At 36.2% G+C, this 288,358-nt stretch overlaps 13 protein-coding genes across 29 annotated transcripts; 5 read left to right on the top strand and 8 right to left on the bottom strand.

Annotated features, from left to right (window-relative positions):
- Nucleotides 1-11,794: 11,794 nt before the first annotated feature.
- Nucleotides 11,795-36,431, bottom strand: LOC128213829 (multiple epidermal growth factor-like domains protein 11). 2 transcript variants are annotated; one of them, XM_052919888.1, is made up of 15 exons: nt 36,262-36,431; nt 30,971-31,163; nt 29,624-29,850; nt 26,699-27,949; nt 24,188-24,340; nt 23,847-23,990; nt 23,555-23,742; nt 21,986-22,202; nt 21,715-21,831; nt 21,343-21,503; nt 19,721-19,828; nt 18,736-18,824; nt 17,354-17,491; nt 15,723-15,816; nt 11,795-14,485 (listed from the first exon to the last, which is right to left on the bottom strand). In XM_052919888.1, the coding sequence occupies exons 1-15, from the start codon at nt 36,308-36,310 to the stop codon at nt 13,988-13,990; spliced, it is 3,627 nt and encodes a 1,208-aa protein (XP_052775848.1). In that variant the 5' UTR covers nt 36,311-36,431; the 3' UTR covers nt 11,795-13,987. The 2 variants fall into 2 exon arrangements, with proteins under 2 accessions (XP_052775848.1, XP_052775849.1); XM_052919889.1 differs by having other exon boundaries at nt 15,729-15,816.
- Nucleotides 36,432-56,058: 19,627 nt separating this feature from the next.
- Nucleotides 56,059-106,869, bottom strand: LOC128213742 (choline transporter-like protein 1). Of its 6 annotated transcripts, none has more exons than XM_052919776.1 (17): nt 106,798-106,869; nt 84,249-84,651; nt 82,022-82,117; nt 79,392-79,540; nt 78,701-78,916; nt 76,652-76,818; nt 73,266-73,355; nt 70,315-70,460; nt 69,884-70,070; nt 65,388-65,553; nt 64,882-65,022; nt 64,251-64,366; nt 59,612-59,649; nt 59,190-59,318; nt 58,831-58,923; nt 58,458-58,550; nt 56,059-57,393 (listed from the first exon to the last, which is right to left on the bottom strand). In XM_052919776.1, exons 2-17 carry the CDS (start codon nt 84,273-84,275, stop codon nt 57,307-57,309), a joined length of 1,941 nt encoding a protein of 646 aa, XP_052775736.1. In that variant the 5' UTR covers nt 84,276-84,651; nt 106,798-106,869; the 3' UTR covers nt 56,059-57,306. The 6 variants fall into 6 exon arrangements, with proteins under 6 accessions (XP_052775736.1, XP_052775739.1, XP_052775738.1 ...); XM_052919779.1 differs by lacking the exon at nt 106,798-106,869 and adding an exon at nt 101,457-101,477; XM_052919778.1 differs by lacking the exon at nt 106,798-106,869 and adding an exon at nt 100,851-100,916.
- A 2,437-nt stretch (nt 106,870-109,306) lies between these two features.
- On the top strand, nt 109,307-112,168 carry LOC128212773 (uncharacterized). The gene is made up of 5 exons (XM_052918077.1): nt 109,307-109,521; nt 110,266-110,378; nt 110,652-110,833; nt 111,286-111,412; nt 111,632-112,168. Exons 1-5 carry the CDS (start codon nt 109,422-109,424, stop codon nt 111,815-111,817), a joined length of 708 nt encoding a protein of 235 aa, XP_052774037.1. The 5' UTR covers nt 109,307-109,421; the 3' UTR covers nt 111,818-112,168.
- Nucleotides 112,169-112,909: 741 nt separating this feature from the next.
- On the bottom strand, nt 112,910-139,152 carry LOC128214109 (transcription initiation factor TFIID subunit 2-like). Of its 4 annotated transcripts, none has more exons than XM_052920374.1 (32): nt 139,005-139,152; nt 136,584-136,636; nt 136,035-136,107; nt 135,675-135,771; nt 135,308-135,426; nt 134,941-135,082; nt 132,203-132,397; nt 131,899-132,001; nt 131,568-131,686; nt 131,179-131,392; nt 130,663-130,860; nt 130,322-130,414; nt 130,019-130,080; nt 129,369-129,483; nt 129,072-129,181; nt 128,762-128,827; nt 128,067-128,199; nt 127,678-127,797; nt 127,227-127,367; nt 126,594-126,704; nt 123,464-123,549; nt 123,054-123,167; nt 122,606-122,745; nt 122,277-122,346; nt 121,950-122,054; nt 121,298-121,397; nt 120,851-120,987; nt 120,309-120,495; nt 118,876-118,998; nt 117,108-117,267; nt 113,853-113,968; nt 112,910-113,456 (listed from the first exon to the last, which is right to left on the bottom strand). In XM_052920374.1, exons 1-32 carry the CDS (start codon nt 139,051-139,053, stop codon nt 113,214-113,216), a joined length of 3,894 nt encoding a protein of 1,297 aa, XP_052776334.1. In that variant the 5' UTR covers nt 139,054-139,152; the 3' UTR covers nt 112,910-113,213. The 4 variants fall into 4 exon arrangements, with proteins under 4 accessions (XP_052776334.1, XP_052776335.1, XP_052776336.1 ...); XM_052920375.1 differs by having other exon boundaries at nt 113,856-113,968; XM_052920376.1 differs by having other exon boundaries at nt 118,927-118,998.
- Nucleotides 139,153-139,330: 178 nt separating this feature from the next.
- Nucleotides 139,331-182,104, top strand: LOC128214114 (ADP-ribosylation factor GTPase-activating protein 1-like). The gene is made up of 11 exons (XM_052920383.1): nt 139,331-139,486; nt 147,074-147,183; nt 147,794-147,965; nt 149,905-150,101; nt 150,543-150,611; nt 152,454-152,559; nt 152,881-152,937; nt 168,853-168,942; nt 175,711-175,770; nt 176,383-176,519; nt 177,136-182,104. Exons 1-11 carry the CDS (start codon nt 139,427-139,429, stop codon nt 177,638-177,640), a joined length of 1,563 nt encoding a protein of 520 aa, XP_052776343.1. The 5' UTR covers nt 139,331-139,426; the 3' UTR covers nt 177,641-182,104.
- Nucleotides 182,105-183,549: 1,445 nt separating this feature from the next.
- On the top strand, nt 183,550-187,430 carry LOC128214112 (uncharacterized). 2 transcript variants are annotated; one of them, XM_052920382.1, is made up of 6 exons: nt 183,550-183,663; nt 185,198-185,385; nt 185,717-185,840; nt 185,952-186,105; nt 186,285-187,107; nt 187,192-187,430. In XM_052920382.1, the coding sequence occupies exons 1-6, from the start codon at nt 183,550-183,552 to the stop codon at nt 187,268-187,270; spliced, it is 1,482 nt and encodes a 493-aa protein (XP_052776342.1). In that variant the 3' UTR covers nt 187,271-187,430. The 2 variants fall into 2 exon arrangements, with proteins under 2 accessions (XP_052776342.1, XP_052776341.1); XM_052920381.1 differs by having other exon boundaries at nt 186,285-187,430.
- A 419-nt stretch (nt 187,431-187,849) lies between these two features.
- Nucleotides 187,850-190,189, bottom strand: LOC128214118 (uncharacterized). The gene has a single exon (XM_052920386.1). The coding sequence runs from the start codon at nt 190,187-190,189 to the stop codon at nt 188,948-188,950; it is 1,242 nt and encodes a 413-aa protein (XP_052776346.1). The 3' UTR covers nt 187,850-188,947.
- LOC128214119 (ethanolaminephosphotransferase 1-like) lies at nt 190,187-208,817 on the bottom strand. Of its 2 annotated transcripts, XM_052920387.1 has the most exons (10): nt 208,761-208,817; nt 204,986-205,054; nt 203,773-203,965; nt 203,135-203,397; nt 202,122-202,227; nt 199,258-199,303; nt 197,396-197,576; nt 196,990-197,172; nt 196,427-196,522; nt 190,187-195,228 (listed from the first exon to the last, which is right to left on the bottom strand). In XM_052920387.1, exons 1-9 carry the CDS (start codon nt 208,815-208,817, stop codon nt 196,454-196,456), a joined length of 1,167 nt encoding a protein of 388 aa, XP_052776347.1. In that variant the 3' UTR covers nt 190,187-195,228; nt 196,427-196,453. The 2 variants fall into 2 exon arrangements, with proteins under 2 accessions (XP_052776347.1, XP_052776348.1); XM_052920388.1 differs by lacking the exon at nt 196,427-196,522 and having other exon boundaries at nt 190,189-195,228.
- A 3-nt stretch (nt 208,818-208,820) lies between these two features.
- LOC128214122 (RWD domain-containing protein 3-like) lies at nt 208,821-211,877 on the top strand. Of its 6 annotated transcripts, XM_052920393.1 has the most exons (5): nt 208,828-208,981; nt 209,293-209,491; nt 210,286-210,767; nt 211,267-211,385; nt 211,699-211,877. In XM_052920393.1, the coding sequence occupies exons 2-5, from the start codon at nt 209,314-209,316 to the stop codon at nt 211,814-211,816; spliced, it is 897 nt and encodes a 298-aa protein (XP_052776353.1). In that variant the 5' UTR covers nt 208,828-208,981; nt 209,293-209,313; the 3' UTR covers nt 211,817-211,877. The 6 variants fall into 6 exon arrangements, with proteins under 6 accessions (XP_052776354.1, XP_052776355.1, XP_052776356.1 ...); XM_052920394.1 differs by lacking the exon at nt 209,293-209,491 and having other exon boundaries at nt 208,821-209,023; XM_052920395.1 differs by lacking the exon at nt 209,293-209,491 and having other exon boundaries at nt 208,822-208,999.
- A 1,035-nt stretch (nt 211,878-212,912) lies between these two features.
- LOC128214111 (Krueppel-like factor 12) lies at nt 212,913-221,092 on the bottom strand. Its single transcript, XM_052920380.1, has 4 exons — nt 220,927-221,092; nt 217,673-217,918; nt 216,411-217,281; nt 212,913-215,479 (listed from the first exon to the last, which is right to left on the bottom strand). The coding sequence occupies exons 1-4, from the start codon at nt 220,987-220,989 to the stop codon at nt 215,034-215,036; spliced, it is 1,626 nt and encodes a 541-aa protein (XP_052776340.1). The 5' UTR covers nt 220,990-221,092; the 3' UTR covers nt 212,913-215,033.
- A 3,791-nt stretch (nt 221,093-224,883) lies between these two features.
- LOC128214116 (ornithine decarboxylase-like) lies at nt 224,884-246,095 on the bottom strand. Its single transcript, XM_052920385.1, has 12 exons — nt 245,934-246,095; nt 239,163-239,291; nt 238,403-238,565; nt 236,558-236,654; nt 235,735-235,811; nt 235,437-235,609; nt 233,646-233,783; nt 232,405-232,570; nt 230,082-230,241; nt 229,739-229,869; nt 228,733-228,953; nt 224,884-226,267 (listed from the first exon to the last, which is right to left on the bottom strand). Exons 3-12 carry the CDS (start codon nt 238,499-238,501, stop codon nt 226,126-226,128), a joined length of 1,404 nt encoding a protein of 467 aa, XP_052776345.1. The 5' UTR covers nt 238,502-238,565; nt 239,163-239,291; nt 245,934-246,095; the 3' UTR covers nt 224,884-226,125.
- Nucleotides 246,096-261,735: 15,640 nt separating this feature from the next.
- LOC128214121 (transmembrane protein 59-like) lies at nt 261,736-279,200 on the bottom strand. Its single transcript, XM_052920392.1, has 6 exons — nt 279,045-279,200; nt 271,904-272,003; nt 271,488-271,582; nt 270,494-270,683; nt 269,498-269,811; nt 261,736-269,176 (listed from the first exon to the last, which is right to left on the bottom strand). Exons 1-6 carry the CDS (start codon nt 279,189-279,191, stop codon nt 269,045-269,047), a joined length of 978 nt encoding a protein of 325 aa, XP_052776352.1. The 5' UTR covers nt 279,192-279,200; the 3' UTR covers nt 261,736-269,044.
- Nucleotides 267,003-267,818, top strand: LOC128213778 (KH domain-containing protein 3-like). The gene has a single exon (XM_052919827.1). The coding sequence runs from the start codon at nt 267,003-267,005 to the stop codon at nt 267,816-267,818; it is 816 nt and encodes a 271-aa protein (XP_052775787.1).
- Nucleotides 279,201-288,358: the final 9,158 nt, after the last annotated feature.

Here is a 288,358-nt window from a genome sequence, read left to right as displayed (position 1 = left end):
CCAAAACGCTCGATTCGAGCCGAAAATCAACGTAATACCTATAATTATGATAGTTTCTGTGAATTTAACATAGCCTATCATATGCCTACCTACCTAGTGTGTATTTACATATCCATATTTTCCTTGAAACTGTTACCGTTTTCGAGAACACTTCTGCAATGTTTCCAACATGTACACAATCCGACTGGTAGGTTACAGTTCCATTTATCATTTTGGCTCAGATTTAGTAGAAAATGAGATAAAAGTTCGGGAAAACCATAAAACACTTAAGTTTTGTTTAAATATAACAGGTACGGGTATTTGTGAACAAATATATTAATGATTTTAAAAGATATGAGAACGAAAAGAAAATGATAGGTTGCAGCTCCGATTTTTACAAAGATAGGTTGCAGTTGCATATATAGGCTTCCGTCTTGACTGCGAATTCTTTGACTTATTTTTAGTGTCCAAACCACAAGTATAACCTTTAACTTTTTTACTTACGTTTGAACAAGATCAACGAATTACACTCGACCGGTTTTTAATGTCAACATGCCATAACCTCATTTTCCGCTTAATCTGAGCCACATGATAAATGGCAATGTAACCTACCAGTCGGATTGTGTATTGAGCCGTGGGTTCAGTGAAAGTGCGCCGTTACAAGGGTTTTCACACTTTTATGATTGCCAATTAAAGGTTGTCAGTATAATGTTTGTTTCTTTTGTTATATACCGCCGATAATTACGGGTACAATTATAGCTAATAAACACTAATTAAGGCAACAGAAATTGCCAGTTTTAAACATCAGTTTGCAAGAATTGCAACAAATATTTGGAAAATATTTCTTCTGTTTTTAACTGATTTAACTGCCGATCTTTCAAATTTCGTTCATTATTGTTCACATAATTGTTATAAATGCATAGGTCTTTAACACCTTTTGGAATTTCACAAGATTTTATATTGAGATCTATTCGAACTTCACGGGATTTTTCACAGTTTTATGGAAGATATAACGTCATACTGAGCACTCATATTCAAGTATTTATTAACAAATTATAAACTAATGAGTGATTAATTTAAAAAAAAAATGTTTAAATTATGGTCCGTAAGATTCCGAAGATGGTCCTTAATGTCCCTAAATCTGGTCCGTAGTGTCCCTAAATCTGGTCCGTAATGTCTGGTCCGTAGTGTCCGTAATTCTTTCATGAATATTTGTCTATTTGTTTAATTTTCAGATCTCATTTACAACTTCTTTTGAACTAAACTTTGACAAAAAAATCTTCTTTTAGTTTATATTCAAAATAAAAAGTAAAATTAAGGGGTCTCTGTTGAAAATCAGTAAGGGGCCGAAACGTTTCGAGTTAATTTAATTAAGGGGACGAAATGTCAGGGCCGAAACGTCTTGGGGCCGATTTAGTAGTAGGCCGATTGGTAAGGGCCGATTTGTCTCGCTCATATTTGATTAGGTGACTCCTTTTCGCTCGGAAATGAAGCTTTTTCTTGAATTATTGAGAAATGCTGAATATTTTCGAATGAAATTTCATAGTGAAACATCAGTGTGATATATTTGTTTTAAGACCTTATTCACGCGTCAAACATGCTTATTAAAATCCACTGAAACAACAGTGTTCTGTACCAATAATGGCCCTAATTCGGAAAATTGTTATTTAAAATAAAAATAAAAAAAATGTTCCCGACTAACAACAAAATATTTTCTTTCTATTTTCTTTAATTCTAAATACTTTGCTCTTTGTAAGTGAATATTTTGGGTTGGTCATCAATTCCTTATTTTGGGAGAATATTATATTTCATACAAATGAGTTTATGAAATTCTTAAACACGTGATTCACTGGTTGGGCGAAGAAGTGGTCCCTAACCAGTATTTTATAAAAATAATGAAAAAAAATACCTACTGATGTATACATGTATATATTTGTAATCTTTTGTCCGATAACAGGGAAAGATCGATAGTCTTTACATTTGTGTTTTTTTTGGCTGAAGCGTTTTAAACATATTGTTCAAATACTTTGCAGTTCTTAAAAACTTTGTTACATGTACTATTGATACTCTCATTCTTATATATCAGGTCAAGCTTTGCTGCAGAAAGCTTACCACTCCCAAGAAACTTCACCATTATCCAATAGCCAACGCCTGGTTCAAAATGCTGTCAGTCTCGGAATAAAAACACAGACTGTTGCCAAGTTCTCAACTTGAGTTGAAAACATTTGGCAAATGTAAAGGCTGACAATAAATGTCATGATGATAATGATCCAACTGCTGGAATATCATACATAACTTGGGACAATGAGAAAGAAAGCTTGCCTGCATTTTACAAAGATTGAAGATAATGAATCTCATCACAAACCAATATTCAAAGAGTTTGAGAATTTCCCTAAATTGTATTATAGTGATACCGACTCTCCATTTGAAACTGGTGTAACACTGACGAAGAAAATGACAACAGCAGGCCAAGAAGAAAACCACGGGTGCTGGTGTGTTAAGGGTGGTTACTGTGAATCATGTGACCACTGGTAAGTGTTCACTTCGTGACCATATCAACAGTGAGAAACACAAAGAATTTGTCGAAGCAGCAGAAAACTTTAGATCATTAAATGATCTCACAAAGAGTCTTCCTAACATAACAAAATTTGTTAACACTCTAATCTAAAGGTCAGTCAAATGAACTTAAGAACACTGTTGCAATTACGACCATTGAACATGAGAGTGTTACTTGTGTACATGAAGAGGTGACATGCATTCAAAACACAATGCTAGATATTGTGCAGTCTTTTCAAGCTAAAGATTATTCAAAGACACAGTATGGTGCAATTCAGGCAATAGATACTGATGATAATCAAGGCTGTGTCGATAGTGATCGAGTTGTTATACCTTCATTTGAAACGCTGAAAGAGAAATCAGACAGATTTCTTAAATTTGAAGAGGATTTTAAGAAGAAAAACAGTTGCAGCAGTACTGAGATTTCTTTTCGGAAGGAAATGTCTTTAGATGAGGTTCTTTACAGTGTGATTGAAGACATTGATGATTGTAACAGAGATAAACATTTAAAGACTGCTGAGTAAGTTGAAATGATAAATACTACAAACTTACATGTAGTAAGGAACATCTCAGAATGTACAGCGTTATGATAGCTCGGACAAGGTTGGACCAGTAGATATGAACAGTTTGCAGTCTGTTGCACCTACATCGGTCTATGCCAGTCAAACATCATACTCGTTGGCAACAGTGCCTTCTGGTTGAACTCGCAGAAGCAAGTGCTATCAAGTGAAGCCGCCAACTCAGATAGGAACTTTGCTTCATCCTCAACTTCATTTGGTGATGTTGGGGTCAGGAACATAGTGTTTTATAAATAGTCCTAATTCTAGGACGGATAGAAGAGACAGTGGTAGAACATCAGTTATCTCGGGGACAAACTCTGATGTAATTTCACAGAAACGTTGATGTAAACATTGGAACAACATCCTGTTTTCAGATGCTGGGAGGTGCCATCTAGCAAGGTTCTTCAGGTCATGTTGAACACAGTCATGAGGTGAACAGAGGTTCATTGCAATATTCAGAAAATGCACAATTGCACATCAACAGCAGTGCTAGTCCTTTAGGGTGTTGTGAAGATGTGATTTGAAACAACGCAATATTCCAGGTCAAGAGCAAACAAACTGATTTAGATTGTAGAACAGTTTAATGCTCTGAAATAATAATGTTTTTAAAGATGAAGCAACATCTCAAGTGACATGCACATGTCTTCCTGCCATAGTATTTCTTTGAACTCAACTCATACAAATATTTCTTGAAAGCTGAAGATAAAGTTCCATATTTTTGCCAGCTAATGAGATGAAAGCAAACAATCAAAATCCATGTAAACATTCTTCAGCATGTACAATTAGCAGACATGAACCAGATATAAATGGTGTGCCAATGAATCTTTGAAGGGTTGAGTGAGACAACTCAAGAAATGGTTAAGTGTTATGGTAATGAAAATATTGACAAACGAAAATGTTCTCTGTATCAAATCCTGATTACAGCAACATTACAGAAGAATCAAATCAGGGCCGACTAACGATACAATACATGTATATCAAACAAATTTTCAGTGAGTTTAAAATATTTGGAAAATATGAGTACTGATAATGTTCAAAATGTGAGTTTGAATACACCTGATAAAGACATGGGTCATCTAAAAGCCAGAATTACGGAACATAACAAATTCAGGGTCTACCATCAGAAACTGGCTGGTTCCAGATGATGATGATTTTTCACTCATATCACTTAAAACACACCAGTGAATAAACCTCCTACTGAGCAAAATAAAGAATTGAAGATAATACTCAACAAATAGAAGACAATTCGAAAGTTGCAAAATGGATACAACAGCAAACATTTGAGCCATCACTGAACTCAGAACTGGCATTGCATGGATTCGAAGATGCTACAAGAGCTTCAGAGACATGCACTGTAGCCTTAAGTCAGAAAAGTGGAGCCAGTCAAGGGCTGAAACATGAAGACATTGTAGAGGAAGACAAAGAAGTGTCCTCCATAGTGGTGCAGTGAGAGTATGATGAAGGAAGCTGGTTGGACAGTATTACAGCTGACAGTAGAACAAGCATATCAGACTGCATTATAGAAAATGTCAGATTTAAATATAGGGAAGAGAGCTATCCAGATGTGTTAAAGTTCGTGATATCAACGCAAGTAAAAACTGTGATTCATATCAACATTCTGACAATGTAAGCGGAGAGTGGCCTTAGCTCAAGTGTTACCGAAAAGGGATAAAATAAGTGGACTTTCAAGTCTGAAAATGTCAAGACCGAAAAGTCGCTGGTAGTGTTACACACTGTACATATTTGGATTTTGGAACTGTCAGATTCTATAATGGTGAAAACACAAACTTATAACCAAAAAGATGGCAGAAGTACTTATGAAGACCCTCATGATGTCAAGCCTTTAAATATGATTTTTCACCAAAAATACCTTGCAGTGTGTTATGATAAGTTAACACGTACACCTCAAGATACAAGCAAGATGAAACATTCAGCAGAAAAGCAAATGTTTAGGGACAGAAGCAATATGACATGGATGTAAAAGTATGATCATTCAGTACCAGTCAGCAAACACTGTCTAGTGAAACGCAACATGATTCATATAAAGAAAAAGAAACAGGTTTTTTTCTTCAAAAACTGTCAATATCCAAAACACAATGAGCATGCAGCGACCACTGGCTGTGCACAATCACTTACTCCAGGTAGGACCACTCCAGACTGTTGACTTTCTCTCCTCTCCCACCGTGCAGCCACATCATCCTCTAGAAGCTTAGCTTGTATGGCAAATGACCGCAGTTACCAACCAATTTCTGCAAGTACTCACCTATCAAAGTAACAAAGATAGTTCCAATGTTCCACACTGATGACAACTTGTGTCTTAATCAATCAGAACATTCTCAACAGTACTGGTGTTCCTATGGTAACAGCAGCCCAGAAGTCATGTAAAATCTACCACCTTATCTAGACTGGCCACAATTTCCACGGTGTTTTCACTAATCAGAGTTACAATGACAGTAGACAATACTGATGTCTTCGACTTGCAGAGTAACCAGCCTGTTTCAATACCAACCAAGGTGGAGATGGTGTGAATATTCAACCTCAAACATTCTCCACCATCTGCCTCAATGATATTGCAGAGAGCAGCCAGGCTGTAGATAATATGTCTTTACAAGCTAAACGCCTTAATGTAAAGGCCAATGCAAAAAGGAAACCAACAAGAATACACGGAAAAGGTCTTTCAAAAATACCAAGCAGAAAGGTATGGCGACTCCAAATTTATTAGAGGGGAACTCTTCTTCAAATAGAGGGGCTGGCAAGTGGTCAAATGAACAACTTGGACAAACTAATATGAATACAAACTCCAATAGTAACCAACATCATTACCCCAATTACACCCTGTACAAGCAAATCAACCATGGGTTGGTCCAGGAGTGAGTGTTCAAAGTCACAATCCATTTCAAGGGAATATAATAAATCATAGCATGTCTCACCAACAACATATTCATGTGCAAAATACACAACAGGAAAGGGAGGACAAACCGCAGGCAAAACGACAAAAGTGTCTTCTGAATTTTTGTTAAAATTAGTACAAGTCGTTTCATGAGTTAACTTTAAATTAATTAATACTTATTTGTGATTTTTATTTTTTTATTTACCAGTATATGCTTGTTTCTGTAATGTATCATATTTGTTTGAGACGTTCTGCTGTTGAGACATATTCATACTGGTCATTGCATGTATTATAAAATTGTAAACAGTTATCTTACATAGTTATCATGGATTGATATTTAGATAATATTATTTACATCATGTGTATTTTGTGTGGAAGATTTACATTGTTTTGCATTAATCTTGAAGGTCAATTTTCTTATGAAATTGATAATACTCAAATATTTATTTCATAATATAGTATGTGAATATGTTTATTAGTTGAACGTTTTGTTTTGCTAATTTTGTAATTACATTTTGTAAAACAGTGGTGTAATTAATTATTTTGTAGTGATTTGTACATATTTTGAATTTTGGTTTTTATTTGTAAATGTTTAATCAGGCATTAGCCATTATTCATAATGGTTGTAGAATTTATAATGGTGCTTTACTACTTCATTTTAGTCATTTTATTTTTCAAAATTCATTTGTACAGTCTTAAATTATTTTTTGAGATGATATCATGAAATTATATGTGATAGTATTTAACTATTTATAAATCTTTTACAATGTTCAAGTTTTGTTGAATTGCACATTTATCCCCCACCCCAACAATAATGGAAATAGGAACACCGTACATTGCCATTTTGTGTCTCCTACATACCTTCTAAATCCCTGAAACACATCTTCTAGGTGTTGTGCAGAACTTTGCCTGGAGTAGACCATAAAAAATAATTGTTTTAAGGATTAGAGTGACTTGTGTTTAGTGTCTGTCCCGCAACATTATATCCTACTATCATTTCTTCTTTGTCTCAACATCCAGTGAGCAACCTCATCAGTTATATAGGTCAAGGTCAAAATACTAGGTTAAAATGCTGAGCCATGTTTGAACCTCATAAGTTATAGGTCAAGGTCATATTACTAGGTTAAGATGCTAAAAACCTTCAGACCTCATTAGATATAGGTCAAGGTCACACTACTACTTTCAGATGCTGAACCATGTTTGAACCTCATTGGTTATAGGTCAAGGTCACAACACTAGGTTAATATTTGCGTAACGCTGTCTACATGCCAATACCAACCTAGATGGTGCACTATGGCCTGGTCGTGTGCCATACTATTCCGGTGGTTATGTCTTTAACAATAGTTCTTAAAATGATGACTTAAACTAGCAGCTTGATAATTTATATAGCTCATGCCAATCTACATAGTTTTAAGGGTTTCAGTAAAAATGTCGGGTATTAGTACAATCTCTGGTGGTAATCAACGACTTGTAAACTCTAAAAAGGTAGATAAAAACTCCACAAAAAACCCTCTTAAACTGTAGTAGTTTGCTTTTCATGTATTAGTAGGTGTGGTGAGTTGGAATTCAAGTGCACATTTTCCGTAAGTCATTGCTCATAATATTTCAGACAATAGCGCACATGTTGACAGTGAAAATCCCTCTCTTGAACTGAGAAAGTGGCTCACAAGTTACAAGACGAGTAAGTAGTGGGTCAAGGAGAATATACTTGGTACACGTATAATGCTGACTACTTTATATCAGCCGGAAGTTGTTTGCAAACTCCCATATATAGACTTAATTTCCTCCATTAAATGAAAAGCATTACAAGAATAAAAATACTGCAGGGCAAATATAACGCTCGTCTATTTCAGTCAAAAAAGGGCATTCATTGCAAGTCAAAACTTACTAAATTCAGATTACCCTATGTGCTTTGTTCAACATATGCATATCGTCACTTGTAACATATGCGCAAGCTTTCATTTAAATATTTTGAATGATAACTATGCTATGGCCAAGTTTTACATGAGCTTTTGAGAATGTCAAGGAACATAACTATTATTAGAAAAGTCAGTCAGTAGTAACTGTCATAAGTCAGAAATATGAGCCTTGCTTTACATGAATGTATTTTCTTGCATACCGGACGTTTGTTTCCGGTCATGTGACTAGTGCTGGAAAAAACATCTTACATCAACGCGCGACTTCTTATTTTTTGTATTGCATGGTTTATGGAACACATATTATGCCATTTCAATAAAGCCCATCAAATATATATGTATGCAAGACTTTAAATTAAAATTGACAAGGCCGTTTTTTTTTAGTATATTTTGTTTTTCTCGCAACCTGACTGGTACCAAAATTTGTACACAACCACTGGTTAAGAGTAGGAATATAGGAAAAACAAGTTGTTTACAAGTTCTTGGATATTTGAACATAATTTATTATAAAAGGATACTTGTTAAAAAAATCATATTGTGTGTAGTGTAGGTATGATCAATGTCAAGGATTTTTTGGCACACTCTCAAAACTTAATGAAGGATTACTGGCACAAATTGCAATTGGGTCGAGTTCTTGGATCAATTCAGTTATTGTTGCTAAAAGTATAGAAATGTATAAGGTCAATAAATCCAGTAAGAATTGACATACCTACACTGCTAAATGTATGTAAAAAGCCCGGACACAAGCATGTGTACTATGACTTTTAAATGTCATATGTGACCTTGACCATTGAGATATGGACCCGGGTCAAGATCACTGCACATCGTCTGAATAAAAACAACATTTGTACCAAGTAATATAGTAATCCATTAATGCATAAGTCAGTTAAAGCGCGGACACGAGCATGTGTATTCTGACCTCTAAATGTCTCTTGTGACCTTGACCTTTGAGGTATGGATTCGGGTCAAGGTCACTGCACATCGTCTCAATGAGGACAACATTTGTACCAAGTAATATGGTAATCCATCAATGCATAAGTAAGTTATAGCGCGGACACTAGCATGTGTACTCTGACCTTTAAATGTCTCGTGTGACCTTGACTTTGAGGTTTGGATCCGGGTCAAGGTCACTGCACATCGTCTTAATAAGGACAACATTTGTACCAAGTAATATGGTAATCCATCAATGGGTAAGTAAGTTGTATCGCGGACACGAGCATGTGTACTCTGACGTTCTGACGTTTAAATGTCTCGTGTTACCTTGACCTTTGAGGTATGGACCCGGATCAAGGTCACTGCACATCGTCTCAATGAGGACAACATTTGTACCAAGTAATATGGTAATCCATTAATGCATAAGTAAGTTATAGCGCGGATACGAGAAGGTGTACTTTAACCTTCAAATGTCTCGTGTGACCTTGGCCTTTGAGGTATTGACTCGGGTCAAGGTCACTGCACATCGTGTTAATGAGGACAACATTTGTACCAAGTAATATGGTAATACATCAATGCATAAATAAGTTATAGCGCGGACACGAAATGTTGCAGCCAGACGGACAGACAGACCGACTGACAGACGGACGAAGTGCATTCCTAGGAAGCCCTCCCCACTCTGTGGGGGGGATTTATATTTAATCTTAAAATACGCGATTTTTAGTTTAAGCTTATATAAAATTACTACGCTTTATTACGTCAGTAACCAACGTCGCGCGCGCTTTTTGGTGAATGGAACAATGGTGCGTTTTCTACGTCATTTTTTCTAACAAATTTATAATTTAAGATATGCAAGAAAAAATATCTATACTATAAGTATCTATCGTGTTTCCGGTACGGATAGAAAAATCCGGCCGCGGGCATGCTTACGCGCGTGCCCTCGGGTCGGATTTTTCTATCCGTACCGGAAACACATGATAGATACTTATAGTCTCTTGGAATACGTTTTCCAAATATATTTTTTTCTGATTTTTTTTTCATTAAAAAGGGCATAACCGAAGAATTATCAAAGCCACTATTATGGGCCCTGCCATAACTGTGTATTATCTTTAGAAACTTATGTGTCCAGATTCATTCGAATAAGAGGTATCTTAAACTGATTTTGAGTTAAGGTTCAATTTAAATTAGGCATTAAAGCCATGGCATTCTGGAAGCCAGAATTATTTGTCAAAAAAGAGCGGAGCTAATGAGTCACATTTGTTATTATTTTGAGAACAGATTATTTACCATTTTAGACAATTTGTCTGAAACTGATTAATGAAATTGGCTGCAAATGCAGAATATTTTAGACAGCTAGTCTAAATATAAAATTCATTTCTTTAGGGAAAATAAGTCTGAACGTTTTTACCGCAACTGACAAAAAATATAAAAAAACAAGAGCTGTCATGGTATGTGAATGCCTCCGAATGTGACATTGACCTATGAACAAGGCCAGTTCATGAAAAGTTAAAGATCAAACAAAAACATATGGCAAGTAATTTTAAATTGCCTCTGAACATATGAAACTACCACCCATACTTGACAACCTACATTCTTATATTCAGCATTCCATTGTGAATAAACAATAAGTGTATCTTTCACCTTAGAGGTAGGGACACGGGTCTTGCACGTGACACGTCGTCTTGGTATGTCGAACACATGTGGCAAGTTATTTTCAAATCTGTCCATACAAAAAAAAAGTTACAGCCCGGACATAACAACCAATACTCTGTATCCTTATATGCAGCATTCCAATGTGAATAAACACTAAGTGTGACCTTGACCTAAGAGGTAGGGACACGGGTCTTGCACCCGACACGTCGTCTTGGTATGTCAAACACATGTGGCAAGTTATTTTATTATCTGTCTATACAAGGGAAAGTTACAGCCCAGACACGACAACCTCTATGTCGCTATATGCAGTAATCCATTGTGAATAAGTGTGACCTTGACCTAAGAAATAGGGACACGGGTCTTGCATGCGACACGTCGTCTTGGTATGCCGAACACATGTGGCAAGTTATTTTAAAATCTGTCCATACAAGGGAAAGTTACAGCCCCGACACGATAATCTATACTCTATGTCATTATATGCAGCATTCCATTGTGAATAAACACCTAAGTGTGACCTTGACCTAAGAGGTAGGGACACGGGTTTTGAACGCGACACGTTGTCTTGGTATGTCGAACACATGTGGCAAGTTATTTTAAAATCTGTCCATACAAGGGAAAGTAACAGCCCGGACACGACAACCTATACTCTATGTCCTTATATGCAGCACTCCATTGTGAATAAACGCTAAGTGTGACCTTGACCTAAGAGGTAGGGACACGGGTTTTGCACGCGACACGTCGTCTTGGTATGCTGAACACATGTGGCAAGTTATTTTAAAATCTGTCCATACAAGGGAAAGTTACAGCCCGGACACGAGTTATTGAGCCGGACACAGGGACAGACGGACAGACGGAAGGACGGACGGTGAGATTTTAATATGCCCACCTTCGGGGGCATAATAAGAAGTTGGGCATAATAAAGCTCTGGCACACTTCTTGGACTTCATGTGTATCGGTACAAAGTTTAAGGGTTTACAATCTAATATTGTGTGAAAGACTGGAAGAAGTTCAATCTCTATTCCCTTATAGCACTAAAATAAGGTAAATGACACATTACTCCAATTCCAACAAATTAGTCATGAATCAACAAATATGTCAGGCTTTGGTACACATCATGGTGGTCTTGTTTAACAAGTTGGCAAAAAATCATTTAAAACTGAATGTAGATTGCTCAACGAACTACTCCAACAAGCAGGGAAAATGACACAGCTATAAAATACGTGGTTATTATTTGTCATATTTGTTAACTTTACAGAAATTAGCAAAAAGAACTGCTCTCATTTACAAATATAGAGAATACAATCATCAATGTTTTAGTATTCCTTTTATTAACAAAACGCTCCGTATAACATCAATCTACAACAAACAAAATACAGTCATGTATTGCAAGTCATAAACAAAAATAGAAAACCAAGCTAGCACTTTAAACTACATGCCAAAAGCTATGCTCAAATATTATTTTTATATTCCATAATTATTCAAGAAACACAGCATTAACCACTGGTCACAAATGTATGTTCCTTAAAATATGTCCAGTTAACACTGGCATAAGTTATGAATAATTTTCAAACATACTTTGTTTGTACAGGGAAGCAATTTATAAACAACAGGTCTCAGAGTTATGGTTTTTAAAATGTAACAAGTCAACATTGGCATAAATTAATGATTCACGTTCATCTCATACTTTTCAAGCTCTGATGAAAAATAAATTCTTTTGCATCACTACCTCAATTAGTATCACAAGCCACAGAGTTATAGTTCTTCAAATGTTCACGAGTTCAATATATTACTGCTCGTAATCGTTGTTTCAATTTTCATTCACATCTTTCAGTACATAGTGCTTCAACTTTTTTTTTATATATATTTCATCTAATCCTCAAAAGCTTGTAATAAAAAGTAAATTCACTTGTTCAATTTGAATATGTTTATACCGGGTTCTACACCTATCGATATTCACATCACAGTTATGTTACTTGTGGTAAAAAAGTGTTACTGTGATGAACTATTTTGAAGTTTTTAGCTGATGTCTTTGGTTTTAAAGTTATTAAGAAAACAATTGGAAACTTACAGAATGCCATGACAAGATGATTACTATAGAGCATCCACAATGAAAATTGTGGGGCCTTTATTGAATATAAAATAACATGTAATAAATTACAGCAACAAATCTATAATCTGAATACTGTCCTTGAACTAATACATTGGAAACTACAGAGACAAGCCCAGTACTTGGTCAAACAATAAACACAGAACCTGTTTAGAGACGCATGGTTAAGGCTATACAGACAAGCAAAGTTTACGAGGGTCACACATAAACATAGTCTGCGTAAAAAATATAACTTCAAACTTGACACTTTCATATATAATTGTTGGATACACATACATGTTAAATTGCGCTGTAGTAATAATTTTCAATAATATCATGGCACAAAAGTATACAAAGTATTTCTTGATTTGCCAAACAAGGGAGATAAAATATAAATACAATTTCATCATTATGCTTTATTTCTTAAGTAATATGGCTACATAGCTGTACTAAATGTCATAGAATTATATCACAAGTGACAATACAGGTCAATACAGGCTGATGTGTCCTATGATACAGTTACAAAATAAATAAGTATTACAGTAAAACTGCAATCGCTCCAGGACGCCGGGGCACAAGCTAAAATCTCTAGTAATCTGATGTTTCGAACGACCATTTTTAGTCTATAATGAAACGTCTTACAATATATTTTTTAAGTCGTCAGTTTCGGCACCGATTATTTATTTATTGCATTGTGGAAATTGCTCACATGCTCAAAAGCTGTCGTATACTTAATGGAAAAGAAAATATAATAAATGAATAAATAGCAAAGTTTATCTTTATAAAAAAAAATCATTTTGTAAAGAAACATCATAAGAATATGATTAAATTCTCATCAATAAATTATCACAATTATCTTCTCAAATGCCCTTATCAAATATTAGTGGTCATGCATAAACGGTGTTAATCTTAATTTTCGAACTACATGTTCCCAATAAATATCTGCTTATTGGAAAACAACCTATGGTAAAAAGCACTTACAGTAAGTCTTACTATAGTATGGCAAATAGTCAAAATAAACTTTCTCCACACATATAAACAATTGACAGATAAGTTTCCAATTTAGTCAAGATATGGAAATGAGGTTATATGGAACTGCCATTTTGAGATTCATTATATTTCTGTCTCAAAGATTTCACTGTCTGCCAACTTGACACTGTTTTCAGTCTGCCTAAATGCCTGGTGAGGAGTGGTGGAAGATGTGCAATCACGGTTTCTTTCAGGTTTATTCATCAAGAAGTTAGCTTGGTAAACTCCTTTATCAGAAGGGTTACTGTAGTGGTTGGTGTATTCATCCTGAAGTTTGTCATTCTTCTGCTTATTGTGTGCTGACAGTTGTCCAGGATGCTCCAGGGGTGCATGTTTCCTCTGCTGATCATTGTGCATCGGGCCCCATTGAGCATGTGGCTGATGTTTAGCAGTTGGGTGATGCTGGGTCTGGGTGGTTGGTTGATGTTGGGTAGTTGGGTGATGCTGGGTCTGGGTATTTGGGCGATGCTGGGTCTTGGAGGTTTGGCGATGCTGGGTCTGGGTGGTTGGTTGATGATGGTCTGGGTGGTTGGGTGATGATGGATGGTTGGGTTTTGCTGGGCAGATGACTTTCCCTGATCATTCTGTGCAGCTCCTGGTAGGAGGCCTTTGGTCTAGCACTTGGTCTGCCGGTAGCACCAGGATTTGCACTGGGAATACCAGTATGTTTGGTAGAAAATGTATCTTGATCACAGGCTTCAGCTTTTATGGAATGTTGGTTTTCATACAATGGAAACTGTTTGTTAGCATACCGTGCACCAAATTTAGGGTTTAGGATTACAGACACATCTTCTTTTGATGTTGGCAGCTGTCTCGAGTTCAATGGTTGTCCATGGCGCCTTTCTTTTTCTAGGGCAGTTTCTTTAGATTCAGACACTCTTCCCTGTGAATATATGAAAAATTGAAATTTCTAGCCATTAACCTAGTTGAAACCTTAGGGTTGAAGTGGATAACCAGTCTTGTAGCCAATATCCATGCCAAATGATTCATTGTCTAGAAAAACAAATACTTCAAATCTCTTTTTAAGCAAAACTCCACTTTAAACAAGAGCTGTCAAGCACACTCAACTATTGCACACCTTTTAAGTTTAAGGAACTGCAAAGTTTAGTGAAACATGCATGGATCACTTTAAAATTGAATTACATGCAAAACCCAACTAGAATTTCTAAGTTAAAAAAGTAAGGGGAAAGATTACAAGTATCTTCCATGGCCGACAATGTAATATACGTTTATCCCGACCCGAGCGTGGGGTGTTTTGCGGAAATAAGGTTAACCTGTGCGAGGGTTGGGATGAACCTATCTTAAATGAGCTGCATTGGTAGGTGCTTTTTCTCCCACCTCAGTTAAACAAAATAAAATAAAAATAAATTGCTGGAACTCTTTTGTGCGTATGAAAATAAATGCGTTTGGATATGTGATAATTTGATGTTGTCATGGATATGCGTGCTGTGATTCAGATTATGTTTATAGTCAAATCTGTCTTTAAATCGTTCAGAGAAGCAGCATTATTTCTTGGATGGTCGTGAAAACATTTTATGGTTCCATTTGAAGTGAGAAATAATTAATTTGCATTCTTAATATTGCCACAAGACAAGGTTTCCATAATGTTACAGACGACAGTAGGGAGGTAATTGTGTGATGACAATAAAAAAGGAGTTCCATATGGGTACTTATTTTATCTTTGCCCATGGGCAAGGTAAGAATTTCCAGCATGCCCAATATTTTGGATTTACTTATCTGAGTTGGGTGAACTGTGTCTCTACCACTGTTTAAGGCAAAATTTTATCCAAGAATCATTAGGTGTGGTGTTTGTTTGTGCCTCTAGTTCATTGCCGTAAGGGCCCTTACCTTGTGCGACTAAACAGAGTTTAATTTTGGTATGCAAAAAAAACTTTTTTCCCACCTCAGGTAAGTAGATCCAAAAATTTGGCCATACTGGAAATTCTAAAACAAGTACCCATATGGAACTCCTTTTTTATTGTCATCACACAATTGGTAATTATGAACAAGGATCAAGTCAACACATAAGCATACAATTTACTATTGTAAGCGCACAATTTCTTCACGTTATTCATTGATATTGCTCCAACATACAAATTAAAAGATCCGTTCAAGCTTACTTCTACCTGAACATCCAGGAGCTGGTTGAGAACTTGCTCTGCATTTGGTCTGTCATCTGGGTAATATTGCCAGCAGCTCTTCAGCACGCAATACCTAGAAAAAAGGTCAAGAAATATTCCAATCAATTTACACATCACGTCAAACCCCATTGGCTAGAACTCGCCTGGCTCGATCTCCTCATTGGCTCGAACTGATTGTAAAGGACAGATTTATATGTACTGATAGTAAGAACTAGAGATTGCTTTTTTGAAAAAGCGCTTGTCTCCCCTATTGTGTGGTCGTAGCTGAGAAAAAATAAATGATAGACATGAAATTTGTTATTTTGGACTGGACACAAACCAACAGTGAAGTTTTGTTTATTCATCCATATAAAAAAGGGAAGAGAAAAGTGTTGTTGATTAATCTTTAAAAATATGAACAAAGTTTGCATTGTATGATGTTCCTGGGCGCAAGCGTTTATTCATTTATTGGTCAGAAACCATTTTTCAGCTAAAAGTCATCGTGAATTGACCTTTGACTTACTGATATCAAAATCTATCGGGGTCATCTACTAGTCACGACCGACTAGCATACTAAGTATGAAGTTCCTGGGTGCAAGCGTTCTTTATTTATTGAGCAGAAACAAAGTGTGATGAACAGACTGACGGACTGACTGACTGTCTAACGGACCAATCACAAAATCAATAGGGGTCATCTACTAGTCATGACCAACTTGCATACCAAGTATGAAGTTCCTAGGTGGAAGCGTTATTTGGTTATTGAGCATAAACCATTTTTAAGCTTAAGGTCACTGCCATCATTTTTTTTTACCTGAAGGTAACCTTGACCTTTGACGTTTTGATCTCAAAATCAATAGGGATCATCTTCTAGTCATGAGCATCTAGCATACCAATTATGAACTTCCTGGACCCAAAGAGATCTTTTGTTATTGAGCGGAGACCATTTCATCACCTCAAGGTCACCTTGACCTTAGACCCACCAATCTCAAAATCAATAGGGGTCACCAACTAGACATGACCAACTAGCATACCAAGTATGAAGTTCGTGGACACAAAGGATCTTTAGTTATTGAGCGGAAACTGTTACTTCACCTCAAGGCGACCATGACCTTTGACCCAGTCATCTACTGGTCATGACTAACTAGCATACAAAGTATGTAATTATGGGTGCAAGCATTCTTAAGTTACTGAGCGGAAACCGTTTCTTCACCTCAAGGTCAAAGTGACCTTGACCTTTGACCTACTGATCTCAAAATCAATAGGAATCATCTACTAGTCTTGAAGAACTAGCATACCAAGTATGAAGTTCCTGGGTACAAGCGTTTTTTAGTTATGATGACTGAATGCCTTACGGAAAGAAACAATATGTCTCTCCATGAATGGGGAAGACATAATTACCGCTTGGCTCTAATTTCCTGAGGCTCGTATTTTAGCTTTTCCCTACGAGTTCGATCCAAGGTGTTTGCGATATAGCAGCAAAATAGAATTAACACTATTGAAGTGCAGCAGCTGCATGTGATGGTCTTGAATTGGATTTTATCCAATCACCAAATGAAATCAAAGAACTGCACATCACCTACTTTACTTTTATAGTAAAACTAATACACTATCATAAAGTTATGATGACATACATGTACATGTGCATATAGGCACACATGGGTGGGCGTGACCCATCAAGCACTGTCTGTCTGTACGTCTGCTCATCTAGACCTGCATACGGGACCTTCCCCACTGACATCACCTCCCAGCATATCAGGCCAAGACCCCATCTGCAAACAGGCAATTTAAACAATTAATAATTGTGAAGTCTAATGTTTATTTAGTATAACTAATGACACAATTCATGACAAAAAGAGTTTTGAATTAACACATATTATACAATAGGAGGACATTACGTTTTACACACATAAAATGGTTGAATTTTGAACTGTGCTTCAGACACGTTACTTTACCTGCAAAATCAAAGAAATTCCTAAAAAGCAGACATGGAATTCTTAAAAAATCCTGAATACAGTCGAACCCCATTGGCTCGAACTCACAGGGACCGGTGAAAATACCTCGAGCCTCGGAAAATTTGAGCCAAGCAGGAATGTTAACGTTTAGTGTAAAGAAATCGGTTCTTTCCATCTAGTTCGAGCCAAAGAGGAATTCGAGCCAAGCGAATTCGAGCCAGCAGGGTTCGGCTGTACCTGCCTAGATACCATGACTTTCAATGGTCACAATAAAGAGGTATGGTGGGATAATAAAAGAAAGCAGTATGACGCATTACGCATACATAAAGTTGGTGCCCATTCTTATTCGTTATTATTACTATACTGCAGACTTGATATGATATTCCATTCCGATGTACATGTACATACTGTATTTACACGGACATAAGTCAACCTCAGCCGTATGTGGAGGGTCTATTTTTGGTTCCATAAGTCAGGATTTTGGATGAACTCTTCCATAAGTTTGTGTGAAATTTAAGGCATTAATCTGGGGTTAATTTGTATAAGGATTTCAGATAATATGTGATAAATTTCAAGAAAAGAAGACAACACAAAACTGAAACTAATTATTATGTTTTATAGTTTTAAGTAACTTTTTATTTCATAATGGTAAATTAACTTTTTATTTCTATATTGTTTAAAATTTGTACGATAGTTGTGTGAGAATGGGACGGTCTCTTTATTTATGAATACTAATGAGATAAGAGCTGCAAGTGCCAAACGACATCAAAGAAGGGTTTACCGATGCTGGCAACTGTTTCATGTTAACTTTCAGCCGACAATCAAACACCTGTTGGTTATTGTGTTGTTACAAAAATAAGAAACTGTAAAATATTTGGACAGATTGCATTGCTGAATAAACACTCAACAATAAACAGATGTTTTGGGATCATAAATCAATACATCAGGAATATATTCTTACAAACCAGGAAGTGTCAGTTGTTTTGTGAATTTGAGTACATCAAATTAAATGCAATCCAATCACTGACCTTCGACTATGGAATATTTAGAAATCAACTTACATGTCGGTCTTGTCTGTGTAATGTGAGTTCAGCAGGGTCTCTGGGGCCAGCCGCATCTTTCCGCCCTCCACCACAAACTCTTCTACTGTCTGTAACATACACATAGAGGAAATATCACATTGATACTCTCACATTCATCAAAACTCATTTTGTGGACATCTTACTGGTAATATAATGAATCAGATGTGGAACCTGGAGTACAAATGTTCACTATCAGAGGCCACACAGTAGTGCCCTATATCTTTACATCTAAACCACCGTCATGGCACCCCCAATCCATATCAATTACAAATGTAGTTCTTGTTCATTTTAGCTGATACCAGAATGTTACAGAGTAGTAATGGTCATTGTTTACTAAACTTGGCAACTTATCGGTATGTTGTAATCTTGTTATTTCAAACATAGAGTAAACAAGAGCACCAACTATCACAAAATATTCTGGTTATTTAACCTGTTTGAGATATTTTGCCCATACACATTATGACCTAATTTGGAGATGATTGGACAAAGGACCCTAAAAAAGTGATCCAACAAGACCAATTTTAAGTAATTTCTAAAACAAAAGAGAATTTAGTCAAGAGACTGACGCAATATTTCTGTTAACAAACTTGTATAAGATATTATTTCAAACACATTGTGACCAAATTTGGTGATGATTAGAATGGGGCTTTTAAAGTTAATGATCGGACAAGACCAACTTTAGGTAATTTCTATATTTAGAGGCCGATAACTCTCCAGTAACTGGAGCGCTATGGCTGGTTATGAAAATTTGATGATGATTGGACAAAGGCTTCTAAAGTTATTAAGATGCTGGATGCTGCCAACCAAAACATATGCCGCAGGTAAAGCACCTTCTATAAAGGGTCATACAAAAAATGATAACCTGTATCAATATGTATGACTTCCTAATTACAGAATCACTAGCTTTTATTTCCTTCTGGTACCATAACTATTTCCAACAAGCATTAGTTCACACTTTTCCTACCTGGGTGTCAGTACCAGAGACCAGCTTTGCCCAGTAGAAGTCCCCCAATTTGGCCTCCCCTGCACCAGTCATGTACACATGGCAGGGCCTCAACTGTCGATGTAGCACCTGGATATGAAATAGAAATTTAAAATAAATTGTTTTTGACTAGGTAATAAACACGGTTAACAAATACTTATTCACTTGTGTAGATACAATAGAAAAAGCATCAACTGCGAGGTTAAGAACAACAAATTTTACGGATAACAAGAGCTGTCACAGAGAAAGCGTGCTCGACTATTCTGCCGCTTTTCAATGTAAGGATTGAAAAGTTTTGGCGAAACATGCATGGATCACTGTTAGATTAGACTTTAATGCAATACATGGTGTGCTGAGATATAAACATAAATGTTGACCCATGCAAAATATTAACGAGAATTTCTAAGTCTAATAATAAAGGGCCATTATTTGCAAAATACAGTTATCTAACTTGGTTAATCAATTAAGTTGGGTGGTTGAATACCATTGTATAAAGTCTCAATGCAATACATCAAATAGTTGCTGAGATATTATCCTATGTGTGCTAACATGCCAGACCTTAACCAGAATTTCTAAGTCACATAATAGAGGGGCAAAAATTATATATTATAAAAGATAGAGTTATCTTACTTGATTAAATAAGAAGGTTAAATAGATGGGAGCCTGTGTGTAAAGTTTCAATGCAATACATGATGTATTCACTGAGGTATTGACTTAAAAGTGGTTACATGCAAAACCTTAACCAGAAGTTCTATGTCGAATAAAAAAGGGGCCATTATTTTAATTTAATGCAAACTGGAGTTATCTTACTTGGTTATTTAAGTAGATGGTTGAGTACCATTGTATAAAGTCCCAATGCAATCCATCAAGTAATTGCTGAGATATGTGTGCTTACATGCAAAACCTTAACCAGAATTTCTAAGTCAAATAATAAAGGCCCATAATTTGCATTATATTCAAAAAAAGTGTTATCTGGGAATACATATCTAATGTTGCAATGCAATACATGATATATTTGCTGAGATATTGACTTAAATGTGGTTACATGCAAAACCTTAACCAGAATTTCTAAGTCGAATAATAAAGGGCAATTATTTTGCATTAAATGCAAACTAGAGTTATCTAACTTGGTTAATTAAGTAGGTTGGATGGTTGACTTCCATTGTATAAAGTCTCAATGCAATACCTCAAGTAGTTGCGGAGATATTAACCTATGTGTGCTTACATGCAAAACCTTAACCAGAATTTCAAAGTCGAATAATAAAGGCCTACGGTATCATTTGCATTATATTCAAATAATTGTTATCTTACTTCCTCAATTTAGTATGTAAGATAGTTGGGAATACATATCCAAAGTTTCAATGCAATAACTGATGTATTTACTGAGATAATGAGTTTAAGGTGCTTACATGCAAAACCATAACCAAGGTGTGATGCCGACGCCGACGCCAGGGTGAGTAGTATAGCTCTCCTGATTCTTCGAATAGTAGAGCTAAAAATGACAGATATTTACAAATGATAACACATCCTATTCACTACTTAATGATAATGATATCTAAATTGACCATACAACAACACTGTGGGGGAAAATATAGGCTGTTTACATGCAGACTGTGCAGATGGCTAAGTGCAGCTGCAATGTCCACACATATCTTGGTCAGTGGAATGACAATGTCTCGGTTGCCTTTACGACCAGGAGGCATGGCTAGCAGAAAGTCATGGAGACTGTTCCTCATACACACATCAAACGCCACACAGAATATACCTTGGGAGACAAGGGAAAAATATTTTTTGGGGAAAATCTTTAGAACCACAACACAAACTAGTATTCAATGGAATTTTGCAAGGAAAATCAACAGTATTGTTTATGCTAAAACAACAGGGTTTTTTTTGTTCAATATCAGTATAATTTATAACCAATAAGTAAATAAAATCAACAAGTTTTATACTCAGACTTCCTAATCAAGACCACTTACTTCTGTTTTGGTATGTTTGTAAGAGCTGTACAACATTTGAGTGTGAGCATGACAGCCTTTGTATCTCAGTCTCATTCATAAGGCGCCTCCAGACTTCCTTGGATTTTGACTCTACTTCTGGAAAGCAAAATAGATGTGACAGATTCTAACAATATCACAAATGGTCACACCACAAAAAAATACCCCAAGATTATTGTAAGAAAACCACTCTAGTTGTTCATATTACCAGATTGACTAAAATCAATACTACAGAAAGAACAATTTTGCTCACCCCCAAGATGAGTGATGCGGACACAGCAATCATGGAAAGTCCCTCCAACCAGCACCTGCCCCTCGTACAGTCTGTGGTGGTGGCTCTCCCTGAGACTCGAACCTGACGTCACCCGCAGACCCGATGTTTCCTCTGCAAGTAGCTTGGTGTCACTGCGGGCACTGTCCCTATCACTGTCCCCTGAACCTGGCTCATCCAGTCCACTGCCCATGGCCTCCTGAATAAACCATGAAATTTCAGCAAGTGCATTAAGGTAAAGTGTAAAACAAAATGAGACACACTCAGTTATGACAAACATGCTTGGGCTCAAAGTGTCTTTTACATAGAAAGTGTACCTCAGTGTAAGATTCAAAAATAATTTATGTAGCTTCATCTTATTCATTGTTATGAAAAAAATAATGTAGAAAATTGTAGCCATAGCATCTTTTTGGAAAAAAAATACCTATAGCACCTTTTTGAAAAAAATTACCTAAGATCTGTACTCACTAAAGTGGCTGTGGGGTCCTTGACGATCCCACCACCTTAAATATGTACTCACAATAGTGGCTGTGGAGAACTTGAAGATTTCAACAACTGAAATCTGTACTCTCTAAAATGGCTGTTGAGACCTTGAAGATCACAACATCTGAAATCTTTACTCACTAAAGTGGCTGTGGAGACCTTGAAGATTTCAACAACTGAAATATGTACTCACAACAGTGGCTGTGGAGACCTTAAAGATCTCAACAACTGAAATATGTACTCTCTCAAGTGGCTGTGGAGACCTTGAAGATTTCAACAACTGAAATCTGTACTCTCTCAAGTGGCTGTGGAGACCTTGAAGATTTCAACAACTGAAATCTGTACTCTCTCAAGTGGCTGTGGAGACCTTGAAGATTTCAACAACTGAAATCTGTACTCTTTAAAGTGGCTGTGGAGACCTTGAAGATCTCAACAACTGAAATCTGTACTCTTTAAAGTGGCTGTGGAGACCTTGAAGATTTCAACAACTGAAATCTGTACTCTAAACAGTGGCTGTGGAGACCTTGAAGATCTCAACAACTGAAATCTGTACTCTCTCAAGTGGCTGTTGAGACCTTGAAGATTTCAACAACTGAAATCTGTACTCTAAACAGTGGCTGTGGAGACCTTGAAGATCTCAACAACTGAAATCTGTACTCTCTCAAGTGGCTGTTGAGACCTTGAAGATCTCAACAACTGAAATCTGTACTCTTTAAAGTGGCTGTGTAGACCTTGAAGATCTCAACAACTGAAATCTGTACTCTCTCAAGTGGCTGTGGAGACCTTGAAGATTTCAACAACTGAAATCTGTACTCTTTAAAGTGGCTGTGGAGACCTTGAAGATCACAACATCTGAAATCTGTACTCACAACAGTGGCTGTGGAGACCTTGAAGATTTCAACATATGAAATCTGCACTCACAAAAGTGGCTGTGGAGACCTTGGAGATCTCAACAACTGAACAATGTACTCACTATAGTGGTTGTGGAGACCTTGAAGATCCCAACAACTGAACTCTGTACTCGCTGTGGAGACCTTGAAGATCTCAACATCTGAAATCTGTACTCACAATAGTAGTTGTGGAGACCACAGCTGGCTCAGGTTCATTATGTGAAGTCTTCTCGTGGGATTTCCTCCTCCACCAGTAGAAAATGGCCACCAAGACTATGATGACCAGCACCACAGAAACACTCACACCAAGGGCAATGGCAAGGTTGGATCTCTCAGCCGTATTCATTTGGTGGCTTCTTTGGGAACCTGCACAAAGTAGTTTTAAATAAATCTTTTTTTTTATTATCACACTTATCAAAGAAGTTTGAATGTGTGGTTGAAGGTTGTGAGGATTTACAATCTTCACTTACCCTGTAGGCACTTTGCCCCTGTCCATCCCACCTCACATCCAGCAGAGAGGGGGCAGTTGCCATTGATGATGTTACATGGGTTTGAGTCCTTGCAGTGGCCACATGTTTCCCGACAACCCTCGCCCCACCATCCCGGCAAGCAGTCTACATACATAAATTCATATGAGCGAACAAAAATCACAAGATAAATGTACATTGACTTGTTTATATTACATTCAATTTAGAAATTATTAACAACACATTATCTATGTATTTCATTTATATTATTAAGATGTAGACGAAGCTCTTGGGAAATAATACTCAAAGGTTTGACAACGCTACTTTTTCATCCTGTAACTAACCATCAGTGCAGATGCTGCCATATTTGCCGATCCCGCAGGTGATGCAGTGTCCAGTCTTGCGGTCACATGACTGGTTCACACATGTCACCGGACACAGCTTGTCACACTGAGTACCGTACATCACCACATCCAGGCACCCATACACACATGAACCTACCCAAGTCAACGTGTAATGCAAGATAAAGAATATCTTGAGAAAAACTTCTTTTAAATGGTACATTGGGATTTAGTAAAAGCTTATTAAACACTTACAAAACATTAATGACATCATATAATAAATGATTTAGAAGTGAATACAATAAAAATGTAATTAGTGCCTATCAAAAGCAATAAAAAAATCACATTTAAAAAAATTGAACAAGAAACTCGATGTGACAAAACCATGTTTTTAAAGCAACTGTACACCAGATGCTCAATTTGCAAGAAAAAAAGAAAATTGTCGAAAACTGACATAAATTTGGTATAAATGTGTTTGATGCATTGAAACTTACTAACTGAAGTACCACATAGTTTACAATTTATTTTAGTTTAGCAGTTATTTTGTATTTTTGCAATTTCAAAGATTACTCGGTAAAGTACACTCAAAGAGTAAGACCCACTTTCCGTTTCACTCCGCGGATTTTCGCGGACTGCCGGCCAACACAATGATTTTATCGAGTGTCCATGTTCCTCGGGGTTTGAATTTAAACTAGTCATAGCTATTTTTAGTTTAGCTACCAATAATATATAGTATATTCTACATTGTAATGATCATGCACTTGATGTCAGAGGTCATGGTTCAGAATCTTATAAATAGTCGGCTGCTTTATGATGCAACAAAATTAGTGGCAATACTTTAATGATTCAATGTTTATTATTCAAGACGAGGAAAGTGGGTCTAACTTGTTGAGTGTACTGTATGTCTACCTAGTAAAATTAATCTCTAATGCGTGATTGGCTAGTCGATGTTATCACATAATATTACCAAGTTAGGTATATATCTTAAATATACCACTTGTTTTGAGTTAGCCCTAGTAGCACAGTGGATACAACGCTTGACTGCAATTTTGGCGACACGGGTTCGAACACGGTCTCTGACACAATTTTTTGTTTACATTAACTGTTTTTACAATAATGATATCAAAGCGCAACACATTCTATTAGATAATTGTCCTGAGATTCTATGATCGAATAAATTATCACACGATAAATGTGACCTTGACCCTAGGGTGCCCAAAGGCAATCCAATGAAAGGTCTTCATAAACTTGTTCTATATATCAAGTTTAGTCACACTATGTCAACCCTTATTCAAATGTTTCAGTACTAACCATCTTTCTATTTTTAGCAACAGTGACCTTGACCTAGACCATAACTCTCCAGCCCAAAACACAATCTCAGGAGAGGTCTATATAAACTCTTCCTATATACCAAGTTTGGTCACAATATGTAGACCTTTACTAAAGTTATTCAATATCAAACATTTTTCTATCTATAGTAACTTTGACCTTGTCCTTGATCCTAGGGGCCTCAAATGAATTTCCATGAAAGGTCTCCATAAACTTTTAGCATATACCAAGTTTGGTCAAACCTAGTTAAAATTATAACATACATATTAAGGTGACATTGACATTGCCCTCCCACCAGCCTGCCCGAACAAACAATGACGCAAGTCATTCTAATAACTTGATTTTCCTTTAAAGTTTATGAAAACCTTGTTAAGAATATTAAAATGTCCCTGTCAAAAGAAATTCAAAGAAAAATAAAAAATAAATCCATCAAGGGCCATAATTTGCATTTAGGGTTAAACTGGAGTTATGTGACCTTATTGTAAGATTGTGGTCATTAATTGTGCAATTATTAATTGCAATGAATGAAGGGTAAATAAGTTTTTTATTAAAATCCCAACTTGCACTAACCCTTAAACTTTAACCTAAGTTTCTTAGTCAATCAGCGGCCATTACTTGTATAAAGGATAATATGGAGTTATCTTACCTCATAATGTAATGGCCCTGAACAACTGTGTGAAGTATTCAGTGAATTATATGAAGGGTATTGAAGTTATTAGTGAAAACCCTAACTTGCCCTAAAACTTTAACCTAAGTTCCTAAGTCAATCATGGACCATAACTTGTTTAAGGATAATATGGAGTTATGTAACCTCATTGTGTGATGGTCCTGAACAAATGTGTGAAGTATTAAGTCAATTGAATGAAGGGTATAGAAGTTATTAATAATTATCCCAAACTGCCCTCAACTTTAACTCAGTTCCAGAGTCAATCAGGCAGTAAGTTGTAAGTGAAAATCCCAACTTGCCCTAAAACTTTAACCTGACACCGATGCCAACGCTAGGGCGAGTATTAAAGCCCTCCTTATTCTTTGAATAGTCTAGCTTAAAAACAGATTAATACATTTAATAAAAACATTAATTCAAATGAAGAATATTTTAGGGTTCTTACTTCTGTCTCATCTATCCATACAAGTTCATACCCGCTCTGTTATTTGAAAATAAACAGGCCATGCCTACCCCCTTACCTAATTCCTTCGAACAAACACCACCCGTGCAAGTAGAGCTACATTTCTTGTCACACTTCGGCCCAAAGAAGCCGGCCGGACAGTCGCCCACACAGATACCAGATTGCTCACACTCCAATTCACATTTCCCTGAATCATCACATTTGTTGTCCTTGCAATGTTTGTTTGCATCACAGGTTATACTGCAAAGCGGCCCATAGAATCCTGCTGCACAGCCTAGGAAACATTCCCCTGTGTCCATGTCACACGTTCTTTTATAGGCAAGCTGGGAACGAACACAGTTCTTGGGGCATAAGTGACACAGCTTGCCGTAGTTGTGGATTTCGCAGCCAGAAATGCACATCCCTGTATCCTGATCACAGCTGCCCCCACAACCACCTGGACATGTGGTGGAGCAGTTGTGACCGTAAAATCCATTCTGGCACGGTCCATCACAGGAACCGTTCACCTTATTGCAGTATATGTAGTTGTTGGAGATGTAACCCTTAGGTGAGCAGTTAGAACTGCATTTCAGTTCACAGACCCTGCCGTATCTGCCTGGTTCACAACTGGCACAGCCAGCAGTGACATTGTATGAGGCACAAGTGTCAGATGAACAGTAGTTGGGGCACAACCGGTCACATCTATCAGAAAACCAGCCATACTTACAGACACAATTGCCAGTATCCGGATCACATTCCCCATTGTCACAGCCACTGTTACATTCCCACTGGCAATTGTCACCATAGTAACCAGCCTTACAACCATTTTTACAAGTGCTTTTTAACTCATAACAGAGGTTGTCTTTACAATTCTCAGGACATATTGTACAGCCACCATCATTCACATAGTAGCCAGGATTGCATCGCACGCACAGTTCTGTGTTCATGAACCCGAGGGCACACTGTGCACAGTTGTTCACCTTACACTCCAGATTACAGAAGAAGTCTTTTCCATACCAGCCAGCCTCACAGCCTTCCGGACAGTCCCCGGTACTCTGGCTGCAAGTCCCGATACAGTGGCGGTCATCGCAAGAGTTACACACTGCCCTGTTCTGAGCAGGATAAAAACCAGATTGACACACTTTACACTTTGTACTTGAGCTGCAGTTTAAACAGTTCATAATAGTGCATTGCTTATCACATCGGTTTCCAAAGTATCCTGATCTACAGTGTGTGCAGTCGCCAGTCTGTGTGTTGCAATCATTTGCTCCGTTCAAACAGTTGCTGCTGCACGCAGTGCACACTTCTCTTTCACTGTCCCAATAATATCCTAAAAATAATGAAATAATAAAGACTCAAACACTCAAATGCAGCATTAAAATATTGGAAATGGTAAAGTTTGTCACATATAATGATGTACACTTTAAATGCCTTTTCTTCATCATCAAAGTTATATCAGTTATCACCAATAAACTACGGTATCTAGAATTTGATGCCATACAGGGACAATCGTGATACCAATACATGACATTTTACGAAAATATATGCCAAAACTCGGCCAAATACAGCTTACCTCGGACAAATAACTTGTCCAATATGAAATCACCTAAATAATAACGCTATATTTTAAATCAACTATTGCACATTTGACGTGATACGAGGACAATCGGGGTACCATTTCCCGACAACTGTAGACAAATTATTCCAAAGCAAGGCCAATATCAACCAAACTCTGCCAATGTCAACCAAACTCTGCCAAAATGAGTTTACTCCATTTTGATCAACTACAATACTCGCCAAATTTTCATTGGCTGTCGATACCTGCCTCTTATAAATATGAGAAATATGCGGGAAATTATTCAATAAGCCATTTTGTTTTTTCTTTTCTGTTTTAAAAAAATTGTGCTTTGAGTAAACCTATTTGGAACTCCTAGCCTATTGGGTGTTTGCACAAGGCGTGTTATTGTGTCCTTGTGCAGCACCCTGTGAAGTTCTATGACCTTGTTTACAATGACATGTGTTGTTTTATGATCTCAGATGTGCTTAATTGACACTAATTGGAACTAGTTGATATTAAACGGATTGATCATTAATCCGTAGGAATTGATCGTCTAATCACAAGATAAGGGTCGTGCAATCAAAGCTATTAATGACCAATCATATTTTTTATGAATATGCATGAAGAAATTATTGCTATCTGAACAATAAATACAAAAACAAATTTGTTTATCTTTTCACTTTTCAATAAAATACTTATTTCATATTTTTCATACGATATGTAAACATGTTTAGTTTATTGATAAATAAAAAAAAGTACACGCATGTAAATAAAGAAAAATCAGATCATCTTTTTCTCTTCTTATCTTTTCCGCAATTATATCCTTCATTACAAAACACCACAGAAATTGCAGGTATTGCATTAAATCAAACAATGTAATGAAATAAAATTACAATCGACTATCAAATAATCAAAGAGTGTTTTAACATGAAACCTGCTGATAAATAACAAACTCGAAAGCACGTGGCAGTAACCAAGCAACCACCTCGGCCGAAGTGACTATCATATTCGCGAGGTGTTTATGTGGTATTCATCATGAGTTTTATGACGTAAAATGAGTTGTTTAGCTTTGATTATAACATTATAAATTATTAATACTGAGAAAGAATAAATGAAAAAGTGAAATTGCCATATGACGAATTATAAATTAAGTGGACAATTATGTCAAATAACAGAAGGTGGGTGACATATAATAGGAAATTTGCTTATTATGAAAACAATTTGATCCGGATAGTATTCGAATACTTGATACGAATATCCGGATACCGATTCGGTATCCGGTTTCCATCCCTTATTAAAACAGCGCTTCCTTTATCAACTCATCATTTAGAAGAAGCAAGAATTTTAACTTGTAACATGGCTGTAAAGTTGCATTTTTTAACATTGCCGACTATAATAAACCAATCTCTATTATGAGGTGAATTATTATGAAGTGTGTGAAGTTACCTTCATGACATTGGTAGCACTCTTTATTTTTGTATGTAGATATCCGACAGTGATTACATCGCTCTATTGTACAGTTGTGATGGTCACACCTGGGGCCTTCCCAAAATGGCTTACATCCGAACAAACAGTTACCGTAGAAGTCACATGTGTCGTCCATGCTGCTAAACCCCTTGCAGTTTGTGTTACAGGGTATGTTGCAGAGAGGGCCATATTGTCCTGCATAACACCTGAACAAGGATAATTAAATAAAACATATACCAGACATCAAAACTCCAGCAAGCACACAAATGTCACAGTTGTTTCCTAAAGAAATCAATTGTTTTCTTATGAACCCTGTTGATAAGTCTGAACCAGAAATTTTGCACATTTAGTTATGTCACTTTTACTCTGTTGATAAAACATGAGAAATGAGAAAGGTAGCTTGAATATGATGATTATCATGAATAAAACTTATAGGCTGACAGAGTGCTATATTTTAATACAAGAGAACAAGACTTAGTGAAAATATGCTGAACCCATTCAATAACCTGTTATAAAGTGTTTGATAAGCTTTAAGCAATAAAATGTCACTATAAACCGATTTGCTATTTAGCAACTATTTAGCGCATACCGTATACATCCTATTAAACATGCAGGGCACATAGACAAGAACCGCTTTTTGAAATCCACTAAATTCTAGTGAAAAAAATGAAATAACATTCAGTATCTGCTGCATCATAGCTGTTTATATACAATGTTGTGTAAGTCAATAAAATGGTCCACTGAAAACATGGCTTCATTTTTTTTATACACAAAATACCGATATGGCAATTTAAACACCACTTTCCGTGTATGCATGACGCCAATAGGTGCCCTAAAATGGCAGCCGTAAAAATGCTATATGCATAGGAATTAAGCACATTTTCTTAGGTTAAGGTATTCATTGCTCATGTCACAGAATTGGAAAATAGGCCCAAAGAAAGACAATCGGCGCTACTATTGTTGCATGCTTGTTTTAAAGGACATTTACAGTATTTTGAGAAAAAATGGTAATTTGACCAGCAAGAAATTTCAAATATAGTTGCTATGTCTTTTCTAAGTCATTTGTGTAAACAGATTGTGTAAGAATAGAAACTGACATGGCGTCACTCACTGACAATACATCATGAAAATGACAGCATTTGGTACTTTGGTAAATGCATCTCATGAATAAATGTAATGTAAATGTCAGAGACTATCACAGATCCCGCGAATATTATGCGCCAGATATCAACAATTGACGCACTCAATATGACATAAAATATGACAATAATTTTGTATATATTAAACTGTGTAGGTCTATTTTATTATATATTTATAGGTACTAGCCTTGTACATTCTTCAAGGCCTCCATTGATGATACACTCCTTGCAGCTGGAGCGTGAACATGTCCTGTTACATGTGTCCCCTACCCAGCCAGGCATACAGCCAAAAAGGCAGGAGAACTCCTCACCTTCCTGTACACAGTGTTCCGAAAGGCCATACAAACAGTTGGAACACCCTACGTTTGCCTGGCAAAGACCTGAAAAATAAAGCAGGTATACATGTAAACTGATAGCTGATTTTGTTCTATATTGGACTTTTGATGCCAGACATATGTCTGACCTCAAGGATTTTGAGCAATTTCCCAGCACTTGGGCTGAGTTTATATAGATAACACAATTTTGAGTTTGTCTAAATCCCTTTGGTTTGCCCATGTTGGGTTTTAATTTTCATTCCTGGTTGAACCTCTTCTGATTTCTTTTTAGTTTGGTTGTTATACTCATTTATTCAGTAAAACTGTGATAATTCTTACAGACGATAATTCAAGAAATGCAAATTGGTCGAGGTCGGCTGCTATGACCCAACCTTTATTCCTTCTATTTTCATATCAAATATTCTGACTGTGACTTGAAACCTAAATAAGTTAAGCACCCAGGTACCATTGCCATTCCCAAATACACAAAATCTGAGGAATAACTCAAGGTCATAACTTCACACAAATTTCCTGAAGAAGTGTTCCATAATAAACAAACAATTGACAAAATTTCCGCAAGTTGTTAACATTGCAATGACAGATGAAAGGAAAATGAATGAGGTTTAAATCCTATAAGCACCATTTACGCAAGACCAATGCTAATTATTAACAACATTTGTTAAGATAATGTTGAGAATTTAATTATAAGAAACATTATGAGTAATTAACTAGAGATTGCTTTTTTGAAAAAGCACTTGCCTCCCCTATTTTCTGGTCGTATCTGAGAAAAAAATAAATGATGGACATGAAATTTGTAATTTTGGACTGGAGACAAACAATAACAGTGAAATTTGATTAATTCACCCGTATTAAGTAGTGAATATCTACTTCGACCTTGACTTTTGACCTACTGATCTCAAAATCAATAGGGGTCATCTATTAGTCATAACCAACAAGCATACCAAGTATAAAGTTCCTGGGTGCAAGCATTTTTTTATTAATTGAGTGGAAACTGTTTCTTCACGTCAAGGTCATGGTAACCTTGAACTATGACCTACTGATCTCAAAATCAATAGGGTACATTTACCAGTCATGACCCATGAACTAGCATACCAAGGATGAAGTTCCTCGGTGCAAGCATTCTTAAGTTATTGAGCAGAAACTGTTTCTTCAACTCAAGTTCATGACCTTGACCTTTGACCTACTGTTATCAAAATCGATAGGGGTCATCTACTAGTCATGACCAACTAGAATACCAAGTATAAAGTTTCTGGACCCAAAGAATCTTTAGTAATTGAGCTGAAATTGTGTTTTTTTCACACAAGGTCACAGTGACCATGACCTTTGACCTAGTGACCTCAAAATCAATAGGGGTCATCTACTAGTCATGACCAACTAGCATACGAAGTGTGATGTACAGACTGAAGGACAGGGCAATAACAATATGTCTCCCCATTTACAGAGAAGACATATATACATGTTACCCTACCATAACAGGTAAACATTGAAACTTCTGGAAATAGTCACTTTTTTCACTTTGCTTAGCAATATGGCAATAAAATACTATGCAAATTATATAAATTTATGGCTTATTTTCGAAATCAATTAATTTTATATCAAAACATGCCAAGTAGTATTAAACCGACATATATATAAATAAAAGCATTTCATAAAAGACTAAAATGAAAATTAAGGATAACTCAAAACATCAATTCAAGGTTTTAGGGGGATATATCTGTAAAAATATTTGTTTAAAGCATAACAGGTGTTTAAGTTAAATCTTACGATGGTTTAAAATTCCACTAAATTTGCTTTTTAATATTACCTTTAGGCCACAACAAATTGATCATTTGTTCTACAGATTTTGCCAAAAAAAAGTAGGAGCGAGCGAGTCTGGCTGGTGAGTCCATAGCCAAGTCAGTTATTAGTAAGGCAAACTCCAGGTTGAAGTTCTGATACAGAAAAAGTAAATTCTTAAATATGCACACTAGAAAACTCTTGGTTATGTCCCTTATACAGTGCCACTATGACTATGCTTGTTCCTTTTGGTATCCAGGTCTTACCCAGTCACTTAAAAATAAACTCCAGACTACCCAAAATAAGATGATCAGGTTTGTTTTAAAGATGAATAACATGTCTAATGTTGGTCAAGAGCAATTTCTAAGTTTAGGTTGGCTACCCGTGTCAAAAAGGGTAGAGCAAATTATGCTTTGTCATGTCCATAAGATAAAGAATGGCCTTGCCCCTGAGTATCTTGGTGAACATTTCAAACTGCTAAGTGATGTGCACGGTTGCCGTACAAGGTCTAATAAGGTAGCTCAGCCAGTGTCTGATCATTTTGCGGATAGTTTTACCTTTGTTAACACTGGTCGTTTCTCCAAGCCTAAGGTTGGCAGTTTTGGGGCAAAGACATTCACAAATAATGGCATGAATTTGTGGAATAGTCTTCCTCAAAATATAAGGAATATTTCAAAACTTAACCATTTCAAGTCTGCCATCAAACAGTACCTATTGCAGTCTTAAAGATCATTTTAAATTTTTATATTTAGCTATCATAATAATTTCATTTTTATTAGCATGTAGGTTTCTTATTCATACGTATTTCTTTATATCTTATCATATCTCATTGTGATATTAATAGAATAAATTTTTATTTTTACCTATCATAATAATTTCATTTTTATTAGCATGTAGGGTTCTTATTAACACGTATTTCCTTATATCTTATCATATCTCATTGTGATATTAATATTGCTTTACAGTATTGCCATTTTGAATGGCATTTTTTTATTCCATACATTATTATCTCAAGTCTTCTGTTACAATACCTAGGCCATGAAAGCAGTGTAATAGGCTATGAATGCAGAGTAATAATGTTAATGAGTTCTGTGATATAATGTATGCAATTAATTATCTGTGATATAAGATTATAACTTGTCTAGATTTATTATCCTTTTACTTAACAATTTTGCTAAACTACATGACTATTCCATGGTTACTGCCACCAATTTTTCAAGGACCACAATGGAAATAAGTGAAAATCATTTTTCTCTTTTTTGTGTCATCCTTGGTATTGTGTGTGCATTTCATGGTTTCTATTGTCTATGCATTGATAATGATATGTTATAATTTGTCTGCATTATGACGTGCCATGTAATGTTCATGTCTTTTTACCGAATAAACCTACTACTACTACTAGCGAAAATAAAATAAAAATACTTTTTTTTAAATTTAAGGCAAATCAGAGGCGAACGAAGAGAAAAATTTAAAAAAAAAAAATGTATATTTCTTACCAAATTTATCATACAACTATGTTAAGAAATGCTTTTTAATTGTAAAAAAGGTTCTCAGTCATAAATGAAAAGGTTTTGATTGTATCACATGAAAATCTGTCTCAATATTTAACAAATGGCAATAAGATCCAATGCTTTACTATTAACTTTTTTTCATCAGCAATTTAAATGTGGATATTATTGTTAAGACAGCATTCCTGTCATTATTCGAAGACAATTTTTTTTTATTTGACCACGAACCTTTGGTTTATAGGTCAGTGCCTTGAAAAAGAATAACATGACAGCCTCAATAGCTTCAATGCCTGTAAGAAACAGGCCACTTTAAGAAATTAAGTACTGTAATGCACCAGTCAATTATAACCACGCCCCACCCCAGGTCCGGGGAATAGTGGGGACTTTGACTTTCGGTCCAGCCAAGCCCGGGCAAAGTCCTCGTCCTGCAGGGACGATCTGCTCGTGAAACCCCTGCCAAATGCCCAAGCACCCAAGGGACTCTAGGTAAGGCCCATTCAACGCTATATTTGGCTGGAAGACAAAACCACCGTATTAACCCGGCGCTGCAGGGCCACCTGGCAGGTAAAAACATGGGCCATTTCCCAGGCTATCCCCCTGGACCGGGGGGGGGGGGGGGGGGGGTATTATATGTGTAAATACAGACTGTTTTTAAAACATTTTTTGATCTGTTTATAACACTCATGAGTATATTAATACTAAGAAATGCATTTTAGAATTAAAAAAAAAAAACTCACGAAAACATGATTAATGTCGTGTGTCCTGCGTGTATTTGAATAGAAGTTTGCACTCAAAATCTGATTTAGTTATTATTTAGCACTAAATTTTGAGTACAAAACAATGAATTACACATTGATAATTATTGCCTTCGACGCTGTGAAACTTCTGCTGTTTACTGAAGACTATAATCCATTAACTATGACACTGATTTTCACTTAAAACGTGTATTTTCATTACGAAAACTGATGTAGTAAACTGAAAATAAATACCGGAAATGAATAACAATGGTGCGTCCTGCAAAATATGCCTGACAAAAAAGATTGTCAACAATAATCAGCTGTTTTGTGGTTACCCGGACTTGATTTTGACTGGACACGAGGAAAGTTTGCTCGCAAAGAATGTGAAACATGGAAATACCTTCAAAAAAAAAGACGAAGTCGACTTTGCAGGTTTAAATCTCAAGTAAAATCAAATCAGAAAATATGGGGAAATTCAGAAGTACACAAAAAAAAAATCTGCGCGACCAAATAATATGTGCGGGCGCAAAAAAGAGGTGTTTTTTTTCTTTTTTTCGAATTTTAGGTGCGGCAAATCCGACGAACAAATGATCAATTTGTTGTGGCCTTATATATAAAATTTATATAATATAAAAGACTAATTGATCATTAAAAAGTTCACTCCGAAAAACCATGAGGCAGCAAAGTGACAATAGTTGTGACTCAAACATCCTTTAATTAGATTAATTATTTGTGAAGCCAGTATGTAAGTCTTCCATTTTTGTTGGAACATCATTCATGGCGGATCCATGGTCTAGTGGTAAAACATGTAAGTGTCAATCAAAGGGCACAACTAAAAAATACTTAATGTTTTTCATGAGGGACGTACAATTGGCGTCCTGTGCTACATGTATACACTGGTGCAGCTTTAAGAACCCGGGTAGCTGTTACAAGGGTAACATTATGTCTGTACACTATGCTCAAAAATCCTTTTAAAAGTAACAATACTATGTCATGAGAGCACTCTCCGAATGGGCCTTACCCGAATGCAAGTATAAATAAACTCAAAACCTAAGGCTAAGAAGATAGGCAGGTAAGTCAAACAGGAAGTTGCAACATCTTACAATTTAATAATACACTTACCCAGAGTAAAATTTAGCAGGACTAATATGGTCAAAACTGAGTACGGCATTATATCAATGTTATGTGAAAAGATGTTTTACATATTTGAGGACAATTAATGGAGTTTTCGATTAAATATACCATGTTTACAACACCTGTCATTTTACGTGTTTACAGGTAATAAGTGCATTGTTAAAAATGATCTTGTAAAATTCAGAATGGTTACATACGACTATTATCTGGGCGATACTATTTCCCGGTCTCTCCTCGTAAAATCCGGTCTCATAATTCCCGGTTCATAACTTATGGCCCGAGGCGACGGATTGTGTTGCCGATGTTTGTTAAACTAATTTTACAATCTTATTTGCTTTTATATGTAACAAAATAGAATAACATATATAAACATTATGTCTTAATTTATGCAATTTGTTATAGGCCTAAACTATTTATGCAATTTGTTAAAGGTGTAGAGAAAGATGCGATGGCAATAAAAATGTTCATTTTTTTTAAATAAAGGATTAAGGACGGCTAGAGTATGAAGAAACTTAGAATTGCACGTTTTAATTTGTGTTTTGTCAAGTTGGTTTATTGTTTTTCTCTTCTGTTTAAAAACAAACACACATAATATTGTTTAAGCAGTCCAGCTATGAGTGTGCACGGTTCTCTTTGAAGCATTGTGTAAAAATAATGATTACAATTGAAAACGTTTCCATGGTTGCATATCCGACCCATGCATGTCGTTACGATAAGATATGTTTATTCCGTAAAACATTATACAGTGTTCATAGCACGTAAACAAGTAAATCAATGAATGGTGAAAAAGTACACAAGATCTACAACTAGATGAAGAGTGTTTATATGAAGTTGCGCCATACTTAAGTAAGAAAAACATTACGTCTCCATTTTTCGTATATATTTTTTTGTGCTATTCGCTTACATTGAATAAATTCGAATACCTTCGTCATTATTACACAACTTTAGCAGAATATATTTTATTTGTCAACTTTAAGTTTGCAATAAATCTCTAACTGTTTAAGAAATCTGACGCTGATTATTTTTGAATTTGGTTATATGTTATTATCGTATTATTTCTTAACTTTACAAGACCCTTTGCATAACAATCATTTACTATAATAAACAACCATATTTTTAAGGTATGAACCGAACAGAAGCCGTGCGTGTGTAATAAAACTGGCTTATCCATTTATCATGTCCTTAACGATCGAGGGACATGCGCTAATCTCTGACACGCGTTGTATATCGCATTTACACCTTTCATGGTATGACATTATTGTGTATTGTCATAAACCTGTTATGAAGAGTTCCTTGACAATAATAATAGTAAGTATAGTAATGATAAATAAACTACTGAAATATTTGGAAGGCTATTTTACAAATGAAATATAACTTACAAAATACAATAATCTTTATTTAAAGTCGTCATGATCGTTAAAATAGAATTGCCATTAAATAGCCAGCAATATGTATTATTTCAAACTCATCACATTAAAGTTTGACTTAAAAATGGACGTTCCAAATCTGCCTAGAAGTTTAAGATTTCCATAGAGATCTTTTGGCACTAAAAACTGAACATGGGGCATCCAACACGAAATGGTTCTAAAGACACTCGTGGCTTCACTATGAAGAGGTGAACTGTGCCAATTAGTTATTTAACATACATTGTGAGACTGTGTAAATATGAATATTGAAAGAGAAATAAATACTGGTGTTTATAATAATTTATGATTGCACAATTATTAACATATCGCTGTTGCTTACAATGTTATTTCAACCGAAAAAGGGTTCAGATAAAAACACGAAAATAAAACCTGAACTCACAGGAAATCGAGTCCTTCAATGCTTAAAATTGAAATAAAATCTCGACGGGAGGGGACACCCCTCCCCAGCATACCCCTTCCGCGGCCCCAATGTCAATTTCCTTCCTACGCGCCTGTTTACAACAACCGTCAAATGGACATGCCTGTCTTTGCAATTGCGAATGCTGTAGAATTTTGTTTTAAGAATGACTGTGTAAATACTTATGCCAAACTCGTTGTCAGTGAAATGAGGGAACATCTAGTCAGTCTAGAAAACATAAAAAAACTGTTTCATAAAGAAAATGAAAAGGCGCGATCCCTCAGACTTTAAAAAAACAAACCATTCTGTTTATGTGAAATGCTAGAATTCGTCGATAGTGATTTGCGAAAATAGAACATGCAGGAACTGGACGTGGCACTGCATCTCTTGTAACAAAATCAATAATTAAACAAAACAAAAATGTTAGAATTTATGAAGTACTGAGTTAACTTACACATTTGATTTACATGAATTCTTGCATTTCTATTTATATTACTATTATCAAAAGTTTACTTATAACTGAATTTAATAAGGAAAAAAAACACAATGTGTTTGTTATTCATTACATTAATTTTAGAACATGTGCATATATTATGTTTTTATCTTTGCCTTAATTTATTTTTTGTTTTATTGATATAAAATATGAAATAAATGGTGAAATAATTATCATTAAATATCTAATGTTTTAATTGACTGTAATCTTTTGTAATCCTATTACCCCCGCTGTCATTCACACCTTCTCGATCACGCCCGATAGCTACAATAATTTTTTTAAAACAGAGACCGGAGGAGACCGGGACCGGATGAGACCGGGACCGGGAAATAGTATCGCCCCTATTATCTTAAGACCACGGACATTACGGACCAGATTTGGGGACATTACGGACCGCTTTTCGTGACATTACGGACCATAATATATACTTTTATTCAGAGTGTGTTTTAACTTTATAACATACCACATTTGCGGACAATGATTTATAATTTATCTCACAGTTTTTTTTAACTTATAATGTACCGTATGTTGAGATATTACGGACCATGAATTATAATTTTACTCACAGTTTGTTTTAACTTTGTAGTATTACCACATTTGATGATATCACGGACAATGAATGATGATTTAACATGCAACTTTTGTATATTTGTGAATGTGAATATTTATATGTATATGTGTTTATAGTTGCTCGCTTGCTTTCTGAAATAAACTTTGGATTGTCATATTTTTTCCGTTACAACTGTTTTAATTGAATGGTTCAGTGAAAGTGCGCCATCAAGATGGGTTTTCACACACTTTCATGAATACAAATTAAAGGGTATCGCTAGGGGTCACGGACATTACGGACATCAATGTGTTCAGAAATACTTGAATATGAGTGCTCAGTATGATGACACATGGCATTTATCTTCCATATAACTGTGACCAAGGAGTGAATAAATAAAAAAAAATATGTTAATAACATTATAATAATGGTCCGTAAGTTTCTGAAGATGGTCCGTAATGTCCCTAAATCTGGTCCGTAATGTCCATGGTCAGTAATGTCCGTAATTCATAGCTAGATAGCGAAAATAGCATTCGTCTACGAAAATAGTTCGCTATAACATATAAATGGAATAAAACGAAAAGATATGTTTATATTTGATTATATTTAAACGGAACATTATAGAAAAATGATTTTATGATGATTTTTTTAGTGAGTTCGAAAGATGTTTTTAAATTTAAACGACACATTATAGAAAAGAGATTTTATGATGATTTATTTTTTTATTTTTTAGTGAGTTTGAAAGATGATTTTAAAAATAACCTATTTCTGCGACACTAGCCTATTTTCGCGAAAATAGCGTTTGTCTACGGAAATAGCTTGCTATATCATTATATTGAAATAAACCAGAGATTTATTTATACATATGATTATATTTAAACGGAACATTATAGAAAAATGATTTTATGATTATTTTTTTTAGTAAGTTTGAAAGATGTTTTTAAAAATAGCCTATTTCGGCGACACTAGCCTATTTTCGCGAAAATAGCATTTCTCACCGAAAATAGCCTGCTTTATCATTATATTGAAATAAACCAGATATTTATTTATATGTATAATTATATTTAAACGAAACATTATAGAAAAATGATTTTATGATAATTTTCTTTTCTTTTTAATGTTTGAAAGATTTTTTTTTTTAAAATAACCTATTTCTGCGACACTAGCCTATTTTCGCGAAAATAGCATTGATAATGAATTTAAATATTTATTAATCGCAAGGGAATGCACTGCTAGTGAGAGTTGAACATATTCATTGCTCTCCCTTGAACCAATACTACCTGTACATCGCGCCAATATCGGCCCGATATTGACATATTTATTAAACGTTTTTTTGTCCATAAAAACAAAAGCTATTGTTTATTTAATTATTTTTTAAACATTCAAATCCAAACCGTATAGTATTATTACGCATACAATGTTTCAGTCAATATGCCTATATCGACCCGATGTCGAGCCAATATCGGCAAACAGTGGCCGAATCGCCGATATTTAGCCGACATCGGCCGATATGGCCATGTTTGCTGGGTTATGAATTAGAGAAGATAGGGCACCTAATTGATCACATCGTGCAATAATCATATAAATGTGAACGCATATGTTTGAAACATAAATGTTTTGCTCAAATAGTAATTAATTATGCACAATATGATACTGTTTGCTAAACCCCAATACAAATATGGACTCTTACTCTTTTTGTCATTAATTTGTGAAATGAGTTAAAAAATATAAACATAAAATACACTTGCTTGCTTTTATTTATTAGTTTTACTTTGTAAAGATGCTGTTTAGTAGAAGTACACATAAGTCTATCTATTAGAGTAAAGTTTACAGGTTGTATGAAGAAACAAGAGCTGTCACAGTATGTGATGAATGCCCCCGAATGTGACATTGACCTATGAACAAGGCCAGTACATGAAAAGTTGATATTGCCTTTACGTGTCAAATACATATGGCAAGTTATTTTATAAATTGCCTCTGAACATAAAAAATACCACCCATATTTGACAACCTACACTCTTATGACCTTATATTCAGCATTTCATTGTGAATAAACACTAAGTGTATCTTTCACCTTAGAGGTAGGGACATGGGTCTAGCACCCGACACGTCGTCTTTGTATGTCGAACACATGTGGCAAGTTATTTTAAAATCTGTACATACAAGAAAAAGTTACAGTCCGGACACGACAACATAAACTCTATGTCCTTATATGCATCTCATTGTGAATAAACACTAAGTGTGACCTTGACCTTAGAGGTTAGGACACTGGTCTTGCATGCGACACATCGTTGCGATTTTTATATGCCCACCTTCGGGGGCATAAAAAGTTCAATTTGAAAAATATCTAATACATACACCATACCAATTTTAAATATGTGATTAAATTTAGAACAAGAAATAATAAGTATGCATTCAAACATAAAAAATACCACCCATACTTGACAACCAACCCTGTTATGTCCTTATAAGCAGCATTCCATTGTGAATAAACACTAAGTGTGACCTTGAACTTATAAGTAGGGACATGGGTCTTGCACGTGACATGTCGTCTAGGTATGTCGAACACATGTGGCAAGTCATTTTAAATATGTCCATACAAGAGAAAGTTACAGCCCGGACACGACAACCTATACTCTATGTCCTTATATATGCAGCATTCCATTGTGAATATAAACACCTAAGTGTGACCTTGACCTTAGAGGTAGGGACACGGGTCTTGCATGCGACACGTCGTCTTGTTATGTGGAACACATGTGGCAAGTTATTTTGAAATCTGTCCATACAAGGGAAAGTTACAGCCCCGACACGATAATCTATACTCTATGTCATTATATGCAGCATTCCATTGTGAATAAACACCTAAGTGTGACCTTGACCTTAGAGGTAGGGACACGGGTCTTGCACGCGACACGTCGTCTTGATATGTCTAACACATGTGCAAGTCATTTTAAAATATGTCCATACAAGGGAAAGTTACAGCCCGGACACAACAACTTATACTCTATGTCCTTATATGCAGCACTCCATTGTGAATAAACACTAAGTGTGACCTTGACCTTAGAGGTAGGGACACGGGTCTTGCACGCGACACGTCGTCTTGGTATGTGAAACATATTTGGCAAGTTATTTTAAAATCTTTCCATTCAAGGGAAAGTTACAGCCCGGACACGACAACCTATACTCTATGTCCTTATATGCAGCACTCCATTGTGAATAAACACTAAGTGTGACCTTGACCTTAGAGGTAGGGACACGGGTCTTGCACACGACACGTCGTCTTGGTATGTGAAACATATGTGGCAAGTTATTTTAAAATCTTTCCATTCAAGGGAAAGTAACAGCTCGGACACAACAACCTATATTCTATGTCCTTATATGCAGCACTCCATTGTGAATAAACACTAAGTGTGACCTTTACCTTAGAGGTTAGGACACTGGTCTTGCACACGACACGTCGTCTTGGTATGTGGAACACATGAGGCAAGTTATTTTAAAATCTGTCTATACAAGAGAAAGTTACAGCCCGGACACGACAACCTATTCTCTATGTCCTTATATGCAGCACTCCATTGAGTATAAACACTAAGTGTGACCTTGACCCTAGAGGTAGGGACACGGGTCTTGCACGCGACACGTCGCCTTGGTATGTGGAACACATGTGACAAGTTATTTTAAAATCTGTCTATACAAGGGAAAAGTACAGCCCGGATACGACAACCTATACTTTATGTCCTTATATGCAGCGCTCCATTGAGTATAAACACTAAGTGTGACCTTGTCCTTAGAGGTAGGGACACGGGTCTTGCACGCGACACGTCGCCTTGGTATGTGGAACACATGTGGCAAGTTATTTTAAAATCTGTCTATACAAGGGAAAAGTACAGCCCGGATACGACAACCTATACTCTATGTCCTTATATGCAGCGCTCCATTGAGTATAAACACTAAGTGTGACCTTGTCCTTAGAGGTAGGGACACGGGTCTTGCACGCGACACGTCGCCTTGGTATGTGGAACACATGTGGCAAGTTATTTTAAAATATGTCTATACAAGGGAAAGTTACAGCCCGGACACGACAACCTATACGCTATGTCCTATATGCAGCACTCCATTGTGAATAAACACTAAGTGTGACCTTGACCTTAGAGGTAGGGACACGGGTCTTGCACGCGACACGTCGTCTTGGTATGTGGAACACATGTGGCAAGTTATTTTAAAATATGTCCATACAAGGGAAAGTTACAGCCCGGACACATGAAAATCTGTCTCAATATTTAACAAATGGCAATAAGATCCAGTGCTTTACTATTAACTTTTTTTCATCAGCAATTTAAATGTGGATATTATTGTTAAGACAGCATTCCTGTCATTATTCGAAGACAATTTTTTTTTATTTGACCACGAACCTTTGGTTTATAGGTCAGTGCCTTGAAAAAGAATAACATGACAGCCTCAATAGCTTCAATGCCTGTAAGAAACAGGCCACTTTAAGAAATTAAGTACTGTAATGCACCAGTCAATTATAACCACGCCCCACCCCAGGTCCGGGGAATAGTGGGGACTTTGACTTTCGGTCCAGCCAAGCCCGGGCAAAGTCCTCGTCCTGCAGGGACGATCTGCTCGTGAAACCCCTGCCAAATGCCCAAGCACCCAAGGGACTCTAGGTAAGGCCCATTCAACGCTATATTTGGCTGGAAGACAAAACCACCGTATTAACCCGGCGCTGCAGGGCCACCTGGCAGGTAAAAACATGGGCCATTTCCCAGGCTATCCCCCTGGACCGGGGGGGGGGGGTATTATATGTGTAAATACAGACTGTTTTTAAAACATTTTTTGATCTGTTTATAACACTCATGAGTATATTAATACTAAGAAATGCATTTTAGAATTAAAAAAAAAAACTCACGAAAACATGATTAATGTCGTGTGTCCTGCGTGTATTTGAATAGAAGTTTGCACTCAAAATCTGATTTAGTTATTATTTAGCACTAAATTTTGAGTACAAAACAATGAATTACACATTGATAATTATTGCCTTCGACGCTGTGAAACTTCTGCTGTTTACTGAAGACTATAATCCATTAACTATGACACTGATTTTCACTTAAAACGTGTATTTTCATTACGAAAACTGATGTAGTAAACTGAAAATAAATACCGGAAATGAATAACAATGGTGCGTCCTGCAAAATATGCCTGACAAAAAAGATTGTCAACAATAATCAGCTGTTTTGTGGTTACCCGGACTTGATTTTGACTGGACACGAGGAAAGTTTGCTCGCAAAGAATGTGAAACATGGAAATACCTTCAAAAAAAAAGACGAAGTCGACGTTGCAGGTTTAAATCTCAAGTAAAATCATATCAGAAAATATGGGGAAATTCAGAAGTACACAAAAAAAAAATCTGCGCGACCAAATAATATGTGCGGGCGCAAAAAAGAGGTGTTTTTTTCTTTTTTCGAATTTTAGGTGCGGCAAATCCGACGAACAAATGATCAATTTGTTGTGGCCTTATATATAAAATTTATATAATATAAAAGACTAATTGATCATTAAAAAGTTCACTCCGAAAAACCATGAGGCAGCAAAGTGACAATAGTTGTGACTCAAACATCCTTTAATTAGATTAATTATTTGTGAAGCCAGTATGTAAGTCTTCCATTTTTGTTGGAACATCATTCATGGCGGATCCATGATCTAGTGGTAAAACATGTAAGTGTCAATCAAAGGGCACAACTAAAAAATACTTAATGTTTTTCATGAGGGACGTACAATTGGGGTCCTGTGCTACATGTATACACTGGTGCAGCTTTAAGAACCCGGGTAGCTGTTACAAGGGTAACATTATGTCTGTACACTATGCTCAAAAATCCTTTTAAAAGTAACAATACTATGTCATGAGAGCACTCTCCGAATGGGCCTTACCCGAATGCAAGTATAAATAAACTCAAAACCTAAGGCTAAGAAGATAGGCAGGTAAGTCAAACAGGAAGTTGCAACATCTTACAATTTAATAATACACTTACCCAGAGTAAAATTTAGCAGGACTAATATGGTCAAAACTGAGTACGGCATTATATCAATGTTATGTGAAAAGATGTTTTACATATTTGAGGACAATTAATGGAGTTTTCGATTAAATATACCATGTTTACAACACCTGTCATTTTACGTGTTTACAGGTAATAAGTGCATTGTTAAAAATGATCTTGTAAAATTCAGAATGGTTACATACGACTATTATCTGGGCGATACTATTTCCCGGTCTCTCCTCGTAAAATCCGGTCTCATAATTCCCGGTTCATAACTTATGGCCCGAGGCGACGGATTGTGTTGCCGATGTTTGTTAAACTAATTTTACAATCTTATTTGCTTTTATATGTAACAAAATAGAATAACATATATAAACATTATGTCTTAATTTATGCAATTTGTTATAGGCCTAAACTATTTATGCAATTTGTTAAAGGTGTAGAGAAAGATGCGATGGCAATAAAAATGTTCATTTTTTTTAAATAAAGGATTAAGGACGGCTAGAGTATGAAGAAACTTAGAATTGCACGTTTTAATTTGTGTTTTGTCAAGTTGGTTTATTGTTTTTCTCTTCTGTTTAAAAACAAACACACATAATATTGTTTAAGCAGTCCAGCTATGAGTGTGCACGGTTCTCTTTGAAGCATTGTGTAAAAATAATGATTACAATTGAAAACGTTTCCATGGTTGCATATCCGACCCATGCATGTCGTTACGATAAGATATGTTTATTCCGTAAAACATTATACAGTGTTCATAGCACGTAAACAAGTAAATCAATGAATGGTGAAAAAGTACACAAGATCTACAACTAGATGAAGAGTGTTTATATGAAGTTGCGCCATTCTTAAGTAAGAAAAACATTACGTCTCCATTTTTCGTATATATTTTTTTGTGCTATTCGCTTACATTGAATAAATTCGAATACCTTCGTCATTATTACACAACTTTAGCAGAATATATTTTATTTGTCAACTTTAAGTTTGCAATAAATCTCTAACTGTTTAAGAAATCTGACGCTGATTATTTTTGAATTTGGTTATATGTTATTATCGTATTATTTCTTAACTTTACAAGACCCTTTGCATAACAATCATTTACTATAATAAACAACCATATTTTTAAGGTATGAACCGAACAGAAGCCGTGCGTGTGTAATAAAACTGGCTTATCCATTTATCATGTCCTTAACGATCGAGGGACATGCGCTAATCTCTGACACGCGTTGTATATCGCATTTACACCTTTCATGGTATGACATTATTGTGTATTGTCATAAACCTGTTATGAAGAGTTCCTTGACAATAATAATAGTAAGTATAGTAATGATAAATAAACTACTGAAATATTTGGAAGGCTATTTTACAAATGAAATATAACTTACAAAATACAATAATCTTTATTTAAAGTCGTCATGATCGTTAAAATAGAATTGCCATTAAATAGCCAGCAATATGTATTATTTCAAACTCATCACATTAAAGTTTGACTTAAAAATGGACGTTCCAAATCTGCCTAGAAGTTTAAGATTTCCATAGAGATCTTTTGGCACTAAAAACTGAACATGGGGCATCCAACACGAAATGGTTCTAAAGACACTCGTGGCTTCACTATGAAGAGGTGAACTGTGCCAATTAGTTATTTAACATACATTGTGAGACTGTGCAAATATGAATATTGAAAGAGAAATAAATACTGGTGTTTATAATAATTTATGATTGCACAATTATTAACATATCGCTGTTGCTTACAATGTTATTTCAACCGAAAAAGGGTTCAGATAAAAACACGAAAATAAAACCTGAACTCACAGGAAATCGAGTCCTTCAATGCTTAAAATTGAAATAAAATCTCGACGGGAGGGGACACCCCTCCCCAGCATACCCCTTCCGCGGCCCCAATGTCAATTTCCTTCCTACGCGCCTGTTTACAACAACCGTCAAATGGACATGCCTGTCTTTGCAATTGCGAATGCTGTAGAATTTTGTTTTAAGAATGACTGTGTAAATACTTATGCCAAACTCGTTGTCAGTGAAATGAGGGAACATCTAGTCAGTCTAGAAAACATAAAAAAACTGTTTCATAAAGAAAATGAAAAGGCGCGATCCCTCAGACTTTAAAAAAACAAACCATTCTGTTTATGTGAAATGCTAGAATTCGTCGATAGTGATTTGCGAAAATAGAACATGCAGGAACTGGACGTGGCACTGCATCTCTTGTAACAAAATCAATAATTAAACAAAACAAAAATGTTAGAATTTATGAAGTACTGAGTTAACTTACACATTTGATTTACATGAATTCTTGCATTTCTATTTATATTACTATTATCAAAAGTTTACTTATAACTGAATTTAATAAGGAAAAAAAACACAATGTGTTTGTTATTCATTACATTAATTTTAGAACATGTGCATATATTATGTTTTTATCTTTGCCTTAATTTATTTTTTGTTTTATTGATATAAAATATGAAATAAATGGTGAAATAATTATCATTAAATATCTAATGTTTTAATTGACTGTAATCTTTTGTAATCCTATTACCCCCGCTGTCATTCACACCTTCTCGATCACGCCCGATAGCTACAATAATTTTTTTAAAACAGAGACCGGAGGAGACCGGGACCGGATGAGACCGGGACCGGGAAATAGTATCGCCCCTATTATCTTAAGACCACGGACATTACGGACCAGATTTGGGGACATTACGGACCGCTTTTCGTGACATTACGGACCATAATATATACTTTTATTCAGAGTGTGTTTTAACTTTATAACATACCACATTTGCGGACAATGATTTATAATTTATCTCACAGTTTTTTTTAACTTATAATGTACCGTATGTTGAGATATTACGGACCATGAATTATAATTTTACTCACAGTTTGTTTTAACTTTGTAGTATTACCACATTTGATGATATCACGGACAATGAATGATGATTTAACATGCAACTTTTGTATATTTGTGAATGTGAATATTTATATGTATATGTGTTTATAGTTGCTCGCTTGCTTTCTGAAATAAACTTTGGATTGTCATATTTTTTCCGTTACAACTGTTTTAATTGAATGGTTCAGTGAAAGTGCGCCATCAAGATGGGTTTTCACACACTTTCATGAATACAAATTAAAGGGTATCGCTAGGGGTCACGGACATTACGGACATCAATGTGTTCAGAAATACTTGAATATGAGTGCTCAGTATGATGACACATGGCATTTATCTTCCATATAACTGTGACCAAGGAGTGAATAAATAAAAAAAAATATGTTAATAACATTATAATAATGGTCCGTAAGTTTCTGAAGATGGTCCGTAATGTCCCTAAATCTGGTCCGTAATGTCCATGGTCAGTAATGTCCGTAATTCATAGCTAGATAGCGAAAATAGCATTCGTCTACGAAAATAGTTCGCTATAACATATAAATGGAATAAAACGAAAAGATATGTTTATATTTGATTATATTTAAACGGAACATTATAGAAAAATGATTTTATGATGATTTTTTTAGTGAGTTCGAAAGATGTTTTTAAATTTAAACGACACATTATAGAAAAGAGATTTTATGATGATTTATTTTTTTATTTTTTAGTGAGTTTGAAAGATGATTTTAAAAATAACCTATTTCTGCGACACTAGCCTATTTTCGCGAAAATAGCGTTTGTCTACGGAAATAGCTTGCTATATCATTATATTGAAATAAACCAGAGATTTATTTATACATATGATTATATTTAAACGGAACATTATAGAAAAATGATTTTATGATTATTTTTTTTAGTAAGTTTGAAAGATGTTTTTAAAAATAGCCTATTTCGGCGACACTAGCCTATTTTCGCGAAAATAGCATTTCTCACCGAAAATAGCCTGCTTTATCATTATATTGAAATAAACCAGATATTTATTTATATGTATAATTATATTTAAACGAAACATTATAGAAAAATGATTTTATGATAATTTTCTTTTCTTTTTAATGTTTGAAAGATTTTTTTTTTAAAATAACCTATTTCTGCGACACTAGCCTATTTTCGCGAAAATAGCATTGATAATGAATTTAAATATTTATTAATCGCAAGGGAATGCACTGCTAGTGAGAGTTGAACATATTCATTGCTCTCCCTTGAACCAATACTACCTGTACATCGCGCCAATATCGGCCCGATATTGACATATTTATTAAACGTTTTTTTGTCCATAAAAACAAAAGCTATTGTTTATTTAATTATTTTTTAAACATTCAAATCCAAACCGTATAGTATTATTACGCATACAATGTTTCAGTCAATATGCCTATATCGACCCGATGTCGAGCCAATATCGGCAAACAGTGGCCGAATCGCCGATATTTAGCCGACATCGGCCGATATGGCCATGTTTGCTGGGTTATGAATTAGAGAAGATAGGGCACCTAATTGATCACATCGTGCAATAATCATATAAATGTGAACGCATATGTTTGAAACATAAATGTTTTGCTCAAATAGTAATTAATTATGCACAATATGATACTGTTTGCTAAACCCCAATACAAATATGGACTCTTACTCTTTTTGTCATTAATTTGTGAAATGAGTTAAAAAATATAAACATAAAATACACTTGCTTGCTTTTATTTATTAGTTTTACTTTGTAAAGATGCTGTTTAGTAGAAGTACACATAAGTCTATCTATTAGAGTAAAGTTTACAGGTTGTATGAAGAAACAAGAGCTGTCACAGTATGTGATGAATGCCCCCGAATGTGACATTGACCTATGAACAAGGCCAGTACATGAAAAGTTGATATTGCCTTTACGTGTCAAATACATATGGCAAGTTATTTTATAAATTGCCTCTGAACATAAAAAATACCACCCATATTTGACAACCTACACTCTTATGACCTTATATTCAGCATTTCATTGTGAATAAACACTAAGTGTATCTTTCACCTTAGAGGTAGGGACATGGGTCTAGCACCCGACACGTCGTCTTTGTATGTCGAACACATGTGGCAAGTTATTTTAAAATCTGTACATACAAGAAAAAGTTACAGTCCGGACACGACAACATAAACTCTATGTCCTTATATGCATCTCATTGTGAATAAACACTAAGTGTGACCTTGACCTTAGAGGTTAGGACACTGGTCTTGCATGCGACACATCGTTGCGATTTTTATATGCCCACCTTCGGGGGCATAAAAAGTTCAATTTGAAAAATATCTAATACATACACCATACCAATTTTAAATATGTGATTAAATTTAGAACAAGAAATAATAAGTATGCATTCAAACATAAAAAATACCACCCATACTTGACAACCAACCCTGTTATGTCCTTATAAGCAGCATTCCATTGTGAATAAACACTAAGTGTGACCTTGAACTTATAAGTAGGGACATGGGTCTTGCACGTGACATGTCGTCTAGGTATGTCGAACACATGTGGCAAGTCATTTTAAATATGTCCATACAAGAGAAAGTTACAGCCCGGACACGACAACCTATACTCTATGTCCTTATATATGCAGCATTCCATTGTGAATATAAACACCTAAGTGTGACCTTGACCTTAGAGGTAGGGACACGGGTCTTGCATGCGACACGTCGTCTTGTTATGTGGAACACATGTGGCAAGTTATTTTGAAATCTGTCCATACAAGGGAAAGTTACAGCCCCGACACGATAATCTATACTCTATGTCATTATATGCAGCATTCCATTGTGAATAAACACCTAAGTGTGACCTTGACCTTAGAGGTAGGGACACGGGTCTTGCACGCGACACGTCGTCTTGATATGTCTAACACATGTGCAAGTCATTTTAAAATATGTCCATACAAGGGAAAGTTACAGCCCGGACACAACAACTTATACTCTATGTCCTTATATGCAGCACTCCATTGTGAATAAACACTAAGTGTGACCTTGACCTTAGAGGTAGGGACACGGGTCTTGCACGCGACACGTCGTCTTGGTATGTGAAACATATTTGGCAAGTTATTTTAAAATCTTTCCATTCAAGGGAAAGTTACAGCCCGGACACGACAACCTATACTCTATGTCCTTATATGCAGCACTCCATTGTGAATAAACACTAAGTGTGACCTTGACCTTAGAGGTAGGGACACGGGTCTTGCACACGACACGTCGTCTTGGTATGTGAAACATATGTGGCAAGTTATTTTAAAATCTTTCCATTCAAGGGAAAGTAACAGCTCGGACACAACAACCTATATTCTATGTCCTTATATGCAGCACTCCATTGTGAATAAACACTAAGTGTGACCTTTACCTTAGAGGTTAGGACACTGGTCTTGCACACGACACGTCGTCTTGGTATGTGGAACACATGAGGCAAGTTATTTTAAAATCTGTCTATACAAGAGAAAGTTACAGCCCGGACACGACAACCTATTCTCTATGTCCTTATATGCAGCACTCCATTGAGTATAAACACTAAGTGTGACCTTGACCCTAGAGGTAGGGACACGGGTCTTGCACGCGACACGTCGCCTTGGTATGTGGAACACATGTGACAAGTTATTTTAAAATCTGTCTATACAAGGGAAAAGTACAGCCCGGATACGACAACCTATACTTTATGTCCTTATATGCAGCGCTCCATTGAGTATAAACACTAAGTGTGACCTTGTCCTTAGAGGTAGGGACACGGGTCTTGCACGCGACACGTCGCCTTGGTATGTGGAACACATGTGGCAAGTTATTTTAAAATCTGTCTATACAAGGGAAAAGTACAGCCCGGATACGACAACCTATACTCTATGTCCTTATATGCAGCGCTCCATTGAGTATAAACACTAAGTGTGACCTTGTCCTTAGAGGTAGGGACACGGGTCTTGCACGCGACACGTCGCCTTGGTATGTGGAACACATGTGGCAAGTTATTTTAAAATATGTCTATACAAGGGAAAGTTACAGCCCGGACACGACAACCTATACGCTATGTCCTATATGCAGCACTCCATTATGAATAAACACTAAGTGTGACCTTGACCTTAGAGGTAGGGACACGGGTCTTGCACGCGACACGTCGTCTTGGTATGTGGAACACATGTGGCAAGTTATTTTAAAATATGTCCATACAAGGGAAAGTTACAGCCCGGATACGACAACCTATACTCTTTGTCCTTATATGCAGCACTCCATTGAGTATAAACACTAAGTGTGAACTTGACCTTAGAGGTAGGGACACGGGTCTTGCACGCGACACGTCGCCTTGGTATGTGGAACACATGTGGCAAGTTATTTTAAATCTGTCTATACAAGGGAAAGTTACAGCCCGGACACGACAACCTATACTCTATGTCCTATATGCAGCACTCCATTGTGAATAAACACTAAGTGTGACCTTGACCTTAGAGGTAGGGACACGGGTCTTGCACGCGACACGTCGTCTTGGTATGTGGAACACATGTGGCAAGTTATTTTAAAATATGTCCATACAAGGGAAAGTTACAGCCCGGACACGAGTTATTGAGCCGGCCGGCCGGCCGGACGGACAGGCGGACGGATGGTGCGATTTTAATATGCCCACCTTCGGGGGCATAAAAACGGGGGCGTGTTTTCACTCGTGAAAATATTTTTTCTGTGACCACTCGTGAAATAAAATACGATCTTACACTGAATTCAACAAATATCCTCTATAGCAACAATTTACATCCTAAGCGACACATGATTTAACCAACCACTTACGTCCTTAGCAATGAATGACCTTGAAAACCGTTGACTAACTTAAAGATCACCTAGCAACCATTTTTTTCCTTAGTAACTTCATATATCCATAGCAACCTTTGACTTCATTAGCAACTATAGGCCACCTAAAAAACAAAATACTTCTTAGCAATCTCTTTCTTCCCATAGCCACCAATGACTTTTTTAGCAACCACTTACTAATCCTGAGCAACAAATGTTTTTTTTTTATCAAACACTTGGTTCCGTAGCAATGAATGACCTCCTTGGCAACCATTAACTAACCTAAAAAATCACCTACTTCTTAAGCAACCAATGACCTTATCAACCAATGGTTTTCCTAGCAAGTAATTTCTTCTTTAACAACTACCATTATCCATTGCAACCTTTGATTTCATTTGCAACCATTGTCTACCTTAGCAACAAAATACCTTCTAAGCAACCTCTTTCTTCCCTTACCAATTACTTTTTAGCAACCACTTACTTCCTGAGCAACAGAAGTTTTTTTTTATCAAACACTTAGTTCCGAAGCAATGAATGACCTCCTTGGCAACCATTGACTAACTTAAACAAGAGGGCCATGATGGCCCTAAATCGCTCACCTGAGTAAAAGAGTTTAACCTTTGTAATCAATATAGCTTGTATTTGTTTTCAAAGAATATTGAAAAACATACTTGTCAAACATGTTGCCTGGATAATCACTGACAGGATTTGTCACAGTTGCCTGCACACTGACAAACTTGTCACAGTTTCCTGCAGACTGACAGGACTTGTCGATTGACTGCACACTGACAGGAATTTGTTCAGTTGCCTGCATACTGACAGGACTTGATGATTAACTGCACACTGACAAAATTTGATTCTCATACCTGCACTCTGACAGGACTTTGTTCAATTACCTGCGCACCAGACTTACAGGATAACTGACTGCACACTGATAGCACTTGTTACAGAAACCTGCACACTGACAGGACTTTTTTCAGTTGCCTGCACACTGACAGGACATTGTTCAATTGCCTGCACACTGACAGGACTTCGTTCAATTGCCTGCACACTGACAAACTATGTTAAATTGCATGCACACTGAAAGAACTTTAAGTATAGATACACAAACAACAAACAGTGCACCATCCAATAAAATCAATAAACTGCCTTAAGCTCTAAAAATCAAATATCAGAACACATTCAAATACTATTATAGCTTCTTCAATCTAGAACAGCATCACCTTCTTTCACATGTAATTAATCATTTTTTTCTATATATGAGGCTTATTCACTATCCACACAGAATAGAAGATTGTAGCTTAGAATAATCTACATGAAGTTTACAATACGGTAATCTACATGAAGTTCAATGGAAAAGTCTGATTATTAAATTTATCATTAAGTAAAAATGAAATTTCTTCTAAAGATTAAAGTGTATAATAATTATTTGAATCTATGAACCTAAAAAAAGAACAATAATTACCTTAGAAGTGACTATGTTGAAGACTTAATAAAATTTTAAATCTATTCCCATTTACTAAAATTAGAAAGTAGTGGAATCTCTTACAAAAAGGCAGACCAGCAAGAATTGCTGCCATTGTTTCAATAGTAAACTTTAGATAACTATCAAATTTTAACAAAATGTGTTTAAAATGAACTTGTAACCCACTGGGTGAGGCCAATTTTTATCCAGGGACATTATTTGAATGGTAGATAACCAATAGACAATGTTACACACTAAATATTTAAGCACTAGGCCTAATAGTATTTGCCAAAAAAGTTTTGTAATTCTCCCTTTAGGTTGCAATGGCAACCAGAGTTCTATAGGAATTCATTTCTTTGAACAATTTTGAAAAAGCACCATCCAAGGATCATTCCTATAAAGTTTCATTAAAATTGTCCAAGGGATTTAGGAGAAGATAATGATTATAACCAATAGCTTACGCTTTTCCTTTAGGTTGCCATGGCAACCAGAGTTCCACATGTAATTAATTTCTTTGAACAATTTTGAAAAAAATCTCCTACTTCTTTAGCAACCAATGACCTCCTTATTAACCAATAATTTCCCTCGCAACCAATTTCTTCCTTAGCAGCTACCTGTATTCATAGCAACCTTTGATTCATTAGCAACCATCGGCTACCTCAGCAACAAAATTCTTTCTTAGCAACAACATTCTACCCTAAGCCACCAATGACTTCCTTAGCAGCCAATGACTTCCTAAGAAATTACCTACATCTATGGCAACCATTGACTTCCATGGTATCAGGGGCTGCGATTGCTATCACATCCATTGTTCGTGAAAAAAACAAGCTGACAATGTCTTCATTTCACTAGAAAAACTATGGATTTCCCTTTTTCAAAAACCAATCTTCTTTTCACCCATCAAATTACTCTTCAACCACATACTTCCTTTGCAAGTAGCAACATCCTTAACGAAAAAGAAGTTGATGCATAGCATCAAGTCAGCGCAATGAAATTATAAGAAAAACGTGCATGCAGATAACCAAAATGTTTATTATTTCAATAATAATATTTTTGTTTATGTTGGGTGTGCATATGCTCAAAGGATATGGTTAATGATATCGTTACAATAGTTTAAGCCCAGAATTATACATATTCTGTTTTATTTTCCAAACTTAATCCTCCGGTACAAACTAAATTATAACAAAAATATACACACGTTTCTTCGGAAGAAATAGAGTCAATGGTGTAATACATAGATTTCAATAGCATGAAATTCACTTTTATTTGTACCAGCATGTTATGTGAATTCCTTGCTTTATATTTTGTATAAGTTTTTGTAACACAATTCACTCATATGAGTATATAGAACGGGGATAAAAATACTATACATCAAGAGGGAATTATCTGGAGTTCATTCTTTCGAATGACATTTTCAAAACAAACAATTAAGCTAAAGGTTAATTTTTCAAAACTCGGCATTTTTGCTGCCACCAAGGGAGATTACTGTGTATGAGGTTTACAAACATAAAGGAGATTGTAATAGTACCGTGTAACCTTCATCTATTTTTGCTATCAATCGAAACACTTGGGCGCCGACTAATAACCACTGACTTATTGGTCAATTTAATCAGGTAAGCCATATAGGGCCATTTTGGCCCTCATGTTTCATTTCGAAACAGTTTGAACAAAATCAGTTTTAGAATCATAAATGTACACAAAAATAACTAGTGAACGTTATTGTATTTATTTTTATAACAAAATTACGTTTTATAAGCAATATTTTAAGGATATGGATTATATACAATTTGAAAATATACATTATTATTATTATGAAAATACAAGCTTGCAAAAGAATGTATACAAAAAGTGCAATTAAACTATGTAAAATAGTACAACCTAATATATGCAACAATTAATCAAAATAACATAAATTTCAACAGAAAAACTTAAAAACACCAGATTCCAAATAAATGCATTTGCACAAAAAACAGATGCATGAAATAAAGGTATTGTTCAAAACAATCCATTAATTAAAATGAAACAACAAAGACAAGCCCTTTTGCGACCTAAACTTCCGGTAGTGGAATATATTGTTTCATTTTAATGGGAAGCAGCACACATCTTAATTTTGTGCTGTGATACAAGAGGGCATTTTATAACTGAAAGTTTTATCAAAAGAACACATGTACAGCACTTCATTTTATGAATTACTTCATTTCAATCAATCAGCCAGTTAAAACCATTTGCATGTAAACTGTTTGCCATGATTAAAGTTTTAGAATTTGTTCAGACTTTAAAGAACAAAAATAAATGAATTTATTATTACTTAATTATAATTCATACTGTACTTTTTGTTTGATCATTTCAGAATACATTCAAGGTTATACTGAATAACTGTAGGTTGTGATGCCCATACGCAGAGTTAATTTTTATAATGTTATACACCATTAACTTGAACCTAGTACAGTGCACATATATAAAAGAAAATAGACCAAGCAGTGTACAAAAATTTTCAATTTTTGAAGTTGTGGAAATGAACTAGATGTGGAAATTCAATCATGTTGTCTTTTTCATAGTTCAAAGACAGTTATGATACACTTGACTCAATATTGCACAACAGAAAAATCTGAATGCTTAAGTTCTGCATGAATCATTCACCCTTAAAAATGACAGCTAAAGTTTCTCGCATTTAACAATCATTACAAGAATCAGTCATGACAGTTTTTCAGCATTGTACACTGAAATTTTAAGTTAATAATCTTCATGGTACAAAAATATCCCACCGCACTTCTATGAATTTTGGACATCAATATGCAGGAAACTGCATTGATAATCTGTATCCAGTCAACCAGAAGGCTTATTATAACTAGGCACAATCCACAACTATGAAAGCTGCAATTCTATTGGTTCCTTGTGTTTCTGTCAAGGATCCTGATTGGTTAATATTTGATACACCTACACCGTCATTGGCTGATTTCAAACTTCTGCTGGTTCTGCCTCCTCTTCACTTATATTCTTAAGCCTATTTGCATTGAGTTCTTTTGAAGTGCCATCAACAAAGTCCTGTAAGATGAGGAAGTACTTGTTAAATCCATTTCAATGTTAGCAATCAATACTTAATATATGTCAATACATATATATTCTAATATTTATATTCATAGTAACATCAGATTAGTTTCATGCAATAATAAATAATATCCCTGTAAAAACAGAACTCAAGAAATAGTAATATTTTTACTTTATTAATATATAGCCAACGTTTACCAAAGAGAATATGTTATACAGTATATTCTTTCAACCAAAAACCACTGCTGGCTTACCAAACACAGTATAGTGCCATACATATAAACTTTCAAGTATAAAATCAAGGAATAACCATACAGAAGGCCTAAAAAACTAAATGGTTGTTTTTGTAATCTCCCACTCAGCACAACGTCTCAATATGGTGAACATTTGTGGCAGGTTATTCCACATCTTTCAAGAGGTTTAAGAAATATGGAGCCAACACAAAGTATACTCATATGACCTTTGACCTGTAAGTGTGAGCTTGAGCTGGAACGGAACTGATTGTAACATGTGCTCTGCACATCGCCTCATAATGGAGAATATCGGACACGAAATATAGCCATATGACTTTGACCTCAAATGTGACCTTCACCTGTTTGGAACATGGACTTTGCACAGCATCTCAATATAGTGATCATTTGTGGCAAGTTATTTTAAAATCTATCAAGTGGTTCAAGAGTTACAGAAGGGACATGAAATGCAGTAATATAACCTTTGACCTGTAAGTGTGACCTTGACTTTGAACCAATGTTGTTGTAACATACACTTTGCACATGTCTCAATATGGTGAAGATTTGTGGGTAGTTGTTTCAAAAGCTGTTCAAGAGTTACGAACCAGACACAAAATATAGTCATATGGCCTTTGACCTCTTAGTATGACCATGACAATGAACCAAGCTGGTTGTAACATGCACTCTGCACATCGTCACAGTATGGTTAACATTTGTGGGTAGTTATTTCAAAATCCTTCCAGTGGGTCAAAAGATATGGAGCAGACACGATTTGTGACAGACCGACTTGAGCAAAAATAATAATCTATGTATGAAAATTTTTCTCTATACCATTAGAGAATCGCCAGCATACAGCCCCTCTGGTGAGTTGTCATTAATGTCGCAGTCATGGCAGAAACACAGCAACATCGCGTCTATCACCATCTGATGTGGACGAACACATGTATACATTTACAAGTTTAACATCAAAATTGGTTCAATTTATATTCTGTCTATAAACCGAACAACAAAATAATCAATTTATCACAAACAATGTTAAATACTTTGAAAAATATATAATTCAGGTTCACACATTCTATTGATGATGCCAATAAAAATGTTTACTGATGCTCCTAATGTGATGAACAAAGAACAACTTCAGCCTTACAACCAATATTGTTTCATTTTTATCATGAATAAATGGACACATTGGTAGATAGTTTACCTCGTATGTTGAGAGGCAAGATGAAGCGATGAGATAGGAGAAGACACACACAAGAAGCACCGGAATGGCATAGTAATGCAGGTCTGACCGGCTCTAAAAACGGCAAACAAGTCTAACATTTAATCCATTTAAATATTTCTTAACAAAGAATTCAGCAATTTACATCTACCATATCATATATTTCATCTACCATATCATATATTTTTCTTGATTTGTTCATTTGAAAATAGACACTGAACTGTGTCTGTGTATAAATGAAAGACCAAACAGTCCAATGCTTAAATAAGCCTATAACATTGGCTATACATCTTTAACTGATAAAATTATCAGTAAATAATCACAAATAAATATCTCCTCACCTTGAACCAGAGCAGTCCGACTGCAGCGGTGGCTGCCATGACACCGATCTTTCCAAGGAAGAGCACAAAGTCACCCACACTGTTGATAGCGGCCACACGCAGGGCGTTGTTTACTAGGGTTGTAAATGACTGAAAATGAAAGTGCACAGGCTGCAAACTTCAACAACATTCTTATTGCTTTTACAAGAAATGGTTTATGGACACACAGACAACAGACACCACGCCTGCTGCTAGTAGAGCTAAAAATAGTTTATTTTGATAATCATTAAGCTTATTTCCTTCAAAGATTCAGAACTCTTAAAATGAGGATATTGAACAAAAAATACCAAAACATAAATAGTGTGTTTAGCTTAATCCTGTTAAAAGGGACTTAAAGAAATTGGGGCATGAAGTTTAAATAGTATATAGTGAACTTAGCTCACCTTTGCTGCAGACTGGCAGAAATTTTTCCCTTCAATTGCTGAAATGAAAGGAAATAATGTTTATCAATGGGATACAAATCACTTAAGTCAGCATCTTATAGCTATAACAACACAACAATAAGTTGCACTTATATGGAAATACAGCAAAAATGAGATCCCAAGTTTCTGTAAATGTACTATGCAAACGGAGTAATAATGGATATGACTTAATCAAGTTCTCTATCAACCCTTGTTAAGATGTTACTAAACCCCTAACCTATAGTGTAAACATTCAGCTTGAGATATTTGAGTGGTGTACGCATTCTGGTTGAGATATTTGAGTGGTGTAGGCATTCTGGTGAAGATATTGAGTGGTAGAGGCATTCTGGTTGAGATATTTGAGTGGAAGAGGCATTCTGGTGAAGATATTGAGTGGTAGAGGCATTCTGGTTGAGATATTTGAGTAATAGAGGCATTCTGGTTGAGATATTTGAGTAGTAGAGGCATTCTGGTGAAGATATATTGAGTGGTAGAGGCATTCTGGTTGAGATATTTGAGTGGTAGAGGCATTCTGGCTGAGATATTTGAGTGGTAGAGGCATTCTGGTTGAGATATTTGAGTGGTGTAGGCATTCTGGTGAAGATATTGAGTGGTAGAGGCATTCTGGTTGAGATATTTGAGTGGTAGAGGCATTCTGGTTGAGATATTTGAGTGGTAGAGGCATTCTGGCTGAGATATTTGAGTGGTAGAGACATTCTGGTTGAGATATTTGATTGGTGTAGGTATTCTAGTCAAGATATTGAGTGGAAGAGGCATTCTGGTTGAGATATTTGAGTGGTAGAGGCATTCTGGCTGAGATATTTAAGTGGTAGAGGCATTCTGGTTGAGATATTTGATTGGTGTAGGTATTCTGGTCAAGATATTGAGTGGTAGAGGCATTCTGGTTGAGATATTTGAGTGGTAGAGGCATTCTGGCTGAGATATTTAAGTGGTAGAGGCATTCTGGTTGAGATATTTGAGTGGTAGAGGCATTCTGGCTGAGATTTGAGTGGTAGAGGCATTCTGGCTGAGATATTTGAGTGGTAGAGGCATTCTGGGTGAGATATTTTAGTGGTGTAGGCATTCTGGTGAAGATATTGAGTGGTAGAGGCATTCTGGTTGAGATATTTGAGTGGTTGAGGCATTCTGGTTGAGATATTTGAGTGGTGTAGGCATTCTGATGAAGATATTTGAGTGGAAGAGGCATTCTGGTTGAGATATTTGAGTGGTAGAGGCATTCTGGTGAAGATATTGAGTGGTAGAGGCATTCTGGTTGAGATATTTGAGTGGTTGAGGCATTCTGGTTGAGATATTTGAGTGGTGTAGGCATTCTGATGAAGATATTTGAGTGGAAGAGGCATTCTGGTTGAGATATTTGAGTGGTAGAGGCATTCTGGCTGAGATATTTGAGTGGTGTAGGCATTCTGGTGAAGATATTGAGTGGTAGAGGCATTCTGGTTGAGATATTTGAGTGGTTGAGGCATTCTGGTTGAGATATTTGAGTGGTGTAGGCATTCTGATGAAGATATTTGAGTGGAAGAGGCATTCTGGTTGAGATATTTGAGTGGTGTAGGCATTCTGATGAAGATATTTGAGTGGTGTAGGCATTCTGGTTGAGATATTTGAGTGGTTGAGGCATTCTGGTTGAGATATTTGAGTGGTGTAGGCATTCTGATGAAGATATTTGAGTGGTGTAGGCATTCTGGTTGAGATATTTGAGTGGTTGAGGCATTCTGGTTGAGATATTTGAGTGGTGTAGGCATTCTGATGAAGATATTTGAGTGGAAGAGGCATTCTGGTTGAGATATTTGAGTGGTAGAGGCATTTTGGCTGAAATATTTGAGTGGTGTAGGCATTCTGGTGAAGATATTGAGTGGTAGAGGCATTCTGGTTGAGATATTTGAGTGGTCGAGGCATTCTGGTTGAGATATTTGAGTGGTGTAGGCATTCTGATGAAGATATTTGAGTGGAAGAGGCATTCTGGTTGAGATATTTGAGTGGTGTAGGCATTCTGATGAAGATATTTGAGTGGTGTAGGCATTCTGGTTGAGATATTTGAGTGGCAGAGGCATTCTGGTTGATATATTTGAGTGGTGTAGGCATTCTGGTGAAGATACTGAGTGGTAGAGGCATTCTGGTTGAGATATTTGAGTGGTAGAGGCATTCTGGCTGAGATATTTGAGTGGTGTAGACATTCTGGTGAAGATATTGCGTGGTAGAGGCATTCTGGTTGAGATATTTGAGTGGCAGAGGCATTTTGGTTGAGATATTTGAGTGGTGTAGGCATTCTGGTGAAGATATTGAGTGGTAGAGGCATTCTGGTTGAGATATTTGAGTGGTAGAGGCATTCTGGTGAAGATATTCGAGTGGTGTAGGCATTCTGGTGAAGATATTGAGTGTTAGAGGCATTCTGGTTGAGACATTTGAGTGGTAGAGGCATTCTGGCTGAGATATTTGAGTGGTGTAGGCATTCTGGTGAAGATATTGAGTGGTAGAGGCATTCTGGTGAAGATATTCGAGTGGTGTAGGCATTCTGGTGAAGATATTGAGTGGTAGAGGCATTCTGGTTGAGATATTTGAGTGGTAGAGGCATTCTGGTGAAGATTTTGAGTGGTAGAGGCATTCTGGTTGAGATATTTGAGTGATGTAGGCATTCTGGTTGAGATATTTGAGTGGTAGAGGCATTCTGGTGAAGATATTCGAGTGGTGTAGGCATTCTGGTGAAGATATTGAGTGTTAGAGGCATTCTGGTTGAGATATTTGAGTAGTAGAGGCATTCTGGCTGAGATATTTGAGTGGTGTAGGCATTCTGGTGAAGATATTGAGTGGTAGAGGCATTCTGGTGAAGATATTCGAGTGGTGTAGGCATTCTGGTGAAGATATATTGAGTGGTAGAGGCATTCTGGTTGAGATATTTGAGTAGTAGAGGCATTCTGGCTGAGATATTTGAGTGGTGTAGGCATTCTGGTGAAGATATTGAGTGGTAGAGGCATTCTGGTGAAGATATTCGAGTGGTGTAGGCATTCTGGTGAAGATATATTGAGTGGTAGAGGCATTCTGGTGAAGATATATTGAGTGGTAGAGGCATTCTGGTGAAGATATATTGAGTGGTAGAGGCATTCTGGTGAAGATATTGAGTGTTAGAGGCATTCTGGTTGAGATATTTGAGTAGTAGAGGCATTCTGGCTGAGATATTTGAGTGGTGTAGGCATTCTGGTGAAGATATTGAGTGGTAGAGGCATTCTGGTGAAGATATTCGAGTGGTGTAGGCATTCTGGTGAAGATATATTGAGTGGTAGAGGCATTCTGGTTGAGATATTTGAGTAGTAGAGGCATTCTGGCTGAGATATTTGAGTGGTGTAGGCATTCTGGTGAAGATATTGAGTGGTAGAGGCATTCTGGTGAAGATATTGAGTGGTAGAGGCATTCTGGTTGATATATTTGAGTGGTGTAGGCATTCTGGTGAAGATATTGAGTGGTAGAGGCATTCTGGTTGAGATATTTGAGTGGTGTAGGCATTCTGGTGAAGATATTCAAGTGGTGTAGGCATTCTGGTGAAGATATTCGAGTGGTGTAGGCATTCTGGTGAAGATATTGAGTGGTGTAGGCATTCTGGTGAAGATATTGAGTGGTAGAGGCATTCTGGTGAAGATATTGAGTGGTAGAGGCATTCTGGTTGAGATATTTGAGTGGTGTAGGCATTCTGGTGAAGATATTCGAGTGGTGTAGGCATTCTGGTGAAGATATTCGAGTGGTGTAGGCATTCTGGTGAAGATATTGAGTGGTAGAGGCATTCTGGTTGAGATATTTGAGTGGTAGAGGCATTCTGGTTGAGATATTTGAGTGGTGTAGGCATTCTGGTGAAGATATTCGAGTGGTGTAGGCATTCTGGTGAAGATATTCGAGTGGTGTAGGCATTCTGGTGAAGATATTGAGTGGTAGAGGCATTCTGGTGAAGATATTCGAGTGGTGTAGGCATTCTGGTGAAGATATTGAGTGGTAGAGGCATTCTGGTGAAGATATTGAGTGGTAGAGGCATTCTGGTTGAGATATTTGAGTGGTAGAGGCATTCTGGTTGAGATATTTGAGTGATGTAGGCATTCTGGTTGAGATATTTGAGTGGTGTAGGCATTCTGGTTGAGATATTTGAGTGGTGTAGGCATTCTGGTGAAGGTATTCGAGTGGTGTAGGCATTCTGGTGAAGATATTGAGTTGTAGAGGCATTTTGGTTGAGATATTTGAGTGGTAGAGGCATTCTGGTTGAGATATTTGAGTGGTAGAGGCATTCTGGTTGAGATATTTGAGTGATGTAGGCATTCTGGTTTAGATATTTGAGTGGTAGAGGCATTCTGGTTGAGATATTTGAGTGGTGTAGGTATTCTGGTTGAGATATTTGAGTGGTAAAGGCATTCTGGTTGAGATATTTGAGTGGTAGAGGCATTCTGGTGAAGTCATTGAGTGAAGAGGCATTCTGGTTGAGATATTTGAGTGGTAGAGGCATTCTGGCTGAGATATTTGAGTGGTAGAGGCATTCTGGTTGAGATATTTGAGTGATGTAGGCATTCTGGTGAAGATATTGAGTGGTGTAGGGCATTCTGGTTGAGATATTTGAGACACTAACCTACAATGGTGTAGGCATTCTGGTTGAGATATTTGAGACACTTCTCGAGGCACCAGAGGCAGCAGATACAGCACTTCATACAGTACTCTCCACACTTGTTCTCAGAATTCTTCAACCTGCACAATTAGGGATCAAAACGGTTAAATTAGCAAAACATGGCAAGATCACCACATTAGAAAGCCATTTAGTATCTATAAGAGCACATTGTGCATATGAACATGTCTGGTTAATTTTCCCCCCGTTATAGCTAGGTATATAAGCCTACTTGCAACACATGAACATGGTCAAACAAGTCTACTTAAAATAACATCAATTTAGGGTTACAGCCAAATCAAAACAAGAGGCTCTGAGCACTGCGAAGCAAACACAAGTACTTGTCTGTTGTTGTTTAACAGTCGGAGAGTGTCTTAATTTGACAGTTATTAAAGCCAGGGTTATTAGGCCTTGCTATACATGTGAGTTTTTCTCTGGCAAAATATACACCCAGTTTCAGTTGAATATCTTGAATTAGTTTTGAGTAATGGGCAAGGTTAAAGTTTCTGCACAGCAATGCCAACAACAGCCAAGGCTAACCAATTGTCCCTCAACTTATTTTTTTTGACAAACAGACACAACTAAAAGTCAGTGTTACTTTTTATGTAGCCACATGAGGATCATCCTGGGAAGTTTAACAAGGGTGATTACAAGAGCCCCAAACGCGACCGAGCCCAGGTGGTGGCAGATAAGCAGCCGAATGGCGTCTCCGATAGGGCAGCCCAGTGATGACTTGTCCCTGATATAAAACACAACAGTGAGATACAGATGCATAGGAATACACCATGTCAAGTTTGTGAAACCGATAAACTGGAAACAGCATAATCGAGGTGACTAAAAATCAAAGACCCTAATGGTAATGTAACAAATATTTTAAAGTTGGTGATGATCAATATTTTATATTTTATACACTAAAACATACAAGTGTTGAGTTAAATTCAAAGAAAAACAGCATATACATATTTCTGCATGACAATCATCAGTTCAATTTCTTTATGCTATATATAGAGCTTTTGTAAGAAATAACCGAGACACGTGTATTCACACACATGCATACCCACACACGTGCATACCCAAACACGTGCATACCCACACTGCTCCTACCTGGCAAAGTACCATGTGGCGACGGACCCACACACAACAAGCTGCTGACAGGCGATGATGAACTCACTGGTCCAGATGAGACCAATCAGGTGATACCACCACATGTATGACACAGTCTCATGTTCCGTGTACTCTATATATCCCTCTGCATTCACACTGCGCTTCTCTATAAAGACAGGAAAAAGGTCAAAGAGACAATGCTAATCAATTTATTTGCATGTATAAACTGTTAAAATATCATGTTAAATATCATTTTGAGTTTGATTTGGTTTCTAAAATATCATATCTAGCTACATCTATGGAAAGAGTGCTAGTTTTATGTAATGACAACTTAAGCTAACAAATATGGATTCAAGTATCAACATTTGATATAATAAATAATATATTTCTTTCTTGTAACACAGAATACAAGCTTGTTCCTGGCAAACAAGAAATCTGGACATTTGAATTAGCTGAAGCTTCCCAATTAACCTGCACAACTACCCTGTAGTTACAGAACTACCTGCAGGGCGCAACTACACTGTAGCGACAGAACCACCTGCAGGGCACAACTACCCTGTAGTTACAGAACTACCTGCAGGGCGCAACTACACTGTAGTTACAGAACCACCTGCAGGGCGCAACTACACTGTAGTTACAGAACTACCTGCAGGACACAACTACCCTGTAGTTACAGAACTACCTGCAGGGCGCAACTACACTGTAGCGATAGAACCACCTGCAGAGTGTAACTACACTGTAGTTACAGAACTACCTGCAGGACACAACTACACTGTAGTTACAGAACTACCTGCAGGGCGCAACTACACTGTAGCGATAGAACCACCTGCAGAGTGTAACTACACTGTAGTTACAGAACTACCTGCAGTACACAACTACACTGTAGCGATAGAACCACCTGCAGGACACAACTACACTGTAGTTACAGAACTACCTGCAGGACACAACTACCCTGTAGTTACAGAACTACCTGCAGGACACAACTACACTGTAGTTACAGAACTACCTGCAGGACACAACTACCCTGTAGTTACAGAACTACCTGCAGGGCGCAACTACACTGTAGCAATAGAACCACCTGCAGGACACAACTACACTGTAGTTACAGAACTACCTGCAGGACACAACTACACTGTAGGGACAGAACCACCTGCAGGACACAACTACACTGTAGCAACAGAACTACCTGCAGGGTGCAACTACACTGTAGCAACAGAACTACCTACAGGGCGCAACTACACTGTAGCGACAGAACCACCAGCAGGACACAACTACCCTGTAGTGACAGAACCACCTGCAGGACACAACTACCCTGTAGTTACAGAACCACCTGCAAGACACAACTACACTGTAGCGACAGAACCACCTGCAGGACACAACTACCCTGTAGTTACAGAACCACCTGCAAGACACAACTACACTGTAGCGACAGAACCACCTGCAGGACACAACTACACTGTAGCGACAGAACCACCTGCAGGACACAACTACACTGTAGCGACAGAACCACCTGCAAGACACAACTACACTGTAGTGACAGAACCACCTGCAGGACACAACTACACTGTAGCGACAGAACCACCTGCAGGACACAACTACACTGTAGCGACAGAACCACCTGCAGGACACAACTACACTGTAGTGACAGAACCACCTGCAGGACACAACTACACTGTAGTGACAGAACCACCTGCAGGACACAACTACACTGTAGCGACAGAACCACCTGCAGGACACAGCTACCCTGTAGTTACAGAACCACCTGCAGGACACAACTACACTGTAGTGACAGAACCACCTGCAGGACACAACTACACGACACAACTACACTGTAGCGACAGAACCACCTGCAGGACACAACTACACTGTAGCGACAGAACCACCTGCAGGACACAACTACACTGTAGCGACAGAACCACCTGCAGGACACAGCTACCCTGTAGTTACAGAACCACCTGCAGGACACAACTACACTGTAGTGACAGAACCACCTGCAGGACACAACTACACGACACAACTACACTGTAGCGACAGAACCACCTGCAGGACACAACTACACTGTAGCGACAGAACCACCTGCAGGACACAACTACACGACACAACTACACTGTAGCGACAGAACCACCTGCAGGACACAACTACACTGTAGCGACAGAACCACCTGCAGGACACAACTACACTGTAGCGACAGAACCACCTGCAGGACACAGCTACCCTGTAGTTACAGAACCACCTGCAGGACACAACTACACTGTAGTGACAGAACCACCTGCAGGACACAACTACACGACACAACTACACTGTAGCGACAGAACCACCTGCAGGACACAACTACACTGTAGCGACAGAACCACCTGCAGGACACAACTACACTGTAGCGACAGAACCACCTGCAGGACACAACTACACTGTAGTTACAGAACCACCTGCAGGACACAACTACACTGTAGTGACAGAACCACCTGCAGGACACAACTACACGACACAACTACACTGTAGCGACAGAACCACCTGCAGGACACAACTACACTGTAGCGACAGAACCACCTGCAGGGCGCAACTACACGGTAGCGACAGAACCACCTGCAGGACACAACTACCCTGTAGTTACAGAACTACCTGCAGGGCACAACTAAACTGTAGCAACAGAACCACCTGCAGGACACAACTACACTGTAGCGACAGAACCACCTGCAGGCACAACTACACTGTAGCGACAGAACCACCTACACGGCACAACTACACTGTAGCAACAGAACCACCTGCAGGGCACAACTACACTGTAGCAACAAAACCACCTGCAGGGCACAACTACACTGTAGCAAAGGAACCACCTACAGGGCACAACTACACTCTAGCAACAGAACCACCTGCAGGGCGCAACTACACTGTAGCGACAGAACCACCTGCAGGCACAACTACACTGTAGCGACAGAACCACCTGCAGGGCACAACTACACTGTAGCAACAGAACCACCTGCAGGGCACAACTACACTGTAGCAAAGGAACCACCTCCACGGCACAACTACACTGTAGCAAAGGAACCACCTACAGGGCACAACTACACTCTAGCAACAGAACCACCTGCAGGGCACAACTACACTGTAGCAATGGAACCACTTGCAGGGCACAACTACACTGTAGCAACAGAACCTCCTGCAGGGCACAACTACACTGTAGCAACGGAACCACCTACAGGGCACAACTACACTCTAGCAACAGAACCACCTGCAGGGCACAACTACACTGTAGCAATGGAACCACTTGCAGGGCACAACTACACTGTAGCAACAGAACCTCCTGCAGGGCACAACTACACTGTAGCAACGGAACCACCTGCAGGGCACAACTACACTGTAGCGACAGAACCCCCTGCAGGGCACAACTACACTGAAGCAACAGAACCACCTACATGGCACAACTACACTGTAGCAACAGAACCACCTACACCGCACAACTACACTGTAGCAACAGAACCACCTCCATGGCACAACTACACTGTAGCAACAGAACCACCTGCAGGGCACAACTACACTGTAGCAATGGAACCACCTACACAGCACAACTACACTGTAGCAACAGAACCACCTGCAGGACACAACTACACTGTAGCAATGGAACCACCTGCACGGCACAACTACACTGTAGCAACAGAACCACCTGCAGGCTCAAATACACTGTAGACAGAACCACCTGCAGGGCACAACTACACTGTAGCAACAGAACCACCTGCAGGGCACAACTACACTGTAGCAACAGAACCACCTGCAGGGCACAACTACACTGTAGCAACGGAACCACCTGCAGGGCACAACTACACTGTAGCAACGGAACCACCTGCAGTTTGCAACTATACTGTAGCAAAAAACCACCTGCAGGGCACAACTACACTGTAGCGACAGAACCACCTGCAGAACACAACTATAATGTAGCAATGGAACAACTTGTAGGGCACAACATCACTGTATCAAAGAAACCCCTTGTAGGGCGCAACTACACTGTAGCCACAGAACCCCCTGCAGGACACAACTACACTGTAGCAACAAAACCACCTGCATAACACAACTATAATGTAGCAATGAAACAACTTGTAGGGCACAACATCACTGTATCAAAGGAACCCCCTGTAGGGCGCAACTACACTGTAGCAACAGAACCTGCTGCAGGACACAACTACACTGTAGCAACAGAACCCCCTGCAGGACACAACTATACTGTAGCAATGGAACAACTTGTAGGGGGCAACTTCACTGTAGCAACGGAACCACCTTTAGGGTGCAACTTCTCTGTATCATTAATGCAAAATGACAAACATTAGCGTTGCAAGAGAATGCTTACCCTTTTCTGTTGTTGTAGGTTTTTCAGTCAAACAAGAGGCATAAATCAACATTTATAATTGACTTATGGCCAAGGTCAAAACAAATGCACAACAACAACAACACTGACAATAACGTCAACACAGCAATCACAATAGAAACAAACTAACAAAGTGTACCTGAAGTGGAGAGGAAAGCCAGGACAATGACCCAGTACATGAAGAATGCCAGCAGGCAGATGAAGGTCCACACAGGCTGAAGGAGAAGGCAGGGCATGGCCGAGATGCAACGTCCAGCCTCATGGAACAACGCCACCACCAATGAGATACGCTTCCTCATCACCAGGATGATCAACAACAGGATCACCTATATTGAAATTGAAAACTAAAAAGATGAATTAAATTCTCAAATTTCTTTGCCAAACTGTAAGAAACCAAAAGAATCAACTTGTAGAGGTTATGTTCTAGATTTTAAATTCGGGTAAACTTAGATGATTTGAAACAGAGCATGCATTTTTCCAAGTTTTGTATCTTTATAAGTTGAGCATGCTGATTTCTTCAGCCTTAAATTACAAAAGTTCTAACTCCAACCTGCTTAGACAGTTACTCACAGTAAGGACTGTGGCAATGATGGAGTAGACAAGAAAGGCTCGTTCACTGTTGATCTCAACATCGAGGAGTGGCAGGTTGATGGCCTCTTCCTTGTCCAGCTCTGTCTTCATGTCCACATACGTCCACCACAGGAATGCCGTTCCCGCTGGATCATATGATAGAAAGTGTGATGATGTTGATTAAATATTGTATTATTTAGTTAAAAAGAGCCGTCGTAAGACAGCGCGCTCGACTACACCGCTTTGACTTGGAAGTGAATACAATAACGATGTAATATTACCAAGTTTGGTCTCTTTATGCCAAACCTAACTAAAATTATTCGATACATAAGGTGACTTTGATGCTGCCCTCCCACCAGCCCGCCCAAACAATGACGCAAGTCATTCAAATAACTTGATTTCCCATTATGAAAATGTGGTTAAGAATATACAAATATGCCTTTCAAAAGAAATAAAATAAAAAATAAAAATAATTCAAGGGCCATAATTTGTATTTAGGGTAAAATGGAGTTATGTTTCTTGTTGTAAGATGGTCGTTATAATTTTGAATTTTAATAAGTGCATTGAATGAACAGTATAGAAGTTTTTTTATTAAAATCCCAACATGCCCTTAACTTTTACTTGCCTAAAACTTTAACCTAAGTCAATCAGGGGCCATAACTTATTAAGGATATGGAGTTATGTAACCTCATTGGGTAACGGTCCTGAACAATTGTGTGAAGTATTAAGTCAATTGAATGAAGGGTATAGAAGTAATTAATAAATATCCCAACCTGCCCTAAAACTTTAACCTAAGTTCCATAGTCAATCAGGGGCCATAATTTGTATAAAAGATAATATGGAGTTATCTAACCTCATTATGTGATGGCTCTGAACAACTGTGTGAAGTATTAAGTCAATTGAATGAATGGTATTGGAGTTTTAAGTGAAAATCCCAACTTGCCCTAAAACTTTAACCTGCCATAAAACTTTAACCTAAGTCAACCAGGGGCCATAACTTGTATTAAGGATAATATGGGGTTATGTAACCTTATTGTGTGATGGTCCTGAACAACTGTGAGAAGTATTAAGTCAATTGAACAAAGGGTATAGAAGTAATTAATAAATATCCCAACCTGCCCTAAAACTTTAACCTAAGTTCCATAGTCAATCATGGGCCATAATCTGTGTAAAGAATAATATGGAGTTATCTAACCTCATCATGTGATGGCCCTAAACAACTGTGTGAAGTATTAAGTCAATTGAATGAAGGGTATTGGACTTATAAGTGAAAATCCCAACTTGCCCTAAAACTTTAACTGGACGCCGACGCCGGGGCGAGTAGTATAGCCGACCTATTCTTCGAATAGTCGAGCTAAAAACTGCTCATGAATTAACTGTGAGAAGTATTAAGTCAATTGAACAAAGGGTATAGAAGTAATTAATAACAAGAGATGTTTGTCAAACATTATGCACCCCCTGAGCGCCATGTTGTCAGGATTATATGGACAATTGAATGAAATATGCATGGACCGAAATGACAGCTGATTTGTTGCCGTTAAGGCAGTTTTAAGATTATGACCATTACAGTGTGAGGATAGAGTGTGTTATGACCATGACCTTTGACTCTATGAACTCAAAATCCAGAGTCATCAGCAGGTCAGCAGAAATCTAAATGTCAAGTTCGAGGGCCATGGGTGCAGGCATTGTCAAGTTATCACACAGACAAGTTTTTTTTCGTTCAAGGTCACTGTGACCTTGACCTTTGACCCAATGACCCCTTAAATCATAAGGGGTCATCTACAAGTCAGATGCAACTCCAAGTCAAGTTTGAAGGCCATGGGTTCAGGCATTGTTGAGTTATCACTCGGACAACCTTTTACCATTCAAGATCGCTGTGACCTTGACCTTTGGCTCTATGAATCCTAAAATCAATAAGGGTGATCTACTGATCAGGCTTAACATCCATGTCAAGTTTAATGATCATAGGTTCAGGCATTGTTGAGATATCAGTGGGAGAAGATTTGTTAACTTTTTTGCGTTAAAGGTTACTGTGACATTGACCTTGGCCTGATGACCCCCAAAGACGATGGGGGTCATCTACTGGGCAGACCCAACTTTCATGTCAAGTTTGATGATGATAGGTCCAGGAATTGTCGAGGTCTCTTTGAAGGTCACTGTGACCTTGACCTTTGACCCTAAAATCAATAGGGGTCATCTAATGGTCAGGCCCAACCTCCATGTCAAGTTTGAGGGCCATGGGTGCAGGCATTGTTGAGTTATCACTCGGACAAGCTTTAAAATTATTTTACCATTAAAGGTCACTGTGACCTTGACCTTTGACCCAATGACCCCCAAAATCTGTAGGGGTCATCTACTGATCAGGCCCAACCTTCATGTGAAGTTTGATGACCATACGTCCAGGAATTATTGAGTTATCACTCGGACAAGCTTTGGTCTACCGACGGACCGACCGACATACCGACATGCCTGTGCAAAGCAATATACCCCTCTTCTTCGAAGGGGGGCATAAATATCCCAACCTGCCCTAAAACTTTAACCTAAGTTCCATAGTCAATCATGGGCCATAATCTGTGTAAAGAATAATATGGAGTTATCTAATCATGTGATGGCCCTAAACAACTGTGTGAAGTATTAAGTCAATTGAATGAAGGGTATTGGACTTATAAGTGAAAATCCCAACTTGCCCTAAAACATTAACTGGACGCCGACGCCGGGGCGAGTAGTATAGCCAACCTATTCTTCGAATAGTCGAGCTAAAAACTGCTCATGAATTAAACTAAGACTGAGCCCAATATGTGACGGCACTAAGAAAGTATTTTAGATTGAAAACAATGATCTGTGGAAAGTATTTTACTTACATCAAAGAGTTTAGCAATGAAAATCAGACACACAGATTATTTTCTTCTTTCTACTAATATTGTGAACAAAGAAGTAACTTGTAAATGTACCAATAGATCCGACAATGGCCACGGCAAGAATGATCCACACTATGAATGAGGCCAGGAACCGGATCAGCAGCACCATTATCCCCGAAAATGCTGAAATATGGTACAGACACATTGTAACATACTGCCAAATCCAGCAAGCTTACAATATATATGCAGGTTTGAATCATCAATCTTAACTTTGATTTCAGTTAGAATGTTTGAACCAATGTTTATTATACATCTATAAAAACATGACTAAACAATACGGTTTTTTTAGATTACTTTATGATAGTTTCTACCCGCTTATTTACTTAACCATTATTGTTAAAGAGATGAACTATTGATACATACTAGCATTATAATAAATATCTTGGAAAGAAAATACATAAAAGACTTGTGACATGAACAAGAGCTGTCACAGAGACAGCGCGCTCGACTATTCCGCCGCTTTTCAGTGTAAGGATTGAAAAGTTTTGGCAAAACATGCATGGATCACTGTTAGATTAGATTTCAATGCAATACATGATGTGTGGAGATATTAACATAAATGTGGTCACATGCAAAATTTTAACCAGATTTTTAAGTCTTATAATAAAGGGCCATTATTTGCAAAATACAGTTATCTAACTTGGTTATTCAATTAGTTTGGGTGGTTGAATACCATTGTATTAAGTCTCAATGCAATACTTCAAGTAGTTACTGAGATATTATCCTATGTGTGCTAACATGCAAGACCTTGACCAGAATTTCTAAGTCGCATAATAAAGGTTAAAAAATTATATAATATGAAAGAAAAGAGTTATCTTACTTGATTAAATTATAGGATTAAATGGTTGGGAGCCTGTGTGTAAAGTTTCAATGCAATACATGATGTATTCGCTGCAGTATTAACTTAAAAGTGGTTACATGTAAAACCTTAACAAGAATTTCTATGTCAAATAAAAAAGGGGCCATTATTTGAATTAGTTAGAGTTATCTAACTTGATTAATTAAGTAGGTTGGATGGTTGAGTACCATTGTATAAAGTCTCAATGCAATACCTCGAGTAGTTGCTGAGATATTAATCTATGTGTGCTTACATGCAAAACCTTAACCAGAATTTCTAAGTCAAATAATAAAGGCTCATAATTTGCATTATAGTCAAAAAAGTGTTATCTTACTTCATTAATTTAGTAGATAGTTAGATAGTTGGGAATACATATCTAATGTTTCAATGCAATACATGATATATTTGCTGAGATATTTACTTAAAAAAGGTTACATGCAAAACCTTAACCAGAATTTCTAAGTCGAATAATAAAGGGCAATTATTTTGCATTAAATGCAAACTAGAGTTATCTTACTTGGTTAATTAAGTAGGTTGGGTGGTTGAGTACCATTGTATCAAGTCTCAATGCAATAACTCAAGTAGTTGCTGAGATATTAACCTATGTTTGCTTGCACGCAAAACCTTAACCAGAATTTCTAAGTCGCATGATAAAGGCCTATTATTTGCATTAAATGCAAACTAGAGTTATCTAACTTGGTTAATTAAGTAGGTTGGATGGTTGTGTACCATTGTATAAAGTCTCAATGCAATACCTGAAGTAGTTGCTGAGATATGAACCTATGTGTGCTTACATGCAAAACCTTAACAAGAATTTCTAAGTCGAATAATAAAGGGCAATTATTTTGCATTAAATGCAAACTAGAGTTATCTAACTTGGTTAATTAAGTAGGTTGGATGGTTGTGTACCATTGTATAAAGTCTCAATGCAATACCTGAAGTAGTTGCTGAGATATGAACCTATGCGTGCTTGCATGCAAAATTTTAAGGTGTGACGCCCGAGCCGACGCTTGGGTGTGTAGTATAGCTCTCCTTATTCTTCGAATAGTCGAGCTAATAATGAAGAAAATATTGCACCTAAGACTGGTTGAGTAGTGAAGGGAATGTGTTTTACTTAACCAAGCATGTTGAGACTATATGACCTGCGACAAGCAAAAATGGTTTTACCATATTTTGTTGAAAGTTTTAGTGAGTAAAATATGTTTTTTTTAAAAGGAACAGTAAATAACACTGATAGTATCTTTGATTTTTTTAAAAGGTTACACCATTGTATTTGCAGTCAGGGAAAACTATGACTTCATATTTCCAGCATAATTTATAGTCATATTTACTATAATAATACCTATTTCTACTTGTCAGGATTTATAATTATGTATCAAACAATAAACTAAGCCATACAGGTGAAGCTGCAAGCCTTGGAGCAAACTGAGAGTTCACACACAGGAGGGTAAGAACTACACAGGGGTGGGTGGGGAAACAATCCTCAGATGACAGTCAGCATGCAGGGAGTAACTACACTGTATTATAAATGCTCTGGTCATATTATTTATAAGACAGATGCCATTATAATATGGAAGAGGTATTATTTCTGCATCATGCCAGTGTTCCAAGAGACTTTACCACACTTTGCAACTAGCCTGTTTAATATCTCCAAATAGTACTGCTATTTCACAGCATACAAAGCAGTTCGTTAATACTCTCTCACGGACTAAAAATCCCATACAGCCAGAATGTTAGGATCATGATATTTATATTGCTCCATCTCTAGTTGGGTATGGTATGCAGTCGTACTGGATGGATTCTGTGTACTGATCAAAAGAGAAGACAACTTCCATCAAAACAAAGTCCTTCAGTATATAGGAAGAACAACCTTTACCAATACAATTAAAGACAACAACAGCTAAAGCAACCAAAAGAAGCTGCAAACATCTAAAATATACTGGTTATATGTTGAGAGTTAGTTATTCTACAGATTGTAAGCAGCGAAATATGGTTCAAAACCTTTATGCATTTTCAGAAAATGGATGTTTTTTTCAAGTTCAAGATAAAACACATATTAGAACAAGGATCATGTCTGACAGCATAATGGTTTTAAACATACCTGCCAAACTGACTTCTTTTTAATATAGCAATCAGTTTGTTAAAAAAATCAATAATTTGATTTACATTTACTCCGTCAGGGTTAAGTTTAAGTAGAATTTCTATACTGCAGCGCTAGTGCCACCGATTTCTATTAGGGCCAGGTCTCCTACAGATCACTCATGTTTTTCATATACTGTGTAATGCAAAGTTAAATCAATAAAGAATGCTTAAATCATGGTCCTCAAGCAACCTCTTGTTTAATGTTTACTAATTTATCTTAGCTCAAACAGACTTTGCAATTACATTTTTCGACTATCTGATTTGATTTGATTATTACTGTCTACTTGTATTATAGAATTTAAGGCGAGAAAATATCTTCTTGTCTGACATTGTTTGTAGATTTGGTAACAGATTCTTAAATTAAAACATGTTAAAGTCAGTATTGGCAGGTATAAGAGATTGTTGATTTCTAACATAGCAAGCTGAGTCAGTGTCGTACCTATTGCTATAAAACACAGAATAATCATCTGTTTCCAGCTCTTGTATAGATCACTGAGAACTTTCTGGAATAAGTCACTTGCGTTTAAAAACTTTACGATGTTAGCTGACACATCCGCTGCTGTGGCTAACAGATTGACGGGAATGCAGCGGTTCAGGACGGGGTGGCTGAAATAACAACCGTGTGAAATGGTCAAATAAATGGTATATATGTGTTAAAACAGTGAGGAAATTCTCCAGTTTTGTGTGTCAAAAGGTGTGAAGTCCCCTGTTTCCCTGCCTAGTGAACACAACATTCAGTGGACCTGATGCATGGACTTTCTGGGCTTACTGTAAACTATGTAAGGAATAAAACTACTTGAAGTGTTGTAAAAGAAAAAGATTTTGGTGTCTGAGTAAATGTGTACCTGAATACAATATATTATTCTGAGTATTAATAGCAGGAAAAGTGGCAAAGCATGATACAATAATAATTAAAATCCAATTATTTAATTAAGTTACTGTTAACTGTTTTCAAGGCAATCTGTTGTGCAAAAAACAATAATAATTAAGACCAATCATGAATAGACGGGTTTTGAATTAACAATGAGCAAGTACCAGTGCATTTAGAATTGACCTAAATTTTAGGGTTCTTCTATTTTTTATTATGATCAGACATAAGGAATCTCTAGTTGTTCCTTCAGTGTAGAGTTTGCAGGTAAACCAATATTTAACACTCAAACCCATGCCCAATAATACATAAAATAATACAAAAGATCACTACAGACATAGATACTAGCAACATAAATGAGAATTAAGCCGGGGTGGGAAAACACCATGTGATCATGTGATATCTTGTGAAAACGGTACTTTACAACGTGATGAGTTGGTTCAATGAATGACAAGAAGCATCAAAACTTGCATCATCTTCAAGGACAGTTTCTACAGTTAAGCGATAGAGGGAAATGGTACTACTTGTTTTAACATGTTCCGATCAAGGACGATGCTAATGCGGTCAGAAGTACCAATCTTCATTCAGTATCACATGCATGAATGCTCTACACTTGAGTTACAGTAAATCCAGAAAATGCAAGCATCCACGTATCGAGACATTTGTGGCTACTACCTATTGCAAACAGGGACAGCAATATCATCTCTTGCCACGCGTTTATGAGATCACTAAGAACTTTCTGGAACACGTCCCTTGTGTTAAGATATCCTATTAAACTGTTCTTCATGTGATAACTTAGTTTCTTCAACTCCTTTGGAATGCAATAGAACAGTAACGGTGAGCTGAAAAACATTGCAGGTCTGGCTGAATCAGGCAATATTGACATAAACATTCTTTTATAAACATGTAATCAGCAGATTGCCTTACATACATACCATTTCAAAATGTGTAAACAAAACAGATTAAAGGTTAAAATCTAACAATATTTATGTTACTCACACTATTTGAGTGTCACCGGGCATCTGAGAATATTTGCAGTCATGTACACAAGAGTGCTGCAGAGTGAACACTAACAGTCATCTTTCACAGTTGAAAATAGGGAGATCACTCAACAATTATTAGTCAGAGTTACTGCCCTTGGTGTACATGAATGTGTTGTCTCTGCCAACAAATGTACTAAGTTTTATTTGATTATCTTGAATGGTTTTGGAGATATAGGTATTTTTTGCACGCCAACAATAACGCCTGCAATGATGCGAAAGCTATGACAATCTGGACTATCTCTCTTTGAAAAGCAGACTAGCTAATAAATGAATAAACAATGATTTTAATCATGTATTATTCAAGATACTCTTTAAGTTACACTTGAGTTAAATCAAATGTTACACTTGTGACACAGGATTTGTACCATAAATACAATACTACCTAAAATGGTCAATAATTAAACAATTTTCAACATATATTGAGTAAAAGAAGTCACTTGGGAAGTAATAATTTAATATAGTACCCTTAACAAGATATAAATCAGTGAATGTAAAGGGCAAGTCTTATGTAATTTGTCTGCTGACTGTATTTGTTAAGCCCTAACTATTCTCATTGGGGTACCGCTGCTTGACTCACCTGGCATTGAGGGGGGTGAGAGGACAAGGTCCCCGTGCAGACTGGGTCTGCAGGTGATACTCTCCAACAGGGATATCATATTCGCACAACTCGGAACCAGTCTGTTGGGAGAACAACTCCACATCCCCGAGAGTCTGCTGGTCATTGTCCGGACACTTGTTTACACATATCGCCTTTGACTTGAACGGGTTGCTTACATCCATGAAAAACACATACCTGAAATAATGGCAATGAGTGAGGTTTCTGACAATGTCAGATATTCCAGTAGTTTTACCTTTCACTAAATATTTATGACATGTACCACATAGTTGGTTGGATCAACTATTCACATGTTGATTTTATATGGTCATGTTTCAAGGATGGAATTCAAATATCAAAGGAAGCTATATTTCCATCCAGAAAGACTAGTGTTTATAACAGAATTAATTATTTCATATCAATGACAACTTAATTTAAAACAAAGTTGGCAAAAGTCGACCAAAGCAAACTTGCCAGGTACTTCTTCTGTCAAGATGGTATTTTATACCATATATCAGAGTGATAACTCTAAAACTGTGTAAAAAGATTGCTCCGAAAACTCCAATTCAGCAAAAATTAGAATTCCGGCCCGACCATGCCCAATGGATTGTTTAGTAAAAAAAAGGTCCTTTAGCTTATATAATATCAACAGTTTTGCTATCTGTGTGCTTACGGTCTTCCTTTTGTGTTGAAGCCGGAAAGTGATACATTTTCAATCTTCTTGTCAGAGTTATCACTGTCGCAGGTGTTGCCAAAACTGTCATAGCCGAATACCAGTCTGAAGGCGTCACCATTCACAATGCCGAATGCCGCTATAAATATCTGAAAACACATCGACTTTCATTAAAGAAAGCAAAAAAAATAAATAAATATCTACAAATAAAATAACATGTTTCGACTTTTAACTGGTCCATAAACAAAGTAGGAATGTAAAAAACTTGATGCAAGGCTCAGAAATCACAGCATAGGCCAAAGACATATAAAAATGACATGTTATAAGATTAAAACACTGTCTTTATAGTTCTAGACACTATATTTCAAATCTTGAATAATTACAAATCGGAAATATGTCTGGTTCCTGAATGGAATTTATTTATCAAACTCTACGTAAGAGTTTTCGTTATTTTCCATTTAAAATAAGAGACTGGCATAAAATATGAATCATTAAATAACATTAACCAGTTCAATTAATTTCAGGAAGAAATTTTCCAGCCATCTTATACATCAATGAACACAATTCTTTTTTTTTCCGCCAAACCATACAATATACCATCAGACCTTAGACCACATTCAATTCTTCCACATGATCAAATTTAATACAGTATTATCTTTCAAGGAGAAATGTTTCGGAAACAGAGCTCCGACAGAGTAAAACACAATTTCATATACGTGAATCAATGTTTCTTAAAAACAGTTCTTTATTCTCAGCTGAGACAGAGCTCCATTTGTGTGGGAATCAGTAAATTATTCATTGACAGACAGGCTTTGGAGAATTACCGGCCATTAGCTCCAAGTGACTACCATATTCAGAAGAAAACGCTATAAATCATAAACCCAGTAGTCTGCTTAGCTGCTAAGAGCACTAACTACGCATGAAAAATCATTATAGCTCATTACAAATATTCAAATATTCATATACAGTGACAATGGTATGAGGAGCAAAAAGTGCCTTTTTTACAGATATTTTTCATTTTTTTTATTCAAGCAATCACAGAGAAATAGAGTACACTTAATGGAATCAGACCTAGCATCGAAATATGTTCTGACAGAGTCCTCTAAATGACCAGTTTAGTTGGCTTTAATATGTAAAACACAGACATTTACATTCTTAAACGATAACATGTGAAAGCCATATAATTCATGAAGGTCTGCTGTCTTGTTTTCTTCATCGTATTTTACATTAATTAGCTATAAGAAGAATTCTCTGTAGACAGAAATATTTCCTTAATGCAAAGGCCATGCACCAGTCAGTATAAATCTTTTTCCAGACATTTTCTTCTTCTTTGCTTTCTTCTTAGTAAAAAGTCTGGTCTCAAGTAAAGGTATCATCTTAAAAAGTCCTTGTGGGTGTATCAGTACCACTGTAGATGCATGTACTTCCGTAACAAACTTGATACCAGACAGTGTAATGCAGCGAGACATTCAGAAAGGGATTAAAATGCAGCATGGGATAAGTTCTCTGTATGGATTTTGTATAAAACCAATGTCAACCTTAATTAGATTGATTTAAGTCCCATTATTTCCGAATGCCTGCTTTTTAATGGGCGACTCCAGTCAACAAAAGATTTCATTAAATACAATTCAATGTAATTGATTATTTAAGATCTATATAAGTAAATGGAGAACCAATCTTGGACGCTTCAACTAATAATGAGTGGAATAAGTGGCCTATTTCTCCAAACTGCTTAAGTCTGTTATAACACAATTAAGCTTAGCTCACTATCTTTGCTTTTCAATATTTTATGAAATATCAACAATTTTGGAAGTTTTTTAACTGTTTATGAAAGTTATCTGTCTGATAATCATGAAAAACTCAGTTTTATGTATCAAAATCAGGTTTAAGTAAGTCAATTTTTAAAACAAAATAAGCTTCTTAAGTCTGTTATGCACCAGTCAATTGTAACCAAGGCTCCCCCCCAGGTCCTGGGGTATACCGGGGATAGCCAGGGAAATGGGCCGTGTTTTTACCTTCCAGGTGGCCCTGCAGTGCCGGATGAATGCGGTGGTTTTGTCTTCACGCCAAATATAGCAGGGAATGGGCCTTACTTAGGGCCCCTGGGGTGCGGGGGCATTCGTTGGGGTTTCACCAGCAGTTCGTCCCCAAAGGGCGAGGATTTTGCCCGGGCTTGGCTGGACCGAAAGTCAAAGTCCCCGCTATTCCCCGGACCGGGGGGGGGGGGGGGGGGGGGGGGGGGGGGGGGGGGGCGTGGTTACAATTGACTGGTGCATTAGGCTTAAGAACTTTTGAGAATAGAGAAATCAGGGCCTGGGTATCAGGCTTTGTGGAAAACTTGGTCTAACTGTTGAGCTAACTGTTACAGTCATGCAAAAGTGTCCGGTGCAAGAGGTCATTGGTTTGATTCCGACAAGATGCACATAGCAATTCATGCATTATGAGAAAATGTCATTAAAGCACACAAAAAATGTGATTAGGAAATAAAGTTTATCTATGAGCACAGTTTTGATTTTAGATGGGCAATAATCTATAAATAAGGGCTGTAGGCCTGAGTGATTTATTACAAAATACCTGAACAACAAAATGTAAATTTAAACAACAGTTAAATGTAACATGGATTGTGTTACCATTCCAGCCCAGAAGGCTATGAAGAGGAGGAGGACGATGATGTCTGTACACCCACGGTTCTTTACCGGATGGGCGAGGTCCGCCTTGTCCTCACTCTATAACAAACAGGAGGAGGGTTTGTTAAATGGCATAATGAAATGATATAGAACAAGAAATATAGAGCCAGAAAAATAGTTTTTGTACAAAATCTGCTCATTCAAATCATGCTAAAATACACTCCCAATATGGTTTGTAATTTCAAAAAATGATTTTGATCATTTTAACACTGATGACAGAACGATGTTTTGTTTTACAAAACAAAAGTTCAACAAGACTATGTAACAGCATGGCCATTGGTAAAGATGGTATATAATACATCCCACATACAGTATAAATTTAACGCAGGTGCTATACCTAGAAATATTCTTTTGCAAAGAATAAATATTTTACTTCACAAGGAAAGTAACTTTCTCACTACTGACAATATGACTATTGCGCCAGTTTTGAGTTTAAGGATTGCAAATATTTAGTGAAACATGCATGGGTCACTGCAAAACTAGATTACATGCAAAACCTTAACCAGAATTTCTAAGCCGAAAAATAAAGGGCCATTATCTGCATATAATTGAAAATTATCACACTTCGTTACTTAGGTAGGTTGGAGGGTTGAGTACCATTGTATAAAGTCTCAATCTAATACATCAAATAGTAGCTGAGATATTTACTTATATGTGCTTACATGCAAAACCTTAATGCCAAAGAATAAAAGCTCATATTTTGCATTATATTCAAATACGTGCTATCTTACTTCATTAATTAAGTAGGTTGGGTAGTTGGGAATATATATCTAAGGGTTCAACACGATTCATGGAGTATTTGCTGAGATAAGGACTTAAAGATGCTAACATTCATAACCTTAACCAGCAAAACCTTACCCAAGGTGTGACGCTGATGCTACGGTGAGTAGTAAAGCTCTCCTTATCCTTTGAAAAGTGGAGTTGAGCACAGCTGGATTGCACAAGGTGCAAGTAGGACATGCTTACAATAAAGCTTGGATGAGATGCAGATGGGATTATAATAAAAGATGAATATTCAATATAAAGAGAACCAGCATCATTCATCTTCTAATGATTTGCATCATTATCTTATAATTGAGAGATTATTTGGAAGATTTCTCTCTTAACATTACTAGCTTAGTTTCAAAAAGCTTGTTTCATTATTTTACAACTTAGAGATTAATGAACGAGATCTGGATGTCTACACTTCAATTGCTTGTAACATATTAAGTTTGGATCATATCAGGGACCACATGAAAAGGCTCAGCATGGTTTTCTCAACTTCCGACCAGTAATCAGCTCAATTTAGACACCCACTTTAGGTTCCTATCCATATATTGATCCCTCACACCATGGTAATTGTGATGTATAATTATATTTGTTCATTTACTTCAAGATCAATATCGACACTGGTAAGAATTCCATGCCAGGTTAAGTCAGAAGTGATGAAGCTGCATTTAGCACTAATGGGCATTGATTTGAACTCAAAAACAGATGTAATTAAATTGAGAAATGAAGTGCATTTTTTCCTATTACAGAAACAAAATGTTTCACTGTTCATTTGAGTGATGAATTTGTGCAAAACTCAAATCACAATGAAAATTCTGAAATTACAGCCACTGGCAAAACTTAAAGTCAACAGAAGTGGGCAATATCCAATTTGCACAGTAAAAATATTTTGTTTGGATCCTGCAGTTTCACTTGTAATTATAATTGCTTCAATAGCCCAGGATTTATTGGCATATCAAGTTAATATTGATGTCTTTTATTCCAAAAGCATTCATTGATTTGACAACAATTTAAAACATTTTCTGTTGAGATTTTTGCATTTTAATAAATAAGGCCTTTCTGTATATTGGTGTGTTTGTTTTTTCAACTTAAAATGGGACTGAAGTTCGGCCCTATTCACAATTCATAAACTAAAAATATCTAAAATATATTTTTGTGTATTTTAACAACTAGAACAGATATGTCTGAAGACAGTTTTAGGCTCTTAATATGCTTCCAACATAGAAGCTTAAATATTGAAACAACATATAAACCTACAAGCAGCAGTGTCTTCATTTTGAAATATATACTGGTATATTCAGTTTTAGGCATTTTGTCACTAATTTCACAATTCTAAGTGCCTTAGAGGTGGAAGAATACACTGTTAATATCTGTTTCATAATAAAACTACTGTAATGTGTACCTTATCATCTCCACAGCAGCCACACATGGTTGTGGAATGCTACCTCAGGACTACTTCTACTAGGCTGCTGAGTGCTACCTTGACCTCCAGGTAACAGCCAGTAAAAAGGTTCCCCCTTGGCTTTTTCAAAACTCAGTTGTCCAGTCCTGTCTTGTTGTCCAGCAGACTGCCAACACAGTACTTCTCTATCTATCACTTCTGTAGGTTGTAAACAATGTCACTTTCAAGTGGTGACCATTACACCAGTCCCTACCACACAGTTATGTTCCGATACACTGTTCAGCACCTGGTCATCCAAACTGCCCCCACAAACAGGTAATGTCCACTCTAAAGCTCACAATGTCCACTACCAAGTTTGCCACTGGACATCACCCACCTCTATTGCCCTGGACACCAGCACTATCTGAAATATACAAATACAACATGATAAATGATCATATATTTCTTTATTTTTTAGTATAAAATGCTGTTGAGAATCTGTTCAAAGTGACATACTCAGCTTATAATCAAAGCTTTAATATGTATGAAGATCAGGTAATACATTACAAAAACACATTCTTTCTGACATATTAAAGTACTGTCCTGGGGCAAAACTGTGTTATGATCCAGCAAGAAAATATTATGATAATGTGGAAACAGAACATTAAAAGCATCTAAATTCCTGCGATCACTGTTCTTGTATTGTAATAAAACACTATCAGCTAGTTCACATCATTGATTTACCATTGACTCTGCACAATCTATTAAATTGAGACCATGTACAGGAATCCTGACACACAGAAATGCACAGAAATGTCATAAATCCTTCTAATCACATATATTAAGGAAGACAAACAACTTTTTCTTCCTATCACAGAACAATTCTTGCCTTGTGGTGTAAAATGCACATAATATAACATCTCGCTGCAGTTCAAAAACAATTGAGAGACTGAGAGGCGTTAGGCATATTCTTGATACCAGCAAAGTATTCTATAATAGTTTCCCCATAACAACAAAGGGGATACAAATAAGAAAACATCAAGAAAAGCAAAGAGATACTTGAACATATTTGAGAATATTAAGTGTAACATTAACATAAACCTGGTGCCAAAGCAATATGTAAGAACAACAATATGTTTCATCACAACAATTACGTCAAGGGCTTTAAGTACAATACAAAACTATTATTTATTATAGACTACCGTGGTAGTTGCTTATATCACAATTGCACAATGTAGAAGATACTTTGTAGAAGCCACAGACTTGTCTACATCTTGCCTGTGGCACACCTGTTATAAGTAAATCAAGCTCCTGAAACCTAATTAAGATATGATAACGTAAACTGATGAACCATACTTGTTATTGATGATTGAGAAGTGGTGAATATTTTAAGACATTACAACAAGAAATTTGTTCTTCAAAAATGCAGACCGTCTTTAACATATAAAGGATACTTTCGTTCTTATTTTAGATACCTTTTGATTTTAAGACGGCAGCTATTTGATAAGGTTCATCCAACCACATTCTGTTACAGTGATGATAATACCACAAGCACTTTGCTTTTTTTGCTTGAACATAATGGTATTTCTAGAACAGCAAAAACCTTCTTTCCAAAGATTTTTTTTAACATTTAATACAGTTCCAATGCTTTCCCATGGAAAATTACTGATGAACAAATTTAACAACCATATTATGTACCACCACCACCAAAGTAAAAAAACATGTATACTATTCTAGCTTATAACTCAATATTTCCAATCTCCATATCAAAGAAATAAGTTTCCAGGCAAATCAGGTATACCAGTACAGATCTCTTTTGTAGTCATCATTTATTCCAATCAGTGCTGAATTACACAGCAATGAAAACACTTCCCCAAATCACAGCCATCTAGCATTGTTATATTACCCAAGAAGGCCATCAGAAACTGCTTAAATAATATCACTGGAGATCAGCCTAGTCTGTAATGAAAGGAGACAATCTTGGTAATCACATCTGAGGGACAATGCCACAATCTCGTAATCCGCTGTAGAGGTTTGTATGTCTGGTTTCTTTATGGATGTGCTGTGGACTGATCTATCTAATAATTCTGATACAGATTATATATCTTATAGCAATGCTGTATTTGCAATTTGGTAATATGTTAACATCATATATTTTCTATAATTCATATGAGCCTCTTAATTTCATTGTTTTTATCATATACCTCAATATTTTATGTTGTGCAAACAATAAACATGTAGACTTGTGTCTGTACTAGCATACTGCTTATGGCTGAATGTCTGAAAAATCAAACTTTAAAAGTGCTCAAATAGTGCTGGTAACATATGCTGGTAATATATATATATATATATATAACAAACAGCCCTACTGAAGCATGGGAAGCCAACTATCGCATTTCAATGGAGCAACAAATAGGAATTTCACCAGTTATGCTGGCATTCCTCTCGAACATGATGCAGTTTTATATGCATTTTTAAGTATTTCATATCATCAAAAACAAACAAAAGTATTTTTACATAAATTCTGCAATTACCTTCAGAGTCTACATAGATATCTAAAACACTGTACTGCACGTCAAGCTGATCTACTGAAGATTTCTCCAGCTTACCAAATCTCATTACATTAGGATGTGTCAGTAGCAATTTTGGATTCATCTTTTTCCCCTGGCTGCAAATCCATTGTCTCCGGAAACACATTTGGCTTTATAATGTCAGAGGAATATAAGACCCTGGCACACAGTCTTGCAATTCTGTGGGATGTAACCAAAGTCAGAGATTTACTGCCAGTATTAAAAAAGTGGGGAATGGATTTTGCAGACCTCTTACAAGCGCAATTACCACTAGTTATGAACACCCTTTTGTTTTTGTTATTTAGTTCAACATATTTGTGTCTGAAACTTGATAATATATAAGAAATGAGTATTGCAGACATTGGCAGCTGAGCATAATTGGAAGCCTGACACAGAACTGACACAGTAGCAGACATTGGCAGCTGAGAATAGATGGTTGCCTGTCACATATCTGACATAGTAACAGACATTGGCAGCTGAGCATAGATGGAAGCCTGACACAGAACTGACACAGTAACAGACATTGGCAGCTGGGCATAGATGGATGTCTGTCATAAAACTGACACAGTAACAGACATTGGCAGCTGAGCATAGATGGAAGCCTGACACAGAACTGACACAGTAACAGACATTGGCAGCTGAGCATAGATGGATGTCTGTCATAAAACTGACACAGTAGCAGACATTGGCAGCTGAGCATAATTGGAAGCCTGACACAGAACTGACACAGTAGCAGACATTGGCAGCTAAGGACAGATGGATGCCTGTCACAGAATTGACACAGTAGCAGACATTGGCAGCTGAGCATAGATGGACGCCTTACACAGAACTGACACAGTAGCAGACATTGGCAGCTGGGCATAGAGGAAGCCTGACACAGAACCGACACAGTAGCAGACATTTGCAGCTGAGCATAGATGGAAGCCTGACACGGAACTGACACAGTGGCAGACATTGGCATCTGAGCATAGATGGAAGTCTAACACAAAACCGACACAGTAGCAGACATTGGCGACTGAGCATTGATAATGCCAGTCACAGTAGTCACAAGATTGGACATATTCAAAAATTGTAATTGTGTACAATCATATCAAAGGAAACAAAACCATGATACCGGTAGTTTACAGACTACCCCTTAAATGACAATTCATAGATACTTATATCAAACTGATGTACATGATAAAAGGATAAATGTATGATGTAGTCTTGTACCAAACATGTTCTGGTCTTTCTAGCACCCTCTTCAAACTACCAAACACACATCATGTGACACTGATTTGCTTCAACAAGACTGGGAAATATAGTCCTCAATATTCGCATGTCCATTTTTGCATTTCTAGACTGTCAGACTATGACAGATTGTGATAAAATATGAGACATAATAAACACAGGACTGCCAAAAACACTCTGATCTTGAAATCACTCCATCACTGACTGAGATTTTCATGCAAAAAAGGGCTGATATATCACCAAATACTACTTCATATTGTAGTAGGAATCTTCAACAATTCTCCCAACCAGTAAAAAGAATGAGGTTGAACTCCCTTGGGTACTGAAGACCTTGAATTTCAAGCCAAATCCTGTTAACGAAATAGTGTTAAAGTCTGAATAACCAAGTTCAAACATTTTCATAGTAAAATACATGAATGTTAGGTGTAGAATTATTTGATCAAATCTATCCAATTCCTTTATTTCTGGTTCTGCATACTACTCTCTCATGCACTTCTTTCAACCCTCTTGAATAATGTGTACCAAAAAGATGAGTTTTCAGCAAGAACAGTAGAAATATGAACATCTGCAAAAGCCTTGCAATTTCCCCCCAAAGGTATTCTCCGGACGACACTTGAAATTGTTACTATAATAATAACTCCCTTCTGGAAGAGAGCAGAATAGTGTTAGAAACTATAACTGTATTTTCTAGCCCAACATTACATAAAAATTTAGCATAGCAGCAGCTAAGACATCATGCCTGCAGCCTGTAACAGGTTCCGCAGTTAACATGCAAGCTCATGGGACATGTAAAAGCAGCTTTCATGCTTGCTGGATCACAAGTGAGCCCCTAAGGGAACATATTTATTTCAAAGCCATGTCAAAAATACAAAACAATTTTAGAGCTACTGACATGCTTTCCCAGATATTTCAGAAAATTATCTCTTCTTTCTGAAATATTGCAAACATTCTTTTGCATGATAAGATCTGGGGGTTTTATTACAAAAGATTCTGACAAAATGAGATGGAATAGTTCAATCAATTTAATGCAAGATATCACTGACATTTAGCACTATTCCTGGGGAAAATCTAAGTGACTTTTTCATGATTAAGAGATCTCCATCAGATTCTTTGTTTCATAATTTAGAGAGGATGTCATGTGTGTTGAATATTCCTAGGCACAACTCATTAATGGCTTATTAATGACATTCACCAGACATGCTTAGTATAAAGTTTTAATCATTCTAACCAATTGATTGAACTAAAACATTGCTTATGAGCATATGCTATACAGCAGCAGTAGCAGCAGCAGCAGAAGCAGCAGCAACAAAAACAACACTGACAACAACAAGTTACTATATTCCAAAAGAACTTACAAAAAAACTTATCGAATAATTCCATACAATTCCAAAATACTTACTGGAAAATAAAACATCAGCAACTATTATCATATCCAAGTCCATGCATTAAGCTATGATAACTGAAATTACACACCGAAAACAAATACAAACATGATAGAAAATATCCATGTTGCAGGTTGTTTTTTTTAAGCAAGTAATTGTTGTCGCTGTTACTACTTTATTACTTAGATCCTGTGGACAAAAGAGCGCAGTGCAATCACAGAGGACGCTCAATAACTACACGTCCCCATGAATTATTCCCTTTCATTTCCTAAGAGTTTATGTTCTTGTGTTTCACTTTATGAGACTTGAAAAATATTGATTTACTGTTCTGAAACAATAGCAAGATCTAAGATAACTATTAAACACCATCTGAAAATATATTGTGCTAGACTCAGGTGGAGCAGAGGTGAGGCTTTCACCTGGAAATTGTTTACTGGCATTCATTAGCAATTTTGTAAAATCGTACATGTATCTATAATTCATAAGTTGTGTACAACCTTTACCACCATTTCCCCCCTGTCTTTATAAACGAAATATAAAAAAATAATATATATATCTTAAGCTGAAAATACTGAACCTTTAATTTCTAATAAAGAACTTTAAAGTACAGAAAAGCTAGTAATTTCATTGTTACTTTTCTTTGAGCAATCAACGTCCAAAATTTCTTATTATCAATTTTCCTGCGGAAAAATGGTAACCCCCTCAACATGATGTTCCTTAATATTGTTTATAATGACATTTATTGCCATCTCAATTGTTTTTGGAGGAATTCAAAGCAATTTTCTCAGTAAAAATTAAAACCTAATCAATTACAACAATTCAATTTCTTTACATTATTTCTTATATTGTAATAAAATACCATTAACCAATGATAGAAAATTTAGCATTGACGAAAGGACACTCGAATGAAATTTAAAACACTGATTCAAAATGTTCTCAAGAAAAGTAATGGGATATCTTTTCATTAAAATAAAATGTCCGCAGTAGCTTACAAAACATACATAAAAATAGAAAGCAACATGAACTTTGTTAAGCTTGTTGGAGACAAAGACTGAAAAATTACAGAATTTCAGTAGAGTCTGTATCTTGCCACAAGAGAATGTCATTGATATATTTTTGGAAGCTAACACATTATCTGACACATATATTGCCTTACAACTTTACCAACATTGAAGGCAGACACCTATAACACCATCAGACAACTTCACCAACTTTAACCCATAACACCACTAGACTACTTCACCAACATTGAAGGCAGACACCTATAATACAACTAGACTACTTCACCAACATGGAAGTCAGACACCTATAATACAACTAGACTACTTCACCGACATGGAAGTCAGACACTTATAATACAACTAGACTACTTCACCAACATGGAAGTCAGACACCTATAATACCACTAGACTACTTCAACAACATTGAAGGCAGACACATATGATACCACTAGACTACTTCACCAACTTTGAAGTCAGACACATATGATACCACTAGACTACTTCACCAACTTTGAAGTCAGACACCTATAATACCACTAGACTATTTCACCAACATGGAAGGCAAACACCTATAATATCACTAGACTTCTTCACCAACATTGAAGGCAGACACCTATAATACCACTAGATTACTTCACCAACATTGAAGGCAGACACCTTTAATACTACTAGACTACATCACAAACATTTAAGACAGGGACCTATAATACCACCAGACAACATCACTTGAAGGCAGACACCTATAATACTACTAGACTACTTCACCAACATTGAAGACAGACACCAATAATACCAATAGACCTCTTCACCAACATCAAAGGCAGACACCACTAGACTACTCCACCAACATGGAAGTCAGACACTTAAAATACAACTAGACTACTTCACCAACATGGAAGTCAGACACCTATAATACAACTAGACTACTTCACCAACATGGAAGTCAGACACCTATAATGCCCCTAGACTCTTCACCAACCTGGAAGTCAGACACCTATAATACCACTAGACTACTTCACCAACATTGAAGGCAGACACCTTTAATACTACTAGACTACTTCACAAACACTGAAGACAGACACCTTTAATACCACCAGACTACTTCACCAACATTGAAGGCAGACACCTTTAATACTACTAGACTACTTCACAAACACTGAAGACAGACACCTATAATACCACCAGACAACATCACTTGAAGGCAGACACCTATAATACTACTAGACTACTTCACCAACATCGAAGGCAGACACCACTAGACTACTTCACCAACATGGAAGTCAGACACCTATAATACCACTAGACTACTTCACCAACATTTAAGGCAGACACCTATAAAACCACTAGACTACCGGTACTTCACCAACATTGAAGGCAGACACCACTAGACTACTTCACCAACATTGAAGACAGACACCCATTATACCACTAGACTACTCCACCAACATTGAAGGCAGACACCTATAACACCACTAGACTACTTTACCAACATTTAAGGCAGACACCTATAATACCACTAGACTACTTCACCAACATTTAAGGCAGACACCTATAATGCCACTAGACTACTTCACCAACATTGAAGGCAGACACCACTAGACTACTTCACCAACATTGAAGACAGACACCTATAATACCACTAGACTACTTCACCAACATTGAAGACAGACACCTATAATACCACTAGACTACTTCATCAACATTAAAGGTAGACACCTATTTTACCACTAGACTACTTCACCAACATTGAAGGCAGACACATATAATAGGACTAGACAACTTCACCAACATCGAAGGCAGACATCTATAATAAACCTAGACTAGTTCACCAACACTGAAGGCAGACAACCATAATACCACTAGGCTACTTCAACAACATTGAAGGCAGACACATAAAATAGGACTAGACAACTTCACTTGAAGGCAGACATTTATACAGCTTGACAACTTTACCACCAAATACTTTTGATGCATGTTTTTATTTTCAGTGATAAGATACCTAACAAACAGTCTCCATGGTAGATTGTTATGCAAATTAACAATAAAATAAAAGGCCAAAAGGATGGTACACAGTGAGGGGGCTGGACAGGGTGACAAACATTTCCATTGAGATTTGATGACATGTTGCCATGGTATTGTGTTGGTATGGTAAATCTCACTTCAGCAAGCATATATGTTTTAGCCATTCAACGAGATAATGGCGTAATAGCCAGCTTCCAACACCGGTCACCAACACTCCTAAATGCCATTAGCCCCTCCATTGTATGGTACTAAAGTGGCAACTAAGAGGACATTTTAGATGAAGTCATGACAATGATGAACGCTAGGTTCAGTTCTGTAAAGGACAAGTCTACAAATCACAATATGTAATATTCTACTACATGTAATGGTGTTAATGTTTTTGAAACAAAAACGAGGAACTGTTAAAGATTAAAGGAATGTAGACATCCAAAATTGACTTTCAATTTCTCAAACAATTCATTATAACAGGATGAAACTAAGCTGCTATTCTTGATTTGGTAAATTTTGTGTAATACTCTTATTTGGAAAGAGTTTAGGGATTTTTAAAGGAAAATATCTTTATAAAAATCATGATACACTATTTCTAATGTAGTATAATCCAATTAAGGAAATTTCTGTTCATGTATGAAGATACCTCTCTATATAAGCATGTTACACTTTTAAGATATTTGAAGAAATTGGGGCTATATTCTCGAACTCATGGCACATTGCTGTGTGTGTCTATACAGCCATTGCAACTACAGAAAAACCAAGCAGAGGGATAAACATGTTATTCAGCATTTATTAATGCATAACACTTCATGTGTAAGTACATATCATAATGAAGGCAGAAGCAAAATGTGTTCTTAATGATATAACTATCTTTTGCATGGGAAACGCAGCCATTATATTAATATTAGCAAAGGCATTTATCGTTGCCTAAGTAGCAAACAATACTATTACTGTTTAATATAACATGTGTTTTATATTAGATTGTTTTATATAAGATTGTTCTCCAATAGTTTCTGAGCATCTTTAGAGCAAAATAGAACAACTTGTACAATATTCATATAATTCTCCCAATTAATTAGCACCAATTATACCTTGAAATAGGTTAATTGTAACATGAGCAAATAAAAAGGCTTAATAATATTTAATCCTAAATGCTATAGGATTAATGTGGTTTTAATTGAAAGATTAAGTGATATAAGATATAAGACTGGTAATGAGCTGTATTTTAAATGCACACCAAGACTGACTAAAGGAAATCCCTATTGAAAATACTATAATTTTATTTTAACAAATTATTAAACAATTTTGTGTATTTCTTTTATGATAAAGTATTTTTGTTTTTTTTTGTGTGAAATTTGTACTCTGCCTAGAATATTAGTGGTGAGGATGTCAAGTGGTCTAGGTCTAGAGGTGATGAATTATTGTGGTCTAGGTCAAGAGGTAAGGAAGTATTGTGGTCCCGGTCAAGAGATGAGGAAGTATTGTGGTCCCAATCAAGAGGTGAGGAAGTCTAGTGGTCTTGGTCAAGAGATGAGAAAGCCTAGTGGTCTAGGTCAAGAGGTGAGGAAGTCTTGTAGTCTAGGTCATTTTGACTTAGAAGTGAATACAATAACGATGTAATATTACCAAGTTTGGTCTCTTTATGTCAAACCTAACTAAAATTATTCGATACATTAGGTGACTTTGATGATGCCCTCCCACCAGCCCGCCCCAACAATGACGCAAGTCATTCAAATAACTTGATTTCCCATTATGAAAATGTGGTTAAGAATATACAAATATGCCTTTCAAAAGAAATAAAAAAAATCAAGGGCCATAATTTGTATTTAGGGTTAAAATGGAGTTAGGTTTCTTGTTGTAAGATGGTCGTAAATAATTTTGAATTTTATAAAGTGCATTGAATGAACGGTATAGAAGTTTTTTTATTAAAATCCCAACTTGCCCTTAACTTTTTCTTGCCTAAAACTTTAACCTAAGTCAATCAGGGGCCATAACTGGTAATAAGGATATGGAGTTATGTAACCTCATTTGGTAACGGCCCTGATCAATTGTGTGAAGTATTAAGTCAATTGAATGAAGGGTATAGAAGTAATTAATAAATATCCCAACCTGCCCTAAAACTTTAACCTAAGTTCCATAGTCAATCAGGGGCCATAATTTGTATAAAAGATAATATGGAGTTATCTAACCTCATTATGTGATGGCTCTGAACAACTGTGTGAAGTATTAAGTCAATTGAATGAATGGTATTGGAGTCTTAAGTGAAAATCCCAACTTGCCCTAAAACTTAAACCTGCCCTAAAACTTTAATCTTAGTCAATCAGGGGCCATAACTCGTATTAAGGATAATATGGGGTTATGTAACCTCATTGTATGATGGTCCTGGACAACTGTGTGAAGTATTAAATCAATTGAACAAAGGGTATAGAAGTAATTAATAAATATCCCAACCTGCCCTAAAACTTGAACATGAGTTCCATAATCAGTCATGGGCCATACTCTGTGTAAAGAATAATATGGAGCTATCTAACCTCATCATGTGATGGCCCTGAACAACTGTGTGAAGTATTAAGTCAATTGAATGAAGGGTATTGGACTTATAAGTGAAAATCCCAACTTGCCCTTAAACTTTAACCGGAGGCCGACGCAGGGCGAGTAGTATAGCCCACCATATTCTTCGAATAGTCGAGTTAAAAATGTAAGGAAGTCTAGTTGTCTACAGCAATTTACCATTTGGAATTTCTTGCTCCTATCCTCAGGATGGCTGCCTTCTTGTGGTTTTTATATTATAAACATAGACTTGAGCAGACTTGAGCATACTGTTCTTCATAACTGTCTTTAAAATTATTATTAATTGTAACTTGAACATTAATAACTATTATGTAATGCTATGAAGAAAGTTGTAATTTGTTCATAAAAAAGAACAATAATAATGTTCTAACATTCCAAAGTTATGGACAAAAACATATTTCAACAACTGAACCCACCAGTTTACCTTCTTAATTTATTTTTTTCAAAGGTGGTTGAAAAATATAGCAACAAAAAATGAGACCATTCCAGTGTGTTCTTAAGGTTTATTTTTTCTTTTAACACATTCACAATTTTTGTTTGTGGAGTTTTAGTCATTGTCTTTATAATTTATTATAAAGTAATTTAATAAGTATAAACAAATTGCTTATGCACTTGAATTGCTTATGCACTTGAATTGCAAAAACAAACTCATTCCGTTCATAAACAAGACAAGGCCTAACTTTTTGACCTTAACAAATATTCATTTATGGTAATTGTTCACATACTATCTTCAAACCGAAAATCATATCCTAGAAATAGTTATAACCACATTATTGTGTACCGTACATGTACCAAACATTTCTGACCAAATTACATATTTCACTACTAGGCAAGGTCATAGTCCGGGCAAATATGACGTTCATGCAGCAAGTAAATGAGACAATCCAGATATTTCATATTTCGCACTCTCAAAAATAATAATGATTGACATCAAACAGGTTTTTTTATGACTGAATTTAACAGTGACAGTTGAATAGCTTCTGTGCCTGGATGAACATATATCCTGTATAAAAATGTGTTACAAAATTCACCAAACATATGAAAAAATAAGTTTATAACTTGCAGTCAATCTTATTTTTCTTCACAACCAAGCTAAATAAATTGTTGCAAACTTCACAAGATCTTGGTTCAAATCAGCGACTGGCTGGATTAAAAAGAGTTCTAAACTAGGTCTGCATGAATCATCTCTTTTTAAACGCTCTCTTTAAGGGAAAACTCTCTTTAACATAATCAGTTTTATTGGCAACATCAGGTTTACACTATTGCCAGAATAAAATACTAATGTCATTGCACTAACATTCTATCAATAAAAGGAAAAAAGGTCCATATTAGGGTAACTTGCAGTTTTTAAGAAAACAAGAGATGTTTGTCAAACATTATGCCCCCTGAGCGCCAAGTTGCCAGAAATATTTGGACAATTGAATGAAATATGCATGGACTGAAATGACAGCTGATTTGTCATTGGATGCATATGAGGCAGGTCATCTACTGGTCATACCTAATCTTCATGTCAAGTTTGATGACCATAGGTCCGGGAATTGTTGAGTTATCACTCGGACAAGCTTTGGTCTTCCAACAGACCGACCGACATGTGCAAAGCAATTATATAACCCCTCTGCTTCGAAGGGGGGCATAATTAAACTAGATGTTCACTGAAAACTGATACTTCAACTCATGCATTTAGTGACATATAAATTTCTACTGTCTACTATATAAGAAAATAAAATATGGACAATCAGAAAACCTTTTTTCAGCTTACAGTCACACTGACCTTGACCTTTGACCCACTGACCTCAAAATCAATAGGGTTCATCTGCTGGTCATGACCAATAAGCCTACCTAGTATGAGGTCCCTGGGTCAAAGCGTTCTCAAGTTATTGATCGGAAACCGTTTTTCATGTTAAGGTCACACTGACCTTGACCTTTGACCCACTGACCTCAAAATCAATAGGGTTCATCTGCTGGTCATGACCAATACACCTACCAAGTATGAGGTTCCTGGGTCAAAGCGTTCTCAAGTTATTGATCGGAAACCGTTTTTCATGTAAAGGTCACACTGACCTTGACCTTTGACCCACTGACCTCAAAATCAATAGGGTTCATCTGCTGGTGATGACCAATACACATACCAAGTATGAGGTTCCTGGGTCAAAGCGTTCTCAAGTTATTGATCGGAAACCGTTTTTCATGTAAAGGTCACACTGACCTTGACCTTTGACCCACTGACCTCAAAATCAATAGGGTTCATCTGCTGGTCATGACCAATAAGCCTACCTAGTATGAGGTCCCTGGGTCAAAGCGTTCTCAAGTTATTGATCGGAAACCGTTTTTCATGTTAAGGTCACACTGACCTTGACCTTTGACCCACTGACCTCAAAATCAATAGGGTTCATCTGCTGGTCATGACCAATACACCTACCAAGTATGAGGTTCCTGGGTCAAAGCGTTCTCAAGTTATTGATCGGAAACCGTTTTTCATGTAAAGGTCACACTGACCTTGACCTTTGACCCACTGACCTCAAAATCAATAGGGTTCATCTGCTGGTGATGACCAATACACATACCAAGTATGAGGTCCCTCGGTCAAAGCGTTCTCAAGTTATTGATCGGAAACCATTTGGTATTCCGACCGACCGACCGACAGACAGACAGACCGACCGACCGACCGACCGACCGACATGTGCAAAACAATATACCCCACTTTTTTCAAAAGGGGGCATAAATATATTCCTTTCCCAAAATGATGTATGGCAAATCTTCATTTGTTAAAACTAAGTTATCGACAGTTTGAAACCTTCAGGGAAATATTCAAATCCTGCCTTTGAAGTTAGCGATTTTGTAATAAAAAGCATTTGAGTAATGCAATTGGGATGGAAATAGAATGCTTTATATCTATACACAAATACATGATACTTCAGGAATGTAAAATTTTAGGGAAATGCACAAATAAGTGATTTAAATGAACTTTGGTATTTCACATAGAAAATGCAGAATTTAAGGGAAATGTGGCATATGCTCAAATAAGTAATTGGAAATAAATATTTCCAAAGAAAAATTGAATTTCCCTACAGATTTTTCAATATTCCTACAATACAAATCATAGATTGATAAAAATATATTATTTGAATATTTCAATTGAATTATCTTCATTTCCCACATTTCCCCAATATTTCCCTTCACTCCTGTAACATCATGTACCAATGTGTAGACAGCGCTGGTGCTCAAAGGAAATTAAAATGGGGTTTCACAGCTCACCACTGGTTAGGTATGCCTAAAAAAGAGGTTTTGTCAAAATCCAACACTATTCAGAGAAAAAACTTTATTCATATTAATTAATAAGGGTATTTTCAGAAACTAAAAGAAAAAAATGGGTGCCAAAATATGAACAACCAAGAAACTTAAACAAAGAGTTTGCGAAATCTGCCTGTCCAACCAGCAAAGTCTGGTTTAATTTACCGTAAGTGGATTATGTGTAAAAATAACAAGAGCACCGCGAAACGGAGCATTATACGCCCGAAGAAGATTCGGCTTGAGGTCTTTAATAAACATTTAGGTTATGCTAGTATACTGCTTACTAAGTTTAAAAGTAGCAGGACTTGGAAAGAGCTCACAACACATCCTTTTAATGTAGCAATTATTTGTATAAAGTTATCTAAAAATTGCTTTATTGGTTACAAAGTTGTGGCTAGGACACGTTTTCTAAAAATTCCTTTATTAGTAGTAACACAAAGTTGTGGCCTGGACACGGAATTGCTAACGCCCCCCAGTGAAATTAGCCTTTGAGGTACGGACCTGGAAAGCATGCTTGACAAATCCTTTTAATGTAGAGATGATTTGTATAAAGTTATTTGAAAATTGCTTTAGTAGTAACCCAGTTATGGCCTGGACATGGAATTGCTAACGTCCCCCCCTATGGTGATTCTAATATTTGAGGTATGGACCTGGAAATTGCGCGCGACACATCCTTTTAATGTTATGATGCTTTGTATAAAGTTATTTGAAAATGACTTTATTAGTGACCAAGTTGTGGCCCGGACACGGATTTGCTAACGCACCCCCATGGTGATTCTAGTCTTTGAGGTATGGACCTGGAAATTGCGCGCGACACATCCTTTTAATGTAGTGATGATTTGTATAAAGTTATTTGAAAATTGCTTTATTAGTTACCAAGTTATGGCCCGGACACGGAATTGCTAACGGATGGACAGACGATGGAGGCCATAACATAATACGACCCTTCGGGCGTATAAAAAGGATATTTCTGTCTGCTAAAAGCAAGAAGTATTCCGCGACGTCTGAAAAAAAATCCCAAAGAGTACCTTAACAAAACCACCAAACTATCCTGTTTGTACATAACAATGCATTACATAGCAGTATAAGCAGCATACATTCGACATCTACAGACCTGTATGAGAGAGTCACTGAATGTGGGACATGAAGTCTGCACACATGAAGCGAGAGTGACCAGGCCCCATCCATCACACCCAACCAGTGTCACACAGTCTGTCATCAATCCTGTTTTACAGAGATAACCATTGATCCCAGCTTTAGATCCTCACTTCTTAAGTAACGATTTAAGTCCACATGTAAATATAGCCTCTGGAAAAATCCTTGAAATGGTAGAACACTTATTTGGTGCATCTGCAGTAAAGTATCAGAAATGGAAAGCAGGCTTGTATTTTACAAGTCAGTTATGGAAATTGACACTGGTTCCAGGGGTTCCAATCAATATGACATTCTCCTAATGATAGCAATCAAGCGGGCACCCGACTGCTGTATGCCGAGTGTCTCATGGAATCAATGGGGGCACACCGCACACTCCAGCTCAGTAACGTACAAATATTCACAGCAAAATCTCCGCCATGCGCTTTATATTGGATATTTCTCGAATGACAGATGCTTTTCATAAAATAAGTGCTTGCAATTAAAGGACACATGAGATGATTTCAGCCTCTGCTGTACTGTAGTTAAGCAATATATCTTTATGAGCTATGAAACCTCAATTAAGTTCAATTAAGGACTGGTTTCATGGGAATTCCTTGTCAAATGCAATATCATGTACAACTTTGTGTGGACACATTGTCACGGAAATCTGAAGGAATAAATCAGTTTTCAAACAATCATCCGCCCAACTATGTCAAACAAAAGGAAACTGCACCAGAGATGTACTAGCAATTAAACCAATAATTACATTATTTCAGATAAATTCCAAATCTTCAACCACTTTGCTTCAATCACAATAGATCCCCAGCACTTTCCCACTTCCAAGCTTAAACACTTGGCCTGCACTGCAGTATAACACTAATCACTTAAAGAGGGGGCATATCTGCCCCTACCCCCACCCCACCCTCCGATCAAATCGTCCATGCTATCTTTATGTCAACAATAGAAAAAAATTATGGCAATAAAATACACTGAAAATGCACCATTTCCAAGTAGGAAATTAAAAAACCTTTGGGGAGTAACCTAAAATCCCCATGCAAACATTGTATGCCATATACATTTCGGTATTGATTACTTCATTTAAAAGAATGCCATTTAATATCAACTATGGACATTTGTAGTATTTTATGCTGCATGGTAAGAGTCCTGTCATTCATGATAAGGCAGACAATTCCAACAGGATCATTCTTAAAACAAATATGTAGATGAGCAAGTGAACAAGTTCACCCATCCTACCGTCCTATCCATACCTGTATACGCATAATATAGAAATGAGAATAAGCAAATGAACATTACTTGGTTAATCAGTCTGCGTATTAACATACTAGAATCTAATTTGCCAAACTAGCCTAACATCCTATAGTTATACACTTGTTAATTAAGACATATTAGACTACAATATGAAAGGCATACCTAACATTATCCAAAACAGCGGCAACACAGTCTGTTTAAATCTGTACAGTGTGATCCTAACCATATTTTTAATATCTAGGGTTCATCAAGCATTACATTGAAGAAAGGTCACTGGAGTATGAAAAATGAATATGTAACCTTGATCATCCCACGCTTGTAAGTCAACTTTTATAACCAGTCCATCCATTTGCTGATGTGAACTGAAGCAAAACTACAAACCCATCAATAAAACTTGATTTAATAACTGATGAATATAAAGGGATGGATGTATTTAACATCAGAAAAAAGTGTGAAACAAAACTGATTACCCATGAATCATTTTCTTGACTTAATTTTAAGCTTAAAGTGAAACAAGAGATGTCACAGGAATGTGATAAATGCCCTTAAATCTCAATTTTCAAACATACAGCCATCAAGTTCTACTTTTAATGGTACAAATTAAGAAAGAACGATCAGTGCAACACCAATGCTAGTCTTTTCATTTAAGTCAATAAGGAGCGTAACATGACACTTATTAAAGCAAGAGTTATGGGCCTTGTTACACATGTGCAAATCCTCACTGGTAATATGGATGTGAATATCTTGAATCGTTACTTATTAACTTACAGCCAAGTTGTTGCACGACTTTTAAGGGGTATAACTCTATTATTTGGATGACTTTGTTCAAAATACTTACTACGGGCACACAGTGATGTAACATAATAATTATTAAAGAGTTGTGGGCCATTCTGTACATGCATATTGCCTTGGGCATCATGTGTACCAAGTTTCAAGAAAACATACCCATGCAACATTTAAACTTGTACTTTTAACATCATTGACATTAAACAAGGCAGGTCGAACCAATATGCACATCACCATAATGGGAAAACATAGTGTTAAGCTAGGTTTTGATAAAGTGCTGCAAAAAAGGGACACAGTGCAAAAGGTAAAATTGCCATTTTCTCTTTCCATTTATGTTTTTCATGGCAATTGTAAGTATTATTTTGTAAAATGTGAATTTTTGCCTCGAATGTTAAAAGAAAATAAAAGAATCATTAAGAATTTTTGATTGGTATTTAAAAAATATAAAAATGTCATAAAGTCTGCAAATTCTCACGTTGGGCATGGTCGTGTGAGACTGACTGCACATACCGAATGATCAATTGATGTATAGCAATCGGTTTTCCCCTAAAACATGGGTTGTAAGAATTGTATCAATATTGGTGTGACAAACTCCAGGAATGGTCTTTCATTTAAATTGCTTCATTGAAAGAAGGTTTGATGCTACATCAATGTCCACATCTTGAATACAAAATAAACCTTCGGTTTTATTGAAAATTTTGTCAAGTGAGACAACTCCTACAAACACATTTTTGTCTAGTTAAGTTTGATTAGTTTCATGAGGTTCCTTTAATAGGGGGAAAAATATTTAAAAAAAATATAAAATCGCTTCAAATGAGATAAGTGTGGTATTTTATATTTCAAGAAGGAAATCAGCAGAATTTTGATTGAAATCGGCCTTCATGTGGTGTATTTCTGCCCTATCAAATTGTATAATTGTCATCAAAACACACTAAAATCATCTTGTTAACCAGGTTTTCACAGTGAAACCTGGTTATTCGAATGGCGAACTTCGTTGTTCGGGCGGGCGGGCGGCGTCAAACTCACCTATGAAACAGAATAACTTTAGTAAGGGTTGACATATCTTGACCAAACTTGGTCTATAGGAAGAGTTTATGGAGACCTTTCATGTGATTGCGTTTGGGGTTCCTAGGGTCAAGGTCACTGTTACTAAAAATAGAAAAGTTAAAACTGAATAACTTTAGTTAGGGATGACATATCTTGACTAAACTTGGTCAATAGGAAGAGTTTATGGAGACCTTTCATGTGATTGCGTTTAGGGTCCCTAGGGTCAAGGTCAAGGTCACTGTTACTAAAAATAGAAAAACGGTTGAAACTAAATAACTTTAGTTAGGGTTGACATATCTTGACCAAACTTGGTCAATAGGAAGAGTTTATGGATACCTTTCATGGGATTGCGTTTGGGGTCCCTAGGGTCAAGGTCAAGGTCACTGTTACTAAATATACAAAAACGGTTGAAACTGAATAACTTTAGTTAGGGATGACATATCTTGACTAAGCTTGGTCTAAAGGAAGAGTTTATGGATACCTTTCATGGGATTGCATTTGGGGTCCATAGGGTCAAGGTCACTGTTACTAAAAATAGAAAAATGGTTCAAACTAAATATCATTAGTTAGGGTCTACATATCTTGACCAAACCAGGTATAAAGGAAGAGTTTATTGATACCTTTCATGGGATTGCGTTAGGGGTCCCTAGATTCAAGGTCAAGGTCACTGTTACTAAAAATAGAAAAATGGTTGAAACTGAATTACTTTAGTTAGGGATGACATATCCTGACACAACTTGGTATAAAGGAAGAGTTTATGGAAACCTTTCAATGGATTGCATTTGGGGTCCCTAGGTTCAAGGTCACTGTTACTAAAAATAGAAAAACAGACACAGACTGAAGTTCTTCTGTCAATCATTAAAAACCTGGTTTGGTCGCATTGCGGCATTTCTTGTTTTTACTATGGAGTAGCCTATTTGAGGTCATATCTGGATACCATTCAGTTAAGAATGACACAAAAACATTTATTGGGATTCATGTAGGAACTGCCGGTAACTGCTTCACACTAGTAAGCTTAAATTAGGCCTTATTGATTGCCCCCTTTGGCGCCCCAATTTGGCGCAAGCTTCATGACATTACAAAATTTAATAATAAACAATCATAGGTATTGACCCCTTGTTTGTGTAACTTCAAGTATTATTTAATGAGAAAATCACCTGTCAAAACTGTTGGGCACTGCTCTCTAACCAGTAATGATATTTAGAACAAAACTAAAGAAATATTTGATAATCCTAAGCATTAAATTCTATGAAGGCAAAATGGTCCATGCTGGTCTCTATGAGCGCAGAAGCTGTTTCCAAAAAAACGAACAGGCTGCAGCACCCTTCCTGAACTCTTCAGCTTAAATCTAGTAAAAATGGAAAATCATCAAAACATCATTTTAATTACGGTATATCTTTTCAGGGGTGCAGGAGTATGGACAAGATACAAACACTTTTGGGAAAAGGGAGGGTGTGTTTAAAGGGAATTTTGCATGTTAAATCAACAAATTAGGGAATTTAAAAAATATATATGAATATAACACTTAATACTGAGATGCAAGCACAACAAAACGCATTTAAGTTAGCCAAATATAACTCACAACAATAGTCTGGGGGCAGGAGACACAAAAGGGGAATCTACAAAATACAGTGGCCCAAAATAAGCCATAAAAGAGCTGTCCCAATATACAAATATTACTGGTTCTGATGTTGCCTTAAAATGAACAATGTAATTATGACTACCATTGGTGTAGAAGCTATAAACCTGGCAAAAAAACACAAAAGTCAAGGTCAAACCCTGTACAAAGCATTTGTGTGGCCTTTGATTTTGAACCAGCCAGATTCTGATTGGGATTCCATACAATTTATTAATTTTTATCAAAATAAAAAAAAAATACCTAAAAAAAACCTTTAATAGCATTTATTCACATTTGGCAATCCATGGACTTATTTCTGAAATTGCCTTAAGAACTCGCATAATTCAGATGAAATTGAGAACCCTAAGCAAAAGGGCATAGATCTGTGGTTTTTCTTGTTTGTTTGGTGGCCCTCTGTTTTTTAATATATCGAGTGGAAGAGGCAGCAGAGAATATGATGAAGAATAGCAGGAGTCATGTGGCGCAATATCATTTGACTCAATATTGGTTCAAAATAAACATTATGGATAAAAAGATAATCATTCAGAAGAAAAATGGAAATTTAAGGGTCCAACATATTTTCATCGACAACTAGTATAGGAATTAGGTTACCATACTTTCACAAAAAATGTCAAAGAGTTTGTATAAAATGGCTAAACGTATCATTCTATAAACGTATCATTCTATTTAATAAAAAGTTATTATAAGGAGGGTGTATATATCTCTTTTACCGTCTCAGTAGAGCCCATATGAGCCAGCTACAAGGTTATGGCAATACATGGACATTTTTTCTTTGGAAAAAATAGACCAGCTTAAACTCATTCAGTCTGAATACCATCTGTGCTTAGTTCAACTCAGTTGCCTGTACTTTATCATATCAAAGTGGTTACAAACTGTGAACAGGAATTATTTTACTTTAATCTTTTACCTTATTCTAGGGTTTTGTAGTAAGGACACCTAAGTCCTTTAAAAACCCTCTTTCTGTAGAAAAGGTCTAGCAGAATTTCCTCTATCAGTTGTGTAATGTCATTGTTTCTGAAGTATGGTCAAGTGATACATATTGTTTGGTCATGTAAAACTGTCTCTTAACAGTACTTAAGGGTTTGACACTAAACGTGATCTGAGACAACATTTTTTGCAAGGATCACCACAGCCAATCAGCTAGGGAATTCACCATGTCACCAAATAAAAACTTTTGTGAAGTCTTTGAATGTACTAAAACCCAGTCTCCTCGATGGTGTACTCTGCCGGCTTTGGTTACGTTGAATAGCAGTTAGACTGATGTCTAAGATATTTGTCAGCACTTAATTCTATACATATTTTGATAAATAATGATTAATATTAAATAATATATCCAGAAAAAAAACAGGTTCCATAGATTGAGTTTAAGTAAATGACCAAGGAATTTCGTAATGTGAATAATGTAACTAATTTTTTGCAATGTGGAGATTTGTAAATGGCGCGTTAGAGCCATTTCCCCAAAAAGACAAAATCCTGACAAGGAAAGTCTTCAAGAACAAAGCCTATAGATTGCATCTAAATTTGACAGGACTGTACACCAGATTGGCACCAAAAAAAATGTTTTTTACTTTCACGAATCTCAGGACAATTATTTAAAAAAATGTTTCACTCTTTGATATCATAATTGTAAAAAATTTCAAAAAATGTAAAAAAAAAAATGTGTCGGAGACCGGGTTCGAGCTGGTGTCGAATTGCAGTCCGGTGTTGTATTTACTGTGCTACGAAGGCTTACCCTAAACACTTGGAATATTTAAGCTATATACCTAACCTGGTAATATCACGTGATAACATCGACTAGCCAATCACGCATAAGGAGTGAATTCTACTAGGTAGACATACCTTGTAATCTTTTTTAATGGAAAAATACGAAAAAAATGTGAAAAATAAATTAATTGTAAACTGTGTGGTATTTCAGTTAGTAAGTTTTAATGCATTGTTCACATCGATACCAAGTTTATGTCAGTTTTCGACAAAAAAATTTTTTTCGCTATTTCATCATACGGAGACCGAGTACAGTCCCTTTAATTTAATCAATGAATAAAATGAAGTAAAAAAACACATATTTTTTTATGAAATTTTGGTGGACACCCTATATTTTTTAACATGATTCACTGTTATACTTACAGGTTCACTTAGTCCTGCATCCGTATAATCAACAGTTTTTGTTAGATTAAAGCTGTTTCGAACGATTGAAGAGAGACCTTAATTTGGCTTTTATAATGTGCTTCAATAAAAATTTGCGAAACAAAAAGACTCAACTCCATTTGTCAAAACAAATACATTTTGGCGCTTCTGCCTAAGTACTTTTAAAAAACCTTGTCCTGTGGAATATATTGCAAATTAGCTACAATAATGAGATATCAGGGATACTTTTTTTATTATTTTGACATTTCATATGTATCCCTCTAACTCTAGTCTGCCATAGTCTAAAAATCCTCAAAAGACTCATTGACGGCCATTTAGGTGGACTATATGGCAAATTATGTGGGTCAATAAAATAATTTCGCTACGTTTTCGCTTAAACGTAGAGTATTTTTTTCGAACGCATTGAATTTTGTTTTCACGAAAAACATTACTTTTAATCACTAGTTGTTCAGAATGTCATTTTTAAAATTAATAAAGAATATTGGAAATTACCTGCTCACAAATCTACACGGTTGCTATTTCCGGGTTTTGCTACTTTCACAGTTTTTGTTATTTTAAAAGAACTTGAGTTAAAACGGCCAAAAACAAACGGCCCAATTTTTAGTAGTCTGGAGTTCCTTCCCCTTTCTGATACGCAAACTAACTGTATGATTAGATGCCGGGAACCAGAACAAATTTTTAGCTGCTTATTTGTTCATATTAAATACTAAATAAACTTATTTCTCTTTGCACCTTGGGCCAATTATAATCATCTTACCCTCAGATTTCACTTATTTCAAATCGAACGTTTGTTTGACATTTTAATTTTACTATTATTACAGCATCGATAGTCTAGTTGCAGATGGTCAATCCCTGGCCTCATACTTCCAATAAAGTTAAGACGGTACAGGCTTTTGGGGGTATTTAGATTAGAAACCAGAATGTTTCTGTGCCACGTAAATATATTGGATATCGTAGAGAGCTAGTGCAGTCCGGCGGCAGAGATGGTTGACCCTGCCTTGTTGTATTAAGTTTTTTTTACTGTTGATTTTGGTAGCCAAGGGTCTCTATTTTCAGAAACTGCTTGATGACATGTTGTCACCTTTGAGCAATTTGAGAAATTCAAGATGGCGTCCAAGATGGCCGCCATTATATATAAATGACCATAACTCCCTACCTGTTCATCATAGGAAGGTGATTTTTGTCTCTATACATAGGTTTTAGGGGTCAAAAGATCCGAAAAACCCAAAACGTTGGCGACCAGCATATTCATGTCGGGAAATAGGCAGCGCAGGTGGCAAGAATTCACTCAAGCAAACTATACTTGAAGCCTGCGAACGGCGTCAGGATGAGTTATCAGAAGTTGTGCGGCAAAGGGCACATAGCACTGTAAGTGACCTTCACGCAGCTGATGCAAGGTATCATGTGGATTGCCGAAATATCAACAGTAAAAAAACTTAATACAACAATGCAAGGTTAAGGGGAAAAATGGCAGTTGGCTCCCAGACTAAACCAAACATAAAGCACAGTTAGTCTCTCGGGAACTCCCCCCCCCCCCCCCCCTCCCCACTTTTCACTAAAATTAAGCACAGCAGTGAATTTAAAATCTAACATGGAAACGGGTAAAAAGAATTAAGCTTAATATAGATGAAACATTCACCAATATAACATGATATTTTGGAAATATATTTTTCTTTTCTCTCTTCTATGTATGATGTGCCATGTTTTGTATTGATATTGCTGTTGTTAAGAGCTGAATGTCTGCTTTCATATAAACTCATTACAAACGAAAACGAATGCCCGAAACATAGATTGTATGTAATATGTTTTGAAACTGTCTGACTTTGTAATTCGAACTTCCCGAAAAATCAACTACAAATCCTTCTCCCTGGTCTTCATTCTTCAGTTTTACACGCGAATCAGACTGATATCTGACATTGAAAGTGATTGAGTACAATGAAAAAATCAATCTCAGATATATTTAACATATATATGCGTTATATATACGTCGATAACCATGCAACAATATACATGTTCTGCTATTCTAAATATCTAAACATTTTTGTTAAAATTGTTATTTTGTAACTTGATAACCGCATGCATACTTTTTAGGATATTATTGTTTTTGAATGTTGTAAGGACCCATGGGGATGGCCCGGGCCCCATCGTCCCTATAACGGGGCAAATAAAAGGGACATCAAAAAGACAAAGGAAAGAAAAAGACACAAACTCGAAATCTTGAAAAACTGTTTTAATGCACTGTTCGTCCACATTCGTTAAAATTGCTTAGAAATTAATGGAGATCCGTGTAATTTGGTCATAGTTCTTTTAATTTGGATTGTACATTTACTTCTATTAGTTGGAGCATAAATGCACTAATGAAAGTTTATTGACAAATGTGTAGTATTGTGTGTTTTCTACACAAATCGGAATGACAGGCTAAGACACCTGCGCTCAAAACTGTGAGTGGAGGGACAGAATATTTGTTGACCTTAGTGTAAGATCGTATTTTATTTCACTAGGGATGCTATAACTATGTTTCAATTCGTCGCATCGCCACTCGTATAAAATATATTTGTCTATGGCCCCGAGTGAAATAAAGTACGATCTTAACACAGCAATCAACAAATTACCTCTATGTGAATTTAAGAAACACTAGTTCATCTCAGTTTAACATATAAGTGAATCATATATCAATAATTATCAAAAACATTTGTTTAGTCAATGCGCGTCAACACGTAATAACATGCCTTCAGTATTACTGTTTTACCTTGGCTTCAGGCTATTTACACGAGGTTATTACGTTTGTTCATTCCGTCAAATGAAGGACGTCACCTGGGGAACGGGGAAGTGTTTTATTGTTTTTCGATCATCGATCAAGGGTCGATTGGGCGGGTCGAAGGCGGGACACAAACTGTAGTCACCGCCTATCACTACCAAATCGTAATGTTTTGTAAGTTCACATATATATGAAGTAGTGTTATGTATACGACTATTTTGTATTTTTTTTGGGGATCGGAGGTAACTAATATTGAATAACAAAAATAACGATCATTGTTTGTGTAATTGTCACGTGTTTGTTGATTACTTAAAGAACATTATTGTCTAAACATTAAGAATACAATCGGACAAGGATCATGAAAATACCGGTGCTGTTCGTGTTCGCAATTGTGTGCGGGACGGGGTGGGGACAGGTCGGCCCCAGAGCCCCAATGGTACCCCCCGGGATGAGACCAGGTAAGGGTTTGCTCAGCGGATATTGACGTCAACATTTTTATACTGAGGTTATATAGGCGATACAACAGACGTATTGTAAACTGCTCGTGTTTTGCACAAAACAAGCAACTCATTTTAGTATCTGGTAATATAAGTTTTTCATAAGCGGCTTGAAGATATCTTACATGAGTAAACATGTAAAAAAACACCAACAAATATTGTGTGCCCTTCGTGGGTTAAATTGTTTTTTAGCTAGCGTTATATAAATTCATCATAATAAAAATACTGACAGAACCATAAACTGTACATAACTTATAAAAAGTTAGTTTGATCATTCATAATTTCTAGAAGTTATTACAAGAAATAATAATGTATCTTTCTGTGTTCATTAGCGCTATGCTCTGTCCTTTACATTGACATATTTAATTACATACGTCATTAAGCGACATGTGTTTTGACATAAATAAAGCAAAATTTTCTTATTATTACCGGCTTTTATGTCCACTTTATGGAGGCAATCTTAACATATACATCATAACACCTTTACAATTAAGATCGCCTATTACCATAAAACGTGCCTATAACGGTAATTGACATTGAACATAAACAATGCGCATTTTAATGGCTTTTTGGATTACAAGTAACTGTTGGTGCTAACATGAAAACAAAAAGAACCCTTTGTTTGTTCACCGACTGTGAACGATTCTAAATTCTTGACATTGCCCTGATGGCTTTAAATCCCTGATTTTACACGTTTTTTTTCAGAGCCAGGCCGGCCGTTCGTGACGACGTCGAGTGTCGTGCACGCCACGTGCTACTTCAACAATACGTACACGCCCGTCAAAGGCCGCGTCGACGTCAGGCAGGACATGCAAATGGTGGGTATTCATTCATGTTATTATAAAAAATACAGATACGTTGTACACTTTTACAGATGTTTATCCTTCAAAATTCTTAAACGGATGCCTTTCTATATGCTTCATTTCTATCTAAAGTAAATTTGACACTACTTCTTTTTTTCCTATGATACGACATGGTACAATAAACATGTAGAACGCATAATTATATAACAATTTTAATTATTAATAATAGATGTGAAATCGCATGTTATTTTTATATTTACCTATACTTATTTTATTTTATAATTACAGACACCGCCGCTAATGCAGGTTCGCGTGCAAGTTTATGGTCTTCCGGAGAGCATGATGAACGACGCCGAGCACGCGATGCACGTGCACCAGTGGGGGGACACGGCGCGCGACTGCTACAGCGCCGGGCCTCACTTCGACATGGACGGCGTGTCCAGGCACGGCGGACCCGCCTCTATTGATAGGTAAGGGTTTTTGTACAACGACGTCACGTTCAACGGTGGCAAAATTGAGTGTGTGTTTATACATGCAACGTTATTACACTGATTTTTGTTGTTCAGTATGCAAACTATGGTTATTCCATTACTGTATTTTTACGGGAGGGGACATCTCCCTTCCACCCCATATAACATGTTGTGAAAAACTGATGAGAGCACTCGCATATTGAAGGCTCATTGAAATGTATGAGCGTATACAGTGATTCAGATACCCCCCCCCCCCCAACTGAGACTTGTATCGCTGTTTATTAATAATTAAGATTAGGTTGAATATACTTTCTCTGGTACATACTGGTAATTTTCAAGTACTGTACAGATAGCTACCTGTAATAAATAAACTCAGGTTTCATGCGGACAATTACATATTTTTATTGTAATAAGCACAACTTGTGTAGCTGTAGCCCGCATTTACTCTCCAGGACGATGCGCCACGACGGTGATTTCGGGAACCTGCGTCAGACGAACAACGGAATCATCGACACCACGTTCAACGTACAGAACCTGATGCTGGTCGGTGAACGGGGCATCATGGGTAGATCCATAGTGGTATGTATGCATTTTTTATGCATGTTTATTTAGTTCTGTAGTCGTAAAGCTCCTAAGGTAGGCGGTATTATGTCAAAACCACTTATCAGACATTACCTAAGGGTGCGTTAAAGATTACCCGATGACCAGCTTATCATTTATTTGTCATTAAAATGATTTTTTTCATTATGTTCAGTACAAAATTTTGCAAATTCTGATTTATCTTACAATATACTTCAGATACACGAAGGACCTGACGATATGGGACGAGGACAGGCGCCGTCAAGCCGGCACGACGGGAACGCGGGCGCCCCGATCGCCTGCTGCGTTCTGGGTCGCTCAGACGCCTGGAATTGGAACCATCCGTTCCTGGTCAACGGGGAGTTTCCAGCACCCGTCGGCATAATGGGCGGCATCATCGGCTAGATGCCGCGCTTGTTCATATGCAAATTAGTATTTTTTTCCAATGCCATGTACGTCTTCTTAAAATATGTTATGTGTTTATTTTCTAGAATCATTTATGTAATTTTGTACAATAAAGTCGCCCAGCTTGTAATACATTTACAAAAGGAAACTGAGTTGTTTTCTATCATTTTTTATACTGTCTGTGCATGTCTGTGATAGAAACAAAATAATTGAAGCATTTTATTTTCATAATTTCACAGTAGATCAACAAGGAGATTAAAATACCATCAAATTGGTACAAAGTGACTTCAAACACTCTTGAATCACATAAGGTACCGGATGTACAACTATGTAATTTTGGATGCCTGGTGACACCCCTATTATTTCGGTATCATTTGAAGGGTTTTATGAGGAGATAAAAAGTATTTAAATGTTATACCAAAACATGCATTTTGGGCCTTAAAAGTTTCGAAAAAAATCAAGGCAAATACAGTTGAACTTGAGATAAAGAACAAAACTCCAAAGTGCAACAAGTTCCATGTATGTGATTGACATGGCAGGTGAAGGGCTGGGACTCTTCCTACGGGTTTGGGGTGCTTTAGGCCCCCATTGAGAGTCAATCAAGGTGAATCACCCTGCGAGAGAAACAAAACAGGCTTTTTATAAGCCCTTTTTGAGATCTCTCCTTACTCTCCAAAATGGGTCGTCAATAAACAGTAAACAATTTTGAATAAATTAAAAAAAAAATCTATAATACATATATGTACAATGTATGTATATATATAATTTCATTTTTTAAGTGTTTTTTTTTTCAAATCATATCCCTGAAAAATATATTCAGTTATGCTTTTTTGGGAATTCATTTTACGTATGAGTAATCAGCAAGTAATTATTTTGTAATTCACCAAAATATTACGGAATAACCAACCCTATAAAACGTTATCACCAATGATTGGATAATCTGACAAGCTTGTACATCAGATACTCTTGACCACTAACATTATTTTTCTCACAATGTATCATCTTCTGCCATGACAATAAGCACTGATAAGGATTGAAAAAAATGAAACACAACTATCAGCAAAATACTTTTAAATACATAACTGATCTTCGAAAATTTCATTTCTTTATTTTCCGAATAGACTAGTATTACATAAACAGTACTAGTAGTTCAGTCAACAAAGACACATACACTTCCAAGAAATGGACTGTCTTAAAGACCATTAACAATGTCTTTGAGTGAGCACTTTACAAGAACAGCTCTACAAAAGTCATGTCCTCATTATATTTTCAGCTGTTTTGCCTTCAGGTAACTTGTGCTCGTCAAAAACTTAAGAAAGTCCCCAAGTCACGTGACCACTGCACGTGCTTCACCAAGTTCCTAGCTTAAGTCTGCCCACATAAACCTCATGGGAACTCAGATGACCTCAAAGTCCGGGGAGCTGGGTGCTGAGTCTCGAGTGTTGGAGGACATGGAGGTGACCGACTGGACAGAGGGGACCATGGGACTGGCCACTCCCCTCTCCCCCCACCCCCTGTCCCCGCTCCTCTCACGCCCCCTATCTGCCCGGTCATGCTTGTGTTTATGTTTATGTTTATGCTTGTTCTTCTTTTTCTTCTTCTTCAACCTGTGTCTGGTGGAGTCACCCGTCATATCACCCTGGAAAAAACTCAACAATATAAATGATTAGATTTAAATTCAGAATTAATCTCTAAAAAACTATTCCATACTTGTGCGTTTTGAGTCAAACAGTCAAACATTTTATATAAACAAATGTATTGCATCGCAGGAAGGTCTTTATATAATGATGTAACTATTAATTCTTTCTCTCACATACCTCCATTTGTTTGAATGTTCGTCTCACTAGACTGGTTTATGTTTTCTTGTAAGTTTTACAACATAGGGAAGACAGTCAACATCCCATTTTTTAAGAAATTAATTTAAAATAAATTGAAGTAAAAAAAGGCTGCAGTTCAGATGAAAATACAATATGATCATTAAGATTGATAGGCTCTGCTTGTTAAATCACATGTTTGAAATATATTGATACAGTACTACCTGTGTGTCTGTTGTGGGTTGAGAGGAGGGTGTAGGAGGCAGAACGTTGGCACTGCTGGACGCACTGCTGGGAAACAGACCATGGAACGATGTCGGCCCCGATGCTGGAGCCACTGGACATGAAATTGGGGAGAAAAAGTTAAACTTACACCACAATAGGTCTGGGCCTACTGGTAATCAAATTTAAATGAATGAAAATAGTGTACAAATCACATACACTGCATATTGACATCCAAGGAATGGTCAGAATGTTTATGGGTACCTGAACTTATGCTGAATACCTGCTGCGTAGCTGACTGTACGCAGATACCGTAGGCAGTTGCGTAATGAAATTTTGACAGGTCGAAGTCTTTGTTGCACCAAAACCCCCAAATTTGAAATAAAAACTGAAGGGGGGTAGAGGGTGAAGGGGTTAATATGCTGTCTGGCATCAATCTGCGTAATTCCAAATTGGCCCTAGCTACGCGCCTGAATACCATGACTTCATACAGACATAATAATATGTTTGCTGTGAGCACTGGAACTAAACATGGTATCACCTGCAAGCTATGATAGTTAATTAAAGCTACAATCATGGACACTTTCTAACATCCCACATGATGATAATACGACTTCAAATAACAGCAAAAAAAGGGAAAAAGAATGATGTCTTATCTTTGCCCCTTTCATCAAGAAGAGTATTATCAGCAGTTGTAGTTTGCAACTTTTGGTTTGTTGAAAAGGAAAGTAAAAATAGAATCAATCAGTTTGTATTTATGAATATCTGCATTGAGAATCATTGCATGGATCGGAACTGATCTGCCAGCATGTATGATGTGATATTTTAGGGAAAAAACAGGAATGATCCTGAAATATTTCACATGTAACTTATTTTATTTCATCTAAGCAAAATACATCTTGCAATTGAATGTCTTTTGGTGGCACCTAAAAGGTAGTACAATTTATATTCAAGAGAGATGGCAAGGATGGTTTAAGGACTTTGTAGGTTGATGCTATTAGTTTAAACTAATTTATTTTACAATTGTGAAACAAGTGATTACATGATATTAACAAGAGATGTTTTTAAACATTATGCCCCCCCTGAGCGCCATGTTGTCAGGATTATGGACAATTGAATGAAATATACATGGACCGAAATGACAGCTGATTTGTTGCTGTTTTAAGATTATGACCATTAAAGTGTGAGGATAAAGTGTGTTATGACCGTCATAACCTTTGACTCTATGAACTCAAAATCCAGAGTCATCAGCTGGTCACCAGAAACCTAAATGTCAAGTTTGAGGGCCATGGGTGCAGGCATTGTCAAGTTATCACAAGACAAGTTTTTTTCGTTCAAGGTCACTGTGACCTTGACCTTTGACCCAATGACCCCTTAAATCATAAGGGGTCATCTACAAGTCAGATGCAACTCCAAGTCAAGTTTGAAGGCCATGGGTTCAGGCATTGTTGAGTTATCACTCGGACAACCTTTTACCATTCAAGATCACTGTGACCTTGACCTTTGGCTCTATGAATCCTAAAATCAATAAGGGTGATCTACTGGTCAGGCTTAACATCCATGTCAAGTTTAATGATCATAGGTTCAGGCATTGTTGAGATATCAGTGGGGGAAGATTTGTTAACTTTTTTGCGTTAAAGGTTACTGTGACATTGACCTTGGCCTGATGACCCCCAAAGTGGATAGGGGTCATCTACTGGGCAGGCCCAACCTTCATGTCAAGTTTGATGACCATAGGTCCAAGAATTGTCGAGTTTGCTTTCAAGGTCACTGTGACCTTGACCTTTGACCCCTAAAATCAATAGGGGTCATCTACTGGTCAGGCCCAACCTCCATGTCAAGTTTGAGGGCCGTGGGTGCAGGCATTGTTGAGTTATCACTTGGACAACCTTTTATCATTCAAGGTCACTGTGACCTTGACCTTTGGCCCAATGACCCCTAAAATTAATACGGACAATCTTCTGGCCAGGCTCAACCTCCAAATCAAGTTTGAGGGCCATTGGTGCAACCATTGTCAAGTTATCACTCGGATAACCTTTTACCATTCCAGGACATTGTGACCTTGACCTTTGGCCCAATGACCCCTTAAATCAATAGGGACCATCTTCTGGCCAGGCCCAACCTCAAAGTCAAGTTTAAGGGCCATGGGTGCAGGCATTGTCGAGTTATCACTCGGACAACCTTTTACCATTCCAGGTCACTGTGACCTTGACCTTTGGCCAGATGACCCCCAAAAACCATAGGGGTCATCTCCTGGTCAGGCCAATTCTCCAAGCAAGTTTGAGGGCCATGGGTGCAGTCATTGTTGAGTTATCAATTTGACAACCTTTTACCATTCAAGGTCACTGTGACCTTGACCTTTGGCCCAATGACCCCCAAAAACAATTGGGGTCATCTACTGGTCGGGCCCAACCTCCAAGTCAAGTTTGAGAGCCATGGGTGCAGGCATTGTTGAGTTATCACTCCAACAACCTTTTACCATTCAAGGTCACTGTGACCTTGACCTTTGACCCATTGAGCCCAAAAAACAATAGGGGTCAGCTACTGGTCAGGCCCAACCTCCAAGTCAAGTTTGAGGGCCTTGGGTGCAGGCATTGTCACGTTATCACTCGGACAACCTTTTACCATTCAAGGTCACTGTAACCTTGACCTTTGGCCTGATGACCCCCAAAAACAATAGGGGTCATCTACTGGTCAGGCCCAACCTCCATGTCAAGTTTGAGGGCCATGGGTGCAGGCATTGTTGAGTTATCACTCGGACAAGCTTTAAAATTATTTTACCATTAAAGGTCACTGTGACCTTGACCTTTGACCCGATGACCCCCAAAATCAATAGGGGTCATCTACTGGTCAGACCCAACCTTCATGTGAAGTTTGATGACCATACGTTGAGTTATCACTCGGACAAGCTTTGGTCTACCGACGGACGGACGGACCGACCGACCGAACGACATGCCTGTGCAAAGCAATATACCCCTCTTCTTCGAAGGGGGGCATAATTAATCTCATTGTTATGTGTTATTAGAAAGTGTAGTCTTGTGTTGTGGGGGAAAATGGAGAACCAATAGGAAACCCTCTTGCCCTGCTTGGTGACCACAAACCAAACTCATAAGGTATTGATGTCTGAAGGGCCAGGCTATCTCACCTGTTGTGGGAGGTATCTCACCTGTGGTGGGAGGTATCTCACCTGTGTGGTGGACAGTATCTCACCTGTGGTGGGAGGTATCTCACCTGTGTGGTGGACGGTATCTCACCTGTGGTGGGAGGGCGTGACTGGGAGGAGTCCCCCTGAGAGGAGTTGGAGTCCTCACTGAGGCGACTCTGGCTGCAGCTGTCCAAACCCCCGGCCATGGCTAGGGGGAGCACAGGGGCTTCTGCCCTGCTGCCACGACCCTCTGGTGAGTCAACACCACCCTGTAGGAACAACAAAGGGAAATAATATACAATAAAGGTATCCTAGTTACAAATTCTATCTTCACAGTCATGCTTGAATTGGTTACATTCATAGTCAGTGTACAGTCAAATTCTTATGCTTGAATTTTTATCTCTGAAGTATCATATTATTATCGTATTAAAAATCCATAAATAGTTTAAAAAAAATTATAAACTTCAACTGCAATTAAAATTTCCAACAACCTGTAAGATATAATATTCCTTTAAACAGTTATTGTGATATGTTATTTTTTATTTGCCTTTACTAATAAATGTTTAAGTTGAATGTCCAACGTGCAAAAAATTTCATCTTACTTCTTCATAACCTTTTTCTTAAAAAAATAATATAAAAATCATTCTCCTTTCTTTAGGTTAGTAAAATTAGTGTATATAAAGTAAGCTGTGTATGATAAAGTATAAAGTATTTTCTCTGGCTATGTGCTCTAAAAAGTTAAAAAGCATAAAGCTGATATTAATGCATCATGCAGTCAGCAACTGAACATAGTTTAAGCTGTGAGTTACTTAAAGCTGCATAAGGAAAGTTAAGGGCGTAGAAATATGGCAAATTTAAAAGAACTTGGAAACCTCTTTAAAGAACTATTCTTTCTCCCAACGAAAGAAATATGCTAAAAAAATAATATAAAACATTAATTCCGTTCAACGTTGCAAAAATATTTTGAGATCATGAATTATACTACATAAAATGAAGGAGTCATTGAGATCATGAATTATACTACATAAAATGAAGGAGTCACTGAGATCATGAATTATACTACATAAAATGAAGGAGTCACTGAGATCATGAATTATACTACATAAAATGAAGGAGTCACTGAGATCATGAATTATACTACATAAAATGAAGGAGTCACTGAGATCATGAATTATACTACATAAAATGAAGGAGTCACTGAGATCATGAATTATACTACATAAAATGAACGAGTCACTGAGATCATGAATTATACTACATAAAATGAACGAGTCACTGAGATCATGAATTATACTACATAAAATGAAGGAGTCACTGAGATCATGAATTATACTACATAAAATGAAGGAGTCACTGAGATCATGAATTATACTACATAAAATGAAGGAGTCACTGAGATCATGAATTATACTACATAAAATAATATTTAACAATTTTTTATTTTTTTTATAACATACAAAGTATTTTTATTAACAAAATACAGAGGAAAATTTCAGGAACAACTTGATATCTCTTTTGGATTGGTTCTCTTAAAATCATACTCAAACAAGAGTGCTGCTGAGCCAACGCTCGTCTGCTGCTGTTCAGTTGAAAAAGGGACATTACTCAACATTTTTTTACAGACAGAATTATAGGCCTTGCTGTACATGTGTGTATTATATCTGGCAACATGTGTACCAAGTTTAATATGATTTTCTTGAACAGCTATAGAGTTATTGCCAGGTTTAAAATGTTTGCATGCCAACAATCACACCCAAGGCTATGACAATACCTCAACCCTTTTTTTGAAAAAATAACATATTATGTTTACAAATTTGACTCTTCTAACATTTGTCAAAATAGAACAGAAAACAAGAATGTTAGTAAACAGTGGATACCCATGAGAATCTAAGGAACTCTGGCAACAAAACCGGTGGCAACCGTTCTACCTTTGTTACCGGGGCAACAGATTTGCTCGTAGTGACATTGACGCCCTCCTCCACGCTGCTACAGCGGCCAAACTGTCCACAAACAAAGCACTGTACACAATATGTTACAATACAACAGTCACATGCAGATAATCACATCTAATACTGTACCAACCCACATGCTATTTTAATCCAGATACATATATTTAATATAGTTATATATATACTGGTCCATTAATATATAAACAATAATATGAACAAATAATTAAACTAATATTAGGACAAACAGTGTAATAAACACATGTATACATATGTTGCACATTTTAATAAAAATCAACAGAAACAGCTATCAAGCTATGCATTGAGCTTTAAGCTTCGAGGCCGTGCAACAAGCTCTGGGCAGGAGACAGGAACACATATGGCATATGCAGATGTAATCAGTCTTAGTTCAAAATTACAGTACTATCAATCGTTCATCAAATATTCTTTAACAACATAGTGGACTTTAAATATGAAGGTTTTTTTATAAAAAAATTTCATTTATGCCCAAATGAGTTTGGGCAACAATGTACCGGTAATTTAAAACTGAATGTAACAATTTTCTGATAAAATAATGGTTTGTTCACTTGATAAATGCCCAAGAAAGGTTTTTCATTCAACACAGGGACAGACAAACTAGGCACTTCCTGGTAGAGCAGTATGCTACATGTAGATAAGAACATACCCATAATTCAAAGAATATAAAATATGAATACATCGGAGCTTAGAAAGAAAATATAGAAAGACCTTAACCTCAAAAGAGAAAACATTTAAATATATCTGAAACATTATTAAATCCAACGATCCATTGTCTGTTCAACCCCCATTCTCATTCAATTCCAAGGAGGAAAGTTGCATCATGGGATAGCTGCAGAAGCTGGGACACCCTACTAATGAGATGAGATTTAAAAGTTCATGCATATGATATGGACACCCACAAGCCCATGCATATGGACATCCACAAGCCCATGCATATGGACACCCACAAGCCCATGCATGCAACATGAACATTCTACCATGCTGTATGACTCCACTATACAAATGTGATGTTTATGCCACAAGCAGGAATCCTATACAAACCTTATCCTATATTTGAGAAAGACCATTTGTATATAAAAGGCATAAGGTGAGAATAAAGAAATCAGAGATATATTGTACAGTGAACATTCTACTACATATTTGATAAAAAATGACATAAATGTATTACACCACACCATGTTTATTTCTAAGTGTAGATGTGGAAAAATGAAATCTATATTGTACATGAATATAAATTACGAAACAAGATATTAATTTTGTTTGGATATACATGTTAAATTGTTTATGGTATAAATAGAGAAAACTATGAATTGTAGCCAGCGTACCATGATCTTGAGTTTCTTGACAGGTGCTGGCCCATCACCATGGAGACTGCTGGAGCTCTCTTGTTTCATGAGCGAGGTGAACTTGGAGGGTGGGGCAAAGGGAGGGGATTCTGCCCGACGTTTTATCCCACCCGTTGGGGTATCCATGGAAATAATGGGGGAGGCAGCAGAGTCCAGCAATAAGGAGCTGTAAGGTATTTCATATGCTAGAACAATGTTATAAAATATGGCATTTTAGAATATAAGAGAATTTATATTCTGAACAATAAGACTAAGCTGAAGACTTTTTCCTCATAAAATATTACTAGACACTACGCTTTAGTTATTCAATTGTTCATGCCAGATTGTATCTAAGAAACATCTCAATCATAAAACATAAACTGTAATAACTTTACTATGACACCAGCATTAAGATTGATACCAGTATGTATTTTACTAGAACATATACAGAGATACAGAGCAGCACAAACAGATGTGTGTTCTCAACATCCTTATCTTTAGTGGTCCAAAACAGTTGACAAAACGACAAGGTAAACATTCACCTGGTTTGCAGTGATGTGGTGGCCCCGAGGCTGGGTATATCCTCGTCATCATCCTCAAACATGTCCGTCATCGTCTCCGAGACGATTGCAGGATTGATAGGCTTCTTCTCCTTCACATTTGAGAACACCATGAAACTCTGCAACACATGGCACCATGGTTGAGAATGCAACTCGCCATTCATCTGTTAAATCTTAATTTCATTCCAACTTGCTTTCATACACCTATTTCTCTGACTATACTTCATACACCTATTTCTCTGACTATACAAGTCATGAAGGTCAAAAAGTGGGAAAACAAATAGAATAGATGCATTGTAAATATGTTGCATTGACCTTGACCTCAAGCCAGAACACATCTAGAAATATTTCTCTTTTTTGCATACGGTATGGCTGAATGCCATTATTCTCACACTAAACATAATCAAATCAGATAGAAGCCATACTTACATCTGGCACATGAAGACAGGCAGGCCTGTATTTGCCAAACATGGCAAAGTAGAAGTCCACAACCCCACACCGGATCTTGCTGTCACTAGCCAGGCTACAACTGCAGGGTTCAGTATTTTGAAGTTAGTAAAGGATAATTAGTACTAATTATCTCATTCAGAAATGTGAAAATAATTTCCTTTTCCTATATCTATTACAGTAATGGCAAAGGAATTATTTTACAATAACTACGGTACTCTTTTGTTTATATAATTACATACTGTCATGATACGGTAAGTTATTCCGTAATATATGATAATTTTTAATATGATCCGTGCAAAAATGTTCTTAATTGCCTGTGTACAATAGGGTCTTATAAAATATAGTTGAAAAACATTCAGCGTTTTCCAGACCTAACCGGTTTAAGCAATATTTGTTCCATATAATAAAAATACATTTAAAGTTAACCCTCAAAATGTTTATGTCAACCTCTACTAAGGCCTCTGTTGACAGTTAACATTATATGCTATCACCCTCCATGTAATCTGGTATTTATATACTGTTTAACTTCATTTAACTTTGCTTAATCTTATTTACAGATACTAGGTAAATCTACAAAGAAAAAAACGTTACATCAGTTTATTGATACTACATCCCTATTTTGTTGGCCTACTTGATGAGTTTCCAGAGCCGGTTGACAAGGGCCTCTGTATTGAGCAGGCTGTCCTCCCCACGGTTGAAAGGCGGCTTGGCGCTCAACATCCGGATTGTCTCATAACTGAAAAAAAATATGGGATCTAAGTAAATTTTAATTTGGAAATTGGTGATATTTGAATGAACTTATTAAATGCTAAAGAGATATCTACCACACGGTCCATCATGTTATAAAACAATAAAAAGGAAACTTATACATTTATCATAAAATCCATGTTGAATGTACATATATGGCACATACATGGATCTAAAAGAATTGATTGGGAAAGAGCAAAAAGTTAGCTACCTGACAAATCTGTCCGGGTCCCGGTCCACCACCTCCAGCAACCAGTACAGCTCGGACACATTCACATCCGCTGGCGAGAAATAAGTCATGTACTTTGAAAAACTTGTCTGGCATTTATCAAGACATAAATTGGTCATGTGGATTTTTTTAACAAGAGGCAAATATGAAGTACTTGAAACTCATAGCTCAAAATTAAGCAGTGCGTTTATAGTTTACATATATTACACTTACGGTAAACTAATTTCATTTATTGAATAACAGGTAATTTTCAATTTCGTGTTTTCCAACTAATTATTGGAAGAATGTTAAAGTCATAGCACTTGACTAACTCTTGATAAAGTCCACAAGGCTCTCTATGGCGACCAGTCTGACATCCTGGTACACTCCATGCTGGGCGTAGCTCCGGAAGATCGATGGGTCACTCGGGAGGTGGCCAAACTTCTGCAGGATACGGATTGCACGCAGGCAGCTGCAATATGACTACTCAGTGAGTAAATGGTGCAGCATGCTTATGCAATAGCATGATTTTATAGAGATAAATTGGCAAAGCTAACAAAGAAATGTAAAATTGTTTTCTTCAAGATTTTTAAAGAAAAGAATGCATCTGTAATATAATAGTTTTACTGTGTTTGTTTTTCTTTTTTAAGAATGTTAACAATAATACAGAAGACATGATCACATACCCTGGTACATGTAGAATTCATGCCCTTATAATGGACAGTATTATTTTTTAAGAGGTGCTCTTTGGCAGTAATATCTTCAAGGACCATGCCTTACCTAACAGTGACCGTGTGTCCGTAACAAGGCAGCAGTTTCTCCAGGTTAAGACATCTTGTCACCTCCTCCAGAATGGCCTTGGTATCCGATGACAGGTCAGTATTCACACTTTGACTGACATGATATACATCCACATGTACATACGATCAGTTTAAAGGAACACATATTTAATAATGTGTATTCAGCTTAGATTTTTACTTACTACAGTCAATGTTAACGTAAGATATATAACTAAAATGTAATAAATATAATTTAGTAGGAACATTGTTTTGAAATACAATATTGAAAAGAGCTTTATGAAAATAAAGTTTGTAGATTCAGGAAAATACACATTCACAGTGTTTTTTTGCATATTAAAATGATTTCATTGAGTTTTGTGGAATACAAATAATGCAAATCCATAAACTTACCCAGTAAGTGTTACTGTGGTGACAGCTGGTGTAACTGTGGCAGCCAAGGCATCAACCAGCGCTGCCCGGTAGTAGTTGTCCGAGTACTGAAAGAGTTTTAAAGTATAACGCAAAATGTTCAAACCACCACAACACAACAGACCACACAATAATTCTATTTGCTTATTACTATTTTTAGATGCTGATTTACACAGCATATCAGACATAACAATAAGACAACAGGATCTAATGCTACTTCACAATGCTATTGCAAAGTTTTATTTGCTATTACCGTAATTCACCTAAGAGTTCGGACACTTTAAAATAATTATTTTTTTCGCTGTCCGAATACATAGAAAATTACCATTTTTACATTTTATTTACATGTTTGTTTAACCTGCCTTTTTCAGGGATGATAACAGAGCCAAGTTGCCAATCCTGAAAATGTCTGCGTGGGGTTCAGGGGGCCGCTCAAGGCCACCGATGGGTCCAGGGCAAAGCCCTGGTGGGGGGACAAGGGGGGCGAAGCCCCCCGAAGCTTTCCGTATTTCAGGGATTCTAATACCCTTTTTTGCCTTAGAATAGTGTTCAAGGAGTACATCTTTCGGTTTGGTAGATAAAATTATGTTCAACACGAGACATCCACAATCAGAACAATTATCAGGAATCTTAGCAGTGAAGTTTAACACAGTTGTCTTTAAACAAAGTTAAATTTACTCTTTTTTTACCTGAAGTCACAGGCATTAGACATGTACCTGACATTTTGGTTCAGTTGTCCACTTCCCATAAAACTCAACTGGCTATTATCAAATGCCTGTGTATGAACAGTCTACACTGTGGGATGTTTGATTTATAATAATGAACAACATATCAATTATCATGCTTGCAAATGTTTATTGTAAAAGTGTTATTTATTCAATTTTTATGTATCATAAGAGTATTTATTCCATTTTCTGCACATTTGATGAGAATTTAATGTTATTAATTATGATATATATTATTACAAGTAATATCCAAACGGGACTTAAATGCTTTGGCAGCGTAGCCGCTGTGGACATGGTGGACTTTGACGTATTCTGGTCCCCAAGCCAGATTTTTTCCCCTCATGGTGTTACATGAGTCCAGTAGCACACAAACTAGATTGTCCCACAGCAGTTCAAGTCTCTCAAACAGCCTTTCAAATTCTATGAAAATTGATTCAGAATCAGCCCTTATGATTTTTAAGGAGGCCAAATGTCTCAACACTATTTCTTTCCATATGCCAGAAAAATAGCTGCAACAGTTTTCTCATTGTTTGTGTTTGTTGACTTGTCTTAGTTGAAACAAAACCGAGATCCATTAACTCCTCCACATGTTCATCATTGAAATGGCTAGCCACTCCGTAAGTCATCTTGTATGATGCTGTACACCTTTGAATTTTAATTCGCTGAGAGCTTTTGTATCTTTGGCAAGTGTCTTAAATAAGACACACTACTGTGGTGCCAGGGAGCATGTTCAGCCATAAATCCAAGTATCATGACCTCTCGATTGAATTGTCAGTCATTGACAGGAACAACTGGATGCACTGGCTGAGGTGTCTATTCATCCCTGACTTTTGTAACCATACAGGTAAACATACCTGGAAATACAAATTACAACAATAGAATTTAAATCTCACTCAAACTGGGTCCTCAAGAAGTTTTGTTGAACTGTCTCAAATAGAAAATAAAATGACTGCCTCTGCGTAATATATATTACTACTACAAAATATTTATTCATTTTTTTTAAATTTGAACCAAACCAATTTTCATTTGAACCTCCCATTACGGTCAACAATGCTTCAAACATTATGAGAATAATAAAGAAACGGTTTACAGCGTAAACTTCAATCGGCCAAATAAAATTTGTAAAATAAAAACCGATTATTATGACACAATCCGAATCAGGATGTCCGAAATAATGCTACATGCGCAAAATTCATTCTCAGTTTGATCAATTTCTATTAAATTAAAAAGAAACGTTTCGGGAATTTCTCTTAAAAATAAATAGCAAATATACCCTTAAAATCGACGAATCGATGTTTTTAGAAGTTGGTGGTGGTCGTTTTTTTTTTCCAATTTTCCAATACCCGTTTATTCGTCTTCGTCGTCTGTCATATCCGGATACGACCATCCGGATACTGTCTTCTAGTCCCATCGGTAATTTCCGTAATCACCGGATGCTATCTTAACCAATCATATAGCTCGATTGCCAAGGCGTAATTAGGTTCGTTAATTTCCGGCTTTACACTTCCGGAAAACTTACCTTTCGTACCCATATTGTTCGAACTGAGCATTAATCGCTCCCTGTAGCCCTCCCCCCTATAAAAAAACTCAACAGATTTACATTAATCTCAAAATCGATCCGTGAGGCCTTAAATCCGGAATTCCGGATTAATCCGGAATTTTATCATCCCTGCTTTTTTCTTCATGTTTGCATTTTACCATTTATTAATTTATCCGTAGTAATCAATGGTCATAAACTTAATTATTACGCCTATAAGTGTAAATCCTTCATCAAGTTAATTAAAACACCATTTTATACATGCATTGAACTGAATAAACACATTCCATCGGCTTCAGATCAAAGAGTCACACTGTGTGACGTCACTTAACTTACAGTTATGCCCACGAGGATCTCGTGGAGAGCATGGACATTGCTATGCAGGATTAATGTATAACTGTACGACTATTGATTCTTACAGTCTATAAGTGAGGTACAAGTTTGAAAGTTTATTGGCAGATCGTTTTACAAACATGTCATGTCTATGTTTTCTTAATCCCTTGATTGCCCTTGTTGTTTCTTTAATCCTCCAATAAATATATCACACTTCCTTTTCAACAGGCAATAAATCGTTTAGGATGGGTAGTAACTAATTAACTTGTCACAGTGGTGTATATGGTTAGGTAATCTAGCCAGGCATTGTGAAGATAAAAATCAATAATCTTCGTCTGTAAAACTTGGTAACTGTGAAAGTTATGATTGATGTACTTTGGGTGTCCGAAAATTAGGTACGCAAAATAAATTATTTTGGAAAATAATTATGGGTGTCCGAATATTTAGTGTCCAAACTCTTAGGTGAATTACGGTACATGTACTTTTTTATTTAACATTTGCATTCTTGATGTGATACCTTGTTTTTGGAGTTGTCATTGTACTTAAAGAGGTCTAGCAGGAAGCGTACGACCTCGGGTGGACAAATGTTGTGCAGGTTCCGCAGCTGGGCCATTGCCTGGGGGATCGCCTGTACAGAAATATAGGGCATGGTAAAGGGACAACTAAGCCATTTTATATTGTCTGAGCTACATGTACATGTTACTGTTTATAATCAAAACAACATGTACCTATTATGTTTCCAGTTGTAGTGAAATGCTTTATTAAGTATTCTTAAGGTGTCAGATAAAAAGTCAATACTCAAAAATTGTCTGGTTGTCTGGTATGCACAGTAGTTAGCATACCCACTGTTCAATTAGGAGACCCGGGTTTGATTCCTGGCCTAGGCGCATGTAAGTTTGGTTTCTGGTTACCAAGACAGACAATTGGATTTCCTTCAGGTAGTCCTGTTTCCCCAACAACACAAGACCACACTCTCGCGTAAAATCATGCTTACAAGAGTGATTTATATAATGTGGTTATAACTTGTTTCACAATCATTGTACAATAAATATGTTTAAACTAAAACACATAAAAATATAACTTGATAGGCCAGCCTTAAACTTTTTCCCTTCCCCATCACTAATATATCCCTTTCTGCAAAGCCAGCTACCTTAATGAGAAAGTAATGTTGGAGGTTGGTGAAGTTGTTTTGCCTGACAATGGAGGGACAAGAGTGGGAGCCAAACAGTTTCCTGAAGATGGTCAGCATGGCTGGCGGGCCCGCCCACGTTGATACCATCATGTTTGCAATCTAAAAGGGAAGGGACTGTAGTACACATGAAAATGTTTAGTTGACACACATAGAATACGTCTATGGACTGAACAAGAAAACCATGATTGTTTTGCATTGATTTCATGTAAGCTTTTAAAATGTTACTTTCAGAACCTTCAGGCTTCATCTGTGGTTCAAAGGTTTATGAAACATTTAGCCAAATATACCGGTACTGGTTATTGACCTAATAAGATACCTATGGTTAAGTACTCACATTTTGAAGTTTTAATGTAACTAAAATATGGCATATTACCATCATATTTAAATGAAACAAAGACACAATGCATACCTTGGCTAAACACATGGCAGCCTCTATGCGGACCTTGTAGTAGCTCTGTTCACACTCCAGCACATCTGTGAGGGCTTTACGAGTGGCCGCAGAGGGAAAGGCCTTCAATGCCTGGATTGCCTGGAGGGAGCAAAACACGGTCAAAACTGAATATACAACAAACATCGGCAAATATATTATACCATGTAAGTATCCAAGCACTCAACAGTAATAGTTAACTCATGAAGCTTTAAGGATTCAAGCTTTATGAAAAATCAGTCTTGGTCCAATCAGTTTATATCAGGTTATCATTGAGATCATCCATGCAGATATCACATGCATAATATCTGTACTGTACACTGTACTTTAAATTATTATCCTGTAGTGTTCAAATAACATGACACACCGACCTCACACTGTGCGACTACGTCCCTCTCGTAGCGGAGCTGGTACTGCGACATGTAGTCAGGCTGCTCCCATGTGATACTGCGTAGCAGGTTCAGGTCCTTGTCCATACGCAGCCACAACACCGGGGAGTCAGCACTAGAAACAGAAGTCACAATATCTCAGAATATGTTAATGGCATGTACATGGTACTAGATAAAAAATAATCCAAAGGTAACCATTCCAAAGTCACTTGTGTCTTTATACATGCAATATTACTTTAAACTTGAGATTAAGTTCACTTTAAGTAGTTTAATGGTAGGGGATGCTTTAGTTATATAAAAAGAAAGTCAACATGTTTTATTTTTTCTATAAATTTGACATTTGTTTATAATTCAAAGCTGTAATAAATATATCAGCATCAAAGAACACATTTATTTAACTCAGTCCTTATTACAAGCAAGCACAGGTGTGCTGCAGTCATTATTAGAAACAAGAAATAGTGTGTTGTAGTCCTTATAACAAACAAGCACTGATGTGCTGCAGTCCTTACAACAAGCAGGCACTGATGTGCTGCAGTCCTTACTACAAGCAGGCACTGATGTGCTGCAGTCCTTACAACAAGCAGGCACTGATGTGCTGCAGTCCTTACAACAAGCAGGCACTGATGTGCTGCAGTCCTTACAACAAGCAGGCACTGATGTGCTGCAGGGTTACTTACTCCATAGCACTGAGATCCATGTCCACCTCCTCGCCTGTCAATAGGGGGATCTTCTTTTTCTTGTTTCTGAATGGCACATATAAAATAACTCAAGTTTAATGGCACGCAAACAATTCAAGTATGAGAAAAATAAATAAAATCAACAGCAAATCTGAGTCAAAAATTGCAAAATGTCATATTGATCAATTGGACTTTTTAAAATAAAATAAATATTCATATGTGTTAATTGTCTATATGTTTGTCAAACCAGGTATTACTGCGATTTATTTTAAGTAAGTCTCTGTATTGGAAGCACAACACAGTCCCCTACCTTCTGCTTTTAGAGTGACATGTGATTTCAAATTTGGTCTTGTTCTCCTCAATGTTGAAGGTGTGGTTAAACGAGCCATCCAGCTCCTGAATGGTCACCTCCAGGGGACCCTTGGATAAAGTTTGATAAATCTTGTTAAAAAAAATATCAAAGACAAATTCACTTCATTATGTTGTCTACAAAAGCTTTCAGGTATTCTCAAGAGTCAGAATTTGAATCCTTATAAAATAGTTAAGTTGGATGTTTCTGTATTTGAGAATGTACTAATTCCTCATCAGGCTGAATATCAGTACTCACCACATATCTTAAGGAGCCCTTGGCCGTGTAGTCCTGTCTGATCTCAATCTCCACAACATTACGCTTCCTGTTGAACACAAAGTTGCCCACAAACCGCGCACAGCCACTCTGACAGCTGGATGGTGGTTAAGGACGTAATTATATGGAAACACTTCTTCTTACTTTACTCTCACTCCATCAAGACAATACATCTTAATTTTTGGTAAAGAACATGTGTCAAAAGAAAACAATCAGAAACTAAGCTGTTACCTAGGCTTCTATAAGTAGACTGTTACCTAGGCTTCTATTTATATAAGTAGACTGTTACCTAGGCTTCTATAAGTAGACTGTTACCTAGGCTTCTATTTATATAAGTAGACTGTTACCTAGGCTTCTATTTATATAAGTAGACTGTTACCTAGGCTTCTATAAGTAGACTGTTACCTAGGCTTCTATAAGTAGACTGTTACCTAGGCTTCTATAAATAGACTGTTACCTAGGCTTCTATAAATAGACTGTTACATAGGCTTCTATAAATAGACTGTTACATAGGCTTCTATAAATAGACTGTTACATAGGCTTCTATAAATAGACTGTTACATAGGCTTCTATAAATAGACTGTTACATAGGCTTCTATAAATAGACTGTTACATAGGCTTGGAAAGGATACACCCACTGGTCAATAAAGGGTTGGATATCCTTCCCGGTTACTGTGAATATCACCTTCAGAAACTGTCAATACAAACAGATTGTTCATTAAACAGCGTAAAGGAAGTTATTAAAAGATGGGGCTGCATAAGTGGTGGATTCTGGGGATTGCCCCTCTCACTGAGAACAATTTTCTACTAAAAACTCTAATTCCATTATCATTAAGCATCAATTGTGGCACCAGCTCCTATGTTTATGATGTAATCTCATGCATGATACTACTTAATAGTACTTTAAGGCTCAACTTCACAAGATCATTACATACTGAGTTTGTTGAGAGGAGCATGTTGTTCCAGGCAGTGGCCATAAACTTCTGCTGGGATGCTGTGAACGCCAGAGCCTGCAGCTTGTTAAACACCTGAAGGCATATAAACATATAGATAAAAGCATTATATACATGTACATGTGCACTGGTATACATGTTGTCCAAGGTGGTGGCCATGAACTTATACATGGCATACATGAAATATATACATGTAAAATGGCATACATGAAATGAAATTCAGTTATCCTCACAGAACCTGTGGAACTTTTGTTTGTTTTACAGTAGATTTAACTGATCATGTCTCAACTACAAGACAAAATTTCAATGCTGTTTAGTCTGACCTGGAGCAGGAGTGTGGCTCCGATCCTTGCCTCTAGCATGCGGACAATAAGGAGGGCCTTCTTATGGTACATTTCCATGTATGTCGGCGAGATTGTCTGGGGCTGCATGCACGAGAAATATGTGGCCGGCTTGGAGTAGGATGGGTCCAGCACTATTCCCCCAGACAAGGCCTCATACTGCTCCACCTCACGAAGACACTGTAGACAAATACGAAACAGTACAATAGTACACAGAGTGCAGGGTGAAAGATGCATCCTGTAAAATACCTCTGAACAGAGCCTCATATGGTTCTACTTCATGTGACCACTGCTGTAAGAGTATCAGATGAATTTTATTTACATTAACTAGTCCAACATATTGAAGTTCACACACAACAATCTTTTATTCCTATACTTGAGAAAACCCAAAACAATAAAGTCAGAAAATCCACAAGAATCCTTATACCTGTGCAATGTCATTATACATTATACCTGTGCAATGCCATTTTACCTGTGCAATGCCATTATGGTTTATACCTGTGCAATGCCGTGTTTGTACTCATTGTTGCCAAATGTTTTCTTCACAAACAGCTCCCCAAGGAAGGCTGATATTCCCTTTGGTAGCCAGGCGTCACACCAGGTCTGCATAACAATGAAGCAGCCAAAGAACTGCTGGGCGATGGCACTGGCCATGTATTTGCGAGTAATGATGGTCTGGTCAATAATACGACTGGAGTGCAGCAGATTTGTGCTGGAATTAAATGAATTTTATTATCAATAGTTAAATCTTAATTAATGAAAAAAATGTTAACCATAAGTTAATAAACTTATAATAAACTTAAACTCCACTGGCTAACTTAAGGAAAAAGAAAAGGATTTTTTGTAAGCTACAATTGGTTTGACAGACCTATTCATAACAAACCTACCTGAATATGGTCATCGTGGCGAAGGACTGAGCGTCCTCATATGCCTCATCCACAAACACCTGCTTGTAGCATGAGTATGGGTAGCGACTTGACATCAGCTCCTCAAAAAACTCAAAACTCTGAAATAACAACATAGAAAATAGCATGAAACAGGATTATTTGGACAAAGAAATATATAACAGAATGGTTCTACTGACACTTTTTTCACAGCTGCTGGTACTCATTTCTGTGACAAGGGACAACATTGTTTCACCTGAACTTTTTGTGAGTAATTCTTTTTATGTGTCTATATCAGAGACACGGGTGTTATAATGAAGACTCTGTTACATACCTCATGCAGGTAGCTGGTTGTATGTTTGAGGATGCTCTTCAGATGGGGCAGGCAGAAGTGGGTCACCTCGTGCATGTTTGGGTCCACCAGCATCTCAAATGGGCTGAAATAAAGCAAGTGATGTTATCATCTTACTGGTCAAGTATTTTTGTTATTAGCAATCAAACATATATAATACGGATGAAATAATAAAATCAAAGTTCTCAACTGTTAATGAGTATGAAACCTTTGTATCTCAATATACAGGAATAGACCCCACATAATTATATTTGTTAAAATCCAGCAGACATTGCCATGCACTTACCCAATGGCCACAGCTATGTTAGGGGCAGATGTTGGAGTGCTCAGGTAGTAGTGATATGTTTTCTGCCTCCTGTCAGACGTATAGACCATCTCTAGCAGGTCCCCGCATGACACTGCAGTCATGGACAGGTCACACGTGAACTCGAGCTTCCATGTGCATGGCTCCGCGTAACAGTCAATGCACGGGAACCATAACCTGTTTATGAATGATTTCATGAATCAAAGAGATAAAAAAAATCAGCCCAATTCCCCTACTGTAAAGTATATATTTTCCCCTATAGTGCATAAGCATACCCTGCTACAGGTTTGTTATAAATGTATATAAAAATAAACAAGAGCTGTCACAGTAGGTGACGAATGCCCCCGAATGTGACATTGACCTACGAACAAGGTCAGTACATGAAAAGTTGATCTTGCGTTTACGTGTCAAATACATATGGCAAGTTATTTTAAATTGCCTCTGAACATTAAAAAAATACCACCCATACTTGACAACCTACACTGTTATGTCCTTATATTCAGAATTCCCTTGTGAATAAACACTTAGTGTATCTTTCACCTAAGAGGTAGGGACATGGGTCTTGCACACGACACGTCGTCTTCGTATGTGGAACACATGTAGCAAGTGATTTTAAAATCTGTCCATACAAGGGAAAGTAACAGCCCTGACACGACAACCTCAACTCTATGTCGTTATATGCAGCACTCCATTGTGAATAAACACTAAGTGTGACCTTGACCTTTGAGGTAGGGACACGGGTCTTGCACGCTACACGTCGTCTTGGTATGTGGAACACATGTGTCAAGTTATTTTAAAATCTGTCCATACAAGGGAAAGTTACAGCCTGGACACGACAACCTATACTCTATGTCCTTATATGCAGCACTCCATTGTGAATAAACACTATGTGTGACCTTGACCTTTGAGGCAGGGACACGGGTCTTGCACGCTACATGTTGTCTTGGTATGTGGAACACATATGGCAAGTTATTTTAAAATCTGTCCATACAAAAGAAACTTACAGCCCGGACACCACAACCTATACTCTATGCCGTTATATGCAGCACTCCATTGTGAATAAACACTAAGTGTGACCTTGACCTTTGAGGTAGGGACACGGGTCTTGCACGCGACACGTCGTCTTGGTATGTGGAACACATGTGGCAAGTTATTTTAAAATCTGTCTATGAAAGGGAAAGTTACAGCCCGGACACGACAACCTATCCTCTATGCAGTGCTCCAGCTGGGCCTAAATAGCAGGGTGGGGCACCCCGCTGCCCTTTTCCAGCACCCTGCTGCCCTTTACTACACTCTGATGTGCCCTTTTGTTTGACAGAGTCAATTTTCAGAAATAAGTATGAAAATAATAAATATAAATAGTTTTGACACTAAATTAAAGAAAACAGCTAAGGTATTCATAACTAACTATTAGAATTGAAAGTAATTACAACAAATACACAATAAGAATTCAACATTGGCCCTTGCAAGTGCCTGATCAAGGCTCAATGAAAGTGCCCTTTTTAACCTCGCACCCTGCCCTTTTCAAATCCTGGCTGGAGCACTGCTCTATGTCCTTATATGCAGCACTCCATTGTAAATAAACACTAAGGGTGACCTTTACCTTTGAGGTAGGGACACGGGTCTTGCACGTGACACGTCGTCTTGGTATGTGAAACACATGTGGCAAGTTAATTTAAAATCTGTCCATACACGGGAAAGTTACAGCCTGGACACAACAACCTATACTCTATGTTCTTATATGCAGCACTCCATTGTAAAGGAACACTAATTTTGAGGTAGGGACACGGGTCTTGCACGCGACACGTTGTTTTGTTATGTGGAACACATGTGTCAAGTTATTTTAAAATCTGTCCATACAAGAGAAAGTTACAGCCCGGATATGACAACCTATACTCTATATCCTTATATGCAGCACTCCATTGTGAATAAACACTAAGTGTGACCTTGACCTTTGAGGTAGGGACACAGGTCTTGCACGCGACACGTCGTCTTGGTATGTGGAACACATGTGGCAAGTTATTTTAAAATCTGTCCATACAAGGGAAAGTTACAGCCCGGACACGACAACCTATACTCTATGTCCTTATATGCAGCACTCCATTGTGAATAAACACTAAGTGTGACCTTGACCTTTGAAGTAGGGACACGGGTCTTGCACGTGACACGTCGTCTTGGTGTGTGGAACACATGTGGCAAGTTATTTTAAAATCTGTCCATACAAGAAAAAGTTACAGCCCGGACACGACAACCTATACTTGATGTCCTTATATGCAGCACTCCATTGTGAATAAACACTAAGTGTGACACTGACCTTTGAGGTAGGGACACGGGTCTTGCACGCGACACGTCGTCTTCGTATGTGAAACACATGTGGCAAGTTATTTTAACATCTGTCCATACAAGGGAAAGTTACAGCCCGGACACGTCAACCTATACTCTATGTCCTTATATGCAGCAATTCATTGTGAATAAACACTAAGTGTGACCTTGACTTTTGCGGTAGGGACACAAGTCTGTCACGCCACACGTCATCTTGGTATGTGGAACACATGTGGCAAGTTATTTTAAAATCTGTCCATACAAGGGAAAGTTATAGAGCCGGACGGACGGTCGGACGGACGGTGCGATTTTAATATGCCAACCTTCGGGGGCATAAAAATAAAATATCCTCATTATTTTTAGTAGTCTGGTGTTTCAAAGATATAAAAAATGTGTACCTTGCTGAGTTTTCCACCCTGTATGAGAACATGTGGGCCCCCCTCTCAGCCATCGAGCCTTCATTCCCGGGAACCACAAAGTGAAGTCCCCCTTCTGGTTGCTCCAGGGAAAACTCAATATTGATACGTAGGGGCTGCAAGTCTGGAAAACAATCAATTATACCAGGACAGTTCTCAGTAAGTTTGTAATCAAAACTGTAGAAACTACTTTCTTACAATCAAACTTCATAATCTTTGATTATTAAAAATTTCTTAATTCTTAAGACCATCCTAATTAATTTGTTAATATGTAAAAAAAAAGTATGAATCTTTCTTTTAAATCATTTCACCATGTTCACGTTCTCAAGTTCATGAAAGAAGCTCTCACCTGCAATCGTCGGTATGGCCTCCGGCGGCAGTTTGATAAACACCTCGCCATTCCCAAAGTCTGGGTTCACTGAGTTCAAACCAGACAGGTACTCCTTCTCAAAGTTGTCTAAACTTCGTCTGAAAATCATACTAAATGTTAAGACAATTCATATGTTTATACCAACCTCTTACTATTTTCAAAGTACATGAAATGTTGTTGTGTTTTGATACTGATCAGTGAGTACTAACTATCCAACTGTTTCAAAGTACTTAGTACTTACAAGAGTAGTTACTTGGGAAAAAGACTAGAGAAGTACAAACTCATCTGGAACATGTAAGCTGAATAAAACATACTACAGAGCAACTAAACATGTATGGTATCTCACGTTCTGGTTTGTTCCTCCTTCTGCACAGCCTCCAGGGTTGGGTCGCTGTACCAGAACTTGCATTCCCAGCTTCCGTTCACCAAGATACGGTATATACCTGCACATCTGTTAAGATCAACTATAGCAAAACTATGTATGCATTTTCAATGTAAACTTATCTCCGCCACAAAAAAGCTGTCAAAGTTACTAACACACTGTGCACTAAATTTGAGTTGAAAAACATTAAACTGTATTTAGGATGCAGTTCATCAAGTAAGTCATCATTAGAAAGTTCAATGTACTTTGTTTTTGTTAAAAATGAATTGAAAAAAACAATGCGAAATACTTGGGTGTTAATGTAAGAGATGATACGAAGGATACGACTTTGTTTGCTGTTTATCTTTATTTCCCTTAAGTCAGCTCGCAAGGGATAGATGGTCAATTCAACATATCCCTGAAAAAATAAAAAAAAGATTCATTAATTCAAAAAACATTTCTGAATTAGTAAATAAATGTTAATACCAGTGGTTTGACTATATGTCAGTGATGTACATATATCAAGGAAATTAAATATGTTTTTAATTTACTGTTTTCTTGGAACAAGCCATTTTTTGCGAACATCCATGGAAACCAGCTATATAAGACTGCTGACAAAAAATTAGATCGCTGATTTTTATATTTAAGTTCAAAAATTGATGTTTTATGCATTTTTCTTAAACGGTTTAAGCCATAAACTTGAATTTTCGAACGGAAATATGAAAATCTATGATCTGATTTTTTGTCAGCAATCTTATATCATTAGTTTAAGATATTTACGCAAAAATTTGCTCTTTCCAAAACAAAAAATAAAAAAAGTTGAAAAAATGGTATATCTTTGAGAGGGCAGCTTTAAAAATGTATATGAATGTACAGATATTTGCATTTACTCACTATGAGGGACTGTTTGTTGAAATTGATTGCTTTAATGCAAAGAACTTGGTGCGCTGAAAAACAATAAAAGAGGTTAAAACAATGACTGAATCATGGAAGCCATTTTCATTGGGATGTTTTAACGTATTCAAGAAGACAAAAAGTATCTTCCATGGCTGAGAGTGTAACATAGGTTCATTCCAACCCGAGCGTAGAGTGTTTTGCGGAAACGAGGTTTACTGAGTTTCCGCAAAACACCCACCGCAAGGGCCGAGATGAACCTATCTTACACGAGCGGCTATGGTAGATGTTTTTTCTACAACCACAGTTAAACAAAATTAAGAAAAAAATGTATTTTTTTGCTGGATCTCTTTTGTGCTTAGTGAAAATAATTGCGTATGGATGGGCGATAATTTGTGGTTGTCATGGATATGCGCGCAGTGATTCAGATTATTCAAATCGGTTTTTAAATAGTTCTGAGGAGAGTGAAGCATTATTTCTTGAAAGGTGCTAAAAACTGTATATTGGTGACATTTTAAGTGAGAAATAATTAATTAGCGTTCAACATGGGAGGTAATTACTATGTGGTGACCATTAAAAAGGAGTTCCATATGGGTATTTTATCTTCGTCCGTGGGCAAGATAAGAATTTCTAGCATGGTTAAATTATTGGATCTACTTATCTGAGGTGGGAGACTATTATCTCTTCAATTGCTATTATATCATTATAAAGTCTATAAAATAGCAAATTTTGTTCAAGTGTCTGCCACTTTTTTTATTTATTACACAGAAGGTCATCGCAGCGACAGGACATATACAAACGGAGGCAATTTGTACAGTCCTACATTAACAATTTTTAACATAAGTGCATTTTATGTGAATGGTAAAACACAATAAAAAAAGTCCAACTCCTCCAGCTGTTTTCTTTGATTTCAAAGAAGACCTTTCTGTACCAGGCCTTTCTGGACATGGCTTTTTTGAACCGACACCATGCTGTACAGTCACAAACTTTGTGAATACTCTCCAAAAGTTCATTTAGTTGCAGACAATGCGAATGTCCGTCGGACAGTCGGACATGTCCGGTATATATCCATGTTGACCGACGAAACTTTTGTTTTGGTCGGTCACAATGTCCGGTGAAAAATTAAAGTCAGCACCGTTTAATTTTCGGAAAATTTACTTTCAGTTTCTAAATAAATGTTCAGAGTTATTTTTAACTATTATATCATGATTATTCAGCGTGTTAATCCGTGTATCACTATTTCGACATGTTTTCGTAAAAGCCGATAAAACGCGTAAGGTTCGATTTCAGCTCGTACTCTACTGTTATACTTTTATTTATTTATTTTCGGCGAAGTGGTTCCCGGCAATCGTGTTAATTTAAATATGATAATTAATATACCGAGCTGACTTTTTTTCCGAGAACTCTACTTTCGTTTTTGCATAAATGTTGTGCCTGAGTTAGTACAATTCGTTACATTTTATAACCGTACTGTATCTTTAATTTAGAGATGAATTAAAAGAGTAAGATCTAGCTGTTCCATAGGTAGTCATTCTAAAATGCCGTCCAGGCTCTTTTTTTAATGATGGTTAGCCTGGATGGCATTTTAGAATGACTATTCCATGGGTAGACGAACCAGATATGAGTTTTTTTTGGGAGGCAAGGGAAGAAAAAAATTATGACATAAGATCCGAAAATTGATTTTTTTTTACATGATGTTTGGGTTTTTTCGTAATTAATTATAGTTCTGTAGGACAAATCTAACCAAAAAGATCTAAACCTGTTAGAATGGGGAATTACAAATCTTATTTAAAAAAGAGGCTTAAAATCAAGGTTTAGGCTGATGTAACTGAATACTGTTTGTAACATTGCGACAGGTAAAAATTTGGTGCGACAGGTAAACTTTCAGTGTTTACCTGTCACAATGTCCTGTGAAGAAGAAAAAGTTTTCGCGTTGTCTGTAGTTGGCATGACTTAAATGTCATTAGACTTGCTCCGGTTATCATTTACTGGTTACACATCCATACAAAACCATCCATTTTTTGTTTACATTGAAGGCATGGCCATTTCGCAGTCAATGTAAGGTAAGGCATAAAATTTGGTAGGATTAAATAATGCATGTGTTGTAACAAGTTTGACAGTGAAGTAAACGTGACAATATCAACGAAGAGGTCACAATCATTTTATTTGTTTGTGTTGTGTCCAAAGTTTAGTAAGGTTTGTGATAGTGTATGAATATGATTATGTTTTCAATTTAAGAACGACAGACTTAACGGTGGACAGTCATGTCAGGTCAATATGAAAATTATTATTCATTCGTCTAAAATATCATGTTATGTGCACCAATTCATGCCTAAAAAGTAAAGTCCACATTTTCTCATTTTTATAAGCCGCGAATATATGTGATTTTCTTTTTGAAAACTTGTCAAACTATCATTATACCTAATTTATACGACCGCCGAGGTTCGATCAACTCTTCTTGTTTCATCATCTTGTTTAACTTCACATTTCAACAATGGGAAAGTAACAGAAAACATTGAGACATCTTATTGTTTACGTATTTGAATACAATTTTGGCCAGCTCCGCATATTGAAGACGCACGAACGAATTTCAATAATTTGCATTTTGAATTTGTAATTCATTTGATTTATTTAAATATTTTGTTATCTTATTTATTTGAATGGAATTGATTTTAAATTGATGTACTTTTCGACCTTTCCGTCAAAAGTACGTTTTTATTTGAAATTCGAAACAGAGACCCGTTTCAACTTTTTTTGACAAGTGTGACACCTCAACAGTTTCTGGCAGAAATTGGGTTGTAATTCGCTGCTTTTACTTTTCCAAATTGAATTATACATATACAATGGCTAGCCCAAGGACGCGTCGCGTGTTGAAAGACCTAAAATTGAAGGATGACAACAATGTATGTTGGTTTTCATTGATGATTTGTTCGAGAATCTATCATTGTTTCCCAATTTATCCTGAAATCCAGTCAATGATCTTTCAATTTTTACTACTTTCAATTAAAATTCTATTAAAACAATTACCAGTTTTCCCTTTAACTTTCTTTAATAATATCTTTAGTTGATAAATAAAAAGAAATAAAGGTGTATTGAAATAAGGAGACATGTATGGTATTTAGTCTAAAATAATAGACGTGTTATACGGGATTCTTCCAATCCCTAACGTCTAAACGGGAATGTGCAAAAAACAGGGGTGTTTTAAAAATATTGAAATTGTTTCAAGAGAAGTATTTTATGGTTGAAATTGATCATAAAGAGATATTTTACCATGTAAGTGAAACGTTATTTTGCACTAAACAAGCATTTAATGCATTAAAACAAGTTGTTTACCTTTCCAACAAAAAGAAAGTTGACTGACACAGACAATTATGCAAAGGAGAACAACTTGATACAATCGTAATAACTCGGCCTCCTCCGACAAAGCTTCGAGATAGACTTTGTTATACAATCGTAAGAACTTGGCCATGGCCGAAATGTTCCGAGCAATTTAAAACTGTGCCCTGAAGCCTTGCAGGTGCCCTTCATGTATGTATCGTTATGTTTTGACAGAATGAAATGAAGAAAAGCCGTCAAACTCATAATTTTAAGTTGGATATTTATTTTTTGTGTACGGAACTAATATAAAATAACATTATCTAGTAATATTTGTTTTTATGATATTTTATAGACGCTATATGCTTTAATCCGGAAATCTGATCGGAACAACTACCCACTTTTGATACTAAACAATTTGTAGGTGAAGGATTTGCCATATCAAAAATCTAAAAAAAATCCGTAAACGTACAATTATTTGGACTATGTGCAGTATAGTTAAAAATTAAATGCATTTTGTAAACAATACGTTTTTACATTATGCAACAGTTAAATCCCAGCAAACACCAGTTGTTAGAATTACGTTGTATCAACGTTGGATTTACATCACGATGTTAAACCAACGTTATTGTCCGGCGTTATATTAACGTTGGATTTTGGTCAGGCATGACATATTCGTTCGTTTTTTCGGGCTGTAAATAGTGACTTTCATTTTTTTCTCAATGATTTTATAGTGCGAGCAAAAATTTTAAAAGTTAATTAGATGAAGTATATTTTTGATTATTATTGTATCAATCTGTTCATTTTATAAATTATCATCTTGCAATTGTATATCATTATTATTATTTAAGGCCACACCAAATTAATAACTTGTTCATCGGATTTCCCGCACCTATTTCTTTAGAAAAGCAAAATATTTTTTTTAATTTTTTTATCACTTGCGCCTGCACCATCTAAAAAAAAAGTTATTTTTTCTTACGAGCGCTAATTTATTTAGTAGAATGTAGCCTTTTCCCTTATCACCGCGTTTTTCGATTGTAACAATTATCAATGCACCGACTCAATCATGCAGCCGCTCTAATTAGAGTCTATGAACGATATAGACCCAAATACAAGTGTCTAGATGACCTAGCCTTAACACTTCCTGATTCTTGAAAATTACGTCAACAAATGACAGTTCTACCAACATTTAAAGTTTGATTTAATTTTGGATAAATGTGTTTGTTTAATTTGGCTCCCGCTAAAAGTAAACGTATATATACTTGGCAAGAGTTGCTGAATTTTATCATGAATGACAGTGAATTTGGTTCGGACATGTTTGATGGGAATTCGGATGACCGTTACAGTGAAAAGACAGTTTCCAATCGGTCATCTATACCTACTACACCTGTCCAGGTAAATCTTCAGGTGTGTATTTTAACTTCTTTGTTGTTTTGCTGTTAATACAGCAAATATGATGTATTTTTTTGTATTATTTGTTTCCTTCAAAAATATACATTTTATGATTTATGCATGTTTGTTTTTATTTTGCTACAGATCAGAGTATAGTGTTCATATGCAATGCATGTACATTAATAGAAAAATAATTTTTGGCCAAGAAACGAGCACCACCTTTCTTGTGTTATCATCAAACTGTTTCAGTAATGCATACTACATTATACTACAATGAACATTTATGTATAATATTGCTTATTAAAATTTCAGATTCCTCCGACGCAGCGGATCATGAAATTCCTGTCCCCATGAGGCAACGAGGGCGTGCTTGGGGTGGAGGCCTTGGTCGCTGATGAGTCAATGTTCGTGGACAGTAGGATGACGCTAAAAATTAACCTGACTGACATTCATGCGTGCTTCATTCAATCCCATGAGTTTTACCATTCACATAAAAACATCAAACAAGCCGGATTGTGTATATTTTGTAAATATTAGTCAAAAAGGATAAAAAAAGGTGTCAGACTGTGTGATTGGAAAAGGTATTAATCACATTCTGTGTTGCGAATAAATGTTTGTAGAATTTTTAGATGTTCATGTGTATATTTAAACTATATATATATGGAAATCATTCAAGTGTTAAATGTTTATGCTGATGTGTTTTTGTCTTTGAAAAAATATTGCATATTCTTGTATTTTCTTGAATATTGTTTTGCTATATATGAAAATTGACACAATCAGTATTTGCAGTACAACATAAGTAAAAGTGTCTATTGTATATATGTTTAGGTTTTCTATTACTTGTCTAAATTTGAACAAGATATCTAAAAAAATAAAGGAAAATCTGCAAAATAGGCGTTAAATTCTGAGAAAGCCTAAAATCAATCTGGCGCTGGCTGGAATTTTCTGTGACATATTTTCAGCTGAAATGGTTTACAATACGGTGTTGGTTTTTTGTAAATTCTTTTCTTCAAACTTAGATGGCTACCAATGCCAATCATGTAGTCAAAGCAAGAGTGATAGCTGTAGTTTATATTTGATTGCAAATGACTATATTCATTTTGTGAGTTATTTTTCAAGTCGCCTTGTCTAGTCATTTCCATGGCATGAGATACGACAATGTATTTTAATATTTATAACCAAGTTTTCCTAAGGAAAAGTGGAAAACCTAGTAAATAGATTTGGATATGCTATTGGGCTGGCAGGTGGCTATGACCACTGGCGCTTGTGTCCAAGCTTTAACTTAGCCATGCATAAAAAAATTCAAAAAGGTTTAAAAAACTGGAAAACTGTGGTTTGAGTTCTCTCATTTATGAAATACATTTGCTTGATCTCAAATACATGCAGCATTTGTTTGATCTCAAAACTAATATTTGTATAGAATTATCTTTTAGTGTTATCATTCTTTCACTGGATGTTATCCTTGTACTGTTTACAATATCATTGTTTACTTAATAAGTGAAAAAAATGTGAGCAAAAGTGAGTTAAATGACTATATATATACTATATATATTTGTTCGCTCTGCGCTCGCTCCTCTTTTTTGCTAAATCGCAAAACAAATATTTTTATTATTATTTCACTCGCTCGCCCCATTATTTTTTGGAAAAAATCCGCTGAACAAGTTATCAATTTGGTGTGGCCTAATTGATAAGTTTAAGAAAACACAAAAAGATAAAAATATTGTTTTAACATATGAATATTGTATAAAAATTTGTTCTTCCTTCTACACTTTACACTTTTCTTCAGCAAAACATGAACATTAATTCAGTTTGTATTCATTGGAAATACATGTATGTCGTCGTTGATCAGTGTGCTCTGATAGTTTACTGACCAAGCTTTATCTTTACACATTGCCTGGGCTTATCAGCTAATCTAAGGTCAGGCAGAACATTTCAGTGAGTATGCAGAGAATGGAGGCTCAATAGCCGATACGATCTGTGGATTTCAAATGTTCAGGCGGTTTTCCTGGTGTAAACACAGCCATATAGATTTGAAGATTCCTATTCTTTTGCTGGATATAATCAGTATCTCTCATGGTTTGAAGGTAAACACATATTTCAAAATTTATCTTGAATTATATGTCATTCATTGTATTTGGTACATTACAGGTAATTTAAAAGGTTATGATATAGATAAGTAAAATAATGCCTTTTCCTACACTTTTCATGGCAAAGGTATTTCAGATTGGACTGTGTTGAAAACATGGTCATAATTTTACAATGTATTTCAAAAGGGCATTGTTTAAATTGAGTGCATCATATTGTATAATAAACATTTAAGTACTTAATTTACTTTCAACTTCAGAAACTGTAAGTGACAAGTCTGACAGTGATATTATGAGTTTTAATAAAAAAAATATGTATATATGTTTGTTATTCATTTTTTTTAAATACTTACAGATGGCTTTCCTATTCAATCGCGATGGAGATCATGAATGACCAAAGAAGAGCTGAAAGTGACAGTTGGAGCATAAAAGACAGATCTTACCCACTGAAATGAAACATATGGTGTATTCAATCCCGTGTCGCGCATGTCTCCAAAAGTGTATGAGCTAAGAGTCAAAACAGTTTCCAGGAAAACAATTTTGAACACATGAAATTGTGCTTTTAGGGTTTCATGTTTGGCTGGGCCGAGAAAGCCCAAAGCTATGGCCTTATTTGTTTGTTATAATGTGTAAATAATTAATGTGATGGCTTAAGTATAAATGATTTGGGGTTTTACGTGTTAAAGTGTTGTTTAACTTATGTAATGCCTCAATTATTAATACAGAAAATGTCATGGTTTTGTTTAACATTTTGTATTAATGGTCTAATTGTTATTCAGTGAAAGCTCTAGTTATTTATAAAATTGTTGTATACCATAAATACTGTACTTTTTTTAAATTTGTACTTGAGTGCATGATATTAAATGTCCATTGTATTGTTCAGAGAAACATAAATATCGCATGTTGACTCTTCATTGCATAGAAAAATAAAGATTAAATAAAGAATATTTTATTGTTTATGTCATGTCTAATTATATTAATCATATTCAGATATTCAGAACATAATTAGTTAATCGACGCAGTATTGGGTTAGCACAAAGTAGTAAGTTATGGTTCGATTAACGTTGGGTTATGGTTGGACTAATATCGGGAAATGGGTGGATTAACATCGGGTAATGGTTGGAATATGGTTGGATTTATGATGGGAAATGGTTGGATTATGGTTGTACCCCGACGTTGATCCAACGTTGGGGTATGACATCTAAAAAACTTTCAAATCCAACCATAATCCAACATTAATTCGATGTTGGGGTCCAACGTTGACCCAACATCAAATGTTTACTGGGTTGTCCTCTGTTTCATGACTACTAATTACAATTGATCAAACATCAGATAATGATTTCAACACTTTACATTAATTAACAAAAGAGACAAATTCAAACAATTATCACTGGTGGGTTAATTTTCTCAAAATTATTTTGAACAATAATGCAAGAAAGTACTTACACACTTTACTTTTCACACCTGTAAATATTTTTTCACAATATATTCAACATTAAAAGAAAATTACCTACCCAATTAGAAATCTTACGTTAAACATAAACACATCCAATAATATTACAGATTCAGTGTCTCATTAAGTCTACACCAGACATCGGTCAGATATAGTTTGAACATTATGACAATAACGTGAACAGTGTTTCAAAGAGTTGTTGTTTTGAAATGTTTTGTGCAAAAGAACTGAAATAGTCCTGCTGGTTGATTTTAATCAGACTTAATACTTTGGTAGTGCAATTCAAGTCATTTTCCAAACATAAAGCTAGTGACATATTCTTGGAAATAAAGGATGTTGCATGATGCACAGATGTGAGTACATTTGATTCCGAATGAATTCTGGACTGGTACGGAGATTTTGGTTGGTCTGGAAATGGTCTGGTCAGGCCAGTCAAAAACCCAACCAGAATATGTGTCCAAAACTTCATACAAATAAACGCCTTTGAGTCTTATTATGATATTTGGTAATGACAGACTTGCAGCTTTGAACTCACTGCCGTTAATGCTATGATGAATGGAGTGCAGCAGTTTTAAGCACCAACATTGGTCCTTATTTATATGATATCAAGCTATTCAAAGTTTAAGTTGATAAGGCAAAAAAAAAAAATGTTTGGGTAGGGTAACCTTCCCAAAATTTCTAGGTAGGGTAGGTAGGGATTTTTATTGATTTTTTTTCTAAATCTGTCGTAAATTCAGAGTGTTTTCTTGCACACGGCAGTCTTTTCTACATTGCTGTCATTGCCTGACTTTGTTTTATCATATAAACAATAATTCTGATTAAAATCTGCATTTATCCGCCCTTCGTAACTCTCTATTCGCTAACGAATATTTTTTTTGCTCAGAAACGGAAAAAAATAGTTAGAGTCGGGTTACCTGAAACAGACATATATTTTTTTTAGGCCTAATGGTCATATATTGAATCTTTGGGTAAATGTTTCTTCAGGAAAAAACATTCAATAAAAATTTGATCTGAGGCATGAAAACTTGGGCAGGTGATAGTCCTTCTTGTTATGAGATTTACCTACATGTTGTTAACACTGCAGAGATCTTGAAAAAAGGTCATTCTATTATGACAAACTGTATTGGCTGGGTTAATAAATATATGTGTGTACTGGATATTGGAAAAAAAAACCCATACTGTTTGTAAAATTGAACTTAGGCTTAAATAATACTTGATATTATTTGGCAGGGGATTTACAATTGATAATTGTGGCATTACATTGAAATGTAAAAAAAATGTCTAAATGACTCCCTGAAGCCTATTATTGTGGCTTTGTCAATACCAGTCCCTCTAATCTAATTTATATGTATATTGTTGTATTTTGTGACATTCATATCAGTTTTCCCATCAAATAATTAAAATGTTAAGTACAGAGGGTTAAAATATTTCTATTTAAAGAACTCACATTTTTTTGCAAGTCTCTGTGATTACTTGCAAAATGATGAAACACACTTGCTAAACTTAGATCATTAATCATTTATCATGACATTAAATATCCTTACTCTCCATAGGCTGCTGCTTATATTGACTTTCCATTATGATCATATATCACCTTCACTGTACCATTTAGTCATTCAGGTTTGATACCCATGTATGACTTTGTTCAGCAATTTAGACGTGATGAGAAAAAATACATGATTATACATAACACCATGTTGTCTGCACTTTGTGTTATCATTAAATAGCAGACAACACAAATGCATCAAACAATACATGTGTAAAAAGTGTTAATCTGATTATCAATTATTACAGGAGTATGAGTAACAGTCCTGAATTAAACAACCTCAAAAATCCAGTTAGACATTGGAAAAGCACAAAACACCCATGATCTGGTTTTTCATATAATTACCTGATGGGTAACTAACAGTGCACACGTACATGTTACTCATAATATTCTTCTCAGCATTTTCTTATTGGTTTTCACTGCCAATATTTGAATTTCACTTGATTTCACATTCCACAACTTTCTCAATCCAGAAATGCATAATGAATTATTTTTGGATTTCTAGGATCAAAATTTAAAGTCGGCACTCTACAGTACACATTACATCAATGGTGTTGATGTGAACAACATCATCCATTAATCTATGGAAATAATGAATGTACTGAAACATATTTAGGTTAAACTTTATACCTTAAAGTCCATTTAAAAAAATATATTATTAAGCAATTTTGGTAACATGATTTTACATTTATTCTTTCAGACGTGTTTTGAATGCAATACCCACAACCCCCAGTGGGTCAGTGTTACGTATGGAATATGGATATGCTTGGAATGCTCGGGGAAACACAGAGGACTTGGTGTACATCTCAGGTTAAAGATAATTTAGTTACAGCTTAACATTTTCCTTTATTGTAGTCCCTAATAGGACATCATAGTTATTGGCTGTATCATCTGAATACTGTAGTCAGGGACTGTCCGAATTCTGTCTTACTTAATTATGATAAATACCATTTGTTAAAAAAATGTGTACAATCGCAAGTCTCTCTGAAATCTACTGACTGATAATAGCTGATTGGTTTCTTCAGGGTGATTCCTGTTAAATGTTTTTATCTTTTAGTCTAGATTTGTGTTGCCTCTAAATATACATTTGTAGGTATTCCATATCGGCAGCGGTTCTGGCTGCGTCAGCCTTGTTAACAAAACCTTATGCAGATAATTGCTTAATGTATATATATATATTTCAATCATCATGAAACTGAGTGACACTGTTTGTAGGCAAACTATCTTGGTGAAGTTTGATTGTGTAGTAGATCTGCTCGGTAACTCAATCTATTAAAAGTTTTGCGCCTTTTCCCTAAAATTAGTATTATAATTGGTCTTGACTATGATGGACCCTCCAAATAGGGGAATCATCCATTTCCAGAAAACTTGTTAGTACTAATTATCTTAAATTGATGTATATAAAAAAAATCTTTTTCAGTTTTGTGCGGTCAGTGTCCATGGATAAGTGGAAAGATCTTGAGCTAGAAAAGATGAAAGCTGGAGGAAACCGAAAGGCCCGTGACTTCTTTACCAGCCAATCAGACTACAACGAGGGCTGGTCCCTGACAGAGAAGTACAACAGCCGTGCTGCTGCCCTCTACAGAGACAAGGTAAACCCAGTTTGTTGGAAATGATTTTCAAATGCTTTAAGGTATTACTTTTGGAGATGATCGAAGTACATGTTAGCAAACTGTTTAACTTAAGTCCTGGTCCCAATATCACGAAAATACTTATGTCAAATCTCAATCTCAGTCTCAATTCATTTTTCCACATTACAGTATGACATTATTAAAAATTACTAATGTTTTGCTGTTATTAAAAGCACATTGTCACATGCATTATGTTAATTAACATTATTGTTCAATATTCTAAAAAAAAAAATACTACAGCACAAAATGTACTTGAGTAAAACTCAAAATTAATAAATTGGACTCAAGTACAATTTTTGCTCTCATTTTTAGCCCGACTATTCGAAGAAGAAGGAGACCTATACTACTCACCCTTGCGTCGGCGTCGGCATCCGATTTGCATTCCCAACTATCTTACATACTAAATTTATGAAGTTAGATAACAATTATTTGAATATAATGCAAATAATAGGCCTTGATTATTCGACTTAAAAATTCTGGTTAAGGTTTTGCGTGCAAGCACACATAGATTAATATCTCAGCAACTACTTGAGGTATTGCATTGAGATTTTATACAATGGTACTCAACCATCCAACCTACTTAATTAGCCAAGTTAGATAACTCTAGTTTGCATTTGATGCAAATAATAGGCCTTTATTATTTGACTTCGAAATTCTGGTAAAGGTTTTGCGTGCAAGCACACATATATAGGTTAATATCTCAGCAACTACTTGAGGTATTGCATTGAGACTTAATACAATGGTACTCAACCATCCAATCTACTTAATTAATCAAGTTTGATAACTCTAGTTTGCATTTAATGCAAAATAATTGCCCTTTATTATTCGACTTAGAAATTCTTGTTAAGGTTTTGCATGTAACCACAATTAAGTCAATATCACAGCAAATATATCATGTATTGCATTGAAACTTTAGATATGTATACCCAACTATATAACCTACTAAATTAATGAAGTAAGATAAAAAAAAAAAATTGTAATATAATGCAAATTATGGGCCTTTATTATTTGACTTAAAAATTCTGGTTAAGGTTTTGCATGTAGGCACACATAGGTTAATATCTCAGCAACTACTTGATGTATTGCATTGAGACTTTATACAATGGTACTCAACCATCCAATCTACTTAAATTACCAAGTAAGATAACACTAGTTTGCATTTAATTCAAATAATGGCCCATTTTTTATTTGACATAAAAATGCTGGTTACGGTTTAACCATTTAACCTTCGTATTTAATCAAGTAAGATAACTCTATCTTTCATAATATATAATTTTAATATCTCAGCAACTACTCCATGTATTGCATTGAGACTTTATACAATGGTATTCAACCACCCAACTTAATTGAATAACCAAGTTAGATAACTGTACTTTGCAAATAATGGCCCTTTATTATTAGACTTAAAAATTCTCATTAAAATTTTGCATGTAACCACATTTATGTTAATATCTCAGCACATCATGTATTGCATTGAAATCTAATCTAACAGTGATCCATGCATGTTTCGCCAAAACTTTTCAATCCTTACACTGAAAAGTGGCAGAATAGTTGAGCGCGCTGTCTCTGTGACAGCTGTTTTTTTTTTTAAATTTTCTATAAAATATTGACCAACTTTTTAATCAACATAATGAATGAGAGAATGCAATTTTAAAAAGGGTAAAACATTAATTATTTTGAATCATATGATGCTGTAATTTGATAAAAAGAGTTGAGACTGAGATTGAGATTTGACTTGAGTATTTTTGTGATATCGTTCAATTTAACTCAAGATTAGTCCGTGGCAGTTTGGTTCTTTTTCTTACTTGAACAGTTTACCTAGTGATCACATGTCAGCTCTGAGCTTTCTCTCTGTATGCTGTACTAAGCTCGTTATTTGAACCATGCTGTATGTCTGCAGATTGCCACACTAGCAGGAGGGAAGCCATGGAGTGAGGAAACGTCATCAGCCAGGAACCACCGACCATTTGTGGCGACATCGCCAGGGGGTGGGGGCATGAAAACATCTGCCAGCTACCCACGCATGTCTGCCAGCTCCAGCAACAGTGGGGGCTATAATGGGGCATCAGGAGGAGGCTACCAGGAGTCTATCTCTAGGTGAGTGAAGATAAACATATGCAAGCATCTGTGGAGACTCACTTAGACTTTTGAGAATGGCAGAACAAGTGCATAAACTTGAGTTTTACCAATTTATTTGTTGGGATGAAACAACAGAGACATACATTTTTTTCATACTTTTTTAATGAATAAATTATCACTATTCACATGTTATGGATACAAAATACGTTTATCACATATTTTATATGAAAACATATGCACTCATTCTGATATAGAATATTATTGTTCTTCTGATTTTGCGCAATTTAACTTTAAATTTTCATATTAATGCTATACAACCTCCAAGTCATAGTAGTTTCATACTTAATACTGTCAGTTCAGTTGGTATACAAATATACAAAACGGAAAGTAGAAGCTAAGTTTAAAATATGAATATAAAACAACACCATTGAAATAAGGAAAAATGATTTTCTTATGCAGCGATGACATAAAGAAGCACAAAGAGGACTTCTTCACTCGGAAACAGTCAGAAAATGCCTACCGTAGAGAGTAAGTCCATACATTAGTCGGCCATTTTTTACCATGTATTTCTTGAATGTTAATGTAGGCTTTAAATGATAATAATCAAATCTTCTTATGTACATGTCTGTATAACTGTATATAATCGTTGCAGGGACCTGCCCCTGAGTCAGGTTGGGAAGTATTCAGGGTTTAGTAACACCGTTATCATTGTTATGTCTTTAACCCCATGCTTGCAGGGACCCTGCCCCGAGTCAGGGCGGGAAGTATGCGGGGTTTAGTAACACCATTATCATTGTTATGTCTTTAACCCCGTGCTTGCAGGGACCCTCCCCCGAGTCAGGGCGGGAAGTATGCGGGGTTAAATAACACTGTGATGTCTGTATAACTCTATGCTTGCAGGGACCCTCCCCCGAGTCAGGGCGGGAAGTATGCGGGGTTAAATAACACTGTGATGTCTGTATAACTCTATGCTTGCAGGGACCCTCCCCCGAGTCAGGGCGGGAAGTATGCGGGGTTAAATAACACTGTGATGTCTGTATAACTCTATGCTTGCAGGGACCCTCCCCGAGTCAGGGCGGGAAGTACGCGGGGTTAAATAACACTGTGATGTCTGTATAACTCTATGCTTGCAGGGACCTGCCCCGAGTCAGGGCGGGAAGTACGCGGGGTTAAATAACACTGTGATGTCTGTATAACTCTATGCTTGCAGGGACCCTCCCCCGAGTCAGGGCGGGAAGTATGCGGGGTTAAATAACACTGTGATGTCTGTATAACTCTATGCTTGCAGGGACCTGCCCCGAGTCAGGGCGGGAGTACGCGGGGTTAAATAACACTGTGATGTCTGTATAACTCTATGCTTGCAGGGACCTGCCCCGAGTCAGGGCGGGAAGTATGCGGGGTTAAATAACACTGTGATGTCTGTATAACTCTGTGCTTGCAGGGACCCTCCCCGAGTCAGGGCGGGAAGTATGCGGGGTTTAATAACACTGTGATGTCTGTATAACTCTATGCTTGCAGGGACCTGCCTCGAGTCAGGGCGGGAAGTATGCGGGGTTAAATAACACTGTGATGTCTGTATAACTCTATGCTTGCAGGGACCCTCCCCTGAGTCAGGGCGGGAAGTATGCGGGGTTAAATAACACTGTGATGTCTGTATAACTCTATGCTTGCAGGGACCTGCCCCGAGCCAAGGTGGGAAGTACGCGGGGTTAAATAACACTGTGATGTCTGTATAACTGTATGCTTGCAGGGACCCTCCCCGAGTCAGGGCGGGAAGTACGCGGGGTTAAATAACACTGTGATGTCTGTATAACCCCATGCTTGCAGGGACCCTCCCCGAGTCAGGGCAGGAAGTACGCGGGGTTAAATAACACTGTGATGTCTGTATAACTCTGTGCTTGCAGGGACCCTCCCCGAGTCAGGGCGGGAAGTATGCGGGGTTTAATAACACTGTGATGTCTGTATAACTCTATGCTTGCAGGGACCTGCCCCCCCAGCCAAGGTGGGAAGTACGCGGGGTTAAATAACACTGTGATGTCTGTATAACTATATGCTTGCAGGGACCCTCCCCCGAGCCAAGGTGGGAAGTACGCGGGGTTAAATAACACTGTGATGTCTGTATAACTCTATGCTTGCAGGGACCTGCCCCGAGTCAGGGCGGGAAGTATGCGGGGTTAAATAACACTGTGATGTCTGTATAACTCTATGCTTGCAGGGACCCTCCCCCGAGCCAAGGTGGGAAGTACGCGGGGTTAAATAACACTGTGATGTCTGTATAACTCTGTGCTTGCAGGGACCCTCCCCGAGTCAGGGCGGGAAGTATGCGGGGTTAAATAACACTGTGATGTCTGTATAACTCTATGCTTGCAGGGACCTGCCCCCGAGCCAAGGTGGGAAGTACGCGGGGTTTGGTAACACCGTTGAGAAGAAGAAGGAAGATGACTTTTTTGAGAACACCATGTCCAGTCTCTCCAGTGTATGTCATAGTCACCTTACAACTTGTAATCATAAGCATTTTCAATTGTTTGGTGTTCAATAAATGCTTAAAGTTAACTTTAAGGTATGAGATGCAAAGTTTCATTCCAACTTCTAAAAAACCCTCTTTTGCGTGTGAAGGAATATGTGATAAAAGATATGTTTTAACATAATAAATAATTTCAAAAGTTTATTTTTTATAACAATTAATAAATACACCACCAACTCCATAATAAATACACCAACTCCATAAATTGAATAATGATTATTTTTTATACTCCATGAACGTTTTAGGCATGAGCCTTGTTGTTGTGTATTACAGGGCTGGTCTACATTCACCACAGGCGCCACCAAGATTGCTGCAGTAGCCTCAGAAAAGGTAAGGAATTCACTCACACTTACGTGATTGTATTGATGCATACATGAGTATGCTTACTCACAATTGTTAGGTTTTAAAGGCTGAAAACTACCGGTAAGTTATTTTGATAACTCTTCACTACTGATTCTTCCAACTCAGCACTTTGTAATTGAAGGACAGGCCAATGTATAGGTTATAGCTGTGCATATAATTTGACCAAAATGTCATTTTGAATATTCAAGTGATGGTCGCGTAAACCTTCATACTGTATATAACAAAACTTATTTGAACATATTGATCTTTATATGAAGGTCCCAAGAAGTCAAAATAGTGTCATTAACTTCTTTAATAATAGACACTCAGGCATGAACCAACTTTAAAGTTCAAAAATTCAAGGCCAATTTAACAAGTGAAATTGTCAAGACATCCCTTCAGACATGTCGACATCAGTGACAGTAATTGTTTGGAAATTGAATTTGCTTTTAAAAGGTATAATGTAGATAACACCAGAGCAAATGTTTTGACTTTAAAGGCAAGGTCATGAGATCTGAAAAATAATCATCATGTTATCCATCTTACATTGTTCAGTTTCGTTTTTAATTACATCATCAAGAGTGTTAATCACTTGTGAATGTTCGTCAATACTTGTCATTCAAAATAGGAAAGATAAGTGGGTGAGTTTGATAACTGTTGCGATTCTGTCTGCTGGTATTGATCCCAGCTGCAATTGCATTAGTTAACTGTGATTGACAATTATTTTAGTTTATTAAATCATAGATTTGGCATCTTGGACATTGATCTTTCTGGAAACATCTTTTATTTTATTTTTCTGCGAAAATAATTCAGTACATCTTCCTTTAAGATATAATGGCACATAACTTGTGACTTTTTAAGTCTGATCTTCTCCCGATGTGGTTCTGATGTCATGTTGTTGTTAATATAAGAATGACAATGTGCCCCAGACTTTGAAGGGAAACATTACAGACATTTATTACAACACTTATATTTGGTCAAATGATACCTATTTTGGATAATTGGATGTCTTCGTTTGGTGACCTGGGGCTGTATCCAATAAGCAACTTAGATTGAACTAAAATTTAATGTTAGAAACAAAGTGTTTTGATTGGCTTGTATTCTAAGCTGACCAATAGGCTGACTGGAATCATGTGGAAGGATAAGGATAAAATCAATATTGAATACTGGCCCTGAGTCAATTCAGCCTATTGCTCAGCTAAATATACAGGCCAATCAAAACATGTTGTTTCTAATCTTAAATTAAAGTTCAATCTAAGTGGCTTATTAAATACAAGCCCTGAGCTTGAAAGACACCATGTAACATCAATTGCATATTGCTCATACATAAACACTTGTCATCTAAGAGACCATAGGTTTAAGTATTACAAGGAACACATTCTCTTGGCTGTCTTTACTTGTTGAAATGAATGAGTATAAACAAACAGTAGTAACAAGAGTTCTTTGTTGTTGTAGTTATCTGGTTGGAATCAGGTAAATCATTGTTGTCAAACCAGTATTTTTGTTCAGTGTTGACTTATTTTTGCTTTTTATTGTCAATCTGTTGTGTATATTATGTCATGCACCCGATTCGTTGATAACATGTTAGAAATTCGAATAAGATTTAAAAGTTTGGTTATCCTTTAAGAAAAGTTTGTAAGCCCTATCATGACCCATGTGCCAATTGTTTATTAGCCGTGACACAACAGAATTATTGTTAGCAGTGGCCGGACCTACTCGCCAATTGTTTGTGAGCAATGTCAGACCTACTCATCAATTGTCTGTGAGCAGTTGCCAGACCAACACACCAATTGTCTGTTACCAGTTGCCAGACCAACACACCAATTGTCTGTTACCAGTTGCCAGACCAACACACTAATTGTCTGTTACCAGTTGCCAGACCAACACACCAATTGTCTGTAACCAGTTGCCAGACCAACACACTAATTGTCTGTTACCAGTTGCCAGACCAACACACCAATTCTCTGTTAGCAGTTGCCAGACCAACACACCAATTGTCTGTAACCAGTTGCCAGACCAACACACCAATTGTCTGTTACCAGTTGCCAGACCAACACACTAATTGTCTGTTACCAGTTGCCAGACCAACACACCAATTGTATGTTAGTAGTTGCCAGACCAACACACTAATTGTCTGTTACCAGTTGCCAGACCAACACACCAATTGTCTGTTAGCAGTTGCCAGACCAACACACCAATTGTCTGTAACCAGTTGCCAGACCAACACACCAATTGTCTGTAACCAGTTGCCAGACCAACACACCAATTGTCTGTAACCAGTTGCCAGACCAACACACCAATTGTCTGTTAGTAGTTGCCAGACCAACACACTAATTGTCTGTTACCAGTTGCCAGACCAACACACCAATTGTCTGTTAGTAGTTGCCAGACCAACACACCAATTGTCTGTTACCAGTTGCCAGACCAACACACCAATTGTCGGTTGCCAGTTGCCAGACCAACACACCAATTGTTGGTTGCCATTTGCCAGTCCAAGACACGAATTGTCTGTTACCAGTTGCCAGACCAACACACCAATTGTCGGTTGCCAGATGCCAGACCATCACCCCAATTGTCTGTTACCAGTTGCCAGACAAACACACTAATTGTCTGTTACCAGTTGCCAGACCAACACACCAATTGTCTGATACCAGTTGCCAGGGCAAGACACTAATTGTCTGTTACCAGTTGCCAGACTAACACAACAATTGTCGGTTGCCAGTTGCCAGACCATCACACCAATTGTCTGTAACCAGTTGCCAGACCAAAACACCAATTGTCTGTTACCAGTTGCCCCAATTGTCTGTTGCCAGTTGCCAGACCATCACACGAATTGTCTGTTACCAGTTGCCAGACCGACACACCAATTGTCTGTTACCAGTTGCCAGACCAACACACCAATTGTCTGTTACCAGTTGCCCCAATTGTGTTGCCAGTTGCCAGACCATCACACCAATTGTCTGTAACCAGTTGCCAGACCAACACACCAATTGTCTGTTACCAGTTGCCAGAGCAACACACCAATTGTCTGTTACCAGTTGCCAGAGCAAGACACCAATTGTCTGTTACCAGTTGCCAGACCAACACACTAATTGTCTGTTACCAGTTGCCAGACCATCATACTAATTATCTGTAACCAGTTGCCAGACCAACACACCAAATGTCTGTTACCAGTTGCCAGACCATCATACCAATTGTCTGATACCAGTTGCCAGACCAACACACCAATTGTCTGTTACCATTTGACAGACCAACACACTAATTGTCTGTTACCATTTTACAGACCAACACACTAATTGTCTGTTAGCAGTGGCCTGACCAACACACCAATTGTCTGTTACCATTTGACAGACCAACACACCAATTGTCTGTTACCATTTGACAGACCAACACACTAATTGTCTGTTAGCAGTGGTCTGACCAACACACCAATTGTCTGTTACCATTTGACAGACCAACACACCAATTGTCTGTTAGCAGTGGCCCGACCAACACACCAATTGTCTGTTAGCAGTGGCCTGACCAACACACCAATTGTCTGTTAGCAGTGGCCTGACCATCACACCAATTGTCTGTTAGCAGTGGCCTGACCATCACACCAATTGTCTGTTAGCAGTGGACTGACCATCACACCAATTGTCTGTTAGCAGTGGCCTGACCAACTCCCCAAAAAGTCTCTAACACAATGACTGAGTAAGCAAAATATAATTCTGTGATATGCTGTACTCTTGTTTTGTGCTAAGTCATCACTCAGTTTTAAAAAATAATTCCATTCCTAGTGACCAAGCCAGAGTATGGCTGCAAATCAATTTATTTTATGGATGCCCTTAATTAGCAATTAATAGTTAAGGAAACCATGCCCTGTTTGCTCTTTATTTAATTGAACAAAAACAAAGCAACATACAATGTTTCTGTCAGCTGAAAGTAAGAATCTTATAGTATGTGGTTGGATTTTTTAAAATGGTATTTTTATGGTGCCTATCTATTTATATCTATAAGTTCCATTCTGTAGGGTTGAATTAATCAATGAATGATTAAAGGTACATGTATTATGATTTTTGATGTTTAAATGGTGTATACATTCTTTTGTATTGTGATGAAAGGGTGATGGGTTAGTGTCTTAGTGGATGATTGTCTGCAGCCATCTTCATTGCCAACCTTGTATATTTGCTCTCTGAGATGATTGACACTGTTAACTGTAGAATCAGTGAACTTCTTGGCAAGTGGGGCAATATCCAGACAGAGAATGTATTTCAAATGTCTTAATTATGTCTCTCCAAATGGAGACATATTGTTTTTGCCATGACTGTCAGTCAGTCAGTCAGACAGTCTGTATGTCACACTTTATTTTCTGCTCAAAAACTTGAAAACGCTTAGGCCCAGTAACTCCTTACTTGGTATGCAGGTTGCTTGATGACCCCTATTTATTTTGAGATCAGTAGGTTAAACTTGCAACAAGGAAATTCATACTTGATATGCCAATTGGTCATGACTAGTAGATGACCCCTATTGATTTTGAGATCAGCAGGTCAAAGATCAAGGTTGCAAGACCTTCAGATGAAAGAATGGTTCCCGCTGAATAACTAAACAATGTTTGCGACTAGGAACTTTATACTTGGTATACTTGTTAGTCATCACTAGTTGATGACCCCTATTGATTTTAGGATCAATAGTTCGAAGGTCAGGGTCACAGTGACCGAATGGTTAAAAAAAGGTTTCCACTTAATGATTTAAAAACGCTTGCACCCAGGAACTTCATACTTGGTATGCCATCTGGTCATGACTAGCAGATGACCCCTTTTAATCTTCAGGCCAGTATGTCAAAGGTCATGGTGATCTTGGGGTAAAATAACCGTTTTCACTGAATCACTTAAAAACACTTGGGCCCAGGAACTTCATAATTGGTTTGCTATTTGGTCTTGATTAGTAGATGATCTCTATTGATTTTGGGGTCAGTAGGTCAAGGTCACAGTGACCTTTAGGTTTTTTTGTTTAATTTGTTGGTCACCAGTCCTTACGTCACACTTCCGCTCAATAAGGAAAGAAACTTGAACCCAGGAACTTCATATTTGGTATGCCGGTTGGTCTTGAATAGTAGATGACCCCTACTGGTATTTTTGTTCATCTCCAGTGCAAAAGTACAAATTTCATGTCCATCATTGATTATTTATTACCTACAACCACACTATGAGGGAGACAAAAACAAAACAAAAAACGCTCGTGTTTGTTTAATGCTTAATTATTGCTTAAAAACGTTTTTTCAGTGGCAGTTTTAATAATATCTCATTATTTTTATTGCAGGAATCTTAATGAGTAAGTCTTCCTGTGAAGATTACTGTTGTAAAAGAATTTTTAGTATCAAAAGATGCAATTATATAAGACATTTTTCTCCCTGCGTAAAAGCTCTAGTCTGTGACAACAAAGGACAAGAGGGATGAAGCACAATTTACGAACAGTATTGATCTGAAAAGCGTTCTTGCCAAACTGTTTGAAAATAGGATTTCCCACCAGCCGTGTCTGCTGGCAATTGTGCCTCCCCCTCCCCCATCTGCAGTGTTGTTAAATTTTCCATACATGTCAGAGTTTTAAATATCCTCAGAGGATTGAAATTTCATTTCAGCTTCTCAGCTTTCTTGAGGTTTTGAAAGTAAAAAACAGGTTATTTACAAGTCATTTTGCCAACCTTTATTGCTTTTAAAATAATAATATGAAATAGTACTTCAGCATCTATACTTGTAATTGTGAGGAATATGAAACTCTAGAGGGTTAATAAATACTAATTTTACAGAAAAAAAATATTTTCTCTTGAACATTAGCGTTAAGATGCAATGCATGGCTGCCACAAGATTGTGAGTGATGTTGTATTGATCTGAGCCAATGGTGAAGCAAGTAAGGTGTTTGTACCGTGACAAGATCTCGTCTATTGCCGGGTCAGACATCAGACGCTCACCACGTGTAGTGGTGTTTGGGAAATTAGGCCAGTGGCAGCTCACGCATGTTCTTACATTGTGGTGCTAAAAAAAATGTCATTGAAATCCATCTGAGAGTTAAAAATTGACTCCGAAAAAAGTCAGAAACCTAATGCTTTAGAAAAGAGGCAGGCATTCTTTTTAATTGAATTCAGAAGCAAAAAAGTGTGTTCTATACACAGTAAAAAAATCGCCAACACAAAATTGGTGAACAAGTTTTATAATGTTCTTAAAACATTTCCTCCTAAATTTATCATTTCATATAATAATCGAAGAAAACCTTAAGTATAAAGTTTAACCAAGGTCCTGTAAAAGACTCAACACTCATGGCCTTACAAACACTACACAAGAGACGCACAATGTCACAAGACACAAACAATAGACATACCATGTCACATGACCCCAAAACAAGAGACATACCATGTCACATCACCCAAAAACAAGAGACAATGTCACATAACCCCAAAACAAGAGACATACCATGTCACATGACCCCAAAACAAGAGACATACAATGTAAAAATACACAAAACAAGAGACAATGTCACATGACCACAAAACAAGAGATACACAATGTCTTAAGACACAAGAAAGAGAGACCCACAATGTCACAAGATGCAAAACAAGAGACCCACAATGTCACAAAATGCAAAACAAGAGACACACAATGTCACAAATGACACACAATGTCACTATATGCCAAACAGGTTTCACACAATGTCACAAGAGACACATAATGTCACAAAATGCAAAACAAGAGACACAATGTCACAAAATGACATACAATGTCACAAAATGCAAAACAAGAGACACAATGTCACAAAATGACATACAATGTCACAAGATGCAAAACAAGAGACACACAATGTCACAAGAGACACACAATGTCACACGAGACACACAAAAGAGACACACAATGTCACAAATGACACACAATGTCACAAAATGCAAAACAAGAGACACAATGTCACCAATGACATACAATGTTACAAAATGCAAAACAAGAGACACACAATGTCACAAAATGTAAAACAAGAGACACACAATGTCACAAATAACACACAATGTCACAAAATGCAAAACAATAGACACAATGTCACAAATGACACACAATGTCACAAAATGCAAAACAAGAGACACAATGTCACCAATGACATACAATGTTACAAAATGCAAAACAAGAGACACACAATGTCACAAAATGCAAAACAAGAGACACACGATGTCACACAATGTAAAACAAGAGACACACAATGTCACAAATAACACACAATGTCACAAAATGCAAAACAATAGACACAATGTCACAAATGACACACAATGTCACAAAATGCAAAACAAGACACACAATGTCACAAGAGACACAATGTCACAAATGACACACAATGTCACAAAATGCAGAACAAGAGACACACGATGTCACAAAATGTAAAACAAGAGACACACAATGTCACAAATGACAGACAATGTCACAAAATGTATAACAAGAGACACAATGTCACAAATGTCACAAAATGCAGAACAAGAGACACACGATGTCACAAAATGTAAAACAAGAGACACACAATGTCACAAAATGTATAACAAGAGACACAATGTCACAAAATGCAAAACAAGAGACACATAATTTCACAAATAACACACAATGTCACAAAATGCAAAACAAGAGACACAATGTCACCAATGACATACAATGTCACAAAATGCAAAACAAGAGACACACAATGTCACAAATGCAAAACAAGAGACACAAAATGCAAAACAAGAGACACACAATGTCACAAATGTCACCAAATGCAAAACAAGAGACACATAATTTCACGAAAAACACACAATGTCACAAAATGCAAAACAAGAGACACAATGTTACCAATGACATACAATGTCACAAAATGCAAAACAAGAGACACACAATGTCACAAAATGCAAAACAAGAGACACAAAATGCAAAAACAAGAGACACACAATGTCACAAATGACACAAAATGCATACAAGAGACACACAATATCACAAGAGACACACAATGTCACAAAATGCAAAACAAGAGAAGCAATGTCACCAATGACATACAATGTCACAAAATGCAAAACAAGAGACACACGATGTCACAAATGACACACAATGTCTCAAAATGCAAAACAAGAGACACAATGTCACCAATGATATACAATGTCACAAAATGCAAAACAAGAGACACACAATGTCACAAATGACACACAATGTCTCAAAATACAAAACAAGAGACACACAATGTCTCAAAATGCAAAACAAGAGACACAATGTCACCAATGACATACAATGTCACAAAATGCAAAACAAGAGACACACGATGTCACAAATGACACACAATGTCTCAAAATGCAAAACAAGAGACACACAATGTCACAAAATGCAAAACAAGAGACACACAATGTCTCAAAATGCAAAACAAGAGACACAACGTCACAAAATGCAAAACAAGAGACACACAATGTCACAAAATGCAAAACAAGAGACACACAATGTCTCAAAATGCAAAACAAGAGACACAACGTCACAAAATGCAAAACAAGAGACACACAATGTCACAAGAGACACACAATGTCACAAGTCTATAGACGAGAGACACACAATGTCACAGTAGACCATACAAGAGATACACAATGTCACAAGAAACGAAACAAGAAACATACAATGTCACAAGACACCAAACCAGATACACACAGATCCAAACAAGAGACGAACAATGTCACAAAAAAACCAACAATAAATAACTATTCAAATACTGTCATTGGTAAAAGTTGATTACCACCTCTGCATTGTCAGTGAATACTATTAAACTACAAACTCACTGGGGAGTTTTTATTAGTATTTTTTTGTTAACTGTCAAAAAAGGGATTTAACAGTTGACTAGTCAAATACTGGTTTTTTTATTTACAATATAGCTTCAATTGTGGATTAAGATCTAGTGCTTGAAAAGTTACTAGAAGAAAAATCACATTAACTTTGTCATCAAATCAAAAAGCAATTTTCTTATCAGTTCATCTGATTTGCACTAGTTGGAAGCTTTCTCTTGCATAAGAGACTGTTTTGTCTTGATGTTTTAGAAAAAAATTATCTAAGATTTGTTGAATAGAGGATGTTCAGTGACTCTAGATGGGCATCAATAACAGAGCGGGAATTATTCAGGCGACATAAAAGGCTGACTGGTAGACGATATATTGGATTTTCTGCACAAGCTACATCAGTTGTTGGCTATAATCCGCTGTATAAGGCTTTATACATGCTGGTCCAGTGGACGACGTCCTCATCAGTTTTTACGGCAGATGTTGGATTTTCCAATACTTTGTATTTTCTCCGTATGTGTGACAGCCTTACTACTGGTGTGTGACTCATGAGTCTTAGTTGGTACTGGATTTATTAGTTTGGAGAGTTATTATGTAAGTATACAGAAACATGAAGTATATGAAAGATGGCAAAAGCACTATTTTATATCACTTAAATTGGCAAGTTTACTCTCTTTTACCATGACTTCAAAGCATCTTTGGTTATAAACATTGACTTTGTAATTTTGTTGTGATTTTTTGAAATTATGCATATACATGTACATTGCAGTTGTTGAAATAACTGTAATGCTATGATAAGATCATTAATGTGATGTTAAGAAACACTTAAATACCGAGTGTTAAGGCTTAGAAGATTTCACAGCCCAAAATTATTTTTTTCATTGAAGTTGTGTCTAAATCATTTTTACACTAGAAACCATTATGATTTGGTCGGGATACATCAATGCATCTTTCTCATGCAAAAGCTATAAAAGTTGTATATCAAAAGGAAAAATATAACTGTCAGAACATATTTGTCTTCTGGCCATAAAACTATAAGGTTCATGAGGAGAACTATAGGGTAGGTCAGGAAAACAGGAACATTTCTTTGTTACATCTTATGAAATACTTTAAGGGTTGTTTGTTAAATTTAGAAACCAAGTTTACTGCTTCCCAAAAGGAGGTCATTTAGTCTCTGATTTATCCATTCGTCCCTTACACCGTTGTCCAGAGAATAACTTAAAAACTATTGATGGGATTTCGATGAAACTTGAAACATATACAGAGGGCAATATGGACAGTCATTGCTTCTACAGTAGGCATTTATAAGGAAGCTGCTTGTCCAGACAATAGCTAACAAGTACTGAAGGGGTGTAAATGATATTTGGAATATAGATAAAAGCAATAAGAGGAATGGCAATGCACAAGAGAAAATTCCATTTTTATTCAATTACCTCTCCTTTACCACATTTTTTATACTTAAATTTTGTCCAAGGCATAACTCCAAAGGTCTTTTAGGTATATAGGCTTCAAACTTAATTGACAGAAATATCTTATAAAGGAGAAGTGCAATGCACATGAACCATAACTTTGGCTTCGGTATTTTTACAGTAATTGCCTTTTGCTCATATTTAGCTATACTATTTGAAAAAAGGTGGGCTTTATTACTCGCCCAAGCTTTGGCATTCCCGTTGGCGCCCTTTTAAAGTTTTAGGGCAAGTTGGCATTTTTACTAATAACTTCTATACCTTTCTTCAACTGACTTTATACTTCACACACATGGCCCTCATACAAATAGGTTAAATGACTCCACTTTAACCTAAACACAAATTATGAACCTCATACATATATGCATTCCAGTTGTTTATAGAAGTTTGTGACAATTGTGTTAAAATCTGTCAATATTGCATCAAAAATTGTCAACATTCAAATTTCATGTTTTACAGTGAACAAAATTTTTAACAAAGTATAAAAAAGACTGTTATCAGACAGAAAGTAAATAAGAAGCATTCAAGAGGCCTTTACACAGTCATTTATCTCTTATTCCGAAAAATATCAAACAAATAAACTAGCCAAAACAGATTCAATATGATTTCAAAAACATACCATTTTATATCATTTAAAACAAGATTGAATTGTAAACTAAAATGACTATTTTAATGAGATATTAATTCTATTTTACCTTGTGGCAAACCAAAAGTTTATATTTCACCACTTGTGAGAAAATGTCATATAATTGTAATCAGACTGAAACAAACAATATCCACTTGTTGCAAAGGTTGAGAAACATATTATTTTTAAATTTCGGTGTTCCATTCAATGGAACACCGAAATTTAAAAATAATATGTTTCTCAACCTTTGCAACAAGTGGATATTGTTTGTTTGAGTCTGATTACAATTATATGACATTTTTCGCAATGGTGGTCTCTGTTGGGGGTCTTGTATGTTAAAAACTATTTCAAATTAACATGAAAACTTTTGCCATGTCTGTATAGATCACTTTTACGGAGAAGAAACCAAGAGACGACATTCCATAAGAGAGCTCTCGTCACCAGAATGAATGACTAATGCCTTACAGTGCTGAAGATTGAGTTACCTGTGGAGTAACTACATGACTCAGAAATATCTATAAATGGAGATGATCAAATGACCAACCTCTTCACTATCATTGGTTATTGTCAAGGGGATCACTATGTTGTAGAATTTTATGAGGCTCAATTAAAATGACTATTGACTACCTAACTTTTGATTGCTTTGTTTATTAACTTGACCCGGTTTGTAATTATGTTTCATGTCAGTAATTCCAGAGCAAGATGACCTACCAGGTAGTGTCAAACAGTATGGTGCTCTGCTGTCTACCCTGTTAGACAAGGAGCTAGTCTGTGTTGTTTTTTCTTCAAGGTCAAGTCATTAGTATAGCATAGCCGTTTTTGTTAAGTCCCACCACCCTGGCTAACTATTTTGTTTAACATTTGTTCATGTGTTCTGGCAGTGTTGTCCGCATCTTTATCAGTAACCTTGGCATAATACCTCGACTGGATTTGATATTCAGTCAGATCACACTATCCACTCCACAGTTATGGCCCTTAGACAATGACCCAATTCACTTCGTCAAACTTGGTGACAATGTATGATGACCAATTTTGATAAACAGCCAGATTGCAATATTCTTGCTGATAAAACAGCCCTTAATGTTTTTAATGTTTTCAACCACTTCAAAAACTGCATCATTCGTTCCGAAAGTGATGACGCTTGTTTCAAAATTGAATTCCCGTTTGCTTTTAAATGGTTGTTATGTTTGAAATATGCTAGTGTATTATGTTTCTTTTTGCCAATATGGATAACCTTTTCCGTAGGCTAATTGAGTGGTTTATTCTTCTCTTTGTCTGTTTGCATGTGTAGTTGCTCTTTCTTCTCATGAAATACCATAGTAATAATGTTATTTTGTATTGCCCAGACAGACAAAAATAGCAAGTAATTTTGGCTGCTTCCATTGGTGGTGTTCTGTTGACTCTGGCATTTGGAGGGATGATTACTCTGAGTATTGGTTCCCTGTGGTAGCAGTCTGGTTCCCTGTGGTGGAAGTCAACAATTTATTTAATTTGCCAGAAAGTACAAAAATGGTTCTGCCGCTGACTAGTAGTACATTACAAATTACTAATTAATGTCTATCCCCAGAGATCAATACATAGTCCTTGTCTCTAGTAGATGTTCTCATATTTGTGGGTAATGTGCAAAACTGAGTCATCTACATATATAGAAAGTTAGTGTTCAAGGTCATGTTTCCACCAATGGGGTCGTCGGACAGATTCACATTTAATCATTTAGAAGAGCTCTGACAACCAAAAATCCAATAAGCAGATTACAACCGCCAAATTTCCATTTAGTAACATATTTGGGAATAAGTCATTAATTGGGTTTGATTTAAGTGAGCTATAATTTACGAGCTCATGCAGGAGCACTGGCTGGTGGTGATGCATTTAATTCGCATCAACACTAAGAAAGTTGCATTTATTATTTTTTTTCCAAAAGATAGGTCAGCACCAGCTTTGCCTGGCTTGCTATCTTAATCGATTTAGGAAACCAAAAAAAGAAAATTACTATTACATAGAACAGTGTGGTTCTCAGTGGACAGTTTATAAGGATTACCATTAGCCAATCATAGTTATATAAAAAAAATAAAATCATGTTTATATAAAAATTATATTGCTCCAGTATCTCTGGACAAAGCTCTTTTTAGATGATTCCTTAGTGATAGATTTGTTTTTCATGAAAGATGATCAACTATCCCGTAAGTAGACATCTGCTGTCAGAAACAACCATGGATTGAATCAAGCATAAAATAATATGTGACAAAAATCTGAATGTGAATAACATATGTTAACTAGATAATATAAATAATGTGGGGATGGCATGATGAGTTGTACTAAGCTGTTAGCATCGCCATACTCTGGGGAGAGAATATGTCGTGCAGGGCTGTGTGCTGGGTTGTTTCCGATGTATGTTTAGAGTGACAGCATGCCTGTGTTTTCTCATGTGACCATGTAATAGTGCCCTGACATGCATTTTGCTGGCTACTGCACTCCATGTGATCAAGCTGCAGATCACTGGTGTTAACTTGGCTTAAATGGATGTAAGCAATAAATTAGCCTCAGGAACAGTTACCCTACCCTGGTGTGAGAATTCATAGACATGTTGTCAGATAAGGTTGCATTCATTTATTGGAACATGGTTTATTCGGACAGTTATTCAAACATGTAATGACATGTTTTTTTATGGCTACCGATATGCAAACTCAGTACACATCATTCAATCCCATAACCCAAACAATCAAAACAATGGGCTTGATGTTAGTGTTCTTGTCAGCAGCCAACAGAGGAGGCTAAAATGTCAGGCAAGGTCTCCCGGGAAATGTGAGGAAAATTGGCAGTGCCATCCCCGTGCATCAGGATACGGGCCGTCTGAAAGGCCGGGGAGTGATTAATACCCTCCCCCTGTCACCCTGTCAATACCGTAATGGAAGCATGATGTACCTTGTGGTAATGGGCTGTCATTTGGGCCGGCTGGCTTTACGTGCATGCAATGCTGTACTTCTGCATCATTCATTATGGAGCAACTTTTTGTTGATCACAACAAAATATTGTACAAATTCATGGACATAATTGGAAGAGAAAAAGCAGAATATGCACTTTCTGTGAGGCCTTTATAATTAGGGTATGAAAACTACTGTTGTTTGGTCATAAAGGAATACTCAGATAAACAGGTTTAACAAACTGATACATTTCTAATGTGATCAAATGTATCAGTTTTCAACTTGATGCATATGAATGCAAATAACCAGATATTTTGCAGTAAACATTATGCACTCACATGTTTAAAACAGGATATGGATCAGTAGTACTGAAGACAATTTGCAGAGATTCGCTTTGGGGGCTTATTGTGTGGAGAAAAAGAACCCATGTAAATTGCGAAATTGATAGAAGTCTCCTGAAAGGTTGCTCATGAATACAATCCATTTTTTTCTAGTTTTTGTTGACAGTCTTTTCCCTGTGATTTGGGATGGTGCTGTGTCTCCTATTTAGAGGGGAAATTCATTTTGAAGCCTGATCTGGTGGAATATATGATGTAAATTCCCATAAGGGAATCAGAAATCAGGAGTTGACTTAAGAATAGATGGGGAAAATGCTAGGTTTTTAAAATAGCAAGAGACCAGCATTAGCAACCAATGCCATAATTTGAAAGATAAAGTATGACAGTGTATATAAAAGAGAGAATGGTTATAAGATTGTTCACCATATTGAAGTCTGATGTCATTGTATTGTAAACCAATCAGTTCAATGATTATTGTCCACCTAAGCAAATTAGTTAACATTGCAATTACAGGCCATCTTCTGTCCTTGTACCTTCAGGGCTAAGCAATCATACTAAGGAGAACAGCCACTGAAAATGAAATTTTGACATTTAAAACCCTAAGGGGACTTTTACTTAGTGCATCATACAAGTTCAAAGGAAATATCGTACATGTATTGTTACATGTATTCAAGTGCAGGGCATGAAAACAACGTTTACACACATTTGCATCATTATCTAATGCAGTAGCAGCACTTGGCTCACATTGTGACACAAAGATGTTTTTCAAACGAAAACCTTACCTGGAACTAAATAAGGTAGAGTAACAAAGTATTACCATGAGAATGTAGAAGAACGTAGTCTTCTTAAGTCTGTAAGCATGTGTTTAAAAGTTTAAAATGACCTTTGATAGACACATCATAGTAAACATCTTTGTGCCAGTTTACAGAGAGGATACAAACAAATAATTGTTTAGGATAAACATGGTCATTTGAAGTGCAATATTTTGTGACTGTTATTATAAAAAAAGGTAATCATTATCATTCTTTTCTTATTTATCATTATTTTTATGAATTGAGAAGTGAACATTAACATCATGTATGACATTGTGGTAAGCTTACTTTTAAAAACAATCTACCCTAAGATGATTTTTAAAGCATCTAATATTATACCAGCATTTTTTTAGTAGATTGTAGAGTCTTTCCTGATTTTCAGTTCATTTTGTCTCTCCCATAAATGGGGTGACATTGTTTTTGCTCAAGTCGCCCTACTGTTTGTTTGTCTGTCCAACTGTCTATCAAAAATCATGTCTGCTCCATATCTCTTCACCTTGTCCACCATATCTAGATGATGTCCACTGTGCATGTTACAACCAGCTTGGTAAGCTAGTTCATGGTCAAGGTAATTCTTACAGGTCAATGGTCATATGACTGCATTTTGTATCCTCTCCATATTTCTTGAACCACTTGAAGGATTTTGATAAATGACTATATTCAACATTTTGCGACCTTGAGGGAATTATAAGGTTTTACCCATGATTTGTGTACTTGGGACTGGGATGCTCAATGTTGCTCAACTCCTCGACTTATTTAGGTTTTGATCTAGCGTCAGTATCTTTTATATGAAGATAGAAGGAATAATGGTTTGTACAAAGCTTCGACCTTGACTGATCGCCGGTTTTCGAATGACCACCTGTTTGAACGACTGTATGTGCATAGTGGGAGATGTCAGCTTTTGATAACAAAAACAACCATCTAGTTTATGTGTGTTTGTATTTCAGGCAACAAAATTTGCGCATGATGCTAAGGACAAGACGCTAGAGTTGAGCAGCACAGTCAACGATAGCGTAGTCAAACCTACACGAGATAAGGTATGTCTAGAGTTGAGTAGCACAGTCAACAAGAGCGCAGTGAAACCAGCACGAGATAAGGTATGTCTGGAGTTGAGCAGCACAGTCAACGAGAGCGTAGTCAAACCTACACGAGATAAGGTATGTCTGGAGTTAAGTAGCAGTCCAAGAGAGCATAGTCAAACCTACACGCGATAAGGTATGTCTAAAGTTGAGTAGCACAGTCAACGATAGCGTAGTCAAACCTACACGAGATAAGGTATGTCTAAAGTTGAGTAGCACAGTCAACGATAGCGTAGTCAAACCTACACGAGATAAGGTATGTCTAAAGTTGAGTAGCACAGTCAACGATAGCGTAGTCAAACCTACACGAGATAAGTTATGTTTGGAGTTAAGTAGCAGTCAATGAGAGTGTAGTCAAGAGTTAAGTGTCTTTGTTGGCAAGAGCGAAGTCAAACCCACACAAGGTATGTCTGGAGTTGAGTATCACTGTTGACGAGAGCGTAGTCAAACCAACATGTTAGGTATGTCTGGAGTTGAGTATCACTGTTGACGAGAGCGTAGTCAAACCAACATGTTAGGTATGTCTAGAGTTGAGTATCACTGTTGACGAGAGCGTAGTCAAACCAACATGAGATTAGGTATGTCTAGAGTTGTGTATCACTGTTGACGAGAGCGTAGTCAAACCAACATGAGATTAGGTATGTCTAGAGTTGAGTATCACTGTTGACGAGAGCGTAGTCAAACCAATTTGAGATTAGGTATGTCTGGAGTTGAGTATCACTGTTGACGAGAGCGTAGTCAAACCAACATGAGATTAGGTATGTCTAGAGTTGTGTATCACTGTTGACGAGAGCGTAGTCAAACCAACATGAGATTAGGTATGTCTAGAGTTGAGTATCACTGTTGACGAGAGCGTAGTCAAACCAACATGAGATTAGGTATGTCTGGAGTTGAGTATCACTGTTGACGAGAGCGTAGTCAAACCAACATGAGATTAGGTATGTCTAGAGTTGTGTATCACTGTTGACGAGAGCGTAGTCAAACCAACATGAGATTAGGTATGTCTAGAGTTGTGTATCACTGTTGACGAGAGCGTAGTCAAACCAACATGAGATTAGGTATGTCTAGAGTTGTGTATCACTGTTGACGAGAGCGTAATCAAAGCAGCATGAGATTAGGTATGTCTTAAGATGTGTAACACTGTTGACGAGAGCGTAGTCAAACCAATTTGAGATTAGGTATGTCTAGAGTTGAGTATCACTGTTGACGAGAGCGTAGTCAAACCAACATGAGATTAGGTATGTCTAGAGTTGTGTATCACTGTTGACGAGAGCGTAGTCAAACCAATTTGAGATTAGGTATGTCTGGAGTTGAGTATCACTGTTGACAAGAGCGTAGTCAAACCAACATGAAATTAGGTATGTCTAGAGAGTATCACTGTTGACGAGAGCGTAATCAAACCAACATGAGATTAGGTATGTCTGGAGTTGAGTATCACTGTTGACGAGAGCGTAGTCAAACCAACATGAGATTAGGTATGTCTAGAGTTGAGTATCACTGTTGACGAGAGCGTAATCAAACCAACATGAGATTAGGTATGTCTAGAGTTGAGTATCACTGTTGACGAGAGCGTAGTCAAACCAACATGAGATTAGGTATGTCTAGAGTTGAGTATCACTGTTGACGAGAGCGTAGTCAAACCAACATGAGATTAGGTATGTCTAGAGTTGTGTATCACTGTTGACGAGAGCGTAATCAAACCAATTTGAGATTAGGTATGTCTGGAGTTGAGTATCACTGTTGACAAGAGCGTAGTCAAACCAACATGAAATTAGGTATGTCTAGAGTTGAGTATCACTGTTGACGAGAGCGTAATCAAACCAACATGAGATTAGGTATGTCTGGAGTTGAGTATCACTGTTGACGAGAGCGTAGTCAAACCAACATGAGATTAGGTATGTCTGGAGTTGAGTATCACTGTTAACGATAGCGTAGTCAAACCAACATGTTAGGTATGTCTAGAGTTGAGTATCACTGTTGACGAGAGCGTAGTCAAACCAACATGAGATTAGGTATGTCTAGAGTTGAGTATCACTGTTGACGAGAGCGTAGTCAAACCAACATGAGATTAGGTATGTCTAGAGTTGTGTATCACTGTTGACGAGAGCGTAATCAAAGCAGCATGAGATTAGGTATGTCTTAAGTTGTGTATCACTGTTGACAAGAGCGTAGTCAAACCAATTTGAGATTAGGTATGTCTAGAGTTGAGTATCACTGTTGACGAGAGCATAATCAAACCATCATGTTAAGTATGTCTGGAGTTGAGTATCACTGTTGATGAGAGCGTAATCAAACCAACATGAGATTAGGTATGTCTAGAGTTGAGTATCACTGTTGACGAGAGCGTAGTCAAACCAACATGAGATTAGGTATGTCTGGAGTTGAGTATCACTGTTGACGAGAGCGTTGTCAAACCAACATGTTAGGTATGTCTGGAGTTGAGTATCACTGTTGATGAGAGCGTAGTCAAACCAACATGTTAGGTATGTCTGGAGTTGAGTATCACTGTTGACGAGAGTGTAGTCAAACCAACATGAGATTAGGTATGTCTGGAGTTGAGTATCACTGTTGACGAGAGCATAATCAAACCAACATGTTAGGTATGTCTGGAGTTGAGTATCACTGTTGATGAGAGCATAATCAAACCAACATGAGATTAGGTATGTCTGGAGTTGAGTATCACTGTTGACGAGAGCATAATCAAACCAACATGTTAGGTATGTCTGGAGTTGAGTATCACTGTTGATGAGAGCATAATCAAACCAACATGAGATTAGGTATGTCTGGAGTTGAGTATCACTGTTGACGAGAGCGTAATCAAACCAACATGTTAGGTATGTCTGGAGTTGAGTATCACTGTTGACGAGAGCGTAGTCAAACCAACATGAGATTAGGTATATCTGGAGTTGAGTATCACTGTTGACGAGAGCGTAGTCAAACCAACATGAGATTAGGTATGTCTGGAGTTGAGTATCACTGTTGACGAGAGCGTAGTCAAACCAACATGAGATTAGGTATGTCTGTAGTTGAGTATCACTGTTGACGAGAGCGTAATCAAACCAACATGAGATTAGGTATGTCTAGAGTTGAGTATCACTGTTGACAAGAGCATAATCAAACCAACATGAGATTAGGTATGTCTGGAGTTGAGTATCACTGTTGATGAGAGCGTAGTCAAACCAACATGTTAGGTATGTCTGGAGTTGAGTATCACTGTTGACGAGAGCGTAGTCAAACCAACATGTTAGGTATGTCTGGAGTTGAGTATCACTGTTGACAAGAGCGTAGTCAAACCAACATGTTAGGTATGTCTGGAGTTGAGTATCACTGTTGATGAGAGCGTAATCAAACCAACATGTTAGGTATGTCTGGAGTTGAGTATCACTGTTGATGAGAGCGTAGTCAAACCAACATGTTAGGTATGTCTGGAGTTGAGTATCACTGTTGACGAGAGTGTAATCAAACCAACATGAGATTAGGTATGTCTGGAGTTGAGTATCACTGTTGACGAGAGTGTAATCAAACCAACATGTTAGGTATGTCTGGAGTTGAGTATCACTGTTGACGAGAGCGTAATCAAACCAACATGAGATTAGGTATGTCTGGAGTTGAGTATCACTGTTGACGAGAGCGTAGTCAAACCAACATGAGATTAGGTATGTCTGGAGTTGAGTATCACTGTTGACGAGAGCGTAATCAAACCAACATGTTAGGTATGTCTAGAGTTGAGTATCACTGTTGACGAGAGCGTAATCAAACCAACATGTTAGGTATGTCTGGAGTTGAGTATCACTGTTGACGAGAGCGTAATCAAACCAACATGTTAGGTATGTCTGGAGTTGAGTATCACTGTTGACGAGAGCGTAATCAAACCAACATGTTAGGTATGTCTGGAGTTGAGTATCACTGTTGACGAGAGCGTAGTCAAACCAACATGAGATTAGGTATGTCTGGAGTTGAGTATCACTGTTGACGAGAGCGTAGTCAAACCAACATGAGATTAGGTATGTCTAGAGTTGAGTATCACTGTTGACGAGAGCGTAATCAAACCAACATGAGATTAGGTATGTCTAGAGTTGAGTATCTCTGTTGACAGGCGAAGTCAAACCAACATGTTAGGTATGTCTGGAGTTGAGTATCACTGTTGACGAGAGCGTAATCAAACCAACATGAGATTAGGTATGTCTAGAGTTGAGTATCTCTGTTGACAGGCGAAGTCAAACCAACATGTTAGGTATGTCTGGAGTTGAGTAGCACCGTCGACGAGAGCGTAGGAAAACCCACTCGAAATAAGGTATGTTTAATATTTTCTTTAAAATGAGATACAAAATAAGTATACAGATTTTAAGCTTGTCTCTTGTTGTTTAATTTCTTAAGAAAATGTTGACTTATTTTCATAAACTAAATGTTGATTGCTGTTGTGTCTAGCAAAACTTAAACCTTAAAACAAGTAAAACTGTTCAAGATACATGTATGCCCATGAAACTTGATACACATGGTTTCATGTGTTTAAAGCTGCACTCTCACAGATTTATCGTTTTTTTTCACTTTTTTATTTTTTGTCTTGGAATTAGCAGATTTTTGCATAAATATCTGCAAACCAGTGATAAAAGACTGATGACAAAAGATCAGATCGCAGATTTTCATATTTCCATTCCAAATTTAATGTTTTATGGCAAAAATGCATAAAACATCAATTTTGGAGAGGAAATATGAAAATATGCGATCTGATCTTTTGTCATCAGTCTTTTATCACTGGTTTTCAGATATTTACGCAAAAAACTGTTTGTTCCAAGACAAAAAAAAAAAAAGTTGTCAAAACGTTTAATCTGTGAGAGTGCAGCTTTAACAAGGCCAGTTTCGCTGTCTAAAACAGCTGTGGAGTAATGCCCCTTTGCGACTAATAAAAGTGCATAATTGATGGCATCTGCTAGTGGTATACTTGTCTGGATAAGCTTGAGATCAAACATTGTAGGGGCCAAGAAATCTTCTTCTTTTCAATTATACATAATGTACAATCATACAGGATCTACTTTCAATTAATTATTTAAATTAAAACAAAACATCTCATCACATGCTTTTGGACAGTTTTCTGAAATTTTCGCAAGTGTTGTCGTGTTTTGTTGCCTTTTACCCCTTTTAGAGAAAAGTATAACATCTTTATTACAATTTGCGGATGTTAATGTTACTCTGTGGTCTCATTGTATGAATGTTAATGGAGTATGGGGATGAATTTTCCGTGTAAATGGTGTATCATTAACAGAAAACACCTCCGCTTTATATTTAGTTTCCATATTTCTATATTTTAGAACCAATGGTTATCCGCACCATAACGTACAACAAATATCAACAATTGACCAAGAAAAATTGGCTTTCATTGTCATGGTGCTAATTTTATACTCATACTTGATAACAACAAAAAATGGTTGCAACACTTTGTATATTTACTGAACTTAGGCACACATGCTTAAATTGCAGGGAATTTTAATCTTACATTCAATGGTATCTTTTTTATAAATACTTAAAAAGTATGGCTGCAGAGTGCATGTGTGCTGAATGCCTTTATATTCACAAAACTAAACAAGAATATATAAGGATTGATTTCTGCAGATGGTATTATATAATTAACAGATGCCATGGAGGTTGATAGCATATAATGTTAACCCAAGAACGTTAATGTCATCCGAGGTGTTAACCAAACAACTACAATTGTCTGAAAATATCCATGGAATCAATAAGAACATAATTATCAACTATGTTATGAAGTGATTAAATTTTTCTGGCCTTATTTTTACGTCATATGATAAACTGTTCCTGGTTTATTAAAATTTCTATTTTTAGTTGTTTGTGTCTTCTATCACGGAATTTCAATTTAACAAATACACTGGTACATTAATAAAAAAAAATCAACACATACATAATCAGGAACTTCATTCATTTTAAAATTAATGATACATTAAATGACAAATTTCTTAATCAGTTCACAGTCAGTTGTTTTTTTAAGTAAGTTTTTGGTCCAAAAGTTTATATTCTGCAAAAAGTTGACTCGATCTATTGTAAATTCAAAGTGTCTATTTTAGACCCAGGCAAGGGTAATAATATAATATCACCCTTCTGAAAATTATATGTCAGGGTAAGCTAACCCTGGGTAACAGTGTGGATTGGCTAATGCATTGTATATATGAGAATTTAACATGGGCAGGTCATGTGAGCTTGTGAGGTATAATAATATAGAATATTGCAGCAAATGTTGGAGAAATACATGATCTTACCTATTATTGAGGTGTTTTATTTTACTCCTTTCACCTATACTGCAATCAGACACATATTTTTAGTATGTTACTATTGGTTATTTCTTTTGCATATACTTTCATATCATTAAATGTATCTACTTCAATGTGCAAATAGGATATTGAAATAGAAAGAACATTTGATGACTAAACATTTTAAGGAAATAAGTGAACATTTGTAAATGTATATTATTGATACTGTATGTGTGTAATGATAGATGACTCACTTTTTAAGGATATTGTAAATTTTTTGGTTTAGTGTAAAATCATGTGTTTTTGTTAACAGCTATACATATGCAAACTATTAGCAACACGTCATTGCAAATATTTCGCTCAGTTAAGCAGTTTTTCTGCTGCCTCATTATTTTAATTTTCTGTGACATTTAAAGGATATTGCTGCTTGTTGTATGGCTGACCCTCTATTTCTCTCTGGCAGGTGAAGGAAGGAACACTGCTGAATGACGTTGGAGAATCCATGAGTGGATTCGCTTCTAAGGTGAGATAACTGCAATATTGATAGAAAAATGAAGACAATAGGGTTATTGGTACTGCATTTTGTTCTGTGGGATTGTATTTGACTCAAGCTGCTTTTTTTCAGATTTGGATTTCAAAAGGTGCTGAGTGAAATCACAATCTGCTAAAAATCCACAAGAGTCCAAAACAATATTTTGGATCAAAACGCAGTACTAATAACCCTTTTATCATGTACATTACTGGTTTAAAGCACTTATAGTCACATGATTTTATATCAAATGTGATTTTATTGAAAAATCATTTTGTTTTATGATTTGAAAATCACGCAATGATACTTGTTATGACATGATATCGGCAGAGAGAAATACGACCATATTGCACTGGAGATTAATACGGAATTTGTATTTTGTGTTATGCATTGTTTGTTGTTTATTTTGGCTATATAATAGATATGATTAACCGATGCACTTTTATTTGTTATAGTATTGTTACATCAAAGATATTTAATTCAACACACATTATTGACAACAGTAAATAACTGTATATATTACTTTGAAAGTCATATATAAGCAAGAAATCAGTCTTAAATGTATCTTGAAACTCTTATTAACCCTCCCTCTTTGTGTATTTACAGTTGTCGTCGGTGGGCGCAAAGGGTTGGGGTAACCTACAGAGTCTGTGGGGTGAGCCCAAGACCACCCTGAATACAGTGGACACAAGCCCGGGTGAGAAGTCGTCACTCCTGGGCGGAGGCACACCCACACACCAGGGGTAAGATAGATTTGACCCATCATCAAAGTCACATTCATTAACATTTAAGTTTTGGACCAAAAGGCATTTCTTGAAGAAAACAATATCAATCTTGAACCATTTCTGATGTAAATAAGAATTAATGATGAGCTATCTTCATCAGATATTTTGGTTTCTTCACTGAGTTGGCCAGGTCTTAAAGTTTAATCCTTTATCTAATCATGACACAGACACATGAAGCACCTGTTGTTGGCAATCTCGTTAATAACAGTTCAAGTTAAGTCTTGCAAGCCATTGTTGACTGGTTGAAAAAAAAATCAAATGCTTTTACTGGCTAGAAACGTTGAGCAACAATGGACTACCGGTAAATGTAACAGTAGCCATAATGATGATGTTGTTCACCAGTCTTCAGGGCATGTATTTAATAACTGCCTTAGATTTTACTTAGTTTGGATTATAATCCAAGACCACGTGTTACCACAGTAAAAATAACTGGCCAATGAACAGAAGGGAATCATAAAGGAGTGTCTAAGGAAAATAATTAGAATGATATTGAATATGACCCCAGTTTAATGATAATCTAGTTCCAAATATTATTTCATTTATAACCAATTAATATGTTGTTGCTGCCTTTCAGTGAGAGTGGCCATAAATTATTACATGACGAGGATGAGTGGGGCAGCTGGTCAGAAGACAAAACTGGCTGGAACCAGCCTGGACAGGAACAGGATGACGCCCTAGAGGATTGGCTGAACGAGGATAACCAGTCTTCCAAAAATAAAACATCTAAAAATAGTAACAATGCTGATAATTGGGATGATTGGGGGGAGCAGGATGGAAAAGCGAAGAAGTCTTTAAAATCTAGTCAAAATATGAAGAAAAAGGAGAAGTTAATAAATAAATCTACTGATTCCGATGGTTGGAACGAAGAGGAGTGGGGACCTGAACCAAAATCTTCCAGTAAGTCGAGTAAAAAGACGAAAGAGGGTAAGGAGCCTCTTGTGGGTAATCTTTTGGACTTGGACATTAATGACACAAGCAATACAGCGGGCGAGAACAGCAGTAACTGGGATACTGAGGTGTGGGCAGATGGCGATGATGACGACTGGCAATCTCTAGACATTGATAGTAAAAAAAAGTGAACCTAGAATACATGTAGATCTTATTAAAATGGTGGCGCTGTATTTAATTCCAAACAACTGCTTTTGTCTTAAGATTAGAATAAAGCCTAATTTTCATTCTGGATAAATTGTGATTTTTTAACATACAATAAGGCTTCAATCTGGTCTTGTGCAATAAGTAGCAGTTTAGGCTGTTGGTTTGTCCCTTGAGCTGTAAACACAGTGTGTGTGCCAGGATTATGTCCCTTGGGCTTTAAAAGGCAATGTGTTTTCGTGCGATTGTGAACCTTGGGCTGTGGAAGACAATGTGGTTTCGTGTGATTATGCACATTGAAAGTGATTTTATTGTTTCATTGAGTAACTGATTGGCACTGTATGTTCATAAGTATTACATTGTGAACTAAAATTGTGAAATGTTATTGCTAATCTTAGGTCATGATACTGATGCCATGTAATCTTACCATTTCAAGTCAATAACCATAGTTGTATGTAACCGTAATAAGCGTTGTGATGGGGTTAAATTTCTTGACATGCTTGAATATTCTTTTTGACATTATATTCATAAATCATAATTTATAGATAGTTTAAGTGACACTCTTATTCAAAATCAGTACATACATATGTATAATAAACATCAATTTTAACTGATAGACCTTTAACTTCTTACTAAATAATGCATTTATGGAAAATATTAATTACTGATAACAAGATTGTAACCGTGTATTAAATAGCAGAAAGTGCAAAATATTAAATGATTGGTGAATGCTAAAAGATTTACTGTGATCTACTATAGTCTCACATGGTTTTCGACATTTATTAATCATTTTTGGAATATTAAGACAATTTTATTAATTGTGGTAAATCTTATTTGGAAGTAAGAGTGCATCTTTAAGAAAGATTTTTAATTGGCATCGTGTTTCTTTTAATTGGCATCATGATAATTGTAATGATTTACTATTGTTTACTTACTGAACCAGAGGTGTTTCTTATTCCTGAAACATCTTAAGGACTTGATCATTTTTTAAATAATTTATTTTCAATGGCATTATTTAAGATACAGACTTCTATGTTCAACAAAACATAAACTCTTCGCCTTATTTGACAAAGAAAATTTCATATAAATACTTAATTTGAATCTGACTTACTGCAATGACAAATTACAAGGCAAGAGTGTAGTTTAGGGTCTTATGTTTTTTTCACCTCTGCTGTTGCATATATTAAATTTGGGACCATTTCATATAAAGTATATTCCGGTGTTGTATTTGAAAATGTACTGTGTAATGTACGTCCCAGCTGTGGGCAAAATAACACTGCATTTATTATATTTTGTTGAAGTCATTAAATATGGCGATAACTCCTTAAAATTAATGTGAAACAGATAGCAAAGGTATTGATGTCCTATTGTTATGGGACAGATAATATGTTGCATTTTGTGAATATTTAGGAAGCTGTAAATGCTTCACCATGCTATATGGTGACCGGTGCCAAATCAATTATTTGGGGAGATTTTAACTGTTCCCTGGTGTGTAATATGATTAATTCTTATTCTGTTAATGTTTGTGTGTATGTGTTATGCTAAGATTAATCGTTTCATGAGTATGAAAACTACTGCAAGATTGTAAGAGATCAGGATCATGCTTATTCCAAAGCAAAGTTTTAATTCAGCATACTCAGATATTAAATATTCCGTCAACTAAGTATCTGTTATAAATTTTTTCGCTACAGGCTTTTAATTTAATGGATTGTTAGCTTAAAGTTATTTGAGCATTTTCGTGGGATTCCATAAGACCCTTATATGAAACAAATAAATTTTCGTATGATTGTAACAATGGTTGTATTAATACATATAAACATAGTTTATTTATTCTTTTCAATGCTTCCCATGATTGTGTCAGCACAAGATCCCATTTCATTGAAAATCTTAGTCATATCTTGAAAATAAAATTAAATATAAACTATCTTGTCTGTTTTTGGAGGAAAAGAGTAGTCTGACAGTGTCACCGTCACCTCTGAATGTCGCATTTTAAGGTTGCCAGGTTAAGGTTGCGAGGTTAATGTCACTTGTCAATGTCTCCCATTAATGTCACCAGTTATTGTCACTGGTCAATGTCACCCATTAATGTCAACAGTTAATGTCACTGGTCAATGTCTCCGATTAATGTCACTGGTCAATGTCTCCAATTCATGTCAACAGTTAATGTCACCAGTTAATGTCACTGGTCAATGTCTCAGATTCATCTCAACAGTTAATATCACTGGTCAATGTCTCTGATTAATGTCACCAGTTAATGTCACTGGTCAATGTCTCCGATTCATTTCAACAGTTAATGTCACCAGTTAATGTCACTGGTCAATGTCTCCGATTCATTTCAACAGTTAATGTCACTGGTCAATGTCTCAGATTCATGTCAACAGTTAATGTCACTGGTCAATGTCTTGGATAAATGTCAACAGTTAATGTCACCAGATAATGTCACTGGTAATGGTCACCTGTTTATGTCACAAGTTATTGACACTGGTTATGGTCACCAGTTAATATGACTGGTAAATGTCACTAGTTAATGTCTCTGGTTAATCCACAGCTTCATGCAGCCAGTTAATGTGGCCCACTAATGTCTATGACGAATATCTCTGAATTTTGTGTGTATATCACTGGTAAATGTCACCAGTGAATGCCATAGCATTGAGTCCAATAATGACAGCAATGTCTGCATCATTTAAATCTGCAACCCAAAAACCATGTTAGATATTGAAGGAAAAAGACCACCATACACCTGCATTGGCAAAAGGCATAATTCATGGTTATTATCCAAGTATTTATGTTCACGTATAGCTAGTTGTGCAACCTGTGGTTTAGATGCCCCTTTATTAGCTTAATACAAGCTCAACCTCTGTGTAAAATTAGCATTGCCAAGTACAAATTGTTCAAGTAAAAACTTTACATGGAATTTAATTTATGGAACTTTTATTGATTTACTATAAACTTTTTACAGACGTACATTATTTCAAGAAAAGACCAAGGTCCTTTAATGAAATGGGGCCAGACATTGAAACTACCAGTAGACACAAAAATTTATATGATTACAAAAATTATTATTATAAACATAAGATATTATTATTATTCATATAAACTTTGACCTAAATATATGTAGCAGCTGGTCCAACAACCATGGACATTCTTACATACATGGTCAAAACAAAAAAATCCTTACCTTAAATGCGTCCAGCAGACATGCGGATCAATAGCCGCTGTTTTATTATTTCTCTTATGACTATGACCTCATTAAAATAAAAAGTAACGCAATAAATCTGGCTTAATCGAGTTGAGTTAAAAAACTTTCAAACATAATTTCAACTCGATCATGGTAAAAGCTAAATTAATTTTGGCCCCAAATCTCCCCTCTTAGTAAAGGAACCAGGGTGCAGATCATCTAGTTGTGGGAACATTTCAGGGATTCACCACAGTTTTGGGGTCAATTGGCAATATTTGAGGGACTAGACAGGGTGGTGGAGACATGGCCACAAATTTAAGTCTTACTTGTGCTCATATACAAGTAACTCTTTTACTTTTAAGTTTTTCATTTGGACCTGGTCTGTCCATTAAAATTTTATAACATAAATACATGTATATGTGTAATATTTTTCTGTATTTTTACATTGAACGTTTTTTTTCTGGACATTTCTTAATGTTCTTATAAAAAGAAGATCTTTACATTAAAAATGTTAATATTTGCAAGACATGAAGTATTTTGTGTGAACATTTATTCATGATCATGCATATGGACATTAAAAACATTAAATAGCGTTTTAGTTAAAGAGTCATAAAAGGGTGTAAATGCTGTAGATATTTAAATAGTTCCTATGTTTTATTTTAATGCATTTTTATATGATTAAAAATTAAATTAGGGTAGCTAAAACTTCTTCAATTAAACATATTTCTAACATTTTTTGTCAAATTCATAATATTAAAATTCTTCACAGCCCCATAAAAGTGTGAACTGATGACCCCAAGCTCCTGTCCCTCATCTGCAGCATCCTGCTCTTATTATCCATGGCTAAAATCTAGGTACAACCATAGTCATCATACATTTACTTGTATTTTGATGTATAAAATTGCCACTACACATTTTCCTTTCTTTTGATGGATATAAGGGAAAAATCAAATCTGAAAATGACTTAGTGATTTCAAAATATGCCTCAGGCCTATGTTTTCACAAAATATTGTTCTTAAGTTATAAGTGAATACTGTTCGTTGCATTTGATGTACATTATACAAATATTTTAAGAAAAGGAACCAACAATTGCAGTATTGAATATGTTCTTATGTTATGTTTTAATTGACTGGTGAATAGTTTGTCCATGCTGGATTTGAAGACTACAGCATGTGCATATATGAACTATGTCCATTCCTACTCTGTTAAATGATTTTGATGAATCGTTATTTATTGTCTGTGATGTCACTGTATAATAAATGATTTTAGATTACCAATGTTATTGTTTGTCTTTGAACCAAGCATCAACTTTATGATTAAAGATTACCAGCATTCTTGTTTGTCTTTGAACGGAGCATCAACTTTATGATTTTAGAGTACCAGCGTTCTTGTTTGTTTTTAAATTTTAACCAAACATCAACTTTATGATTTAAGATTACCAGCGTTCTTGTTTGTCTTTGACCCAAGCATAAACTTTATGATTTAGGATTACGAGCGTAATTGTTTGTTTTTGAACCAAGTATCAACTTCATGATTAAAGATTACCAGCATTCTTGTTTGTATTTGAACCAAGCATCAACATTAGTAAAAAAAAATGAACAGCATAAAAGCACTCATGGATACTATGCAACGTAATAAAAAGGGTTTCTAGCTCTTAATAAAGGCAAATACTTAGAAAGAAAATAACTTAAATATAATGTAGTAATAGTATATACAATTTTAGTTATTGTTTTAAAGAGGTGACATCATATATTTTCCCAAAACCCGATGTGGAGGCATATTAACAGCTATTGTAATAGCTTGGCATTTTACTGACTGGTTATGAGGAATTCCCAGTCACCATGTACACCAATCCTAGAATTAGAAGTACGTTTGAAAATGAACCCCAAACACCCTGTAATGACGTCGATATTGTTTACACAAATTCATTACTAATAATTTTACTATTATTCAATTACATATTAGTCAAAGCATACCATAACAATGATGTGACACTGTACTAATAAATATTGAAGTTCCGTTATACAAACGTAGATAACTTCCGTAACGTATTCAACTTACGTCAACGTCCGTCAATCACCGCCTGTCAGTCAAATAGCTCCGCCCGCATATGGCAAATACAATCACTAAGCGAAATAATTAGTAACTTATGAATATTTATAAATACTTATCTCATAAATGTACAAAGCATAAGTATAAAATTAATTTCTAAACGCTTTAAACCAGAAAGAAAAAAGAACATAGACACCGTCAGGACTTACATAGAGTGACAGAACTTGAAACTATTCACAGAATGAAGCAGTATTGTGTGCTAGTATTGTGCTTCCTCATTTCGCGGACATACGGACAGGGTCCGTTCCGGACGCCACAGATGACCGGCCCACAGGGGCCGGGCCAAGGACGGCCAGGCGTTTTTCCGGGACCCGTGATGAGACAAGGTCCCCCGGGATTCCCACCAACGGGACCCGTCATGCGTATGTTCTCTTTTTTGGCTTTCTTATTTTACACGTATAACACTGCTGTAGGTTTAAAGCGCTGTCAAATTATATTAAAAACATAAAGTAAAACTCTTGGTCAATGTGTAAAACTAATCACGGGAGAAATGTAAGAAATGTTGAGGCGAAGTTTCACAATAATGTACAAAAATACCATTATTGTGCACCTCTCAACTGCATTCTAATGATTTGATAATAATTCACAACAGCGCCGATGTCTCCGATGGCGATGATGATGGCGAGCCTCGCGCGAAACCCGAACAACTTTCGTTACGCCACGTGCACCTTCAATGACACGTGGACCTCCGTCAAGGGCCGCGTGGACTTCAGACAGTTTGTAAGTACAGGTTTTGTCTTTATTTTTTTAAACTAACAGCCATATTCGTTAAGCATATCCGAGGAAGTATTTAAACTGTAACCATGTCTGGGTATAAAACTGTCTAATGTTTCGATTATTTCATGGCATTTTGTGACGTTGACGGAATAATATATATAGCTCGTCTATTTCTTTTTAAGAAAAAGGTCAGGTATTGGTTTAGCCTTGGTGTCGTTGTCGGCAGTTGTCGTCGCAATGTAAACAATTCAAGGTTGTATCTAAATAAAACGTTCAAGATGGAACTAGCTACTGGTCAGGGACTGGTCAGTTCCTCCGTACCAATATTCGCTAAACCGTTTAGTTAGTCGATTATGTGCAAATGAAGCTTCAAATCGGAACCGATAGCTGTCTTCAATTTTGAAATTGCACACATCCCTCTTCTATCGACTTTTCAACTAAATAAAATTGAAAACAATTCACCCAAAAAGCGCAACATATTATATATTTGTATAGAAAAAAATGACATACTTTGTCATCAATCAGGGACCTTTTTGTGATTATGAAATAATCACATTTTTCGAGTGGACGAATTATTGATACAGTTCAATGCCACAGTGGATTTTTATGATTATGTTTTGCACGTGAATTCTTTCATAAAATAAGCACACATACCTTTAATCATCGGGGGCCTTACTTTCTCCCTGTGAAATTTCATTGGAACGCGTTCAGTTATTCACAAGGTATTTAAGCAAAACATACATTACCGTGAGAAAAGGATTCCCTAGCCAGAACACATGTTGCCAGAGACAATAATGACCACTACTCTTGTTTTGATAGTTGTCGAGTTATGCCCCTTGTTCGACTAAAAAAGCTGAAAGACGTTAGCGTTCGCTCTGAGATGCTCTCATTTAACGTATAGGAATATGTTACATGTTTGTACATACTTCAATATACAGATTAATATGCCAGTTTTCTCTTCTTGGCTATTTATGTAATTTATGGACTACATGTATGATGTCTAACGTATACAGTTACGTTACGTTCTATACATGTTCTTTACTCGAGTAATGACTTTCCCTTTAGGCTAAGGAAGTTTTAAATATACATGTTAACTGTTTTGAGCTTCAAAACAATTGTAACAACATGCAAAATATAAATTGCGAAAGCGTTAACCTTACTGTTAATGTAATATTGATCTCGCAATAACCGAACGTCGTAAAAATATTAATTCTCGTCTCCTCTCACGTTTATCGCCGTCACGCGGGGCATTAACCCCCAGTAGAAGTGTGGTTGAGCAACAAATGTCAGTTGATGACCTCAAGCCATAGGAATGATAACATTCATTAGCTAATTGATGTTTTATATTCAATGTGTTTTTCTATTATTTATTTTTTATCTTATGTACAAAATGTCATTGTACTTTAAACTCCATAAGCCCCACCAATAAGCATCAAACTTAATTGAAATGCTCGGGGAAAAGAATTTCGCTTTGTATCACGAACACAAAAATATATGTTTTGTCAAGCACTACAGTTCCCACCTCTTCCGTTTTCAGCTGATTGGCGAGGGGCGGCAGCAGGTTCAGGTGCGCGTTCAGCTGGCGGGACTTCCGGTCTCGAGCCTTGAGGCAGAGCGAGGCATCCACGTGCACGAGTTCGGAGACAGCGGCGACCGCTGCTCCCGCGTGGGGCCTCACTTCAACCCCGACCAGACACCACACGGCTCACAGAGGAACTTCGCATAGTAAGCTACCAATAGTTATACTACAATAGCATGAAAATATATATGGTGACGAAGACTGCAGTTAGAATCAAGAACGTTATCAAGTTATCTGACGGTAGCAACATGTCACTATGGTGGCATATTACTCACTGCCGTAAGATAACCTGAAAACGCTCGCCAAATATTTCTTGTTAACCACTTAATTGCTTGAAATAACTTCCTACGTATCATGACAAACAATTGTAGAAAAACGTTAATGGTCATAAACGCCTTCTATCACACTCTTGCTTCGAATAAATCCAATTTTTAACAGCATATGAACTATGTATAATCAAGTGTCCGTTTTTTTCAGCCTCCGTCACGCGGGTGACCTTGGGAACATCCGGCAGTCAACGGACGGCCTCGTCTCCACACAGTTCGTGGATCAGGTCATATCGCTAGATGGCGCCAATGATATTGTCGGCAGGGCTTTCGTGGTACGTGATCTTAAAATCATTGAAACAGCAACAATTGCATTACATAGATAATTACTTATCTACCGTAAGTGTTTGGAACGTCGAACAATCGTACGTTTTCTGTGATTTCAGATCAAGGTTGAGCGTGACGACGAGGGTCAGGGCGACACACGTGATAGTCGAGTGAATGGGAACACGCGCACTCCGATTGCATGCTGCGTGGTCGGCCGCACCACCGCCGCCAACTGGTACAACCCACTCACCGCTAACGACATACAAAACATGGGTACGTATGTCAAGCCGATAGATAACTGCAAAAATCTGATACATTGATTTCTTGCGTCGTGAACATTAAATTGAATTGTTAACAGCCGTAGTTCTCGTACGTTTTTATTCTAGTAGACAGCCATTGCTAGTATTGGAATCCATGATTCAAAAAAAATAATTCAAAATGTTCTGTTTCAGCGGCGACCGGCCTCATGCCAGAAAACACCGTGGATCCGTTTGCGGCTGGCAGACAACCAGGATCCAACAACCAGTTTCAGCAGGGAGCCGGTGGCAGACCCCAGGGCCCAGGTCAGCCTGGCATGCCTGGTCAGCCGGGAATGGGCGGACCATTCGGCGGTTCTGGTCAGCCAGGGATGAGCGGTCCGTTTGGCGGTGGTCAGTTTGGTGGTACTGGCCCTGTATTACCAGGGGGTCAGTTTGGACCACGGCCGTTGGGTGGAACTGGTACGTTCGGGCCTGGTGCAGGGCCTTTCAGTGGACAGACAGCTGGTTTTGGACAACCTGGCAGCGGTGGCTTCAGAGGATTCGGCAGCCAAGGCTTTCCAACAGGTCAACAGATGCCTGGGTTTGGCGGACCAGGAGCTGCAGGCGGCGTCACTGGGTTTGGACAGCCAGGGATTGGAGGCCAGCCAGCTGGTGGCGCCGGCACTCCAGGCTTCAGTGGTCAGGGCTTTGGTGGCCAGGGCCCCAACGGTGGCTTTGGTCCTCAACAGGGTGGTGGAATTCAAGGATTTAAAGGTCAACCAGGGTTTGGAGCTACCGGTGGTATGACCCAGTCTGGCTTTGGACAAGGCGGGATGACCCAAGGTGGGTTTGGACAAGGAGGTAGTTCTCAGTCTGGCTTTGGACAAGGAGGAAGTTCTCAGCCTGGCTTTGGGCAAGGAGGTACTTCTCAGCCAGGGATGGCCCAGCCGGGGAGTGGCTTTGGACAGGGTGGGATGACCCAGCAAGGCTTTGGAGGATCAGGTGGACTGACACAATCTGGTTTCGGTTCTGGTGGGTTGACAGGTTTTGGAGAGGGGACCGGAAGTCAGGGAGGGCTGACCCAGCAAGGTGCAGGAGGGGCGCAACAGGGGGCTGGTAGCTCTCAATTTGGCACTGGAACATTTACCCCTGGGGGAACACAGGGACAGAATTTCAATTTCAATCAACAGGGAAAATAGTACTTCTGTAACTATATCCTCCTGCAATGTTGATTGCGCGGTGATTGTGATTTAGAATTTAGTTGACTTTGCATTTTTGCTATCTGAAATAACTATTTAATAACTAGCATAATTTAATATACATGTTTGTGAGTGACTTTGATATGGTATTATTTGTATGTAAGAAACTTGCCTTACATGTCATTAAAATGACAAATAAATGAGTTTCTGCACAACGTGTTCAACAGTTCTTACTACATTTTGACAATGTTTGGATGCTTGCGATGCCATCCTGTGAATAAGTGGAACCTTTACATTATTGATACCCTGGTTAACAAAAAATGTAATTTTTAGTCTGTTTTTATAAACAAAAACATCATGCCATTGATTGGCCTTGATGTCCCCATGCAAAAATATAAACCTTGGCCATATTCATGGTATTCAAATGAAACTTGGTACACATGATGGCAGAGACAATACCTACAGCAATGCTCAAACCTCTGTCTTTAATATTTTTAGAGTTATGTCCATTTTTTGGCCGAAAAACAAGACACACTCTTCTTTCTCTTCATAATACAGTCCACATAAACAAAATTCTGTCCAGTTTAAAATAATTTATTAATAACTTAATCTTCACTTTCATGATTGTTGATCTATATTTCACAATATATGACAACACATGACTAAATCTGATACATAAATAAACCTAATTATGCTGTAAATAAAACAATACTTTCGCAATAAGACGTTATCACAATGCTCAATGTAACATACAGGTTTGGGTAAGATCATTAAACATAATACAGCAACTCCAGTGAAATGGTTTTGTTACCAAACTAGAGGAGATAAACATATAGAGGATAATGTTTGTTCCAGTGTAATTTCATAATATATTTCACCTAGTAAGCTCCAAAAGTTATGTTTCACAAGTGGCGTAGCCACATGTGAATTAATTTTGGTGTTCACAGGGCTAAATATATTGTTATCTTACTATGAAACAAACAATTTTTCTTTTTATTATGTCTGAACTTGGTATTGAAAGTCTTTTAATGCCATTTTATTGGGAAAATGCTTCAATTCGTATGAGCACGTAAAGTCATTTATGAATAACATGATTGATATTGTGTCCCAGCCATGTGCATGCTGATGTTTGATTTGAATTGGAGAAACGGGCTAAAATTTTAAGAGTGAAACATTAAAGTTAATATTTCAATTCTGAAACAGTGATATATCATTTTTATTTCACTGATAAATCTCTTTAAACAAGCGGAAAGCATATAATAAAGAGCCATATACGACAGATGAACATTTAGCCATATACGACTTATTGTACCGTACATATAAAAGTCTATCTGACATATAGCCATTTAAAGCTAGACAAACAGTTAGTTTTATATGGCTATATGTCAGTTAGACTAATTATACAGATAGCCATGTACAACTGATTGTACATATAGCCATATAAGGAGAATTGTAAATAAAGCCATATAAAACTATCTATACATATAGCCATATAAGACTTGGTGTACATATAGCCATGAACTTCCATATTTGGTTGTACGTTCATATTTAGCTAAGTTTGATATTTGGTTGAACGTCCATTTTTGGCTGTACGTCCATATATGGTTGCATGTCCATGTTTGGCTGTAAGTCCATATTTGGTGGAACATCCATATTTGGTTAAACGTTCATGTTTGGTTATGCGTCCATATTTGGCTGTACGTCCATGTTTGGTTGTACTTCCATATTTGGTTGTATGTCCATGTTTGGTTGTACTTCCATATTTGGTTGTATGTCCATGTTTGGTTGTACGTCCATGTTTGGTTGTATGTACATGTTTGGTTGTACATCAATGTTTGGTTGTACGTCCATGTTTGGTTGTACGTCCATGTTTGGTTGTACGTCCATGTTTGGTTGTACGTCCATGTTTGGTTGTACGTCCATGTTTGGTTGTACGTCCATGTTTGGTTGTACGTCCATATTTGGTTGTACATCCATGTTTGTTTGTACGTCCATGTTTGGTTGTATGTCCATGTTTGGTTGTACGTCCATGTTTGGTTGTACGTCCATGTTTGGTTGTACGTCCATGTTTGGTTGTACGTCCATGTTTGGTTGTACGTCCATGTTTGGTTGTACATCCATGTTTGGTTGTACGTCCATGTTTGGTTGTACGTCCATGTTTGGTTGTACGTACATGTTTGTTTGTACGTCCATGTTTGGTTGTACGTCCATGTTTGGTTGTACGTCCATGTTTGGTTGTACGTCCATGTTTGGTTGTACGTCCATGTTTGGTTGTACGTCCATGTTTGGTTGTACGTCAATGTTTGGTTGTACGTCCATGTTTGGTTGTACGTCCATGTTTGGTTGTACGTCCATGTTTGGTTGTACGTCCATATTTGGTTGTACGTCCATGTTTGGTTGTACGTCCATGTTTGGTTGTACGTCCATGTTTGGTTGTACGTCAATGTTTGGTTGTACGTCCATGTTTGGTTGTACGTCCATGTTTGGTTGTACGTCCATGTTTGGTTGTACGTCCATGTTTGGTTGTACGTCCATGTTTGGTTGTACGTCCATGTTTGGTTGTACGTCCATATTTGGTTGTACGTCCATGTTTGGTTGTACGTCCATGTTTGGTTGTACGTCCATGTTTGGTTGTACGTCCATATTTGGCTGTATGTCCATGTTTGGTTGTACATCAATGTTTGGCTGTACGTCCATATTTGGTTGTACTTCCATATTTGGTTGTACGTCCATGTTTGGTTGTACGTCCATATTTGGCTGTACGTCCATGTTTGGTTGTACGTCCATGTTTGGTTGTACGTCCATGTTTGGTTGTATGTCCATGTTTGGTTGTACGTCCATGTTTGGTTGTATGTCCATGTTCGGTTGTACGTCCATGTTTGGTTGTACTTCTATGTCCATATTTGGTTGTATGTCCATGTTTGGTTATAGGACCATATTTGGTTGTATGTCTATATATGATTGTACATCCATATTTGGTTGTATGTCCATATTTGGTTGTATGTTCATATTTGATTGTACATCCATATTTGGTTGTTCCTACAGATTAAGTTGAACGTCCATATTTGGCTGTAGGTCAATATTTGGTTGAATGTCGATATCTGGCTGTACGTCCATATTTGGTAGTACGTACATATTTTGTTGTATGTCAATATCTGGATGTACGTCAATATTTGGTTGGAAGTCTTTATCTGGTTGTATGTCGATATCTGGTTGTACGTCGACGATACTTGGTTGTACGTCGATATCTGGTTGTACTCGCATTGAAATGGCTGTTTTAGTCACTTCTATGGTTTTGAATCAGCATCAAAAACTACAAGTAAGATTATTTAGAATCTAACTCATGACATGACTAGCTGCACAATACTTGTTTAAAAATGTGAACTAGCACTGCACCCAGTGCAAGCAGCATCATTCAAATACAATAACAATGGATTATTTTTGGCTTTCCATATTGATTATCTTTACTTGAACATACAAGTACAGAATTGCTGCAAATCTTAACAGCGGAATTCTCATAGATTTTATGATGGTCAACACAGTTGAAAATAATACTTTACAGAACAAATCTACACAAATCATATACATGAAAGACTAAATTAATAGGCTATATGCAAATGAAAGATCATTTCAGTACTTAAAATGGAGCTTTTGAAATGAATGTGTATGTAATAATCCATTGAATTATAAAAATATTTCCTATTGCTTCCTATATATATATCTGTTTTTAATTATTTTATTTTTTTTACTTCTAAGGCCACTACTTTTATATAAATTGGTTTACAAAACCGGCGGGTCTAATTTTCTGAAAAGTACAAAAAAAAATAAAAATGAATTTCACTTTTTTTTCAAAATTATTTTCCTGACCGTATTGATTTTGGTGCGAAACGTAAGAAAAACGAACAGATAAGAGTACGAATGCAGTAAATCTCGACTGGTTTGTTGTTCCGTAGCCGTATTTGCCAAATTATAGTGATAGCATGTGAGCCAGTCAACTGTTATGGCAGCGCCGTTGGCAATGGTGGAATTGACGATAGCAGTCATTCTTTGTATGATATAATTAATTAAAACATGCAGAAATTGTTAAAATAACAATAGCAAAAAAATGGCAAATTTAACAGCCGACACAAACAATAACTGTCACGTGATTGTTGTTATTTTCCGCCAATTTAGGTCATGAAAATATTGTTGTTTATAGATAAAAAATAAGTGTCAGCGGCTGCCATCGAATTAGTAGACACAAATATCTGTAAATTATGTGTGAGAAAAACATTTTATAACATGTTATGGTTAAATATCAAATAACAGTGCACTAAGTGTGAGTGGTTAAATCGAAAGTAAAATTTCTAAGTCGACACCGGTGACCTAGTTTCACAAGTTCGGTCGATGGTGTTTATGGATTTTAAATCACAGAATGGTTTGGAAATACTTGTCATATAGTCAATGTAAAGCTTGTGTTTATTCTAGATTACATGTTTATTTATGTTTGGGTTAATAGTAGAGTTAAAACAATGAAAGAGTTGAACACATGTGTCAATGACATTTACTAATGCCGGGAGTTGTATGCAAAACATTTGGATAAAACAACACTGAAAACTATTTTGAATAAGTCCATTTCAATTTGTAATGAACTTGATATTTCACTATGAATGAGATTTGTTGTTTTAACCAAGGAATACTCTTTAAAATGCAAAATAAACAAGCATGAAGCATAGATGCTCTGTGAACGCATGTATACACAAAATGGCGGAGTTGGGAGAAGATGAAAATATCCGATACATAATTATGGATTTCTCTGTCAGTTTACTATAATTGGTACATAAAGTTAAGTCACATGCTAGATTTATTATTTTGCTATGTGATTTTTATGTACTGATGTGCTAATTTGCTGCAATGATTTGAATTTGAAATGGATTTGGTGAACATCCCATGGTAGATATCCCGGTCCGAAAATATTCGGACTTAGCATGGATCGGGTTACACACAACTAGGACCCCGCATGGTAAGGGTTATTAAAACTCAAATCTAGGTGTAGTTTGGTTTTTAGTTGTTCAGGAATTGTTTTCACAATATTAAAGGTCAAATGTCTTCATAAAATGTTATTTCCTTATTTACAAAATTGGTAATTATTTCACTTTATTGACATTTTCAAATATTGAAATAACTGAAACAATGTTTAGAAAATGTAATGTATTTTAATACAGTGCATTTTTTGTGTATTTTAATGTGTAAAATGCGCCTTCTCTTTGTTTTGTTTTTATTTAATATTGGTCAGTTTTTAAGTGTTCTGCATTCACTTTTGCTTTAGCATACCCTTAAAGCTAAACAAATGTCTTGATGAGTGATATTCAATGTATCTTTGATAAAAAGTGTAGTTAATTACATGTAAACATGTTTTATAGTCAATTTCATTGATGTTTTATATGCACAGTATGTTAGATTTAAACTGTGTCTTTAATTAGAACTTTGAAACTTTGAGTGTATTAAAACATGCATTAATAGCAGTTTAAAATGTCAAGTAAATGATATAAATGTTCAATGTTTTTATGTTGTTCTCTGATGTTCACCCTTTAAGAGTATGTTTTGTGACTTTTTTCCTTTTTTTTTTTCTTTTTTTTCGACCACCCGGTGGACATTTTTTCCAAAAATTCTTGTAAACCAAAAAATAAAAAAGGAGTGGCCTAACAGACTCTTGATCATATCCACAGCAACAAATCTTCAACATAATATTACAATACACAAGTTTATCACATGACATTCCTTGTTTCAAATGTAATACAACAATTGTGTATTCTCTTGTATTACACTAGTATAATATAACATCAATAGACGTGAATTCGCTAACAACCGTCACCTACTGGAAGCTCAATATAAACAAAGTTTCCTTTACATGATCAAGTGAATAACTAAATACAAAACAATCTTAAATGATGCAAATGCATGTAATCTGAACCATAATAGTAGGAATCAAATTGAGTGTAATATCAACAATAAAGTGATATCTTTAGATACAAAATGACAAACAAATGTGTAAGATAGTAACGGTTTGGTTAACAACTACTCAGTATTTCTACAACCAAGGAATAATGATAATAATAAAATTGTACTATAATAGGCCTAAAAAAATGTTAAATTTAAATCAACAATGAATTGATAGTATTTATGTATAATATTACACTGCATTGTATTCGCCTCCTCTATTTGAAACAATTGAAATGGTTGCCTAAAACGTTGTCAAAGTGAACAGGCGGTTTCACATAGTCAATCCAAATATCAAAAACAAAACATAGTTCTCAAAGCCTTCAAGCATTCTGGTAAATATAATCATTCAGAAAAATAAGTTATTGATAGATGAAAAATAATGCTAAATAAATACATGAAAATGCTCTACATTATAAAAAGAATAAGAACAACACAATTCCTGACAGAATACTGAAATATTTATGCAAACCGGAGATGTCTATGAGTACCTCATATATCAACTTACACATTCTATAGATTGGTGTAGTACAGCAATCAACAATATCAACAAGATTAACAGAACATCTTTTGACATTGCTTGTAAAATACATTCAGCAGTTTACCTCAATGTAAATATAAATACCGGCTAATTTAGGAATAAAGGAACAGTTATGTGTCTAAACTGGGCACAAGTCCATATTGGCATTATCCAATTGTTTAATTATTATTTCACAAATTTTATTAAATCATATATATTATTTCAAGACAGGCAATTTGGTACACATGGGTCCCAGAGTTAGGATGAATTTTCAACACACAATATTACCTTTTATAATTGAAGTTTAAAGTTTCATTCACTTCAATCCAAAATTGTTCATGTTGTTACAAAAAGTAATTCCGTTTGCTTCAACAATTTTAAGGGAGAAAATAAGGGAACAGTCGGCTAGAGAGATATGTTTCTTGTTATGTGTAGTCAGCATACACATATTGCCATGTATCATTTTCCAAGATCCATTCACTATTTATTATATATATTCATTTTATTATGCCTAACCTTTTTTTTCCTGTCAATGGAGGAATTTTGGTAACAATGGGTCACAGAGTTAGGTTGTTGTACTACACAAACGTTACCATTTCTATAACTTAATTGATGCTGCAGTGTCATAAAATTCCTTTGAAATATTTTTAAGTTATGTGAAGAGTTAATAAGTTTGCTGAATTTGAATGAGATTTCAAAGTGCTGTAAGTCTGGATACATTTAAGTTTGAAGTACATGACTTGTCATAAAAGGTGTATTGTTACTGAGAGCAAACTTAAAACGTTTTAAGTTGACATCTTCTATGGAATTCAATTTGATGTTAAAGGAAGTTGATTTGCTGAAGTTTTTAAAGGTTGATAAATCTGACAATATTGAGGTTTGAGTTACTTAACTTTCCATAAATGAGCCTACTGTTAATGTGAGCAAACTTATAAAGTTGGAACTTGTAATCTTTTAAAGGTTTAAAAGTTATTAAGAAAAAAACACAAACTAATCAATACAGACAAACCAACATTTATGGTTCATCAGGTTTCCTCTCTTTAAAACATAGCTCAAAAGCCCCTAACCCTGATGTCAATAAAACCCATAAGCCCTATATTGTGGACATGCAGACAGGTGGATGAATGGATGGCGGACAGGGTGATAACTATAGGGCACCCGAGCATTCATTGCAGGGCCCTAATTACTCAATTGAAATTAATAATTGGACAAAGTAATGAGCAGATTTATACCAATTGTGCCAATGCCTACAACAATATGTTTACAAAATCTAACAGAGATCAAACACCACTATACACCACTGAAGCACAGAACCACTGACAGTCTTACATTAAAGCAACATCTCTACCCGAGGTCACTGACAATACATAAGGTTTGAACTAGATCCATTTCCTCAGTAGCCTTTCTTTGGTGGAATGGACAATGCCTTGATTTTAAAATGATCACACATCTCTTCAACCTGAAGTAAACAAAAAAGGAAGTTTGTGCATTGGTTTACATGTGTCAAGTATTTAATTATTCACATTAACTACCTCCGCAAATGTTAGAGCTTAAACAAAAGAACGCAAAAATACATAAAATCATCTTTAAGTTAAATTATTATGATAAATAAGTTGAAGTCAATACATTGAGAAAAGCTGAATAGCATGACCCAATGGCCACAAAATATACTTTTTCAAGCCTATTGAAACTAACATCAATGAAACATCCATGTGTACATGCTACACTGCACATGTTGTCAAATGCAAAGGTATCACTTCAAACTCCTATACAGTGATCTCCCTTGACAAGCATAGAACATTCCCCTGCCACCAAGTTCATAAAATAGAAGCTATCAATATCTAAATAGAAGCTATCAATATCTAAATAGAAGCTATCAATATCTAAAATTATATTTTATCTCATTGCCATATTTTTTTCTTAAATCTTCAAAACCTGAAATGTTTCACATCTTAAAATCAAGATTTGTTTATACATACATGCCATATTTCTGAGAGGCTTCCCAGGGGATTTTGGTCTGAATTCCAGGGGATTTTGATATTACACTAGGGGATTTTTACCCGGTGAAATTTTGCGCAATATCTGCATTTATAATATAAGAATAAATACAGAAATACACTCTAATTGCAATAATTTTTGGACTTAGTCATCATGGTCCTTCATGGAATTTCACACTCATAATATTATGGATGCTTTCACTGTCAGCCTTAAGCAAGTTTAAAAAAAGTTTTTAATTGTTTGTTGTTGTTTTTTATTCCAGGGGATATGGATCACCCGGCGGGGGACAAGGGGATGGGTCTGAATTCCAGGGGATATGGCATGTATGTTTATAAAAAAACGCGCAACATGTCTAAATATTTTGAATGCTGTCACATGATTGCGACCATCATCCCGTGATGTGGGACAGCATTTATTACTATAAAGCAAAGGGAAGTAACCGCTGTTAGGAGTTTGAAATCAATGCTGTATTTTATGATAGAACAATTTATAGCCCTTTAAAATAAGTTAAAATAGTAGTTAGATGTTATTACAGAAAATACAATAAAGATGTTGGCAAGTTGCAAAGAAACTTGGCAGAAAGTAATTAAATAATGGAGAACTATATGATAATCTATATAATTATTGATAAAAGATTTACAATATAGTAATTTTCTTACTATTGAAATCACAAAAGTATAGGGTTTCTATGCTGTTGTTAGTACTGGTTCTATAGAAAATGCCTGTATGTTAAGGTGTTCACACAAGTCGCTTACCTTGATGAGTTGGAAAGAAAAAAGGACAGAATCATTTTCGAACAAAATATATGCATCTGTTTTGTTATCTCAAAAGCTTAATATGTAAGGTTAGGAGTTTGGCAAAATATTCCAAAACTGGCCAAAATATTTGAAGCCTAGATCTTGAGGGCTAAACATACTTTCAAGCTACATCTTTATCTATCAAATTGTCAGGGGCTCGCACTACTTTAGATTTAGATTTAGATGAAAAAGCCATCCTAGATCCTTACATGATGTCCTCATTTATAGTTTTAAGTATCACAGAAAACCTGTGCATGTACTGGTAACTAAGTTTTAACCAAATCAGACACAAAAGATCATGAAAATCAAAGAATGCCACACAATAACTCATCAAACAAACACATTTTGTTTTTATGTTTATTTCTTATCGTCAGTAATATTGACGGAGAAAGTAAATTGCATTAACAGACTAGAAGTGTACTTACAACACAGAAGCCAAAGTGGATATGAGATGCGAGAACGTAGATGCAGTATCCTGTCAGAATGTAGAACTCTAGCACCCCAAGGTTCAGTAAACACGTTACCATGACGATGGTGAACAGAGGAATCAGCAGTCGATTGACCAGCTCACAACGTGTATTGCTCATCTGGGCTATTATCAACCGACACTGCAACAACAATAGTATTAAAATTAAAAAGGGTACGCAACACAATTATTTGTGAACGTGTTATGTACTTTTTGAGCACTAAATCATTCAGGTTTATGTACTATGTAAGTTAACAGCATGTAGTTGGTATCCAGGACACAATTAAAATTTGTGATTTAAATGATATAACAGATATGATTCAAGCCTTCACGCAGTTGCTGTGGTGCAAGCTACATGTACGTACCGCAATATTGGAGAAGACTGTCCCTGTGGTAGTGTAGAAGATGCGAGTGTGGCGGTTGATGATGTCGTAGCTGGAGTAGCGAGACCATGTGATCATCAGGGCAAACAGCAGTACGGTGGAGACGAGGGGGCGGACAGACTCCTGCAGGCTCAACATCTTACCCGTCTTGTTGTGGTAACCACTAAAAGGATTGGGTGCAGCGTTTGTTAGTCATTGATTATTCAAAAATCAGAATCTGAAGTATGGCATTAAATGTTGCCATCTTGGGATTGTGCTTAGTATGGTGAGTATTATATAAACATTTCATTTCAAAAAAATTGTAACAGGACTATGCACATATGTGTAATAAGTGTTATTTTAATACAAGCAGTCTTTGAAATTAGCACCTGCCTGACTGCCTGTGGCATGTAAATATTGGCTCAATCAGCACTTTGTTTTAACTTGATCAGGATAACTGAAAGTTGAAATTTAACAGTAAATAATGCTGGAAAATCTGGTTTTTCATGTTCTATTAGTAGCCAATAATTTGCTTCCGGAATATACCGAGGATTATGTCATGGTATTGGAACAGCAACATTATGTATCCTGCATGGTCCTTTTCAAAGTGATACAAATAGTTATCAGTCGGGAACCAATTATTATTAAACAGGTAGCTTGTGTTTATTTAGTTTCTGATTTCCTTTTTAAGGGACTAGACACAAGATGGTTCCAAAATCGGTCAATACAGTTTTTCCTTAAAACTAGCTTAGAATTATCAAAGCGAGCTAGTACGGGGCCGATAATTCATCATTTTACATGATTAAAAGAATAATTACATCAAACATAAGCTGTCCCAGCTGCTTTTCCCGGTTTAAAAGATACACAGTCATAATGATTTTCCCATTTTAAAAACGCGCTGAATGTTTTTCCGAACAACTTACAACTCATGTTATTGTTTCACACACTAAACGGCCAATAAGGGTTTTAGCAACCTGCTGTCATTTTCAGCAAAGTTAAACTCATTGATGAATTTCATCATCAATTTTGATCTGTTAGACTCCGAGTCTACTTGTTTCGCAGCAGATTTCATTTTCCTAACAATGTCTTCTGCCATGAAGTGTGTATATTAAGCATGTGAAAGTCACATGATGAGTACAGATGAATATATCAACACAACTTTTAAACTTCTTGGAATTTATGTGGTAAAAACCGCAGTAAATTTTCAATGGGGAAAATGCGCAAAAACCGTGAAAGACGCATGTTTTGTAAGCATTGTGATACATAAGTAAGACTCAATGCGTATAAATTTTATGTTTTTGACAAATTTCTTTTTTTCTTGCAATTGTATCATCTGGTGTCTAGTCTCTTTAACAAATCATGTCATGTCATTGTTTGCCAAATTGAAGTATGTGTACTGGGCTTGGCCTGGTGAATCCAATAAAGGGAAAGCGACTGATGAGGAAAGAAAACATTAAAAAAAAGCAGAATGAAGCATAATGTGAGCGCAGGTTTTTACCACATTGGACAGAAGATAGATCCTTCGATGTTAGGCCCTGGTTGGATGTTTCAAGTAGAACAATTCTATATATTACCCTTCGTAAACAGTCCACAAATTACATACATCATTCCAGGCAGGTAACTATATTTAAGGGCAGAAAAATTTCCTATAACAGGTAGCCCAAATGGCTGTTTGAATGCAAAAACTGTACAAGAATGTTAAACTTTTTCAAGTATTTTGGCAATGGCACTGGCACTTCCAACACCAAACGCCATGAAAATACCTCAACATTTTCTTTTACTTAAAAAAACAAAATAAATAAAACAGCTTAGACTGTGTACAGCGTGATTGTCAATAAATATGTTAATTGAAGAGTCATACTTACATATAGATGTTCCATAATGTTATTGGAATGGAAATGGCAAGTGCCACTGAAACAGAACATTATACCAACTATTATGTGTTTCACATACTGAAGAACCAAAGTTGTTAGTGAAGAAACAAACGGTTGTCATTCAAAAGTCATCAAATTAGACGTGTAATAAACCTGGTCTTGCTTCATATAGCAAAAAAACAGTTTTGGGTTTAATGCAAAGGTTTTAAAAAATACTTTTCAAGGATTTTTTTAAGTTAAGATGACAAATCAAGATTCAAAATGGACTGACTTCAAAACTTTCAGAATATCATGGCATGGTCACTACAGATAGTTTGTTCTCCCACCTCCGATAAGTAGATCCAAAAATTTGGCCATGCTGGAAATTCTTATCTTGTCCACGGGTAAAGATAAAACAAGTACCTGTATGGTACTCCTTTTTTATTGTCAACAAACAATTGCCTCCCTTGTTGAAGACCTTCGTCTGTATCATCAAGTGAAAATTCTTGTGGAAATACTTTAAATCCAAATTAATTATTTCTGGCTTCAAATGGCATCATAAAACAGTTTTCATGCTCCACTCAAGAAATAATACTGCACTCTCCTCATAAATATTTAAAGAAGGAATTGACTATTTACCGGTACATAATATGAATCACTGCGCGCACATATCCATGCCAACCAAGAATGATCACACATCTATACCCACATTATTTTCACTATGCACAAAAGAGTTCCAGCTAAAAAATACAGTTTTACTTTATTTTGTTTGATTGAGGTGGGAGAAAAAGCATCTACCATAGCCGCTCTTGTAAGATAGGTTCATTTCAGCCCTATGCTCGGGTTGGGATAAACCTATCTTACACTCTCGGCCATGAAAGATACTTATGTTGCGTTTTTACTGAGTTTCATATTCAAATTTTCTTGATTTGTGATTTTGCATGTAATTTATATGATTTGTTTACTCTGACAGTTGCACTATGATTTTTTTTTTACATACTTCCTCCAAAATATTGCAAAATATTTAATAATAAGAGAAATTAAGAAGAAGCTTGACTTAACTTATGTGAAAAAGATCTAACAATTATAACATTGCATAATGTTAGCATTTGTTATTTACAGTAAGTAATACTTAAAAACTGTGTTGTTGTTCACCCACTTTCCATAATATTGGTCAGATTCTTATTTCAATCTATAAAACCAGCCAAAAAGTGTATCTAATCGACATCCATGGATAAATATTATTGCAGAAATAACAAGAGATGTTTGCCAAACATTATGCTCCCATGTTGTCAGGACTATTTGGAAAATTGAATGAGAATGCAAGGACCGAAATGACAGCTGATTTGTCATTGACATTGGTTGCCTTTGAGGCAGTTTTAAGATTATGACCATTCAAAGTGTGAGGATATTAGGTACAGTTTTTAATCATGTTCAGATGATGACTGAAATTAGCAGATAAAAATGTATCCTCTTCGCAGCAGGGAATAAGTAAATATGCCGAAATTTTAATGATGAATATGAGTTATGACCATGACCTTTGACCTCAAAATCCATAGGAGTCATCAACTGGTCACCCAAAACCTAAATGTCAAGTTTGAGGGTCATGGGTGCAGGCATTGTCAAGTTATCACACAGACAAGCATTTTGCATTCAAGGTCACTGTGACCTTTGACCCAATGACCCCTTAAATCAAAAGGGGTCATCTACAGGTCAGGAAAACTCCCAAGTCAAGTTTTAGGGCAATGGGTGCATGCATTGTCGAGCTATCACTCGAAGAACATTTTCACATTCAAGTTCACTGTGAGCTTGACATTTGATCCGATGACTCCTAAAATCAATAGGGGTCATATACTGGTCAGGCCCAGCCTCCATGTCAAGTTTGATGATCATAGGTTCAGGCATTGTTGAGATATCACTGGGAGAAGCTTTGTTAACTTTTTCACGTTAAAGGTCACCATGACCTTGAACTTTGGCCAAATGACCACCAAAATCAATAGGGGTCATCTTCTGGTCAGGGCCAACCTTCATGTCAAGTATGATGTCCATAGGTCAATGAATTAACAAGTTTGCCTTCAAGGTCACTGTGACCTTGACCTTTGGCCTGATGACCCCTAAAATCAAAAGAGGTCATCTACTGGTCAGACCTAGCCTCCATGTCAAGTTTGAGGGCCATGGGTGCAGGCATTGTTATCACTAAGACAACCTTTTATCATTCAAGGTCACCGTGACCTTGAACTTTGGCCTAATGACCCCTAAAATCAATAGGGGTCATCTACTAGTAAGGGCCAACCTTCATGTCAAGTCTGATGACCATTGGTCAATAAATCATTAAGTTTGCCTTCAAGGTCACTGTGACCTTCACCTTTGACCCGATGACCCCTAAAATCAATAGGGGTCATCTACTGGTCTGGCCCAGCCTCCATGTAAAGTTTGATGATCATTGGTATAGGCATTGTTGAGTTATCAATAAGACAACCTTTTATCATTCAAGGTCACTGTGACCTTGACCTTTGGCCCAATGACCCCCCGAAATCAAAAGGGGTCATCTACTAGTCAGGCCCAACCTCCAAGTTAAGTTTGAGTGCCACAGGTGCAGGCATTGTCGAGTTATCACTTAGACAACCTTTTATCATTCGGGGTCACTGTAACCTTGATCTTTGGCCCGATGACCCCTTTAATCAATAGGAGTCATCTACTGGTCATGCCCAACCTTAATGTCAAGTTTGGCGACAATAAGTCCAGGCATTGTCGAGTTATCACTCGGACAAGCTTTGGTCTACCAACGGACCGACCTACTGACCGACATGTGCTAAGCAATATACCCCCTTCTTCGAAGGGGGGCATAATTAAGAATTTAGTATTTTAAAACTCACCCCACATGACGATGATAAAGATGTTTCCAGTTGTCATTCCAAACACGGAGAATTTCCAGACCTCGTAGCCACAGAAGAATGTGATGAGATACACAGCTGTCATGCCCTGAAACAGCCATACAGAATTGTCTGTCATGCAGAGCTAACATCCATACACAGAATGTCTTCCTTTGAGTAATCCATTACAATATGAATACCCATTTTGTCATAATTTTGTGTGATTTAAATATATTCATCAGTTTTGTCGCTTTCATAACCGGGACAAAAGGTCATCGATTCTCAGTCGTATCATACCAAACCAAACCCTTACAAGTTCCTGTATACATGCACAAATTATTTGATGTCTGTGATAGATTGGTATGTAACTTTGAAAAAACCCAACCTGTTTCTACATTGCCAATCCTGGATCTGTTACTATAACAAATATTTAGTAATCGAATCATGATTTGGCTTAACGAAAAAAATATATGTTTCTGGCAACCCATCACTAACACTGACCCTAGAGTTCTTGTCACCAAATATATACATACAAAAAAGTGTTATTCTTTAAATGGGGCTCTGATGAGTGTCTGGATGAATTCCACAGATATCTGTCATTCAAAACATAAAGTACAGTGTTGTCTATAGGAACCGACTGCTGGCCAAAAAATGCCGGTTCAAATGACCATTGGGCCAGTTCAAATTTAGAAAAGTAATTGAACTTTATGTACAATAAGTAGTAGCTGGTCGGTTAATTCAATATTTGAGACAATTCAATCGAAACTTAATCAGTACTTTTAAAGTAGTGAAGTTATGATTTACAACATAAAAAAATATCAAAGCTGTTGTGACTTGTTTTGCCGTCATGTATAGACTTAATAATAAAACTCTAAAAAAAACAAACCTTTGTTCCTATGTTACCAATCATTTTTGAGACAGTTGCCCTAAACATTGATAAAAATATCAAGGCCTTATTATCAATTAAGGTAAAAATAAAAGTACATCATGAGTTATTGAATGCAAAGTTCATTTACAATTTGTGAGAGGTCATATCCCCAGGGTAGGAAGAGGATGCCTGTATTGTATTTCTCCCAGTGTGAGGCGATGAAGCAGAAGTTAACGCCAAGGAGAACAAGGTAGACAGAGTAGGTGTCTGCCCCATACTCTCCACGCCCATACACTGAGTACATAGCAACTGGGAGGAAGAAGGAGGCCCAACTGTCAAGACCGTGGTCAAACAGCTCACCCAGGGGAGAACTTGTACCCGTACGTCGAGCCTGCTTACCGTCAATACCATCTACATTAATAAATCATACAGCATATATATATTCTTTACATGCAAGAACAAGAATGTTGATAATATTCTTACTGAAACAAGGCTTCTTATCTTTTAGTTGACTACATATTTAAAAGAAACACAATTTTTGTTCAGATCACGTAGGTTTCGTATACTACTGCAAAATATTAAAAACATTGCTTCATACAGAAGAGGAAACCAGTGAACAAGATTAACGAAAAAAGATAAAAATGTCTATAAAATTAACATCATTCACAAAAAAAGTCAGAATTATAGGTTTTAACAAGAAATAGGAAAAATAGGAGGCCTTTTTAAAAAGTAGGAAAAGACTGAAAAAGTAGGAATGATAAAGAACCTGTATAGACCAGTACTAACCCAGTGTGTGTGACATGAAGTTGTTGAAAGCACAGAGGAGCCAGACCCAGTTAGGTACAGGCGGGAACTCGGGGTGGTCCAGACTTGCCCCGTAGAAGTCAAGGTCGTAGTAGATCATGACCAGGAAGTTGAAGACTAGGAGCAGGAAACCGGTCAGGGTGAGCACATTAGGGGCAACCCACATGGGAACCAGCTGGAACATTACATTGGGATAATTATTAACAATACATTTTGAGATATTGTTTAGCAATAAAATTAACTAAATAATGTTATTCTGTATTAGTAAATTGTAAGTCATAATGCCATTTGCTTCCAAAGCCATTTTGGACGGCAACATGGTCTTAATTTTCATACTGGGTATTCTTTATAATGTAACTAAAGGAACATAACACTGCGCTTCTCTTAACTGATTTGTATATGATCATGATGTGTGGTATATACCACAAACTGTGCATGAATAAGAGTAGAGCAGTTTTACAATACTGGTAATACACCGCTTAATATAACCTGAATACTTTTTGCCCTTTTTGAGGAAGAACCCTTTCCCTTTATGGGCCTGTCCTGCTCTTTTGTATTTCTGGTTTAAATGCTAATGACATGTATATCATCACTTTAAAAACATAAATGTCATTGGAGACGATGTCATTAGTCTTACTAGCAAACAATATGGGTCAAGACTAATATAGATGATTCGTTGTATATAAGAAAGTATACCAAACATGATATCAAAAGAAGCTTGCTTGTCAAAATTTCAACATTCAAAGGTTAAGAATCACCTTAAGTGATAACCCAGATAGGAATCAGACACTTGTGTCACAGGTCAAAAGGCATTGTTATTGTAACCTAGTATATGACCTTCACTATCTCACCATCAGACCACATTAACGTAATTATCATGATGACATGTTCACACCATTTCTTTATCAAAGTTTGAAAATCATGGCCTAGGTTTAGGCAGTACAGTAAGTTAATCATGAACCGGTCATATTTATGACTTTGATACATATACAATGTGGTCTAGTACTTTAAATAAAGTCATTAAATTGAAGTTTGAACATTGCTTTACCTTACATAGAGTTTTTGCTTTGTTTAATTTAGTGTTTAATCAGCAGTTTGCCCATGTGTGCTTGCTTGTATGATACTAAGAAAGTCATCATTTATTTTTAATTCCCTAAAATATAGTTTTATACATGAAATTCTATATTTCACTTACTTTGACACACCAGTTCCAAAATGGATGCATGACATAGTTGGATAAAGGACTTGTATCCACTGCATTATACTGTAATAGATAAATACAATCAAACCATTAATACACAATGACTGTTTGAGTAGCACAAGAAAGAAACCTGTGCAGTTCTTGATTCGCAATGTCATAAATGAGAATATTGCAAAAGGTAAATTTATATTTTTTATCTTTTAGTCTACATCGTACAATGCGCATTATAATGCAGAAGTATGGCTTGAGAAACTACATACAGTATGAGCTCAGCATTTCCAGGTTGGTAAAGCCATGACGGATTGTGTTGTAGAAATCATGTGTTTATATAAATATATATATATATATATATATATATATATATATATGAAAAATAGGTTATTACTAAGCATGGTATTGAGTATTAATACTTACTGGGATCTTAAATCTCTATGAAACAAAAGAGTGGAAGTCCTAAATGTGGTCAATCTATGAGATGTAAAAGCAATTCAGTGTTCTCATTTTGAAAAAATAAGTCTCAACTCACCCTTATGCACCAGTCATATGTAACCACAGCCCCCCCAGGTCCGGGGGGTATACCGGGGATAGCCGGGGAAATGGGCCGTGTGTTTACCTTTCAGGTGGCCCCGGAGTGACGGGTGAATGCGGTGGTTTTGTCTTCGCGCAAAATATAGCGGGGAATTTGCCTTACCTAGGGTCCCTGGGGTGTGGGGGCATTTGGCGGGGATTTGACCATCAGTTCATCCCCGCTATTCCCTGGACCTGGGGGGGTCCGTGGTTACAATTGACTGGTGCATTACCAAAACAAACACCGTTTATGCTGACGATACTAGTTTATTTGTGGCAACAACAGATACAAGGGGGTGACAACAACAAAACTTTTAAACACAAGAGTGCCCTATAACTATAACTTCTTTGCCAGTATATAAAACCATACTATCATTTATATGAATTATCATACATAACGTTATAATGTTATAACATGTACATAAGTATATCACCCCCAAACTGAGCATGTCACAATCCTATCGAAAAACACATTTTTCTGGATCAGTAACATATGTAAAAAGATAAGATCAAATATTATTCTCTGGGATACTGGCCATCCAGGAAAAACCTCGCTTATCTTTTTCAAATGTGCAAGTAAACCTGTATTTGTAACAATGCCCAAAACACTTTTTAGTGTTTCTCAGAGTAACCCTCCAATTATGAGACAACGAATATGCTCCGTTATACATGTACAAATTTGAATATGATTTAATTCAGTATACAATCTCATTGTGGTTATATTGTAAAATAATATATATCTCATCAAAATGACATGGTCATCACGAAAATATAATTAAAGGTTGTTGCCCAAACAGCAGTCTCGGTAGAAATGACCAAAGCCCACTTCATCTGCCAAACTATGTCATTTCCTGCGCTTTATAGCGCCACCTACAAAAACGACCAAACCAGTTTATGACAGGCTATATGTAACGCTGAGAACTATATGTATAAAAGGTAGTAGCTGGTTGGTAACTTTAGAAATGGAGAATCAGATGATTCAAACAAAACTTATTGAGAACACTGCAATTAGTATAATATCATGAGTCAACTGATAAGATGACCAAACAAATAGTCTTCAGTTATTGTTACTTGAATGACCACCAAAACATGTCTATACCATGGCATTTATTCAATTTAGAAGGGTTATTTAGCAGCTCACCAGGCACACCAGTTAGAAAAGAGCCATTTGGGCAATAGCTATCTACACATGAGTATTGACCAAATAAAATGAAGGTTTTAAAACCACTATGAAGTATGGTAATTCATGAAGGGCATGTTAAGTGTAAAACATTGAAATATGTTTACTACAATAAACATAACATTGACATTGAAAGATAATGTTAAAAAAAAATTCATTTAACAGAATCATAAAATTAAGTCCAACTACCTATATGACTTAAAATATCCCACTGACAGGTCTTTATTAACTTCATTTCTTTTACTTTTGCCACAGTCTGTCAAATGATGTACATCATTGCAAAGGTTATGGATTCAGCTTATCAAAAATGTGACGTTTATTAAGGTTCTACTAGTTGTGTAAAAGAACACTGAGATAAAGTTTTTGTAACCGAATAATAGACATGGCTGAAGTGATGGTGCTTTTTTATGAATACCATATTATATCATGCATAGGACGCACTTTTTCACCCCCAATTCTCGTCTTAAAAATTGCCTGCGTCCTTTCTATGCTATTAGAATTTTATCTGTTTTTTTCCAAGTCCATTTCAGGTCGAAAATATCGGACCAGGGAAGAACGCGGTAATAGTATCTGTACTGCGTCACCGAAGAGAACTGACATAGATAAAATCATGAAAGTTAACACACGCAGAAATATATTGAATGTTTACTTTAAAATGATTTATTGATAAATAAATTGAAAACAAACATGAGTGTTTACTTTTTTACAAAAGGGACGCTACTCACAAAAACTCAATGTGAGTCAGCATTTAACTGGATTGAGTAATAAAGGCAACGGAAAATCGAGAAAGGAGGTAAATATCAATTAATCGTTGTTCATGATTTTAATGTTTCGATATTTTACAAAACATTTCGTTGTATGTTACTGTTTTAAAAAATTAATGAAAGAATGTGCATAACGCAAAGTAGCATTATTGTCACTATCAAATCTTTTCAAATGTGCGAAGGTGTGAAAAACACCCGCTGTCTGTCATTAGAAAAACATCAATAGAACGAACTATTAAGATGGAAATACCGTATGGTTGTTTGTTCGCACTTTACCTATCGTGCCTTCCGCTGGCAAGGATAATTACCGACATGCATTAATTATGCCTGACATGCTTTATTCCGCGCAGCGACAAACCTTATCAAAACAATCATCAGTTTTAACGATACACAGTTTTGCAACAGTTGCAACGGTTGACTGTCATTCAGAAGGTATGTCGGAACTATTGCAACGGTTGACTGTCAGTCAGAAGGCGTGCAATTACAGCATTTGTCTTATAATATGCGTGAATGTTCTCAAAATGTCAAGACTTATATCATTGTTGTGTACACTAAATTACCGAAATGTTAAATTACCGAAATACGACGATAATTATCGAAATACACAAGACAGTTATCGAAATATGCCTTATATACATTTTTTTTTTACTTCAATATATGTTAAATACTTTACCAAGCTCAATTTTTCTGCTCCGATTTTGACATTTTTCCGCTGCGTCCTATCTTATATATTAAGGGTTTTTACCTGTTTTTTCAACTATTTTTTTGCCTGCGTCCTATCTATGCTAGAGTCCTATACATGATATAATACGGTGTTAATTTTCCGTTGTTTTTTTCCAAAATCATCATTTTTTTACAGTTTTACTATTGTTTGTTATTGGCAAAAACAGGATATAAATACATCATTTCAGACCAAACAATAATCATATTCCTATGGTAACGAGCTGAATCAAAATAAGACACCCAATAAATCTAGCAACACGAACCTCTTCAGCGCTTTATGCTTACAAACGGATCAGTTGCATACAATATGGTTGTATAAATCTCAATAGATAACAGCTTAAACAATGCACCATAGGTTTAAAATTTAAAAATTAAATGATTTATGTACTTGTAGTGATGTACGTAACAAATAAGTCAGAATACAGTACACATTATAAATTAACTGTTCATCATTTAAACCTTTGAACTTAAAAAGTATACATTGAATTATAGAAACAAAAAACATTCCTAATAGTGATCGTAAGAGAATAAATACCTTGTATTTGTCAAAACCGGCAAGGATTTCGTCTGACAACACTCTCTTGTTCGCCATGATAGTTGTTGTTGTTCTAAGCAACTTCCGGTTGGAAAGATAGTCAGCTGTCAACTAGATTTATAATCGAAGTTTGTCTTTGACAGTTGTTGACAAGTTATTATACTTTGAAATTATGTTATCAGATGAACAAGAAGCAATTCTAGCTGTCTATTGCTTACCAGGTGAGTGTCAAATAATCGGTAACCTCGAAAAATGTTCAACATGTAAACATTTCGGATATGGTTTTCGGACATATTCAATCATTAGCAGACATGGCGAAAGTTCAGAAAAAAGTGTCGGTCATTTGGACCGACAGCCTCTAATATTTTTGCCAGTCCGACAGAAAATTTGCTGGTCCCACAATTTTTGTTTGAAAACTTACTTGTTATATTAAGACTTTGCTGCTAATTTTATGCACCAATCAATTGTAACAACGCCCCCCCTCCCAGGTCCGCGGATAGCCGGGTAAATGGGCCGTGTTTTTACATTCCAGTTGACCTTGCAGTGCCAGGGAATGCAGTGGTTTTGTCCTCGTGCCAAAAATAGCGGGGAATGGCCCTTATCTAGCGTCCCTGGGGTGCGGGGGCATTTGGCAGGGATTTTACCAGCAGATCGTGCCTGGAGGGCGGGGATTTTACCCGGGCTTGGCTGGACCGAAAGTCCCTGCTTTTCCCCGGACCTGGGGGGCCATGGTTACAATTGACTGGTTCATTACAATGATGACAAATACAAAAAAACTGTATTAACTAGTTATTTGTGCATGGTTTTGCTCCGAAACATAATTTTAATTTTATCGTAATGAAAGCTTTGATTGGTTGATTTCTGAATCAAATAACATGTTCCACAGGGTAAGATCTTTGTTTGGAACATTTGGAAATATTTCTTAAAACACTCCAAATTGTTCATGACAAAAAATTATTTAGTTTAGCTTTCAAAACATTGCGTGATATATACACAGTAATATATATTATTTGGTAATTGCAAAGGGAGGCAAATGCCGCATCATGTTTGACTAAGTGCAGTTCACATTGTGACATCTACACTACCAAATCTGACATAGATTTCTAAACAAATGGTTGTTTGACAATATTATTGATAAAACGCCATTATATATATATATAAAATATAATATTTTTTCTTACTTTTCAACGGTGTTTGATAATTAATAAAGAATTAATCTTAATTTTTTACATCTGGACGTAAAAACTGTTGGTCAGACGGACCCCACTGCAAACCTAGTAGGACAGAGTCAAAATTTACCAGTCAGGACCATACTACTGACGGTTTTGTGATGTCTTGTGTTCGTCACATATATATTATATAATACTAATAAACAAGTTAATAGAAAAAATCATAATACCACATAATGATAAACATGAGGAGACCATTTTAACAAATCTAAAAAAGTACATATGTTTTATCTCTGGATGAAATATTTAATTCTGCAGCTCAATTCTGTACAATTATGAGTTACACTTTTTTCTAGATGAGGAAGTGACAGTTAACATGATGCTCAACCAGGAGTCAGCAGCAAACACACCATACTATCCTGTAAAACTGGTCCTGACAGTGCCTGCTGTGTACCCAGACAGTCCCCCTCAAATATCAATACTGTCGGAGCATTTGAGTAGAGATTGTGTCAGAGATATCAAGGAAAAGACATCTGAATTTTGTAAAGAGCTGATTGGAGATGCCATGTTAATATCATTAATTACTTTTGTTAGAGAGCAGTTGGAAAGTGTGCAAGAAGATAATGCATTAATATCCCAGAACCTGGAATGTTCAACAAATGCAGAAACATTAAATAATGTGTGGACCAGTGTTTTACATATAGACCATATGAGATCTAAAACCAAGTACTGCAAAACTTTGGACAAATGGATATCAGAGCTGGGATTGTGTGGAAGACTGGTGTTTTGTTCAAAAATAATACTTCTCATTCTTCAAGGAGAAAGGAATACAATTCATGTAAGAACTGACATTAATTTTGATATTTTGCCTAAATGAGAATATCATAATCATGGATCTATTATTTTTAACTTGTTTTTATAACATTTTGCAAAGATTTGATAGAATTTAAGTTTTAGTTTTAATATTTACTGCATTCATGTATAGACACTATAGATTTGAATGCCACCTTTTATGACTATCAAATAGTTTAAGCTCAACTGTTGTCGGTTTGTTTTGAGAGAAAATGGTATTGTTATAGCCTGGGTGCACTTGTTATGCAAGAACTTGGGCATCACTGAAGCAATAAAGAATACAACTTAATTAGTTAACACATAATACCAGTCACAATGTGCACAATGTCATAGGTGTGAACATCTCATAACATTTCCTTAAAAAATTGATTAACTTGATTTGAATGTTCCTTTGTCAACGTAAAAAAAAATGGAAAGAGTTGGCATGTTGATGGTGCTTGATCTATTATAGCCCCTGACTGATTTGCTCTGTTTGAATACAACAGGATTTTGTAGTTCGTTTGAAGACAGCTTGTGTGGATGTTGACTCACGGGGACACGCCTGCAAGGAGCGGATGATGTCAGTCCTCTGCGAAATCCAGCTCCCTCTCACACAGACAAACAGGTAGTGTAAATAGAGTCTCAATTTTACGCTGTGATACTTTCCCTAAGCCGAAATGTAATTAATGCATAATAAGGCTAATCAATGCTAAATAAATTTCATGTATGGAATTCTGATATTTTTATAATTATTCCTTGTACCTAACAATCCTTTCAAGTTATCGTTTTTTCAAAACCAATACCTAAAACATAAAATAAATAAATTTACATTTGGATTGAGGTGTTGTTTTCTCGATAAATTGACCTTCAGTTGTTTGAATGCTTCTTTTTAATGGCAAAGTTAATGAAAACATTCTTCAATTATGATTTTTGTCCAGGTTCATGGATTACCAGCAGTGTGAGATGAAAAACTGTACAGAGCTGGAAGAACTACTAACTGAAGCAGGACTTACAGAGATCTACAAGGAATATATCTTAGTGTTGTTTCCATCCTAACCTCAAAATGATCATCATTCTGTCCAATCTTTGAATATTGCTCAAATAAAACAAAAAATAAATACAATCTGTTGTTATTAAACTAAGCAATGAAATGGCTGCCATAAACATGTTGGATTGTAACATGTAAATAAAATATGAGATTATCATTATCAAGTACTATTTCAAAAGCGTAGTTGAAGGCAATAGCGAAGTCTTTATCAAGCACATAATTCAGTTTAAATGATTATGCCTGCAACTCACATATAACACTACCAAAGTTTAATCGCAAACAGAAAGTTAAAACTTTGAGGAAAATAAACATTCATCAACAAGTCTGGGTCACAAAAAATGCAAAATGTAATAATGATCCACATCTTATAAACTCTTTAAAACAAAATACAAAGTATTTAGTTTATATGTTCATTGTCTTTGTTTGAATATTTTATATTTAAAGTAAGTCTTTTGAATTGAGACACAGTCCCCTACCTTCTGCTTTAAGAGTGACATAATTCACATATATTGTATTTATTTACATGTATATGTGAACTGTAATTTAGCTATAAATGTAGATATGCTAATAGGGATTTTGAATAAAAGATAACAAAAATATCAATGACATTGAGACAAGCCATACACAATACCTATGTTCCTGGCTTTGAGGTCAAGGTCACATGTAACCCTCGAAGCATACATGTACAAGTGTATGAGCCATACTCCGGCTAAGATTTCTAAAGATTTACCTCACTCAGGCAATGTCCTGGAAGATCTGTCCTTTGAAACTCATAAGATTGTGGCCATGAGTTGCTGTCATTTATATCTTCTTTTCTCCAGTTTAGCCTTTTAAATGATTGCATTGGTTAGTAGTAATTATTGGATAAATACTGACCAATCAGTTACCATTTTGTATGACTGACCAAACCCTTAACTGGTGCTGCAGGCAGGCAGTTGCATACTAACCATGCAAATTGTTCAAGAGTTCCAAGAACTTATTTCTACTATTTTACCAGCCACAATGTCATTTGTTAATGTTCTTACATGAAGGACAAATCTAGCTCTTGCTCTTGCTAAATAATGATGAAAAGCATAAATAAAAACAAGAAACACAATGTTGATTCAGAACATTTTTAATATACTCATAACTCCATTGTGGTATTTAAATAAATACCATTATATTAACATAATAAATAAGTTCCACAACAATGGAATAAACATTTAATGAGACTAGCACTGGATTGGGTATTTAACTTACATGTACATTGTACAAAATATTCATGCCCAAAAGCATAGATTTCAAACAAAACAGTGGATTTTCAGGAAGAATGAACAATGATGGTGAAATGATGAGTGGAGTGTTTTTCTGTGTGAAAAAAAATGTACATTTATCTTAATGCATGAAATAAATGGGAACCATTTATATATAAAAAATCTTTAAAAAAATCAGGAAAAATGTTGCACAGAAGCTGCATATGTCATTTCTAGTTTGGAAAAAAGGAAGAAATACCTGTCTTCAGGGTGGCCCCACCCAACCTGGCAAAACCTCTCAACTTTAAGGTGTTTTTTTCAATCTCTCATAAAACCTGTATCTGATTTCAGAATTTAAGTTGTTAACCATTTTGTCTTAACAATGATTTAAAACATTGAGTATTAATTATTAATTAAACAATATACCGAAATGTCATGGTAAGCATTCCCTACTTGCTTTTGCTGTTTTGATTGGACTTAAACAAAAACAAAACACATCAAAAAAAAAAAGACTTTGTCCCTTCATCTGGCACTAAGTGACTGTTGCCCCTGAACTATCATTTCACCAATTTGTTGACAAATGATTGCCCTAATTTAAAGCTGCTTAAAATTTCATGTGATATTACAGCAGGATCAACAAAAATTAAACTTACATGATTACACGCACAAACATTATCTAGTCAGAGCTAAATAGGCTATGATAGTGATCTGAGTATTTCTTTGAATGGAAGTCTACGATACCTTCATGAGACGGCATTTGCATCAAGGAACAGAAGGTACACATTATTTGGCATTAGTGACAAACCTGATTATTTCAAATTATAGCTTTCAACAAAGGATACTAAAGGATATAGTCAGTGTGAGGATTGAAAATTTCAGCTACAGCCAAGAATTTCTTTTGTGAAACAATTATTAAAAATAATTCTAGCAATCTTCAAATATTAAACAAAACAAGGTGAACTTAAGCTACATGTATAATGTATCATGTATGAAAGAAGTAACCATCTATTTAATATCCACTTTAGTTAAGATACTTCAGGAGTCAAATAATTGTCTATGATAGGGACACTGTCATGTTTGATCATATAGTCATGACTTTCTGCTCAGTAAGTCATCTCATGTAATCATTTTTGGGGAATAAAAGACACAAAAAACACCCTTTATATTAAAACGAGCGCCATTACAGCATGTGATAAGGGCCCAGAACAAGAGCCTATTTGACAAGAGGTGGGTTTGGGAGGGGCGGGGGGGGGAGGGGGGGGGGGGATTTCAAGGCATGTTATAAGACGATTTGGATCTACAGGATACAGTAACAAGTTCTTGTACAACACATCCTTTCACGTTGCCACAGTTATATTGATACTTAAGTTCTGCAACAAATAAATTGAGCCCATAAACCTATCAAAACTTAAGTTTGAGTTACATAAATTGTCAAACATAGCGTGTTGTGTGTTGTTACTGTGAGCAAACATCTAAGTTTAAAGTGGATATCTAGGAATTAGAATGACTTTAAAGTCAATAAGTAAAAAACAGAAACATGCTTGATTTTTTAAGTATACAAAAGGCTATAGATCTACTTTATTCAAGTTTGACTTACATAACTTTTATAGTACTGTGTATTGATACTGTGAGCATACTTATAAAGATTGATTTTGATATCTTGAACAGTTCTAAAATCAATAAGAAAAAACATAAACATTGAAAACAGACAGATGGACGGGGTGATTAACTAGGGAACCCGCAAATTAATTTGTGGAGCCCTAATAAGCATCTTTACATAATTTAAATACCTATTAAATAATATGCATTGCACAAGTATTTATGATGTAACATTTTCAATATACATCCTAAATTCCTACTATGTATTACATACATTTAATTATTATGCACCATTTGTATTTGATCAAATCAACATTTATATAAATTATACCTAAACAACAACGATTGTAACAAGTCAACACTTAAAAACACAAACTAAGATAATGGCACACTTTTAGTCTGCAACAGCCTGCGGCACGTCCATACACAAGGCCTCAGCAGACCAAGACATAACAGAATCATCGTCATTGTCCACTCCTGCAAACTTGGGGGCAGAAGACACGGTTCTGAAGGTATTTGACAAGCTGTCATCCACAGTGTCGGTGTGAATGCTGGGTAGTACGTAATCCTCATCCCTCTCGAGTGGGTTCACCATCTCCTCAAGGATGTTCTTCTGTGCTACCGGGACAACAGTGGGTTTACTCTGTGGTCTTGGTTTGTCCTTGTTACAGTGCCTGCCAACATGTTTTGCGAGGTGATCACTACGGACAAAGCCTCGAGAGCACAGCGGGCACACAAACTTTTTCTCCCCTGTGTGGGCTCTCCGGTGGCGAGACAGCTCGTCGGACCTGGCAAACTTACGCGCACAGCCTTCCCATGTACACACAAAAGGCCGTTCACCTGGAAAAACAGAGGGTTATACATTTAAATGAAAGTCTCCAACATAGAAAAGGACTATCAATCAGGGCAGATTATTCACATTTCAAATAAAGCCTTTGAGACGTACACAATAACTTACAATGAGAAATTATAAATAAAGGAAGTGGACTAATCAGTGGTCAAAATTATCAAAAGCCTGCAAGCCAGACACTGGTAAATGCTTTCGGGGCTTGCTTAATTTTTTTATTTGATTTAATAGCAGGGTTGTTGGTATTAAAAAATTGATGTGAAACTCTTGTGTTTAAAATTGGAGCCTGTTCATCCAAAACACTGGATCATGTCCAGATTTTATCATTTTATATATTTCTATATCAACACACAATTAGAATAAACATGTACATATAAAATTGATGTACTTATTATCAACCAGTCTGCTTGTTAAGAGCTTTTTCAAAACAGACGCTCAGTGACCCTAACCCTCATTAGCATTTTTTAAGAAAATTAATTAACATCCCGTAACATGAAGCATCAACATTGTGCTGTTTTTCCAAAATTAAGAGCAAGATTAATGAACCAAGGCTACCTTTGTGTTACCGTACACAAATGAAATGATCTAATCAGGCATTGGGTTTTTTACTAACCTAGTTTAGGTGTAAACTCTTAAAATACATTATATTCCTAATATGTTACGCTTACTTGTACTAATACGGCAACAAAGGAATTTCTTTAACATTTGATAGCAATCTTAAGATCTTGTAAAGACCAACAATTCATTATAGACATGTAGTAGACTTAACTTAAAGTACAGGCCATAGTTAGTAACTTAATAGAAATAAGAGGTGCATGTATGTCAGTAGTTAAAACATAAAACCCATTAATAGTCAAAAGTAACAGAAATTACAATATTGCAGGTAAAAGACAATTGTACAGCAATCATTGTATGCTACTGTACCTGTGTGTAATCGCATGTGGGCCTTTAAATGAGAGCTCTTTATATAGCTCTTGTCGCAGTCTCTGAAGGTACACTTGTGGGGCCTGTTACGACCATCCCCTTGTAATGTCACCGGAATGCTCATAGGGCTTGCTCCCACTCGACTAGGGGCAATCTTACACAGTCCATTGTCTATATCCATCATTGATGCATTCTTGTTAGTAACATTGTTCATCACAACCACTTGTACCACTGGTAAAGGTATGGCAAATACAGAGCTTACTGAGGTCATGGTGTGTGCTGAAGGGGCCTGGATTCCCTCAAGCGTTCTCCCGTGGGCAAATACAGGAGTTACTGAGGTCACGGTGTGTGCTGAAGGGACCTGGATTCCCTCTATCGTTCTCCCGTGAACAAATACAGGAGTTACTGATGTCACTGTGTGTGCTGAAGGTTTAGAGTTTGACATAACAGATGAGGACACATACTGCACACTTGATGAAACTCCAGACAAAGGTTGCAGTCCCAGAATATGCTGTGAATTATCATAAGGCTGAGATAACTGTGTCCTGAGCACTGAGACAGAACTAGGCATATGTGGTTTCCATGGGGATGAACTTGAAACCCGACTGTCTAACCTGGTCGCTGACTGTGTGGACACCACACATGAAGGTGTGAGCACTTCAGACACACCAGTTGAAACTCTGGAGTTAAACACACCAATGGGAATATTATTTGCCACAAAGTTTTCACTTTTAGAACTGGCCAGTTGATTTGCTGTGTTTGGCACAATGACGGAGACTGGGTAGGAACGAGTCTGGGGCAGATTGCTTGTATCCATATTCATCCACTGAGTAGTAACTGGCAGACTGTGGACAGGAGCTTCCAACAACAGCTGAAATATTGAACAATAAGTGTTGCCATCAAAACAGTCCTATCAAATGTCATTAACTAACTCATTTACTGTACTTTGATTTATGATTATGATACTATCAGTAATATATATTTTATTTTTCAAACAATATAAATCATTTTCAAAAATAAAACCTGGTCTACTGAAAGTTAAATTAATGTTATTTCCCAACATGTAATGATATTGTGAGTTCACAATATATACGTTTTGTACAGAACATGTAAAGCATGACTTTAAAATACATATCACAATATTCCTGTTCTTTATAATCCGTTAAATTACAACAATCAATTTACTTTTTACAACAAAACAGGCACTTCTAAATCTACACAGCCACTGTGAACACATTACAAAAATTAAATTAGAAAAGTACCTGTGCCAGTTTAGACTGTCCCCTGTGTGGTGGTGAATGTGTCGTTGGTGACCTTGACCCAGGTGAGAGGGACTGGTGGCCCCATGACTCATTGGACGAAGAATCCATGACAAACTCCATTCCAGACCCACTACCTGCTGGACTAGAGGAGGAGATGGACAGTAGGGTCTCAACTGCCTCTCGTTCTACCGACTCGTCCACAAAACTGCCAGGACTGCTCGCTGTGTACTCATGTTCTTGTACTGCCTGAAGGGAAATTCACACTGTTATGCACAGCTCTATCAGAGATTGATATTTGACGAATGGTGACATTTGATATTCCACTTAACTTGTGTTAAGACCTGATGCCTTTTCTGTTTATCTGACTATTACTAATCACTAATTTTGAACACACTACTGGTATGCTTTGTTCACAGTATGAATTCACTTATAAGACTACAATGTATCAAGTTTAAAACTGGGCTTTATAGTTTGGAATTTAAATGCTTCAGAGAGTGCATTGAAAGAAGATTGATTTCCTATATAAAATCTTTTTGAACTTGTGTTACTTTTCACTAAATATTGATACTTTTATTTAGTGAAACAGCACGAAGAACTGCATAAAAGTGAAAAAATATTCACAATTATGATCTAATTTTGGAATATTTCATTTGAGAAATCAGCAGGTGAAGAGATAAAAATGAAATGTAAAATGTTTACTAATAACAATATCAGTAATGAATGGACTTGGTATGAAGTGGTATTCAGGATGTTTTTCAAATGAAAATGATATTTTGGGGTACAAATGTGAAAATATTATAAAATAGAAAAAGTGGTCCAGTCAAAGTTAAATTCATATAATGTATTTTCTTGGAATAACCAGTCCTTAAGCCCCTCAAGCTTTATATTTGTTGTCAGCTAGGCCTAAAAGCAGGGGTGAATACCCCACTGCCCCTTTTCAGCAATTGGGTTTTACTTATACAAATATATATAAATATGAAAATCACATAATGAAAAAATTTCATAACCAACAGAATTGCTACATTTGAATGCTTTTCATTTTTGTTTAAGCCTTCTAGTTGTGCTGAAAGTTTCCGTAGCTAGTTGAGTAATAGTTAAGTGTCAAATGCAACCTGTTCATGTTTCACCATTTTTTTTGTTCAATTAAAGTAGCCCTGGGGCTGTTTTCATCAAGTTTCTTATTGAAATTTTCAACTGAGTGAAAAACCTTCGATTTTTAAAGCTGCACTCTCACAGATATACCGTTTTTACAACTTTTTTTTATTTTATGTCTTGGAAAAAGCAAATTTTTGCGTAAATATCTGCAAACCAATTATAAAAGTTTGCTGACAAACTATCAGATCACAGATGCTCATATTTCCATCAAAAATTATTGTTTTATGGCTTAACCCGTAATACTAACAGTTTTAGAAAACTGCATAAAACATCAATTGTTTAACTTTAATATAAAAATCTGCGATCTTATTTTTTGTCAACAGTCTTATATAACTGGTTTCCATGCATTTTTGCAAAAATTGGCTCGTTACAAGACAAAAAAATAAAAATGTCAAAATGTTCAATCTGTGAGAGTGCAGCTACAACAAATATATATTCTGGTTACCTTCAGTACATTTTATATCACAAATATTTTTATGCACTTATTAATTGGAATTTTTTATGGGATTTTATAGCTTTGCTCTAAAAACATGAAACTCTATAAATTTAAGTTTAAAAAATAGCATCTTTTCTATAAGTTAAAAGATGAAGTACAGCTCAAGATTTTGTTCACAGAAGTCCATCATGGCCATTACCCTACCCTACCCTATCTATATATCTTCCAATAATGTAGAACCCCTACTGGGGACCTAGACATTTGCCCGTCAAGCTGCAAGAATGTTAGTTAAAGTTGTGAAGGAAACAGAACTTTTAAAAAAATAAATAAAATAAGGTCAGGTACATATTAGGTTTAAAAAGTAAAAGGGTTTTGATAGCTCCTTTATGGCGAGACATGTTCAATCTGGCAGACAACCTGATTGAACTGCTCCAGGGTAGGGCAGGCCATGTTGGGTGGGAGGCTCTTGGGAAGAAAGAGAATTTGTAGTATAGTCAGTGGTCGCAGATATTAATCTGTAAGAGGAGCTGTGATAATGTCGAGATGGTCCATATCCCACTTGTTGTTTTCCTAGCCAAGAATGACAGATCCCTGCCCTTTTCCTAGCCAAGAATGACAGATCCCTGCGCTAAGTATATTGAGCGGAAAGACAACGGGCACCTGTTATGTAGTTCAAACATGGCAACGCTTTGTTGACAGATCTACCTGAATTTTTGTTTAAAAGTAATAAGAGAAAGGTATTTGCTCAAAATATTTTATTTGTAACATATGTGTTTTTATTTAACAATGCAGTGTCAAATATTGTGGAGTTACAATTGAAAAATATATTTTACATTGGTATGAATCAGTCGACTTGTGGCGTTTAGGGTACAAAATGAATATAAATTATCAAAATGTTAAAAAAGTTCCCTAAACGCACATTATTGTGGCTATACCGAGCAATGATAACGATATGATAAGATTTTATTCTTGTTGCTTCTTGAAAAAATTTATACAGATAGATATAATAACTGACCAAATAATTAAAAAAAATCATTTCAGAGGTGTGCCATTTATGAGCATCTAAGATTTCTTAAAATACACCTGTTATCTACAGGACAAGGAAGTCCCGATACTATCGACCATACCCAGATACTTCGTGAGATACTAGTAGTTTTACTACAACGTTATACTTTGTGACCTTAACAAACTGACGTAACGCACCCATGAGCGGAAAGCATGATCATACATCAGCCCCAAATCATAGCATTCACCTTAAATTCAATTAACAAGATATGTACACTTGTAAATTTTAAACCAAATCTCAATCCAATTAAGAAATACTTATGATAGAAATATGATTGTTTTCAAACAAATCCCAAGTACATAGAGTCACTACATGTGGGTCAGTGAGAGTAAAGGGGCGTAACCGGTCTTACACGAGAGGCGCGAATGAAAGATTACATAAACGGGAAAAAAATGTTGACATCTTTTCATATTTCCTGCTTAATAAAAACTGTCAAACAAAAGCAAGGCACGGGCAATAAGAATGATATTTAAAACGATTAAAAAAATAATGTCACTCAATTGCAGCAGACGATGGATGCTGAGTACAGTGCTGTTTGAACAGTGAAGTTTTCGCACAGGAAATAGATTTCCAGTAGAAAAATAAATATCACCATACCTCTGTCATCGCCGCCTTATCGGTATCCATCGCACTGTAGCCTTTCTTATTATTTGTCCTCATTGTTTTACATCAGTTCATTTGCTTTCAACATTTAGGGTGTGGGAATCATAATAAAAACGACCATGACCTTTGTGAAACGCTAGAGGCCGGACGAATCGAAAGCGAAGGCTCGTCTTTCTCGACCAATGAAAAACGTTCCACTGGCTGATCAGCGTATGATTCTTCCCGTAATGCACGTGCTTGTGTTTATATTCGTACATCATGCTGTTCGCGCATGGATGAGTAGGGCGTTTAGCACTACTAACGGCACTGATATTTTTTTTAAAGCGGTGAAAGGTTCTAAGTGACACTAAGCAAATTAGCTGTGTTAGAACTAATCGTTTTCTTAAAGACTGCTGCTTGATACCCGTCGTTTTTGTTTTCAAAATAACCTGTGAAGAAGATCTTATTGTACAAGCAGAGGGACCATGACAAAAATCATTTCAAGAGTGAAAAGTTTAATGTGTATTTTGTTTACGACATTTGTATTCATGTTATAATCATGTGCGTAGTCATTATTTTATTTAGGTAAAAATTTAATACTTAAAGATGCACTCTTACTCCCAAATAAAATTTACCACAATTAATACAAATGTTTTGATAAACCAAAAAAGATGAATATATGTCGACAACAAAGGTTTTTATGAAGGATACCTAGTTTAATTTGAAAGAAAGGTGCAGAAAACATGGTATATCTTCCTTATGAGACTATAGTAGATCACACTAAATATTTTAGCATTCACCAATCATTTAATATATTTGCGTTTTCAACTATAAAATAGACGGTTACAATCTTGTAATCAGTATTTAATATTTTCCATAAATGCATTATTTAGTAAATAGTTAAAAGGTTTATCACTCAAAAATTATGTTTGTATGTATTGATTTTGAATAAGAGTGTCACTTTAAATCTGTTTACTTATGCGAGTATAACATTCGTTTTAATGTTATATATGCTTGTTACAATATGTTGTCGGTCAATAGCTATTCATAGCTCATGTTTTTCTGTTATGTCATTCCAACTGAAAATAAATTATGTCTCCCCCTCTCTGGGGGAGACATATTGTTTTTGCCCTGTCCGTCAGTCCGGTAGTCCGTCAGTCCGTCAGTCCGTCCGTACGTCACACTTCGTTTCCGATCGATAACTGGAAAACCGCATGACCTAGGATCACCAAACTTGGTAGGGAGGTTGGTCGTGAGGTGTAGAAGATCCCTATTGTTTTTGGGGTCACTAGGTCAAAGGTCAAGGTCGCGGCGACCCCCAATGTAAAAAACATTTCCGCTCAATATCTTGACAATGGTTTGACCTAGGTTCACCAAACTTGGTAGGGAGGTTGGTCGTGAGGTGTAGAAGATCCCTATTGTTTTTGGTGTCACTAGGTCAAAGGTCAAGGTCGCGGCGACCCCCAATGTAAAAAACATTTCCGCTCAATATCTTGAGAATGGTTTGACCTAGGTTCACCAAACTTGGTAGGGAGGTTGGTCGTGAGGTGTAGAGGATCCCTATTGTTTTTGGGGTCACTAGGTCAAAGGTCAAGGTCGCGGCGACCCCCAATGTAAAAAACATTTCCGCTCAATATCTTGAGAATGGTTTGACCTAGGTTCACCAAACTTGGTAGGGAGGTTGGTCGTGAGGTGTAGAGGATCCCTATTGTTTTTGGGGTCACTAGGTCAAAGGTCAAGGTCGCGGCGACCCCCAATATAAAAAACATTTCTGCTCAAAATCTTGAGAACGGTTTGACCTAGGTTCACCAAACTTGGTAGGGAGGTTGGTCATGAGGTGTAGAAGATCCCTATTGTTTTTGGGGTCACTAGGTCAAAGGTCAAGGTCGCGGCGACCCCCAATGTAAAAAACATTTCCGCTCAATATCTTGAGAATGGTTTGACCTAGGTTCACCAAACTTGGTAGGGAGGTTGATCATGAGGTTTAGAAAACTCCTATATTTTGGGGGGTCACAAGGTCAAAGGTCAACGTCGCTGTGACCTCTAATGTAAAAAAATATTTCCGTGCAATATCAGGAGAATGCTTTGATCTAGGTTCACCAAACTTTGAAGTGAGGTTGGTCATGATGTCTAGTTGATTTTGCAATCAGTTGGTCAAAGGTCAAGGTCACTGACCTTGAGGTGAAGAACCGGTTTCTGCTCAATAACTCAAGAACGTTTACACCCAGGAACTTCATACTTGGTATGCCAGTTAGTCATGACTAGTTGATGGCCCCTATTGATTTTGGGATCCATCATTGATTATTTCTCACCTACGACCACACAATGGGGGAGACATGCGCTTTTTCAAAAAAGCAATCTCTAGATTGATTTGATTTAAGATGATCATGGTTAGGTTTCCTATTTATGGGGTTGTAACCCTCCTCCCTGTGTATAGACTACACTTTCCACTTTTCACCCCAATACTTGCATAACAAATAATGATCAAACTATTTTAAAAGCTTACAGAATATGCCATGGTTTTAGTAAATGCTTGCGGCTTACCAATTTATCAAGTCCTCCTGAATACAGCATACTACAATATGGGGTTACAACCTTTTTCATAAACCTATATTGGAAGAGCTCCAAAATGAATTCCAAGTAGTCTGAATAAAAGTCCCTTACTCCAAGTACACATGTAATCTGAATAAAAGTACAACTACCCAATGATGGACATAGACAGAATTCTTGGTGGAAGACAACCGGATGGTTTTCTAGCGCAGTGTTGCACTAATCGCCAGTGCTTACACAACCAGATGGTTCTCTAGAGCAGTGTTGCACAAGTCGCCAGTGCTTACACAACCTGATGGTTCTCTAGCGCAGTGTTGCACAAGTCAACAGACTTTACACAACCAGATGGTTCTCTAGCACAGTGTTGCACTAGTGCCAGTCCTTGCACAACCAGATGGTTCTCTAGCGCAGTGATGCACTAGTCGCCAGTGCTTACACAACCCGATGGTTCTCTAGCGCAGTGTTGCACTAGTGCCAGTGCTTACACAACCAGATGGTTCTCTAGCGCAGTGTTGCACTAGTCGCCAGTGCTTACACAACCAGATGGTTCTCTGGCACAGTGTTGCACTTGTCACCAGTGCTTACACAAGGTGATGGTTCTCTAGCGCAGTGTTGCACTAGTGCCAGTGCTTACACAACCAGATGGTTCGCTAGCGCAGTGTTGCACTAGTCGCCAGTGCTTACACAACCAGATGGTTCTCTAGGGCAGTGTTGCACTAGTCGCCAGTGCTTACACAACCAGATGGTTCTCTAGCGCAGTGTTGCACTCGTCGCCAGTGCTTACACAACCAGATGGTTCTCTAGGGCAGTGTTGCACTAGTCGCCAGTGCTTACACAACCAGATGGCTCTCTAGCGCAGTGTTGCACTAGTCGCCAGTGCTTACACAACCAGATGGTTCTCTAGCGCAGTGTTGCACTAGTCGCCAGTGCTTACACAACCAGATGGTTCTCTAGCGCAGTGTTGCACTTGTCGCCAGTGCTTACACAACCAGATGGTTCTCTAGCGCAGTGTTGCACTAGTCGCCAGTGCTTACACAACCAGATGGTTCTCTGGCACAGTGTTGCACAAGTCACCAGTACTTACACAAGGTGATAGTTCTCTTGTGCAGTATTGCAATAGTCGCCAGTGCCTACACAACCCAATGGTTCTCTAGCGCAGTGTTGCACAAGTCACCAGTACTTACACAAGGTGATGATTCTCTAGTGCGGTATTGCAATAGTCGCCAGTGCCTACACTTACTATGGTCAGTTAAACAACATAAACACAAGTCTACTTGTTATGTAATAATATGTTTTCCGCCAGCATGTCATACCAATATCTGTTTCATAACTTGCAGAGACGGAATAAATCCTCATGAAATTATTATGAAATATCGCAAGTCAAAGGCCATTGCCAGTAAGTATTTTATAACAAACAACCAATCTTTGCAGCACTTTTTATTGACGACATTTAACAAACTGAAGTGTGATGCAATATTTCTGCAAAAAAAGCAGAAAAACTACAGCACACTTACAGATCAACTATAAGGTTAAAACTTAAAAGCCCTGACCAGGCAAATTAAGCAAGTGTTCTCAGTGCTTATAAAACCATTCCTTTTAAGAATCTGAGTATATGTTAGAAGAAAAAGATATGTTAAAGATACTGATACCACATGGGTTACAAGCACAGCAGATGTCACGGAATGACGGATGGAGACAAACAGTATGAACTTATCATAATAAATGTCAAAAAAGTTCAACTAATGGCCTAAAACATAATGAACACTGGTAAAAATCAGTGGCCATATGTTCAAACACTGAGACAAATCAGAAAAATCAGCTCCTAGCATTAACAGTCAGATAGACGCATCTAACATCGACAAAGAACAGCATCTTGAAACTGTCAGAATATTTTCAAGTCATATTAATAAAGAACAATAATAAGTCCAATCGAGATCTTGACTAGAAAATGTAAAGCAATACTTTTAATATAATACTAATACATGTACATTCAAAATGAGAAGTTTTTATGTAACGAGTGCAACACCAGTTATGGGATATCTTGAAATATACAAGATCATTGTCCTAATGAGTTGGTCCTTGATCAAACACAAAAAATGTGCCAAAAATAGAGAGAACAGGACAATCTCCCTATTCCATGACATCTGCTGACTACAGACTTGCAACAGGCCCTCTGCTAGCTGGAAATATTGATGCAGACAGAAAAAGCTCCTTAAAGCTCTGTTTCACCTTTAATAACGTCAAAGACCATTTATGTAAGAGTTTTGAAATGTGCAAATATTTTGAGCTACTGGAGGAACTGCTGCAAGCTGTTTTTGATACAATCAACATGGAATATAAGGGAAAATGAAAGAAAGGGAATGAAACACGGCAAACAGATCTCAGTTACAAGTCTTATCAGTTGACTTATTCATCACCTTTCAAAAGTAAAAGATGTTTCAAAAAGAGTTTGAATTCTATTAATTTGTCTCACAGAATTAGTCAATTACAATCAGGAAAACTGATATTAAGTTTAGAATTTTAATTCATTTCTATGCTTTGGTTGCTTTTACATGCCAAATATCCAAATGACATTGTAACTGAGATCTTATCATGAAGACATATATCTTAGTCCATCAATCTAAAAGGCTATCAGTCAATCCACTCCATGCAGCATCAGGGTGTCTAGTTGCAGACAAAGGACTCGGCACATCCTGGAGCAGGGGACCACTCCTCCTGTAGACTGTGTCCTGCCTTCATTTTGGGCAGACCTTTACAGACACCGGCCTTATGGTAAGACTTGCAAACATTTGGGTACACTTCATACCTGCAAATAGAGAGGATAAGATTTAGTCTAATTGCTTAAAGACAAGGGCACTTTCTCAAATAAAATCATATTAAAGTCTTATGATTTCAATAGTGGTATGCCACCAAAGTTGAATGGACAAGTCCTATAATCTCCTATATACACCAGTTTTTTAATTAGTTTTTTGGGGAATATGACCTATATCCTTGAGATTGGGAATTTTCGCGTCAATTTTGCCAAAATTGGGAAATTCTTCATAAATTGGTATTTTCAACATAATACTCACTTACTACATGTTAGCACCTAACATTGTTTAAGCACTTGTTTTAACTCTTTGAAATAGTCAAATTGTTTACCCCCTTAATTAATATTTCTATGAGACACTGTCATTTTGCATAATAAAAGTACTTCATAGAAAATTATTTTTATTAAAAGGCAATTTGATGGGCTTAAATTGGATACAAAATCTATCTATTAACTAGAACTCCGCGAGTCGGATGTGTCGCCTGACGAATTATTTACTGTCGACATTATAGCTGTTAGATTGGCATTTTATTCATTTATAGACGATGATGTTGCCATTTAACTTTCAAGTGTAGGTGGCATTTGAACTGAAGGTAACAACATTAAGCCAGGAGCAAGCAATTGGTTTTATAAGCAAAAATGAGCACAATAAATACTGAAGTCAACTGCGATCCCCTTCAATAAGATCTATCTATCTATAAAGTTTCAAGTTGATAACTCTTTTAGTCGAGAAATGCCCCGGACAAAATTTAAGCTTAAAAATTAACAAAGGGCAATAACTCTAAACATATAGATGCAAGAGTTACGGTTTTTGTGCACTGCACTTTCCCTCAATCAGATATACCTACGGAATATGTTTCAGGTTGATACCTTCTATAGTTTACGAGATATGCCACGGACAAAACCTAAGCATGAAAATTAACAAAGGGCAATAACTCTAAAAATATGGCAGCAAGAGTTACGGTTCTTGTGCACTGCACTTGCCCTCAATGAGATCTATCTAGCTATGAAGTTTCAATTTGATACCTCTTATATTCTTCAAGATATGCCCCGGACAAAACTTTAAGCATGAAAATTAACAAAGGGCAATAACTCTAAACATATAGATGCAAGAGTTACTGTTATTGTGCACTGCACTTTCCCTCAATCAGATATACCTACGGAATAAGTTTCAGGTTGATATTTCCTATAGTTTACGAGATATGCCACGGACAAAACGTAAGCAAGAAAATTAACAAAGGGCAAAGACTTTAAAACTAAGAAAGCAAGAGTTACTGTTATTGTGCACTGCACTTGCCCTCAATGAGATCTATCTAGCTATGAAGTTTCAAGTTGATACCTCTAATATTCTTCAAGATATGCCCCGGACAAAACTTTAAGCATGAAAATAAACAAAGTGCAATAACTTTAAAACTAAGAAAGCAAGAGTTACTGTTATTGTGCACTGCACTTGCCCTCCATGAGATCTATCTACATATGAAGTTTCAAGTTGATAACTCTTATATTCTACAAGATATGCCCCGGACAAAACTTTAAGCATGAAAATTAACAAAGAGCAATAACTCTAAACATATAGATGCAAGAGTTACAGTTTTTGTGCACTGCACTTGCCCTCAATTAGATCTATCTACATATGAAATTTAAAGTTGATACCACTAATAGTTTAGGAGATATACCCCGGACAAGCGAAAATGGGACGCGGACGCCGCCGCGTCGCCGACAAAAGTAACCCCTATATGTCGTCTTTTCAGGCGAGACAAAAAATAGTCCAGACTTCTTACGCAATAGATAAAAAGCAAATGAATCTTTTTTGTAAAATTTCATCAACTTGTTTCCTTTTGTCATTTATCAAAAATTAAATACACCATCATTATAAATAAACAAAGATTTGTTCATTTCACCGAGTTGTCTACTTTCAGTTCTGAGTCCGAGTTGTCTACTTTTAGTTCACTTTTCAGTTCTGTTATTTTCCGATATTGGCAATGAAGGTCAATGTCATGTATGTAAACATGTATGTGAGGCATGACAAAGAACAGCATTGTCTATTAGTGATTTTAATCCCCTCCTGCACCGAATAATCTACTGTCAACTTAAAATTATTTTAATTAATTATCCTTTTGTTTACAATAACACATGATTTTAACACAATATGAAGAACTCTTAATTTGTTACATGCTCTCTGATTGAAAGGAAAATAAAGTTCAACCAATGAAAATCCACCTTTCACCACTGACCATTGTATGTCACTGTGAATAGACGCTTGCAAGTAGGGGAAATAACTGTTCTGTTTATATTTTCATCGTCAATTTTCTCTTTTTTTCTTTCATCTTTTTTGGAACTCCATACACACCCGAACTTCATTTGTGGGGGTACTATTATACTAATAGATGAACATAACTGCTGGTACATGAGATCTTTTATATCTTACACTTAAATTCAATACTGCTCATATTCGAACTCACCATAGGTCAGCGTCACACATGTAGGTCCTGGTTGGGGCTGGCATGCCATTGAAGGTTGAAGCAGCAGAGACGGTGTAGGCACCCATGTCGCGGAAGTACAGCCACTCCCCAACATCGTGCATTCCCATCGGCACGGACTTCAGGATACAGTCTAGACCGTCGCAAGTCGGACCCCACACACTGCTCTCATATTTGAACTCATCGTCATCTTCATCAGCATTCTGGTTGAAATAACATTTTATGTAATATGAATTCTGATGGAGAGTTTTCTTTTGCGACAATTGAGATCCAAGGTGGCCCTATATTGCTCATTGATTAGAAAAAGGGTTTTAAAGGTATTGATCGGACAACAAACTGGACCCCACTTGCACGTACGCTGCAGGTGAAACTGTAATATTTTCTGTTTTTTTAAAACATGAAAAATATGTATCCGTTTAAAAATTTGTAAACGGCCATAACTCTTACAATATGCGTAAGAGCAAATTGCTACTGTGAATAAGATTGAAGATTAAAGTTGATATCTTCAATGATTGTAAAATAATAAAGAAATTATGGAAAAAAATGATAAAGATAAAAGTGTCACATAAGGAATGTTTCTGTGTCAATATATTGAAATCGGGCCAATAGTTTCTAATGAGAAGATTTTCAATGTTATCCATATAGACGTATGATGAAAACTAGCCCAGCCCCTGGCAACCATGTTCTTTTATGAATCAACATGGGGGGATTTGACCGTCAGTCACCTTAGGAACATTTCTGTGAAATCATTTTAAAATCAGGCCAGTAGTTTCTGAAGAAAAGATATTTCATATAGAAAAGTTTTCTATATAGACATATAGTAAAAAGCATCAAGCCCTTGGTGGCCATGCTATTTTTCCTTACCAACTTGGGGTTACAGAGCAATCATCCAAACACATCAGTAGAGACAAATACAATATGCAACATTTTGCACCCAAGTCCTTATTAGCCAATGAAGTTTTGAAAAACTAAGATTTCATCCACAGACCTTGAGTGTGTTGACAGAGACCTCAGCATGGTCATAAAGAAGGCAGTTGAAGGATCCATAGACTCCATCGTTCACGTAGTACATGATGGCCGGCTCCTCAGACAGGCTAGGCTGGTCAATCAACTCGCCATCTATGAACAGAAATACATCTCTGTGACAACTAAAAATGCTGTTTCAAGCCCTTCATCTTTTGATTTATATTTCAAATACTTAAAATGATTCCAACTAGATCTTTTTATGGAGGTTTTAAGGTAAAAATTAAACTGGAGAATTTCCATGGTTACATTATTATACAATAATTTTGTTTTTTAAGAAACTTGTATACACAAGAATCTAAACTTACTTTCTCCTTGCTGGTCCCTGGAGACCACACGTTTGGCAATGATGTTGACTCCAAGAGTGAAGGCTGAGGCCACAAAGTATCGACCAGGCTCTGAAATGATCTCCACGCCTTCCTCAGATGGGAAATACCTGTCTAGGGCCATGTCAACAGTCTTTGCAACCTGAACATAGAGTAACAAAATTTATATTAGCAAGGATGTACGAACATGCTTTAACTACGTTTCAATGGTAAACAAACGAAATAAGAAGTTTTAAAGGTTCCATTATACCTCAATTGGCATGACACATGAGGGACTAATGATGCCCCCCACACTCCTTAGATATTTACCTTTAATATACTCTATTGAATCCACATGCCTTTTTTGTCCAGATATATTACCTGGCTAGAAAATCTAACTATTTGTTTAACAGTAATAACATTTATATCAGGAAAGAATGGTATTGTGTAAATTGTAGAAAAAAAAACAGATAACACCTAAAACTAAGTATGTAAAGAAGAATTCCGCAATTCAGATATGTTGCATGTCAGGAGCATGTTTGTTAAAAATCAGATAAGAAATGCTCAAGTTAGAGAGTGGACAAAGAGATACCGTAAATGACTGGGTATTAGACGCCCTTTTTTCCCTCAGATTTCGATGCAATAAAATGCCTGCGTATAATACCCAGTAACAATTTTTTTAACTTTTTTTCTGAGGTCGATTTCAAGCCTAGAGTTTGTTTAGATTTATGTAGAAAGGGATGTTACTTGCGTCATATCAATCGAGTATATATGAGTTAAAACGGCAGTTGAAGATCGGGATACGATATATCGTAAGACGTTTATAATTTAAACAAAAATATTTTTCGATTAAAGTTATTCAATATTATTTTGAATAAGAAATTGAATTGAACAATAATTAAACTTGCATATATAAAAAAGCAAAGTTGGGCACTGTCAAAATATTTGTTGTCAGTTGTACATGAAGGTGTGAAAAACTCGACTGCTTTTAACCTGTTTATCAATGGTCATTAACTTATTTATTACGCCTATAAGTGTAAATCCTTTATCAAGTCAATTAAAACACCATTTTATACATGCATTGAATTGAATAAACACATTCTATTGGCTTTAGATCAAAGAGTCACACTGTGTGACGTCACATAACTTACAGTTATACCCACTAGGATCTCGTGGAGAGCATGGACATTGCTATGCAGGATTATGTATAACTGTACGATTATTGCTTCTTACAGTCTATAAGTGTGGTACAAGTTTGAAAGTTTATTGGCAGATCGTTTTACAAACATGTCATGTTTATGTTTTCTTAATCCCTTGATTGCCCTTGTTGTTTCTTTAATCCTCCAATAAATATATCACACTTCCTTTTCAACAGGCAATAAATCGTTTAGGATGGGGTAGTAACTAATTAACTTGTCACAGTGGTGTATACTGTTAGGTAATCTAGCCAGGCATTGTAAAGATAAAAATCAATAATCTTCGTCTGTGAAACTTGGTAACTGTGAAAGTTATGATTGCTGTCCTTTGGGTGTCCGTAAATTAGGTACGCAAAATAATTTATTTTTTTTGGAAAATAATTATGGGTGTCCGAACTCTTAGGTGAATTACGGTACTTTATTCTTTTCTGTAGGTGTTGATATTTTGAGAACAAACCCGTACAATATAAGGTTTTTGCAAAACTTAACTTTTCATTCTCAACAGATTATCATTGTATGGTTTTAAATATAACCGTCGCCATTTTAACGAAAAAAAAATTTTTGTCACTGTCAACAAACATGGTGGCCGAAAATGCCAGACGATTTGACATCTTTTCTATGCGTCTTTTAACCCAAAACATAGATTAAAAGTTTTTTTCTTGGACTTTTCACAGATTTTTTTCCCTTCGTCTAATACCCCCTATCGTCTTATACCCAGTCATTTACGGTAGTGTTCAGTGCCATGGTGTTTATAATATGATCAAACAGTAAATTTGAAATTACACCCATAAACCATGTAGCCAAGGTTGGTCAAGTCTTGAACTACGAGTTAAAACGCGGAAAAAGTGAATTAGGTCAAATTTCTCAAGACACATAACTCTTGAGTTAGTGTGATCTGGCTGTTTATCAAACTCGGTAGTGTTATCATGCCAAAAAACATTGTGACCAAGTTAAGTAAAGGTTGAAAAGTCAGCTGAAATGAAAGTGTAATGACGCTGACCACAAAGCTGTTGTCAATGACGATGGACAACATGCTCCTTATGTCTGCCACCTCAAGCAGGCGACAAAATTAAATGTTGTCCTATTAAGAACATCAACATTCCGTTAACTGACAATTTTATTGTACAAACCGTTTCAAACTTGACGGGAGCAGCCTCATGTCCGGGGAACCCCCCGCCAATGTCGAGGAGGGTCATTGGAAAGCCAAGGTCGAGCCCCTGGTCAAACACTACTCGGGCCTGCTGGATGGCAACGGAGAAAGCTTCTGGCTCCTCACAACCGCTACCAACATGGAAGCTAAGGGAAATATGTAAGGATTGCAAACTTTTGGTGAAACCTGCATGGATCATTGTAAAATTAGAAAACATGCAAAACATTAACCTAAACTTCTTAGTATAAAAAAGGCACACATTATTTTATATGCAAGATAGACTTATTTAACCTGATAACTTAAGGGTTGGGAGCCCTTGTATAAAGTTAAAATACAATACTTCAAGTAGTTGATATATTAAGCTATGTGTGCTTACATGTAAAACCTTATTCTTGGAATAGTCAAGCTAGAAATGGGGATAATCAATAATTATGAGACATAGTTATAAGCCTTGCCGTACATGCATGCATTGTTGCTGGCAACATGTGTAGTCTAACCTATGCATAATACTGCAATTTGTTTTATTTTATCCTATGCAATTAATTTAATCTGATTCAATATATATGCATATGAAGTAAGCGTATGAAATGTGAAAGTTGATGATTAATATATATGTTGAATAAAGTGTGTTTAATTCAACATGTGTACTGTTTTATTGGAATATCTTGAAGTTTTGGCCAAGGTAAATGTTCTTGCATGCGGCATCGCTGTTACCAAGACTATGACAAAACCAGGACTTTTTTCTTCAAAAATAGTCTTTCCCCAGAATATATTCCAAAAACACAAGCCTTCAAAAGGGTACTGAATAAATGTCACTTTCTTTCATAAAGTTTATCATTAATGTCATATAAAACTACCTGTTCACTTGAGCTCATCACAAAAGATGACAAGAGAGGCTAGAGGTTAAGTTTGACATAATTTTAATTAAAACTCCCCCCAAAAATTAGAAGTTTTGTTTTCATATAAGGTTAAAAAGTATATGACATAGGATAGGGAATGGATCAGAATTTTGGCCCAAAATAGATCAGAAAAAACACTAGGCACAGAAATTACTTTTTATGCAATATAAAATCATTTTCATTACTGTTCATTATTGGCTTTTCCATTTAAGGGCTTCCAAAAACAGAGGAACACTTAACACACACAACAGGTCTTGAGCATTTTCAGTAACTTTCTGTTCTGCCAATCAAACCAGCTACAAGAGTTTTGCCAAACATATACCTGATGCCCATGACATTAAGGTCAAGGTCGCGGGCCAGTTGGAGCAGGTTCAAGGCCTTGGATGGGTGACAGCCGAACTTTATGCCCAACTCGCACTGAACCTTGAAGTTACTGGGAGGCAGGATACGGAGCACAAGCCTGAAGAAAGGGACATAATCATCGTCATTAATCCTAGGAAGAATTATTTGCCGTTTGGTTAAGGTAGCATATTAAGTTTAGTATGTTGTTGATAAGAAAGCATGACCTCACAGCACTGGATGTTAGTAAGACAAAAGCTGAACAAGAGATTTTTGTCAAACATAATGCCCCCCCTGAGCGCCACATTGTCAGGATTACTTGGGACAATTGAATGAAAGATGCATGGACCAAAATGAAAGCTGATTTGTCATTGACAATGCATGCCTTTGAGGCAGTTTTAAGATTATGACCATTCAAAGTGTGAGGACAGTAGGTACAGTTTTTAATCATGTTCAGTTGATGACTGATATTTGCAGATAAAAAAGTGTATCCTCTTAGCAGCAGGGAGTAAGTCAATATGACAAAATTTAAATTATGAATGAGTTATGACCATGACCTTATCCTCTATGACCTCAACCTAAATGTCAAGTTTGAGGACCATGGGGCAGGCATTGTTAGTAATCTCTCGGACAACCTTTTATCATTCAAGGGCTCTCTGACCTTGACCTTTGGCCTTATGACCCCCAAAATCAATAGGGGTCATTTATTGGTCAGGCCAAACCTCCAAGTTAAGTTTGAGAGCCATGGGTGCAGGCATTGTTGAGTTATCACTTGGACAACATTTTATCATTCAAGGTCACTGTGACCTTTGACCCAGTGACCCTTAAATTCTAAAGGGGTCATCTATTGGTCAGACCAAGTTTGATGATCATAGGTCCAGGCATTATTGAGATGTCACTGGGAGATGCTTTGTTACCTTTTCGCATTAAGGTCACGGTGACCTTGACCTTTGGCCTGATGACCCCCAAAATCATTAGGGGTCATCTAATGGTCAGGCCCAACCTTCATGCCAAGTTTGATGACCATAGGTCCAGGAATGGTTAAGTTTGCCTTCAAGGTCACTGTGACCTTGACCTTTGGCCCAATGACCCCCAAAATCAATAGGGGTCATCTACTGGTCAGGCCCAACCTCCAAGTCTAGTTTGAGGGCCATGGGTGCAGGCATTTTCGAGTTATCACTTGGACAACCTTTTATCATTAAAGGTCACTGTGACCTTGACCTTTCACCCAATGACCTCTAAAATCAATAGGGGTCGTCTATTAGTCAGTCCCAGCCTCCATGTCAAGTTTAATGACCAAAGGTCTAGGCATTGTTCAGTCATCACTCAGACAAGCTTTAAAATCCTTTTACCATTAAAGGTCACTGTGACTGTGACCTTGACCTTTGGCCCGATGACCTCCAAAATCGATAGGGGTCATCTACTAGTCAGGCCCAACCTACATGTCAAGTTTGATGACAATAGGTCCAGGGATTGTTGAGTTATCACTCGGACAAACTTTGGTCTTCTGACGGACCAACCAACCGACTTACCGACATGTGCAAAGCAATATACCCCTCTTCTTTGAAGGGGGGCATAATATATCAATAGTGACAAATTTAAAGAAATATGTATAAAATATCTTGATATTATGGGGATCTTGATGTGCATAGGTTTAACTCATTAATTCATGTAAAACAGTCATAATTTAAAGGTACAATCTACAAAAGATACCTCAATCTTAAAAGATGCTATAAACAATTTATTTTTCAAGCAAGAAACAATGAGCTCTTACTTGGCATCTGGGTAGATGCTTTTGACCTTGTGGAGCTCGGCCTCGTTATCGAAGGTCATCATGGAGACACCGTGTTTTGCAGCATATCTCAGCATGGAGGCCTGCTTACAGGGGTTGGCATAGATGATGCGGCCTGCGGGAACACCCAGGGACAACACCTTCTGGATCTCAGCCTGCAACATTATGAAACAACTGATCCTTCTGGTATCAATGAAGAACAATGTCAAGTACCTGAACACTTAATTTAACATGACTATTATGAGATCATAATTATTCATTTTGCCAAAGTCTCTCATACCTTACTCGCACAGTCAAAGTTTGCTCCCAGGTCAGCAAGCAGCTTCAACACTGTAGAGTCATCATTACACTTAACAGCTGCAAATACAAACACAATCATAAAGACTTTCTTAATTTTTTTAATGGTCATATTTGTATAAGGTTATAACCCATGAAAGCCCAAATGTATAAGGATAATGTCATAAACAAATTAATACAACTTTAAACTGGATGTAAAATTTAACTATTTTTTCCTGATATAATCAGACTATAATGACAAAAAGAATAACTTGGTTTTCTAAAGATATGTGTAAGGCAAAAGTGGTCATATCCTAGTTTGACAGTGGTATTCCTAAGAAACTCCTAAAATGCTGTAGTACACATTATTTTTATTTAATTTTGTTTGATATATCATATGAATATTTCAAACAGGTTGTAGTGTTTTTGGAGCATTTAATTGCCATTAAGATACTGGTGTACAGCATTTCATAATGTCTTGTTTGTGCCCTTATCAAAACATGTCATTCCATGATGCCTGACCTGTATGATGGATGTACACAGTTATGAAACTGTTACGAAATACCCCTTAAGTTTAAAAAAACAAAACAAATAAAACATGAGGAATCCCTGTTTATTTTAATTTTAAATAGTTTTATGTCTAATTCAAACAAATACCAATTTCCCAATTATTTTTTCATTGTCAATATTATGTTTGAGAGAACAGTCCAATTTATTCCTGTTTGTTTATTCATTTTCTAAAAGTTGTGAAACCAATGAAACTTAAAATATGAATAGCAATTTACTACATCTAATCCATCAAATGACAATATAGTATCTGAACATACCGTAGAAGGGCTTGACACGCGGTAGATTGCGCAGCCAGTTGCGATACTTGTAGATCACATCCCCAAGATCTCCAACAATGAAAGGGTCATCTCCACCCTATAACGTGAGGGACAAATTATGTGCAAATGATTTCTGCTGCCTCAAAACCATCTGGAAGTATTTTAATACAAATTTTCCAGTGTAAACCACCTTAATGATAGTGCTTAGACGACACAATGGGTTATGATTAACTATTGACCATGGTACCATAGAACCTTTTATTCATATTAAGTGAACAAGCCCTAAAAAGACTATTGAAGTCTTACAAAAATATTACGATATGAACAAAGGGTCTACTAAACAATATTTTTTTAAGGTTTTTTTTGGGGGGGTGGGGCGCAAGAGATGCAAAGTAAGTTAAAAATTTACAGTCCCGTGCAAAAAAACACGAGTCAAGCTGAAGTTGACGTGATGCTCGTGGCTATGTTCAATTGAAGGTAAATGAAACTTTTAAGAATGGTTCTATCAGATCGGAGAGAGATATTAACAAAATGTCCTTCAATATTTTCGACAACTAGGGCCCAATTTCACTAAAGCATCTTAGCCATTAAATAGACAAGTTGACTCTTTTACATTTGGTAAACTTTGTTTTCAACTTTAGAACTGACTGAAGAAGTCCCATTTACTCAAATATATTGCAAAGTACCAGAAATAGGACACTAAAACCACTTAAATTTATGACGTAGATCAGGGCTTCTAAAAACCAGCAATTTGCCGGTCTGGACCGATTTTGACCAGGCCCGAAATTTTGTCATTTTTTTATAATTTCGGTCCAAAACGACTAGGCCAGTTAAAGTTGAAGAAATTGTAATAAACAAATATTCATGGGTCTTTCACACATTCAAAACTACCCCCAATAGGTCATAAACGTGTCTTAGTTACCATGTAACTAATGCGACCAGCTGCTTTTTCCGCAACACTGAACACTCTATAGCCTAACTGTTAATTAGCAGACGCTTGCAATCAGTCCAAACATGTGTATTGGTAGGTCGCAAAAGACACAATTAAACAAATTATGTGGTAATTGTGTGCTTGCAGCTATCCTGATAAAGTGTTAAAATCGGTCCATATTTTCACATGGCAATATGAATATGCTATGTCGTCGTCGATCATTACATGATATATCCGTTTGTTGATTACCAAACTGTTAAATTTAAATTGTTGTTTTAAATGTGCATATGTCATTGTTAATCCGAACCTAGTGATATATAGGATATCAACAGCGACATGCTTGATTAACTACATAGTCTGGCAGCTGAGTGCGCCGCTAACGTCATTATAATTCGCAGTAATGAAAAAATCGTTGTCGATATCACACTTATAGCTTGAAGCCCTGATTATAAATCTTTTGTCGTCTGACCACTCTTCGACAGCCACAGTTATTTACAATCCCAGTCGTTCATACTAGAAACGCCGAAGAACTCGATGAGAATCTCATTTGAATTAAGCTTGTTTCAATGACTATCTGAATCGGCTATGCGGCTCTAGAACCATGTTAGGAATTGCGACATCGCGAAAAAATATTGACAGAAAAGACATCGCGAAAATGTGTGACATTTCTAAGTAATCGGACCTTTGAACAGGTCTTTCTTTTTTTTTGGGGGGGGGGGGGGGGGGGGGGTCGCCGGGTCAAGACCGATTGTCGCCGGGTCTGGACCAATTGAGGTCCCAAAGTTTTAGAAGCCCTGACGTAGATCCTTAATAAAATGGGCTTACTAAAAAAGTCTTAGTCTATTTCACTGGCATCAGTTAATTTTCTCACATAATGCAAATTAAAATGGCAACAAGAGAACTGTTAGTCATACTGTTTTGTTGGCTGCCTGGACATGCTGCTCTACGATGGAATGAATGGATTGGCTGAATGGATGAAGCTCAATAGGTGTGGTTTCCATATACGTCTTCATGATTCACAGTTAGATAGTAGACAGATATTTGGTAGCACAGATAAAGAATGGTTGTATAAGCACTCTGAAAAAGAATTTGAGGTGTATTAAAGATGCACTTTTACTCCAAATAAGATTAACTACAATTAATACAACTGTTTCAATATGCTAAAAAGGATGAATAAATGTTGAAAACAATGGTTCTTATGAAGGATACCACGTTCAATTTGAAAGAAAGGTGCAGAAAACACGGTATTTCTACCTTAATATATGAGAAGATAGTAGATCACTGTAAATCTTTTATCACTCCAATCATTTAATATTTTTGCATTTTCTACTATAAAATGTATGGTTACTGTCTTGTTATCAGTGACAGTAATTAATATTTTCCATAAATCCATTATTAAGTAAGCAGTTCAAGGTTTATCACTCAAAATCTATGTTTGTAATACATGTGTATGTATTGATTTTGAAAAAGAGCGTAACTTTAAAGAAATGCTTACAAACAACTACCAATACATGTAAATTAAAATGAACTGGAATACAAAAGTCTTTAATAATGCAATAAAGAGAATTTAACAAATGTTTCATACAGAGATACTCTCTGCCACTTTATATTGCTGTTGCTTTAAATCTAAATGACAAAATGAGTACATGACCTAGATTGGTAAATGGCACTCACCTGGCCAGTGAGAACACTTGCTTTTAGCCGACGCTAGCTGGGTTCCCAGGGTGGGTCTGCGTTAAAGTTAAGCCTCGCTAACGGAACGGACCCCTCAGGGCACTGTGTAAACTGGGGGTACAATCCACCCTAAAATATAACAACAGTCAAATTGAGAACAAAGGAACAGTGTTACTATGCTGTATTATGCCCTGATGTATGATACTATCTTAATAATATGATATTCATTGAAATACTACAATGTACAATTCAATACTTCAATTCCACAGATTTAAAGACAATTAAACAATTAACAAGGCCTTTTTTCAATTTCTTTTATAAATAATTGAATTCATGCAACACCAATTTTTTTATTTGTCGGAAAAATTGGACAAGGGAATAAACTTAAAATATAAATACAATGTTCCCCTTTTCTTTAAAAACATGAGAAAAGAACAACTTTTTTTCATTAAATTGTAAAATTATTATTAAGAATGATAATCCTATAAAATGATAACTTTGTTCTCCAGCCTGAATGTAAGTTAAATAATAATTTACCCAACAATATATTTGTTTCAGATTTCCAAAAGAGGTCATAGACACATGGCAACATGGCTTCAGGAGGAAGTGTTTAGGGCAACACTAGGACTAGTATCTTATAATTGAATTTTTTTTAATTTTTTTTAAAAGAATAGCTGCAGTAAATCTGATGAACAAAACATCAGTTAGGTATGGTTGTAAGTGTACTTCTAACAATGGCAGTAAGGGTACTTCTAAAATGTTGCATCATTTTTAGTCTACTTTATAACCTTAAAATCTGACTGTCACATGAGCGACTTATCATATTGTACAAACAAGCTGACTTACATGACTATATTTAGCTGATTTTGGCCAACAATGTGAACAATTTTGCGTTCAACATGCCTGTGACCTTTAAAGGAACTTTGAACAAGTATCTTCCCTTCCCATTTATAACACTTTGACTTTCTCCTATCTCTTCAAAGCATTTTATCTAGTGCCTCTGACTAAGGCAATCATCTATCTTTGTACTCAAACACATGTCAATTCAATATGAAAGTGAATTTGTTAGTCTGAGATGGCATTTTTCTTTTTAAATGCTAGTCCCAAATATTGTTATCATTCAGATTGAACAACTGTCTACTCTAAGTAATAGTGCTAATACAGACACAAATTGCACTTTAATGGCCTGAAATCTTTAGAGCCTGGAGTTATCTGGCTGGTCACCATATATACTGGGTAGTTGCGATATTATGGCCATGAATATTTTAACCAAATTAAACTTTCTCAAGTTAAAGAGTGTCAGGGCAAATCTGGCTAAAATCCAATTCAAACAGTCTGGAAGAAAGTCTGGCAACCACATGTATATTGTAGGCCCGTGTGTCTGGCAAAATTTACTTTTTAATCAGTTGTTTTTTTATTGAAAAACCCATCAAACTGTTGTAAGATTTGGTCAATTTATGTGTTTCATTTTTTGGAAGATGTCATGGATTGTACAACAGAAACCACCTAGGTCTCGGAACAAGAATTCTGTACCCCGGCTTTTTTGCACTTCACAACTCTTAATGTTAACACCGGAAACCATTCACTAACCCAAACATCCTTTGAACTTTTTTCTTCCATCTTGTTTGTAAACAAATGAATACTACTGATGAATAATTTCCTTAACTATACGGATAATGCTTGTCCTGGTAAACCAACAAAAAGAAGTTATTTGAGCCAAAAAATTACTGTAAACCAGTTACTTTTGTATATTATTGTAAACAGAGTAATATATTATCACGCCTCCTACATGAATAATGACCATCGGTCCAGGTCTGCTGAATCTATCAGTATGAACAGTAGATCTACCTTCTTATAACACAATATGTTGCACAACAACAAACATAATTTATACAGTCAATGTATTGATCTTAGCCAATTCAAATTAGTTATTAAGTTATTTTGCAACTAAACCAAACGGTGGAAAGGGATTTATAAAGTTGCTACACAGCTTGCTTCCCGATCAACAACATCATTGTTTGTAACATGTTATGACATTGAAAACATACTGTATTAAACCAATTATAAGCAATTCCACCAACTGTCAACTGACTTCAAATGTCAACTTTACCTAGTCACTAATAGTGAAGTTAGTGAGAATGATTATGATTATATTGAAAAAAAATATAATAAAGAGGAATAGCTAGGCCTAAAAAAAAAATACATTTGGTTCGGGTTACCCGACCCTACCTACGGAATAGGCGCCAACCCTACCGTTTTTATAATCAGTTTGAAAAAAAAAATTAAAAACTAAAAAAACTAGAGCTGTCACAGGAGTGACGAATACCCCCAAATGCCGCCTGGACACAGGAATGGCAAACCATTCCTTTGAAAAGAGGCCATAACTCCAAGGTTACTGCACACTGCATCTTCTTTTATCATGCATGTATTGTTTTATTTAAATCTGTTGAGTAATTTAGAAGTTACACTGCTGACAAGAAAAACTAGCCTTTCATGAGTTATCGTCCGGAAACCATTTTTCTAGTTTTAGTAACAGTGACCTTGACCTTGGCCCCACCAGCCCCAATATCAAACTTGACCTGTATCTTCTGATGTTACACCTGTGTACCAAACATTGTTCAAATCTGTCAAGCCTTTCATGAGTTATCGTCTGGAAACAGTTTTTCTATTTTTAGTAACAGTGACCTTGACCTTGGCCCCACCAGCCCCAATATCGAACTTGACCTTTATCTTCTGATGTTACACCTGTGTACCAAACTGTATCTTCTGATGTTACACCTGTGTACCAAAAATTGTTCAAATCTGTCTAGCCTTTCACGAGTTATCGTCCAGAAACCGTTTTTCTATTTTTAGTAACAGTGACCTTGACCTTGGCCCCACCTGCCCCAATATCAAACTTGACCTGTATCTTCTGATGTTACACCTGGGTACCAAAAATTGTTCAAATCTGTCAAGCCTTTCATGAGTTATCGTCCAGAAACCGTTTGCTATTTTTAGTAACAATGACCTTGACCTTGGCCCCACCAGCCCCAATATCAAACTTGACCTGTATCTTCTGATGTTACACCTGTGTACCAAAAATTGTTCAAACCTATCAAGCCTTTCATGAGTTATCGTCTGGAAACCGTTTTTCTATTTTTAGTAACAGTGACCTTGACCTTGGCCCCACCAGCCCCAATATCGAACTTGACCCGTATCTTCTGATGTTACACCTGTGTACCAAAAAAATTTCAAATCTGTCTAGCCTTTCACGAGTTATCGTCCGGAAACCATGAAAATCGACAGACCGACCGACAGACCGACAAGCTCACTCCTATATACCCCCTCAAACTTCGTTTGTGGGGGTATAAAAAAAATTATGGCGTTCAAAACCTTAAATGCTTTTACAGGAGATAGCTTTAACACCATTCTCCAATGATTAAAATGACATTCTTATATAAAGCCTAATAAAAAAAAAAGCCTACCTACCCTACCTATTTTTGAAAAGGATGTAACCCTAACCAAACAATATTTTTTTTTAGGCCCTATGAAAAATAATTGGTTGTTTTTAAAATATATATATATATATTATTTTACAGAAGGCTATTGAGTCAGACTCTTAACTTATGCTGATTTTAACCCAAACTTTTAAGCAATGTATCAGTATTCCACACTCACCATAAACCAGTGACCTGAGACACTATTTTTTGACAGGATCACCACAGCCAGTTGGCTAGAGAATCTGCCAGTTCACCAAAAAAAAAACCTTTGCCACTGCTGCAATTTTATAATGTTAGACCCCAAGTTAAAAACAAAAATAAATACAAAACTTGTGTCGTTAAATTAGCAATCTCTTCATGATTGTATAAAGCAGATGAATGTACTTAAATCAAGTCTCTGGGTTCATGTCCTCTGCAGGCTTTGGTTGTTTAAATACACAAAGGAAAGCTAGACTCCGTTGAATAAAAGCTTGTTTTGGTATTTCAATGATTAATGAGTAAGATAATTGTCACACATTTTCACGATATGAATTATGTCACAAATTTTTTATGATGTGGCAATTCGTAAGCTGCTTAAAGCCCTGCATCAGAACCATTCACAACCAAGAAGTTGACAAAGCGTAGTCACTGCATTATAACTAATTTTGCTTCATTTGAAAAGAAGAGCTGTAATTAACTGTTAAGGCACTCTTCAAAAATCAGAAAAATATCTTGAAAAAAGTGCTGCCTGGGAACAATTCAGTTGCTTTGATTGTACCTACTATTAACATTATCAGTAGAGCAGACTGATTTAACAGATTGAGATTGCTGATGTCCCTTCAAAGAATTGGAGGAATATACTTAGAGTTGTGCTGAGAACTTTGGAAAAATAAGTTTTTTCTATCATTTTACTGATAGGGGCGGTTTAAATTCCATGGTTAAACTGTCTGTGCATCACAATTTTGACCAAAACAACTAAAGGGCTTTCATGAAACGTAATATTACATATTTGTTGGCTACTGCTTATTGTTTGAGCAATGTGTTCCCAGTCAACAGATTGGCATGATCGCTTTCAGTCAGTCATTCTTGAAGGGGAGCCATCTGACACAGTGTAAATGGAATCCGGCACTCCACAAGGCTGCATGCTTGGCCAAAGCCTCTTTCAATACCACATCATCAATATTCCACAAGGTCTTGACTCCACAATACGCCTCTTCGCGGCCGACACCATCGGCAATCTTACTGTTGCCAACAACTCTGACTGCAAACCTTCAAACAGACCTAAACTTGCCAATGGCCTTCCATCATGACAAATGCCAAGTCATAAGTATCTCCCAGAAGAAGAAAAAATCCACTAGGACTTTTGCCTTCACAACCAGTCCAGACAGCATGTAGAACCAGCAAAATATATGAGAGTCACCATCAACAATTCCCTGGACCGGAGGGAACAAATCAGCATTACATAAAAAAGCCAATTGAAACCTGAATTTTGTAAGAAACTTGAACATCGCTCATCTTCTAAATAAATTGCTTACCTAGCGCTTGTTCAACCCATCATGGAATATGCTAGCTCCAGCAGCTAGCTGGGACTCATACGAAAAAGAGCTTATTATGTTAATAAACTGAAAATGGTACAAAGTTGAGTTGCACACTTTGACAAACACAAATACCAGTACAGATAAAATGTCACGAGAGATGCTTCAAGACCTCAAATGAACCCCTCTACTGCAGAAAGATCTCCGCCTTGATCTATCTATAAAATTTCAAACGACAGAGTTGCCATGAACAAAACCAACAGTCGTCTACCACAGTCTTATCATTCTCACATACTGGTTGGAGAGCAGTAGCCGGCCGAAAGCAGTAGCCGGCAATCGCTTTTTATTCGTGATTTTTAAAAATCTTCTTCAAAAAGGTGAGAATGGTAAAAAAGAACCATATCCATGCAACACCATTTGCATCGAATCCAACACAAAGCATACGTTTAAACATTTTATTTACAAAAAGTATTGGAAATGTCAAAGAGTTCGCCAACTTTCTCGTGGGAGATGCTCATGTGAATGTTACTGCGCATGCGCAATTGAATAAATTTGCATATCTAATTATAGCACTAGCATTTACCGACAGTCAAGTGTTGGTTATGAACGATTATTCGTCGATGAATCACAGCAAAATGTATTTTTAAAAAAGCCTGTATATTCCCCGTCAATCGCTTTCAAACAATATTGAGACATATTCAAAATTTTATGTATCCATGGTGTAGTTTTAGACTCGTTGCTAAAAGTTTGATGCGCTTTTAATGTTGTGCACTATACTTAGAAAACAATAGGGCATAGGTTTTAGGCTTTGGTAGATATGTAAGATATGGCAAACAAAAACAACACGATTTTAAAGAAGTATTTTACATGTGAAATCATTTTATACGAAGGGTCTAATTTGGCATTAATTAAAAATGACAAATTGGTGTTGTTTCAAGTATAACTTAAGTTTTTTAACACTACCATTCCCATTCTTTTTCAAATGAAGTTTTCTGACAGTTTTACTGTTATGTTTAACAATTGGAGCTTAATTTTACCGGAAGTGACGCAAAATAGAAGTGTTTTACCTATTTTCAGGAGGCGGTCGAAAATAGGTTGTGGTCGACAATAGGTTGTTCCGGGATATCCCATACTTAGCCACAATAATGTGCGTTTAGGGAACTTTTTTAACATTTGGATATTCATTTTGTTCCCTAAACGCCACAAGTCAACTGAGCCGTACCAATGTAAAATATATTCTTCAACTGTTACTCCACAATACTGAACACTTCACTGTTAAATTTAAACACAAAAGTTACACTTTTATTATTTTAGCCAATACCTTTTACTTAATACACTTAAGTGTGTTATGAAACACACATAATTAGTTTAATTTAGATCGACTTCTGTCAATAAAGCATCGCCATTTTGAAACCATCTAGCAGGTGCCCGTTATCTTTCCGCTCAATATACTTAGCGCTGGGATCTGTCATTCTTGGCTAGGAAAACAACAAGTGGGATATGGACGCGTAGAGTCGCTAAATTAAAAAAATCGTCAAAGACTTTGAAGCGGCTGTTTATATGGACTAATATACTGTAGTTCACCTTTTATAGTGTCAAATATTGTGGAGTTATAATTGGAAAATATATTTTACATTGGTATGAATCAGTCGATTTGTGGCGTTTAGGGATTAAAATTAATATCTAAAAAATATAAAAAAGTAAAAAAAAAAACGCGCATTATTCATTTATTGTGGCTATGTCAACAACAAAACGAAACGTTATTGAAAGCATTATACCTTTCTAAGTGCTACCAAACCCTGAACTCTCGTTTCCTTTTTGGACGTAATTTTGCCAGGTTATCTTCTACACATTGAGAAATAAATATATCAGTTCATATTTAACAAATTAAACCACGTTTTCGTCCGATGCACCACCATCCAAACTGTCAGTAAAATGAAAAGAAATCACGTGATTCACGCGACATACTAGTTCCCGGTCACTCCCAGTATTATCCGGTCTCATCTGGACTCCTAATATCCGGCTCCTACTTATGGCTTCAGGAAACGGATTATGTTGCCGATGTTCGGTAAACAAAATTGACGATCTTATTCGCTTATGATATGTTGCAAAATTAAATAAAATATAGTATATCTTAATGTATGCATTTTCCTTTTGACCCAAGGTAAAGTATTTGATAATGGAACATGTGTGTGTCTGATTAATGTGAATTGTGCTAGTAAGCGATTTTTGTAACATTGGATACATTCGAATACCGTATAAACTCGTCGAAGTCAAATTAATTTTCTTTATGAACTAGAAGAGAGGCTGATATGAATTAATTTAGAGAAATTAAATTATTTATTTTAATGCGCTGGCATGATAATCCCCTGCTGTGCATTTTCGAACTGCTTGTATGGTGTCACAGTAGGGGCCAATTTCCTGTGTATTCGTTTAATGGCTCAGGGCCATTTAGGGGCCATTTCTATAATAAAACCTCCTAAACTGCACAGGAGGATACTCAGATCGGAAATCTGATAAGGGGGAACAAGGTAAATAGATTAAGATCAATACACAGAGGTTGTGTACTGTACATATATATTTTTTTAATTATTATTATTTATTTTTTGGGGGGGGGGTGGGGGGTGGGGGTCACTTATAGAGGGCTTAAACTAGGCCTTTAACGAGGGACAGGCGCTAAATCTCAGACATGCGTCCGTCGTATACTGAATCGGCAACTTTTATGCTAAGACAAACATAAATGTGTATTGTCATGAACCTGTTATGCAGCAGTCAATTGTTACCACGCCCCCCCCCCCCACCAGGCCCGAGGGTATACCGGGCATAGCCGGGGAAATGGGCCGTGTTTTTACCTTCCAGGTGGCCCTGCAGTGCCGGATGAATGCGATGGTTTTGTCTTGGCGCAAAAAAAATAGCGGGAAATGAGCCTTACCTAAGGTCCCTAGGTTGCGGGGGCATTTGGCGGGGATTTTACCAGAAGTTCGTTCCCGTAGGGCGGGGATTTTGCCTGGGCTTGGCTGGACCGAAAGTCAAAGTCCCCGCTATTCCCCGGACCTAGGGGAGCCGTGGTTACAATTGACTGGTGCATTATAATCAGTTTATTTACAAAAATTGACTGGTGCATTATAATCAGTTTATTTACAAAATATTATAGAATATACATGTATTATCAAATATCATAGCATGAGGGTAAAAATAACGTTTAATATAGTTTTGTCGTAACAGAACATACATACGGTGAACACTACCACATGAAGCGATACTCTTCGTCTAATTCATTAACATCACAGAACAAAACAGAACTGAATATACTTCATAACATGTTAACTTAACTGTTTTGTGTGTGTTATATTCATATATGAATACATCATCATTACAGCTATACCTTGCAGTGAGCGACTTTAAGTATTGACATATAAAGGATGAACTGATAATAGTTGTACTGCAATTGATTTTCGCATACATGTAAATACATGTTGGAAAAATCATTTTCAATATTATGTTATGGTAAAAACTACTTATTACGATGCACCAGTTAATAATCTGGTTTATATATGCATTAATTAATTAAGTATATCGAATTTAGAATATGTGTATATTTCATGTTTTTATCTTTGTCTTAAATCATTCTTTGTTATATTGATATTAAATAAATAGTGAAATCATAATCTTCTTATATCTGATGTTGTTTTGTTTATTTAACGACGTTATTCAAATGTAATCCTATTATCCGCCGGTTATTCAAACCTTCTCAACCACGACCAATAGCTTCCATATTATTTTGAAATATATATATTATATAATAGTCCAGATGAGACCGGCACCGGGAAATAGTATCGACGTGATGCGCTGATTACAAAATATTGCACCGCAATCGGAACTCTTCGGCTACTATCAGATGTGGCTCAATCGTAACAACTCGGCCATCTCCGGCAAGCTTCGAGACAGACAATTCCCAGTACTGGCCTAGGTGTTCCGATTGGATATGGCTCGAAGCTTGCCGGAGATGGCCGAGTTGTTACGATTGATTGCACCGCACTGTCAGAATAGAGTAATTGCCGGGACCCTGAATATAATATCGCATAAGTGGGGACCAAAGACCATATAAGAAGTACTTCGAACTTCTTTTAAGTAGACATATGGTACTTACTAATTAGAAATTTAAAGCATTAACATACATTTAAGATATCATTATTTATAATTTAATTCACATTATCATTAAGTCAAAGTCAAGTCAAACACCGTTTATTCGCTCATACCATACGCATGGCAAATGAGGTCATATACAAAACATATATACATACATGGCGGCAGATACATTGTAAATTTCTAACTACAATTTATATGATACCCAATACAAGTATCGGAGAGTCATTCACATGAAGTCAGAAAACATTTTAGACAACTCTCAATGAATAAGGTTGTATCAAAAAATAAAAAATATTTCCTTTGAATCACTTGTGCATAAGAAAAAGATTATCTAACAAGTGTGTGCCTAATTTGAAAAATGATATATTTAATCACATTTGGCGAACGAAATACTGTAAAAGAAGAGAAAGTCCTACGATAACCCCTTAATATATGGGAAAACCTATCCAAAACAAAATGATAGGAAGTCAAAGGGGTTTTTAATTCAATATTTTGTTTTTCTGACATGAGACATGTTAATAACACATCACAGCTTGTTTCTAACTAACATCATAGTACGCCAATATAACAATATTAATGTTTTACATAATTATAATAATTTAAACTACAGTACATGTCATACATATATGTTTGTGAAAAATCTGAAAATCGACAATGATTAACATATTACTACAGAACATATATATTTACATATGTAATACATACATTCAAAAACTCAAAATAATGAATGGAAATTTTCAAGCAATTCACTATATATAACAATTAATGCATTGTATTTATTTGATTCAATAATTGCCCTTGTAGTCTTGTATGGAAGTGAAGTTTTACATTTGAATGTTTGAATATTATTCAACAATTCCAATTAATTAATAGTGGGTTTGAAATCATCAACGCCTATTTCATGTTTTGAGAGTGTTCGGTCGTACGAGTAAACATTCGGTCTACGCCGCTGGTGTCATTCGGGAAATTAAGCTTATCATTTGAAATGACTTTCTTAGCTTTACGATGCCTAATAAGTTATTTTTGTAAAACATTGGCTTTTTATTTTATGGAAATGTTTATGTCTCAAAATCTATTTCACCACCCGAAAATCAATGTTATAAACACATATATTCGTTTCATATGAAGCAGTGCCACGACTGTGCAAGTATGGGTATAACTGGAAATAAGTTTTGTTAAATTAGTTGAACCATGGGCCATATAATAGCACTGACCATTGTCCGCTGATATGAAGCATTGTTTTTGGATAAATATTATAAAACTGTCCCTGTGGTGATATTGATTGTACCACGTATTCTGAAACATTTTGATAGTGCCATTCGTCTATTTCAATTAGAGTATTTCAAATATTTATTGTATTTTATGCAAATTGATGATATTTCTGATAATAATACCTGACGTATGTATGACGCTGTTCAATGAGAGTGCTTTAACGATTTTCAAATAATGCTCTGTGACTGTCATCGGAAGATCTTCAGTTCAACTAGTTCCACAGATGAGTCAAGTCCTGGAATTATTCGTATTTTAATGAAGACGAAGCCGTTCTCACATTAGAAATGACTGTTTTTTGCATCAAAATTACGTGGCAAGGCAAGTGTTTCTTATTTATAATAATAATAATAATATTATTATTATTATTCAACAAAAAAATAAAAATAAAATAATAATACTAATAATAATGATGATGATGATGATGATGATGATGATGATGATGATGATGATGATGATGATAATAAAGATATGCTTTAAGAAACGGCGAGAAAAATATATGTGATAAACGTATTATGTAAATGTGATTGGAATATAGACCAACTGTTTAAGGATATCAAGAAACTTTTCACGTAAATGGGCGCATGTTGCTAGCATATGAGTGAACTATATTTTTGGTGTTCACGAGGTGAGATATTTTGCGATCTTATACACTTAAATTAACTCTTTTTATCACATGCTTATAACGGATATAAACGACATTTAATTGTAGTTTTCAGAAAAGAGCGCCAAATTGTATTCGGACGTAAAGTAATAATCCTAATAATGATAATGTGCATGCGTCCGTACGTCCGAATTTGGCATGTCGCGGGCAAGACCCATGACATGTCTGTAGATCAGACTCAATAGTATTTTGGTTTGTCCGGGCTGTAACTTGCCGATGCATTTGGAGTTGTTCAAACAATTTGGCACAATCATTCACAACAAGAAGACGACGTGTCGCGTGCAAGACCCATGACTATATGTCAAAAATCAAGGGCTAACTCAGGGATCATTGGTCAGATATATATATATATATATATATATATATATATATATATATCATTTTTGTACGTGTTCCCAAAGCTAGCTAGATACTGAACATCTGAACTTGAATACATGGCTCATGTGTCTATAGGGCGATATCCTTGAGGACACGTACCTGGAAGAAAGAATTACTCCTTATGCTTTCGAAGTGTTAAAGAGGGGGCGAAATTTGGGCGAGGGAAGATGAGGCGCAACTTGGGGGAAAGGGAGCGGCGGCGCAGCATGTGTCGTCCACCCTCTTCCCCTGAATAATATATGATGTACAGGGATTTGCGTTCATCTCCTGAGAATCGTTTGGCAAATTTTATTTCTGACTAGGTACTCGATTCTGCTTACGCAGTGTATACTAAGGATACTAGTATGAGTTTAATCAGATTGTGCTAACTTTAATATATATGGTGCATTCTGATGTGCTATATGATACTGTCTCTCTGAAATGGTCATGTTAAAAGTTAAAACTGTAAAACTAAAATGTATAAGTTTGTACTCTGACGACGAGCAAAATATATGGTATTTTCATAAACGTATTATGTATATGAGATTGGAAAATGGACCAACTGTTTAAGATAATCAAGAAACTTTACACCTAAATGGGAGCGTGTTTCTAGCATACAAGGGCCTAGATTTCATAGAATATTATACGTATAATAATCTTTAACAGTACGCAACTATTTTCGATAACACTCGTTCCTATTATATAAATTGTCGCATAAATAATGTATACAATCCATTATGACCAGAGTTTAAAAACTTGCTAGCGGTAGCATAAATTTCGAAATACAAAACTTATAAAAACTTGTGTTATTTGTAATTTTGAAATTTTCTGCATGTTTCTGTACGGTAAAACACTAAACGCAACACTACTAAGACATTTATTTGATTTTATTATATGCTTTCCGGTGATTTAAAGATATTTATCGGCGATATAAAAATGCTATTTTACTGTTTAATAACATTTTGATTTGTATCACTGGTTTGAAATTTAAACCCTTTCTTGATTCCAAATCAAACGTAGGTGCGCATGAGACTGGGATATAATGTCAACGACTTCATTTCCGAAATGACGTTACGTTCGCATACAATTTAGCACTTTTCTGGAAAACAACAACACTACCATTATATGCCATTTGATGTGCCTTTTAGGCAAATAATAAAAAGGGACAAAATGTTTGATTCAGTATAAAATAACAATGTACATGTATTTCATCTAGTAAACATCCAAAAGTAAAACGCCCTTGATGCTCAGTCGGTGAAATATATTACGATCGTACACTGATACAAACAATTATCCTCTCTATACTATTTGTTCACTTCAGCAGTTAAAGCTGCCCTCTCAAAGATTGAACGTTTTTATTTTATTTTTTTGTCTTGGAACAGCCAATTTTTGCGAAAATGCATGGAAACTAGTGATATAAGATTGCAGATTTTTATATTTAAGTTCAAAAATTGAGGTTTTATGCATTTTTTAATAACCCGTTAGTAACGGTTTAAGCCATAAAACATTAATTTTCGAACGGAAATATTAAAATCTGCGATCTGATCTTTTGTCAGCAATCTTTTATCATTGTTTTGCAGGTATTAAAGCAAAAAATTGCTCTTTCCAAGACAAAAAAATAAAAAATAAAAAACTTTCTAAAAATGGTATATCTGTGAGAGTGCACTTTAAGCCTGTTCACAGCAATTCTTTTCAATAAGTTAAGTTATAAATTCGAGCTGAAAACTATCATATTTATATATTGTCTCATTGTATACCTTAGTTGCTGATTTAATATTTAAAAATCCCCTTTCTGTTGGATAAGCCTTTTGATAAAAATGAATGTATTGCAGCCTTTGTCCTGTGTCTACTGTTAGCGTGCACGTGGGTGGGATTGTGCTGTGGTTCAACATCAACGACACCTCTCACTACAGGGTCAACGTCAACTACAGGGTCAACGTCAACAACGGGAACAACTACAGGGTCAACGTCAACTACAGGGTCAACGTCAACAACGGGAACAACTACAGGGTCAACGTCAACAACGGGAACAACTGCAGCGTCAACGTCAACAACGGGAACAACTACAGGGTCAACGTCAACAACGGGAACAACTGCAGCGTCAACGTCAACAACGGGAACAACTACAGGGTCAACGTCAACAACGGAAACAACTACAGGGTCAACGTCAACAACGGGAACAACTGCAGCGTCAACGTCAACAACGGGAACAACTACAGGGTCAACGTCAACAACGGGAACACATACAGGGTCAACGTTATCTTCGGGAACAACTGCAGCGTCAACGTCATCAACGGGAACAACTACAGGGTCAACGTCAACAACGGGAACAACTACAGGGTCAACGTCAAATACGGGAACAGCTACAGGGTCACCGTTATCTTCGGGGACAACTACAGGGTCACCGTTATCTACGGGAACAACTACAGGGTCATCCTTATCTTCGGGAACAACTACAGGGTCACCGTTATCTTCGGGAACAACTAAAGGGTCAATGTTATCTACGGGAACAACTGCAGCGTCAACGTCAAATGCCAGCTCAACGTCATCTGCAGGGTCAACGTCAACCGAAGGGTCAACTTCAACTGCAGGGCCAACGTCAACTGAAGGGTCAACGCCAACTGAAGAGTCAACGTCGACTGCAGGGTCAACATCAATCGCAGGGTCAACGTCAACTGCAGGGTCAACGTCAACTGCAGGGTCAACATTATCTGCAGGGCCAACGTCAACTGCAGAGTCAACGTCAACCGCAGGGCCAACGTCAACTGCAGGGCCAACGTCAACTGCAGGGCCAACGTCATCTGCAGGGTCAACGTCAACTGCAGGATCAACGTCAACTGCAGGGTCTACCTCAGTTACGGGAACAACTGCAAACCTCACGGTGATCACGACCGACACCACCGATCTTGGTACCACTGTAAGTAAAAGTCATATCTAATTGTCAGATAGTTTTTAATTGAGCAAATACTATCAAAACAGAAACTACAGAGACAAACACTTGCTATGACTCAGAAATAACAAACAAACAAAAGACAAGCGAGGCAAAGGATACTTTCGTCATCAATATCATATTAACAGTTATTGTGGCTACCACATTCGATCGGTCATCAAAACCAAATATTTGAGGGAGAGTGTATGACAATGTTACAACCAACACCACACTTATCCAATGGTAACTTTACATTAGTTTACTTATCGTCACCTTAGTGCAATAACTCAATAACTGCATATAGAAATAGAAGCAGATATTGAGTTCTTGCACTAAGGTGACGTTATGATCTTTTGAACAATAATTTAAATGCCAATAGTCGAGACAGCAAATCGCTGTGCAGGTCATACTAAACAAGATTTATCCTTGTACATGTATGCCACGTGTAAGTCCAGCTTGCACGTTAATATATCCGATATTTCTGTTTCATTAGCCAATGATCCAGTGCTACACGTGTATTGGGGACGCGACCTCGTGTGGGACTCGGGCCTCCGGGGACTCCTCTACCACCTGCTCAAGCGGAGAAACTTGCTGGGTAACATTCGTTCTCATGTGGCCAGATTGATTTACTTCTATGTGTATTGTCTTTGTGCGTCTTGGCCATCAGAAAGGCGCTGTAGCCATCAATATTTTTTTTTAATTTTAAATACACCATTTGAAGTTTATTCATGTGTTTTATTTCATGCATACTTAAAGTAATTTATGGATTTCGTCAATATTTTATTTTTAAAATCTAACTGGAAGGCTGCACTCGTTCGAACATCCTAAGGATATACTTTATACATATACTTTTATACTACATGACAGAGTTATCAGTGGGCTTGTCAATGTTTGTATGGTTGTAGCCAGGTTGCGCAATATGGGATTGACAGAACACATAAGATTAAAGCAGTGTGACCTGTGTTGTAAACGTCTCATATCAATTTAACTTGATTTTGTTGAAACTCAGTATTGCTTGCTCATGTGTCTGTGTCGTTCTATTCTAGGTAAACGTGACGGTCGGAGAGGAATCGTTGTACATGCGAAAGTGTTCCGCGGACGCATGCACGGCCACCTACCAGGACAGCTTCTTCTGCACGGTCACGACCGAGAAAACTTGCAGTCGATGTTGCGAGAGCTCTCAGTGTAACACGTGGCTGTACGACAACGGCAGCGCCACACTCTCCCCCGCTCGCTCAACCATCCTGCTCACAGCTATGGGAATACTCTTGTTAGTCCTATTTCAGTGAGTCAGCCATCGAAAGGAAATCATAAACTTATACATTGTTTATAGTTTGCCTTTATAAAACACCCACTCCCTTGCATAAACACTGAAGATGGCTGTTACTGTTCTGTGTGTACAAACTCTTAAAGCGCATTGGTGGATCTATAAATAACTGACTCTGAGCTAGCACGCAATAACGTACAACTGCGTATATGGACTCTTAATTGTTGCTGCTTTTATTTGAAGGGTTCTGGATACGCAAACAATTGAGAATGGTTCTTTTTTCTGACTTGTTTCTGTGTTAGTTTCTTAATCTACTGGTATATTTCTCTCAAATTCAAATTCTTGTTTTCTATCTTGGCAGTACCCTAACACGGTATATTTTCAACGTTAAATGTTGTTGAACCTGAAAAACGGAGGTTTTTTATTACAAAACTACACATCTTTGAATACAAATAGACAAGTCGAAATGAACATTTCTGTGTGAACGTTAATGCCAAATGATTCTGTAAAATCAAAGGTGAACATGAGCATCGTTTGCGAATTTCAACCCTCCTAGTTTTCCTTAGCTGACCAAGCGGCTCACTAAATTTACAGCTAAATATATAAGGACTAAACTGTATTTACAATGTTGCCATTGTAAATACCCTTACTAAATTTCATGAGAATAACCATCATGTGGTAAACAAAAAAATATTCAACATAAAATCTAGGACAGTGAGCGGGAGTCCTTTCTGAAAACAACAATAACAACAACTTTGTACCAGTATTTTTTATTGAATCCCTAAAATGTCTTTTCATTACAGACATATACCAAAATGAGCTATAATTGCTTTAATTAATAACGTCTTTGATGCACAGGTATTATATATACAAGCTCTAAAATGTTCACTTAATTATACATTAACAGTGTGCAAGGAAATATCATCAGTGCAACAAAAAGGAACAGAATTAAATGACAAATACCCCAGAGACCGCATGGACACAGGAATGGCAAACAATTTCTTTAAAAGAGGCCATGACTCCGAGAATAATCTATTCTGCATTTCCACTCATTATGCTTGACCTAAGTATGTTGTATAATTAAAATTCATTCAGTTATTAAGAAATTACACTGCTGACAAGAAAAAGTAACTTAGAGCAATAACTCTGTCATTAGCTAAAATAGTGTTATGGTTCTTGCAAATTGAACTTGTGCTCATTGTGCTTTACCATTGTATGAAGTTTAATTTAATTCAATCAAGCAGTTTTCAAGTTATGCTCCGGACCAGAAAAAGTAACAAAGGGCAATAACTCTGTAATAAGCTGAAATAGAGTTATGGTTCTCATACACTGCACTTCTTCTCATTGTGCTCTTTTATGAAGTTTAATTGAATTCCATCAAGTTATTCCTGGGATGGAAAAGTAAAAACAAGCAATAACATTTATCTGAGTTACATTTAGCCATTAACTTAACATTTAAGATGTTGTACAAAATAATAATTATAAATGTATATATAATACATTATATTATGTAGTTATAATTATAAAATGTTCACCTTGTTTGAACATTATTGACAAGTGAAGTGTCCGTTACTCATCATTCCATATTTTACACTATCGACTGATTCATAATGAACTATTCTTTCTGGGTTGAAAGAAAATTTTGGAATACGGTATTCATCTCGCTAAAATATTGAGATCTTTCTGTTTCTGATAAAGTCATAATGTTGATGCAAAACCTGGATGTAGTGTCCGTGACACTGTAGTATCCGTGACACAGCAAACTGTTGCTATCAAATGCTAGCACAGGGCTAGGACACAAATTCAACAATATCCTTATGAAAACTGGCCTGCTTTTCTGAAAAAATGGACTCTCATTTTATATCCTTTTTATGCAGATAATATTTAAAAAAGTAATTGTTTCAGTGGCCATTCATGAAATATATCTCTTGGTGCTCACTATGAAATCTTACACTGAAACAAACAATTATCCTCTTTATATTAGAATTTCATTCTCAAATATGTTTTATTTTTAACAAACTGCATTTATAGATAGATTTGCAAGAATTGCAAGTGCTCTAAGACTAAGTTTTAGGTCACCTTTAAAACACGTTGCCTTTGAGCCCATTTACAATTGTTGCAACTTTAAAATCTAGGCTAATTAAACTTTCAAATCCAACCATTAATAATGGTTATTTCAGCATTGAAATGTATTTTTTTAAATATCAAACACTGCCTCTGTAGCTTAATTTACTTACCGGTTTGTCAGTGTCACAGTGTCTTATCACTCAATGTTTACATGTTATCACAAATTTGGAATTCAGATTATGCCATTTTGAACAAAGGGTGTTGAGGCTTTTAGTTTCAGTCCAGATTAACAAATCATCACCTGCAATGTCAGTATCATTAAGGCCAGGGTACATTCAGCACTCTCAGTGCTTTGATAAGCCTAAGCTCAAGGGAAACTTAAATCCTGAATATTCAGCTCACTTACAGCAATACTGGTCAATACAAGTAACACAATATCAGTTTTGAATACTACACCACAAGTATCCCAGCAGAATGGCCCGCTCTGTGTCGATTAATCGACTGGTTCAATTTCCTGAAGATTTTATGGACTGATCATGCAGCCTTTTTTTAAAAAAAAAAACGGTTTAATGGGCAATTTCCTTATATCCTGCTGTTGTTTTATGCATCTGGCTGAGCACCATATTTATGAAGGCAATGAAGCCATGATGACAAAGAGCTGAATAGGTCAGTGATATTGCGTAACAGCAGAGGGATGTTCACAATTTACCAACAAGCATCGCCATATTTTCACATGCTTCAAGGTTATTACAATGGAAATGTTACAAATATTTTTTGGTGAAGCCAGAAACACACGTATGTAAGTCTGTCGATATTCTGCTCACTTTGAGTTGTTTAAACTGACTTGTTCTCTCTTATAACTGTAATATTCTAGCTCAAGTATATATACCCCCTCTTGATGTTGTAGTTGTTTTAAAATCATTTTTATTGACGAGAAACTGTATAAGTTTTTGAAATAAATGTCATCAAATATTTGTTCATTGCTTTCCATTATTAGAGATACTAAGTCCTATAGTTTTGTTTGGTATAATGCACGAACAAATCCAACTTTATAACGTGTCACATTTATATATTTTATACTGCCAATTCACGGATATAAGTGAGAGAGGAGGAGTCTGAGGCCCAATAAGAGTCCAAACGGAGCGGATAATCGTGAAGTCCTTCACTTTCTGTGCACTATCCACATGTTCTCATTCACCAATCAGCCGCCTTTAATGTCTCCTGGTGAAACATTCTGGTCCCAAACATGCATTGGCTCATTGTGGTGAGCATTATGTCAGGTGATTTGGCTATCTGACCTCTACGCTGAAATTCAACCAAGTGAACGTTAATGCCAAATGATTCTGTAAAATCAAAGGTGAACATGAGCATCGTTTGCGAATTTCAACCCTCCTAGTTTTCCTTAGCTGACCAAGCGGCTCACTAAATTAACAGCTAAATATATAAGGACTAAACTGTATTTACAATGTTGCCATTGTAAATATCCTTACTAAATTTCATGAGAATATCCATCATGTGGTAAACAAAAAATATTCAACATAAAATCTAGGACAGTGAGCGGGAGTCCTTTCTGAAAACAACAACAACAACAACTTTGTACCAGTATTTTTTATTGAATCCCTTAAATGTCTTTTCATTACAGACATATGCCAAAATGAGCTATAATTGCTTTAATTAACGTCTTTGATGCACAGGTATTATATATACAAGCTCTAAAATGTTCACTTAATTATACATTAACAGTGTGCAAGAAAATATCATCAGTGCAACAAAAAGGAACAGAATTAAATGACAAATACCCCAGCGACCGCATGGACACAGGAATGGCAAACTATTTCTTTAAAAAGAGGCCATGACTCCGAGATTAATGTATTCTGCATTTCCACTCATTATGCTTGACCTAAGTATGTTGTATAATTAAAATCCATTCAGTTATTAAGAAATTACACTCCTGACAAGAAAAAGTAACATAGAGCAATAATAGTGTTATGGTTCTTGCAAATTGAACTTGTGCTCATTGTGCTTTACCATTGTATGAAGTTTAATTTAATTCAATCAAGCAGTTTTCAAGTTATGCCTCGGACCAGAAAAAGTAACAAAGTGCAATAACTCTCTAATAAGCTGAAATAGAGTTATGGTTCTCATACACTGCACTTCTTCTCATTGTGCTCTTGTATGAAGTTTAATTGAATTCCATCAAGTTATTCCTGGGATGGAAAAGTAAAAACAAGCAATAACATTTTTCTGAGTTACATTTAGCCATTAACTTAACATTTAAGATGTTGTAAAAAATAATAATTATAAATGTATATATAATACATTATATTATGTAGTTATAATTATAAAATGTTACCTTGTTTAAACATTACCGACAAGTGAAGTGTCCGTTACTCGTCATTCCATATTTTACACTATCGACTGATTCATAATGAACTATTCTTTCTGGGTTTAAAGAAAATTTTGGAATACGGTATTCATCTCGCTAAAATATTGAGATCTTTCTGTTTCTGATAAAGTCATAATGCTGATGCAAAACCTGGATGTAGTGTCCGTGACACTGTAGTATCCGTGACACAGCAAACTGTTGCTATCATTATTTTTGACTTATTTTTCTTAAACATTGTCTTTGATATTCAATGCCTCGAAAATGTAGAAAACAAAAAATTCCTAATAAATTAACTAATTAAAAGAATACACTCATATGAACACTACAATGTCAGATTCGGAGAAGTTTGAAAGTCATCAAAATATATCAATAAATGTAATACACTGAGGGTTATTTCCCACGGTTGATGGTGATATCACAGACTCTAGAAATAGCCATATCTTAAAAAAATCCTGAAGAGTCAGACTCAAATCATTAAATTATGAAAAACAGAATAGGGTTAATGTAAATGGAATGGTTAAAGAGATTTATGGACATACAAAAATGTATATAAGTTTTTTATAACTGTTTTGAAAATTCAGCACTCTCACACTTTAAAATCAAATGCTAGCACAGGGCTAGGACACAAATTCAACAATGTCCTTATGAAAACTGGCCTGCTTTTCTGTAAAAATGGACTCTCATTTTATATCCTTTTTATGCATATAATATTTAAAAAAGTAATTGTTTCAGTGGCCATTCATGAAATATATCTCTTGGTGCTCACTATGAAATCTTACACTGAAACAAACAATTATCCTCTTTATATTAGAATTTCATTCTCAAGTATGTTTTATTTTTTTAACAAACTGCATTTATAGATAGATTTGCAAGAATTGCAAGTGCTCTAAGACTAAGTTTTAGGTCACCTTTAAAACACGTTGCCTTTGAGCCCATTTACAATTGTTGCAACTTTAAAATCTAGGCTAATTAAACTTTCAAATCCAACCATTAATAATGGTTATTTCAGCATTGAAATGTATTTTTTTAAATATCAAACACTGCCTCTGTAGCTTAATTTACTTATGTCAGTGTCACATTGTCTTATCACTCAATGTTAACATGTTATCACAAATTTGGAATTCAGATTATGCCATTTTGAACAAAGGGTGTTGAGGCTTTTAGTTTCAGTCCAGATTAACAATTCATCACCTGCAAGGTAAGTATCATTAAGGCCAGGGTACATTCAGCACTCTCAGTGCTTTGATAAGCCTAAGCTCAAGGCAAACTTAAATCCTGAATATTCAGCTCACTTACAGCAATACTGGTCAATACAAGTAACACAATATCAGTTTGGAATACTACACCACAAATATCCCATCAGGATGGCCCGCTATGTGTCGATTAATCGACTGGTTCAATTTCCTGAAGATTTTATGGACTGATCATGCAGCCCTTTTTTAAAAAACGGTTTAATGGGCAATTTCCTTATATCCTGCTGTTGTTTTATGCATCTGGCTGAGCACCATATTTATGAAGGCAATGAAGCCATGATGACAAAGAGCTGAATAGGTCAGTGATATTGCGTAACAGCAGAGGGATGTTCACAATTTACCAACAAGCATCGCCATATTTTCACATGCTTCAAGGGTATTACAATGGAAATGTTACAAATATTTTTTGGTGAAGCCAGAAACACACGTATATAAGTCTGTCGATATTCTGCTCACTTTGAGTTGTTTAAACTGACTTGTTCTCTCTTATAACTGTAATATTCTAGCTCAAGTATATATACCCCCTCTTGATGTTGTAGTTGTTTTAAAATCATTTTTATTGACGAGAAACTGTATAAGTTTTTGAAATAAATGTCATAAAATACTGGGAAGATGTTTTTGTTCATTGCTTTCCATTATTAGAGATACTAAGTCCTATAGTTTTGTTTGGTATAATGCACGCACAAATCCAACTTTATAACGTGTCACATTTATATATTTTTATAGTGCCAATTCACGGATATAATTGAGAGAGGAGGAGTCTGAGGCCCAATAAGAGTCCAAACGGAGCGGATAATCGGGAAGTCCTTCACTTTCTGTGCACTATCCACATGTTCTCATTCACCAATCAGCCGCCTTTAATGTCTCCTGGTGAAACATTCTGGTCCCAAACATGCATTGGCTCATTGTGGTGAGCATTATGTCAGGTGATTTGGCTATCTGACCTCTACGCTGAAATTCAATCAAGTGAACGTTAATGCCAAATGATTCTGTAAAATCAAAGGTGAACATGAGCATCGTTTGCAAATTTCAACCCTCCTAGTTTTCCTTAGCTGACCAAGCGGCTCACTAAATTAACAGCTAAATATACAAGGACTAAACTGTATTTACAATGTTGCCATTGTTAATATCCTTACTAAATTTCATGAGAATATCCATCATGTGGTAAACAAAAAATATTCAACATAAAATCTAGGACAGTGAGCGGGAGTCCTTTCTGAAAACAACAATAACAACAACTTTGTACCAGTATTTTTTATTGAATCCCTAAAATGTCTTTTCATTACAGACATATACCAAAATGAGCTATAATTGCTTTAATTAACGTCTTTGATGCACAGGTATTATATATACAAGCTCTAAAATGTTCACTTAATTATACATTAACAGTGTGCAAGAAAATATCATCAGTGCAACAAAAGGGAACAGAATTAAATGACAAATACCCCAGAGACCGCATGGACACAGGAATGGCAAACTATTTCTTTAAAAAGAGGCCATGACTCCGAGATTAATGTATTCTGCATTTCCACTCATTATGCTTGACCTAAGTATTTTGTATAATTAAAATCCATTCAGTAATTAAGAAATTACACTGCTGAGAAGAAAAAGTAACATAGAGCAATAACTCTGTCATTAGCTGAAATAGTGTTATGGTTCTTGCAAATTGAACTTCTGCTCATTTTGCTTAGGACCAGAAAAAGTAACAAAGGGCAATAACTCTCTAATAAGCTGAAATAGAGTTATGGTTCTAATACACTGCACATCTTCTCATTGTGCTCTACCATTGTATGAAGTTTAATTGAATTCCATCAAGTTATTCCCAGGATGGAAAAGTAAAAATGAGCAATAACATTTAAAAGCTTAAATAGAGTAATGTCTCTTGTACATGTAGCATTTCCTCTCATCATGTTCTATCACGGTATGAAGTTTAATGAAAATATCATCCAGCACTTTTTAAGTTATCCTCTGGACAAGGCAAATTGCAATGGACCGACCGAACGCCAACCAGGACGGACCGACCGCCAACCACAGGGTGACTCCAATATACCTCCTTCAAACTTTGTTTGTCAGGGTAAACATGAACTTTCTGCCGTCTTTACGGTATTACAATGAAAAAAAAAATGAGCAATGGGCTGATTGTTCACAACAATGTTTTTTACTGGATTATTGTCAACTTTCAAATCTCGTTACTTAATAAACCTTCAAGGACACAAATGTGATCTGCAGTACATTTCACAAATGTTGAGGCAACTGATTCAGCTATTCTTGACATATCAGCACATCATAAAATATTTCAATTATAAAAGTTTACAAAGATTCAGCTCACGTTGTTAACTTTAACAAAGTTTTGAACAATCGGCCCGATATTTACAAATAAAAAGATTTTATTTTTGGATGAGATTCAGTCAAATAGATGTTGTGCACATTTTTAATATGTTTTACAATTTCTGTTCCTTATAACATTCTATCAATAAGAAATCATATTATTAGAAAATCTTACAGGTTGAATAACAGAATTGTAATAAATAAAAGTGATAATAAAAAGGTATCAAGTCCAAAAAGCAAGATCACATGATATCACAAATGTTTGTTTACAACAATTGTCATCTACAACACAAGCACACACCCAACCTGACAGTGGCCAATACAGACCAACTTTGACATTTGCTAACAAAGACCCACCCTGACAGTTACCAACACAGACCCACCCTGACAGTGGCTAACACAGACCACCATGACAGTGCCCAACACAGACCCACCCTGACAGTGGCCAGCACAGACCAACCATGATGGTGCCCGACACAAACCCACTCTGACAGTGGCCAACACAAACCAACCCTGACAGTGGCCGACACAGTCCCACCATGAGAATGCCCGACACAGACCCACCCTGACAATGGCCGACACAGTCCCACAATGAGAATGACCAACTCAGACCCACCCTGACAATGGCCAACACAGACCCACACTGACAGTGACTGACATAGACCCACCCTGACAGTGGCCAACACAGACCCACACTGACAGTGACTGACATAGACCCACCCTGACAGTGGCCAGCACAGACCCACCCTGACAGTCGCCAACACAGACCCACCCTGACAGTGACTGACACAGACCCACCCAGACAGTGGCCAACACAGACCCACCCTGACAGTGGCCAACACAGACCCACACTGACAGTGACTGACAATAGACCCACCCTGACAGTGGCCAACACAGACCCACCCTGACAGTCGCCAACACAGACCCACCCTGACAGTGACTGACACAGACCCACCCAGACAGTGGCCAACACAGACCCACCCTGACAGTGGCAAACACAGACCCTACCTAACATTTGCAATCACAGACCCACCCTGACATATGCAATCACAGACCCACCCTTACAGTAACCAACATAGACCAACCCCGACAGTGGCCGACTAAAGTGAATGACAACAAGCAGTTGTATTTGCAAACTATGTATTATGGTTTGCTAGCCTTAATACAATGTATGTTAAAGAAAAGATTGTATGTGTTGTATTGTATGCATTTGCCCCTCTGGAAATGAAAATCCAATTCAAACATCACCAGGAGCTTGAAAAATAGAGCAGTGCATTGATGTACCGTACTTGACAAATGGTAAATATGGATATTTTTAATAAAAATGATGATTTTGGAATTGGATATTAGATAATATTGTCATCATGTTTTGTGTTCGTTTTTACATTTTTTTGAAAATACAACTACTTCCCCAGTGTAAAAAATACAACATGAATAATCAATGTCAATACACCTTCACAAAAACACACGCTCACCAACCTATATACAGCTTGAATCATAGAATGAGAAAACAATATGGTTAGAAAAATACCCCGTCTCACCCTATTGGGTTGAACTTGTGAGTGTTATCGCCTAAAACACACGGTCTTGCTTTGTGTATACACAACAAATATGTATTTACACACAACACCCCTATACACACTGTGTGAACATGGGTTGCAGGTTTAGAGATGATATCTATCACTGAACAGGCCTATGCTGGAAAAACAAATAATATGAATACTCAACAATACCTACTTCATATGACAGAAGAAAAAAAGTTACATTATATCAATAAACACTAGAGCAATCATATAATTGCTTTTCTTCTATTTTGTGTATTTTTTTGATATGTAGGTTAATATTCGCATTCCCATCATTTTAGTTGATGTCATGTATGGTAGGTCTCAAAAAATGGATTAAATAAAGCTATATGTATGTATATTAAGTGTTTGAAATTATATTTTGTCCAATGGGATGAAAGAATATTTCAAATCTGCCCAACATTTTTTGTTTGTTAAATCAGCAGTGAGCTGTTATTGACCTAACTCAGGTGAATCAGAAGTCTGAACAGAGGTTGGACCAGTAGACATAATATAATTACAACCACTAAGCTGGTTAAAAGGTTATTGGTATGCATTTACTAAAATATATGATTACACAGCAGAACTGCTTCGCATAAAACCATTTATTTTGATAAATACATGCTAACAACCTTAAACCATGACACAATGCTTTACCTCACAAACAACATACTGATGCCTTTCTTTACTCATTGTGTTCAGGAAGAAAAGATTCAACTACCATTCTTAGTTCATAAGAACTTGACACTCTTTGGAATTAAACAAGCTGATTGTTCTCCTCTTACTTCTATGAAGACCATTTATACTTTGAAAACTATTTCTACAATAACATTTGATCATTTCAACAACACTTATTCTATCCATAAACAGTGTTATATGACTCTCCATTTCTTAAGAGGACTTATTTAATTAATTCCATGACTAAGTATCACTCGTTTATAAAAACATGTCATATAAAACACCTGGCCCCAATATCTTAAAAGACTTAACCTGTAAGTCAAATCTCAATCTCAGTCTCAACTCATTTTACCACATACACTCGAATATTTATATATCAAAAATATACATGCTTTCGCACATTTTATAATAGAACATGATGATCAAAACCTTTAATCAAGATTTCAAGGAAAATATATCCTATATCCAAGAGTTTTCATTACTCAAGTATATATTTTGCTCTTGAATTAGTTTAATCTGAAATATTGATGAAATCTTATTAAGTATATATTTTGCTCTTGAATTAGTTTAATTTGAAATATTGATGAAATCTTATTATCAAAACATTCTATGAGAAAATTATTTTCAAAAATAAAAAAAGCATGCAAGATTTTAAATCTTACTATGCTTTTATGTGGTAAAATGAACTGAGATTGAGATTTGACTTATTTTCGTGATATTGGGGCCAGGGTTTATATTACATGTACACTGAACTAAAATATCACTCACAACCCTTATGAACAGTGTGTAAAGAGGTGTTTTAAAGATATATTTCATCTCCAAAAAAGTATAACCATTAGATACTATTGACAAAACAAAGAAAGCACAACTGCTCATATATTCATGTAATACCACCTAGATTCATCACCCAACCCTACGCCACAAATACAACACCTTGTAATTTATTACCAAAATTTATCAACACAAAAGTAATATACAAATAAACCAACAACAACAACAACAACAACAGGGATGTATATGGACATGGGCCTTACTCATAAAACATCTTAGTGAACATTTCAACTTGGTGGAAAAATGCTTTGTTCTAAGTGGTTTTCCACTTAAACATAAAAACCCCGAGGGGAGGCACTTTAAAATATACCCCCCCCCACCCTACAGTTTACCATTTCAGGGTCCAAATAAGCAAAAAAAAAAAAACAACACCCATATACTATTTAAATAATTGCCTTCCCCTGCGGGTTGTATGTTTTACTGAAAAAGCCCTAAGTTGAATTTGTAGAAAACTAAGAATGTTTTATATCAAAGGTATGAAAATAAGCAAGAATAATATCTAAATAATAAAGGCATATGAATAAATCTGACGGAGAATGGAGGAAATAAAAAAATATTCAGTGTTGAAAAAATTGAAAAATCTCACTAAGTTCAAAGATTCACTATGAAGCTTTATGAATACGACCCCAGTTGTTTAAGAGGGATTTCTCTAACACTAATACAATGAAGTGACAATAAAGTTCTCAATAATAGTCTGCCATTTGCCCAACTGACCTCCTAAAGTTAAATTTTTAGCAAGTTCAAATTCATAAAAAAATGTCTTTTGATAAATACATGAAGTCTTAAAAATCATTCTGCAAAGTCAAGTTTCTAGCCTAGATGGCTTGTAAGCCTGTTCAAACAATACTCGTTGAGATGGCCTGTAAGCCTGTTCAAGCAATACTCATTGAGATGGCCTGTAAGCCTGTTCAAGCAATACACATTGAAATGGGCTGTAAGCCTGTTCAAGCAATACTCATTGAGATGGCCTGTAAGCCAGGTCAAGCACTACCCATTGAGATGGCCTGTAAGCCTGTTCAAGCAATACACATTGAGATGGCCTGTAAGCCTGTTCAAGCAATACTCATTGAGATGGCCTGTAAGCCATGACAAGCAATACCCATTGAGATGGCCTGTAAGCCTGTTCAAGCAATACCAATTGTGATGGCCTGTAAGCCATGCCAAGCAATACCCATTGAGATGGCCTGTAAGCTAGTTCAAGCAATATCCATTGAGATGGCCTGTAAGTCTGTTCAAGCAATATCCATTGAGATGGCCTGTAAGCCTGTTCAAGCAATACCCATTAAGAAGGCCTGTAAGCCAGTTCAAGCAATACCCATTGAGATGGCCTGTAAGCCTGTTCAAGCAATACCCATTGAGATGGCCTGTAAGCCAGGTCAAGCAATACCCATTAAGATGGCCTGTAAGTATGTTCAAGCAATACCCATTGAGATGACCTGTAAGCCTGTTCAAGCAATACCCATTCGGATGGCCTGTAAGCCTGTTCAAGCAATACCCATTGAGATGGCCTGTAAGCCAGGTCAAGCAATACCCATTAAGATGGCCTGTAAGTATGTTCAAGCAATACCCATTGAGATGGCCTGTAAGCCTGTTCAAGCAATACCCATTGAGATGGCCTGTAAGCCTGTTCAAGCAATACCCATTGAGATGGCCTGTAAGCCAGGTCAAGCAATACCCATTAAGATGGCCTGTAAGTATGTTCAAGCAATACCCATTAAGATGGCCTGTAAGTATGTTCAAGCAATACCCATTGAGATGACCTGTAAGCCTGTTCAAGCAATACCCATTGAGATGGCCTGTAAGCCTGTTCAAGCAATACCCATTCGGATGGACTGTAAGCCAGTTCAGGCAATACCCAATGAGATGGCATATAAGCCTGTTCAAGCAAAACCCATTGAGATGGCCTGTACAAACAGTCAATAATCAATTTTTAACGTTCAGGAAGGATTTGTTTAACTTATTGTAAATGTTCTATAAATGCAGATATTTAAAAAAATCTCAATCTATAAAATAATATATACAGAATTTATAAGCATATAATATTGACTACAGAAAGATGACACCACAGAACGATGGGCCAATTTTTTTTAAATTGTTTTTAACATGTTACCCACAGTGCAACAGTGATTTCTTCCAAATTGAGGCTTCTGACTTTGAACAACCACATGATGTAACATAAAGCAGATGTTGCAAAATAAAGGCTAAGAATGGAAAACAAACTTTAAAAGAATGAATATTGAAGCCATTGTGTCAGCTTGTATAATATTTATCAATCTCTAACCAGAAATACCAATGATAGCTCTTTGTGCTTTAAGAGTATTATATGAAGAAAAGTAACAACAAGAAATAAAGTTAACACTTAAAAAAATCTAGTTCTAAACGAACACAACTCTTATGGGACATTCATTTGATAGAGATATGCCGAGATACAGAACTGAATCCATTGCACCTATACAGAACACCACGAAACACAAGTTGTACATTACATAACAATATGTTACATGGGACCATGTGCAGATTAATGCTATTGTGATAGAAGCAGCTTGCTTTTATGTACTGCACTACTACATGATTTCACGCCTAGCCAAGACTTTACAGGTCATCTAAGACATTAGTTGTACATGCAGACACTTATTAACAATTTTTTTTTCTTTTGAATAAAGTTCATGTATTTTCAAAATTATTCTACAGTTATTATATCATGCAGAAAATCATTTGAGAGGTGGCCAAAAATTGATTGCTATATGGTTTATTTAAGCTTTTACTGAAAACAGACATTAAATGTGGATTGGTAATTGGAATGTAGACACAAGATATTGAATGCTACCAGAATCGTAAAACATTAACAGCAGTCAATTCTAACAAGGTTCAACAACTACTAATATAAATGCCCGAAAAGAGCAACCCACAACAATTTACACAATAGTTTATAAGAACATAAGAGATAACATAAAGAGGTACCAGGAACACCAGTACCATGATCGTCCATACCATGATCAGTTTAACACCAATGATATTAGGCTCCCATTTTTGTAATTCCTCCCAACATTACGTGACTAGGGGTGAATTCTATTCATTATATACAAGCTAAATGCTTCCCTCGGATTTCACATAAGAAAGTATATTTTGCAATGTTGTGTAGACATCCCTTATATTCTGTGGACACTGATTTTCAAGGGCAGGGAGGAGAGATTGTCGTCATTTTCCTGCGGGTATGATGGTTTGATTCCTTGAGCCAGCAGAGCTGCTATCACTTCCTGGTCACCATTAATACTCAGTTTCTGGAGAGAGAAACATAATAAGAACATTTGAATTGCCATCCTCTGAATAAAGCAAGCAGTCAAGATGATTTTTTTTAATTAAGGTAATATGATTCTTCAGAAGTACATGTACATCGAATAACTCTAAGTTCAGAGAAAGCATAATTCCACTTCAACTAGTGTTGTAGACAGTCAGAAAATAAAATTTAGAAACAAGAAAATTTGATAAAAAATATAAAAATATTTCAATAGTTTTTTGAGACTTTCCCCTTAAATCTTTATCAAACATGAGTCCCATATGATCATATATCCCCCCCCAAAAAAAAAAAATTAATGGCATACCTGTGGTTCAGTATAGACCTTCTGTTCAGGTGCTGTGACAGCTGCAGATAAGCATAGCCATACCATGACGATGGCACACATTAGGAGGAGCCAGCTGAGCAGGAGGCGGGGCAGGCCAGTCTTGCGGGCCACACAAGATAGCCAGTCTGTGTGTTCCTCATGTTGTCCACCGTCCCCACCCAGGTCTCGGGCAGAGAGTCGGACAATGTCGTCATCGTTACGCTGGGCCTTGTACGGCAGGTTCTTCAGGTACGGAGTGGCAGAGTTGTCCACTGCCTCCAGGTTGGTTTCAATGAAGCTGCCCGTGTTGTACTCTGATAATACAAGTACACCTTTATAAACCAGTAATTGCTCATGCTATTTTTTGCACAAACATTTTGTTTGGCCATCCATCATGCTACTGTCAATTTCTGATCCTGTATCATCCTAGTGCTGTGTGTTAAGTGCTGCTTCAAACACACAGCATTTTAGTTGAATTTTTACTAAATTTATTCATGATGTGATGGAAGAATTATTTTAGAAGCATACTGTATCCTTCATGGAGACCTTTCTGAAAGAATTCACTTCTTTTGTTTTTAAATATACTACATCCTAAACCCTAAAATATACTGATGTAATTTCTGTACTGAAAATTTTAGGAAATTTCGAGTCAACACTTTTGTGGGTCAAAAGTGAAAACAGTAAATTATATATTAAATGAATCAAAGGAGGCATATAATCAAGGAATATTATGGGTTTTTTTCTGATGACCTGAAATGCGTCTTGTTCAGTGTGTTAACATATTTCCATCTCAAATGCTGCATGATCTCCGCATATATGTGTTTACACACAGATTGACCTGATGAAGGACGACAGAAGAGCATGTTATCATAACATCCTCAATGTCATTATAAAGGACGACTAAATATTGTTCAAATTCAGAAAAATAATGAAACTTGCTTCAACTCCAACAATATTTTCCTTCAAGCAATACTTTTAAAACCTGGGCCCACTCACCGATATCCAAATCATTTATGCGGTGTTGTGGTGGGGACTTGACGACAATGACGCTTCCATCTCCATCCTTCATGTAGACAGTCCAGCTGACAGATGCCTGACTGACCACGGTGTTGAACACATCACTGTACCACTTGTGCATGTAGGTGAACGGGTCTACCAGGCGGATATGCTGCTCCCATTGGTCCTCCTGATCAGTGGTAAGGAAGTGGTGTTTGTCAGAAGCAAATGATAAATGTGAATTTCTATATAGACAATTACTTGCAATAATTGCATTTTTTTGTTGAGAACTGGCTACTTCGTGACTGATTAATCAATCTATTACTTGATATACATGTATCTTGCTAAAAACCTTCCTTGGGTTCAATAAACACCTTGGATTCAGTTTATTTTAAATTGCTAAGAATAGAATCCAAGTGTTTCGATTTGACTTTTCACAAGAGATGTCATAAGACAGTGCCCTCAACTATACGCCACTTTGTCTTAGAAAATAATGCATTAATGTAATGAATTAGTAAAGAACTTGATGGCAAATTTAAAAAAAACTTCTTAAGTAAAGTAAGGGGCATAATTTGTATTTAGGATAAACTGACTACCGTAGTGTAAATGTATGAAGAAAATTGAAAGGTACCGATGCTTTAGTGAAAATGACAACTTGCCCTGAAACTTTGACTGGACGCAAACTACGGGGTGAGTAGTTTAACCCTTCTTATTCTCTAACAAGCTGAACTTAAAATAACTAGCTAATGGACTGAATGGAATCACTGAGGCGTGTCAAAGAACAAGTATAAGATTGATATTGTAATTGGCCTTCAGACGTCAGACAGTCCATTTCCTCAGGTGAAACTCACGCCCTTTTGGGTGAGAATCAAAAACCCAGATACCAAGAGATCATGAGTTTGATCCTGACCAAAGGAATATTCTCCTGGCCTTTCTTTCTTGTTAACAAATTAGCAGCCAACAGTTCACAACCTGGTACAGAAGTCTTGTTTACCTTTAATAGGTTGTCCAAGGCAAATGGTTTTTGACTCTTACAGCCGAGTTTACAAGCTTCGAAATCATCTGTCTCTGTATAAGCTTCTGTGCATGCTGAAAATGGAATTAGATCTTTAAAGATATTATTCAACTAAACAAATAGCATATACATACACAAACCTCATAATTATCAAGTGTGATGGATGGGACTAAACTTACTACATGCCTTTTGTCTTTGGTACATGTATAAACCTGTACTTTGGTAACAGGTGCCTAAAGTTTCATCTATAAATTTTATTGAGAAAATATTTAATTGCCAACTTTTAAAAGTTTTTGCAACAACAACAAAAACGAAATCAAGAACCAAACAATACTTAAATATGATGTCTTTGAGAGACAGAAAGAAAGCATATCTTAACACATGGAAATACTCACACGCAATGCAAACTTCAGTAGTTTTATTCACATCATCATAGATGAACTCAACCATGGAAAACAAGCGGCAGCCTCTGTTACAACATTCCTCACTTCCACTCTGAAAACAAAAATCAATGCAAAATAAGTAAAAGAATTCATGAGTGAAATATAATAGAATGTATTTTTAGCAGCAATTTGTAGCTGGGGTAAACATTTAATAGTGATATAATTTAAGAAAACTAGTGATTGCTTTTTTGAAAAAGCACTTGTCTCCACCATTGTGAGGTAGAAGGTTAGAAATAAGCAATGATGGACATGAAATATTTACTTTGGGACTGGAGACGAACAAACATAGAGGTCATCCACTGGTCATGAGCAACCAGTTAAGTTCCTTGGTCCAAGCATTTTTTAGTTATTAAGCGGAACGAAGTGTGACGTACAGACTGGTGACCAAAAAATTGTTTTTCATATGAAGGTCTCAGTGACCTTGAACTACTGACATCTAAATCAATAGGGGACATCTAATGATCAAGACCAACTAGCAAAGAAGTTATGAAGTTCCTGGGCCCAAGCAGTCTTTAGTCATTCACCGGAAACCATTATTTTACATCAAGGTCACCTTGACCTTTGAACAACTGACCTGAAAATCGATAGGGTCATCTAATAGTCATGACCCAACTAGCATACCAAGTATGAGGTCCTGGGTGCAAGTGATCCTTAAAATTGAGCAGAATCTGTTTTTACCTCACTGTCACTGCGACCAATACCAATCTTGACCTTTGACCTACTGATCCAAAAATCATAAGTGGTCATCAACTTCTATAAAACAAGAGCGGTCACAGACAGCTATATCCCCCTCCTCATGGGGACATTTTTTGTAACGAAAGCCAATCAATGATAAGGGTAGTTTCTCAGGAACATAAGAAATGCATAAAATTAAGAAAGGGCAATAACTCTTTCAAAAAAGGTCAAATTACAAAAGCCTGACAATATGCGATGTGTCACTATATATTCATAAATGTAAGGAGTTGCAAAGAAACCAATTTTAAATGTAAAATAAAGAAAGGGCAATAACTCTTTCAAAAATGGTCCAATCGCGAAAGCCCGACAATATGCACTGTGTTACTATATAGTCATCAATTTGTGAAAGTTTGGTAGAAATTGCATGAAAAATGTAAGAGGAGTTGTGAAGAAACCAATTTCAAATGTAAAAAAAGGGCAATAACTCTTTCTAAAATGGCCGAATCGCGAAAGCCCGACAATATGCGCTGCATCACTATATAGTCATCAATCTGTGAAAGTTTGGTAGAAATCGCATGAAAAATCGCATGAAAAAGTAAGAGGATTTGCAAAGAAACCAATTTTAGATGTAAAATAAAGCAAAGGGCAATAACTCTTTCAAGATGGTCAAATCGCAAAAGCCAGACAATATACGCTGCTTCACTTTATGATCATCAGCCTGTAAAAGTTTGGTAGAAATCGCATGAAAAACGTAATAGGAGTTGCGAAGAAACCAATTTTAAATGTAAAATAAGCAAAGGGCAATAACTCTTTCAAAAATGGTCAAATCAGGAAAGCCCGATAATATGCGCTGCTTCACTTTATGATCATCAATCTGTGAAAGTTTGGTAGAAATCGCATGAAAAACGTAAGAGGAGTTGCGAAGAAACCAATTTTAAATGTATAATAAGCAAAGGGCAAAAACTCTTTCAAAAATGGTCAAATCAGGAAAGCCCGACAATATGCGCTGCTTCACTTTATGATCACCAATCTGTGAAAGTTTGGTAGAAATCGCATGAAAAACGTAAGAGGAGTTGCGAAGAAACAATTTTAAATGTAAAATAAGCAAAGGGCAATGTCTCCTTAAACAAGAGGCCCAAAAGGGCCTATGCTCTACTGGCATGGCTTTTGTGGTCATATCAATACAGAGCATGTATGTATGGGTAAAAGGCAACAGACATATGGTTTATGTTTTGTGTTTGGCTTACCTGAAAACGTAGCACGTTCAACATCTGAGCCAAGTAAGTATTGTAAGCAGATTAGTTCCATGAACTATTTTAATATGTGCCAAGTAAAAGTCATCTGACAAAAAAAAAATGCTTTCAAAACTGTACTCATAGTAAAAATTTCTGTAGTTTTAAAAGTTAAAAAAAGGTGGTCAAAAGGTCAAAGTCAAGGGCATCCTAGGACAACATTGATCAATTTGAACAAACATTCACAATCAATTGTGCTGAGATGGATCCAGAACACACAAAAAGATTTTTAAACCTTTCCAGATTTATGTTTACCAAACCTGTGAACCCTGGGTGTGGCCAGTAATGACACCAGGTGCATAACTTAACATTCACAACCAATTTTGTTAAGATGAATGCGCAAACTACAGAACTTAAAGCTAAAAAATGGCCTTTGGGCTTTCAACAAGAACAAGGCAGAGTAATTCACAAAATCAGCTGCAGAAGCAAAAAGCAAATTGTCTCTCAAAATCCTAGACTTGCAAATTGTCTCCCTTAACTCTAGACTTGAATTTACATGTACATGTAAACTTGGCTAAAAATAGAATTTGCTCATGCAGACCTGGCTAAAAATAGAGAGCATTTCTTTAAAACATTAATGGCCCATAATCTAGTCATTCATGGGCGGATCTGGCTGGTTTTCGAAAGGAACCGAGCTCTAATGGATATCTAGATACTGTACAAGTTTCATTGAGATACAATAAAAACTGAAGACTGTATCGTGTTCACAACCAATTGTTTACAACCTATTGTTTACACAATAGCATTTTTTTATACTATCAAGGGCCATAATCTAGGCATGCATGGGCGGATCTGGCTGGTTTTCGAAAGGAACCCAGCTCTAATGGATATCTAAATACTGTACAAGTTTCATCGAGATACAATCAAAACTGAAGACTGTATCGTGTTCACAAGCAATTGTTTACAGACGCACGAACGCACGACCGCACGGACGCACATACTACATACACATTACCATCGCATAAGCTCTTCTGGCCTTTGGCCAGTAGAGCTAAAAATGGTCAAATCAGGAAAGCCCGACAATATGCACTGCTTCACTTTATGATCATCAATCTGTGATAGTTTGGTAGAAATCTTATGAAAAACATAAGAGGAGTTGCGAAGAAACCAATTTTAAATGTAAAATAAACAAAGGGCTATAACTCTTTGAAAAATGGTCGAATCCTAAAAGGCGACAATATGCGCAGATTCACTTTATGATCATCAATCTGTGAAAGTTTGTTAGAAATCGCATGAGAAATGTAAGAGGAGATGCAAAGAAATGAATGTGGGACAGACGGACGGACGCACACACGCACACACGGAATCGCCCCTACCATTACTATATCCCCTCACCTTTTCAAGGCGGGGGATAAAAAGAAGCTAAAAATACCATTTTGATCAATTTGAAAGCAATGATTGGGGCCTTAATATGCAATTGAATGTCTTTTAATCTGAACTGTACATTATTGTAGTCTGTGTGGTGTGGTATTTCAATCCTTGCTGTCAACAGATTTATGTTGTCGTTGATTCTTATCACAACTGCATTTGATATTCTATGTGAGCTCGTGATAGTCAGCAGATAAGAATTAGACAAAATCAACCTACCGGTACATGTAGAACTAATGACTGGCTTCTCAATTTGTCATATATGTTTGGAAAGAAGAATAAACAGTACATTTAACAAATTTAAATACTTTTTTTGCCAAAATGAAAGCAATGCACACATAACTAACTACAGGTAGATAAGATATGTAAATGCTCTAAATTATATGTAACGGTATATGAAGTTCTTATTAACAACTTCAAAGAGATTGTTTGGAATTGTTACTGATTCATCCTTGTCATTGAATTTGCAAGTTAGGTTTGTTTGCAAGAAAAGACTTTAAAAAGACTTAACAACTTTTTAACTGATCAAATGAATTCACTGTTTTATAAATCATATGTAAATCCCTAACACATCCCTAAATGAAACAAAACCTAAAACATCAAAGACAAAATGTCACCAGAACTGGGACATAATACTTAATTTATTATCATTATCACCCTATTAAAGACAGTGTAACACTGGTAATTCTTTCAAAGTCAAACCCAGTCCAACACAATCTAGGTGTTTTCTCTGATTTCAAAGTTTGCCTTTCTGTTACTGGGCCTGTTTGACCCGACACTAGAGCTGCAAATATTATTCTTTTTAAGCCTACCAGAACTTCAACCCATGAATTTTTGGAAAAATTAAAATGGCTTAAATTTGAAAACAGTTGCAAGTATCAAACAGCTTCATTGGCATATACATCATCATATATTCTTACACTGTGTTAATATGAGACATCATTAGTATTCATTACGATATCTTATAATAAAATATATCAGTTATGATCGTCTTCAAGACAAAATATCGCTCATATTAGGTATAAAACACAATAAAAAACAACATTTGTTTGCATTATGCATTAGAAATGTTAGGAACTAATTCTACCAGAAGGTAAAGGTTCATCTTAAACTGTTACAACATATAAAGAAATCATATATGTTATAAGAAATCATTTTTACAACATCAATTGCAGCCGAATTCAATCACTTAATGAGTTTAAGAGATACTGTTTCTATTACTTTGTAGGCTATACAACCTGGTTTGAGCTCATGTGTATCACTTAGGTTCTTATCAAGGAAGCAATAAGAAGTTTTTTTATGTTTTCGTTTATATATGTTGTAATATGTACACTCATATTTTTGTGCGTATGTGATGATAAGAGCTAGATTGATACATTGATACAATACATTATTGTGTGTGGGTGTGTGTGCTTTTTCATGTTTCCTATTTTCTTCCTAAGTAATGATTGGCTTGTATAACTCTGATAATTGTGATAATACTTTTTTCCAGAAGGCCACAGTGGAAAGAAGGTGTGTGTTATGTTTGTATGTCATGTGCTTCTTATGTTGTTGTGTGTTACCTTGTTTAAAAAAAAGTTATTATTAAAAGTTGATTTAAAAGTTGATAACAAAATAATAAGTAAACCTTCAGGAAAATGAGATGCTCGACAAACATTCTACAAAAAAATAAAATACTAAGGATGAAACAGCGATAACAGACATAAAAAAGTCTCGGTTCTGATTGTTTTCACAAACCAAGTATTACAAAATATTTTGGAACACTTTTATGGTAATTTATGGCCTCTAATGAAACAAGGTCTAAATTCTTTAATTCCAAAACGAGAAAGAGCCTAAGAAGTTATCTTAAACTAAACACCAATATATTTATATAACAATCACAACAAAATATATCGCTAATACAATGAAAAAAGCAATTGAATAACATTTTAAGCAATTTCTAAATAGGTTTTGAAAATGGGAGATAAATTGGAGGAATTTTAAGACTTATCAATGAGAATGTATTATTTTAACAACACATTGATATTTATGTCTGATTTGGATAAGGCTTGCAACACCTTTTACAATATCTCCATTTTTAAATGGTTTAAAACACTTCAATTTTGACCAAACCTGAACAGACTGGATCAAGCTCTTCTATAAAGATATCAAGCCTGTATTAGTAGTGTTGTAATAAATAATGGCTTTCTCCACGAAGAATCTAAAATCAAGCGAGGCGTCAGGCATGGCTCAGTTCACTATCTTCTTCCTTATATATTATTTCATTGAATGTATATGATTAAACTTTATTTCAAATTTATACTAAAAACATTCTCAAGTAAAGAATACAGTAACATAACACAGAAATAAAACAATCTCTTTTTTCAGACGTTGCAAAATACATTAATGATGGATCAAAAACTTCTTTCGAAACTATGATAAAATCAATACAATATTTTGGAACAATATCTTTGTTCAATAGGATGAAAGGTTGAAAAAAAACATAATGACAGGATCTTTTTCCCCTAAGATTGACCTTGTGACCTAGTCTTGAACTGAGGAGGTGACCCATACACAGAATTGTTGAAGACAATATGCAGACAAGTATTCTGACCAAGTTTCCTAAAAATTGGATAAAAAACTATTGAATTTATGATTTTTTTCTCTATAAGATTGGACCTAGTTTTTGATCCATAGTGACTTATATTCATACTGAATGTTTCCAATTGGAATTAAATTATTGTAAAAAAACAATGACTCAAATGAGTTTAATAAAACCATTATGTTTCTCTAGATGGTCTGTTATGTTCCCAAATATGGTCAGTTATGTCTGGTCCATAATGTTTATGGTTGCTACTTTGTTGAAACATTTTATGTCCTGCATTACGTTCCACAATATTACTCCACTAAGTCTACCATTTTAATTATACTCAATGTTTCATCTATCGGTGTATACCGTCTATAGATGTAATCCGAAACATGCCGAATATCGATCACGTGAACGGGTACCTGCACTTCGTATTGTTTATATTCATTCGAGAGAACTGTCAGCTACAAACATTTAAAGATCATATCGTTTCTACGCGTAAGTATTCCCCCAAAATCAAAAAAAATATACGTAATTACATTTTTTTCTATATTCTAATTCAACTTTCTAAATGTAAGCCATTGCTATTGCTAGAATCTCGTAAAACCCAGATCGGATTTTCCCGATTTCATCTATTTATATATGCTGATGACGTCACAGACAGGCACTTCTTAACAATGTGCATATTCGCGGTCACGTTACCTCCATGTTTGGTATTGTTATCTACTGAAAATTTCATTTACACCGGTTGATTGTACATACGTCACAAAACAAAATGGCCGACCCCTATGTCAACAAATAGGTCAGGTGTCGGACATATACTATAGAAATACTTTTATGGCCACATAATTTTAAAGGTAATTAAATCCTCAACATATATGTATTAAAAATTATACATTTATATCAACTTCGATTTTACAATAAGCAAAGGAAGTCTTAGTACACTGATAGATGAAACACACAGGCTATGTCTTGTCCATCTTTAAAAAAACAAACTGGGGATAGTTGAACACTGGATTTTTGTTGTTCATCTATTATTTGAAAATGGATTTTATACATATCATCCTGTGATTTTTATAGAAATATTGCTATGAATTGTCAACGTCACTATTTTTGACAGATCATCAGATGTTTACAATCTGTAAATAGGTAAACAAAAGCTCCCTCAGTTTTTGCAACCATATTTCAATACCTTTTCGTAGGTGTGAGGTGTAAATGTGTTGTGGCAGACTTGCTTGCACGAAGCTACATCATCCAGAATACTATCAAAAACATCGCAGCTTGCCAGGGTGAATAAAAACAATAAAAATATACAACCACAAATTATTTTGATAGCCATTTTGTTGAGTTGGGCATATCGAGTCACATGACCTGTATTGCGTACGTCAACACGAAAAATTCGTACAGGCTAAACAACACTAATTCTCACTGTTTAGCCGTTCATCTATATCAAGTTATGAAAAAGCGAATTTGTTTGTACTGCGAATTTAATATAATTTAAATATACATGATCATATTTGTGTTGTAAATGTATTTCTATGTATTTTTATGTTTTTATTTATATGTGTTTAAAGTAAAAATAAATTACATATATTACCTTTTTTTCTTCCGATTTTTTATCAATATTTTCATTGATATTTAATGGGTTTTTTTTATTTTGATTTAAAATCTCATTACAACTTCTTTTGAAATGCATTTTGAACATTTCTGCTGTTTTAATAAAAATATTTTAAACAAAAACTTTAATAAAATGAAGAGGCCGAAATGTCCCTGTTGAAATTCAGTAAGGGGCCGAAAAGTCTCGAGTTAATATTTTAAAGGGGCCGAAATGGCAGGACAGAAATGTCTCAGGGCCTATTTGGTAAGGGGCCGATTGATTTCGCCCCCGATGCTGCTATCGACATGTGTACATAAGATAAGTTGATGATGATTGTACGTAAGAACCAAATCGCGCGATTTCCTTCAGAAATACATTAAACAATTAACAATGAGAGGATTTTTTGTTTTTGAATGATTGTAAGGCGAATTTATTAATAAATTGAAGACATGAGATCCGAAAAATAAAAGTGGTTACTCCCTGTTTTTCACACTGACTTGTGACTGGCTTTGGTCAGGTTACCCACATTGCACGCAGATAGGAAATGGTAACTACGTTCACAAATACCATTTTCCTTTTTGTAGACTTATAGCTACCATGCACCAACAGAAAGTTACTAACAGTCCAAACTATATTTCTTACAAACTAAGAAAAGTTCAACACAGTTGCGATTTGCGAGTGACGCATATATTGTGGTGGCACAAACAGAGTACAAGATGACATACACAGCATGATAACGTAAGCAATGACAAGACAAAATGTTTAAGCAACAAAAATGAGATTACGAACGTGGTCGACTCGCCGATGCAAAATTGAGATAAAAACCCTTCGATTTTTCGGAGAGAACTCAGAAACCTCTCCCCGTTTGTCACCAGGGATACAGGATTGCCAATTACCACTTGATGTCGGGCCTCATCTTCCGTAATCTCCCTAACAACAAAGTTTTGAACAATTATCTTATAATAAATACATTTTTGATATAAAACAAGATTCGATTTGAATTATTGGGATACATGTGTAATCAGCAACACGTGAAATTAAACAATCATTTATAAACATTGAATTTGAATTGGTAATTCGATGTCACCACGATGAGAGACTCGGTAGAACTGATTTAAAAGTAATCCCTAATCCAATTATATCCCATTTCACTCAACTGTACAAACCGGTTTGTTAAACAATGTCCGCAAAAGTACTCTGATAAATGTTGTAACGCAGAGTACTATAAAACACAACATGACGGAATGGAAAATGTGTTCGCCGATTTCTTTTCCTCTTATAGTGTTACACACCAGTTCTAAGCCAGCTCCCTAATGATTCGCCCCAGACAGAAACTCTACTGAATGACGCCTGGCGAGGATTTCTGGGCCTCTCGAACAGTCATAGCTGGGGCACTCTGGTTGTTAGTGTTTAGAAACTTATAGATTATACATTTCCTATGCATCAAGAGAATGCTACAAGTAGTATTGATGCACCAGTCAATTGTAACCACGCCCCCCACGTCCGGGGGTATTCCGGGGATAGCCGGGGAAATGGGCCGTGTTTTTATCTTTCAGGTGGCCCCGCAGTGCCTAGTGAATGCGATGGTTTTGTCATCGCGCAAAATTTAGCGGAGAATTTGCCTTACCTAGGGTCCCTGGGGTGCCGGGGTATTTGGCGGGGATTTAACCATCAGTTCGTCCCCGGGGATTTTAGGCGTGGTTACAATTGACTGGTCAAGAGGTAACAGGCCTCTTCTGAGTCAAGAGGTTTTAAACTGTTTAACATTTAGGTTCCTCACTTTACAAGCGAGGAAAAAATGGTAACTATGTTTGCATATATCTATTTCTTTTTTTGTTTCTGTACCAAGAGTGGTAATGTTTAAGGTTTAGGTCACTCATTTTACATTCGAGAAGAAAATTATACACATGGTCGCAGATACCAACTTTTTTTTAAATCAAGCGCAATAACTCAACATGCATTTAGCAAAGTTTTTATCCTAGTTGAAAACAATAACAAGACAACTTGCAACTTTACAAAGTTTCATAACAATTGGTTAAAAACGATTTAATCTAGTGACTTTAAACCTGAGTTGAGTCAGGTGACAGATTTTTACAAATGTTAAAGATATCATGTAAAGAGGTTTTCTGGCCAAGTTTCAAAACAAGTGGATACAAACTTTTAGATTTATGGCCGGGATTTTTTTCTAAGATTTGACCTAGTGACCTATATTCTCGCCAGATGTGATCCATATTCATAATTGTTCAAGACAACATGAAGACAAGTTTTCTGACCAAGTTTCACAGTAATTGGATGGAAACTATTAAATTTACGATGTATTTTTCAGGCAAGATTCAACCTAGCGAACTAGGTTTTGAATGTGGTTACCCATATTTATAATTGTTCAAGACAACATTCGGGAACATATTATGACCAATAATACAATGAAATCTACAGGGTCAAGTTTTATAACAAATGCATAAGTACAATTGAATTTTTAAAAATGGAATTAAAACGCAGAATTGTTAACGACTTACGCACGTCCGCTCTCCTGATCTTCGCCATTCTATAACCCTTATTATTTCGTTAAAAACGGCTAAAAGCACAGCTTTAACGGTACGTCAAGTTTTATACGTTTTCGTACATGTTGTCATTATAGCGAATCAAGGCAATGCTTTAAGAGTCCTAACATCGCGCGTTATTTAGAAAGGAAGGATCAAACAAAACCAGAGACATTTAAGGGTCGTTCTTAGCAATTATATATTACCGTGTCATTTAATCGCACACAAAATAGGCCGTGACCCCTCAATTTCAAAAGTTTCCCTTCACTACGCATGGAGCTGAAAAGTAAGGCACATTAGTGTAAGAATCTTTATTAGTTTTTTATGTAATTATAAATATTTATATGTTAAAAGAGTTAAAGGGACTATTTCCTTTTACCTTTTGAGTCCTATTTAATAATTGATGTATATAAATAGCAGTTAGTTCATACCAAAGGTGCTCGTCACATTGCCTGGATACAGTAATACATTTTTTTTTCATATTTTTATTTTTAATATATAGAGTTATTTATTTTTTATTATTTATTTTGGTCAAAATAGTGAATATATGTCATTTAAAAAAGTATTCAACAATTTTTCATGTAAGAAAATTAGTATAATATATGAATAAATATTTATTTATATATAATACTAATTTTCTTTCATGAAAAATTGTGGAATAATTTTATCATGTACCAAGAGTGGTAATGTTTAAGGTTTAGGTCACTCATTTTACATTCGAGAAGAAAATTATACACATGGTCGCAGATACCAACTTTTTTTTAAATCAAGCGCAATAACTCAACATGCATTTAGCAAAGTTTTTATCCTAGTTGAAAACAATAACAAGACAACTTGCAACTTTACAAAGTTTCATAACAATTGGTTAAAAACGATTTAATCTAGTGACTTTAAACCTGAGTTGAGTCAGGTGACAGATTTTTACAAATGTTAAAGATATCATGTAAAGAGGTTTTCTGGCCAAGTTTCAAAACAAGTGGATACAAACTTTTAGATTTATGGCCGGGATTTTTTTCTAAGATTTGACCTAGTGACCTATATTCTCGCCAGATGTGATCCATATTCATAATTGTTCAAGACAACATGAAGACAAGTTTTCTGACCAAGTTTCACAGTAATTGGATGGAAACTATTAAATTTACGATGTATTTTTCAGGCAAGATTCAACCTAGCGAACTAGGTTTTGAATGTGGTTACCCATATTTATAATTGTTCAAGACAACATTCGGGAACATATTATGACCAATAATACAATGAAATCTACAGGGTCAAGTTTTATAACAAATGCATAAGTACAATTGAATTTTTAAAAATGGAATTAAAACGCAGAATTGTTAACGACTTACGCACGTCCGCTCTCCTGATCTTCGCCATTCTATAACCCTTATTATTTCGTTAAAAACGGCTAAAAGCACAGCTTTAACGGTACGTCAAGTTTTATACGTTTTCGTACATGTTGTCATTATAGCGAATCAAGGCAATGCTTTAAGAGTCCTAACATCGCGCGTTATTTAGAAAGGAAGGATCAAACAAAACCAGAGACATTTAAGGGTCGTTCTTAGCAATTATATATTACCGTGTCATTTAATCGCACACAAAATAGGCCGTGACCCCTCAATTTCAAAAGTTTCCCTTCACTACGCATGGAGCTGAAAAGTAAGGCACATTAGTGTAAGAATCTTTATTAGTTTTTTATGTAATTATAAATATTTATATGTTAAAAGAGTTAAAGGGACTATTTCCTTTTACCTTTTGAGTCCTATTTAATAATTGATGTATATAAATAGCAGTTAGTTCATACCAAAGGTGCTCGTCACATTGCCTGGATACAGTAATACATTTTTTTTCATATTTTTATTTTTAATATATAGAGTTATTTATTTTTTATTATTTATTTTGGTCAAAATAGTGAATATATGTCATTTAAAAAAGTATTCAACAATTTTTCATGTAAGAAAATTAGTATAATATATGAATAAATATTTATTTATATATAATACTAATTTTCTTTCATGAAAAATTGTGGAATAATTTTATCAATGACATATATTCACTATTTTGACCAAAATAAATAAATAATAAAAAAAAAAAAAAAAAAATAAAAAAAAATATTAAAAATAAAAAAAATATGAAAAAAGTATGTATTGATTACTGTATCAAGGCAATGTGACGAACACCTGTGGTTCATACTGACCTGAAACGTTCAGAAATATTCAAAATACCGGCTGCAATGTGAGGTGGAAAACTTGCTTCTGGAATAATCTCCCAGTTGCAATAAATTGGGCAGAAAACCGCAATTTAAAAAAAGTTTCGTGCATATATTTTTTTCCAAAACCGCGATCGCCATTTAAAGTGACACTCTTATTCAAAATCAATACATACGCATGTAAAACAAACATAAATTTTGAGTGATACACCCTCAACTACTAACTAAATAATGCATTTATGGAAAATATTACTTACTATAAACAATATTATTACTGTGTATTTATTAGCTGAAAACGCTTAAATATTAAATGATTGCTAAAAGATTTACGGCGATTTCCTTTGGTCTTATAAGGTAAAAATACCGTGTTTTCTGCACATTTCTTTTTAGTTTAACACGGTATCCTTCATAAGAACCATTGTTTTGACATGTGTTCATTCTTTTGGGTATATTAAAACAATTGTATTAAATGTGTTAAATCTTATTTGGGAGTAATAGTGCATCTTTAAGCGTCTGATGTCATTTCTCGCAAATTGGACGACAAAGCTGTCAGAAATAGTACAATAATTGTACTTTAAAAAAAAGAAAAGAAATCATTGTGGAATTAATATGTTTCATACATTTTGTCCATATAAAACCAATAAAAACATTTTTATCACGTTCCATACATTTCTACAATTATGTTGATTTGCATTTGGCCTTACTTTGGAAACTTATAAATGTGAAAATCTACAGAAACAAGCTCATGTATGTATTTCTTTAGAAATTGCGATCAAGGATAACCCGTGAAAGTGCAAGCACTTATTTCCAACGTCCAACGGGGTCCTTTGTTTTTGCTGAAGGGACAGCACGCTGAAGAGACAGTGGTAGGATACAAGAAAGTCCGGGTGCGAGAGCCTAGCTCTTTTTCGAAGAGACCCCTTGGTTCTTTTACGTGCTCGGTGTAAAGCACCGATACACGGGGTACAACTTTCCTGGGTTAAACCAGCCAATCGCCAGGCAAGGGAGCTACTTGTACCAACTTTTAACGTCTTTTGGTATGACGCGGCCAGGGATCGAACCCACGACCTCCCGCTCCGTAGGCGGACGCTTATCCACTAGGCCATGGAGACGGTTTAAAAAACATGAAAGAACACCACAAAAAGTGCACCACAAACCTTACTTTCATCACAACAATCCTAAATACATGTAAAGAAAAAAAACGTAAAAGGTAAATCTGATCAAAGTATGCTTTAACTTGAGGAAACTTAATAATTAAACAAATAATAATAAACGTATAGGTAAATCGCAAGTACTTCAATGATTACAGATCTCAACTCTTTCTGCAGACGGAGGGATACAATTATGTGCACCTAATGCAAACACTTCTCAAAGATCCAATGCAGTTATTGTTTGAAACTATGAGCACCACACACTGTCTGCCTTAGAAAATAAAAGGTTTAAGACTTTGTGACCATTGAGTTTCATAATCTAAAGCATCATTGTACTAAAACTGGGAACAAATAAAGAAAACTATCAAAAAATAAAAACGATACGTATTCGCCAAATTTTTCTTCCAAAAGATAACTTGAATATGCAGGAAAATCATAAAATCAAAGAACTGAAAGTTATGTAAGGACGCTATATTCAACCTTTGATTTTGTTTGAGGAATTCATCCTCAAAAACTAGAAGGCAAGTGTTGCCGTTATATCCACGGTTTAAATAAAATCTGAGCAATTCATTGAGTATATCTGCCCAACTACCTGCTTACCTGAAACATTTTAATTTTACGAATTTTCTTTAAACATCACCAAAAAAGTCGGGATGAGCAATACTATCAGCAATCAGCGATTTAAGACTTCTATTGTACTTTGATATAGCATTATAATGACCATTAAAAAAATTGAGAAAGTTTTCCTTAATTTATGATATCTGAAACCCTCCTTTAGAAGTTTTTCCGTCATGAGTTTACTACGAGAGCTGAATTTTTTAATATCTGTACATATTATAAAGAATCTTATCAACTGTGCAATAAAAACATCATATGGTAGTGAACTAGGAACATCACCATCTAAAGAAGAGTGAGTAATGAATTATTTTAAAATTAAAAGCATCACGTTTATCATAAAGATTGATATTCAATATATCTTCCATTACTTCGAGTTGCAGATCTAAATCGGATGCTTTTAAATTGGATGCATTAGATTTATTAAGTTGCATTTGGGAAGGGTATATCGATTTAATATTATCTGTTTATACCGGAGTGTCCAAACTTAGAATATCATCAATACATCTACAAGTGCTATTGAATTTATCAACATAGGCGAGATCTCCAGACTTGGATAATTTCAACATATATTCACTTTCATAGCAGTATAAAGGTACATAGTTGGCACCCATTGGAATGCCTATTGTTTGCTTATATAAACATTTACTGGGTTTTAGAAAAGAATTATTCAGTACAAAATTAATACTTCAATGACATCTGTGCATGTCCGATAAATATATTTATCTGAGCGATCATTAGTAAAAAAAGGCTTTTTTATCATTAACTGCCAAATAAGTAGTTATCTCCCCAGCAAAATGTTTTTCAATAAGAAGAGTCAATTTGTGTGTAACTAAATATTGTGGAATAGATGTATAAAGCGTTGAAAAGTCATAAGTATTAAGCCCTGAGACCTTACATTGTCTTCTTTCAAAATCATTAATTAAATCTTAAAATAAACAGATATTTTTTCTAACTTGTCCTAAGTAAAATCCAAGCTCTACAATGTGCTGTTTCGTCTAGGCGGGAACGACCATGCAACATAGTGACATTTTTCATATAAAACTGCTAGGCAATTTATGGATTATTCTTATCAATTAATCCATGTTCATGTTATCTTCCTAACATAAACAATAGTATGTATGCCATAACTCGCTGCTGCAAATCTCTTGTATTTCGTTTTGACAAGATTTTTGCATCCAAGCGGCGAATCGCATACAACCATACTATCATGGAAGTGAAATAGAATAATCTTATTTGCATGTAGAATATAAGCTTTTTATTTATACTTAGATATGAAGCTATATCCTGCAATGTTTGTATAAATATTTTGACACCAATATGCAATAATTTTGAACTGTACTATTATTATACATATATTATATACGTTCTATGTCTATCAATGTTTGTATATATCATGAATATCTCCAGCCATGGGGGAAATAAAGATGTTGAGTTGAGTTGAGTTGAGACCAAAAGAGATTAATTCAAGAATTCTCATAACTTTTGCTACAGTGTTTTTTTTTACATGAAACTTAATAGGACTTAAAGGAACTGTACAACAGATTGGCACCAAAAAAGTTTTTTTCCCGTAATGAATCTCAGGACAATTATTTAATAAAATGTTTTACTTTTTGATATCACAATTGTAAAAAAATACCAAAATGTAAAAAAAATCGAGTCGGAGACCGGGCTCGAACCGGTGGCGCCAAAATTGCAGTCCAGTGTTAGACTAACCCTAAATAAATGGAATGTTTAAGCTATATACCTTACTTGGTAGTATCACGTGATAACATCGACTAGCCAATCACGCATAAGGAATAAATGCTACTAGGTAGACATACCTAGTACATTTTTTTAATGGAAAAATACGAAAAAAATACGAAAAATAAAATAATTGTAAACTATGTGGTACTTCAGTTAGTAATTTTCAATGCATTGTACACATCGATACCAAGTTTATGTCAGTTTTCGACAATTTTCTTTTTGTTCGCTATTTCATCATACGGACAACAGCCCCATTAAGCAGGATGTGAAAAAATAAAAATGTCAAATTACCAACACCAACTGACACGTACTCAGTCAAATTTTATGGTGGTCAACATGATTTGCAGCCCGGAGATACACAGTTTGAATACCACGCTTTGAACGCCAGTCAGGGCAAATCAAAAGAAGTTCGTGTAGTTAAACCTTTTCCAAATTTATGATCGTATACAAAACTGTGTTGCTCGTTTCCAACCTCATTGATAACGATTCATGTTAGTGTGGGAAACAACACCAAATGTGACATGATTTGTTTTCAGGAAACAGCACCATAATCATTGTGTTTGGCCTACCGCCAACCGAAATCAATGTATTTATCAAGCAAATCAGTTTGCAAATGGTTAACAAAACACTCCGATGTCGAATGGCCAACAA

This window comes from Mya arenaria, chromosome 13 (genome assembly GCF_026914265.1).
Source record: "Mya arenaria isolate MELC-2E11 chromosome 13, ASM2691426v1".
In the NCBI taxonomy this organism is placed as follows: domain Eukaryota; kingdom Metazoa; phylum Mollusca; class Bivalvia; order Myida; family Myidae; genus Mya; species Mya arenaria.
Note: the sequence above shows the minus strand (reverse complement) of the source record. Positions and strands in the feature narration are given on the sequence as shown.

Excerpts from the sequence above, each read along its gene's own strand:
- LOC128214111 (XM_052920380.1), bottom strand. The coding sequence starts at position 220,989 with ATGAGGACAAATAATAAGAAAGGCTACAGTGCGATGGATACCGATAAG. Across the intron at positions 217,919-220,926 it reads ATAAGGCGGCGATGACAGAG|GCAGTACAAGAACATGAGTA; the intron begins GTATGGTGATAT and ends ATTTCCCTTCAG. Across the intron at positions 215,480-216,410 it reads CCACATGCGATTACACACAG|GTGAACGGCCTTTTGTGTGT; the intron begins GTACAGTAGCAT and ends CTGTTTTTCCAG.
- LOC128214116 (XM_052920385.1), bottom strand. The coding sequence starts at position 238,501 with ATGAAGACGTATATGGAAACCACACCTATTGAGCTTCATCCATTCAGC. Across the intron at positions 236,655-238,402 it reads TCCAGGCAGCCAACAAAACA|GGTGGAGATGACCCTTTCAT; the intron begins GTATGACTAACA and ends CTCACGTTATAG. Across the intron at positions 229,870-230,081 it reads CAGGGACCAGCAAGGAGAAA|ATGGCGAGTTGATTGACCAG; the intron begins GTAAGTTTAGAT and ends TTCTGTTCATAG.
- LOC128213778 (XM_052919827.1), top strand. The coding sequence starts at position 267,003 with ATGGCCTGTAAGCCTGTTCAAGCAATACCAATTGTGATGGCCTGTAAG.
- LOC128214119 (XM_052920387.1), bottom strand. The coding sequence starts at position 208,817 with ATGGCGAACAAGAGAGTGTTGTCAGACGAAATCCTTGCCGGTTTTGAC. Across the intron at positions 199,304-202,121 it reads CTTTATCATCGTCATGTGGG|TGGCACTTGCCATTTCCATT; the intron begins GTGAGTTTTAAA and ends GTTCTGTTTCAG. Across the intron at positions 197,173-197,395 it reads CAGTCTTCTCCAATATTGCG|TGTCGGTTGATAATAGCCCA; the intron begins GTACGTACATGT and ends TTGTTGTTGCAG.
- LOC128214121 (XM_052920392.1), bottom strand. The coding sequence starts at position 279,191 with ATGGCTATCAAAATAATTTGTGGTTGTATATTTTTATTGTTTTTATTC. Across the intron at positions 269,812-270,493 it reads CATAAATGATTTGGATATCG|AGTACAACACGGGCAGCTTC; the intron begins GTGAGTGGGCCC and ends TTGTATTATCAG. Across the intron at positions 269,177-269,497 it reads AGGTCTATACTGAACCACAG|AAACTGAGTATTAATGGTGA; the intron begins GTATGCCATTAA and ends TTCTCTCTCCAG.
- LOC128214118 (XM_052920386.1), bottom strand. The coding sequence starts at position 190,189 with ATGGACATACAACCAAATATGGACATAGAAGTACAACCAAACATGGAC.
- LOC128214114 (XM_052920383.1), top strand. The coding sequence starts at position 139,427 with ATGGCTAGCCCAAGGACGCGTCGCGTGTTGAAAGACCTAAAATTGAAG. Across the intron at positions 147,184-147,793 it reads GGACTTGGTGTACATCTCAG|TTTTGTGCGGTCAGTGTCCA; the intron begins GTTAAAGATAAT and ends AATCTTTTTCAG. Across the intron at positions 168,943-175,710 it reads TCAAACCTACACGAGATAAG|GTGAAGGAAGGAACACTGCT; the intron begins GTATGTCTAGAG and ends TCTCTCTGGCAG.
- LOC128214122 (XM_052920393.1), top strand. The coding sequence starts at position 209,314 with ATGCAGTGGTTTTGTCCTCGTGCCAAAAATAGCGGGGAATGGCCCTTA. Across the intron at positions 209,492-210,285 it reads CCCGGACCTGGGGGGCCATG|ATGAGGAAGTGACAGTTAAC; the intron begins GTTACAATTGAC and ends ACTTTTTTCTAG. Across the intron at positions 210,768-211,266 it reads GAGAAAGGAATACAATTCAT|GATTTTGTAGTTCGTTTGAA; the intron begins GTAAGAACTGAC and ends TGAATACAACAG.
- LOC128212773 (XM_052918077.1), top strand. The coding sequence starts at position 109,422 with ATGAAAATACCGGTGCTGTTCGTGTTCGCAATTGTGTGCGGGACGGGG. Across the intron at positions 110,379-110,651 it reads TCAGGCAGGACATGCAAATG|ACACCGCCGCTAATGCAGGT; the intron begins GTGGGTATTCAT and ends TTATAATTACAG. Across the intron at positions 111,413-111,631 it reads TCATGGGTAGATCCATAGTG|ATACACGAAGGACCTGACGA; the intron begins GTATGTATGCAT and ends AATATACTTCAG.
- LOC128214109 (XM_052920374.1), bottom strand. The coding sequence starts at position 139,053 with ATGATGAAACAAGAAGAGTTGATCGAACCTCGGCGGTCGTATAAATTA. Across the intron at positions 130,081-130,321 it reads TGCTCCTCTCAACAAACTCA|TTTCTGAAGGTGATATTCAC; the intron begins GTATGTAATGAT and ends TTGTATTGACAG. Across the intron at positions 126,705-127,226 it reads AACATTACTTTCTCATTAAG|GCGATCCCCCAGGCAATGGC; the intron begins GTAGCTGGCTTT and ends ATTTCTGTACAG.
- LOC128213742 (XM_052919776.1), bottom strand. The coding sequence starts at position 84,275 with ATGTGTGGCTGCTGTGGAGATGATAAG. Across the intron at positions 73,356-76,651 it reads TCTGTGTTTTATAGCAATAG|CATTTTCGGGGATAATGGTG; the intron begins GTACGACACTGA and ends ACCATATTTCAG. Across the intron at positions 65,023-65,387 it reads GCCACATGGTACTTTGCCAG|GGACAAGTCATCACTGGGCT; the intron begins GTAGGAGCAGTG and ends GTTTTATATCAG.
- LOC128214112 (XM_052920381.1), top strand. The coding sequence starts at position 183,550 with ATGGCGATGATGATGGCGAGCCTCGCGCGAAACCCGAACAACTTTCGT. Across the intron at positions 185,386-185,716 it reads TCACAGAGGAACTTCGCATA|CCTCCGTCACGCGGGTGACC; the intron begins GTAAGCTACCAA and ends CGTTTTTTTCAG. Across the intron at positions 186,106-186,284 it reads TAACGACATACAAAACATGG|CGGCGACCGGCCTCATGCCA; the intron begins GTACGTATGTCA and ends GTTCTGTTTCAG.
- LOC128213829 (XM_052919888.1), bottom strand. The coding sequence starts at position 36,310 with ATGCCGTACTCAGTTTTGACCATATTAGTCCTGCTAAATTTTACTCTG. Across the intron at positions 29,851-30,970 it reads GGCCTTGAAGAATGTACAAG|GTGTTATGCAGGACAATATG; the intron begins GCTAGTACCTAT and ends ATCCTTGTTCAG. Across the intron at positions 21,832-21,985 it reads CCGCATCACTCATCTTGGGG|AAGTAGAGTCAAAATCCAAG; the intron begins GTGAGCAAAATT and ends TTTGCTTTCCAG.